The 210,356-nt window shown below is 51.2% G+C and overlaps 13 protein-coding genes, 1 long non-coding RNA gene and 1 other non-coding gene across 33 annotated transcripts; 8 read left to right on the top strand and 7 right to left on the bottom strand.

The window, feature by feature from the left end:
* Positions 1–2,092: 2,092 nt before the first annotated feature.
* DPEP3 (dipeptidase 3) lies at positions 2,093–5,442 on the top strand. The gene is given in 8 exon segments (XM_059043805.2): positions 2,093–2,400; positions 2,672–2,798; positions 3,275–3,404; positions 3,494–3,635; positions 3,882–3,948; positions 4,056–4,232; positions 4,745–4,829; positions 5,363–5,442. Coding segments are annotated over 8 exon segments (1,020 nt in total). The 5' UTR covers positions 2,093–2,188.
* Positions 5,443–11,433: 5,991 nt separating this feature from the next.
* SLC12A4 (solute carrier family 12 member 4) lies at positions 11,434–34,925 on the top strand. 2 transcript variants are annotated; one of them, XM_059044809.2, is made up of 24 exons: positions 11,434–11,625; positions 17,303–17,397; positions 18,784–18,915; positions 22,542–22,688; positions 22,774–22,828; positions 24,484–24,614; positions 26,889–27,130; positions 27,287–27,501; positions 28,058–28,222; positions 28,300–28,398; positions 28,691–28,748; positions 29,091–29,265; positions 29,676–29,794; positions 31,261–31,359; positions 31,517–31,636; positions 31,836–31,940; positions 32,196–32,364; positions 32,667–32,862; positions 32,975–33,144; positions 33,232–33,363; positions 33,442–33,549; positions 33,726–33,913; positions 34,034–34,167; positions 34,351–34,925. In XM_059044809.2, the coding sequence occupies exons 1-24, from the start codon at positions 11,511–11,513 to the stop codon at positions 34,440–34,442; spliced, it is 3,261 nt and encodes a 1,086-aa protein (XP_058900792.1). In that variant the 5' UTR covers positions 11,434–11,510; the 3' UTR covers positions 34,443–34,925. The 2 variants fall into 2 exon arrangements, with proteins under 2 accessions (XP_058900792.1, XP_066875543.1); XM_067019442.1 differs by lacking the exon at positions 22,774–22,828 and having other exon boundaries at positions 11,461–11,625.
* On the top strand, positions 21,094–21,166 carry TRNAG-CCC (transfer RNA glycine (anticodon CCC)). The gene has a single exon. It is a non-coding gene; the product is annotated as a tRNA-Gly (tRNA).
* On the bottom strand, positions 32,843–40,586 carry LOC136793049 (uncharacterized). The gene is made up of 5 exons (XR_010837790.1): positions 40,468–40,586; positions 40,013–40,340; positions 37,952–38,018; positions 37,599–37,813; positions 32,843–33,333 (listed from the first exon to the last, which is right to left on the bottom strand). It is a non-coding gene; the product is annotated as an uncharacterized lncRNA (long non-coding RNA).
* On the top strand, positions 34,923–38,372 carry LCAT (lecithin-cholesterol acyltransferase). 2 transcript variants are annotated; one of them, XM_059044888.2, is made up of 6 exons: positions 34,923–35,300; positions 36,020–36,176; positions 36,255–36,370; positions 36,463–36,558; positions 36,643–36,867; positions 37,776–38,372. In XM_059044888.2, the coding sequence occupies exons 1-6, from the start codon at positions 35,147–35,149 to the stop codon at positions 38,348–38,350; spliced, it is 1,323 nt and encodes a 440-aa protein (XP_058900871.1). In that variant the 5' UTR covers positions 34,923–35,146; the 3' UTR covers positions 38,351–38,372. The 2 variants fall into 2 exon arrangements, with proteins under 2 accessions (XP_058900871.1, XP_066875545.1); XM_067019444.1 differs by lacking the exon at positions 36,020–36,176 and having other exon boundaries at positions 35,132–35,300; positions 36,202–36,370.
* Positions 39,707–42,268, top strand: PSMB10 (proteasome 20S subunit beta 10). Of its 2 annotated transcripts, XM_059044913.2 has the most exons (8): positions 39,707–39,868; positions 40,103–40,190; positions 40,279–40,376; positions 40,485–40,625; positions 40,900–41,015; positions 41,124–41,182; positions 41,829–41,980; positions 42,096–42,268. In XM_059044913.2, the coding sequence occupies exons 1-8, from the start codon at positions 39,813–39,815 to the stop codon at positions 42,205–42,207; spliced, it is 822 nt and encodes a 273-aa protein (XP_058900896.1). In that variant the 5' UTR covers positions 39,707–39,812; the 3' UTR covers positions 42,208–42,268. The 2 variants fall into 2 exon arrangements, with proteins under 2 accessions (XP_058900896.1, XP_066875546.1); XM_067019445.1 differs by lacking the exon at positions 41,829–41,980 and having other exon boundaries at positions 39,720–39,868.
* Positions 42,269–44,032: 1,764 nt separating this feature from the next.
* On the top strand, positions 44,033–46,306 carry CTRL (chymotrypsin like). Its single transcript, XM_067018371.1, is given in 10 exon segments — positions 44,033–44,229; positions 44,881–44,984; positions 45,076–45,155; positions 45,278–45,359; positions 45,513–45,658; positions 45,660–45,691; positions 45,777–45,887; positions 45,890–45,909; positions 45,997–46,214; positions 46,300–46,306. Coding segments are annotated over 10 exon segments (903 nt in total). The 5' UTR covers positions 44,033–44,126.
* A 101-nt stretch (positions 46,307–46,407) lies between these two features.
* PSKH1 (protein serine kinase H1) lies at positions 46,408–78,715 on the bottom strand. Its single transcript, XM_059044889.2, has 3 exons — positions 78,565–78,715; positions 65,071–66,097; positions 46,408–48,695 (listed from the first exon to the last, which is right to left on the bottom strand). The coding sequence occupies exons 2-3, from the start codon at positions 66,025–66,027 to the stop codon at positions 48,378–48,380; spliced, it is 1,275 nt and encodes a 424-aa protein (XP_058900872.1). The 5' UTR covers positions 66,028–66,097; positions 78,565–78,715; the 3' UTR covers positions 46,408–48,377.
* Positions 78,716–83,741: 5,026 nt separating this feature from the next.
* On the bottom strand, positions 83,742–85,141 carry NRN1L (neuritin 1 like). The gene is made up of 3 exons (XM_059044922.2): positions 85,066–85,141; positions 84,167–84,299; positions 83,742–84,049 (listed from the first exon to the last, which is right to left on the bottom strand). Exons 1-3 carry the CDS (start codon positions 85,139–85,141, stop codon positions 83,764–83,766), a joined length of 495 nt encoding a protein of 164 aa, XP_058900905.1. The 3' UTR covers positions 83,742–83,763.
* A 396-nt stretch (positions 85,142–85,537) lies between these two features.
* Positions 85,538–96,814, bottom strand: EDC4 (enhancer of mRNA decapping 4). 8 transcript variants are annotated; one of them, XM_059044797.2, is made up of 29 exons: positions 96,520–96,814; positions 93,987–94,143; positions 93,468–93,579; positions 93,067–93,166; positions 92,609–92,798; positions 92,355–92,502; positions 92,161–92,265; positions 91,717–91,826; positions 91,551–91,634; positions 91,363–91,458; positions 91,167–91,269; positions 90,866–91,046; positions 90,699–90,771; positions 90,512–90,603; positions 90,249–90,448; positions 90,056–90,159; positions 89,810–89,963; positions 89,038–89,471; positions 88,849–88,953; positions 88,612–88,764; positions 88,489–88,525; positions 88,178–88,355; positions 87,920–88,075; positions 87,696–87,811; positions 87,446–87,611; positions 87,173–87,359; positions 86,860–87,079; positions 86,304–86,467; positions 85,538–86,070 (listed from the first exon to the last, which is right to left on the bottom strand). In XM_059044797.2, exons 1-29 carry the CDS (start codon positions 96,602–96,604, stop codon positions 85,878–85,880), a joined length of 4,203 nt encoding a protein of 1,400 aa, XP_058900780.1. In that variant the 5' UTR covers positions 96,605–96,814; the 3' UTR covers positions 85,538–85,877. The 8 variants fall into 8 exon arrangements, with proteins under 8 accessions (XP_058900780.1, XP_058900781.1, XP_058900777.1 ...); XM_059044798.2 differs by having other exon boundaries at positions 90,249–90,436; positions 96,520–96,810; XM_059044794.2 differs by having other exon boundaries at positions 87,920–88,355; positions 96,520–96,810.
* A 1,758-nt stretch (positions 96,815–98,572) lies between these two features.
* NUTF2 (nuclear transport factor 2) lies at positions 98,573–116,230 on the bottom strand. 2 transcript variants are annotated; one of them, XM_059044928.2, is made up of 5 exons: positions 116,142–116,230; positions 102,614–102,741; positions 100,981–101,052; positions 100,798–100,896; positions 98,573–99,116 (listed from the first exon to the last, which is right to left on the bottom strand). In XM_059044928.2, the coding sequence occupies exons 2-5, from the start codon at positions 102,710–102,712 to the stop codon at positions 99,003–99,005; spliced, it is 384 nt and encodes a 127-aa protein (XP_058900911.1). In that variant the 5' UTR covers positions 102,713–102,741; positions 116,142–116,230; the 3' UTR covers positions 98,573–99,002. The 2 variants fall into 2 exon arrangements, with proteins under 2 accessions (XP_058900911.1, XP_058900912.1); XM_059044929.2 differs by lacking the exon at positions 116,142–116,230 and adding an exon at positions 115,671–115,759 and having other exon boundaries at positions 98,917–99,116.
* A 1,575-nt stretch (positions 116,231–117,805) lies between these two features.
* On the bottom strand, positions 117,806–120,587 carry THAP11 (THAP domain containing 11). The gene has a single exon (XM_059044912.2). The coding sequence runs from the start codon at positions 120,337–120,339 to the stop codon at positions 119,407–119,409; it is 933 nt and encodes a 310-aa protein (XP_058900895.1). The 5' UTR covers positions 120,340–120,587; the 3' UTR covers positions 117,806–119,406.
* Positions 120,588–120,674: 87 nt separating this feature from the next.
* CENPT (centromere protein T) lies at positions 120,675–131,598 on the top strand. 2 transcript variants are annotated; one of them, XM_067018311.1, is made up of 14 exons: positions 120,675–121,729; positions 125,746–125,795; positions 127,207–127,294; positions 127,432–127,519; positions 127,627–127,723; positions 127,844–127,980; positions 128,093–128,129; positions 128,345–128,493; positions 129,200–129,361; positions 129,674–129,988; positions 130,241–130,331; positions 130,932–131,108; positions 131,188–131,292; positions 131,374–131,598. In XM_067018311.1, the coding sequence occupies exons 3-14, from the start codon at positions 127,265–127,267 to the stop codon at positions 131,495–131,497; spliced, it is 1,512 nt and encodes a 503-aa protein (XP_066874412.1). In that variant the 5' UTR covers positions 120,675–121,729; positions 125,746–125,795; positions 127,207–127,264; the 3' UTR covers positions 131,498–131,598. The 2 variants fall into 2 exon arrangements, with proteins under 2 accessions (XP_066874412.1, XP_058900845.1); XM_059044862.2 differs by having other exon boundaries at positions 120,793–121,729; positions 125,746–126,122.
* An 11-nt stretch (positions 131,599–131,609) lies between these two features.
* Positions 131,610–148,415, bottom strand: TSNAXIP1 (translin associated factor X interacting protein 1). Of its 4 annotated transcripts, XM_059044847.2 has the most exons (16): positions 148,137–148,277; positions 144,016–144,118; positions 137,347–137,459; positions 137,091–137,217; positions 135,840–135,933; positions 135,068–135,264; positions 134,597–134,732; positions 134,005–134,174; positions 133,774–133,933; positions 133,568–133,698; positions 133,279–133,404; positions 132,973–133,125; positions 132,762–132,871; positions 132,425–132,551; positions 132,224–132,330; positions 131,691–132,013 (listed from the first exon to the last, which is right to left on the bottom strand). In XM_059044847.2, the coding sequence occupies exons 1-16, from the start codon at positions 148,181–148,183 to the stop codon at positions 131,773–131,775; spliced, it is 2,142 nt and encodes a 713-aa protein (XP_058900830.1). In that variant the 5' UTR covers positions 148,184–148,277; the 3' UTR covers positions 131,691–131,772. The 4 variants fall into 4 exon arrangements, with proteins under 4 accessions (XP_066874410.1, XP_058900830.1, XP_066874409.1 ...); XM_067018308.1 differs by lacking the exons at positions 135,068–135,264; positions 135,840–135,933; XM_067018309.1 differs by lacking the exons at positions 135,068–135,264; positions 135,840–135,933; positions 137,091–137,217; positions 137,347–137,459 and having other exon boundaries at positions 131,610–132,013; positions 148,137–148,409.
* A 348-nt stretch (positions 148,416–148,763) lies between these two features.
* RANBP10 (RAN binding protein 10) lies at positions 148,764–205,585 on the top strand. Of its 4 annotated transcripts, XM_059044887.2 has the most exons (14): positions 148,764–149,029; positions 149,813–149,924; positions 167,950–168,002; positions 189,183–189,350; positions 195,872–195,894; positions 197,750–197,934; positions 200,316–200,428; positions 201,890–201,998; positions 202,099–202,247; positions 202,440–202,644; positions 203,386–203,507; positions 204,023–204,168; positions 204,488–204,599; positions 205,039–205,585. In XM_059044887.2, the coding sequence occupies exons 1-14, from the start codon at positions 148,795–148,797 to the stop codon at positions 205,167–205,169; spliced, it is 1,863 nt and encodes a 620-aa protein (XP_058900870.1). In that variant the 5' UTR covers positions 148,764–148,794; the 3' UTR covers positions 205,170–205,585. The 4 variants fall into 4 exon arrangements, with proteins under 4 accessions (XP_058900870.1, XP_066874440.1, XP_066874441.1 ...); XM_067018340.1 differs by lacking the exons at positions 148,764–149,029; positions 149,813–149,924 and adding an exon at positions 160,743–160,958; XM_067018339.1 differs by lacking the exons at positions 202,099–202,247; positions 202,440–202,644 and having other exon boundaries at positions 148,774–149,029.
* Positions 205,586–210,356: the final 4,771 nt, after the last annotated feature.

The raw sequence follows: 210,356 nt of genomic DNA, 5'->3' as shown, positions 1-210,356 counted from the left end.
CCTCTCCTTTTACCTAAGACTAATATAGGAAACAAATGTATATGAAAAGCTTCTGCACTTTTGAGAAACTATCAGCAAAGTCATCATTCATTAGGTTGTTTAACGTCACTTAAATGAAGACCTCCATGGCAGGTCAGCTCAGATGTATGAGTCACCAGAATATGTATGAGTCACCTCCACCCCGCTTTATCCTTCCTGAGCTGAGGAAGGCAAGCTGGAGGCAACCAGGTCAGACTTTGTCATTACCCCTGAGGCATGAGAAAGGGGCAGGGGGCAGTGATGGACAGGGGGCAGTGGTCACCAGAGGCCAAGGTCCCTCTGGCGCCGAGAGGGGGGGCCGGCTTGTCAGGAAGTCCAAGAGAGAGGAGACACACACAAATGCAAAAGGGGGGTCAACTCAGACTAGATTTCAGCCTGTGTTGTTGGCCCCTCTCAGACTGGCAGGACCTGATGCAGGCCCAGGAGGCTCAGATGCCACCCAACTGCAGTTTTGAGATCAGTTCCCCCCAAACCATAGCTTTTTCTGCAGAAAACAACGAATTATACTATCCAGGTCACTAGCCAGCTGGGAAACCACCTTGTCCTGAAGGAGGAGTTCTGCCTATCCTTAGGAGACTAAGCCCCTCATGATCTTAGCACCAAGGGCCCTAACTGGACCTTGTCCCTGTACTCTGTGCCTTGGAGACTCTTCCCGCTCTTCCCCCACAGCACAGCCATCCTGCTCAAACCAGACCTTTGCCTAGACTATTGGCCAATCCAGATGCCCTCTCCACTCCCCTGCAGTATCCAAGCCCCATCCCTTCTAGGCTCAGTTACTACTATTCTGGTGCCTTCATGAACCTCTTACCACCATGGCCAGTCATCACCAGCACTGCCTCCGACTTCCCTCAGCCAGGATGACCATACACACAAAAAAGAGACATAAATTGACCAGGGAGTAGGTAACCCCCTTGCCAAGATGACGACCATTAACTAATGTTTAGTATGTATATTCCTCTAGGGTCTTTTGTGTGTGTGTGTAACAACACATGCACAGAAGTAAATTTTTTTTTTTTTTTTTTTTTTTTTTTTTTTGCGGTATGCGGGCCTCTCACTGTTGCGGCCCCTCCCATTGCGGAGCACAGGCTCCGGACGCGCAGGCTCAGAGGCCATGGCTCACGGGGCCCAGCCGCTCGGCAGCACGTGGGATCTTCCCGGACCGGGGCACGAACCCGCGTCCCCTGCATCGGCAGGCGGACTCTCAACCACTGTGCCACCAGGGAAGCCCAGAAGTAAATTTTAACACGAGATACTAAAACAAAATAGTCTCCCATAAGTATTATTCTTAAATTTCATTTTTATTAAAAATATATAGGGGGGCTTCCCTGGTGGCGCAGTGGTTGAGAGTCTGCCTGCCGATGCAGGGGATACAGGTTCGTGCCCCGGTCCGGGAGGATCCCACATGCCGCGGAGCGGCTGGGCCCGTGAGCCATGGCCGCTGAGCCTGCGCGTCTGGAGCCTGTGCTCCGCAATGGGAGAGGACACAGCAGTGAGAGGCCCGCATACCGCAAAAATAAATAAATAAATAAATAAATAAATAAATAAATAAATAAATAAATAAATAAATAAAATATATATATATATGGAATCACTTTTCTGTCAGTCAAAACATACAGATCTAATTCACTCTTCTGAATTCTAATTCTTCCTAGAATTTCATGGAATATTTAACCCGTTGGAGGGCGGGCATATCCCTGCAACTAAAACCCCACATGGACCTGCGACCTGCCTGGCTAGAGGTGAAATTAGGAAGATTCCTGGACCCCTCCCAGTTCCCCCACTGGCCTCCTCCCCGAGTCAGTAGGTACACACAGCTCGGGATTGGTGGCTGGAGGGCCGGGAGCAGGGGCGGAGGGAGCCTGCGATGCATCGCTAGCGGGCGCTCGCAACAGAAGCCAGCCTGGCCCACTAGGGCGCCATCTTAGTCGGGGCGGGAAGATCCTACCGCCCTCTGGCGGCCACGCTGTGAGGCGGCATTGTGGGTCCCCGCGCGTCTGTCGAGCGTCCTGACTCCAGCCACTTCAGACGAGGCCGCGCCGCTGGGTCACCTACATCGACGGTCGGGACCCCATCGTCGCCCTCTGACCCTCTCTCGCCCCTCTCAGGCTCTCGAGCCCCGCCTCTGCCCGCCTGCCCGGCCCTGTGAAGCATGCGGCCTGTAGGCCTCAAGGCTCCCCGCGCACTCACCCGGCGGCCTCTTCTGCGTCTGCTGCTCCTGCTGTGGCAGCTGCTGTGGCCGGTAACCCGCGCCCGGACCACGCAGGGAAGCTCCAGCGCCCCAACGGTGCCGGGCTCCCCGAGAGCCCCGAGTCTGCGTGAGTGTGCGCGGGCCCTGATGCGGGACTTCCGGCTCGTGGATGGGTGCGTCGGTGCGGCGTGCCGGCTGGTGGGGGCTGAACCCGCCCCTGGGCAGGATAGGAAGGGCTAGTAGGAGGCTCCCTCACACCACCCCTCTCTCCTCCATCACCCATGGCTCCGTCGTCCCCATTACCCCGTTGCCGATGGAACCCCCTACCTAAGAACTCCCCCTCAGGACTACCGTCTGTGTGAGGGGGGAGGTGGGCTGGGACAGAACAGGCCCATGACCTGGAGGCCACGCCCCCTACTCTTACTTTGTCTTGACCCCCGCCAGCCAGCACCACCTGCCCCTGCTCCTGAAACAGCACTTTCGGAACGAGCTACAGGAGGTCAACCTGCGCAATTTCAGTCTTGGCCAAACCAGCCTGGACAAGCTCAGGGATGGCCTCCTGGGTGTCCAGGTACCAGAGGGACACACTTAACGGCCGCTGGGGAATGTGGGGGCCACAGGAACCTGGGTAGACAGGCCTCTGACTATCAGAGGACACGCAGTCTGCCATCATGGGGCTGTTGGAGAGTGCAGAGGTGTTGGAGGTCAAAGCAGGCCAGCGGCATGGGTGCCCAGGTTCTGTGGAGACTCCAAGAAAGTGATCAGAAAATCCCTGTTGAGCGTGGTGGCTCTGAAACCACAAAGGATATGGTGGATTGCCTTTGGGGCATTCACATAGCACATGGGCAAACAGCAGGTGAGGACGGGTCCTGCCAGTTTGGCTGCTGGCAGCAAGCTGAATAGTCATCAAGGTACCACAGGGTCATGCAGTGCCGCACTCAGGGCCACTGACCCAGATGAGTACCTTGGGGGCTGAGGAGGAGTAGCAGGCCAAGGGCACTTGGAGACCACCCTGATCTCATTCTGGACCCCTGGGCCAACCCCCAGTTCTGGTCAGCCTACGCACCATACCACACCCAGGACCAGGATGCTGTGCGCCTCACGCTGGAGCAGATTGACCTCATTCGTCACATGTGTGCCTCCTACTCTGAACTGGAGCTTATGACCTCAGCCAGAGGTGGGCTGGGGAATGGGAGGATAGTCAGGGCCTCACTCTGGTGGTTCTGGCCCTGGTCTCTGACCACTTGATTCTCTGCCCTCTTCTAGGACTGAACAGCACTCAAAAGCTGGCTTGCCTTATTGGTGTGGAGGGTGGTCACTCACTAGACAGCAGCCTTTCTGTGCTGTGCAGTTTCTATCTTCTGGGAGTATGCTACCTGACACTCACCTTCACCTGCAACACGCCCTAGTGAGAAGTGCCTGGCCAGGGTGGAAGGGTAGACGCATGGTGGGGAAACTGTCAGAGAGGTGAGGACAGAGGGGTCCACAGAGGGAGGCTGTGGAGTCTCAGCAGGTCCCTCACACTCCCAGAAAGCAGCTGGTCCAGATCCTCACCCTGTTCTGAGATGGGATGGATGGACAAAGAGCCTGGAAGTCCAGGCTCTGTTGGCCAAGGTAGGGCCTGCTAGATTGCTTTCCTCCAGCTGTCCTTCAGGGCAGAGAGTTCCACCAAGTTTCAACACTTCTACACCGACATCAGTGGGATGACAAGCTTTGGTGATGTAAGGACTCCTTTTCCATATCCTACCCCGCACGTTCCCTACAGATATGTGCATACACGTGCGTCCCTCCTGACCCCCCCCCCCACAAACCCCACCTGTCCCTGCAGAAGGTGATAGGGGAAATGAACCGCCTGGGCATGATGGTGGACTTATCCTAGGGGTCGGACACCTTGGCACGACAAGCACTGAAGGTGTCAAGGGCCCCTGTGATCTTCTCCCACTCAGCTGCCAAGGCTGTGTGTGAAAATATGCTTAATGTTCCCAATGACATCCTGCAACTTCTGGTGAGCAGCCACCCCAGCCCTCAAACCTGGGACTAGGCATGCTTCATCCAAAGATCCTTTTTAAAAAAATATATTTATTTATTCATTTATTTGGTTGCTCTGGGTCTTTGTTGCGGCAGGTGGGCTCCTTAGTCACAGCATGAGAACTCTTAGTTGCGGCATGCCTGTGGGATCTAGTTCCCTGACCAGGGATCGAATCCGGGCCCCCTGCATTGGGAGTGGGGAATCTTAACCAGTGCACCACCAGGGAAGTCCTTATCCAGAGACCCTTGACCCTGAACAAAGCTACCAGCCCAGGCCTCACTCACCCTTGGACCCAAAGCTAGTTAACCCTCCCCCATCTCTGAAACTCAAGGCCAAATCTGTTCCACCCAGGGGCCAACAGAAGTGAAGCCTTACCCAACCCCTCAGGCGAGGAGTGATCACTAACCCTATCAGGGCCCCCAAGGCATAGGTGGCAGGTCATCAGGCCAGAAGTGCCAAGCTGAGTATCCATTTGTTTATCCATGTAGAAGAAAAATGGTGGCATTGTGATGGTGTTGCTGTCCACGGGGGTACTGCCATGTAACCTGTTTGCTAACATGTCCACCGTGGCAGGTGAGCCCCGCTTCGACTCCTTGTGCAGTTGTAGCTTGGCCTGTGGCCGCTAGGGCCCTCAGGACAGCTCTAGGCATCTGGCATACCTGCTGGGCCCTGGGCAGGCCTCCCAACAGCTCAGGGGAGCAGACACAGCTCTTCACTGCCCTGAACCCAGATCTAGGGCTACAACCAGTGCTGATGGATTTTGGGGAGGCAATTGCCTCTGCCTCTGAGTCTCATGTTTGCTCCCACATCTCTGGAAAGGACAGGTAGAGCCCCGCAACCAGGCTCTCAACGAACCTAGAGGCGTGGTGGCTCCTGGGCAGGAAAAGATCCAAAGGGGTTGGTGGCCCTGAGGTTTACTCTGGGTCCAGTGTCTAGCCTGTAGCCACTTCAGAACTCACAATGGGCTGGGAGCTCTGTGGAGTCAGCTGTTATGTCCTGGAGTGCTGTGGGCAGGGGAATTGGCCACGCTGAGTTCCCCCAGACCAGGGCTGGTCCCAGGATCTAACTCCAGCCTCGTGCTACCCACCACAACCCTCACCCTCTAGATCACTTTGACCACATCAGGGCCGTCACTGGATCTGAGTTCATTGGGATTAGCGGAAACTATGATGGATCTGGCTGGTGAGTGAGAAATGCAAATCAAAACTACAGTGAGGTATCACCTCGCACCAGTCAGAATGGGCATCATCAGAAAATCTACAAACAACAAATGCTGGAGAGGGTGTGGAGAAAAGGGAACCCTCTTGCACTGTTGGTGGGAATGTCAATTGATACAGCCCATATGGAGAACTGTATGGAGGTTCCTTAAAAAACTAAAAATAGAATTACCATATGACCCAGCAATCCCACTACTGGGCATATACCCAGAGAAAACCATAATTCAAAAAGACACATTCACCCCAGTGTTCATTGCAGCACTATTTACAGTAGCCAGGACATAGAAGCAACCTAAGTGTCCATCGACAGATGAATGGCTAAAGAAGATGTGGCGCATATATACAATGGAATATTACTCAGCCATAAAAATGAACGAAATTGAGTTATTTGTAATGAGGTGGATGGACCTAGAGTCTGTCATACAGAGTGAAGTAAGTCAGCAAGAGAAAAACAAATACCGTATGCTAACACATATATATGGAATCTAAAAAAAAGGTTCTGATGAACCTAGGGGCAGGACAGGAATAAAGATGCAGACATAGAGAATGGACTTGAGGACATGGGGAGGGGGAAGGGTAAGCTGGGACGAAGTAAGAGAGTAGTATTGACATATATACAATGCCAAATGTAAAATAGATAGCTAGTGGGAAGCAGTTGCATAACACAGGTATATTAGCTTGGTGTTTTGTGACCACCTAGAGGGGTGGGATAGGGAGGGTGGGAGGGAGGCACAAGAGGGAGGGGATATGGGGATATACGTATGCATATAGCTGATTCACTTTGTTATAGAGCAGAAACTAACACACCATTGTAAAGCAATTATACTCCAATAAAGATGTTAAAGGAAAAAAAAAAAAGACACATGCACCCCAATGTTCATTACAGCACTATTTACAATAGCCAGGTCATGGAAGCAACCTAACTGCCCATCGACAGATGAATGGATAAAGAAGGTTTGCTACATAGATACAATGGAATATTACTCAACCATAAAAAGGAACGAAATTGGGTCATTTGTAGAGACATGAATGGATCTAGAGACTGTCATACAGAGTGAAGTAAGTCAGAAAGAGAAAAAAACAAATATCACATATTAACGCATACATGTGGAACCTAGAAAAATGGTACAGATGAACCGGTCTGCAGGGCAGAAATAGAGACACAGATGTAGAGAACCAACGTATGGACACCAAGGGGGAAAGTGGCAGGGGGGATGGTGGTGGTGGGATGAATTGGGAGACTGGGATTGACATATATACACTAATATGTATAACATAGATAACAAATAAGAACCTACGTATAAAAAAATAAATAAAATTCAAAAATTCAAAAAAAGATGTTAAAAAAAGAAAAAAGAACCATCGTGGCCAAATAAATAAATAAATACTAAAAAAAGAAAATGAAAAGGTAGTCAACCTTACTAGTCACTAAGGACATGCAAAATAAAACTCACAAAAACGGATAACTAAAATTCAACAGATGAACAATACCAAGCGTTTGTAAGGGTGTGGGGCAGCAGGTATTCTCTCATACCCTGATGGTGGCAGTGTAAACTGATAAAAACTGCATTGAAAAAGAGTTTGACATTATTTACTAAAGTTAAAGACACATATACCCAAGGATTTAAATTTTTTTTTCCCTAAAGACCCAGCAGAGGGACTTCCCTGGTGTTCAGTGGGTAAGACTCTGCACTCCCAATGCAGGGGGCCCAGGTTCAATCCCTGGTTGGGGAACTAGATCCTACATGCATGCCACAACTAAGTTTGCGTGCCACAGCTAAGAGCCTGCATGCTGCAACGATAATCTGGCATAGCCTGCATAAATAAATAAGTTAATTAATTAATTAATTAAATTAAAAAATAAAGGCCTATCAGAAATGCCTGCACACATGTGCACTGAAAGACATGAACAAATATATTTAGAGAAGAGCTATTTTTAATAATTTCAAATTGAAAATAACCTAACAATAGAGAAATCAACGGTGCTATATTAACTCCATGGAAGAGTACACAGCAATGAAAAAGAACAAATTACAGTCACACACCACAACTTGCGAGAATCTTACAAAATAATCTTGAGTGAAAGAAGCAAGATATAAAATAATACCTATCATATTATTCCATTTCTATAAAGTACAAAAACAGGCAAAACTGATCTGATGTTAAAGTCTGTTTAAGGGTATCCTCGGGGGAGGTAATGACTGGAAGGGGGCATGAGGAGGGGCCTCAGGATTGTTGGTAAAGTGCTCTATCTTGATCTGGGTGCTGGTTACCTGGTGTGTTCATTTTGTGAACTATATACTGTATATAATTATGGTGTGTGAATATTTGGCCGCTGTTACACAATCGTCATTGGAAGCAGAAGTTCTGTTGAGGTATTCCTCACAACCAATAATCAATTTTTGTAAATGTTCCAAGTATACTTGACCAAAATAAGGAATTTTCCAATTGTTGTATGTAGAGCTATATACATGTCCATTAGGTCACCGTCATTAATTGTGTTATTAAAATATTTTATATCTTGCTGGGGTTTTTTTGTGTTTTTTTTTTTACCTATTTGTAAGCATGACAGTTGTGGTGAAATCTTCCACTGTGATGGTGTTTGTATCAGTTTCTCCCTATAGTTCTAGCAATTTATTTTTATTGAAGTGAAATTCACATACTATAAAATTAACCATTTTAAAGTGAATAATTCAGTGGCATTTAGTACATTCACAATGTTGAACAACCACCACTTCTATCTAGTTCCAAAATATTTCCAACCACCACTTCTATCTAGTTCCAAAATATTTCAATCACCCTAAAAGGAGACTGTCTACCCATTAAGCAGTTGCTCCCCATCCTTCTCTTTCCCCCTAACCACCAATCTGCTTTCTGTCTCTATGGATTTCCCTATCCTGGATGTTTCTTACAAATGGAATCATATAATAGGTGACCTTTGTATCTGGCTTCCTACAGTTAGCATAATGTTGTCAGGGTTCATTCATGTTGTACCTTTTCTCCATTTTAATTTAAACTCTTTTTCTGGAATTCCTATTGTGCAGATATTAGAACTTGTTTTTCTATCCTCCCATATCTCTTTTCTGTTTTCTCTTTCTTTGTTTTTTCTTTCTTCTTTTGGGAGAATTCCTTACCTTGGTCTTTCCAATTTATTGATTCATTCTCGATTATAACTTTATGCTATTAGATCACCTAGTGTGTTGTTTCAATTATTGTGGTAATTTTAATATATGGTCCCATGTGCTTCTCCCATCCAAAGATGGGTTCCATGTCTGCCCGCCCCTTGAATCTGGGCTTTGTAACTGTTTGACCAGTGAAATATGGCAAAAGTGATGCTGTGCCCATTTCCAGGCATAGGCCCAGAGAACTGTCCTGCTTCTTGGGATGCTTACTCATGTACTGTAGCCACTATACTATGAGGAAGCCAAGCAGCCCAGGGAGAGGTCCACATGCAGAGGACCCAGTGCTCTGGTCCACAGCCCCACTGAGCTCTTAGCCTACAGCCAATAACAATTTGCTGGTAATGTAAGTGAATCATCTTTTTTTTTTTTTTTTTTTGGTCATGCCCCACGTCTTGTGCGATCTTAGTTCCCGGACCAGGGACTGAACCCCGGGCCCCTGGCAGTGAAAGCAGGAGTCCTAACCACTGAACCACAAGGGAATTCCCATGAATCATCTTGAAAGTGAATCCTCCAGTCCTAACTGATGACATGTGGAATAGAGATGAGCTTACTCAGCTTACTGATTTGTGAGCAAATAAATATTTTTGTTGATTGTTGCTTTAAGCCACTGTTTTGGGGTCATTTGTTATGAAGCCATAGATCACTGGAATAATTATATTTTTCTCTACCTTATATTTCTGCTTGTTCTTTTTTATATTTTCATGTTTCATATTGCTAATAGTCTCCCTTATCTTTTGTGTTTATTAGGCTAATTTTGAATTTTTGATCCATGTATTCTAACCATTTTCCAGATAGATGTTTTCTTTTGAAATGTCTGTTCTTCTAAATGTCTGTTAGTTTTTGCCTGTTATTATTCCCCATGAGTACCCTGATGATGCAGGCTATTTGACCAGTCAATAATATGGGGGAAGTTGTATCCTAGCTACAGAGTCCCCCAGAGTCTAAGGTTTCAGTTGTGCTGTGGTGGCCTATATTCCACACAGCACCTGACCCCACCCCTTAGGAGAGAGGCCAGGAAGAACTATGGGGAACCTTTGCAGAGCATCAGGGAAGACCAGGGAGGGGGCACCTGTTCATTCTTTAGTCAAAAAATGTGTTGGGACCAGGACTGAAGACACCAAGGTAATGAGACCAAAATGGTCCTGCCAATGTGAAATCCACAGTCTAGTGGGCATGAAAAACATTAAAGATCTCCACCAACACGTTTCTCCCTACAGTGGGTCCTACGAAGGGAAAATGCCCCAGGGGAACACAATCCAGGGGAGGGTGAAGCGGGGTAGCGGGGAGGTGGGGTGTGTTTCAGAGAAGTCTTCTGGGGAAGAAGTAGTACTCCAAGCTGAAGCCTCCTCCATACAGAGGAGTTTGGTAAATGAGAGTGGGGGCAGAGGGTAGAAAGGCATTCTGCCAGGTGCAAGCGCTGCACAGAAACTCCTTGAGTTTGGGGAAGTGAAAGAAGCCAAAGCATCTGAGCATCTGGTCTTCCGTGATGCTCAGCCAGAAAGGCTGAGGCTGGGGAGGAGGATAGGAAGAGATGCAGCTGGAGAGGTTGGAGGGGCCAGAGGGAGCAGGGCCTCGTGGACCAAGAGAAGAGCTTGGGGTTTCTCTTCAGAAGACGTGGCTCTACCAGGAGCAGGGAGTCCGTTGGAAGGCTGCTACTGTGGGCAGGTGAAGGTGGCATGAAAGACAAGACAAAGCAACAGACCCTGGCCAGGATGACTGTGGGGTAGGGGCCAGAATAGGGGTCAGCTCCGAGGTCTTCCTGCAGGGCCCAGCGACTCTGATCCCTTATTCTGCCCCAGAGTTGGAGGTCAGAGGGCACAGACTCTGAGGTAGGTTGGAAAGATACCACTAATTCTGATATTCTAAAGCCCTATGAGTCATAAAGGGAGGGAAAAAAATGGAGACAGAGGTGTGAGGTGGCCTCTGGGTTTTTCTGATAGAGAAACAAATAGCTAAAAGAATGGCCTAGAAAGATAAAGATGTTAAAGTAAAGCCAACTGGATAAGTTATCTGAAGCAGTGGAGTAGAAAGTGAAAGAAAATTTAAGAGCAAAGAAGTGAATGGCTTGGGTAAAGGAATCCCTAAGAGGTGAGACAGTAAAAGATAAAACTGAGATGAAAGAACTTGGCTAAAGAATCCAGTGCGGCGTCCGAAGAGGCAAACGGGGCTGGGCGAGGGGAATGGGTGTCCTTCCTACCGAGGAGGAAGCGGCCTCTACTGAAGGGGCAGGAATCCCCAGCAGCCTCCAACAGGGAGATATGGAGGGTGGGGGAAGGGAGGGGACTTTCCTGGGTTTCCGTTTCCAAGGTTTCGGAGGAGAGAGGTGGAAGAGAGAGATGATGAAAATGGGGAGGGGGTACTCAGGAATGGTGGGAGGCCCTGGGCAGGACTGGAGTGACCTTTGCGCTCCTCCCTATCCTTCCCCGTCCCTGAATCACAGAAATGTCACTGAGCGCTCACTAGGCACAAAGCGCAGGGCCAACGCACCCCGTACCCCGTCTCACGGCCCTCAAGCAGCCCCAAGAGGTGGAAGCGCATTTCCCCATTTTACAAGTACCTCAACTAAGGCTCAGAGAGGGCGGCTCACCACCAGAGGTCACACAGGAATCGGGCCTACCCAGCGCGTGGAGTACTACTCCCGCCCCGGGGGCTTCACTCCGCCTGCCCCCCCCCTCAGGGAGGAGCCGGCCCGAGCCCCTCCTGCTCCCCGCCCCCGAGGGGCGGCCCGGGGGGCGGGCGGAGGAAGTGAGCGCAGCGGGGAGGAATGTGAGCGGGCGGGGCGCGCCGGCCCGGGGCAGCGGGGACAGTCAGGCGGGCGGCAGGGGCTGCGGGCGCGGCGGGGCCGAGCGCGCAGGATGCCTCACTTCACCGTGGTGCCGGTGGACGGGCCGCGGCGCGGCGACTATGACAACCTCGAGGGTCTCAGTTGGGTGGACTACGGGGAGCGCGCCGATCGGGAGGACTCGGAGGGTGAGGACGCGCCAGGAGGGGTCCTTGGCGGGGGCGGGGGCAGGGAAGCGGGCCACGAGGGGCCCGCTCTCACACCGACGCCGGCCGGTGCGCGCACACGTCGATGCGGGCCCAACTTTTCTTAGACTGAGTCGCCGCCAGCAATCCCTTACTCCACGCGCGCAGACACAATTTTCCTGGGCCCCCGGCGCCCGCGGTTGCGGTCGGGCCTCCCTCCCCGCTCCAGCTCCTCCCTTGCGGGCCGCGGGCGGGGGCTGCAGACGTGGCCAGGCCTGCCGGGCCAGCCGGACCGCCCGGGGTGCTGAGAGCGCTGAGCCTCCATCTCTGGCCCTTCCCGGATGGGAGCAACGACCGCAGCCCGGACCCTAGACCCTTCACCTCCTACCTCCTGTGAACCACCCCTAAGCTCTTCCCGTCTTGCCTACACTTTTGTGCGGCAACATCTGTTTCCCTAAGACTACCCTCTCTCTCTTCCACTCCCCTCCCCTACCCCCTTCCCTCCCAGCACTCCCGGGCCCTGGAAAGAAGGCTGTGCCTGCCTGAGGGGGTCTGTGGGTAACTGCCTCTGAGTGCACTTGCGTGGATCCCAGCTTACATCTGTAGGTACAGTGGGCATCTGTGGAGCACTCACACGGGACCAGGCTTGTCTAGGCACCTGAAGTGAATTAACTCGTTTAATCCTCCTAATTTCCCCCATGGGATAGGTCATGTTACTCATGCTTAGGAAGGAGTGAATTGAGGCATGGAGCCTTTATGTAACTTGCTCTAGGGGATTCAGATCGAGGGTTGGGGACTCCAGAGCCCTAACTCTTAACCTAGATGTTAAACTGGGCCTGAAGGTAAACCCCTCCTCCCCTCCTAGGTGCCTGCCCTTGACCCTTTCACCATCTCCTCCCCCAGGAGTCCCCCAGGGGGCTGTCCTTGCAGGGCCCACTCTTGGAGTGGAACACTGCTGAGAACATGTGTCTGTATGTGTAGCAGCATATGCATGTGTAATTGTGCTTGTGCAAGTGTATAGCTGTGGGGTACTGCAGAGTGAAGGTGGGGTCAGGATAGCACTTCTTGTGGGCCATTTCCTGCCGGGTTATCGATGATGAGGATGGTGATGTGACTGATGACAAATGCTTAGTCTGTGACTGACCATGATGGAGATATGCAGGGAACATGTGTGTTGGCATGTATCAGGTGATGTGATCTTGATCTGACTCTGATCTGTCTGTGATGGTGACATGACTGAGGTGATCCGTGCCTGATGTGGGTGATGGCTATATGTGTGTCACCCGACTGCTGTGTGAGGAGATGGCACAGGACAGTGGCATAGGCTGCTGGACGTCGTGGTCATTTAACAGGCTTGACAGCTGTGTGGGTGCACACACCTCAACCCCTGCCCCATGCCGGCACCTGCCCCTAGCCTTGTTCCAGTGGCCAGAGCAGGAGCCAGCATCCACCCCTGCTCCTCTGTTAGCCCTTGGAGGCTTGCTCTCCCCAGAGGCTGGGCTGGGCTGGGCTGCATCCCTAAGATCAGCCTGGACCAGTAGGTGGGCAGAGCGGAGCCCTGCCTCTGGCCCCGCCTTGGCCTCTCGCAGGGTGACTATAGGGAGCTGGAGCCACATTGGCTGAGTCCTTCCAGGTCCCTCCAGGCTGGGCCAGCTCCTCCCACTGTCCCCCTTCTTCCTTCTCTTCCTCCCTTTCAGCCACATCTTGACTGCGTCTGCGGTATGGGGGACACTGTGCACCCTGGTGAGTGGTTATGATCCTACTTGGTGGGGGCTGCAAAGGGTCAGGGGCACAAAATTAGTGACCCTCAGGTCCATCTTATGGGGACCTCCCCCCAGCTTGGTGTCTGAATCTCTCAAGGCCCATACCTCTGCTCCAAAGGCCTAGATGGGCCTGTTCATCCAGCTCACTGTGGCCTGTGGGCAGGGCGTGAAGAGGCTCTAGAGGGGTACCCCTGGCAGATACCTGTGAGCAGAGGGATCAGGAGTGCCACCTGGTTCCCTGCTTACAGCTGGTACAGTCACAGCTGCTGGCAGGAACACACGTACATGTGTGCCTCACAGGCAGCGCCCAGGCCCAGCCTTCATGCTGTGGTTCGCCAGGGGTCTCAGGTGGTATCTGAGCAGCTTTGGCCTGGCAGGCATGCCCAGACCTGCCCTGGAATTTTTGGAATAGCTGAGGGCAGTACAGATATCCAGGCACTGCTTAGACACCAACCCCCCTACCCATCCAGTTCCCACAATCCCATGGGAGCTATCTTTAAATGAGGTTTGGGGGAACTCCATGGAATCCCTGCTGGGTGTCTGGCACCAGATTGTCCCTTTTCTGATGCATCTGGGCAGTTGGAAGAGTAGGTGTTACTAGCTCTACTTCATAGAAAAGGAAACCAAGGCAACACAGAGAGGGTAGGCAGGTTGCCCTGGGTCGCACAGTGGGAGGTTCAAGAATCCAAGCTCATCTGCTGGCCACTGAGCACCAAGAGCCTTGGGTATGCACACTCTGGCCAAATTGCAACCCCCAGACACTCTTCTCTAGTTAAAGGCTTGTACTGTACCCTGGGGTGCCTCCTGGGATGGGTGGGGTTCCAAAATAGGAGTAGAACCTACAACTCAGCTCCCACCTGGCTCTGGTGGATCCTGGGACCCGAGTTTGGCCCTCTCACTGAGTGACCTTGCCTCTGAATCTCTCTGAGCTTTACGTTCCTTGTTACTAAAAGGGGATAAATGATATCTACTGGAGTGTTGCTGTGAGGACTAGAGGTAACCTTTTAAGGGCTCTGAGCTGCCCTGGACTCATGGCTGAGGGACAAGGATCAGCTGGGTCTTAGAGGACCATCCATAGGCATTTTGGGGGAACTGCTGTGTGCTCGGCTCTGTGTTTTCTGGATACTAGTGCAGTCCTCAGAGAGAGGAGGTAACAATGGTGGGGCAGGCTGCAGTGCAGGAGTTTAGAATAATTTATACTTTACTTTCAACCTACTTCCACAAAAGGATCAGAAGAGATATGCAACAGAAATGCCTCCCCAAGGGACTGTTACTGTGAGGTCAAAACCATGCAGAGGAAAGAGGCAAGGACTCTGAGACGATGTAGATGGTGACTGCATCTAAAAAATAAATTTAGCTTAGAGGTTCCTGGCAGCCAAGGTAGAAAGGGAAATAAGATGAGCTCTTATAGTTGCCTTTTTTTTTAACAAAATGAAGCCTCTGACTTATTCAGGGGAGATATTTTTTTGTCACAAAAATCCAAGAGTACTTTTCAGAGGCCTCTCACTGAAGGGCTGTCAGTGTAATGGGCATTGTTACTGAGTTTTCAGATTTTTGTTGTGGCTCCTTATCCTGATCCTGAACAAGCATCAAGGGCACAGCAAATGTCACAGGGTGTCTGAGAAGCTACGTGACCCCACGAGGCTTTTTTTAAAAAAATTATTTATTTATTTATTTTTGGGTGCGTTGGGTCTTCGCTGCTGCGCGTGGGCTTTCTCTAGTTGTGGTGAACGGAGGCTACTCTTTGTTGCAGTGCACGGGCTTCTCATTGCGGTGGCTTCTCGTTGCGGAGCGTGGGCTCTAGGCACGTGGGTTTAAGTAGTTGTGGCACGCAGGCTCAGTAGTTGTGGTGCACTGGCTTAGTTGCTCCATGGCATGTGCGATCTTCCTGGACCAGGGCTCTAACCCGTGTCCCCTGCATTGACAGGCAGATTCTTAATCACTGCGCCACCAGGGAAGTCCCCCCACGAGGCTTTAGCATGGTTCTGTAGGTTGGCCTGAACTCCCACTACCTTTGTCCACTGTGCCGTTGGCATTGGCCTTCATACAGCCATGTAGCTTCTGGGACTGAGCTGCATGGCTTACTTAGCTAGTCCAGGTTCCTAGATGAGGCGAGGTACCACTTCTACATACTGTGGGAAGGAACAGCTGATTTTGCCCCAGAAATTGTCATCAGCATGCTTTCCCTGTCAGTCTCTTTGGACAGTAAAGAATCCACAGTGCAGCACCTGCTGAGTGATTGTTGGCTCAGAGAAGGCAAGTTAAGTCTCATACTGATGGCAAGAGGATGTATCAGATGGAGGAGGATGTATCATCGTTCAGTATTCTTAGCTGCAAACAAGAGAAATGGATTGTGGGCTATTTAACCAGAAAAGGTTGGCAGGTAGCTCTCACAAAACCAGGCATGGCTGGAATACCCCACTAGGCTGGATCAGTGAAGGCACTTCTGTTGCCACCTCCATCACTGGACACCAGGCCAACACTGCTGCCACAGTCATTGCCATACAACACCACCGTGGCTTCTTTGAACCAAGATGTCATCTTTCCATTTGCTGTGAAGCCTCCAGCCGCTGCCACTGCAGCTGTCAGACTGTCTGAAGGGGGTTTTACTGTTAGCAACTAGAAAAGGAGTACTTGGTGTCTTCTGCCTGCTTGATGAAAAGCTGGGAACGTCACCCACTGAGACTCACAGTGGACACAGTTTGGAAAACAGGGAAGGGTGTGAATGCCGGTGGCCAGAAAATGCAGCCAAGCTTTGAGAGTTGAGGCAGGCGTATAAAAAAAAAGGTGAATCTGGCTCCTTTCTGTGAGGTTTTCTTGGTGCTGAGGCACTGCCTCACCAGCCTGGGGGGTAGGTGGATGCTGGGATTGGCCACAAGCCTAGTCTGGAGCAAGCAGCCGCCATCTGGGGACAGGGAGGTAGGTCAACAAGAGGGTCCTGCCAACAGTCCTGCTTAGTCCCCACACCCACCTGGTCAGGCTTCTGTAGGGCTTTCCCAGATGACCCTAGACAGCTTCAGGCACCCACTTCCGCTCTCAGGCCAGTCTCCTGCTTGCCCCTCCTCCTGGCATGCTTCGGGTGGCCCTCAAGGACGCCCCTGTGCAGTGCATGGTGGGGTGGCTAGTAGGTGGCTGGCTGGCCATGGCGGCAGAAAGAGCCCTGCGTGGCTTCATCTGTCTGGAGGGCAGCACCTGGGGGGAGCCCTGAAGACACTGAGCCCTGGGCACCCGGCACACTGGATATTCCCGAAGGGCTGGAAAATGGGAATGTGTGTCTCAGGGGTGGTCTGAAGGTGGGCCATGACTGGGCCAGGCCCTCCTGCAGTTGACTCTGCCCCTTGGTGTTAAAACGTGCTGTCTGGGCCCTTCACACACCTGTGCCCTCTGCTAGATGAGTGTACACGCTGTTTGTTTTTTTTTCTTTTTTTAATTTATTTTATTTTTGGCTGAGTTGGGTCTTCATTGCCGTGCGTGGGTTTTTCTCTAGTTGAGGCGGGCAGGGGCTACTCTTTGCTGCGGTGCGCGGGCTTCTCAATGCAGTGGCTTCTCTTGTTGCAAAGCACGGGCTCTAGGCACACGGGCTTCAGTAGTTGTGGCACGCAGGCTCAGTAGTTGTGGCGCACGGGCTTAGTTGCTCCGCAGCATGTGGGATCTTCCCGGACCAGGGCTTGAACCCGTGTCCCCTGCGTTGGCAGGCGGATTCTTAACCACTGCGCCACCAGGAAAGCCCTACGTGCTAGGTTTTGATCATTGGCCACTGCCAATTCTGGCCCTTTCAAGGAGGCTGGCAGGGTATGATGGGGAAACAGGCCCACAGAGTGCTCCACAGAAATGATGGCACGCCTGCTGGGGAGGAGTGCATGCTGGGGGTTTAGTAGGCAGCCCCTGACTGGGATTCCGTTCCTCTCTCTCCACAGGACATGGCAACCACAAAGAGAGCAGCCCTTTTCTTTGTCCCATGGAAGCTTCCAGAGGAAGTGACTACCATGACAGGAACCTGGCACTGTTTGAGGTAACTGAGGAGCCACTCTGGGCCACAGGTGTAGCAGGGAGGTGGGTGGGCAGGGACCTGTCAGCACCCAGGCTTTAGCTAAGCAGACAGGCTGGATGACAACATCCAGCCTCCTTATGTCTCGGCTTCTCCTCCAGTCTCCCCTTGTCTGTCTCGCTCCCTTGGCAGCCAGCTCGTGGTTCCCTTGGCCCTTTGAACTGAAACTGCTTTCCCAGGGGCCACTGTACCCCATTACCACCTCCAGGGGTGTTCACCTTTGACTTCCATGCAGCCCTTCAGCGAGGTCACCACCTCTCAGTATTTCTTACCTCAGGATTTCCTTTGCCCCCTTCACTTCTAGGACTTCTCATAGTCCATGATTCTTCCCTCTCCTGTGAACTCTTTCCGGGCCTTCCTGGTTGACTCCTCCCTGTCCCCATCAAGTTTACTGAGCCCTGGTCCTTCTCACTGGATCTGCCCCCTCTAGCCATATCTGCAACCTCAGTGGATGTCTCTTTGGAAACATTCCCAATTTTGTGCCTTTGAACTTGAATTTTATCATTTTCAGACTCAAGCTCAGAAGTTGTATCTGGATTGAAGTCATGGTTTAGGCCCCTGAATTCTGACCCACACATTCATCTGCCCCATGGAAGTCTTATAGGCTCTTCAATCTCCATATACCTGCAAAGACCTGCATCTTCACTTCTTACTCCAGACCAATTTCTCCTTGTGTGTAGCGTCAGAAGGGAGCTGATAGACAGGGAAAGACTAAATGTGGGCCAGAGGCAGGCGGAGGCACAGTGCTGGGGAAGCTGTGCTAGATTCTGCATGGGAGCTGGAGCCCTGGGAGGCCTCTTGACTTGGCCCCACCTGCAGATGGGCTAGGGGTCCAGGATCCCACCTTGGGGGTTGAGGTGGGTTACTCACGGGGTGTGAGGCCTGGTGGAGAAGACCATCCAGGACAATCAGGGTTTGAGCAGATAAGAGAGACTTCACTTGTCCCACACCTCTTTTGACTTCCTTGGTTCCCTGGGGTGACTAGGGTGGCTTTTTTGTTGAGGGCAGATATGAGTCCCAGAGGCCTACTCACAGCTGGGAGGTGGCCAGGCCGAACAGGCAGACTGAAGCGTGCCATTCGCCTGTCTGCCAGCTGTGCCCTGTCCTGCCCTTTCCCCCCAAGGCAGGTAGTTTTGCAAATGGGCTGGTGGTGATTGTAGCCAAGGTGGGGCAGAGAGAAGTGAGTGCTGGGGTGTGGCACCCACACCTGCCCCGTGGGCTGGCTTGGGCTTCCCCAGGCAAGAGCCCAGGCCTGCCTCAGGGCTTGGCAAGGGGCCAGAGGCCAGGCTGCTGGCTACATACAAGTAGCCTGGTGCCAGTTGCCAGACTGCCCTGTGGCTCTGTTTACAGGAAGAGCTGGACATCCGCCCAAAGGTATCATCTCTTCTGGGCAAGCTCGTCAGCTACACCAACCTCACACAGGGCGCCAAGGAGCATGAGGAGGCTGAGAGTGGAGAGGGCACCCGCCGGAGAGCAGCCAAGGTGAGCTGGTCAGGGGCAGCAGAGAGGCCACTCCTAGGAAGACAGATTCAACACCATGGAGTTGGCACTTTCCCCACCGAGTTAGGAGCATCCTGGGGGAAGCAGCTGCCAGGTTTGGTGAGCATGGAGGATGGGCACTGAGTGCTTTGGGCTCAAGGAGGCTTCAAGAGGTGGGCCAAGGAGGTGGCCCTCAGGGCATAGGACCGGGGGGGCCCTCAAAAATAACAGTGGAACGTGACGTTACGTAGGCCTCTCTGTGTGTGAGGCATCATGCTCAGCAGTGGGCTTGGTTTCTTGTATGTCACCTTCACAACAAAGCTGTGAGGCAGGTGCTATTGTCATCCCCATTTTACAGATGAGGAAGCTTGAGTGTTGGGGTATTAAGTTACTTGCCTAAGGTGACTAAGCTAAACAAGATCAGTGCATAACGCTGGGATACTTGTGGGCTTACTGTGAGCTATGTGACTATGTAGAATGCCAGATCACTGGCACCCCATCAGGATGGATAAGGATATTACCTTTGGATCCAGGAACCTGGTTGTCCCTCGGGGCTATGTGACCTAGAGCAGTTGACTAAACCCTTCTGCCTCTCACTGTGTTGGCTCCACTGGCAGAGCCCTCCGACAGCCCCTGGGTTCCTTGAGCACCAGGGTTGGGGGTGATAGGAGCATGCCTCTTGGGGCTTCCCTATGCTCTGCTGGTCCCATCCCTAGTCGCTATCCAGGCCTCTGGCCCTCCAGCCGTCCTCTCTTCGGGATGACTTTGCACATCTTTGCTCAGCTCCGCTGTGTGACGGGGCTCAGTTTAACTGAATGCTGGGGTTTCCCCCCCCCCTACGTTTTCAGTTTGGAGGCAAAGAATGTTCCCTCCATGTCTACTGACTCCCTGAGGTTTGGGAAGAAGCTGTGATTTGGAAGGAGCTTGAGTCTGGCATTAGCTGTAGTATTCTTGCTGGAGGTCAGCACAGGCAGGAGGAGCTCTTGGTTGGAATAAGCCAAATCCCCAACCTCAGACCTGCTCATGAGATTTGGACCTTACTGAGGTGGGCCAAGACGAGAGGCTGATGTGCACCCCTCACTTCTGGGAGGCAGACTAGCCCACGCTTGAGAGAGGGCAGCTGAGATCTTGAGGTCACACAGACGTGACCCCCACCCTATCCTGCTGGTTGTGATTTTGCTGATATTTTCTGAACTGCAGATAGCAGAGAACCCTGACTACCTGTGGCTGTCTGTGTTTAGCCCTGCAGTGGGTGGTGGGATCCTTGGGTAAGAGCCTCCTCCCTGTCCCTTCAGACCAAGCCCAGGAAGCTGGGGCTGGGAGTAAAAAGGTCCCTGAGAAAGGCTAGTGTACATCTCCACAAGGTGTCAGAGGAAATTCTGAGTTGCTGAAGGCCCATGGTCCCTTGGCCTTAAGAGGAGCCTGTGAGGATGCTGGGGTCCAGCCTCAGCTTACCTGCCAGCCCACCTGGCCCTAGGTTAAAGATGTGAGAGGATGGCTGAGTGTCCCAGCGCCAGTGGCGTTTTCATGGAGAAAGCAGGAGCCTGGTCAAGTCCACAGAGAGTCAGTAGGAAGCTAGGGAGCTGGGGCCGCTGAGCTGTGGCCCTCACCCAGGCAGGTCTGAGCAGGGGCCTCAGAAAAGGAAAGCTTAAAGCCGGAAGGGCGGTCCTCCAACCAGACCACACCAAGACCCAAGGCAGCCTCTCCATGGCAGCCTCCGCCTGTGGCCTGGTGACCTTCTGAGGCTGCCAGAGGTTATTTGGAGATGCAGAAAGCATTTCCGGCCCTGCCCTTTCCCACACTGCCCTTTTCCCAGAGTGACTCAGCCTCAAATGGGGGGCTGGGAGCTGCTACTATCCAGCGGGTGGTCCAGGGCCTCTGAGAAGGGCTCAGACAGAGTCCAGATGAGGTGTATCCTTCACCTACACTGTGCAGGACAGTTTGAGGGACCATTTGTTTTTACTCAGGCCCTTCTAGGCCCTTCTGTGGTCCTTAGGGCTGCACACAGATCCTGCCCCAGGCCTGGACCCTTGAGTTCCTGTGGCCAGAGTTCTTTCTCCCACCCCAGCTCCAGGGCAGGAGGCTTTGTTGGGGCTCTGGTGGAAGCTCTCAGGGCCCCACTACTCTGGGCTGCTCTCATGTGAGGCTCAGTTCTTCAAGAAGGCACCAGCCCATGGGACTCCCCTGGTGGTCTAGTGGTTAAGACTCTGCACTCCCAATGCAGGGGGCCTGGGTTCGATCCCTGGTCAGGGGACTAGATCCTGCATCCCACAACTAAGAGCCCACGTGCCGCAACTAAGACCCAGCACAGCCAAATAAATAAATATTTTTTCTTAAAAAAGAAGAAGAAGGCAGCACCAGCCCTAATTCTGTGCTTCAGCGTCTGCCCTGGCCTCCTGTTTGGCCCCTACTCTACCCTTAGGTAGCTGAGAAATCCTGCCTGGATATGTCCATTAGACCTTCCCTACCTGCCCTCCAGCCTGAGTCTCTACTCTCTATGCAGGATTTTCCCAACAGGTTGTCCCAGAGGCCTTCTAAGGCATTGCTCACGGGCTAGGAGCACCTTTTGACTACCAGCAGGGCCTGCTGATGATAGAACAGTGAACAAGCCCAGTCTACCCAGTATGGTCATTCGAGTGAACAGTTACCCTGACCACTATGATGGAAGGGTATATCAGATGCTGAGGGGATGCAAGAGGAAGTACCAACTCCAGCTAAGGCAACCTGGGGGAACTTCCTGGAAGAGGAAACAGTTAAGTCTCCTGAAGGTTTAACTGAAGAGGAATTTGCCAGGCAGTGAGGCAGGGGTAACCCTCCCAGGTAGAGCCCAGCACACGCCCTGGTTCAGAGGCTCTGAGGGACTGATGTTGTCAGGAGCTGAGGCTGACAAAGGTGATGGGGCAGGCCTGGTGGCCCAAGCCAAGGAGCTTGGCCCACACTATGCATTACAGTATAGACAATGCAGAGGGGTTTTAGTAGGGATGATGATATTGGACTTGGTTTTCAGAGACCTACTCTGGCAGCAGAGCGGGCTGGAGTGTGGAGAGGTCGACAGGCACAAGAAGGCACCCTCCAGGTGCCCCAGATGTAGTGCCCCAGGTTCAAGGGACTAAGGCTGAGGCAAGGAAGGCTGATCTCAGGGCAGCTTAAGAGGCAGACTGGGCAGGACTCGGTGTCCACTGGACTGAACTGGGGGGTTGGAGAGAGGGAGGGTCAGGAACAACTTCTTAGACTCTGGCTTGGGTGACATGGGGCATGCTGGGTGGGAAGGTGGAGATCTGACACAGACTTCACTTTCCAGAAGTACAAAAGAAGAGAGGAAGGGAAGGGGGGGCAGTACCATGAGGAGGAGGTGAGGCTCAAAAGCTCACACGTGGGGTTTTGAAAAGAATCAGGTTTTATACCTTCTCAGTCCCAAACTGTTTCTTCATGTATGAAAGTCAACACAGACATCCTCTCACCTTACCCCCTGCACTCCCTAGGACTCCGCTTGGAATATCCCTCTCCAACCTGTTCTCTGGTAGAACACCCTGGGAGCAGGGGACTGTCAAGTGACTAGGGGCTGGCCTTCCATGGAGCATCTGGGCCCCTCTGATGCTCTGTCCCCCCTTTCCCCTCCTGCTCCATAGGCACCCAGCATGGGCACCCTCATGGGGGTGTACCTGCCCTGCTTGCAGAATATCTTCGGGGTTATCCTCTTCCTGCGGCTGACCTGGATGGTGGGCACGGCCGGTGTGCTGCAGGCCCTCCTCATTGTGCTCATTTGCTGCTGCTGTGTGAGTATCCCAGCTGGGGCAGGGCCACGGCCGCCCCCCAGAGCCCCCCCAGCTGAGCTGCTCACCTAGGCCCTCCTTTCCACAGACCTTGCTGACGGCCATCTCCATGAGCGCCATTGCCACCAACGGCGTGGTTCCAGGTGGGTGAGCGCCACTCAGGCCTGCGGAGGGGATGGGCCCAGAATCCACCTTCACATGCCTAGGAACGCTCATTGCCCCCCCCGGGCAGTTTTCTGCTGGGATCCTAGTCCTTGACTCCATGACAGTGCTATCACTTCAGAGCATCCTTGCTTGGCAGAGTTTTATGTTGTTTTGTGTTTTGTTTGTTTGGGCTTTTTTTTTTTTTTTTTTTTGGATAAAAGTAATTTTTTAAAAAGCAGGGGCTGGGGCTGATAAAGAAGGTGATGGGGCATACCTGGTGGCCCAAGCCAAGGACTCTGGGCCACGCTGGATTACAGGATAGACAATGCAGAGGGTTTTCAGCCGGGATGATGAGATTGGCCTTGGTTTTCAGAGACTCCGTGTATGTACTTACTCAACCATGTATTTATATCACTGTGAACTCCTGGATATTTATTTTATTCTTTGGCTCATAATCTTAGTACCATTATTATTTATTGTTTTGCTTGAACACTTTGGCTATTTGGGTTGGCTTCTGTGTTTGAATCCTTTTCTATTTTTTTCAAATAACAGCTTTATTAGCATTAGTATGAAAGTAATAGGGGGAAAAAGGCAATATATGTTTACCATAGAGGGTTTGAAAGTGCAAAAAATGTAGAAAAGAAAATGAAAAGTACCCGTAATCCCACCATCCTAAGGTCATAACTGTTAGCCTTTTCATACATGGTCTTAGGGTCTTGTAAAGTATTGAGATGTATTGTTTTCCCCAAACTGTGTGTGTGTGTCTGTGTCTGTGTGTGTGTGTCTGTGTGTTTCTCAAGTGCTGGAAACAGTTCATTTGTTTTTTTTAAAACAGGATTGACATTACCTAATTTATGTTATTGTTCTCCTACTCTTGGGTTCTACTTTTTCACTACTGTAAACATGATTGTCATAAACAGCGTTGCACACTGATCTTTGTTCATGCCCCTGGCAGTTTCCTTAGGAGAGGGTCCTAGAGGTGGGATTACAGCATGAAAGGGATTAGACTTTTTAAAGCTTCTTGATCCCTGTTCCCAGATTTTTCACCAGAGAAGTTTCATCAGGAGCAGATTCAACCAGCAGCATGGGATTGTTCTTGTCCCCTGCACCCTCACTGGCCCTGGGGTCCAGTGTTGGCTCAGTCTTGCCAGGGGTTTTAGACTCTGATGGAAGCACAGATTCAGGGCAGGAGGGTCAGCCATGGACACTCACCCAGTGGCCAGCCCTAGGGGCAAAAAGCTAGCCGGTCCCTGCCCTGGTCTGGAGGGTCAGACTAACAGACATAGCCCTTGGGAGGGGTGAGGCATGCTGAGATAGGACACACCCAACCAGGGGAGGCTGCGGGGAGTGACCTAACTGCAGGGAGTTGGGGGACAGTAGGCCACTTAGGCTCTGCTGCGGACCTAGAGCTGCCCCAGCACAGTATTCATGTCACTGGCCCGTGCTGGGTGTTGGAGTCAAATGGAAATCAGGTCCAACCTCAGCCTGGCCCCTTATTAACCATGCCGCCTTGGGCAAGTCTTCTAACCCTTCTGCTCGTTTATAAATGGGAAAAGCAGTCCCTGTCCCTCTGGATGGTTGTGAAGGGTTGTCATGGGAGAGGCCCCCCTGAAGAAGAACCAGCCTTGACCTATGAATGCTTTTTCTGTTGTAGCTGGGGGCTCCTATTTCATGATCTCCCGCTCGCTGGGACCAGAATTTGGAGGGGCTGTTGGCCTGTGCTTCTACCTGGGAACAACATTTGCAGCGGCTATGTACATCCTGGGGGCCATTGAGATCCTGCTGGTGAGTCAGGCTAAGCCCTGGCCAACTCTGGTCTTGTCCAAACAGTCCATTTCCCATAGGCCCAGGCGGCTCCAGCTCCCTTCACCTCTGGTCCGGGTTTAGGGCTTATAATGAGGGAGGCCTCTTCGAGGGAGAAAGATCTTTGTTCAAGCCAGTCTCCCCTTCAGCCCTTTCCCAGTTTGGGCCAGGCAAGGAAGGGGCCTGGCTGTCTTCACCTTGACCCTGGATGTTCCATCCACTCGGGCAACATTTCAACCATGGCAGGTGGTCTGTGAACTTACTGCATTTAACTCAGTGACAGGTCTTGGTGGTGACGCAGGGCCTGCCTCGCAGGCTCATGTGGACTCTGGCCAGCTCTGTTTCCCCCAGGGCTCTGTGCTAATAAAGCCCTTCAGATCCATCTTATCCTCATCCCTAAATCAGGGTGAACAGCCACAGGACCCTGTTTGGAGGTCAGTGCCCCCTCTGTGGGCCTCATGTGTGCTCTGACTCAGTTTCCCTCTTCCCACTGAACTGACCTCATGGTGGGAGAAGAGGGGGAGGAGCAGTGGGGAGCACAGGGTAAAACGTGCCCACACCTGGGCATCCAGACAGTAGATGTTTAGAGGAACTGCCTGTCTATTCCCACCTCCAGGTCCCCTGTCTGTTGCGTGGAGCCTGTTCCTGGATATTCTGGGGGTTTTGTTGTCTGTTTTTCTTTTTCTTTTTATAAATTTATTTATTCATTCATTTATTTAATTTTTGGTTGCATTGGGTCTTCGCTGCTGCACACGGGTTTTCTCTAGTTGCTGAGAGCGGGGGCTACTCTTCGTTGCGGGCTTCTCATTGCGGTGGCTTCTCTTGTTACAGAGCACAGGCTCTAGGTGCATGGGCTTCAGTAGTTGTGGCTCACGGGCTCTAGAGCACAGGCTCAGTAGTTGCGGCGCACAGGCTTAGTTGCTCCGCAGCAAGTGGGAATCTTCCCGGACCAGGGCTCGAACCCGTGTCCCCTGCATTGGCAGGCAGCCTCCCAACCACTGCGCCACCAGGGAAGTCCCATGAACTCCTGGATATTTATTTTATTCTTTGGCTCATAATCCTGTACTGTCATTGTTTTGTTGCTCCTCAAACTGTTCCACTTCTGCTATTTAGCTATTCAGGTCAACTCCTGTGTCTGGATCCTTTTTTTCTTTTTTGTAAATAATGGCTTTTTTTTTTTTTTAAATTTATTTTAATTTATTTATTTTTGGCTGCGTTGGGTCATTGTTGCTGTGCGTGGGCTTTCTCTAGTTGCCGTGAGCGGGGGCTACTCTTCGTTGTGGTGCCCGGGCTGCTCATTGTGGTGGCTTCTCTTGTTGTGGAGCACAGGCTCTAGGTGCGCGGGCTTCAGTAGTTGTGGCTCATGGGCTCTAGAGTGCAGGCTCAGTAATTGTGTCACATGGGCTTAGTTGCTCCGCAGCATGTGGGATCTTCCTGGACCAGGGCTCGAACCTGTGTCCCCTGCATTGGCAGGCGGATTCTTAACCACTGTGCCACCAGGAAAGCCAATAATGGCTTTATTAAGAGATAATTCACATACCATACAATTCACTACCCATTTAAAGTATACAATTGGATGGTTTTTAGTATATTCATAAAGTTGTGCAACTGTCACCACAGTCAATTTTAGAACATTTTCATCACCCCAAGAAGAAATCCCATGGTCATTAGTGATCATTCTCCATTCCCCCCAGCCCTAGGCACCCATTAATCTGCTTTCTGTCTTCAGTAAGATTTAATCAGGGACTTCCCTGGTGGCGCAGTGGTTAAGACTCCGTGCTCCCCATGCAGGGGGCCCGGGTTCGATCCCTGGTCAGGAACTAGATCCCGCATGCTGCAACTAAAAGATCCTGCATGCCGCAACGAAGATCCCGCACACAGCAACAAAGATCCCATGTGTTGCATCTAAGACCCGGCGCAGCCAGATAGATAGATAGATAGATAGATAAAGATTTAATCAGGTTTAGCTATTCTGGACTTGTCATATAAATGGACTCATACAATATATGCTCTTTTGTGACTGGCTTTTTCTGAATACTCTTTTTTGGTTTTGGTTTTTTTGGGCCGTGCAGCTTATGGGGTCTTATTTCCCCAACCAGGGATTGAACCTGGGCCACGGCAGTGAAAGCACTGAGTCCTAACCACTGGACCGCCAGGGAACTCCCCTCTGGATACGCTTAAAAAGAAAACCAAAATGTTGGGCTTGACTCTCCACATAGGAAGATTGAACCTCCTCTATCTGTCTTCTTGTTTCAGACATACATTGCCCCACCAGCCGCCATTTTTTACCCAACAGGCACTCATGACATGTCAAGTGCCACCTTGAACAATATGCGGGTGTATGGGACCATTTTTCTGACCTTCATGACCCTGGTGGTGTTTGTTGGTGTCAAGTATGTGAACAAATTTGCCTCGCTCTTCCTGGCCTGTGTGATTATCTCCATCCTCTCCATCTATGCTGGGGGCATCAAGTCTATTTTTGACCCTCCCGTGTTTCCGTAAGTAACCTGGGAATACATCCAGGCATTGCACTGACATCCTTCCCATGTGGATGGCCTTTGATGCCTTGAGTTGTAGAGGCTACAGGGTGGGAGCAGGTTGGGGTCTCCGGCTGAGCAGGTTCTGATGCTTCTGTCCCCCCAACTCTCCCACAGAGTATGTATGCTGGGCAATAGGACCCTGTCCCGGGACCAGTTTGATGTCTGTGCCAAGACAGCCGTGGTGGACAATGAGACCGTGGCCACTCGGCTCTGGAGCCTCTTCTGCCACAGCCCCAACCTCACCGCAGACTCCTGCGACCCCTACTTTCTGCTCAACAATGTGACTGAGATCCCTGGCATCCCTGGTGCAGCTGCTGGCGTGCTCCAGGGTGCGTCCTCCCTCCTGTCTTGCTCCTGCCCCCCACACTGAGCAGGAGGTAGGGAATGAGCACGGAAGGATGGATTAGCACAGAGCCGTCCTTGTGTGGCCAGCTCAGGAATGGGAGGCAGTTCTGGCTGCCTTCCCAGCCCAGCCGTGTCCTCTCAGCCTGGCTCCTGGCAGCTGGGTTTCGGGTGAACGGAGCCTGTTTGGCCAGTGTCCCAGGCCTGCGACAACCCCCAGAAAGTTCTGGCAGCCCATTTCTCCCCAGCCACCAGCCCCTGACCCTGCCTGTGATTGTTCTCACAGGAGCCATAAAGGGCCTCTGTCTAGGAGGCAGGCAGTGGCAGGTGATGGTGGTTCAGGCACCTTCGCCTTTCAGACTTCTAGCCAGACAGCTCCTTCTCTGTGGCCAGAGCAGCCCGGTGGCTGACACCATAGCCATTCGGCTGAAGTCACCCCCCTGAACCCCGAGAACCTCTTACATCTGCAGCCTCTGGCTGGGCTGCCCCAAACTTCCCTGGGAAGTAGGTGGGGCTGCAGTGGTGATGCTGCTGCCCCCACAGAAAACCTGTGGAGCGCCTACCTGGAGAAGGGTGAGGTCGTGGAGAAGCACGGGCTGCCCTCCACAGACGCCCTTGGCCTGAAGGAGAGCCTGCCCCTGTACGTGGTGGCCGACATCGCCACCTCCTTCACCGTGCTGGTCGGCATCTTCTTCCCCTCCGTAACAGGTGAGCCCTCTTACCCACCCACCCTGCCCTGCCCCCACTCCCGGGGAGCCCCTGAGGGAGTTTCCTTGTTTTTGGAGGCATTATGGCTGGCTCAAACCGCTCCGGGGACCTCCGAGACGCACAGAAGTCCATCCCAGTGGGGACCATTCTGGCCATTGTTACAACCTCCCTTGTGTGTATCCTTTCCCAGGCCTGGGGTGGGTGGGGAAGGGGGACAGGAGGCACTTGCCTGTGTATAAGTCACCAGCTGGCACACGCAGACACACTCCCTACGCGCGCATGTGTACCTCACCCCTCACACACACGCGCACACTCAAGGGTTGTGTACACAACATGAAACCCGCAGCTGCAGGTGTCCCAGCTGAGTCTGCCAGCTAAGACTTGAGCGAGGGGCCCTTGGGCGCCGTGCGGGGATGCACGGGGATGGCAGTGGCGGCGGAGGCCGAGCTTTCCTTGACGCAGCCACAGACTTCAGCAGCGTGGTTCTCTTTGGCGCCTGCATCGAGGGTGTGGTCCTCCGGGACAAGTGAGTGATCTGGGCCCCTCCCCGTGGCACTGGGCTCAGCTTTGGCTGCCCTGACACCGGCCCCCCTTGCACACCTGGTTCCACCCATGTCCTCAGGCTGCTGGTTGCCGGTGGTGGGTCAGGCCCCAGCAGAACTTTTGCTTCTGAGAGGATGGTGACAACAGATCGGGGCTGGGCTGAGGGGAAAGGATAGGGGCTGGTGGCCTGGCCTCTGCTGAGGGGCCAGAGCTCTGTCCACCATAGCCATCCTTCCTGACCCCTGCCAACCCTCACTCTGGGCGACCCCACCCAGGGTTTGGGGGGCTTCTTGCGTGGAACATGGCCTGAGCCTGGCCCCTGCAGGTACGGCGATGGCGTCAGCAGGAACCTGGTGGTGGGCACATTAGCCTGGCCTTCGCCCTGGGTCATCGTCATCGGCTCCTTCTTCTCAACCTGTGGCGCCGGCCTACAGAGCCTCACTGGGGCACCACGCCTGTTGCAGGCCATCGCCAAGGACAACATTATCCCCTTCCTCCGGGTGAGCCTTCTGCACTCCCCCACTGCCTGGGTGCTCCTGGCCCCTCACACCGGCTGGGGAGAGAGGTAGGAGATAAGTATGGGTGCGTTTTATCCTGCTGGGGGCCAGGGCCATGCAGCTATCCATGGAGAGCTGCTGAGAGCTGCCCTGGCCCTGGCCCTGCCCTGCTGTTGGCAGAGCTGCTTGGGCCCAGAATCCCCAAGGCCTACCTGTGGCTCATCCACAGCAGAGAGGCCTGAAGAAGTGGAGGGCAGAGGAGTTTGTACCTATCAGGATAGGCATGGGTGTGACCTGAGCCCCAGAGGGACTTCATGATGGAGGCCGGTCTGTGACTTGTGGTCTTAGGTGTGGAATGGGGGCAGTGGAACCAACTTCTTCACTTCTGACCCCACTGACCCCGGTGCTTGCAGGTTTTTGGCCATGGCAAGGCAAACGGCGAGCCAACATGGGCACTCCTCCTGACAGCACTCATCGCTGAGCTGGGCATCCTCATCGCCTCCCTTGACATGGTGGCCCCCATTCTATCCATGTGAGCTGGGGGTCAGGGCAGGGCTGGGGGATGGTCTTGGGAAAGGCTCCTTGCACTCTCAGCACCCCTCAGCCGGGGGCCCCGCCCAGCAGCTCTGTGACACTGTCTGGTGTTGAGGGCGCAATAGGGAGATGTGTCAGGCTGTATGGGGGGATGTTTGCCTGGCAGAGCTCAGCCACTTCTGCCTTCTGGAGCGAACCTGGCCCTTACTCAGAAATTTTAAAGAGACCAGTAGGTCCCATGTGCCTCTGTGGGAGACCCCCAGAGCAGGGTCAGGGCAAGCACTGGTCTCTGGCACCTTGATGAGGCCACCACTACCCCATCCATCTGTTTTCAAAGTTGTTTGCTTTTAAAGTTCTGGAATGCTGGGCATCTGAATCTGCTAGTGCCCTGCAGGAGGCGGTGAGCACGTGGCAATTTCCAGGGGTCCTGGCAGCAGGGCTCGTGTCCTTGCTGTGTTCACCTCTGCCAGGGCTGGGGCCCACTCCACCTCTCCTTACACATCTGCTCCGCTGCCGGTGCTCCTTTTGCTTGTTCAGTTATGACTGAGCCAGCCTTCACTGCCCCACTCAGCCTGTGAGACTCACCCTTCCCCCCGAAGTAGCCGCCCCCCTGCCCCAGCCAGGCCTGCTGGAGTCAGTGCTCTCTTGTTCCCCCCCAGCACACCTCCACCCATTACTGCCCAGGTCCACCCACATGTCAGCGCACACCTGAAACTGTTCTTGCCACAGTCGTCTTGGGTGGTGGCCCCTTACTGCCCAAGTCAGAGGACGTATCTCAGCCTTTATCACGTGGCTCCTCCTGGCAGCCCTAACGGGACACCTCATGGGAGTTCCTGCCCCCTGGCACGCCTTCTTTCGTAAGCCCTGCTGCCTTCTTGTCCGTCCTTCCTCTTGTACCAGCTGAGGGTGGAGGTTGGCGTCCCCTCCACTCAGCTCTCTGCCCCTCGGCTGTCATTCCTGGAGGGCTCATGCAGTAGGCCTCCCCCGTCCCAGTCTCCCATACCCACCACAGTGTCCCTCAAGTGTCTCTAACTCAGTGGTTCAAAATGGCCCTTGTTGTCTTCCCCTGACCCACTCGCCCCACATTCATGACAGCCCCTCATCCAACTGGTCACCCAGGCCAGAGGCCTGACTGTTGTCTATAGCCATCTCCAGACACTGAGCCCTCCTTGACACCATCCTCTTCCACAGCTGTTCCCCCTTCCTGCAGCCCCCTCCCCTCCTCTGCCTGCGAACACTTGCCCATCCTCTAAGACCTGGTTCTGCGGACACTGCTGCAGCATCCCATCTGCACCAGGCTGTGGGACTGGGCGTGGTGAGGCTGAGAAGACCTGCCTGAGCCTGTGCAGGGCAGGGCCATGACATGTCCTGGTTCCTCATCCAGGCCCAGCCTGGAAGGTCAGGGACATCAGGTACCTGGCTTCCCAGGAGACCTCTCTGTACCAGCCACTCCCTGTGCTGCAGGTTCTTCCTGATGTGTTACCTGTTTGTGAACCTGGCCTGTGCTGTGCAGACACTCCTAAGGACCCCCAACTGGCGGCCTCGGTTCAAGTACTATCACTGGTAAGTGCCAGCTGGGCCCCTGAGCCAGGTCCTCTGACACAAGAGCTATTGGGGAAGCCAGGAGCCCCATTCTGGATGGGGTTTGAGATTGGGGGTCTGGGCCTGGGGCCCTATTGATCTCTCCCTGATTCTGGCCCTTTCCCACTCTCTGGCCCAGGGCGCTGTCCTTCCTGGGCATGAGCCTCTGCCTGGCTCTCATGTTTGTCTCGTCCTGGTACTATGCCCTGGTCGCCATGCTCATTGCCGGCATGATCTACAAGTACATTGAGTACCAAGGGTGAGTGAGGGCTGCCGCCTGCTTAGGGCCATTGGGCCACTCTTTGTTGGGTTGTGGGGAGCTGAGCCGTCCTTTGTTAGTCACCGTGGTGCTGGAGCTGGGGGAATGTGACTGGGGCCTGGCCCCTTCATCTCACCTACACACGGACACAACCCCTGGGGGGGACTGGGGGCTCACCAGCTTGTGGGGGCCTCTGCAGGGCTGAGAAGGAGTGGGGCGACGGGATCCGAGGCCTGTCCCTGAGTGCTGCCCGCTATGCATTGCTGCGGCTAGAGGAGGGACCTCCTCACACCAAGAACTGGCGGTGAGTCACACCCGGCCTGGCAGGGCCCAGTCCAGGTTCTCAGGGGGCACTGTGAGGGTGGGAGAGTCACGAGGTGCTGGCTCCCCCTCCCTAGTCCGTGCTCCCCGTCCTGAGTTGCCAGGAGAACCATCCTGCTTATTTGGCCCTTGGATCACTGCTACCTGTAGGGGCCTGTGAGCCAAGAAGGGAAGGAGCTGGGCTCCCTGGAAACCTCTGGCCCTGGTCTCAGGCTCCCTCTCCATTCGGCCACCACAGGCCTCAGCTGCTGGTGCTGCTGAAGCTAGATGAGGACCTTCATGTGAAGTACCCACGGCTCCTCACTTTCGCCTCCCAGCTTAAGGCCGGCAAGGGCCTGACCATTGTTGGTTCTGTCATCCAGGGCAGCTTCTTGGAGAGCTATGGCGAGGCCCAGGCCGCTGAGCAGGTGCCTGCTGTAAGGGGGTGGTGTTGGGAGGACACTGAACTAGACTAGAGATGTCTGGGCTGCAGCTGGTGCACAGGGGAGGGGACCAGTGCTGGCCAGCCAGGCAGACAGCACTGCTGCCAGCTGAGAGCTGGAGCAAGGGGGTTGTAACTGTCCCATCTTGAAAACATGGCCTCTGGGTGAGCAGCTTGCCCCCGTCTCCTCCCCCACCCCCACCCCCTGCGCCCTAGGGGCCTTGGTGGGGAGCCCAGCGGAGGGGACGCTGATGGCCTTGCTTTCTGACCCTGCTATGTTCTCCACAGACAATCAAGAACATGATGGAGATTGAGAAGGTGAAGGGCTTCTGCCAGGTGGTGGTGGCCAGCAAGGTGCGTGAGGGGCTGGCCCACCTCATCCAGTCTTGCGGCCTGGGCGGCATGAGGCATAACTCCGTGGTGCTGGGCTGGCCCTATGGCTGGCGACAGAGTGAGGACCCACGTGCCTGGAAGACCTTTATTGGTGCGTGAGGGTCAGGGCCTGGGCTCGACCACATAGGACAGGGGCAGGGGTCAAGTGGGGACAGAGGCCAGAGGGTCACGGGCTGATGATCAGCAGTGCCCCTCCTCCCCAGACACCGTGCGCTGCACCACGGCCGCCCACCTGGCCCTGCTCGTGCCCAAGAACATCGCCTTCTACCCCAGCAACCACGAGCGCTACCTGGAGGGCCACATCGATGTGTGGTGGATTGTCCACGACGGCGGCATGCTCATGCTCTTGCCCTTCCTGTTACGCCAGCACAAGGTGGGCCAGGCGGTTGGGCCCCGCTGTGAGGGGCTGGGCCCTTGGACAGTTGGGTTGTGATTGAACCACCACCTTCTGTTGCCACAGGTCTGGAGGAAGTGCCGGATGCGCATCTTCACAGTGGCCCAGATGGATGACAACAGCATCCAGATGAAGAAGGATCTGGCTGTCTTCCTGTACCACCTGCGCCTTGAGGCAGAGGTGGAAGTGGTGGAGATGGTAAGCCACCTGCCCGGCGTAGCCCTGTGGATACCCTGCCCCACGTAGCGCGGTCCTCACGGCTCACCCTCTCCCCAGCATAACAGCGACATCTCCGCATATACCTACGAGCGGACACTGATGATGGAGCAGCGCTCCCAGATGCTGCGGCAGATGAGGCTGACCAAGACTGAGCGGGAGCGAGAGGTCAGTGGCCTTCTCGGTCCAGGGCAGGGTCAGGCCTTGGGAGACGCCATCAGGTGGGAGCATCAGGGTGATTCACCCCAGCCCCACCCATTTCCCTAAGGCTGGGTGATCATGCTGGGCCAGCCAGGCCCACCCTTTCCCATGGCACAGAGGCAACTTCCTCTGATTGTCCTCAGGCCCAGCTGGTCAAGGACCGGCACTCAGCCCTGCGGCTGGAGAGCCTGTACTCAGACGAGGAGGAAGAGTCTGCAGCTGGGACTGACAAGATCCAGATGACATGGACACGGGACAAATATATGGCAGCAGAGCCCTGGGACCCCAGCCATGCCCCCGACAACTTCCGGGAGCTGGTACATATTAAGCCGTGAGTGCAGCAGAAATGGACCCAGCCACATTAGGGTCTGGGGTTGGAGGTGGGATGGGGGCAGACAAGCCCTGTGGGTGGGCCAGGGGCGGGGCCCATGATCAACAGCATTATCTGCAGGGACCAATCCAATGTGCGGCGCATGCACACAGCTGTGAAGCTCAATGAAGTCATTGTCACACGCTCCCATGACGCCCGCCTGGTCCTACTGAACATGCCCGGCCCACCCAAGAACAGCGAGGGTGATGAGAACTGTATCCCTTTGTAAAGAGGCGGGCAGTGGGGAGGCAGACAGTGTGTGAAGTCAGGACAGGAGCTCCTCTCCCTGGGTGCCCTAGGGGGTGCCAGGGCACCCAGCTCTGACTGACGGGCCAAACTTCCCTGGGTGCCCCTTGGTGCTTCCCTGGGTGCTGCCTCCTTGACCCGATGCCCTACAGACATGGAGTTCCTGGAGGTGCTGACTGAGGGCCTCGAACGGGTGCTGTTGGTCCGTGGTGGTGGCCGTGAAGTCATCACCATCTACTCCTGAGCCCAACACAGACTTGTGGCCTAGAGTGGAGGTGTCCAGGGTAACAAACAGCCCCCTCCCAGCACCTGCCTGCCATCCCTGCTTTGCCCAGCCCTGCCCTGGACCCAGCTTTGCTAGGTCTCCTTGGAGACTGGGCCCAGACCTGGCAGTGGAGGTGGATCCAAGGTCCTGAAAGACCCTGAGAGGTTTGGGGACTTCCTGTCCAGCACCCCAGGACGCCTGTCCTGACTCAGAAGACTGGTGGGGGCTGATGTGGGGTTTGAAGGCAGCTGGCCCAGGAGCGCTATTTATTGCATATTTATTGTTCGAATGTCACCATCAGAGAGGAGGGGAAGGGCGACCAGGGAGGGCTCTGGCCCAGCTGGCCTGCAGGAAGATCTGACTCAGGCTACTGTGGGCAGGGACTCCCACCAAGCCGAGCTGAAAGGAACCAGCCAGCTGAAGCCTGACTTTTTTCAATAAAACATTGTGTACTTCTGGGCCTCCCGCTGCCCCGGCTCTGTTTCCCCTGGCACCAAGGGAAGAAGGCGGAACTGAACCCAGGCCCAGAGCCGGCTCCCTGAGGCTGTGCCCCTTTCCGGAAATCTCTGGCCACCCCCATTGGCCAGGTTATCCCTCCCACTGACCCTGGGGCCCCTCCCACCCCCACTCCAGATAAGGCCAGCCCAGGACTGCTTCACTGGGCACTAGGCACAAGGGCTGGAATGGGGCCGCCCGGCTCCCCGTGGCAGTGGGTCCTGCTGCTGCTGGGGCTGCTGCTCCCCACCGCCGCCCCCTTCTGGCTCTTCAATGTGCTCTTCCCCCCGCACACCACGCCCAAGGCTGAGCTCAGTAACCACACACGGCCCGTCATCCTCGGTAAGCCCCCACCAGGCCCCTGATACACCAAGGCAGACCTTGGGGAACCTGGGCCCCAGCCCCTGGTAGCAGAGCCTGCCGAAGCCCTTCTGCCCTTGCATTAGCCCTGATCCCTGCCTCAGCATCTGGAGGGGCCAAAGGCTTGTCCTGCAGAGAAATCAACCCCTTCTTGCACCACACTGTCCTCCTGTCTCAGAGTTGTCTCCCCGCGGTGGGTGGAGTAGAGGGTGGGTGTGCCTGAGGGCTTGACCGGGGCATTACAAGCTGTGGTCAGCTGTAGCCACCGGACCCTGGTCCAAGCCCCACCACTCCTTCCTCAGCCCCCACCCCGGCAAGGACAAGGTGCCCAGCCCAGGAGAGCAGGAGAGGCTCACCAGGTCCTGCTCCTACTCCTAGGCCCGGCCCCACTCCCTCGTACTATTTGTTCTCCCCTTGGACTTTGGCAGTGATGGAGAGCCATGCTACATGTTTGCTTGGTGGGGGCAGGGGTCGGTGGCCTTGGCCCCTGTACCTTCCCTGACTGAGGGGAGCCTGGGCTTTGGGGGGACGGGGCGGGGGATGTAATCAGAAAGAGAGGATCTTGTCCTTCGTCCCTGGGGGTGGAGGGTGTGGGAGATGAAGGGGCGGGTCTGGTCACTGTAGTATGGGGGAGGTGAGACGGGGGTGGGGTCCACTGCAGGGAAATGGGAGGGATCCAGAGTGAAGGCTGGTGCCTGCAGTGCCTGGCTGCCTGGGGAATCAGCTGGAAGCCAAGCTGGATAAACCAAATGTGGTGAACTGGATGTGCTACCGCAAGACAGACGACTTTTTCACCATCTGGCTGGATCTCAATATGTTCCTACCCGTTGGGGTAGACTGCTGGATCGATAACACCAGGTTCGTGCCGTCCCCTCTGTCCTAGCCCCCCACCCTGCTCCTTGGTTGCCGCTCCGCTGACTGTCCCACTGCCCCCAGGGTTGTCTACAACCGCAGCTCTGGGCGAGTATCCAATGCCCCCGGTGTACAGATCCGTGTTCCTGGCTTTGGCAAGACCTACTCTGTTGAGTATCTGGACAACAGCAAGTTGGCAGGTGTGTGTGTTGCAGGAAAGTGTGGGGCTCTAGGCTTGGTGGGCTTGCAGAAGCCACGGCCAGAGCCCCCAGTGTCGCTGCCTCGCCCACAGGTTACATGCACACACTGGTTCAGAACCTGGTCAACAATGGGTATGTGCGGGATGAGACGGTGCGGGCCGCCCCCTACGACTGGCGGCTGGAGCCCAGTGAGTGTCTCTGTGCATAGGGGTCTTGGGGTAGGGCAGGTGGCCCCTAATCCCAGCTGTGCTGACCCACCCACCCCGCTGCAGGCCAGCAGGAGGAGTACTACCTGAAGCTTGCTGGGCTAGTGGAGGAAATGCACACTACCTACAGAAGGCCTGTCTTCCTTATTGGGCACAGCCTCGGCTGCCTGCACTTGCTCTATTTCTTACTGCGCCAGCCCCAGGCCTGGAAGGACCGCTTCATCGATGGTTTCATCTCTCTTGGGGCTCCCTGGGGTGGCTCCATCAAGCCCATGATAATCTTGGCCTCAGGTGAGAGGGCCTCTGATCACTTGTGTCCCATGGGGAGGGGTGGGGGGTGGAATGAAGCTGACTGTGGGCCTGCCCTCACTCCTGTTTCTTCTTGCAATGCCAGGCTGGGGGTGTTGTCTACCACCTCTGGGGCACAGCCCCTTTCATTGGCCCTCTGAGAGCACTGAGCCTGGCCTGGACCATTAGAGTGTCTCCTGACAGTGTCTCAGCGATGACAAAGGGGAAGTAAACAAAGAGGAAGTTAACCCCAGCAATCTGACTCATTGCTGAGGTCTGTTCCTTGTGGCCTCAGGTCCTACCCACTCAGCTTTCGGCTGCCTTCTGCTCCCAGGAGCCCCTTTGCCCAGGGATCTGCCCTAAGCCAGGGCCAGACCCCGGGAGCCCCTCCTGCCCTTCCCCAACGAGCGGCATAGCTACCACCTGCAGAGCACCCACTGTATTCTGAGCACAGCCAGACATGGCCTTACCCCTAGGAGCTTAAGTGAAGGAAACACTCCCCAGACTATATCAATGAGTGTCAAACAGAGATTGTTCTCACTTCATTCTTCCCAGAACACAGCTCTGAGCCCTGTGCAGCACAGGCCACAGGGGCCGACAGACAGACACTTGCCTGAGAGAGAACTGCCAGCCCCATCCCCCACTGTTCACACACAAAGGAAACCCTTCCCTGCCCTCCTGTTGAAGCTCTACAGCTCTGCCTCACAGAGGTGCCACTAGGGCTTCTCACTTACCAAGTACACACGGAGCACCTCCTGAATGCCAGGCAGGTTCTAGTCCATGACTTGGAGTCGATGTTTGGAGCGGGCAAGACAAAGTTGAGCATCCAGCTGAGCTTGGGCTGGGGGGCAAGTTGCGGGCCGGGGGTAGCCAGGACTGGCTCTCTGCCCCACCTTGCTCTGTGTCCACAGGTGACAACCAAGGCATCCCAATCATGTCCAGCATCAAGCTGAAAGAGGAGCAGCGCATGACAACAGCGTCCCCCTGGATGTTGCCCTCCAGCCAGGCATGGCCAGAGGACCACGTGTTCATTTCCACCCCCACCTTCAACTACACAAGCCGTGACTTGCAGCGCTTCTTTACAGACCTGCACTTTGAGGAAGGCTGGTACATGTGGTTACAGTCACGTGACCTGCTGGCAGGGCTCCCAGCACCTGGAGTGGAAGTATACTGTCTGTATGGTGTCGGCCTGCCCACACCCAGCACCTACATCTTTGACCATGGCTTCCCCTACACGGACCCTGTGGGTGTGCTCTATGAGGATGGGGATGACACCGTGGCCACGCGCAGCACCGAGCTCTGTGCCCACTGGCAGGGCCGCCAACAGCAGCCTGTGCACCTGCTGCCTCTGCCTGGGATAGAGCACCTCAATATGGTCTTCAGCAACCAGACACTGGAGCACATCAATGCCATCCTGCTGGGTACCTACCGAAATAGCACCGCCGTACCCCCAACTGCCAGCCCAAGGCCCATGCCCCCTGAATAAAGACCTTCCTTTACTGCTGTAAGCCCTGACGTGTGTTATGGGTTCAGGGAAAGGCACTAGGGTCCTCACACCAGGATTCATTCATCTGCAGACTTGGTGCTTTGTGGAGCATAGGGCAAGAAGAGCTTCGCTAGAGCCTGGGATTGAATTGGGCACCTTGAGAGGTACAGCTTCCCACTCTTCTGGTTGGGCTATTTAAGCAGCCTCTCTGTGCCTGCCTCTGCTCTGGGCATGGGGACTGGAGGGAGCTGCACACACAGCTGTAGAATGGGGGTACGTGGAGCCTAGGGTGCAGGATGGGGAAGATCTGAGCTGCCCCTCCTAGCTCCCTAAAGGGCAGGTGAGACCCCCACCTCTAGACAGAGACTTTTGAGTGCTAGGTGGGTGACAGAAGCACAAGAGTTTAGCATCTAGGAGAGTGACAGCCACTAAATAGGTCATTTCAATACTGAAGATTTAATTAATGGAGCTAAGTGATCTGAGAGAGAAGTTTAGGGAGGAACAAGGTGGTGATTCTTGTGGGTCAGGGAAGGCTTCCCAGAGGAGGTGGTGCCTGTGAGATCAGATGGAATGAGAAGGGTAACTGTAAAGACTGGTTTCAACCTAAGAGCAGCATGCAGCTTATACAGGGTTTAACCAGGGAAAGAGTGTGACCAGCTCTCCAATCTAGAAAAGAGCCCCCTCTCTGCAGGGCAGAGTGTAGCCTGGGGTGGAGGGTGAGGGGCAGGAAGTGTGGGGAAACCAGAGAGGCCAGTGCAGTATCCAGGGGAAAGAGGATGCTAGCTGAAACAAGCAGTAATTAGGAGAAAGAAGTGGATAAAGGGTCATTTGGGATGTGAAATAAGGCTTAGCCATGGGTACAGCCCAGCATGCCTATGAGCCACCAGATGGACACCTACGGTGCCCCTCTTGAGAGAGGCAACACAGCATCCGAGACATGGAAGACGGAAGGCTCAGCATCATCTTGGCCGAGGACTGAACCTCGGTGTTTGAGGTTTTAGGAAGAAGGCAAAGGTAGCAAAAGAGAGGCAGGAGTTGGGAGAATGACAAATGGCAGCCATGACTGATGCTGTTGGAAGGCCACTAACAATGAGAACAGAGACCTGGTCAATGTGACAGCCTCAGGGCATTGGGACCTGAGATTAGAGTTGGGGTCAGGGTAGGCAGAGCTCGGGGCTCAGGCTGGACAGTGGCCAGGGAAGAGGGATCTGTCCCTCTGTTCAGACAGAGGGCCCAGGAGCAGCATGGAGAGCCAGGCAAGGGGCATCTCCCCCTTCCCAAGCTGCCTAGGACCAGCTGAAGGTGAAAGTGAAAGAGAAGATGCAGAAAAAAGGGGCTGGCATGCTCTGAGGGAAGGTGAAAGAGAAAGGAGGAAGCTCAGTAGTGCAGCCCGAGAGGTCAAGGCTTCAGCCTTCCTCCCTCCGTGTTGATCCCACTCCTCTGACCCCTTGCCCACCTGGAGATGCAGAAGACAGCGCTAGAACCCCAAAAGGGCTTCTCCTTCGAAAACTGCGAGAGGTGAGTGGGGGAATGGTTGGTTCCCCCACTGCCTACGCCCTCAGTGGGGGCTTCCGGGAGTGGGAGCCCCAGGGTCTTTAAAATTCCTGGGGACGAGGGTGGGGGAAGGTACGTGTGTGAAACGACTTGGGTTCCCAGGCTTACCCGAACGGTGAGGGAAACCTGGAGGGAGTTAGGGGATGTGATGACGGTCCCAGAAGAAATGAAACCTGGGTTTCTCTCCTTCGTTTCCAGAAACGCAGCCTTGGAACGCTCCCTCCCGGGGCTCCGTGTCCCTCATGCACGCAAGACCGGAACCACCATCGCAGGCCTCGTGTTCCGAGTGAGTAGGGCGTTGGGATTGTAACACTCAGAGGAGCGGCCGGGAATGGGAGGTGGCACTAAGCCAATGGCTCCTCCCCCGCCTCCAGGACGGGGTCATCCTGGGCGCGGATACGCGGGCCACTAACGATTCGATCGTGGCGTACCAGAGCTGCGAAAAGATCCACTTCATCGCCCCTAAAATCTAGTGAGCATTCCCCCGCCCAGTTCCCGCCTCAAGAACCGCCCCCTCGTTCCCATCCCGGGTCCCAGCACATCCTAGTCCCGCCCACACGAACCCTCCCTTCGCCTTCAGCTGCTGTGGCGCTGGAGTAGCCGCGGACGCAGAGATGACCACGCGGATGGCGGCGTCCAACATGGAGCTACACGCGCTGTCCACAGGCCGCGAGACCCGCGTGGCCACCGTCACCCGCGCGTTGCGCCAGACGCTCTTCCGGTGCTGGGGCGGGGCTAAAATGACCCTGGGGAGGGGCAGTTGCGGGGAGGGCAGGGCTGAGAGGAGGCTTGACAGGAGAAAGGGCGGGCTGCGAGGTCCGAGAGACCGGAAGAGGCTGGCCTAGGAGAAGCTAAGAGAGTGGCAGGAAGGAACGCTGTCCGTCACGGGGCGCCAGGCCACGGGAAGGGGCGGGGCTCGGGTGCCGGGGCGGTATCGCTGAGGGGCGGCACCTGGATTCCTGTGCGTTCGACTGACCGCCCCGTTACGCGAAAAGGTACCGGGGCTACGTGGGCGCCTCGCTGATTGTGGGCGGCGTAGACTTCACCGGACCGCAGCTCTACTGCGTGCACCCCCACGGCTCCTACAGCCGTCTGCCCTTCATGGCTCTGGGTGAGCGCTTCCGCCCCCTTCCCGCGAAACCCGCCCGTGGGACCACCTCAACGTTTATCCCGCGACTGGGAGGCCGCGGCTGATCTCAGATGCCCTTCCTGCCTGCAGGCTCCGGCCAGGATGCGGCCCTGGCAGTGCTGGAGGACCGGTTCCAGCCGAACATGACGGTGAGCGACATCTCCCCCGCCCTCCCTCCCCACTACGCGTGCATTGGTGGGAAGTGCACCCGGGAGCTGGGGAAACGCAGAGGTACCCTGGCCTACTCTAGAGGTCGGGAAAGACTTCTCGGAGGTGACGACTGAGTGGAGACTGAGGGGCCAGTGGAGTGAGGGTGAAGTGCTATTCCAACAGTCCCAGAAGTCAAAACTCAGAGAGGGCCATTTGGTGTTGAGGGAGAAGGGAACAGCAGGTGGGGTCTGGAGTCTGCATCTTGTTTAGGGTGGATGGAAGCAGAAGGGATATGTCACTTTATAGGTGCTTAAGGCCCAGAAAGAAAAAGGCAGTGAGCCAGAGATTGGGGGTGGGTGAACAGGCCACTGGAAGCAGAGCCACAAGTGTGACTCAGAGAAGTTTGTGAAGATGGGGGCAGTGGGAACATTGGGGTCTCTGGAGAGAGGGATACTGAAACCAGGGTAGAGGAGTCTGGGGTGGAGATGGGGGTGTAGGGAGAGAGAGGAGTTTGGGTGTGAGCAAATGGTAAATAGTCCAGCCTTCAAGATTAACAGTCTCCAGGCTGTAGCCTGAGGGTGATACTAAAGGGTCCATCAGGACGCACACGCGCACACACACACACACACACACACATCTTTACAGCTGGAGGCAGCGCAGGAGCTGCTGGTGGAAGCCATCTCTGCAGGGATCCTGGGTGACTTGGGCTCTGGGGGCAGTGTGGATGCATGTGTGATCACTGGGACCAGCGCGAAGCTGCTGCGAACACTGAGCTCTCCCACAGAGCCTATAGAGAGGTAGGAACATGGGAGATGGGGGAATCACAGGGGAGGATGGGGTGGTAGCAAGGGAAATAGGGGGCTGCAAAGAGAGGACGGGCCACTTGATGAGGTCATCCTTTCTCCTTCCCAGGTCCAGCCAGTACCGCTTTGCCCCTGGGACCACAGCTGTCCTGTCAGAGACAGTGATGCCACTGACCCTGGAGCTGCTGGAAGAAACTGTGCAGGCCATGGATGTAGAGTGAAGTAGGCTGAGGCTTAGAGCTTGGAACAAGGAGGAATAAACCCAGAAAACACAAACACCTAGACAGATGGCTTTGTCCTTCTTGGGTGTAGGGGGATAAGCAGCCAGCAGGGCTCTGTGGCTAAGTTATCCCTGCAGGGCCCACTTCCTCCCATGGCTTCAGTGCCTAGCGTAAGGGGTACACTTCATCCGTCACCTTAGGCATCTACCTCTCCAGAACCCCAGCCCTGGCAAGTATCACAGGCTCAAAGTGGAAAGCCCCCCTCCTGACTCTCCACACTACAGAGGCTTCCCCTACCACTCCCATGCCTTGCTCTTGCCCTCTAGTCCACTGAGGGCTGTTGTACAACCCGAAAGGCCCTATGTACTGCCCCCACATAGAGCCTTTACCTGACTCATCAGTGACCAAGGACACAGCCCACAGCTCTCAGTCAGACCCCCCCATCCCCACTGATGGCTAAAATGCTGGTGGAGGAGCTGCTCCCTGATTCCAAGGGCAAGTTCTCACAAGCGCACTCCTCACCGCTACAACGCCTTTATCTGTGAAACCCCTCTGATGACCAGGCATACCTGAGGTGCTAACATGATGCTGAGCTTCTGTTTGCATGTGTTGGGCTGTGACTAAGGGGATTGACACCAAGTTTTCTGGGTGCCAGGGGTCACGGGGCTCATGTGGGGAGAGATGACGTGACACATTTATCCAGCAGACTTTTGCTGAGCACCCACTGAGTGTCAGCCCAGGTGTAGGGTGCTAGTGGGAGCATCCTGCCTTGGGAGAGAATGGCTGAACTCCCCTGGAGCTTTGGAACTGTTAGAGAGAGTCTGTCCAACCCCTGGGGAGGGTCTACTCCAGGCTGGATATCCCTGAGTCCCTGATTATGCTTTTTCCATCAGTATTTTATAATGAAAATTGTAAAACATAAAATCTGGAAAAAAGTTGAACACCTATATACCCACTGCAGACTTTACAATTAGTATTTTGATATTTGCTTTACCATGTATCTATCTATCCTTCCCTCTAGTCAGCAATTAACTCATCTTATTTTTTTGACTGATGTGTTCTTGAATCAGCCAAAGCCCTCACACCCCTAGAAGGAGGCAAGCCAACTTACCTGTTGCAACTTTGCACACAGGGGTGTCTTCTCTCCCTCAGTTCAGGCTCAGCTTGGGGCTCTACAGTGAACAGACTGTAGATACCAGGGGCTTGTGCATGGGAGCCCCAGGGCCTGGAGGCTGTCAGAGATTTGGTGGCTGTCATCCTTCCATCCCTGATCTCCATCCAGGATTGGCCAGTCACCAAGGGCTCATACCTTGCCCTCCTGTGCACAAGGCCCCTTCTAGGTGTATCATCTCATCACGAACAGTGTGGGCTTTGGAGCCAGACAGATGAAGGTTTGGGTCCAAACACACCATGTGGCGGGAGAGTCAGCATCTCCCTGAGCAAACCGTGACACCCATTCCAAGTTGATGAGGAATCACTGAGGTGATATGTTAGGATTTGCAACCCGCCAGCACCCCCGTCCTGGCCCTGGCCCTTCCACAGCAGAGCTGGTGCTGGTGGACATTCCCTCTACCAGTCAGGAACACCCATGGGTGCTGAGCAGGCTTCTCTGAGTCTGGTGCTCCTGATAGCCCTGGGAGACTTCCCTGATCCCGGCCACCAGCTGGTTACCGTAAGTCTAACCACGGGTCCCTGGTACCTGGTGCTCAACATTTGGGATGTGAGGTGGTTCAGGGATCCAGTCAGGGGCCAGGCTTTGTGGGGTGGAGGAGATGAGAGCCTCACACCCAGCTGGGCTCTGTCTGATAAGGCCTGGGTGGAGGACCTTGACCTAAAGAGACCCTTCTCCTGACTAGAGCATGGCAGGGAGCTGAACCTCCACAGCTGCCTGGCCTCAGTCCTGGGACTTTGGCTCAAGGATGAAGAGAACCATAAAGCCAGGCCCAGTGCTCAACCTCATACCTGCCACAGTGTTGCTGCTCAGCCTGATCCTTACCCTGGTCCTCCTTGGCTCCTCCTGGGGTGAGTGGGCCTGGCCCAACCCTGACTGAACAGCCTTAGGGCAACCCAGCTCCCAGCAGCAGCCCAGGCTTCCTGCTCAGGGGCTCAGGGAAGGGGCCAGGCTGGCTAGAAGGGAAGCATGTGGACAGAGTGGGCAAAGGAAAAAGGATGTGGCAAGGCTGGGAGGAGGCAAGAGGGGGTCAGGGGCTAGTCTCACAAATGGGACAGGAGCTTGGGCTGGGCCCGAGAGCCAGGGAGGGTTTAGGAAGCTGAGAAGCAGAAGTTGGACGTGTAGTTTAGGAAGAGCCTTCTGGCTGCATGTGGGGTATGGACCGTTGAGGTCTGGAGGGAGTGAAGAGGCTAGGAAGGAGACAGGAATATTCCTGGGGACAGGGAGAAAAATGACCTGGGATTTGGGGTGGGGTGGAGTTGGGGAATGGTGGGGAGTAGGTTGGAGAGAGATGGGGGAGAATGGACAGAACTTGGAGGCTGGTTGGATGGGGGCAACTGAGATAGCTATAGAGGCCCAGAGGTGCTCCTGGTGAGAATGGGTAGTGATGAGCCCTCTTGATTTGGACCCCTCTCGGGGGCGCAGCCTGGGGGCACCCAGGAGGAGGAGAGGAGAGGTGTGCTGGGATGTGAGAAGCAGGTCCTCACCAGCCCAATGGTCAGGTTGCAGCGTTCCTGCCGTCAGACCGGTGCTCAGCTTCAGCCAGAGGATTGTCAATGGGGAGAACGCAGCGCTGGGCTCGTGGCCCTGGCAGGTGTCCTTGCAGGTACATGCACCCTGGGGGTGGGGCAGGGTTTCAGGTGTTTCATGCCTGGGTGTAGCCTGGGCCCACCCCCACTTCTGACCCCTGACCCCAGGACAGCAACGGCTTCCACTTCTGCGGTGGTTCCCTCATCAGCCAGTTCTGGGTGGTCACTGCTGCCCACTGCAATGTTGTGTGAGTGCTTCCCTTCTACCCGCACCCCCCCCAGCCCCCACCTCTCCACCTTCTTGCCCTGGAGGCCCCTTCTCTTGTCACTCTGCCCTCCTTGTGGCTGCCCAACCCCACTCTCACTGCAGCCCTGGCTGCCACTTTGTCATCCTGGGGGAGTACGACCTATCATCCAGCGCTGAGCCTTTGCAGGTTCTGTCCATCTCGCGGGTCAGTGCCTGGGCTGCAGATGGGGAAGGTGTAGGTGTGTGGGCTCTGGGGGTGAGGAATTTGGAGCATGCCCTGGCCTAGTCCCCTCAGCACCCATCACCCTGGGGGCCTGTGCCCACCCCCATCCTGCATGGCCCCTTCCTGGCTCCGCAGGCCATCACGCACCCTTTCTGGAACCCCACCACCATGAACAACGATCTGATGCTACTAAAGCTCGTCTCCCCAGCCCAGTATACAACACGCATCTCACCAGTTTGCCTGGCTTTCTCAAATGAGGTGCTGCCTGAAGGCCTCACGTGTCACCACTGGCTGCGGCCGCCTCAGCGGTGTGGGTAGGAACTCGGGCCAAAACTCTGGGTGGGAGGGCAGGGTGGGGACAAGTCATCTGGGACCTAACCACCCACTCCCGGCCCACAGGCAGTGTGACTCCCGCACGTCTGCAGCAGGTGGTTCTGCCCCTGGTCACCGTGAGTCGGTGCCAGCAATACTGGGGCTCACGCATCACCAACTCTATGATCTGTGCAGGGGCCTCGGGGCCTCCTCGTGCCAGGTGAGCACTGGCACCCTGTCCTGTTCTCTGCACTGTCCTGTGGCACTCCCACCCCCAACACTGACTTCTCCCCTCTCCTTCCATCAGGGTGACTCTGGAGGCCCACTTGTCTGCCAGAAGGGGGACACGAGGGTGCTCACTGGTATTGTCTCCTGGGGCACCAATGACCGCAACGTGCACGCGCCTGCCACATACACTTGGGTTAGCAAGTTCAGTACCTGGATCAATCATAGCCTACAGCCAAGCCCACCACAGGCCCTCTCCCCATCTCAGTCCAATAAAGACCCCAGGCTCTGTCCTCCTGTGTATGCCTGTCTTCCTGGTTCAGGGAAAAGGAGAGGCTCTTGGGGGCCCCACTCCCCAAGCAGACTTTGTCTTCTGGCACGGCAGGTGTTGAGGAGTCAGGATCCTCCTAGACTAGCTGTGACCAGGCTGGGCTCTCCCCACCTCCCCACCGCCTCCTGGACAACCTCTTGTCCACAGCAAGAGACTGGGCTGTCGGAATGAATGGGCAGCTTTCCCTGGGGAAGGCAGCCTGTTTATTGAGTACGAAGGATACATTTACAAACTGAGTACACAAAATAAATAACTGCACATTCTCAATCCACAGTCCATGGCATAAAGGCCCAAGTCACCAAACTCCCTCCGTCCTACCTTCAGGACCAGGCCCATCCTGGCCAAAAGAGGAAATAAATCCCCAGAGGCACTTGGGGAAGTAGGGGGAATTCTGAGGCCATGGGGCTTGGGCTTTCCACTGCCTTGTGCCAGCAGAACTGGAGACAGGAGGGGGTGTACAAGGCACGGATGACTTGGCCCAGAGTGGTCTCTTTTGGCTTGGTTTCCCACTGGAGGTGGCACATGCAAAAAGAGGAGGGTCTAGCCCAAGGGAACCCACTGGGAGGAACTGAGAGCCAAACCCTCCCTGCTGGCAGGGGACGTGCAGTCCAGCTAAGGCTAGAGCTGGGCCCTGGCTCTTTCCCACCCACTGAAAGCAGCTGTGGAGGGACAGGGCCTGGGTTCCAGCCCCATCTGTGGTGGTGTGGAGGCACCATGACCGACAGCGGGATGGTATGGCTCAGACCTCTGGGAGAGCAGCCACCCGATTCCACCCACCTCTCGCAGGGGCTCCCTTCAGACAGAGATTCCGTGGGGCCCAGAATGGAAGGGTAATGCTGTGAAAAGAAGCAGGGACAGGCTGGACTGAGCAAGGCCACCGTGAGGTCAGTGCCCCAGGCACTCAGGGTTCAGAGGCAGGTCACACAGTATGGCTAAGTTCCAGGGGGAGCTGCGCAGAAGCTCAGCAGAAGGGGATAGAGTTGAGCACCCCGGGGACCCTCCCTCAATGCAGCAGCTCCTTCCTTCTGACTTCCTCTTGGAGGATAAAGGGAGAGCATGGTGCTCATTCCTAGGCCGCCCATACTCATGCCAGACACTAGGTGGCTCCTTAATGCAGCTGCAGCGGAGGGAACAGCAGCACCTGTAGGGAGAGGCAACACCAAGGGTGGAGCCAAGGCTGACACTGGAATCCTCTCCCTCGGAAGCCCCTGCCCTTTGCTTTGGCCCAGGTGCCCCCATCCCCCAGGTAGCAGCAGTGGGGCTCCTTTTAACCCCGCACAGTTGGGAAGGAGGCACCTGGGGAATCGAATGGGCATCCAAGGGGGAGAGGGAGGTGACAGTAGGCTCTGTAAAGAAGGCACTGAGTGCAATAGGCTGGTGGGCAAGAACTCTCATAGTCAGAGAGAGGCTGAAGCCTGGAGCAAGCCTGCTACCAACATGGCCACACAGTCCAGAGGGCCAAGGACCATTCCATGGTCCTACCACCAGAGATCCTGGCAAGTCCTGGGGCCAGGAGGGGTCCCTGGGGGCACCATGAAGGAAGACAGATCTTGGCTGGGAGGTGGGAGGCTGTTTAGACTTAGCCAGGGGCTGAGAGTCCAGCCAAGGCACAAGCTGTGGGCCTACCCGGGCCTCTCACTGGAGCATAATCAAGAGGATCAGGATGCCATGGAATGTGGGGTGGGGGGAGGGCAGACAGGAAGGCTTGGTAGAGGAAAGGGGGTATTCCACAAGTAACTGTCCCAAAGAGTCCTGGGACCACAGGACACCCTCTACCTGGCATTGCATGCTCCTTTGGTCTAGGGAAGAGCCAAGAGGTGAGGAGACTGAAGGCCAGGTCCTGCCCTTCCCCCAATATGTATCAGAGCAGCTGTCCAGCAAAAGGAGCATTAGTGCCAGACCAGGTTCCCCATTCAGGGGGCTCGTATTTCCCAGGGCTCCCTCCACTCTGTCGCACCAGACTCAGGCCCAGGGTGAAGATGGGGACTGCTGAAGGCACAGAGAAGGAGCTGGGGCTATTCACCTACCACTGACCATACGGACCTATCTCTAGAGAGGGCGGTGGGCCCAGATGGCACAGCAATGTGTGGTCAGGCTGGGGCCATGCCATGTCAGCACCCCAGCCTGGAAGCTCAGCCATTGTACTGCTGCTGGTAGCGCAGGTTGAGCTCCCGCAGCTCTCGCTCCCGCACTCGGCGAGACTTGTTGGATCGTGTAGAGCGGCTGGAACGCGTGGACTGGGCAGATTTGGTGCTCTGGCAGCGCGAGGAGGCGCGTTTGAGGAGGTTCTGGGAGATGGAGCGGTGCAGATTCTTCATAGACGAAGAGGCTGCCATGCTCACCACCCACGGATGCCTCAGGGCCTGCAGTGCCGTCATACGGGCAACAGGGTCCACCGTCAGCAGGCGGTCAATGAAGTCCTTGGCCAGGTTGGACACACTGGGCCAGGGCTAGAAGCCAAGGACAAGCATTAGAGCGAGCATACTCAACACTGCCCTGAACATCCTGACGATGTCACCTACACAGCACTCAGACCTGTCCAGTAGCCCTCCACTCTCCCCCTAGAGAGAGGAACTGCCCGGCTCCTCCCACGTAGAGCATTCCGGGCCTCCCCTTTCCACCCAGTGCTGACCCAGGCCACTGAGCAGAGGCTGCTCTCTGAGTGACAAGGAGTGTGATAGGAGAAGGATCCACCCCCTCCCTGAGGAGCAAACTTCAAAGGTGCCCTGGACTCAAAGCCTGGTTCAAGGAGGTGGCCCCCGTCAAGACCACCCAACCTACCCCAGGACCCACCATAACTCAGGGCGATTTAATAAGAACAACCCAAACCTTCCGCCATATCTTGAGCCGGACTTAAGCTCCCATCACTGGATGTCCATACCAGGCCACTTCCCAGTCCTTAAAAACAGGGTCCACCCTCCCTTCCAACTGAAAAAGTGGCCAAAATAATCACTGCATTCTCTCCATCAGCCTCAGCCTCAGCCTCTCAGCCATGAGGAGCAAAGGAAACAATTCAAGGCAACTAGATTTCTCCATCTGCTGGGATAGCAGGGGGATCCCGGGAGCCCAGCAGGGATCAGGACCCTTCTCAAGGGTGCTTCTCATGTCTGCATGACCTCTCTAAGCCACACAGGGGCTCCTGGCAGTACCCTGTGCCAGCCTCATTTTAGTACATTCTTTCCTCAGCACAAAGCCTGCTCTGCTACATGCACCCACGGCTGCCTCATCTCAGCCACACACCGAACAGCTGTCTGTCTCAGGGTCTCAGCCTGCACAAACTGTCTTCACCTGGCTGAATCCTCAGGTTCTCAGGTTAAAGGACACTTGCTCACACTCCCTCTCTTAGCCCCCAGTGCTAAGCAACTATTCGAATAATTTCAAGTTTATTGTTCCCATTAGACCATGCTTAGCTATTCACCAGTGCCTGGTGCCAGGCATACAGGAGGCACTCAGTAGATACAGGCTCAGCGAGTAAACAACCATGCATGGCACCTGATGAGTGCCCTCTCCTGCAGCTGCTTCCAGGATGTGGGGCCCAGATGCCCGGGCCCTTGACTTACTCTGCTGAAATAGGGCAGGTGCAGCACTTCTCCGAGTCCCTGCATCTCTTGGGAGCACGCTGGCACGGGCTCTGACACGCTCCAAAGGGTGGGTGGCTAGTACTTTTTCTGAACCTGCTCCAGGTGGTTCGGCTTGGATGCCAGGGATACTATCACCCTCCTTCCTGTCTGGTGAGAGGTCTGACTGTTCTACCCCATGGTGCCCTTCACCTTGAGGAGCCCCTGAACACAGTCTCCAAGGCTCAGGAAAGTCTGAGAGCCCACATTTGGGGTAGCTGCATGCCCACTCAGCAGACACACTAACACAGTATCGCTACCTCCAGTCAGGCTTCCTTGACCCCCAACTCTTCCCCTAGGCCCTTCCCCACTGATGTCGATGTACCGGGAGGCAGTGGGTGGGGTGGGGTAGGAAACAAGGAAAAGACTCATCTGGAGTCCTGAAGAAGAGGTGGAGCTACTTGTAGTTGTTATCCTTACTTGTCCTTTGGAAGGCAAATCTCAACTTTTACTGAGCTGAACTGGAAGAAAGTCACAGAAAGCCCAGATTTCTAAATAGCCACCTAACAGGGTCCTCCTCACCAGTGGGCCAGCTTCCAGTGATTCCTGGCAAGCGACTGGCCTCCAGGAGGAGGGTAGTTAGGGCCCATAAATCCCATGCTGTCTGAGAGCAGTGAGGGAGAGCAAGGAGCAACAGCCCTCCCACGCAGGCAGCCTGGTCCACATTTCCCTGCAGGCCTGTGTAACTAAGGGCTCTGATACTGAGGCTGACACGCAGGGTGATTGGACTAGACAGTTACCACAGTTGCTGTGGGCTCTCAGTTCAAGAAAGCCCCATGGCTTGCTGCTGCCACCTGAACACAAAGAGCCACTGTGAGGGGCCAGCCAATCTAGACCACAGACACACTGTGGCCCCTGTCACTCATTTGAGAAATGGAAAGACGCAGGCATAATGGGGCCACTGATGGACACAGCAAACCTAGAGCTGGAACAGGTCATGGGAATACCTGTGCTTGTGCTGCACTGCAGCTTTTATGGTCTCCAAGAAAAGGAGAAATCACTGGGGAACACACTGCAGCTCAGCCTAGCCTGTTGGTGGGCCAGCTCCAAGACAGAGCTGCCAGCCCAGGCCAGCCAAACAGGGCTGGGACATGGATTCTGCCCCTGGCCCTTGGTCCAGTCAAGCCAGAAGAGAGGCAACTCCTCTGTAAATGACAGAATAAAAAGTGGCGAACCTGGACTCACAAGTCAGGAACCTGAACACGGATGAATCAGAAGCATCCCCACTTCATATCCATACCCAGCCAAACCAAGGCCCGATGCAGCTCCAAACCAGTCCAGTGCAGTCTCAGATGGGCCTCTCACTAGACATGCACTGTAGGCTTAAGCATCTCCACCTCCAGAGTGACACAGGCTCACACCAGCTGTCAACCCCTGCTGCTTGTTGCCATGATCGCCAAAGTGAGCTGGATTGATCTGCCCCTCCTCCTCCCCCAGGCGCTTGCCTCTCCAATTACCTTGTACCGGCAGCAGTGTGAGGAATGCCGATGGGCTCATTAGTCTGAGGGCCTGCCCACCCTCTCTGGCAGGCCCCAGCTCTCCCCATCTTTGAAGAACTGTGAGCAGCTGGGCCAGGTGGGTCCCCTAAGACAATGTGACTCGAGCTGTCCTGACATCAGAACCGGGCTGTGCAATGGCATCCAGCCTAACCCTCACACACTGAGGGACCTGCAGCGGGAAGTCAAACAGGAGAAACACGGGAAGGTGGTCCTCAAGCCAGCCCACTGACAGCAGGGCAGGGGCTTATGTTGACCTCCAGAATAGTGGCCCCTTGGAGGTCTCCAACAGGGCTCACAAAGGAGAAGCAAGGCCTTCCACACTCACCCATGGCCACACTTCTGGCCAAGTCCAATTCAGCACCTCCTGAGAAAGCGATTGGGACCTCCCTGGTGGTACAGTGGTTAAGATTCCGTGCTCCCAATGCAAGGGGCCCGGGTTCGATCCCTGGTCAGGAAACTAGATCCCACATGCATGCCACAACTAAGAGTTCACATGCCACAACTAAGGAGCCCACGTGCCACAACTAAGGAGCCAGCGAGCCACAACTAAGGAGCCCTCAAGCACTAACTAAGGCGCCCTCGAGCTGCAACTAAGGAGCCCGCCTGCTGCAACTAAGGAGCCCACGAGCCGCAAATAAGGAGCCCACAAGCCGCAACTAAGACCCAGAACAACCAAATAAAAAAGAAAGCGATCAACACATGCAGACCAACCCACCTGCTTCCCCAACATGCTCAGGCCTCTGGAGCCACATGAGTATGTCTGGCAGCCTCTGACTGACTGGCCAGGTAACATTCTGTTCCTCATATGCAGCCAAGTGAGGAAAAGAAAAATGGGAATTCCCTGGCAGTCCAGTGGTTAGGAGTCCACTCTTCCACTGCAGGGGGCATGGGTTTGATCCCTGGTCGGGGAACCAAGATCCCACATGCCGCACGGTGGAGCCAAAAGAAAGAAAAAGGAAAATGATAAACTGTCACGCTCTTCAGTTTCCACAGCTCTAACTGCCCTGCTCAACACAAATAAAGAAAGACCACGCACAGCAACAAAGACCCAACGCAGCCAAATATAAATAAATAAATTTATATATAAACAAAAAAAGAGGCAGAGAATCTCGAAGATAAAAATAAAATGAGAAAAGGCATGACAACTTAAAGGATGGTAAAGCCGCGTTCTAAAACTTGAGACGGGGACTTCCATGGCAGTCCAGTGGTTAAGACTCTGCTTCCAATGCAGGGGGTGTGGGTTCGATCCCTGGTCGAGGAACTAAGATCCCACATGCTGTGTGGTGCGGCCAAGAAAATATTTTAAATTATTAAAGAAATGCAAATCAAAACTACAAGGAGGTATCACCTCACACCAGTTAGAATGGGCATGATCAGAAAATCTACAAACAACAAATGCTGGAGAGGGTGTGGAGAAAAGGGCACCCTCTTGCACTGTTAGTGGGAAAGTAAATTGATACAGCCACTATGGAGAACAGTATGGAGGTTCCTTAAAAAACTAAAAATAGAATTACCATATGACCCAGCAATCCCACTACTGGGCATATACCCTGAGAAAACCATAATGCAAAAAGACACATGCACCCCGATGTTCACTGCAGCACTATTTACAATAGCCAGGAAATGGAAGCAACCTGAATTTTAGTCCATCGACAGATGAATGGCTAAAGAAGATGTGGCGCATATATACAATGGAATGTTACTCAGCTATAAAAAGAAACGAAATTGAGTTATTTGTAGTGAAGTGAATGGACCGAGAGTCTGTCATACAGAGTGAAGTTAAGTCCAAAAGAGAAAAACAAATACCGTATGCTAACACATATATATGGAATCTAATAAATAATTGTTCTGATGAACCCAGGGGTAGGACAGAAATAAAGACAGAGACATAGAGAATGGACTTGAGGACACGGAGGGGGGAAGGGTAAGCTGGGACGAAGTAAGAAAGTAGCATTGACATATATATACTATCAATTGTAAAATAGCTAGCTAGTGGGAAGCAGCTGCATAGCACAGGGAGATCAGCTCGGTGCTGTGACCACCTAGAGGGGTGGGATAGAGAGGATGGGAGGGAGACACAAGAGGGAGGAGATATGGAGATATATGTATATGTACAGCTGATTCACTTTGTTATAAAGCAAAAACTAACACACCATTGTAAAGCAAGGATACGCCAATAAAGATATAAAAAAAAAAAAAAAAGATTACTCTACCCGGCAAGGATCTCATCAGATTCGATGGAGAAATCAAAAGCTCTACAGACAAGCAAAAGCCAAGAGAATTCAGCACCACAAAACCAGCTCTACAACAAATGCTAAAGGAACTTCTCTAAGTGGGAAACACAAGAGAAGAAAAGGACCTACAAAAAGAAACCCATAACAATTAAGAAAATGGTAATAGGAACATACATATCAATAATTACCTTAAACATGAATGGATTAAATGCTCCAACCAAAAGACACAGGCTTGCTGAATGGATACAAAAACAAGACCCATCTATATGCTGTCTACAAGAGACCCACTTCAGACCTAGGGACACATACAAACTGGAAGTGAGGGGATGGAAAAAGATATTCCATGCAAATGGAAATCAAAAGAAAACTGGAGTAGCAATACTCATACCAGATAAAATAGACTTTAAAATAAAGAATGTTACAAGAGACAAGGAAGGACACTATATAATGATCAAGGGACCAATCCAAGAAGAGGATATAACAATTATAAATATAAATGTACCCAACAAAGGAGCACCTCAATACATAAGGCAACTGCTAACAACTATAAAAGAGGAAATCGACAGTAACACAATAATAGTGGGGGACTTTTAACACCTCATTTACACCAATGGACAGATCACCCAGACAGAAAATTAATAAGGAAACACAAGCTTTAAATGACACAATAGACCAGATAGATTTAATTGATATTTACAGGACATTCTATCCAAAAACAGCAGATTACACTTTCTTCTCAAGTGCACACGGAACATGCTCCAGGACATCACATCTTGGGTCACAAATCAAGCCTCGGTAAGTTTAAGAAAACTGAAATCGTATCAAGCATCTTTTCCGACCAAAACACTAGGAGATTAGAAATCAATTACAGGGAAAAAAACGTAAAAAACACTAACACACGGAGGCTAAACAATACATTACTAAATAACCAAGAGATCACTGAAGAAATCAAAGAGGAAATCAAAAATACCTAGAGACAAATTACAATGAAAACATGACGATCCAAAACCTATGGGATGCAGCAAAAGCAGTTCTAAGAGAGAAGTTTATAGCAGTACAAGCCTACCTCAAGAAACAAGAAAAATCTCAAATAAACAATCTAACCTTACACCTAAAGGAACTAGAGAAAGAAGAACAAACAAAATCCAAAGTTAGTAGAAGGAAGAAATCATAAAGATCAGAGCAGAAATAAATGAAATAGAAACAAAGAAAACAAGAGCAAAGATCAATAAAACTAAAAGCTGGTTCTTTGAAAAGATAAACAAAATTGATAAACCTTTAGCCAGATTCATCAAGAAAAAGAGGGAGAGGACTAAAATCAATAAAATTAGAAATGAAAAAGGAGAAGTTACAAGGGACATCGCAGAAATACAAAGCATCATGAGACTACTAGAAGCAACTCTATGCCAATAAAATGGATAACCTGGAAGAAATGGACAAATTCTTAGAAAGGAATAACCTTCCAAGACTGAACCAGGAAGAAATAGAAAATATGAACAGACCAATCACAACTAGTGAAATTGAAACTGTGATTTAAAATCTTCCAACAAACAAAAGTCTAGGATCAGATTGCTTCACAGGTGAATTCTACCAAACACTTAGAGAAGAGCTAACACCCATCCTTCTCAAACTCTTCCAAAAAACTGCAGAGGAAGGAACACTCCCAAACTCATTCTATGAGGCCACCATCACCCTGATACCAAAACCTAACAAAGATAATACAAAAGAAGAAAATTACAGACCAGTATCACTGATGAATATATATGAAAAGATCCTCAACAAAATACTAGCAAACAGAATCCAACAACATATTAAAAGGATCAAACACCATGATCAAGTGAGATTTATCCCAGGGATGCAAGGATTCTTCAATATATGCAAATCAATCAATGTGATATTAACAAATTGAAGGATAAAAACCTTCAATTGACAAATTGAAGGGTAAAAACCATGATATCTCAATAGATGCAGAAAAAGCTTTTGACAAAATTCAACACCCATTTATGATAAATACTCTCCAGAAAGTGGGCATAGAGGGAACCTACCTAAACATAATAAAGTCCATATACGAAAAACCCACAGCAAACATCATTCTCAATGGTGAAAGACTGAAAGCATTTCCTCAAAGATCAGGAACAAGACAAGGATGTCCACTCTCGCCACTATTATTCAACATAGTTTTGGAAGTCCTAGCCACAGCAACCAGAGAAGAAAAAGAAATAAAAGAAATACAAATTAGAAGAAATACAAATTGGAAAAGAAGAAGTAAAATTGTCACTGTTTGCAGATGACATAATACTATACATAGAGAATCCTAAAGATGCCACCAGGAAACTACTAGAGCTCACCAATGAATGTGGTAAAGTTGCAGGATACAAAATTAATGCATAGAAATCTCTTGCATTCCTATACACTAACAATGAAAGATCAGAAAGAGAAATTAAGGAAACACTCCCATTCACCATTGCAACAAAAAGAATATAATACCTAGGAATAAACCTACCTAAGGAGGTAAAAGACCTGTACACAGAAAACTATAAGACACCGATGAAAGAAATCAAAGATGACACAAACAGACAGAGAGATATACCATGTTCTTGGATTGGAAGAATCAATATTGTGAAGATGACTATACTACCCAAAGCAATCTACAGATTCAATGCAATCCTTATCAAATTACCAGTGGCATTTTTTACAGAACTAGAACAAAATTATTAAAATTTCTATGGAGACACAAAAGACTCCGAATAGCCAAAGCAGTCTTGAGGGAAAAAAACGGAGCTGGAGGAATCAGACTCCCTGACTTCAGATTATACTACAAAGCTACAGTAATCAAGAACAATATGGTACTGGCACAAAAACAGAAATACACATCAATGGAACAGGATAGAAAGCCCACGCACCTAAACCCATGCACCTATGGTCAACTAATCTATGACAAAGGAGGAAAGGATATACAATGGAGAAAAGACAGTCTCTTCAATAAGTGGTGCTGGGAGAAACTGTACAGCTACATGTAAAAGAATGAAATTAGAACACTCCCTAACACCATACATAAAATAAACTCAAAACGGATTAGAGACCTAAATGTAAGACCATACACTATAAAACTCTTAGAGGAAAACATCGGAAGAACACTCTTTGACATAAATCACAGCAAGATCTTTTTTGATCCACCTCCCACAGTAATGGAAATACAAACAAAAATAAACAAATGGGACCTAATTAAACTTAAAAGCTTTTGCAAAGCAAAGGAAACTACAATCAAGATGAAAAGACAGGGCTTCCTTGGTGGTGCAGCGGTTAAGAATTCTCCTGCCAATGCAGGGGACACAGGTTCAAGCTCTGGTCCAGGAAGATCCCACATGCCGCGGAGCAACTAAGCCCGTGTGCCACAACTACTGAACCTGCGCTCTAGAGCCTGTGTGCCACAACAACTGAAGCCCGCATGCCTAGAGCCCATGCTCTGCAACAAGAGAAGCCACAGCAATGAGAAGCCACAGCAGTTAGAGAAGGCCCATGTGCAGCAACGAAGACCCAACACAGTCAAAAATAAAGTAAATAAATAAATTTTTTTTAAGTTGAGAAAAGACATAAAAACAACGCTCAGAATGGCAGAAAATATTTGCAAATTAGAAACAAAGGATTAAACTCCAAAATATATAAACAGCTCATGCAGCTCAATATTTAAAAAACAAACAACCCAATCAAAAAATGGGCAGAAGACCTAAATAGACATTTCTCCAAGAAGACATACAGATAGCCAAGAAGCACATGAAAAGCTGCTCAACATCATTAATTATTAGAGAAATGTAAATCAAAACTACAATGAGGGGCTTCCCTGGTGGTGCAGTGGTTGGGAGTCTACCTGCCGATGCAGGGGACACGGGTTCGTGCCCCAGTTTGGGAAGATCCTACATGCCGCGGAGTGGCTGGGCCCATGAGCCATGGTCGCTGAGCCTGCGCGTCCGGAGCCTGTGCTCCACAATGGGAGAGGCCACAACAGTGAGAGGCCCACGTATCGCCAAAAAAAAACTGCAATGAGGTATCCCCTCACACCAGTCAGAATGGGCATCATCAGAAAATTTACAAACAACAAATGCTGGAGAGGGTGTGGAGAAATCGGAACCCTCTTGCACTGTTGGAAGGAATGTAAATTGATACAGCCGTTATGGAGAACAATATGGAGGTTCCTTAAAAAACTAAAAATAGAATTACCTTATGACCCAGCAATCCCACTACTGGGCATATACCCAGAGAAAACCATAATTCAAAAAGACACATGCACCCCAATGTTCATTGCAGCACTATTTACAATAGCCAGGTCATGGAAGCAACCTAAATGCCCATCGACAGACAAATGGATAAAGAAGATACGGTAAATAGCTACAATGGAATATTACTCAGCCATAAAAAGGAGTGAAATTGGGTCATTTGTAGAGACGTAGATGGATCTAGAGACTGTCATACAGAGTGAAGCAAGTCAGAAAGAGAAAAACAAATATAGTATATTAACGCATATATGTGCAAGCTAGAAAAATGGTACAGATGAACCGGTTTGCAGGGCAGAAACAGAGACACAGATGTAGAGAACAAATGTACGTACACCAATGGGGGAAAGTGGTGGGGGGTTGGTGGTGGTGGGATGAATTGGGAGATTGGGATTGACATATATACACTAATATGTATAAAACAGATAACTAATAAGAACCTACAGTATAGGGCTTCCCTGGTGGTGCAGTGGTTGAGAGTCCGCCTGCTGATGCAGAGGACATGGGTTCGTGCCCCGGTCCGGGAAGATCCCACATGCCGCGGAGCGGCTGGGCCCGTGAGCCATGGCCGCTGGGCCTGTGTGCTCTGCAACGGCAGAGGCCACAACAGTGAGAGGCCCGCGTACCACAAAAAAAAAAAAAAAAAACCTACGGTATAAAATATAAATAAAATAAAAAATTTAAAAAAAAAACAATTTCCTGGAACAGTCCTAGAAGGTTCTGGATTTCAGAGCTAGCTACATAATGGTCTCTTCTATCTCCACTCAAGGGTACTGCTGAAGTGAGGTGATTTCCAGGGCCTAACCTGGTTGGTTTTTTTTTTTTAACTTCTTCCCATTCTAATTTCTGAGGCAGTTTGGATCCCTGGTGGCTGTCAGCATGTCACCCGTACTCTGGCCTCTGTCCCCAGAGGTTTGTGTCCCTGGAACCCTGGGTACAAAGGACTGAGGTCAGGGCAGGCACTAGGTCTACATGGGTTGGCAGGATGAGTGAAAAGACGAAGGTGACTCAGTCTTCTGCTCCAGGCTGGCCAGGCCATGCTGCAGCAAAGCTCAGGTCTGGGCACCACACTCACCCTGGGAGATAGGAAGACCTACAAGGAAGGAGAGTATGGAGAGGCACGTGGGGTGTGATTGGATCAGGTCACCTTTAACCACCTCAGTGGGGGCAGGCAGGGGATGAGCGTGGGAGGTCATAAGAAGATTTAAAGAGGTCAGATCGTGGGAGAAACAAGAGCCCCAGCAGGTCTCAGAGGAACTCAAGGGCCTAGAAGCAACAGGGCCTGTGAAAGGGCAGAGCTTTCGAGGTGGATACAGACAACGGAAAGAGCAGGAGAGGGAGGGAACGGATAGGGCACCAGGAGCCGCTCTGAACGCAACCCACATATACCCCTTTGTTGGAGGAAACCTCAGCAGGGGGGTGGGAAACCGCAGTAATGAAAGGACCTTGGGATAACGAGATGCTGTAGGTGGTTGGAGCAAGGTGTTTTGGCAAAAATGCTAAATGCAATAATGTGGGGAGATGGGCATGTTTCTGCCACCACAGGAGGTGAGTGTGTAACCAGGGCAACAACAGCAGAGGGATGCCAAGAAGATGGGGCTCCAGGGAGCCAAGCGGTGGCCCAGGGGTGGCACATAAGCCCCTATCCACACTGGCCATGGGAACACTAGGCAATTAAAGGCATCCAGGAGAATCCAAGCACGAGCCCAGAAATACACCACCTGCCTCCTTGCATTCCGCTCTGCTGCCCACACACGTCCAGTCTGCAGCTCTCCCATTTCCCCCGTGCAGTCCACCCCATGGTTATGGGGCAAGGTCCTATCCCTGCTCACCTGGCCGCTCCGTCAGAGCATATGAAGCAGGCTGCATGAGCAGCCCCCACAGGCACTGGCGCCCTTCACGTGGAGAGCACCAGAACACACCACATGCCCTGCACTTCATTTTATCCTCAACATCCCAGGGTACGATGGCAAGTGTCAGAGTCACTTTAAGAAGTGGCAAACAGCTGGGATGGGAATGTAAGTGTCAGTTCTGGCTCTGGGCACTCATCCTACTGCAGGGCTATCAGAACTACCACATGGTGTAACTCACAGCCCCTGAGCAAGTGCCCCTTGGCCCAAGTTGATGGATGGTCAGCCTGCAGCCCAGAGACCCACCCCTGGAAAGCTACCTCCCACCAACACAATCCCCCGGGAAGTGGCATATCGGTCGTGCAGGTGAGCTTCACCTCCCACCAGGATTCTGTCCTCCGCCTGGCAGCACTCACTCTCCTGAACAAGGCTCTGTGAGAACCTTTGCCCAAGCCCACCTGTTCCTGGCGCAGTCACCTGGGCTCGCCCACAGCTCAGAGACTGCCCAAGCAGAGGAGGGTGACAATTAAAAGTTGCTAAACGTGGCAGACAGCAAAGCTGCTGACGGCATCACTCTGTCATCATTCCCACAAGAGCCTCTTCATCCATCCTACCTCTAGGAATAGAACTCTTGACAAAAGCAATAACGTTAGGCCCACAACGTCGCATTTCATGTCAAGTGAATCACAGAATCTCCAAGTTGGCAGGACCATAACAGTCCTCTAGTATGGTCTACAGATGGTGACTCACCTTCTGTGTCACTCCTTTAGAAGCAGCTGCTCCAGGCCTCCCATGACAGGAAGCTCCCTCTTTCAAGGTGACTCTTTGTATCTTCAAACTGCTCTCACACTCACACTCACATCTGGCCAACATATATCTCCTGATCACTTCCAACATGACCCTAGCTTGGCCCTCGCCACTCCAGCACCTCCAGTCACTAGATAAAAATTCAGATTTCTCCTCTCAAAATCACCTGTCACAGGCTTTCCTTTCCAGAACTCTCTCTTCTTCCAAGATTCCTATATTTGCTTCTAAGCAGGTCTGGCCAACAAACCCCTAAGTGCATCTCCAGCAGGCTCCCCACTTCTTCCTGGAACCCAGCCCCAGAAGAGAACACTCCCAGCCAGCAGGAGCAGTCTAGTCTACCTGACAGTTACTTCTGGGTCCTTGCCCAGGGCCTCACCAGCAACCACTGGTGCTTCCCTCAAGAGAAGCAGGAGAAAGTATTGGGAGCATATGTATTGATACACATGCTGTCCTCAAGAACCTTACAGGGTGGGGAGGGAAAAGATGTCCACAGAAGACAGCCTGGGAAAGTGCTGAAACAAAGACTCCAGCAACACGCTGAGGCATATGTGTCAGGGAAAGTAGACTGTGGGCATGGGAAGGCCAAGAACTCTGAAGCCAAGATGGCCTGGATTCAAATCCCAGGCCTGCCACCCTCTGTGAGACCCTGGACAAGCTACTTAACCTCACTAGCCTCAGTTTACTAATCTATAAAATGAGGGGGTTATACCCATTGACAAGATTATTGTAGAGATTAGACATGCTGGGTGTAGAACCCTCAGAGCTGTGCCTGGTACTCAGTAGGCCACACAATGGCAATGGTTGGCATGATTCTTAATGGAAGCAATCTTTGAATTGGATGATTGAGAGCCAGTCAAATTTCTTAGGCTGACATTGGGAACAGAGGGAAAATCCTGAGCAAAAGCATATTGTTAGGAGTGAAAGGAGCAAACATCTCCAGCCCACGGTGTGTAGGGAATGGGGTGGAGCGTGGGGCCAGGCCTGGGGGCTAGAGTGTCTAGAGCGTCAGCATTGTGGGGCAGGTGCTGAAGGAGGTCCCACTTGTGTGCATCCCTCCACTGCTGGGTCCCACGTGGGGATGTCAAAGCAGGACTCTACATACTCTCCGGGGCAGAGGGCAGCTTGGGGTCCTTTCTCAATCTGCCTCGTAAGATGATGCTCCTCCTGCAGAGCTGCAGGAGGGCTCTACCCCCCAACTCCTTCTCTTTCTAAACTATGGCTCACATGTACTATGTTGAGCCCACTCGCTAGAATCCTTGATCTGACCCAAACATCCCCAGGACACCAGGCTCCCCCATTCCAAACTGGGATTATTCCAACAGTCCGCAGTTAGGTTCCCTCCAGCTAATCTCCCACAACACTTCCTGTTACATTTCCCCTTCACCGTCAAGAACCCGGAGGGCTCCCTCCCACCTAATGCTTGGAATCTCCAAATAATCCCTGGCACTACAGAGCTCCCAGCAACAAACACCAGGCCTCGCCCAGCCTCATCAACCTCTGCTGTTATTCCCAAACAATCTCCTGTTTATTCTGGAGCACAGTGAGTAATATCCCCTTCTCTGAGCTTCCTCCTCCTCAAAGCCCACCACCTGAAGGAAGTCCTCTATTCAAGTCCACAGAAACTACTGAGCCTGAAAGAGGGCTGCATGGATAGAGCCCCTGGGAAACAAGCACATCAGACAGTGTGGTATACACGAGAAACCACTATGAGGGGGCAGGGTGACTACTGTCAGGTGAGGAATGCACACCTCCAAACCTTGCTGAGTTCAAAGTGGGCAGTCCCTTATTTGCACAAGAAGCTAGATGGAAACACCTCCCTGAGGCTCTCAGACGGGGCCTTGCTTACTCAGAATGCCTCCGTAAGGGCAAATGACCATCACACAGTAGAAGACAGATGGTTGGGTGAGGATGGGGGCAGGGCCCAGTCCTAAGAAAAGGGGCCAATCCACCACCTTACCTGCACCCCATGGCTCATGTTCCAGACTGCCCAGACCTGTGCTGGCATATGCCTACCAACAAGGGTCCATTCTGTGGCCATTTCCTATTCCTAGTCCTTTCTCCCGGGCAATCTCAAGTTTCATGGGGATGGGGAACAGGCCTTCATGTCTCTCTGCACATCCCCAGTGCACTTACGGGTAGGCAATTACAAGCAAAAGAGAAAGATGCCTGGTCTCCAGCTCAGAGAGTCTGATCTAATGACAAGGCCTCCTTACCCAGGAAATACCCCAGACAAACTCCTCCCAATCCAGAGCTCTCTGCAGATGGTGGTGGAATCTCCTCTTGGGGTCTGCCAAGCTCCTGGTAACGGACAGGTGCCATCAGTGCTGGCCAGGGATTTGAATCTGGGACTGGGAACTGATGTTTTCAGCTTCAGATGAAGGGCAGTGGGGGCCAAAGGTTGGGCAGTGCCCCCACACACACCAGGAGCCCCAGACCCGTGCCACGTGATTCCAGCAGGGCAGGAAGCAGTCTCAGGACCCAGTCTGTGGCCACAATAGGAGCAGGAAGCCTGAGTTCATTCCCCACCCTATTTGTCATTCTCTCACCCTCAGATAATCAATAGCCAGTTAGCAAGACTCTGCAAGCTCCCATTAGATAAACTGCCTGATCAACAATTGCCAGAATCAGGAACTCCTGGGCAAACCTACAGACTTCTGGAAAGAATCTTTCCTTTGTAAGCAACTCTTGGGAAACCTCCCTGCCTCCTGTAGCTAAGCTACACCACACAGAGCTCCAAGGGCAAGCCAGGCAGGGCCCTGGCACAACACTGCCTCTGTGAGGTGGATTCTGGCTCTTCTGACCTGTGATGAAACCCAGCCCAAAGGGTGAGCAGGGCGGTGTCCGCTGTGACCACTGCATCACAGCCTGGGCTTCCCAGCCAGTTGGCGTTTGTTTTGTTGAATCCATTTGGAGCACAGAAGAAAACATGAAAAACTTTAGGGGAGAGCTGGAGAATGTCCCAGTTTCTCCTTCACCTGTGGTCAGCACAGAGCTGGCCGGAAGAAGGTGGCTTCCCTCCCTTCCTCTCACCACCCTGAGGCACGTGATGTGGGGACCCCCTAGGGAAGGCCAGCCCCCATGCTCACAGCAGGGAAATCCTTGACTGACCCCACAACCATGTCCTGAAGCTGAAAGGGAAGATGATGGAGCACAGGACCATAAGCACTGCAGGCACTTTGCCTTCATGAGGCTTTGGGGCAACTCCTGTAGGAAATGCTGCTCTGGGCCAATTGGTTGAGACCAGGGAGGGCCCAGTCCAACATTCCTGGGAGGAAAGCTGGGCTGCAGAAGGGAGGTGGTCCCAGAGCTCCCTCCCGTCTCCATGGGTTGTTCAGGAGGCATGGATAGCAGTGCAGGCCTGAGAGGAACACTGCGGGGAGCACTCTGCAGGGGGCACTTGGCGAGGGGCCCTCACTGCCTTGGCAGAATCCTGTCATCCTGCAAAGCTTACCTCACCTCCCACATAAAGCCATCACACATTCTTTTCTTCACAACCTCCCCAAGAACATTCTATCCAGCTTGCTGTGCTCACCGTTTCCTGTGGTGAGCCTTGTCTCCTACCCGGTCAGCATCCTGTCTGAGGACCAACCAGTTCTTACTCTTTCTGCACCTCCCTGCAGCTCCCAGCAGTGCTGAAACCTAACAGGTCTTTTCAGGCATCAGGACTATCAATGGATCCAAAGACACAAACTGATGGCCTGCTGGTTGAATTAGGGCCAGAAGTAAGCATTTGCTGGGTTAAGCACATGGTACTGCTTAAATATGTGAATTATATTTTAACACTTTAAGATCAGATTTTCTGGCTTCTCTTTAAAAAACTGGAATGTCTGGGTGCATGGAGTCTGCCCTGCTCTGTGGCAAAAGTGGCTGAGAAGCAGCTGTTCCTTTAGACAGGGCATGGTCACTAGCTTGACTTAGTCCTCTGGAACAGATGCTATGGATGCCCTGCCCTGCTTCCTCTCAGCCCACCTCTGGGCTCGCCTGCAGCTGCAGTGCTCATGTGCGTACTGACAGCTTCCCATGGCCAGTGCCTGTATCTCTCTGCTTCTTTGCCTGAGGACTTTCTCCACCACTAGTTGGCATTCAGAACAGCCCGGAAGTGCCAGGGATTTAAAGCCCCTGCAAAGAAATTCTCGACTCATACAAGAGTCAGTGGATTAAAACCCACCCTCTTTCCTGCCCCTTAGTGGTACAATTCTGAGCACATTCCACATGATTATTCACAGGGTCCCCAGTGGAACTGAGTACCAATGGCCCACAGTGGCAGTCCACTCCACTCCCTTTCTACCTCACTTTCCCCACCCTTCATTTGTGCTTACTGGAATCACATCCCAATTAAACTATCTGCTCCCAAGTCCTTGTCTCAGGGCTCACTTTTGGGGAAATCCAAGCTAAGATACCCTACTAGTCTCACTTTACCATTTTTACATCATCTGTCTGGCCCCACGAACATGGCCCTGAGAGCACATGCCCCTGATTAAGGGCTGTAGGATAGGAGCCCCCACCCACCCAGGGGCCTCCCAACATCCCCAAGACAGAAGACTCACCTCCCCCGAGTAACTGTACTTGCCCCTGAGGATCTGCCGGTACAGCCGGGTGCGGTTGTCATCCTCAAAGGGCATGGTGCCACTGAGCAGGATGTAGGCGATGACGCCCAGCGCCCACATGTCGACTGAGTTGGTGTAGGGCTTGCGGACCAGGACCTCAGGGGCAATGTACTCGGGCGTGCCACAGGTGGTCTTCATCAGGCAGTCGTCACCCTTCTTGCGGGCACTGGCCAGGCCAAAGTCGGTGATGATGATCTTGGAGTCAGTGCCTGGGTGGTAGTAGAGCAGATTCTCAGGCTTGAGGTCTCGGTGTGTGATGCCCAGTGCGTGCAGATACCGGACGCCATCCAGTACCATCTGCAGCACTCGAGTGGCGTCACGCTCAGTGAAAGAACCCTTGGCGATGATGCGGTCAAAGAGCTCTCCACCAGTGGCCAGCTCCATCACCATGTACACGCGCTCCTGTGTCTCAAACACCTCCACCAGCTGGATGATGTTGGCGTGGCGCACCCGGCGCAGCACACGCAGCTCCGACTCACATACCTCCCGCCCCTCCCGGTACTTGGTTTCAATCATCTTAATGGCATATGGCTGCCGGGTTGCCCGGTGCTCCACACGCACCACTCGGCTGAAGCTGCCTCGGCCAATCAGGGCTTTGATGTCGTACTTGGCCGTCACACGTGGGTCGAACTTGGCCCTGTACTTAGCCACCCTGGCCCTGCGTGGTGGTTCTGAGGGAGGCTCTGTGTGGCCGGTAGTGGGGGCACCAGGGCAGGGGTTTGCACCCTGACTGGCTTCTGAGAACCCAGCTTTGAGAGGGCCAACACTGTCCACCTCTGTAATGAAGTGCTTGTACACATCGCTCTTAGTGCCACTGAAGGGCTCCACCTTCTTGACCAGATCCAGCTGGACATCCTTGGGCGGCTCAGGAAGGACCTTGCTTGTCCCACAGCCCATCACGGACACGGGGGCATCCTCTCTAGCGAGGCTGGCAGAACCTGCTCTGCAGGCAGTGCCCCGTCTACACCTACACAGACAGAAGAAAGGAACTCAGCATAGCCAGGGAAACTTCTGGAGGGATCCCAGCCATCCTCCTTACCCCCTCCCCACTGGCCCTGGATAAACCTAGCCTGAAGACCTGACTCTGGTATGGTTCCCTGGAAGGGAGAATGGCTTTGGTCCCTGAGTGCTTGGAGCCCAGATGCCATGAAGGATCCAGATGAAAGACTGGGTGTGAGTTCCGTGGTCTTGATGTACATCTCCCTGGGTATAATTTTCATGCTGCTCTTCAACTCTGAAGAGGGGCAGGAACATGCACCAGGCTCAGCTGTCACTGCCTCCACCCTCCTCCCTACTCTCCCTGGGTCCCTTATCATAGTTGAAGTCCTATGTCTTTTAAAGGTTAAAATTATTCCTCTTATTACTCTGACTCATCTTTTCTGAAACGGGGGCGTGGAGTGTTGGAGGCCTGTTCTCCAACACTATCACCCACCAGGGTGTAGAAAGCCACTTCCCCAAGGCCTCCTCCCTCATGGATACCTTCCTGGCCCTTTAGGCCTCCTGCAGGGGTTGATCCCCCACTGCAACAACCCACCACCACCCACTGCTCTGGATGCTGCCCTAACCTCAATCTTCCCTGGATGGCTCGCACTACTTTTCTAATGCACCATCTTCACCCTGGCAGTTTAACACCCTGTTCCAGGGTCTCTCACTTCCCCAGTTTACCACATAGATGGCTAAAATGCTACACAAGTCCCAGAAATGGCTAAAACCAATTCCAGTGAAGTAGGAACCACAAGCCTTAGCACACTGCCACCAGATAGCCACCAAACACTAGCCTGGGCTTCATTTAAGAGGCAGAGGGGGGAATTCCCCTAATGGCACAGCACTTAAGAATCCACCTGCCAAACAAAAAAAAAAAAAAAAAAAGAATCCACCTGCCAATGCAGGGGACATGGGTTCGAGCCCTGGTCTGGGAAGATCCCACATGCCATGAAGCAATTAAGCCCGTGTGCCACAACTACTGAGCCTGCGTGCCACAACTACTGAAGTCCCCACGCCTAGAGCCCATGCTACACATCAAGAGAAGCCACTGAAACGAGAAGGCCACGCACCAGATCAAAGAGTAGTCCCCGCTTGCCACAACTAGAGAAAGCCCGCACAGCAAAGAAGACGCAGTGCAGCCAAAAAAAAAAAAAAAAAAAAAAGAGGCAGAGGGGGCCTTGAGCTCAGAAAGGACACTAACACCTTCATCCAGATGAGAGTCGGGCTGTGGATCGGGGCACTCTGCTTCCATGGGATGAGGATCCAGGAGACTTTCCCATTTGCTTTCCAGACAAAGATGTTCCAACTATTAATACCTTGTGGCTGGTGGGGCCCTGGACAAGTTGAAGTGCTGAAGTACCACTTTCCAGAGGTCACTTCTATCCAGGCTGCCCTTCTCTAAGTCTATCTGAGGGCCCCAAGGGTGAAAGAAAAGAGCTGAGAATTTCCTATTAATTAGGATATACAGAATTGGGGATAAAACGATCAACTCAGAACAAGTGCTTACTGAACATCTACTAGGGATACAGGAATGAATAAGACATCCAGTGCAGGTATATTTTAACATACCCAATACAGGCAAAACATGGTCAATAAACTCATAGTCTAAATGAAGAGCAAAACATCAAAACTGGTAATTTCAATATAACAAAGTAAATGTTAGGCTTGAGAAACAATAGTAGATACATGAATGACACAAGAATGACACAGGGATTAGGGAAAGCTTCCTGGAGGAGGCAACCCCCACGCTGAATTTGAAGAATGAGGCAGGTGAGGAAACGTGGGAATGTTGTTTCAGGCAGAGAGAATGACACACTCAAAGGTTCAGAGGTCCAGAGCAGCACCCCGTGCCTGGGAATGTGCAGTCTGGATGTGAAGACAGGACTGGGGGCTGAAGTGCTGGAAGGTCAGCAGGAACTAGGTTGTGGAGAGCAGCCCAAGTTACAGTGAGAAGCCAGGACCTTCCTGGGAGGTGAAAGGAAGCTACCAAAGGGCTTACAGGGAGAGGCAGTCGACTCTGTGTTTAGAAAGAAGTATAAGGCTGAACTGGAGGAGGGTCGAAGTGGACTGAAAGGGCCAGTGAGGAGGGTAGCAGCACAGACAGGGTGGTGGAAAGGAGAGAGGTCAGCAGAAAAAGTGACAGGGACTGGAGGCTGGACATAGGGGTGAAAGGGAGGAGAGGACAGCACTCCAGTCCCTCACTCCAGCTCCTGGGCAGAAGGTCAGGAGTGCAGCAGGAGGGACAGGTTTGGGAAGCAGTAGGAAGAGTTCAGTTCTGGAAGTGCTGCAGTGGGGTGGCTGGATGTAGAATCTAATGGTTGAAAAGAGCTGGTCAACCAAGGGGGAAAAGGGGGGATAAACTGGGAGATTGGGGTTGACATATACACACTGCTATATATAAAATAGATAATAAGGACCTACTGTATAGCACAGGGAACTCTACTCAATACCCTGTAATGACCTATATGGGAACAGAATCTAAAAAAGAGTGCATATATGTATACGTATAACTGATTCACTTTGCTGTACAGCAGAAACTAACACAACATTGTAAATCAACTACACTCCAATAAAAATTAATTTAAAAACAAAAAAGAAGAAGGAAAAGAGCTGGTCAGGGTCAGAGATTCCATGGCTGCCCAGGGGCAACACCAATCCCCACGCCCAACCTGTTTCAAAGCCAGCAAAAGATCCCATGAAAGGCAGCAGACCCAGGGAGGTTTTGCTGGGGCATCTTGAGGGTCACAGAGAACCCACACAGAGGCCCTCGGTGAGGGTCTGAATTCAAGATGGTGATAACTGACCAATGTGGCTAATGTGGTGATAACTGACCAATAACTGACCAATGTTCCCAAGGAAAAAGCTCACCTCTGAAACGTACACAAGACCTTGATTACCAATCCATCAGACAAAAGACCAAAGATTAAGGGCTTAGGTTTTAAGCAGTATATCAGTATGACTCTCAGCAGAATGAGATTTATCTTTCCTCACATGAGGAAAAGATTCCTCAACCAACACAGGCTCTTCAGGATTTGCTGCAGTTTTCACCCAAATGCCCAGGAGATCCCATATAGCAGCTTAGGAAATCATGTTTAAACACAGGCATTTAGGGATTCCCTGGTGGCACAGTGGTTAAGAATCCACCTGCCAATGCAGGGGACATGGGTTCGAGCCCTGGTCCAGGAAGATCCCACATGCCACGGAGCAAATAAGCCCGTGTGCCACAACTACTGAGCCTGCGCTCTAGAGCCCACAACCCACAACTACTGAGCCTGCATGCCACAACTACTGAAGCCCACGCACCTAGAGCCCGTGCTCCGAAACAAGAGAAGTCACCACAATGAGAAGCCTGCGCACCGCAACAAAGAGTAGCCCCCGCTTGCCCCAACTAGAGAAAGCCCGCGCGCAGCAACGAAGACCAAACGCAGCCAAAAATAAATAAATTAATAAATTATTTTTTAAAATAAACAAAGGCATTTAGAAACAAGGTTCTTTTTCACAGAGGCCGAAGATTAGAACTGTGGACTTCGGAATTTTGCACTCATCTCTTCCTTCAGGGAAAATACAAGACAATACAGTAAAGGGCTGCAGCTCAGGGAAAAAAAAGCTCTTGGGCCAGGATTCCTGAGGCAGAACACAGGCGCTGATCCCCAAGACCACCCTGTGAACAACATCTACCACCATTCAGAAAGAAGACAAATTGCATGGGTGACACAACACAGCTACTCAGATGTCACTTCTTCCTGGGGAGGAGGTAGAACCCTAGATCCACAAAATAAGTAACTGCCTCCAGGTGTACCCATGGGCTCTTTTTGTTTAGATGTGCATACCTAGTCTGCTCCTGATGACAAAAACTAAGGTTTACAAAAGGCCTGACTTTTCACTTTAAACAAAGTCTAAGCAAGGATCTCAAGTCAGCAGTGAGACAGCCAAGGATTATCCCTCTCTGACCTTCCTTATTCCTTTCTGGGACACAGTTTCTCTCACATTTGTTCCAGTTAGAAACTCTTCAAAGATAGGCTTACTCCACCTTCCCAACTACAGATGAAGAGTGGAGGAAAGAAGGTGCCAGCTCTGATGCGGGGAACTGCTGATTACCTCCAGGTGATCATAGCTGCTCCACACTCCAATCACATCTGTTAAATTCTCTTTCCACATCAGTTAGGTGAAAAGGCAAACAGGGACAAGGGAAGCAGCTGGCAAAATTCCTTCTGTGAAAAGGGCAAAGTGTTTTCCTGTCCTCAGCTCTCATGTATGTGCTCCCAGCAGAGTGACCAGTGTGGGTGTGAATGAGGAAAGCCTCAAGAAGCGACCTCCCAGGTAGGTCATGCTATGCCAGCTCTCATAAGTCACTATTCTGTCTCACGACACCAATCCTAACACGTCTTACAGAAAGTACTGAACTCTCTGGAGTCGGCCTCCACACCTTTAACTCCAAGCCTGACCCAAAGCACTCCTCAAAGAAGGTAAGCGTGTTGGACAGAGTGCAGAAGTAGGCATGAGCATTCAGCACTACTGTCCTCGCTAACACTTTACAGAAATGACAGGCCAAAAAGGTAGAAACTTGTCCAAGCCGCTCAGATAGTGACAGCCGAGAACAAACCAAAATCTCATTCTCCATCCAGAGCTCCTTCCACCAAACCAGATAGACTCCAAAAGTGCCTGGGGCCCAGCTGAGCTCAGACTCAACAGGTCAAGGACTCAATCCTTTCTCATACCACTCAACTGATGAATCAACGAAACTTTACTGAGGATCTTTTTTTTTTTTTAATTTATTTATTTATTTTTGGTTGTGCTGGGTCTTCGTTGCTATGCACGGGCTTTCTCTAGTTGTGGCGAACAGGGGCTACTCTTCTTTGCAGTGCGCAGGCTTCTCATTATGGTGGCTTCTTTTGTTGCGGAGCACAGGCTCTAGGCTCACAGGCTTCAGTAGTTGCGGCACGCTGGCTCAGTAGTTGTGGCTCATGAGCTCTAGAGCTCAGGTTCAGCAGTTGTGGCGCATGGACTTAGTTGCTCTGCGGCATGTGGGATCTTCCTGGACCATGTTCGAACCCGTGTCCCCTGCACTGGCAGGTGGATTCTTAACCACTGCGCCACCAGGAAGCCCGAAGCCTGAAGGGCATGTCTTCCGAAACCTCCATTCCATGTACAACCTGGGTCATACTGCTCACTGCTATACTCTAGATTACTTTTGATCACTAGAGTTGTCAGCCTTTTGAGGGAAGGGACCACTTCTCAGGTTTCTAGAACTCTCTGGCTCCCAACAAAGCACTGAGCTCCCAGCAGGCATTCAATGTTTGTTAACAGTGAGTGAAAGGTGGGCTGGTTCTCAGGTTTCTTTTTGCTGCAGGCAACAATCCCAGAACCTCAGAAATTTTCAAGTGGCAGGAAGAGGCCAGATTGGTGGTTAAACCAGAGCCATGCTCTTTGGGCTCCTGTATAAATGTCCTCAACAAAAAAGGAAGCCAGAGTTCTCGGGTCTATTTGGGTCTTACAGATTGTTATCTGAACTCCAAAGCAAGTTTGTCCATAAACTACCAGACCCATCTGTGGGGAGACCAAGGGCCTAGGAGCAGAGGACAGGGATGGATCCTGAAACAATTTTCCTGGCCACAGAAGTCTGTGGATGCCTCCCAGGCAGGCACCGAGCCCTCTCCAATAACACCTCCTAAGACTCTTCTCCACGGCAAAGCTTCACAACCTTTTGCCTGCAAAGATCTCTATATTCTGCTCCCATGTTTTGAAAGACTGTCTATCAAAATGAAGTAGGCAGTAATCTCTCAGGAATCCCAGAAATAAGTAACTGCTAAACAGCACTTCTAACCATCACGAGGCAAGCAGGGATAGCAGGCAAAGAAGTCTGTCACTTTAGATAAAACCCCCTGACCCTCACGCCACACACAAAAATAAACTCAAAATGGCTTAAAGACTTAAATATGAGACAAGACACCATAAAACTCCTAGAAGAGAACACAGGCAAAACATTCTCTGACATAAATCGTACCAATGTTTTCCTAGATCAGTTTCCCAAGGCAATAGAAATAAAATCAAAAATAAGCAAATGGGACCTAATCAAACTTATAAGCTTTTGCACAGCAAAGGAAACCATAAACAAAACAAAAAGACAACCTATGGAATGGGAGAAAATATTTGCAAATGATGGGACCAACATGGCTTAATTTCCAAAATATACAACCAGCACCTACAATTCAATAACAAAAAAACAAACAACCCAATCGAAAAATGGTTAGGACTTCCCTGGTGTTGCAGTGGTTAAGAATCCACCTGACAATGCAGGGGACACGGGTTCGAGCCCTGATCTGGGAGGATCCCACATGCCGCGGAGCAACTAGGCCCGTGAGCCACAACTACTGAACCTGCACATCTGGAGCCTGTGCTCCGCAACAAGAGAGGCTGTGACAGTGAGAGGTCCGCGCACCGCGATGAAGAGTGGCCCCCGCTTGCTACAAATAGAGAGAGCCCTCGCACAGAAACAAAGACCCAACACAGCAAAAATACATAAATAAATTAATAAACTCCTACCCCCAACATCATCTTTTAAAAAAAAAAAAAGAATCCTCCTGCCAATGCAGGGGACACAGGTTCAAGCCCTGGTCCAGGAAGATCCCACATGCCACGGAGCAACTAAGCCCGTGTGCCACAACTACTGAGCCTGTGCTCTAGAGCCAGTGAGCCACAACTACTGAAGCCCATGAGCCTAGAGCCTGTGCTCCACAACAAGAGAAGCCACCACAATGAGAAGCCAGCGCACCACAACGAAGAGTAGCCCCCGCTCACCACAACTAGAGAAAGCCTGCGTGCAGCAATGGAGACCCAACGCAGCCAAAAATAAATATAAAACAAATAAAATAAATAATTTTTTAAAAAAAGAAAGAAAAATGGTTAGAAGACCTAAATAGACATTTCTCCTAAAAAGACATACAGATGGCCAACAGGAACTTGAGAAGATGCTCATCATCGCTAATTAACAGAAAAATGCAAATCAAAACAGTGAGGTACCACCTCACACCAGTCAGAATGGCCATCATTAAAAAGTTGACTAATAAATGCTGGAGAGGGTGTGGAGAAAAGAGAAACCCTCTTACACTGTTGGGAGGAATGTAAATTGGCACAGCCACTATGGAAAACAGTATGGAGGTTCCTCAAGAAACTAAAAATAGAGTTGCCATATGATCCAGCAATCGCACTCCCACGCATATACCCAGAAAAAACTGTAATTCAAAAAGATACATGCACCTCTATGTTCACAGCAGCACTATTTACAACAGGCAAGATATGGAAACAACCTAAATGTCCATCAATAGATGAATGGATAAAGATGATATATGTGTGTGTGTGTGTGTGTGTGTGTGTGTGTGTGTGTGTGTGTGTGTGTATGGAATGGAATATTACTCAGCCATTAAAAAGAATGAAATAATGCTATTTGCAGCAACATGGATAGACCTAGAGATTATCATACTAAGCAAAGTTAAGTCAGAGAAAGACGAATACCATATGATATCACTTATATGTGGAATCTAAAATACGACACAAGTGAACATATCTACAAAACAAAACCAGATTCACAAATATAGAGAACGGACTTGTGGTTGCCAAGAGCCGGGGGGGAGGGACGAATTGGGAGTCTAGGATTAGCAGATACAAACTACTATATATAGGATGGATAAACAACAAGATCCTACTGTATAGCACAGGGAACTATATTCAATATCCTGTGATACATCATAATGGAAAAGAATATGAAGGAGAATATATATGTGTAACTGAGTCACTTTGCTGTACAGCAGAAATTAAACACAACACTGTAAATCAACTATACTTCAGTAAAATTAAACAAAACAAAACAAAACCCTGAACAAGGACCTCTGCAACCTTAGGGGGAACCACACGATTCTGCTTTCTGAAACAGGAGAACTGGGACTTCCCTTGTGGCACAGTGGCTAAGAATCTGCCTGCCAATGCAGGGGACATAGGTTCAAGCCCTGGTCCGGGAAGATTCCACAGGCTGCAGAGCAACTAAGCCCATGCACCACAACTACTGAGCCTGCGCTCTAGAGCCCGCATGCCGCAACTACTGAGCCCGTGTGCTGCAACTACTGATCCCGCATGCTGCAAGTTCTGAAGCCCGCGCACCTAGAGCCCATGCTCCACAACAAGAGAAGCCACCGCAATGAGAAGCCCACGCACCACAATGAAGAGTAGCCCCCGCTTGCCACAACTAGAGAAAGCCCGTGTGCAGCTACGAAGACCCAATGCAGCCAAAAATAAATAAATAAATATTTAGAGAACTAAAACAGGGAAACTGACACGAGACCCAGCAATTTCATTTTCAGAAATAATTCTACAAAACCACTTCTACAAGTACACAAAGATATATTTGCAAAAGAAAGGTCATGGAACCATTCTTTAAAATAATGAAAAAATGGAAACAACCCAAATATTCATCAGGAAGGAAATAATTAAATAAACTAATATACATTCACATAATGGAATGTTCTGCAGCTGTTGAAATGAATGAGGTAAATCCATGTATATTGACAAAGAAAGAAAGATACCCGTCAGTTTCAGTGGCTTTGTACTGGTATCCATGTTTGTGATGCACCAAAGAGTTTAAAACAGTTTGTGAAGGGACTTCCCCAGTGTTCCAGTGGTGTTAAACTCTGTGCTTCCACTGCAGGGGGAGCAAGGGTTCAATCCCTGGTCGGGGTAGTTCCACATGCCGCGTATTGCAGCCAAAAAAAAAAAAGAGTATGTGAAGCATATGTCTAATGAAGAATTTCTAAAAAGGTATAGACATATACATAGGAAAAAAATATCCTGGACAGGTAGAAGAGAAGCTGTTGACAGTGACTGCCTCTAGGGTGTGGGAATGTCAGGGGAACAGGTGGAAGGAAGGGAGACTCTTACTTCTCCCATTACATACTTCCGTGCTATTGCTATATTTTAAAGTCATCACCACATATTATATTTTTAAAGTTAAAAAATACATATTGTAGAAATGTATAGACTAGTATATAGATAAGAAAAAAGCTGGGGGAATATACACCAAATTATTATACCAAATATATACCAAATTATTTTACTAATGATTAGTGTTTGTGTCTAAAGACACAGTTCATTATTCACTTCCGTAATGTTTTAACTTTAAATACTATTTCATAATAAGAATTGTTATAACTTCTTTTTGGAATATAGTAACTCAGGACTCCACCTCTTAAGGACTCTATGCACCACTGCTCTACATGGTAATAATTGGTAAGCAGAGACTCCTGCTTTAGGGCTGAGAGAAGGAGAGTTCAACAGTTTGTCGTGTCCTCCTCATTCTATCCTGACCCTCAACTCCATCTGAGACATCCCACCCACTGCCCATCCCATCATCAGAAATACAGCCTCTGGCAATGTACCTGGGGTTCTCCTTCCAAAATCCCAAAGTTCAACCCATAAATATTTACTGAGCTCCTGCTGTGGGCCAGGAACTCTGCCAGGGGCTGTGACAGACAAAAAGAAGGCAGTTATAATCTATGTTCTCAAGGAACTTACAGCCCAAATGGCTCCACACCAAGAGTCCCCTGATCCATTACTCTTATGATGTCCTGTGAGGCCACTTCAAGGCTGGCAGCCTGGAAGGGGTCCCTCTGCGATAATTTTCCTCTAGCAAATGAAAACAGCACATTTTTCTACTTTAGCATCACATGAGATGCCATGGCAACAGAGGGCTGTACCAAGAATTAGCTCAGTGATGACCTAGCCAACACAAATTGGCTTAATACTCACTGAGTAAGATTCCTGGAAGAAAAGAAAGTTCAAATAAATAAGTCTCTCTCCAGCTCTCAACAAGCGGAATTGTTTCCTTTCTTCCAGGGCTGTACTTCTCAAATTTTTCTCTGTGCACCCTGGGCCAGTGGAGACAGCTGTTCTCAGCTATCTCAAAGCTTAAGGGTCAATACTTTGGCACACCTATAGCCAATTCACATCACACAGTTAGGAAGCACTGGAGAGGATCAAAGTTGCCCAAATAGCATGCTCACACTTATAAAGAAAAAACAGACGGCTAAACCAAAGTCTCACTCACTTAACAATGAACCTGTGAGTGACAGAGGACCCCAGCATCTAGTTCAGATTTCACAGATACTAGGATCTTCTGGGATATTCCATTCCAAGTGAGGCTCAGCTCTAGCTCAGTGTAAGAGGCAAACAGGTTTCCTGAAAGCTGCACTTTCTTTAGCTCATTTATACAAGTTAACAAGAATTGCAATTAGACCTGGACACGTACTTATTCAGCACACCCGCCCTCCAGTGAGTCAGCAATCCACATTTTTTCTAGGGGAATAGCCAACTGCAACTGCCCTGAGTAGAAGCACAGTTTTGTTAGAGCTATCTGATGATCAGAAATTACCTCAAGGAAATCACATAACATAAGGTAGCTTCCTACACAAGACTCAGTCTGAAGAGCAAACAGGCTTACTAAGATGAGATCCCCTTTTGACATGGGATGAACTGTGGGAAGAACAGCCATTAATAATAACAGTGGCTCCCATTTCCTGAGTTCCAACTGTGCTAAGCATCTTATATGCATTCTCACTCCTCTCTGCAACCACATAAAGTAGGCATGATTATTCCTATTATGGGATGAGCAAACTACGACTCAAAGAACCTCAAGATCTCATAAAAGTCAAGAACTGAATCAAAGTCTTTCTTATTCCAAACCCCATACTTCTAACCACCAAATCATCCTGCCTCCCGAAGATATGGGAAATGAGACTGCAGCAGCAGTTGTGTGCTACAAGGCACAGCTGGCCCTTCCCACTGGACAAAGACACAACAGTTTCCTGGAGTGATGACAAAGATTTTCAACCAAGGAGCATAGTAAAGTCACCTGGAGAGTTTTTTAAAAATACAGATTCCTACCAGATTCCAGATATTCTGCATCAAAATCTCAGAAAATGAGACTCTTAAATTTGTATTTTGAAAAACCACCCCAGGAGATTTTAGACCATCAGGATGACAAGGCTGCATCACCTACCATATGCATACGTGTGAATGTGCAAACAGGACACTCGCATTTACTGTGCTCATCTCAGGTCCTGGCCCCTGATACGTGCTCAGTAGTATAGCTGAATCTGTATTCATTCTTAAATCAGCAACCTATCACAGTTGACTCAGCTCCTACTTTATGCCAAGCACAGGGCCAGACACTGATATGCAGACAGAAGACACAATCCCCAGGCCAACCATCAAGTGACACAACACAATAAACTCCAATAGCAGTCACATGAATTGAAGTACAGAGGAGTCAGTTGTTACATGTGAAGGAAGGCTTTTCCAAGGAAATTAAATCTAAGGTGGATTTTAAAGGACAGATGTAAATTTTCCAAACTCGTGGGTGGAGCTGGGGGTGGGGGGAAAGAAGAGAATTACAAAGTGAGAAAATTGTATATCTAAAGCGAAAGAGTGAGGGCTTCCCTGGTGGCGCAGTGGTTGAAAGTCCGCCTGACAATGAAGGGGACGCGGGTTCGTGCCCCGGTCCAGGAAGATCCCACATGCCGCGGAGCGGCTGGGCCCATGAGCCATGGCCGCTGAGCCTGCGCGTCCGGAGCCTGTGCTCCACAACCGGAGAGGCCACAACAGTGAGAGGCCTGCGTACCAAAAAAAAAAAAAAAAGCGAAAGAGTGTTAAAACACAGAGCTAACGGCAGATGCACATACCCCCAACAACAAACTATGTAAGCAGGAGACAGAAGTGCCCAGGTGTTGACTTCAGGGTTATGCCAGATTATGAAGAGCCCTGAATGCCCTGTTATGAAGTCTGGCCTTTACCCTGCAGGTACCGCGGAGCCAGTTTTAGGCAATGAAGGACTTACTTAGATTTTCAAGTGGGAATTATCACTTCACAGTTTCAGGAGAGGGAGTGAGCGTGGGGGAGCTGGGCTTCCCCTTACAAAAGCAGAGGGATAACTGTTTTACAAAGCAGGCGACCCGGCTGGACTCAGGTGTGATTTTCCCCAGCCTGAACAAAGAAGAGACTAGCTGGCCCCCGACCCTGTCGTTCAGTACCAAAAGAGGAGGTGTGGAGTAGGTGCCAGACATGAGAAGGTAGTGAGGACAACCAGGCTGGTTCACCCTGACCGATGTCGACTGGTTGAACAGCAGGCAGGACAGCTGACCACGTCCACCTGGCCCTTGGGGCCTCAGAGACGGGCTACCCAGCGCAGAAGCATGTTTCAAGGCCAGTCAAGCCTCGGACACCAGGGACCCCAAGCAGCCATCGCCTGGCCTCCTACCCACTCCCCCTAGGCCCCGGCGCAGCGGGCACAGGCCGAGGGCTCCGGGCTGGGCAGGGACGGGCCCAGTGCTCCAGGAAGCAACCGTGGCTGCAGCTCGTCAGCCCCTCCCGCCCATGGGGCCGTCGGTCCTGGCCGGGTCGCCTCACCTCGCGCGGGCGGCGGGCTCTTCGGCGCCTGGGCGACTGTGCTGACCCTCTCCGGGCCGCGGACACAGCCCCAGCCACCGCCGCCGCCGCCGCCGCCATCCTCAGGCGTCAGCGTCGTGGCGTCATCACAGCGCGCGCTTGACGCCAAAACAAATCCGGGCCGCCCACGGGGCGGGGCAGGGGCGGACTCGAGAGGGCCGGGCTACGCGGTTGGCGGCGCTCCGAGCGTGGCTTGCCAATCAACGCCTTCAGGGCGGGGTCGGGCTCTCTCCGGGAGTAGGAGGTGAGTGGATGTGTCGCTCCAAGTGTCTCGACCATAGGTCTGGGGCAGGCACCGTGGGAAGTAGGGAGAAAGTTTCAAGATTCAGGTTGGGGGTAGGGCGCTTTATAGTGCGAGGTTGGGGGATTTCCATGGAGATCCAGAGGTTAAGACTCCGCGCTCCCAATGCAGGGACCACGGGTTCGATCCCTGGTGGGGAAACTAAGATCCCGCATGCCGCGGGGCGCGGCCCAAAATAAAATAATATAGTGCGTGGTGGGGAACGTAGTGCATTTCAGGAGGTTTCTGGAAGTGCCTCTGGAACTCCGCAAAGGATTGGTATAAATTTAATTAACACATCAATTTTTAAAATTAATTTATTTATTTTTGGCTGCGTTGGGTCTTCGTTGCTGTGCGCGGTCTTTCTCTAGTTGCGGTGATCAGGGGCTACCCTTCGTTGCGGTGCGCGGGCTTCTCATTGCGGTGGCTACTCTTGCTGCAGAGCATGGGCTCTAGAGCGCAGGCTCAGTAGTTGTGGCGCACAGGCCTAGTTGCTCCGCAGCATGTGGGATCTTCCAGGACGAGGGATCGAACCCGAGTCCCCTGCATTGTCAGGCGGGTTCCCAACCACTGCGCCACCAGGGAAGCCCCAACAAATCTATTTTTTTAAACTGAAATTAAAATAATTCAGGCACTCAGATATGTTGAATTTGACTTCCATCACAGCGGAGTTGCAAATGGTTGAGAATAGGTGAAATTAGTTTGGGGCCAACTTCAGAGTAACAGTCTAATTATTGTTGTTTTCATTGTTGCTAAATTTAGTATATCCTGAGACTGCAAAACAAGTAGATTAAAGAAAAATTGTTACCATTAACAATTCCTCTATAGGGTCAGAGTTATCTCACTTAACTTTACAATCAACCCAGATTCAGGGTGGAGATGGGGGGGGAAATAAATGTCTCAAGTAATAAGGGGATTTTTTTTCCTTCTTTAATAATATTTTTATTATTTACCTTATATTTACTATTGGGGCGCAATCCACGTGCTTGGTGGAGTCTTTTCACTGGGCAACCATAAACAGCAGGGCTGGAGAACAATCCAGTTTCTTTTCTTTTTTTTTTTTTTTTTTTTTTTTTTTTTGCGGTACGCGGGCCTCTCACTGTTGTGGCCTCTCCCATTGCGGAGCACAGGCTCCAGACGCGCAGGCTCAGCGACCATGGCTCACGGGCCCAGCCGCTCCGCAGCATGTGGGATCTTCCCAGACCGGGGCACGAACCCGTGTCCCCTGCATCGGCAGGCGGATTCTCAACCACTGCGCCACCAGGGAAGCCCCACTACTACTTTTGAGTGATGATGGGATTGTAATCTCCATACATCTTCCTCACTGCAGTCTGTTCATTTCTTAAAATCTTTATTGAGCCCTTACTTCATACATGGAATTGTCTTTAACTGTATAAGCTAATGTTATACTTTAAACCTAAACATATATTAACACCAATAAAATATCATAAGTCTTTTTTAAGTAGTAGGGCTTCATAAAAGATTTTATTTAAAAAGAAAACTTGAGGGATTTCTCTGGTGGTCCAGTGGTTAAGACTTCATGCTTCCACTGCAAGGGGGCATGGGTGCAATCCCTGGTTGGGGAACTAAAATCCCACAGGCCATGCACCCAAAAATAAAATAAATAAAAATAAAAAAGAAGGGCTTCTCTGGTGGCTCAGTGGTTGAGAGTCTGCCTGCCGATGCAGGGGACACGAGTTTGTGCCCCGGTCTGGGAAGAGCCCACATGCTGTGGAGCGGCTAGGCCCGTGAGCCATGGCGGCTGGGCCTGCGCGTCCGGAGCCTGTGCTCCGCAACGGGAGAGGCCACAGCAGTGAGAGGCCCGCGTACCACAAAAAAAAAAGAAAAAAGAAAACTTAAAAAATTATTTCCATATGTCTAGTGTGATGCTTAAGGGAATGAACTTAGGGGCCAGGCAAACTTGGGATCATATCCCAGCTCTGACACTTCCACAGTTGTGTGAACTGAACTTAAGCAAGACATCTTCCCCTCCTTAAGCTTCATGTTTCTTATCTGTATAATGGGGATCATAATCTTGACCTCACAGTTGTGAGAGTTGAAAATAATATAGAATTCCAGGGTTGATGGGGCTTACAAATCCACACAACACCTCTATTTTACAGACATTCAGCAAATTAATTCAATAAATATTTATTGAGCCCTTGCTATGGAAGGTGCTGGCCTGGGCTCTGGTGAAGAACACAGGGGCCCTGAGATGAAGAGGTATATTGATGCAGAGGGAACTGGGCTCAGGATATCCAACCCCCAGATTCTCCCCTGAACAATAAGCTGTTCCATGTCTGCGGAGCTGCAAATGTGAGAAGCACCATCATCATGATGCTCTGGCCTGGGCAGCTGTGTCTAGGGCCCAGTCCACTTGGCTCTCAGCCCACCCCTTTCCTGCAGCTCTGGGATAAAACACACAAAGCTCTTAAACCCCTGGCCAGAGAGCAGATTCTGTCCCCACCCCCACCCCCCTGCACACACTCCAGGTCACTCAATTCCAGGGAAGAGTAGGGACTTAGGGGGCAAAAATCAGGGGAAAGTAGGTCACAGCAAGAGGATGGTAATCCCTTTGATGGCTGGCCAACACAAATGAGCCCCTGCTCCTGGAAGCAGCCTGCTCCTGGCCACCCACCAAGAGTGGCTCTAGGAAGACTTTTGGGGTTTGGAGCCCCAGCACCATCCCTCCAAATAGTATGCTCAGGTTAAGAGGGCTGCCCCAAGAAGACACATCCTCCATACTGAAGTCATTCTTAGTCCAAGCTTTTGCTGACTGTAACACTTCCTATGCAGGATTTAGCAATTCTGTTTTTCATTCCACACACTCCCACAAGTACACTTTTTTTTTTTTTCACAAGTACACTCTTTATACCCAGCCTTAGGCTGGGTGCTAGAGACACAAAGAGGACACTTGGGGAATCCAGAGTGGGGAATTCTGACCTAGACCCAGACAGCAACAAGCTAGTGAAGCAGTGTTATCCGTACAGAGACAGAAGAAAGCCCAGGAGCTGTGTGGACCTGAAGGAGGCTTCTGATTCAGCTTGGAGCAGGGTTAGGGAGGCGGTAGGTGATACTGAACAAGAAGTAGGAGTTCACCAGGAGGAAATGAGGAAGGTTATTCTGAGCACAGAGAATAGATGTACAAGAATAAAAGGCTGGCCTTTCCTTCTGGAAGATACTAGTGGTCAAAGGGGGCGGATCTGGGAGGGTGTTTTTCCTGAACCTTCTCCTTCAGGTGATGTGAGATGGGTAAGGAATGGCTGAGAGAGAGAAGTGGGGATAAAAATACAGGTGAATGAAGTACAGGAGAAAAGACAGGGCAGAGAGTGAGTTAACTGAGGCATCTTAGCTAACTGGAATGGAAGGATGTTTGGGAAGCGTTGCTGAAATAGGGCTCCTACATGATAAAGTAGGGTGGAGGTCTCTGGAGGCACCTGTCGCCCTGGAGCCTAATCAAGGGTCCTATCAGGCCTGATTCTGTCCTAGGGCCAACAACCTCCCAGCATGGGCTTTAGTGCAAACCTGGCCTGCCAACTTCTGTACTCCCACCCCTCCTCCCCTCCCAGCTGATTGCCTGGGCCCCTCTTGTAAAGCCCTCTGCAACTCAGCCCCACTTCTCCTCCACCATTTGTAAGTGTTGCATCCTTACCTCCTATCACCCTCTATCATGGTCCTTCTCTGAAACCTCCCCTTAACCCAAGGACTGAGTAGGTAGATCACTCTGTGCTACTACAGAGGGGGAGTTGAAGGAGTAGACTGAATAAAATGTCCTATATATAAACATAGCTGGCTTACATAGGGCCTTATAGACAATGCAAAGGAGTTTAATATCAGGATCAGTTTTTCAATTTAGAAAATGGAGAATAAAGTGGAGGGAGTGAGAGTAGAAGCCAGTGAGGAGGCCATGGCAGTGCCCACAAGTCGTGGGGTGGTGGCTTGGAAGAGCATCCTGGCAGGGACAGTAGATGACTGATCAACAGAGGGTCTCATCCTCTCTGAGGCCTCCTCCTTCCCTCAGGAGTCTGCCCGTTCTGATTCTTCCTCTTCTTCTCCACCATGATGAACTGGGGCTCCTCACACATCACACACTCATCTGTGCTTCCAGAAAGCCTTCTGGGATTGTTCTGACCTCACACTGCACACCTCTTCTCAAAGAACAAGCTTGTGGAGAGCGTGAGGCCAGAGGAACCCTCATTGTGACCCCAATTTCTGCAGCTCCAGATCACCCCAGGTACTTGAATGTAGACTCCAATGGGGGCTCCCCACCTTCTGGAACAGGCTCCCCTCAGATGAATCAGGACCCCAGAGAAGGAGAGGAAAGGGTACTTAATCTGAACTGTCTTGAAGGCTAAGGTGGTAGTTCAGAAGAGGGAGGAGGAGGTGAGATGGACAGGAGCCTGGAAACTGGAAAGAACCTGGGGAGGGGGGTGGACTAGGCTGAGGGTGGGGGCGGGGACACTCTATCACCTCACATGGCCCCTAGGGGCCAGGACAGGAGGGGCAGGTAGGGCTAGGAATGCCAGCCCAGGAGAACACAGAACAGAGAAAGATGTGCATTCCCGCACATCTTGGGTCACCACCAGAAGTCTTGGAACCTGCTGGCAGTGGAAAGCTCTGCATTGCCCCTGGGAAATGAGTGTTTGTGAAGAGAAAGACTGAGTCCCCTATGGTGGCCTTCAGCCCGCCCATCTCGTCCTGGGGATCAGCTTCTTGAAGGCTCCACCCCAGCCAGGTGGGCCACAGTGGAAAGAAAGGAAGGAGCTTGGTACAAATATAAATACCTTTAATGAAAGCCGAGCGCTTTCTGAGGAGCCACGACGGCAGCCACCAGGGCAGGGCTGGAGACGGTGGGGGGCGCTGCTACCCGGCCAGACCAGCTAGGCCAGAGGACCCAGGAGGCAGGCGAGTGCCAGCGCAGCCGCCAGCAGAGGGGGCTCGGGGGCCAGAGTGGGTGCTGGCGCTGTCGCCCGCAGCGTCTCCTGGTTGGTCTCTGGGCCCTCCCTGCGCTCCTGAAGGCGTACAGGGGTGCCGCACAGAGTGTGCAAGTTATCTGGGTGTGGGGCCCGGCGCGCTTCTTGCTGTAGTGACTCCCACACGGCGGCGGCCTCCTCGGGGCAGCCCAATAGGACTCGCGAGGCACAGGTGTGGAAATCATTCCAAGACCTGTCAAGGGTGTGGGGTTAGGGGAATTAGGTGGGGCAGGGGGCTTTGGAATGGGAGGGAAGAGGTTCAGACCCCAAGGGTGTGGGGTTGGGCTGCTGCCCTCACGCCTGCCCGTACCTGCAGACGCTCTCCAGCTCACCTCCGCGGCCCATGCCGTCCCCCAAGCGGATGAGACACTCGGCAAAGCCCTGGTATATGGTGTCACAGCGGCCTGGGCCCGCTGTGGTTGCTGCCAGGGGAGATACAAGGACTGGGGGTGGGGGTGGAGAATAGTTGATAGGATGAGGCGGCGCACCCTCACGCCCCCCCCCCCCCGCCCGCCGCCAAACCCCAGGGGCTTGTTTACCAGGGAGCGTTCTGGGGACGTGACTCAGCGTGAAAGGGGTGCCCCAGGGAACTAAGGGGCATATCTGGGGACCACCTGCCTCTGCCCCCTTCTAGGCGGACCTGGACAGGATAGGTGGGGATGGGGGAAGGAGAAGCCTCGTCCCAGGGGTTGGCTCTTCTTCCGAGCTTCTGGGTCCCAGGTCAGGTGAGAATGGTCCAAATGAATGAAGAAGTATGGACATGGTGAAGGGAGGCAGGGCCCCTGGCAACGTCCAGTTTCTCTGCAGCCTAGACAACCTTTGTTTGGCCTTTCCATCCCCTCCCCAGAGACAGGTGTTTTCTGATGAGTAGGGCAGAATAGAGGGGGTTGGGATCCAGGTTCGACCCTAAGAGAGGACCTCAGCAATCCCACGGTTGGTCTGGGAGTCCCACAAGAGGTCAAGTCTCCCCTTATCAGGATGGGGACTGTGGCATTTGGGGGTTCTTCCCTCCGAAACTAGGGTTCAGTTCCCACCCTCACTTTACATCCTGAAGCCTCTGGCACACAATCCCTCCCTGGAGCCCTCTCACCTCCTCTCCACCCTGACTCTCAGCGCTCAGGAAGGCTGTGCCTCAGCTCCCACACAACCTACACCCAGCCTGGGGAGGGGGTACGCAGACTGGGCTGGGTCCAGCACGCCGGCACTCACCAAGGGGCGGCAGCAGCAGCAGCAACAGCCCTAGTGCACAGGGCGGTTGCCAGCGGTGACAGAATCGGCAGCACATCGTCCCCGGGCTGGGAGCCTAGTGCCAGAGCTAGCAGCTTGGAGTGCAGCCCTTCAGCCCAGCCCCCAGAAGGAGGAACTGTGATTGGATAGGGGGTGAGGGTGGAGCTCAAACCAGCCAGCAGCCCCACCCCCAGTTCAGATAGGCGAAGGAGAAGGGAGGGACTCCAGAGAGGAGAACCCAGGGGCATAGGGTGGTGCTGAGCTGATCCCAGGGCCCTTGCCTTGCCTCAGAGATGGAAAGCGGAGATCTGGGAAGGCAGTTGGGCAGATGAGGGTGGGTGTCCAGGGCCCTGGGGTGGGTTGGCCTAGACAGAGTTCCAGGAGAGGGGGCAGGTAACAAAGGACAGTTATCAAAGTCATGCCAAAGACATACGAAAAGCACACACATACTCCATTTTATTCCAAAAGCATTTAATTGAATTTCTCAATGTTTTTCAAAAACAAAAAGAACCAAATTGGTGGTAAAAAGGAACATGGAAAATTCAACTGAAGTGGTGTCATAATCTCAGGGGTCATGCTCCAGGCATGGCAGAACCCAAGAAGGCACAATACCCACCCTGGGCCCAGCCTAAACCTGCTGGCTACCACAATCTATAGACCATAGCCAGTGCTTTCCCCATCAAACACGCCAGAGGTGGGAGCCTGAGCAGGTAAAGGGCAGACATGACCCTGCTTTGGCCTAGGCCTGTCTGCTGACCTTCAGTGCCACCCCATCCTGGGCAAGGCAGGCTTAGCTAAGGGAGGCTGGGGGTCATAAGGCCGTGCAGCATGAGGCTGAGACGCCGGGCCGCTTTGCCAAGTGAGTTGTGTGGCTCCGCCTGCAGGAACTGAAAGAGCTTCTGGCGCACCTGGGCCATGACGGAGCCCATGTGGTCCCGAGTGATGGGGTCACTGTGGTCCAGGTGCATCACAGCCTCTTCCAGGTAGCTGGGGATTTAGGAAAAGGACAGGCTACAGGTGGCCTCCAGCAGAGAGGAGTGCCCCCTGGTGGCAATGAGGCCCAGAGGCTGATAATGGAGGCCTCAAAGCCTGAGATGGGTGGGGGCAGAGGGGATTGGTGGAGAAAATTAAGGAGGGGAGTCAGGCAGGAGTGGGAGTCTCTGCTTTGAACTGCTCCCCGCCCTTCACCACAGCCCTAGTCCCTGACTATGCCCGCTCACCTGAGCTTGAGGTCAGTTCGAGTGCCAAGGTCAGAGGCCAGTTGCTGGATGAGTGAAAGGAGTACAGGCTGGGAGAGGGGGCAAGGTGGCTGCCCAAAAACCTGGCCTGGGTCCACAGTTTCACACACATACAGCACCAGGTTCAGGTCAGCAGCTGTCAGGGCCTGAGTAGAGAACAGAGTTTATAGCTAATGTCAGGATGGAATGCCTGCTTGTCTGGCTATGTGGCCTGGGAGAGGATGGCCAGAGTAGGGCATCCTGAGGGGGATGCTTTGCGGCCCAGAGAGAGCACTGTAGGGCTGTGTTGTTACTCTAGGCAATCAGGAAAGGTTTCCTGAGAAGGGTGGTTCTGAAAGAAGGTAGACTGAGGTAGGAAGAAAGGGATCCAGGGTCCAGACAGAGGGAAAAGCAAGGGAAATGCCCTGGAGGAGAAAGAGAACCAAAAAGAGTCTGCTGAGGCCAGACCACCCGAAGCCTGATGGGTAGAGTGGAGTGTATGATGTGTGGGCCTTGTCAGGAGACTCCTGACTCTATCTGGGCTTAGTACCCGGCTTACCTGCTGGAAGGCCTGATTGAGGTGGCCCTGCTGCAGCAGCTGCAGGATATGGGCTTGCTGGGCTTGGCAGTCGAGGTGGGTGGCAGGGACAGGTGTGCCAGCGGCTGAGCGCATGGCCTGCATGATGCTAGAGGTGACGGCAGCCTGCTGCTCCTTGAGTGCCACACTCACCTCACCCTTAACAATGCGCTGCACCTGTGCTAAAATTGCCTCTTGCAGGCTGCAAAAGTGAGGTGAGGGAGATGAGGCTGACAGGCAGTTGGGTCTGGCCCTTTCCAAACCCACCACCTAGCTCAGTGCCCTGCCCACACACCTGCCAACAGCCACGTGCAGCTGGTGCTGCACCTCAGCCCGAACGCTGCTGGACACAGTAGCCGCCATCTGCTCAGTGGCCCCCTGCAGTGTGCTGACCAGGCCCCGCAGCTGGGCCAGCACGGGCTCCCGCGCCTCCTGTTCTCGTGCCTTTCGGCTCTTCATGTGGCTCTCCAGCTGCTGCAAGTCTGAGAAGTGACCATGGGGGCCATGAGAGGGATGGTAGGGAGAAGACGATAGCCCTTCCCCTCTTGGGGCATATGACCCTACTCACATTCCTGCGTGCCCAGTCGGAAGCTATCATTGATCTGCTGGAACATGGCCTGGCAGCTCTTCTCGAAGGCGGGCAGTACCACGCTCTGGAAGGCTTCACGGTAGGCGGCCTGCATTGGCCCCTGTAACGTGTCTGCGGCTGCTCGGGCAATGGCATCTGTTAAGTTCTGGGGGTGGAAGAAGGGGCTGAGTTGAAAGCTGAGCCCAAGCCCACCAACCACCAACCTCCCTCATCTTGGGCCCCACAGCACCTTGGACTTCAGCAGCTTGGAGATATTCTCTTTCATGCTACCCTCCACGGCTGTGAGTTTGGTGGCCACTGAGTTGCTCAGTTGGCCTGCCACAGGCTCCAGACTCCTAGACACACCTGGGACAGGGTGAGGAGGGAAAGGTAGAGCCATGAGAGGAAGCTTGACAGGTAGGGGGCCCCACTCCCATCTGGCCCACCCAGAAGAAGTCTCCATGCAAAACTCACACGGAGGAACCGTCTTCTTGATCTCATCCCGTATGCTGCGCTCCAGCCGCCCAGCCACAGCTGAAGATAGCGCTTGGGACAGCTGTTGCGTCAGCTGCTCCTGCAGCTGCCCACCACGCTGCTGTCCCTCAGCCAGTGCCCGCTCCAGTCGCCGCTCTGCATTGTAGCTAAGGAACAGGGCTGCAGCAGGTCCCATATCCCTTCCTGGGCCAAGAATGCTGCCGCCGCCCCATGCTGTGCCACTGCCCACAAGGATACGCTCCTGCTCGTGCCGTGACTCTAGGGCACGTTCTACGTGGCCCGTGACGGTGCTCTGCAGGCCTTCAAGCTGGGTGCACAGACGTTGTAGCAGCTCTTCTTGGCTGTGCCGGAGCTGCGCCAGCTCTCTCTGCTGTTGCCAAATTAGTGCTGGCCAGTCCTCAGGGGCCTCTGCCACCTGCCAGGAACACCAACAGTCACATGATGCCCGCCCCGCCCATCCCCACACACCAGACCAGGGGAAGGCTTAGACCCTACCCCACCCCCACAGGCAGGAGTCCCAGAAGCAGAAAGGGTGTTTGCACGCTCACCTGGTGCTCTGTGAGCCGGGATCCCACAGACAAATCCCTGCCATAGAGGAGAAGCGCCTCAGGCCATGTCAAGCAGGCAGCCTGAAGACCACCCCTCTCCCTGGCCCCAGGACCCCGTCCTACCCGTCATCCTTTTTTCCCTTTCGCTTGAGCTTGGGTGAGGCCCGAGGGGATCCTTTGGTCTTCCAGTCCTTGGCAGGAAGACGTGGAGTGGGAACTTTGGTGCCAAAGCCCCCTGCAGCAGAGGCCAGGCTGGCCACCTCGTCATCGTGGTCGCTGTGGGAAGGGCAGGGAGAGAAATAGGCATCTACCCACTTGTTGACCCTCCCGGTGAGAGGAACGGTGTGGGGTGGTGCCTACCTTTGCTCGGCACTGGCATCCTGACTGTCGTGTTGCTGCAGCAGGTGATAAGGTGGTCGGTGAAAGGCCAGGCTCTTGTGCTTTTCCTGGAGGCCATTCCGGGGGCTGGGGGGACAGGCCAACTCAGCAGTGGATGACTCTATCTGAAGCCCCTACCATCAGCACATTTCCCCCTCCTAAGCTCCTCACCTCTCTGCCAGGCTGCTGCAGGTCTCACGAGTAATGTCCGGTGCCGTAGGCCAGACCTGACTGTCAGGGGCCGTGGCCTCCTGGGTCAAGGCTGCCTCCAGGAGGGAAGGGGTACTATGCCGATCCCCATCCCCAGGGCCTCCATCCAGGCTAAGCTGGGGGCCAAGCTCGGGTCCCGGCCGGGGCCGTGGAGACAGCAGGTGTAGTGCTGAAGCAGCTGAGGCCATACTGTCTGGCTCCAGGCCCTCAGGAGCAGAAGAGCCAAAGCCACGGGACAGTGCCTCAGATGCGATCTCAGGGATATCCTGGGACAAGGCAGTGGAAGCTGAGGAGATAACATCGGGGGAGCGGGTGCGGCTGGGGGAAGCCTGGGGTAGCCCCAGGGGCTCCACTTCCTGCAGCTCCAGGGATAGTGTAGAGGCAGCAGTAGGCACCTGAGGTGGGCCAAAGGTGGGAACTTAGGTGGTGGGAAGTAGGAGTAAAAGGAGTACAGAGACAAAGCGCTGGTGTGTGTAGTGATGAGAGATGGGACAATGGGGGAGGGGGAGGAAGGTCAAAAATGGCCGCAGCCCAGGAGGAGAGGAGGTGGGGATGGAAAGGCTGAGGATCTGCCCTCCGGGGACACCGGGGGCTGAGATACCCTCAGGGGAAACATGGACCACCTGAGGAAGAGCAGGACCAGAAGACAGGGTGCTGTGGGAGGAGACTGCAGCCAGCCTTCCCACTCCCATATACCTGCCACACTGCACTTCACACACACCCACACACGCACCTGCCCAGGCCCCTTGGGAGGCAATTTGTCGGCCGGACTTGGGAGCAGGCCAGGCAGGAGGCTACGTGGGCTTGCCTGCAGGCTGCTGCTGCTGCTCATTGTCAAACCACCATCCAGCTGTAGCTTGGGGCTCAAGGTCAGCTCCTCAGGTGGCCTGGTGGCAGGAAGGATGAAGTGTAAGCAGCCAGAGCCTGGCATCACCTGGCACCAGCCCCTGACACGCCCTAACTCTGACCCTCATTTCACCTGGGCAAGGAGGGGTCCACGGCCGAAGTACTGCTCATGGCAGACACCGCTGTAAGAGAGGAACTGCTGCTGCTGCTGCTGCTGCTACTAGGAGATGCAGCGATCTGGGGAGATGCGGAGAACGAGGGCTGTGGCTGTGGGGGGCCCTCCCAGGGCCTCCCTACCTGCGCCCCGCACTCCTCCCACAGCATACCTGCTGCAGGGAGGTGCTAGGTGTCATGAAGGCGTCAGGTGTCATCAGCTTGGGCTTGGTCTCACTGCTCAGACTGAGGAAGTCGGCAGGTGCAGGCAGCTCCACGATGCGTCGGAGGTCAGGTTGGGAGCCGTGAGTGGCAGATCCCAGGCCCTCAGAAGCCAGTTCTGGTCGAGACTCTCCAAATGCTGTGGGAAAAGCTGCCACTTGAGTCAGATCTCAGACCTCAGTCAGAACCTGCTTTCCTGTCACCCCCAACTCACCAAAGTCCTCATGGGCAGGGTGTGTGGGGAGCGGGGCCACCACGTCAGGGTTCAGCTGTGGCTGGAAGCGGATCTGTACATCTTGCAATGCCCTGCAGGGAGAGCAGGGGGAGAATATGAGAGTCAGAGTCAGCAGGGTAGGGAGGGGTACAGACAGGGCACAGGCGGGCCTCCCCAGCACACTCACTTAGTGTGCACACAAAAGAGTTTGATGAGCACACCGGCTGCAGACTCCATGGCACCAGCTCCATGGGTCCCATCTGCAAGGACAATGTGGACAATTAAGACCCTGGCCCTCTGTGCCTCAGCACTCCCCTACATCCCAACACACATCCCTGACCCTGAGCAGCTCACCAGCCCCTAGGCTGTCATTCTCCTCCTCGGCTGGCAGCACCTCAGTGTGCCGCAGCCGGCAGCGACTCACAACCTGGATACCGAAGCTCAGCACAGGGTGGGTGAGCAGGAACTCAGAGATGGAGCTAAAGCAGGCACGGCCCTCCTCCTGGTTCTGCAGCAGTTCCATCACGTAGAGGACCTGCACAGGTAGTGAGTTCACAGCTGAGCTCAGGGGCTGGGAAGCTGTGGATGTGCCACACATACCCCTGTCCTCCCTGATGATATCAGCTCTGCCCAGAGTGTCCCCACTGCAGCCCACCTTCCGTTGCACATCGCTGAGAATCAGGTATTCTGCTGAGAGGTCCAGGCAAACCTTGAGGCTGGGGGGCACACTCACTGAGCTGAAGATATCTGGGGAGAAGCTGGAGGGGGTGGCCATGAGGCAGGATGAATGAGACTGAGAGGGTGGAAGGAACCCAACCCTGCCCCTGCCCAGCCCCACAGCCCCTGCTTACCGAATGGTCTGCAGGCAGGTCCAGGACACCGTGCACCACATCTTCAGCTCCCGATTCTGGTCAGCACCAGTAATGAGGAACCTCCAGAAAGGGACCCTGCAAAGCAACAAGGCACTGAGTGGCTGGCTGGGCCCCTGCTGGGAGCCCAAAGTCCGGCCCACCACCCTCCTGCCAGCCCACTCACTCACTCAGGATCCTGTTTCTTGTGGTTGTCACAGAACAGGAGGCAGGAGAGGGGCCTCCCATCATGAGGCTTCCACTCGTGCAAACACCTGCAGGCAGGTATATGAGTGGCCTGAGTGGGTGATCTGATCTCCTACCTGGGGGAGCCCAGGCCCTCAGGCTCCGCCTTACCTGGGCTCATCCTGCCCCTCAATGTAAATCTGCCAGAACTTGACGAAGCCATCATGACTTGCGGTAGCCAGGACAGTCCCATCAGGTGAGAGGGCCCCTTCACTTAGGCACTGGGAAGAACCCAAAAAGCCTTGCTTTGCCACCTGACTAGAGGTGGGAGCAAGTCCTCCTCAGGTGAGGATGGCAGTGAGCTAGGCTGACCCAAAGCGGATCTGCGTGTTTGTATGAAAGACAAGGAATGGGGGTGGGGTGCTGTAGAGAAGACCAGATCCATGGGGTGCATGGTTAGGTGTGAGCGCCACAGGAGACGGGTCCCTCTGTGCTCCGAGTTCCCATGGCAGAGTGCTAGAAAGCTATCTGGGCAGCTGTGGGAACAGGGAATAGATGAGGGACATAAAGGGGTGGGGAGAGGAGGGCAGGAAAGGCAGTCAGTTGCAGGCTTACTGTGCTGTGGCCTTTTACCACGATGAAGCCCTGCTTGATCTGGCTGACATCCACGGGCCAGGTGCTGTGACTGGAGCGGAGCATATCCAGGTCCCATACCTCAGCCTGGCAGGTACAGGGAGGTGAGCATTCAGCCCATGACCACACCATTGCTACTTGGTCCCCTCCTGTCCCCCCATGCCCAGCCCCCTCACCCGGTCCTCATGCAACAGGGCCACCGTTGGGCTGCCCTCCTCACAGCAGTCCTCACTCTCTTCGGGGATGAAGGGGCACCAGATGATCCTGCGGAAGTGGTTCAGTGGAGTGCCCTCTGGCTGTCGGATATGGACCAAGATCTCCTCTCTGAGCAGGGTGTTAAGGGCTAGGCAGATGGATAATGAGGTATGTCTGGCAGACCCAGCTCCACCCACTTTTCTTCAGTCCCCCATCCCACCCTAGGAAAGGATACTGAATTTTGCCATTAACCAGGGCCAAGCGCCACACAAACAGGTTGCCTGCCTCATCCAGGCAGGCCAGCTGTGGGGAATTGAGGTGTGCAAAGGCCAGATCAGCCACGCTGCCTGTGAAGCCTTTGAGCAGGGTCCTCTCTGAAGTGCTGACACTGATCACCCGTACCATCGCTGAGCCGTTGTTGGCAGCTAGAATCAGGAGAGTGGTAGGCCATGAATAAGTATCTAGGCCCAGGCAGCAGCAAAGAAGCCCTGCCCTTGCCTCCCTCTCTGCCACTACCAGTCTCAAGCTCTGTTTTCTCACTCGGCTCCAGAAGGCTTGGGAGAGCTGGGGCCAGCACAGACAAGCCTTCCATTATACCTCCACGGTCTGAGTGGGCTGAGTGACCGGACAGTAGAGCTGCATCTCTGGGGCTACTAGCAGAACACCTCCCTCCTCCGTACTGTGCCTACTCACCCCGAATAGCATAGGCCAAGAAAGAGTTGGACACAGCAATCAGGTTGCCATAGTAGTATTTCTGCTCCCAGTCATACTTGGCGACGGGCTGGATTTTCACCTGAGAATCAAGAGTGAGGAAGGTCATAGAAGTCGAGGGCTGGGGCAGCTTTCCTGGAGCTGAGGTAGCCCCCAGCATGCCTGGGGACATTAGAGGCCATATGCACAGGCCCAGTCACCCATTCACAACTCTTGGGGCCACATTCCCACAGAGACTTGGCTGCCAACCCTGGCTTCCTGAGACTGGGATACACTACCTGTCTGTCAGGATAGTCCCCATAGGTACTGGCAGCATGGAATGAGGGAGGGACAGCTTAAGTGTGCCCCACCCATTATACATGCCATGACATCCTGGTGCCCACCTTGTTGCTCCCCCGTGCCTTGCTTGAAATGCTAGAGTCACTGCTGGCCACAATCTCCACCTCCTTGGCCAAAATCCCGATGCAGGTGGAACTGTCGTCTCCTAAGAGGCAGCTGGGGGGAGGGGTGCACAGCGTGACTCTTGTCCACCCAAAGTCTCGATGGGCAGGGTTGGGGGGAGAAGATACAGACACTCTGGTGAAAGTGTAAAGTCCCAGATGCCCAACTCTGCCTGGTTCACTGGTCCCCAAACCTACAGCTTCCCTTGTTCACCTCCCTCCTTGGGAATGGCCCTACTTCCATGCTAAACCAGGTGCCCAAACTTCAGATCCAGGCCAAGCCCTTGAGCTTGTCACTGCCCCTCATCCTAGTGCAAACTCAGTGTGGTTAAGTGTTCCACCCCAGGTCATTTAGTGGGGAAGCAGCAGAGGCTGCTCGACCCTCTCCCCTCACCTCATGCCTTTAGTTCACAAATGCCTCAAAGACCCCATCACCACCACTGCCATCTCCCAGACACTCACATGACCTGCTTTTCCTGCAGGTTAATAGGTGGCATGGCTCGGAGACCAGGCTTATTTGGTGAAGTACCATCACCTGAGCAGAGGGGGTCTGGGACCAGGAGCCCATTGAGATCTCCATTGTAGGCATTAGATGGTCGCTGGCTCTCTGCACTGGGACCTAGAGACAGAAAGGGCCACTCTGATGAAGTTATTCCACCTGCCCACTGGCCTCTCCTCCTGCAGAGCTTCATTCAAGAACCATGAGGTGCTCTAGGAACACTCAACAAGGTTTGTTAGTGGGGAGGAGGGCCCTTTGTTCAACCTTTATTCCATAAACACTGATGGTGAACCCAATGCATGCTAGGACCAAAGATGAGCATGAGGCTCTTCTACCTGGGGGAAGGGTATAAGAATGCTCTGAGTCCAATTAATACTCAGGCCTGGGTCAGTACAGAGGGACTCTGTGTACTTGAAGGAGGGCATGGGAAGGGTCAGGACAGACTTTACAGAGGAGGTGCCATCAGAGCCAGCGTGGCTAGAACACACAAACATGGGAAAGATGGAGGGAAAACAAGGCTGCAGAGGTCTCAGGTATGAGGCTAGGGTGCTTAGATTTTCCCTGTGGTAATGAGAGCCACAAAAGTTTTAAATGGGGAAGTGACATGATCTGCTATGGCCAGAGGACAGACTGCTCTAAAGTAGCATGCAGGATAGTTAAGAATCCAGGTGAGAGATACCAGGGCCTACATCAAAGTAGTGGAGGGGTTGGAGAAGAGACGGTGGGCTTCTAAGGCATGGAAAGACATGATAAGATGTGGAAGTAAGAAAGGAAGGAGACTGCCTGGCACGGAAATGGCTCAGAAGAAGCCACCCTGGAGGAATGGACAGGAAGGAGCTGGACAAAGAGTAGAGAAATTATGGGGTAGGGTGTGTAATCAGGAAAGACAGCCTTTCAGTTGTTTACCATTGGCTGTGTTTCAAGCACCCTCATAGGTTCAGACACTACTCCAAAACTCCTAGGTAGCAAGGAGAGTAGGGCCTCATATTCAAGGAATATGACAAGTTTCTAGTCACAAAACTGCCTGGGGTCTCACATGGTCCTCCAGTGAGAGGAGACAAGCAAGGGCTACTTGGCAAACAGGGGAATCAAGTACCAATAAATAAGCAAAGAGTTAAGAGGAAAGACTACAGGCCACCTCACTTGCATCAGAGCCACCTTAAGCTGCTCAGGGGTAAGTAAGCTGACCACTCTTCCTTCCAGGCAGGCTACCATGAGGACAAACAAACAAGCTACAGGTTACCCATGCCAGGCTCTACCAAACCTTTGTGAAGACTAGTCTGCTAGCAGCTAATAAGTATGAGAGGGCCAGGCCAAGCTCATGAGTCCAGGGAGCACACACTCCAGGCCTGGGGAAAAGGGCTTGGTGGTTCCAGGCAGCAGATAGATTTTCTCAGAGATTAGAGGTTAGCTAAACCCAGGAGTGAGCACCAGTGCCTGCTTCCAAAGGGAGCCAGTTTGGGCATTCCAGAAGGTTTCAGAACAGGGTCTGAGGAAACACCAATTCTCAGCTCTGGCCACTGCACATCCACACCACCATTACCAGCCAGTCTCTTTACCACTACAACATTTCACAGGTCCCTGAACCTGCCATGAAACTTTGGTACTTTCACATATGCTATTTCCTCTTTGCAGAATGTCTTTCCTGACACCCAAGCCCCTCTCCATATTACAAGACCTAACCTAAACATCGCTCTTCTCTCAGATCTGTTCTCAAGCATTCTCCAGCCCCTACCTCACCCACCCTATCCCCATCACAGTGCCAAACACTTCTCTCTTTCAATGAGAAGAGCATTATATTACACCTTGTTAGCTCTGTGTCCTAGGAGCTCATTGAGGGCAGGAGCAGCTCTGAGGTACCACTGCAAACCCAAGAAAAGTTTAAACGAATAGATGTAAACTAGGGCTTGCAGATGTTTGTAGCCTAATCCAATCAGGACTCTGCAGTCTGTGATTTGCCTTAAACCCAAGAGGACACGGAATTGGGGTTGGTCACCTTCCTCCTGAAAATCAGTTTCAGAATCGCATGCCTAGAGTCTGTATTCCAGAAGGAAGGGCAAGTTGCATAGGGAGATCAGCGGCTCTTCAGCACAGCGCCTAGGTCTAGACCCAGAACTCCGCATACAGAGCCCAGACTAGGCCTCTGAACTATGGCAAAAGGGTAGGGAACGCGGGCCAGTCCCAGGAACACTAGAGACCTTGCGGTCAGGACACCCGGTGGGCTCTGCGAATTCAGAGAAGGTGTCTCACCTTCAGCCGAGACGCTGAAGGACGAGGCAGAACGGCCCGGCTCTGGGATGGGGAAGGATCGCACCCAGGGGTCTGCGCCCTTCAGCAAGCACGCTCAGGGATTTGCCGCTCCGACCCTCGTCTGCCCTCACCAGCCGGGAGGATGCAGAGCCGGTCCTGAGCGACCCGAGGGCCATGAGCGTGGCCGAGGCCCGCACCGCCCTTCTGCCCGCTCACCAATGACCCACCCCCACCGTTCCGGCTCACCCCCCGCGGGCCGGTCCAGCTTGAGGATGTCCCGCAGGTGCTGCGTGGCGTCCTCGATGTCGATGCTCGCGCTGGAGGAGGCCATGGGCCCAGCCGCGGGCGCCCGGGTCCGCGCCGCGTTCGTTCGCCGCCGCCGCGCACCGTCCAGCTGAGCACAGCCCCGCCAGGATCAGACAGTGGGACCAGTCACTACACTCGGTCCACCCGAAGCTCGCAAACCGCCGCCCGCGCCGTGTCCCTGAGCCCCGCCAACCCCACCAACCGCCTCCACTTCCGGCCCGCCCCAGACTCGGCTCCCGGAACCTGAGAGGAGCGGAGAAGAAAGGTTCCGGGCTGGGGGTCGGACGCTTCGCCCCTCCCGGAGACCGTCCCTACCGCGGTTCTGTCCCTGAGCTAGTAGGGTCTGGGGAGTTCCTCGAGGCTGAGGCAGAGCAAATGTCTACCTACTGGACCGCCCAAAGCGCCCTACTTGCCTCAGGATATCCCGCCCGGTCCATGTCCACTCCCAAAGCTTGGGCTCATGGTGGGCCTAGGACCGGGTCAATTTGGTTGCCCAAGCTGAATCCCTCAGATGCCCCAGGAACAAGCTGAATTAGCAGGAGCCTCGGTTTCCCCTTTGGGAAGTGGGTCAGTGTAACCCAAGACCTGAAGGGACCCGTGAAGTAACGGACCCAGGAATTGCAAGGGCAGAGGAGATGGTCCCACCACAAACATCACATTGTTCCCTAATGTCTCCCAGCATCCCCCTGCATGACCTGGCACCCTCAGGCAAAAAGAAAGGAACCATAGTTTACAAACACCTCTTTATTGCAGACATTTCAGGCACAGGTACATGGAAAAGCTGTATTGCAGATTTTATACAGGGTGGTTTAAGAGGCAGCAGGTTTCTACCTCTCTCCCCAACCTCCACCCCCCAAATACACAGCAGCCAAGAAATCAGCCCCACTGAAATCTCCTGAGTATGCTGTCCTTTCAAACAGCACACCATCCAGCCCAGTGTAGCCAGGCAACCAGTGGGGGTCTGAGGAAGTCCTTGGCTTCCATCCATAGTGCAGGAGGGAAGGGGGCTGTGCAGGTCAGGCAAAGCTGTGGTGCCCTCACTAATCCTAAAACCCCTAACAGGGTATCAGCCCAAGTCCTGGGTTTGTTTCTAGCCCGTGGTTGCTACCTTGCCACCAGTTTTACACCACCAAGGTCTCAGGGCTCACGGGCTAGATTTGTACTAGGCAAGGCTTGTCCCCAAAACTGAGGAGCAGAAACTGCCCCAACAGCTGAGACTTCCTGGGATTTGAAGATAGTGTGAAGGTGTGTGTGTGTGGTCAGGGAAGGAATTGGAGGAGGCCTAGAGATGCCTTGCAGAGGTCTCATGGGTGAGAAATCCTAGAACCTAAATCCCTCAAACTCAGAATGCTTTCTTTCATAGTTCTAAATCTATACTCCAACCCAACCAGGCCTGGCTCCATAGGCATTGGAGGCTGGCTGTTTGAGTTACTCCCCTTTGGGTAATGATATCCACAGCAGATGGTACAGCATCAGTGCTGCCCTCTGCTTGGCTTGGGATTTACGGGGCACACTGGATGTGATCCTGACCCTTCTGTGGATAGAACAGGCCCTTCTCCCTCAAACCTCTGCTCATACTTGGTCTTGCTGAGCCCTCAGTTCAGAGGGCCTGAAGCTAATGGGCCATTTTTGCTTTTCCATCTTCAGTGGGGTTCTGGGTCATCTCACATGTCATTAGAGCCTTGACCCTACCCAGTGTAGAGATCACAGGAGGTGTCAGAACTGACTGCAGAGGCTTCAGCGCAAGGGAAGCTTCAGGTCAGACCTGAGCTCTGCCTGTCTGCAGCTCACTTTCCCAAGACCAGGTGGGCCATGGAGGGAACACTGCCCTACAGGGCTTCTGAGAGAAGCCAGCTGAGAGTGATGCTTCAGCGTTTTCTCCTTGCAACAGGTATCGCTGAAGTGGGGTAGAGGTGGGAGGGTGAGACATGAGAGAGCCAATGAGGCAGGGTAGTTACTGATGCCCAGCCAACTATTAAACTAATTAAAACAATTTAAACTGTTAAGAAAATTTTCGTGGTTTTATTGTATCATGAGGCATTGAAACATCTGAACAAATCAACATCTCGGTGGTGAGGCAGCTGCTTTCTCCTTCACTTCTTTGGGTTACTAGAGCAACTTGTCAGTAGATTAAAAAAAAAAAAAAAAAAAAAAAAAAAAAAAAAAAAAAAAAAAGACAACCTTTCGCATTACTTAAGTCTTTCCAAGGCATGCGCTGGTACAACACAAACTTCTCCCGTCAGATGCAACTAGTCTAGCGTCCAAACATCATGCACAATACCTCAGCAGCAGTAGCGCACTGCGCCCACTCCCACCGCGGCCCTGCTCATTTGTGTATGATATTTGGAGCATCTGGAGGAGCATGAATAATATCGGGAAGAGGAGGGAGGAGGAAACAGCATGAGTGCCTGGCTGGGAGGAGGTCAGCCGAAGTTGTGCAGGGCAAGCCTGAACATGTCATTGGTGCAAACCCAAGCATCATTGATGTTCTTTAATAGGAACATCTGGTGGAACCCCATGATGGGGTCTTCATCGGCCTGTGAGGAGAGAGAAAATGGTTCAGTAAGGTGGCCAAGGAACAGGAAGGGTGTTCAGCTGGAGGTGAATGCTGACTTTGGGATCAGGCCCTACAATTTGGACGCAAATCCTAGGAGAGCTAAGGGGTACTTGTGACTGGGAATTGACACAATGTATGAAACACTGAACTGGGCACAAAGGGGCCTTGAGATGGCAGCTCACACTGCTATGTACACAAACTGCAGAACAACTCACCAGTTAGCTACAGCAACAGAGCAGAGAACGTACGTGCCTCTGAACCCATGTTTCTGGGCACAAGTGATCAATTTGAAAGAGTTCTGCAGCACTTACCATGTAACTCACAGTAACCTGAAAACTAAACAATCTTAGTGTCTGATTATTCCAGTTAGTCCAACCAGGAGAAGCTACTACTAACACTGACTATGGCCAAGTACATGAGAAAAGGCTCAAAACCAAGCTCACACTGATTACAGCTCTACAGAGGAAAAAAACCAACGCATCGCTATCAGGTAATCTGTTTCTTGTCATGTAACATATTTGCAATGAAAAAGAAAGGTGAGAGACTTCCATCCAAACTGCAGAATACCCAGATGAGGCCTAGCTGAGGTAGGAGCCCAGCCAACCAACGGTGTTTCTAACATCACTGTTTTTTCCAGGAATTATCATCAGCAAGGAGGCAAATCAGTCTTTTGGGGGTTGGACAAAAACACCAGAAAGAACCTGAAGCCAGGTGGGAAGAGGCACTGCTAACTGATTCCAAGCTGGGAAAGTGGGCACTAAGACCCCAGGAGAGACCTCCTCACTCTCAAGGCCTATTTGAGCACACTCTCTGGGCACGGTATCTTGGACAGGCAGGAGAAACTAACAGGAAAAACAGGCCAGAAGGCAGGTCCGTCCGCGTCCACTGGAGAGGCCTAGGCCCCCCCACCTTCTTCAACCCTCTAATCGGACTCAAGAAGCCCTGCCTAGCCTAGGGAGAAGGCATGTGGGCCTGTTATTCTGGGGCCCATGATGCCACAGGCCCAGGAGGTTGGAACCTGGTTAACGGGCAGCTCATTTGTCCTGCTTTGGGAAGGAGGAGAGGCTTTTTTTGGAAATCAAGAATCTGGCTTCAGCCTGTTAGAGCATAACAAGTAGGAGTTCCTGGCGGGTACGGGGCCACAGGAAGGCTTTGAAGGTAACAGGTCTTGAGAAGTGGAAGGAGAAATGCAAAGAGAAGCAAGAGTTTCAGGAATCTGCTTTGCTCAGCAGGTGGAAGAATCAGCAGCCAGCTTGGGGAGTGGCAGCATGGACTCCAGTTCAGGATCAGCTGCCTGCAGAAGGCCCACCTACACCTGGGGCAGTGCAAAGGCCCAGTGGCTTGCATCACAGCCCCATCCTGCTCCTATACCTCTTGTCCCTTTTCCAAAAATGCTCTATACCAGTGCTCTCCAACAGGACTTATTGCAATAACAGAAATGTTCTGTGTTTGCACTGTCCAACAGGCAGCCACAAGCACGTGAAGTATGACTAATGCAACTGAGGAACTATATTTTAATTTTATTTCATTTTACTTAATGTAATTAAAAAAACACCACATGTGGCTGATGGCTATTGTACTGAGCTACACAGCTCTAGGCATCACTTTGGGTGTCCCTTGAGAAGCAGGACAGCAGCACTGCAAGGCAGCAGTACTATTACCTTGAGCTGGCCCACAACCATGCTGATGATGCAGCTATCTGGCGTGGGCTGATGGTCCTGCGCCGTGATGCTATGCTGGATTTTCTGGAACGGAAGGCTCTGCAAAGGAAAGAGTGGGTGGTGGGCTGTGGCCAGTGGGGTGGGGAAGGAGCAGCCTGCAGCCCAGCCCTGGCCCTTACTTACAGACAATTTCTCCACAATGGCAGCTTTCCCCTGGAATTGCTGTCCTTCCCACGTAAGGCATGACGCGTCAATCTGAAAACCAGGAAACCTGGGGTCAGGGCTTCAGAGCACAAGGAGTATCTCTGAGGCCCTGAAAGGACCCTGAAAAGGGTCTTGCTTGGGGAAATTAGTCCATGTCTTAGTTTCCCTGTCTGTAAATAAGGAAAATGAGGGTAACTTCCAAACTTTACAGGATGAACAACTTCTTTAATTACACCCCAGCACTGCAGAACCCAAGTTCTGAAACACTATGTAACAAAATACAAACTTATTAATAAGTAAGTTCACTTCCCACCTTTTATTCAAGAAGTTGTATGGCCTTTGATATGCATGAGCTCCAGGCTGGCTCTGTGTGGCCAGTGCTCAGTCAAAAGCCATCCTGCTGCATGGTCAGTCAGCACCAGTCCCAGAAAAGCCATCAGTGAGTTCCACAGAGGCCCTTCCCATGGGGTCAGGGAGGAATGGAGGCTGACAAGGCCTTGCCTGGGACCCTCCCTACCATCAACATGTAATCCACTACACCTTCACTTCCTCCCCACCCCATCTCTCCTGCCACAGCCTTCAGGGGCAGAACTCAAAAGTGCCTCTGCTACTTACCAGCTCTGACATTAAGCAAGCTACCTTTTTTTTTCTCCCCCTGAGTCTAAGTTTCCTGATCTTTAAAGGGAACATGTGCTGAGGTTTATATAAAATGACATACATAAAGTACTCTTTTAGGACCTTGCTAACTCCTCTCTGGGTCAGGCCTGCTTTAATTGATTTTAAAAGCAATAAGGTAGAAGTGCCAAGGATCCCAGAGTCATACCAGTTTGAGTTTTAAAAATTCTCTACCTATGATAATGACAATTAAATATCTGTGCTGGATTTGTTCTTCCACTGGTAAGATCCTTTTCTTTTCTTCAAAATTTCTGAACTGGCCCTGACTTTTTGGAGGGAGACACAAAGGAGTTTGCCCACAGCCCAGTCAGGCTGCAAGGCTATGCTGAATGACTCCTACCTCTCCTATCCTGGGCAGACCTGCTAGGCGTGGCCTGATCAATCACATTTCTGTCTTGGGCAGGGTCAAATACAAGTAACTCTTGGTATATATGAACATCACTAAAATAGCAGCAAATCATACCTGCATAGAAGGGTTTCTCAAGACACACCAACCTCCCTGGACTAATCCCATTTGTTTCCCATGAGCATTCAGGGGCTTTTGGCCCCCCAAAGGAAGGTGGACCTGGGGCCTCCAGGAGAGATCAGCAGGGCACTGATGATGCTTACAGATGCTGCCTCCAGAGGGCACCATGCGCCCTAGCCTCTGTCTGCTGCTGCCCAATCTAGAACAGAGGCACTCCCAGGACCACGGAATGGCAAGCCCAGAACCTGCTGCCTAGGGTATCAGAATCCAGTCTTATAGATGACAGAAAGGAATGTGTGGACCAGGGAATTGGCCTAGGCCTTAAGCCCCCTGTGCCATGGAGAGTAGCTCAGATAAAAGAGGACAACCAAATTCAGTGAGGGCTGCCAGAACTTGTGAACTGGAGGCACTGGCCCAACATCTGAATTGATCCCCTGAGGTCCTGTTCTGGTCCTAGAGCTGAAGACTTACATAAATTGCGCCTAGTTGGGTTCTGTCGTTATCAAATAACTGGTAGTAATGTTGAATGAAGCTGGATCCAATCTGCTCCCAAATTGGCTTGTCTCCCATTCTGGAGCGTCACCCGGCCTCGTTGAGACCTGCAAGTTCAGTGAGACAGGGAGGGTAGTGTTGCTACCTTGGTACCGTGGAAGCAGGAGGCAGCCAGCCAGTCTCCTCACTGACCCCCACCTCTTCCAGACCTCCTTGAGTAGGGAGTCTTTTCCTGGGCCCTCTCCCAGGAGACACAGACAAGGCCCAGGGAACTGACAGGCGATCCCTCAATACAGACCAGTGCAGGGAGCCCAGAGGTGGACCAGACCCAGACCCTCCTTTGAGGGGCTCTCGTAGATGAAACAGCAGGATGGGTGCTGAGGGTGGAGCCAGGACAAAGGAAGGTCAGAGCAAGTCCAATGGAGGGATGGGCTTTTAAGGAGGAGCTAAGCACTCTCCCCATATCTTTTCATTTAATCCTCTTAATAACCTGCAAGGCGAGAGTTATTGCTATTCTTCCCACTTTGCAGGTCGGGAACTACTGATGTCTGCATGTGGAGTGTCTTCTATTGCAGCCTTCAGGCCCACTCCTTGTCCTGCTGAGACTCAGCACTCAGTCCCTCAACACTGCCCCCCGGGCTTACTGGCAGGTGGAAGAAGACCCAGTGAGAGTGGGGGTAAATGGCTCCTCAAGGACCCATTTGCAACAAAGACAGCGAGGGACCCCTCCCACACACACTTTGTCTTAAGGGGGCAGTTTACTTCTTTGAGGCCGGGTGACATGATTTCGTCACTGATGGGGGTTACATCTACCCACTTCAGAGCTGGAACCATGGGTTCAGAGGATCACAGGTAATAACAGAAATGTTGGGAGGGAAAATGAAGGCTGTGAGGGGGAAATGTGTCATGTCTTCACATCCCCATCCCAGCACTGGCTCCATCAGAAGGGCTGCCCCTCTCCAGTCTCTGAGTGGGGGGAGGAGGGGAGGCACACCCCCCCCAGCTACAGATATCAGGGACCCCAGGCTGCTAGACAGAAAACCCAAGCCCCAGATGAAAGAGTCGCTCACGCTTTGGCAGGCCCGAGTAGGGTGGTGGGCATCTCCCTGCAGGCTCCATGACAGCAGACCTGTGTGTTGCTCTGTGGTCATCTCTGACTGTAGAGGAGCCCACTCCCTCTCTCCTAATAACAGGAACTCTGAACCAAAGCAGTAAGGAGGTGGGTTTGGCCCTGGCAGACAACCATTGGCAGTAGTGGGATCTCACGCAAGTCACTGCACTTCTTAGGGCCTCAGCCCCCTTCTCTATAAGAGGGTGGAACCCTGATGTTGCCAGTGGTTGTGGTCTCACTAAGGGAACCTAGTAAAGCCCTCAACTCAACATGGTTAAGTGCTAGTTTGCTCCAGTCCCTATGACCTCACCCAAGGCCAGAGGAGCCAGAGGGAAGGACAGTGTTAGTGGGCAGTGGCTTATCCCCAATCCAGCCAATCTCCCTGCCTGTGACCAACACTCCAGCCAATGAGGGGCCAGGAAGCTGAGCCAGCTTTATTCTAGGTCCCCTAGGAGGTGGTGGCACTAAAAATAGCAGCTCAGTGCTGGGATGACTAAGAAATGTCCAGGAAAGTCTAAAACAAGCAGAGGAGAAAGCATGGACCCGGCCACGCCTGCTTGGGACAAGGTGTGTCCCAGTTCACACTCTGCCAAGAAATACATCAACAAATGGGAAAAACATAGGATCAACAGCTGGTCCCAGCTGCTCTGTCTTGGTCACATTTCCAAGGGGTCAGACTGTGACTGTACCACATGCAAACTTGGGTTATTGGAGGCAGGACACAGCCCCACATCTCGCATCTCTGCCCCTTCACCCTAGTATTCACTATGCTTGGCTCACTCACCGTGGCCCAACCCTACCACATCATGCTCTCAAGATGCCTTGCTGAGCATCTTGAACTCTGGGGCAGGAGGAAAGCTGGAGGAATGGATGAGGGCCATCTCCCCCTCTGTCCTCAGCAGCCCTCAGGGAAGGTCTTGGAGAAAGGAGTATGCCAGTCAGAAGAAACAACATTAGCAAATGTCTGGAGCCACAGAAAGAGATTAGGGCAGGAAACTGAGAAGGTGGAGATGGAGGATGAGGGGAAATAAGGCCAGAAGCTGATCCAAAGAAAAAAAAAGTGGCGCCATGTGGTGGGACAGTGAGGTGAAGGAAGTGGGGGGGTGTTTTTTCCTTTTTCAACATTGTTCTTAACAGTGTGATAACATGCTAATACAAAAACTACTTGGAAGAAGTAGTGGTGGAGTAAAGAGGTAGAGGGATAAAAGGACAAGAAGACCCCTTTGGCCCAGTGGAGTGGGGCAGGGCAGAGTGAGCTCTCCAGAGGAACAGGACTGCTCAGGGGCTCCCAGAAAGTGGGAGAAGGAACTTTCAAAAGTATGTGGACTGAAGACTTTGCTTTAAAGATGTCAAATGGGGCCGCTGAGGCCAACACCAACCTCGTTCAAGGCCTGCTTGATCCTGATGTGTTTATCTCTATGTTGTGATCACATCGCCATGTGGTCAGATTCCACTGTCAGCCCACTTTACAGGTGGGAAAACCAAGGTTCAGCTGGTTGCCCCAAGCTCACCCAGTACATCAGTGCTGATACTGGGTTCTCTGATCAAGGCCACTGCTTGCTTTCTGCTAACTTTGCATCCCTGAGCTCTAAACCACAAGGCTGTTCATGTCCCTCCCCTACAAAACCCTCACCCTTGGGTTAAAGGTCAAACCCCCAAAGCCTCACAGGTGGCTATCCACACCCGTCCCTGACTCCTCAGCCATTCTCTCCTACCTCCATCCAGCTCCACACATAAACACACCAGAACTCTTTGAGTGCTTGCTCCCTGTGTCTTTTGCACAGGTGAGTCCTCCTGCCGGGATGCCCGCGCTCCCCTCAGGTCACTGTTCAGATGCCACACATTTGGGCCCTCCTTTCCAGACTCAACTGTTGACCCCAACCCCATGTGCAAAGCCATATCAACACACCCAGGGCTCACTCCTCTGCCTAAACACTGTGGCTCTGGGCTGTGAGGGTTCCAGTGTGGTTCCTGCCACACCCGACCCCACCCCCTCAACCTCCCAGCACAGAGTCCAGCAAACTACAGGATTTATAGTTTATGACTCCAAATCTTCCACAAAGCTTTGCACTCATAGCCGGGAGGCAGCATTCCTGAGTCCAGAAAAAGCAACAGGGTGCAGAGCCCACCTCCCATCCCCAAGCAACATAGGGGAGAGGTGGGCCAGGCTGGGAGGATGTCCCCAGGATGGCCAGCCAGCCCTGACCTTGTTTCTAATATATTTATTGTGGAAAGAACAGCCTGGAAAGAAACAAAATGCCAAGGCTGAGGGGCAGCCTCACATCAGATTGGAGACTGAACTTCATGACAGATTCTCCTACAGCTCTTCCAAGAGGGCTGCTGACCACACCGTCTCCTGCTTCACTTAGGCTGACTAAGGCCAGGCTCCTCGAGGAGCAGAAATGACTTCGGTGACCTCTCACCCACTGAGCAACAGCTTTCACTGACCCTAGGTCTCTGGGTGCAAAGACCCTCTAAAAATTTCTCATAAACCATGGCCCTTTCCCAATAAATTTGCACAGAGGCAGAGATGCCCCAGCCTTGTGAATGATTTCAAGTCATTCATACTCCCTGAGGTTGTCACAGACCCCAGGTTAAAACCTCTGGACCAGGAGATTCCACTGGGTAACAGAAAAAACTTCATTTTTATCCTCAAATTCTGGCTCAGTGTTTCCAGTATTTTGAAACTTGAAACAGCAATCTCCAGCTGATAATGTCTCATTTTCACTAACGTGTATTACGTGTAGAAATGCGCTAAGGGCTTTACATGCATTTGTTCTAACACCCTGTGAGTCAACTCCCACATTAGAGATGAGCAAAATGAGGCCCAGCAAGGTCAGCTAATTTGCTCAAGGTCACAAGACTAATAAATGGTGGAACTGGATGGAACCAGGCTTAGTGGACTCCAGAGCCAGGACTCCCAGTGATAACTAGTCTGGAGATAAAAATGAACAACATGGGCGTTTCCCTGGTGGTACAGTGGTTAAGAATCCGCCTACCAATGCAGGGGACATGGGTTCAAGCCCTGGTCCAGGAAGATCCCACATGCTGCGGAGCAACTAAGCCCGTGCACCACAACTACTGAGCCTGCACTCTAAAGCCTGTGAGCCACAACTACTGAGCCTGCATGCCACAACTACTAAAGCCTGCACGCCTAGAGCCCATGCTCTGCAACAAAAGAAGCCACCACAATGAAGCCTGTGCACTGCAACAAAGAGTAGCCCCCACTCGCCGCAACTAGAGAAAGCCCACGCACAGCAATGAAGACCCAACACAGCCAAAAATAAATAAAAATAAAATAAATAAATTTAAAAAAAAAAATGAACAACATGTAGGGCTGAAGCCCTGATCTCTGGCCTTGGCTTTCTCGGACAGGGGCAAGACAGGTCTGAACCAGGGATTCTGCCTCCAAACAAAGGCACCAGGCAGACTGCCACACTAAACAATGGGTGTTTTCACAGGGGATGATCTCACAGTTTTCCCAAATCTTCAAAGTCACAACCCCATTCTACCATCTCAGCAAAGCAGAGGTAGATGCTGGCCTAGCTGGACCTGGGTCAGGGCTGGGGGCAGGAGAGTGATGAAGAAGAGGACATTACTGACTCCAGACTAATAAAACAGAAGGATGCTCACATCTGAGGGCCCATCACCGAGGTCCACAGAGAATGCCAGATGTGCTGAGCTTATAGTGGGATCCTTGAAATTGGCACCAACCATCTCTATTACCCTCACACCTACTGTCTGCTAGGCCTCCAAGAGCCCTGAAGCAGAGGCTGAGAAGGACTCCGACAGGTGGGACTGACAGACAACCCTGGCTTAAACCCAGAGCACAGGCGTGCACTGTGGGGAGTGAGAGGGAAGGCTGCATGGTGCCTGTCCTTCAGGAACAAACTGCACCTCTTTCCATGATCTGAGGGGTGCTGTATATCCTGTCCTACAGCCCTCCAATGACTTTCCTTCCCATTCCCCACTGACAAAGTCCCAACCATTTATCCTGCCTTCAAGGCCCTGGGTAACCTGGCCTCCCAGCTATCCAACCTTGTCTCCTGCCACCCACTCCTTCCTGTCCTCTGCAGCCACTCTGGGCATTTTCCTGTTTCTGGAACATGTTGAGCCTGTCTCACTGGAGGGGTTTGCAACTGTTGATCCTTCTACCTGGATCACCCTTCTTCGTAGATCTTCATGTGTCTGCCTCCTTGTCACATATGTGGCAGGTCAAATGTTACCTCCTCATAGATACCTTCAGACACTGCGACCACTCCGTCTAAAGCAGCCACCCAGTTACTCACTTCACCACCCTGTTTCGTTTTCTTAGCACTTGTCATTGCATAAGATTGTCACATTTACATATTTGTTTATGGTCCATCTCCCTGACTGGGGCACCCCTGTTCCCATGGTGCCTGGACCAGCCCCTCTGCTCTGCAGGAGTGAGTTCTGGGCAAACCCTGTTCAATTTAAGTGGCCAAGTGACCCACCTCCCCTCCTTCCACACCTTCTGTCCAAGTTGTCAGGAAACAATCCTTTGCCTTCCACCCAGCCATCTGTCTGAAGCGGGTGGGAAGTGGGGCTTTGTTCCCAAACACCCCCCACCCCTGCAAGGTTCTGATCACCTGAGGGACAACTGGGGCTGAATAGCAGGCACACAACCACACCCTCAAAGGCCTGGCCTCTAGCTTGCTTCTCCTCTCCCTCATGGTATGACCCTCTGACCCTGTCTCTTCATCAGTAATTATGAGGATGTTAGGGTAATCAACTGAGAGTATAAAGCAGGACTCAGCTGTAAGCAGTCATTGGCAGGTCCTAGGTGAATACTAGGTCAAGAGCTAGGAAGAAGGTGGGTATCTCAGTCTCCTGTAGGGACACCACACTAAAGAGCAGCCTTGACCAAGGACTGGCAACAGCCTCGTCCACCACTCCCCTGCCTGAAGTTGGGAGGGAAATCAGCTAAGGTCTGCTGCCCAGATGCCTGGCCAGGACAGAACCCTTTCTTGGGGCAGACCTCTGATGTCTAGGTGCCCCCAGCACCCTAAGGGCCTTTTCCTTCTCTTCTATTTGAAGAAAGGGCTCCAGATTTCAGGCTGCCCTGGCTGGCCCAGAAGGTGAATCCCGAGACCTGCATTGTAGTCTCTCTGCTCCATGCTTATTCAGTCCTTGAGTGGCCACCCCTTCCCAGGTGGCTCAGGGATCTCTGAGGCCCCTGTCCTAGAGAGCTCCCATCCATGAACGTGCTGGTTCATGTACTGTAAGTCAAACTCCTGTAAGCCAAACAGTTACATGTGTTCTCTCATTTGAGTCTCACAGCCCTGTAAAGCTCGTGTGATTAGTGTAACTTTGTAGATGAAGAAACCAAGACTCTGAGAGATTAGGAAAGAATTCAAGACCACAGAAGGCCACTGGCATAGTCAGCATTCAAATGTCCACAAAACTGGCCTGGACTGGAACAGCTGAGAGCCCATGTCAAGCAGCAGAAAGCATAGATGGCAAAATGAGGCTGTGAGGAATGGAGCCCAGGCCTTTTCTTCCCCTTTGAAATCAGCAAGCTCCATGCCCATCAGAACAGAAAGCCTCTAAGTGCATGCTCAGCCTGTCAAAGCAGGTTTACAACCTACAAATGAGAACTTGCCTTGACCTGGGCCTGACCATCTCTGCAAGTGAACCAATGTCTCTTTAGACATCCTTCCAGGGGCCCACAGTTTCTGCCCTGGTGAGACCCAGTGGCTCTAATGCAGTACCTGAGGCTTTAAGAAACAAACTTTCCAGAATTCCCCCAGTTTACTGAGGCAAACTACCTTCAGTTCCCAGGTACCTTGGACACACCCCTCTCATGAGGAGAGGTTCTCCTTCTCCAGCGTAGCCCCCACTCCAGCCTCAGTGCTTAAGGAGTTGGTACATAACAGGTACCAGCAACAAATAAAAAGAAAGGCCCAGGGCAGTGAGAAGGGCCAACCCCAGCTCTCTTGTGTTCCTCCTCCCTGGCCACAAAGACACTTCCCTAGTCGTAGCCAGACCTGAGCAAATGATTCCTCCCAGGAAGACACATTCCAGCTGATAGGGTGAGAAGGAGAAGGTGCCACACAGACCTGGTGGTAAGGGTGATGATCAGAATGATCAGTCACTCCAGACTGATTCCAGGCCTGGAAGTCACTGCAGGGATAACCCACACACTGTGGCCTCCCTCAGGGAGAGAGTCTTCAAGAATTCCTGCCACATATGGTCAAAGCAAGAGAATCACAGAATCTCAAAGTTGGGGAAGGGGTAGTCAACTCAAATCCAACTCCACACACACAAACATCCTCAAATGGCCCATCAGAAAAAAATAACTTTAAAAAGAGGCCCATCAGTGTATACGATAAACCCACAGCAAACATCATTCTCAATGGTGAAAAACTGAAAGCATTTCCTCTAAGATCAGGAACAAGACAAGGATGTCCACTCTCACCACTATTATTCAACATAGTTTTAGAAGTCCTGGCCACGGCAGTCAGAGAAGAAAAAGAAATAAAAGGAATACAAATTGGAAAAGAAGAAGTAAAACTGTCACTGTTTGCAGATGACATGATACTATACATAGAGAATCCTAAAGATGCCACCAGAAGACTACTAGAGCTCATCAATGAATTTGGTAAAGTTGTAGGATACAAAATTAATGCACAGAAATCTCTTGCAGTCCTATGCAATAATGATGAAAAATCTGAAAGAGAAATTAAGGAAACATTCCCATTTACCATTGCAACAAAAAGAATAAACTACCCAGGAATAAACCTACCTAAGGAGACAAAAGACCTGTATGAAGGAAACTATAAGACACTTATGAAAGAAATTAAAAACAACACAAACAGATGGAGAGATATACCATGTTCTTGGATTGGAAGAATCAATGTTGTGAAAATGACTATACTACCCAAAGCAATCTACAGATTCAATGCAAACCCTATCAAATTACCAGTGGCATTTTTTACAGAACTAGAACAAAAAAATCTTAAAATTTGTATGGAGGGCTTCCCTGGTGGCACAGTGGTTGAGAGTCCGCCTGCCAATGCAGGGGACACGGGTTCGTGCCCCGGTCCGGGAAGATCCCACATGCCGTGGAGCGTCTGGGCCTGTGAGCCATGGTCGCTGAGACTGCGCGTCTGGAGCCTGTGCTCCGCAACGGGAGAGGCCACAACAGTAAGAGGCCACAACAGTAAGAGGCCCACGTACCGCAAAAAAAAAAAAAAAAAAAAAAAAATTTTGTATGGAGACACAAAAGACCCCGAATAGCCAAAGCAGTCTTGAGGGAAAAAAACAGAGCTGGAGGAATCAGACTCCCTGACTTCAGACTATACTACAAAGCTACAGTAAAGAAGACAATATGGTACTGGCACAAAAACAGAAATACACATCAATGGAACAGGATAGAAAGCCCAGAGATAAACCCACGCACCTACGGTCAACTAATCTACATCAAAGGAGGCAAGGATATACAATGGAGAAAAGACAGTCTCTTCAATAAGTGGTGCTGGGAGAACTGGACAGCTACATGTAAAAGAATGTAATTAGAACACTCCCTAACACCATACACAAAAATAAACTCAAAATGGATTAGGACCTAAATGTACGACTGGACACTATAAAACTCTTAGTAGAAAACATAAGAAGAACACTCTTTGACATAAATCACAGCAATATCTTTTTTGATCCACCTCCTAGAATAATGGAAATAAAAACAAAAATAAATAAATGGGACCTAATGAAACTTAAAAGGTTTTGCAAAGCAAACTACAAACAAGACGAAAAGACAGCCCCTTAGAATGGGAGAAAATACTTGCAAACAAATCAATGGACAAAGGATTAATCTCCAAAATATATAAACAACCCATGCAGCTCAATATCAAAAAAATAAACAACCCAATCAAAAAATGGGCAGAAGACCTAAATAGACATTTCTCCAAGGACATACAGATGGCCAAGAAGCACATGAAAAGCTGCTCAACATCACTAATTATTAGAGAAATGTAAATCAAAACTACAATGAGGTATCACCTCACACCAGTTAGAATGGGCATCATCAGAAAATCTACAAACGGGACTTCCCTGGTGGCGCAGTGGCTAAGAATCCACCTGCCAACGCAGGGGACACAGGTTCGACCTATGGTCTGGGAAGATCCCACATGCCAGGGAGCAACTAAGCCTGTGTGTCACAACTACTGAGCCTACGCTCTAGAGCCCACGAGCCACAACTACTGAAGTCCACGTGCAGAGAGCCTGTGCTCCGCAACAAGAGAAGCCACTGCAATGAAAAGCCCGCCTGCTGCAACGAAGAATAGCCCCAACTTGCTGCAACTAGAGAAAGCCTATGCACAGCAATGAAGACCCAATGCAGCCAAAAAAAGAAAATCTACAAACAACAAATGCTGGAGAGGGTGTGGAGAAATCGGAACCTCTTGCACTATTGGTGGGAATGTCAATTGATACAGCCACTATGGAAAACAGTATGGAGGTTCCTTAAAAAACTAAAAATAGAATTACCATATGACCCAGCAATCCCACTACTGGGCATATACCCAGAGAAAACCATAATTCAAAAAGACACATGCACCCCAATGTTCATTGCAGCACTACTTACAATAGCCAGGTCATGGAAGCAACCTAAATGCCCATCAACAGACGAATGGATGAAGAAGATGTAGTATATATATACGATGGAATATTACTCAGCCATAAAAAGGAACGAAATTGGGTCATTTGTAGAGACATGAATGGACCTAGAGACTGTCATACAGAGTGAAATAAGTCAGAAAGAGAAAAGCAAATATCGTATATTAACATATACATGTGGAACCTAGAAAAATGGTACAGATGAACCAGTTTGAAGGGCAGAAATAGAGACACAGATGTAGAGAACAAACGTATGGACACCAAGAGGGGAAAGTGGTGGGGCGGGGGGGCAGTGGTGGTGGGATGAATTGGGAGATTGGGATTGACATGTATACACGAATATGTATAAAATAGATAACTAATAAGAACCTGCAGTATAGAAAAATTAAATTAAATTAAAGAAAATTAAAAAGGAGGCCCATCAGGAGGTTCAGCTCAACCCCAGCGCACAGAAATCCTGCCCAACTTTCAATGTCCATCCTGTGGAAGACTTTTTTGGATCCACCCCCCTCTCTCCAAAAGGACTATTCCCTTTCTCTTCTAGGGAGAGCGCCTCTGTCTGACTCTGGGAAGATGTCCTGATATACATCACTCCAGGAGCACTGGGCACTTGAATAAGTGACCTGAGAGGGTCTCAAAAGAGACAGAAGCCACAAACCCAGGTTCCAGGCAGGGAACCACAGAATGCTGGTAAGATTCTCAGGCACCAGGAGAACACCCAGCAGAGACCCCTGAGGAATGGAGAAGCTACCAATAGAAGCTGCTAGACTCAACAGCCATAGCAATTTGGAGTGGTGACAGCCAAGTTTCTCAAGGGACCCCAGACTTTCCTGGCCCCAACATCCTGAAGTACACCTTGTTCTGTGGTTTCTCCAGGCACTGGAAAGGAGAGTGGGCTCACTAACAGACTTTCCTCTCTGGTGCTCTAATCATTCAGAAGCCCCCTCTTTTGCAAAGGGCCAAGAGCCCCTTGTGGGTCCCTTCAACTTAGCCCTCAGTACTTAATAGCAACATTACCTCTGTCTCTTCCACTACTGTGACATCCTTTCCCCAGCACCAGGACTTGGTAGGATTCAATATTCTACCTCCAGCCTCAGCCCAGTGGGCTGACATATAGAAAGCACTGCAAGAATGGTTCCTGAATAAAATGGATCATTGGTGTAAAAGGAGAAAAAAAAATAATTTCAAGCAAGATACTAAAGCCTCAGTAAGGGTATTCCAGAATTTTTTGATATAAGGTGCCTTCCAGTTCTAAAATTTGAGTATTCTTTCACTTAAATCATTCTTTCCATCCCAACCCACCAACTGCAAAGACAGCAAAATAAAATGAAATGTGGCTCAGAGAGGAGAGGTGGGCTCCATGTCACTAAGGACCTAGTTGAGCTGGCTGAGAACCCAGCATCCTCACAGCCTGCCCCCTTGCTTACGCAGCCATATCCTGACTATCCCATGCCAGGCCCCACCTCCCAAGTCAGCCCTACATGAATAGAGGGTGCAGACTGATTCTGGAGAACCTCAGGGTTCTTCTCGTATCTCTGAGCTCTGAGACACAGACAGCCTGCCAAATTCCAGAAAGGTCAAGGATTTATGGGGGTCAGGATGCCTAGCAATGCCTAGATGACCCCAGACACAGAATTTATAAGGAACTTAACGATTGGAATGAGAGGGAGGGGCCTGAATTCCTCCAGTTCCCAATTAACCTTTGTTCCTTTTTCCCAAGGAACAGCAACATTTTGACCTTGAAGAGAACCCTTGTTTTCAAGTCACCTAGGGCTTTGCAATGTGTGAACTAATCCACAGCCATAAAGCCTAATTCACCTGACACCAGTGTCCTAGAAAGAACCAACCCAGACAATCTCAAGGTCTTGGAACAACTACTTATAGCACTAAGAGATCCAACCACACTGATCCTATTTGTGTCCTGTGGGTGGTCCCTCCTTGTTGCCCACCTCCACTGGCAAACCAGGCCTCTCCTGAGTCTGCTGAATGAACCTGACTCCCATGTGCTCGTGGGCTAGGATGTGGACTAGGAGGTTGAGTCCAGAGAGAATGCAGGTCCTGGTGACAAGATCTGGACAGAACCTTCCTTGCCGGTCCTCCTTAACCAGGGAGAATGCAATTCAACTGCAGGAAAACTTCCAAGGCTAGAGTTCAATGACCAGAAAAATATTACCTGGGGAAATACTCAAGGAAAAAAAATCCAGGGATGGTGGCTTCCTGCATCACAGGCCTAACTCAACTCTACTAAAAGAACTGCATGCTGCTGAGGCCAGGTCTGCAGAGACTTAGCTGCTTCTTTATCCCTGCAAGAACTGTGGCTCAGAAGCTACACTGGGGTCAGAGGAATCAAGGCTTAACGAACTGTCTCTTCTCCATATCCCATGGTCTTCTCTGGACTTGTCCCTTAATTTTATCACCAATCAGGAGTGTCTTTACAAAGCCTGCTAGAAGACTACTCTATGGCTAGATACTTTTCTACTCCCAGAAATCAATGGAGTCTTTGGAGCCATCATTAAAGGCAATTTCCCAAGGCCCAACCAGCTTCCTGCCTGTTCATAGGTCACTCAGTTGTTGGAAAGTGATCAGGCAGGTGAGGGAAGCCTGACTTTCTGCAGCCTCCAGCTCTAGTGCTGCCACCCAGGCTTCAGAAGGGCCTCACAGAGCATGAATCTGAGCCCCACAGCCCAGATGTGCCCCATGCCCAATGTCGCTTGCAGCCCAGCCTCTTGTTTGGCACTAGGCCAAGGGACCTCAGACCTGGATTCTAATTTTCCCTCCATTAAACCCCACCTTACCGTTACCATTCTTATCGAATCATCCTCCTCTGTGGGAAAAGGGCAGATGACTCTGGGAGGGGCAGAAGCGAGGATTAGGCTGTGCTGAAGAGATCTAACGATGTGTTGGAGGCTCACACATTCAGCCTTACCTCCTTGGCTTCCTCCCTCCCTTCCCTCCCTCCACTAACGCGGCCGGCCAACCCACCCACGGCTGGGGCCTGATCACTGACAGAGGGAAGGGCGGGGACTGAGCCTACGAGTCCGGAGCCGTCTCATCTCATCAGGCCAGATCCTCCAAGACTGGCCAGGGGTGAAGTCCCACGTGGAACCCACTCCCTACCCCAGATTCCCTGACCCGGCCTCGATGCAGGAGAATCTGAGTTCCAGGGTGGGAGATAGGTTTTGTGCACTCTCAGCGGGCAGACAAGCAAGGTAGCGTTCACCTACATCCCAGCCGAGCTATGGCTGAGAACCGGGTGAGGGTAGGGCTGCGGCAGGCGGGCGCCCTTACCCAGTGCTGACTCCGGAGCCGGCCGGGTGGCACCTGCCCATCCCCGGATCCTTGGCAGGCGGGCGGCAGGACTTGTGGCTGGGGTCCGCCCGCCAGCCTGCCTGCAGAGTTTGCAGGACTCGGGCAGGCCAGGCTAGGCCAGACGGGGCGGGGCCCGGAGAGCCCCATCCGGGTGGTCCAGAACAGAGAAAAAGGCCCGGCCCCGGCGCGGTCCGGTGTGCCCGCCACGGGCACGGTACGCCTGAAATGGGTTCCTGGCTGTCTCTCTCTGTGTTCCCCCGGCCGCCGCCTCAGAGGACCGACGGGAGGCGGAGCCGCGCGCGACACATGGCCCCGGCCCCGCGCGGCTTCGGGCCGCCGGGGGGGGGAGGGGAGGGGCGGCCCTGGGACTCGCAGCTGAGACTCCAGGCGACCCGGAGCGCGGCTCCTGCGGCCCAGCCCCCGCCCCAGCGCGCTAGCCCCGACACTCACCCGAGGGGCTGGCACGATGGCTGCAGCGGCGGCGGCAACCCAGCGCGGTCTGCGACCGACTGTCCCTTCCCCCCTGCCTTCCCTTGCCACCCCGCTGCACTCTGGGAAACGCAGTTCCCCCCGTTCTCCTTTTTGGCATAGGTGCGCCAGGAGAAAACTACAGTTCCCGACGTCCTATGCGCCGAGGCCCAGACACGGCCCGCAGCGCGGGAGGGGAGACTAAGTCAAGGAGGGAGGCCGCCGAGGCGAGCCCCTGAGAATTGTGGTCTAGCGGAAGCCTCTGGAACACCCGAGCTTGGCGCCAGGCGGGGGTCAGGGCTCAGTTATCGCCAAGTCCCAGCTGGTCCGGCCTAGCTCTGGTTGCGCGGCCGTTCGGTGTTGGCCCCGCCTCCGTGGGAGTTCGGCCTGGCCCCAAACTGGCCTAGCCGCCCCTCCCTAGGCCCCTGAGCTGTTTCCGCTCGCAAAGCCCCCTCCCCTTTGGTGCTCTGGCCGCCCCTGCAGCTCTTCCGAGTGTTGCTCTAAGGCCAGTCGGGGCGGAACGCACAGCTTTGTTTGTACCAACATTCTTGCGCCCTGCCCGGTGCTAGTCGGACCCAAAACTGGTTTCAAGCAGGCGAGGCTTTTCTTGGGCTGGAGACAAGATTACTCTTTATATTTCTGCAGTTAGGGTCTACGAGACATTCTCACAAGTTTGTTTTTTGTTTTTTTTTTCCAGCAGACAGGGCAGCTAAGAGTTTCATTTTTATTAAGAGAAAAGAGTAATAACTGGCAGGCCCAAACCTTCCCCGTGATTTAAATGATAAAATTGTCCATAATCTCCCTCCCGCCCATTGCCCTTTCCTTTCAACGCCCATTTTCATCGTTTCCCGGGCAACGCAAACATTTGAAGTAAGGCCTGTCTCCAGTTCAGGCCTGCTGGGTAAATGCTCTGCAGCTAAGCCAGGGTCATCACAGGTAAAGTTTATAGCGACAAGTCTTCTCCTGACCAGAGATTTCTCAGTTCTCTTGTTCTTCCAGAAGGGTCCTTCACAGATCACCGTCACCCCCACTGTTCCTCCCGGGAATGCCTCATACGACCAGGCCAGGCTTCTGTTTAATTAAATCCCAGATCTGTATTACTTTGCCTGACTAGAATCTTCTCTTGTTACTTACTCAGGGAGACTCTGCATTGCACTGCTTGCGGTGTATCTAGGACCCCCCTTGCTCTGAGCTGTCCTCCTCCCCTCCAGAAGCTAAAACACCAGATAGGTTGTGTGCTCACAACATCCAGACATCAGAGAGTCCTAGCTAGTCTGGCCCTCACCCTGTCCTGGGAGTGCTGCTGAGAGGTTCAAGGGAAACAGTCTAAGTCCCTTCAACACACAGGAGCTAAAGGACACACTAAAGAGCATAGCTTGGGCCTGGGAAAATCCTCAGTCGTAATGAAGGAGAGTGGGGACAGTTGAGCAACTGATCCAATACCTACCCATAAAGGGCTTCAGTCCCACCTGGCCTGGAAGGGCACTGCTGTGCTTCCACCACCTTATGACAAGCCGGAACTAACCCTAGGAAGGGAGAGATACAGTCCCTTCCACATCCAGGTACCTGCACAACCCATCTCCCACCCCTCCTCCCCACCACAGACTTGTTTCTCAAGTCAGTGCCAAGGGGCCAGAAGGAGAGCAGAAACTAGAGAGACATTTATTTTAGAGTCACTGCAGTTTGAAACCACAGGGAAAGCGCCCAGGTAAGTGGCTTTTTCCATATGTAACAGAGAAAGGAGTCATATGTTTTATGGAGCCCAATAAGTGTCCATTTGTGCCCCAACACCCATGTTAAACATGGCTAGCTTTAAAGGCATTTGTAGCTAGCTTTGAGCTAAATTACTTGGAACCATAGATAAAAATGTCACCTTGCCACTACAATATCCAATCTAAAGATGTTAACAGCCAAGAAAATGAGTCAAGGGGTCACAAATTCCCAACTCCTATGCTTAAAGTCCTCTATGGATCCACCTCCTTCACAATGAAAGTGTACCAAAGTCAAAGGTATCTGTATAAGAGTCCATGGCTGGCTCCAGCTATGGTCTTCAGTGATTTAAGTAACTGCATGCCCATGTGTGCCAGACACCATACTAGGCCTAAGGGCTATAATGGTGAGCAAAATTCAACTCCAGCTGAAAATTCTTAAGGAATTCAAAACCCTCAGAGAAGTGGGCTGCCACAATTCAGTTTAGTTCTCAGCTGCTACTTCTCCCAGTTGAAAGGACACAGGGAGCTGACACAGGGAGCTAACCCATGGACAAACCAGGACCATTTGGTGCAATTTCCAAACTCTTCGGGGTGAGCTGGAACTCTGCAAAGACCTTATGAGGCCAGGGTCCTTGTGCTTAGGGCCTCTTTATGGAGAAACCTAGTCACTGAAGCATCTCTACTCTCAGGGTCAGCCTGGTCCTTGAGACCTAAGGCGGAGAAGGTGGAGGCCTATCAGGAAGTCCATCTCCCCATGTTTCAGGGACCCTTAGCTGAGTCCTTATAAAAATAAATTGGCGAAACCCAAATAAAAACCTTACTTTCTGTTTAATCTGTTTTGCCAAACAAACACAGTGAAAACTTTAGTCTGACTAATTGTACAGAAAATAGAATTTGTAACCAGTAGCAAACATAACAGGATAGACCTAAGTCCCTGGCAAGCTGGATCTCCATCAACAGGTCACCTAGATCCCCCTGTCGATGGCCTCCTGGGAGGGAGGTCCTAGGAGGCAGAGGCACAGACCTGCCAGTCCCCATCAGAATCACAGGCTGCACCTGGGAAGGAAAAGCACAAAAAGTAGAACTGATGTTACTTGGATCTCTTATCACTACACACAGAAGAGTTGTCTCTGATTGCCAGCCAAACTCAAGATTTAGTTGTCTTCCCAAAGCCACAGTCCTTGGGCATCTCGCCTGCATCCCTAAGGGATAAGTTTCAAGTTCAGTGGTTCTGAAGCCTCTGCTTAACCAGAACCTGCAACATAAACTTGGGGTTGGGGAGTGAAGGTGGGGAGGGGTAGACAAAGTCATAATTGCTGGTGTCACCAGTGCAGTCTGAGATCCCAGACTTCAGGACCTTATTTCAGGAGGAAACAAGAGAGGGTGCTTGGTCACCAGCAAAAGAGTCCAGCTGCCCTAAGGCTCAGTACTACCAACCAGTGCCCCAGGAGTATGAGGGACTTCAACAGCGGCGGCCTCAGGTCCCTCTAAGCTGGCAGGAGTCTGGGAGTCCCGAAGGCCGAAAAGGGACTCGTTCACATTCCGTGCTTCTTGCGGATGACAGCCATGGCCAACAGCCGATCCTTCTCGCGTAGTTCTTCACGGAGTTTGGCCTCGGTGAGACGCAGGTGACGGATGCTGCCCTTCATCTCCTTCATCTTCACCTCCATCAGCGCCAAGATGTCCCGCTGCTCGTTCAGCTTGCGCAAGAGCTCCTCCTCTGTGGTGCCTGACGACAACGAGTACGAGTGATCGGAGCCAGTATCAGGGAAGCCCTCTTCCCCGACCACCACCAACTGGGGGCCCATAGGGCAATCGGCGGCCTCGAGCCCTGCTGTAGCAGCCTCTAGCTCCGACGCAGCGGCTGCAGCGGCTGCGCCCTCTGCGGCCGCGAACTCCACTTGCACCGTCAGGTCAATGGGCTTCACATCTTCTCCCGTGGGAGTGGTGGGCGCCGGAGGCACGGATCCCGGAGCCTGGCTGCTGTCCACAGCAGCCTGAAGGGTGAGGAGCACAGCCGCTGAAGCAGATACCAGGTTCGGCTGCAGCTGGGCGGTCTGGGCAGTGGAGGCGGACGGCGACGGCTGCTGCTGCTGCTGTTGCTGCTGTTGCTGCTGCTGCTGTTGTTGCTGCTGCTGCTGCTGCTGCTGCTGCTGCTGCCTGCGGCGGGCGGCTGCGGCCCCCGCGGGTCTGCGTGCTACTTTGCGCTCGTTGACGCCGCGCAGCGGGAAGATGGTGGGGACCCGCACCGTGTAGGTTTTGCGGCCGCCTTGGAAGTGAACGCTGCAGAGACGGTGGCCCGTGGTGGGCTGGAAGGTGGAGAAGCACCCACTGACGCCGGCACGGGACACATTCTTGAGCCAAAGGCGCCGCAGCTCAGCGTCCTTGGGAAACGTGTAGAAGTGCAACGCCTTGTCCCGGTGCGAGTTGTTGTAGCAGCCTGGCACGCAGCACGTAAAGCCAGGCATGGCTGCGCCGCGCGGCCCGGCCCGGCCCACCGGCCTTCTGAGCCTTTCGACGGCCCGGTCTGTATGCCGCCGCCCGCCCCTCGACGGGCGGCACCGCGCGAGGCCCTGGGCGGCCTCCCACTACTGCCGCCCGGCGCGGCCGGACTGGCCCGGTGCCCCGTGCCCAGAATACGCCTCCCGTCGGCCCGCGCCGAGCCAGCCGCCCAGCCGCCCGCCTGCGCTCCAGAGTGGGCCCCAGGGACGCCGCGGAGGACCGCCTGGGAAAGAGGACTACGCCCCCCACAATGCACCGCGGCAGAAGCCGCTCACTTCCGGAGCGGGGGCGCGCTTGTTCCGGCCTCTTTGCAGCCCACGTAGAGCGGACTCTTCCCCTACACGGCTCACCCTCGGCGGACTAGAGAGGCGTATTCGGTGGGAACGCTGTCGCTTGGAGCGCCCTTCGCAAGGACCTGGAATCCTGATGGGAGTCGGGCGGCACGCGTCTCCCCAGTGCGCAAGCGCCCTGGGCATGTGCCCACGGAAACTACAAATCCCGCAATGCGTTGCGCTAAACTTGGCGGCTGCGGCCTGGAGCGCCGCCTAAGGGAAAGGTCGGGTTGCAAGCGGACCAGGATTCGGACGAGGTTGTGTTATTCGCCGGAAGCGGTCCCCCAACCCTGAGCTGCTGAGTCCACGGCATTCCTGCGGGGGAGGGGAGGAAGGACCTAAGCCTCAGCGCCCCAAAGGACCTCAGGGAGACCTTTTGTCTGCCTTGGAGACTTTCCCCCGACTCAGACGCTGCTTGCCTTGACTGTCTTATTGACATAAACATAGTCATCACTAGGCGCCTACTGTGCGCCGAGCATAGTGCAGGGAGTTGGGAACCTTGCAGGAACCATACAGACCCGGCCTGGCTGTAGAGGGATGAGAGTCAGGCTTTTGGATAATAGATGTGAATGAATGCACACTAATGGATGTCTAAAAATAGAAATAAACGCTCCAAAAAAAAAAAACAAGGGAGAGGGAAAAGTGGGAGGCAGAGGCCCAGGAAGAAAAAATCCACGAAAAGCTTGGTTAGGGAGGAGTTGCTGGTTTTTGCCCGGGAACCAGCCTGTAAGAACCTGAGGCAGGAAGGAGCTAGGCTCTGCCCTTAAGGATCCTCAAGGGTAGCCAGAATAGCAGAAGCTCCGAAAGATAACAAACTGGGCCAAGTTACAAGATTTGTGATTTTATTCTGCCAGTGACTGGGAACTGTTGGAGGGCTGTTAAACGAGCGGTTGGACAGGATTTGTATTGTAACAAGTTACCTCCCCAGTCCCTCGACTTCCTTGGGGAAAGTGTTCTAAAGGGCAAGAGAAGAAGCTGTGGAAAACCAGCGAGGAGGCCAGGCACTCGTCCAGGAGAATTACCTGTAAGCTAGCCCTCCTTTGCCGAGTTCCCCGTTTCTCCCACTTTTTGCCGTTCTTCACCCTTTCTCTTGACTCTCTCTCCCTCCTCACTTTTTTCTCTTCTGATTATAGACCAGACCACGGGTATGAATTCGAAGCCTAGTTTATATATTATTTCTAATTATTTGATATAAAAACAAAATAGATCGGGCCTTTTAAAAATTTGCAAAAGCACTCCAAGTTAACTCACTTTTTTAGTTATTCCTTTTTATTTTTGGCTGTATTGGGTCGTTGTTGCCACACACGGGCTTTTCTCTAGATGCGGCGAGCAGGGGCTACTCTTTGTTGCGGTCTGTGGGCTTCTCATTGCGGTGGCTTCACTTGTTGCAGAGCGCGGGCTCTAGGTGCGCGGGCTTCAATAGTTGTGGGGTGCGGGCTCTAGAGCTGAGGCTCTAGAGCGCAGGCTCAGTCGTTGTGGTGCACAGGCTTAGTTGCTCCACGGCATGTGGGATCTTCCCGGACCAGGGCTCGAACCCGTGTCCCCTGCATTGGCAGGCGGATTCCTAACCACTGCGCCACCAGGGAAGTCCAAGTTTGTTATTCTTTATTGTAAAACAGACCCATACTTAAAATGTTCTAGAAACATACAGGACAATGGGGAAAAAAAGAACTATTTTTCTGGTCCCAACACCCAAACATTACCATTGCATTTCTGTTTACAACCAATGTGATCCTTGGTTATTTGTGTGGATTTCACAGAACCATTCCTCCTGGCCAATGCAAACTGAGGTCCACAGCTTGAACCCCTTCAAATTCAGAAATGCATTCTTTAGTATGTGTAGCCCATGGTGAACGATGTGCATTCATTTGGGTGAATCATTTATACAAGTGTAAAAACATGAATACACACTTTGTTATATGTTTAAATGTTTATAAAATGTGTGCAGTAGGGATAAAATTCAGCAAAGGTCATTGCATCTGTTATTATGTATTTTCATTGTCATACAGTTACTGATACGGTTCTACTCCTACCAGTCAGTCTCAAGACCTATCTTACTCAAAAAATGTTGGTGAGAAGTCAAACTTGATGTCATTTCTTTATGTACAGAACATTGAAAATTATGCTCTATAAAATTACTTTCCAGACTTGAGGACACGGGGAGAGGGAAGGGTAAGCTGGGACGAAGTTAGAGAATGGCATGGACATATATACACTACCAAATGTAAAATAGTGGGAAGCAGCCGCATAGCACAGGGAGATCAGCTCTGTGCTTTGTGTCCACCTAGAGGGGTGGGATCAGGAGGGTGGGAGGGAGACGCAAGAGGGAGGGGATATGGGAATATATGTATATGTATAGCTGATTCACTTTGTTATGTAGCAGAAACTAACACACCATTGTACAGCAATTATACTCCAATAAAAATGTTTTTTTTAAAAAAAGGGACTTCCCTGGTGGCGCAGTGGTTAAGAATCCACCTGCCAATGCAGGGGACATGGGTTCGAGCCCTGGTCCGGGAAGATCCCACATGCCACGGAGCAACTAAGCCCGTGCACCACAACTACTGAGCCTGTGTGCCACAGCTACTGAAGCCTGTGTGCCTAGAGCCTGTGCTCCGCAACAAGAGAAGCCACCACAATGAGAACCCCGCACACCACAACAAAGAGTTGCCTCCCGCTAGCCGCAACTAGAGAAAGCCCACGCGCAGCAATGAAAACCTAACGCAGCCAATTAATTAATTAATTATTAATTAAAAAAAAAAAACCTCTACCTTCCAGTACATAAAATCACCGTGTGTGTGTGTGTGTGTGTGTGTGTGTGTGTGTGTGTGTGTGTGTTACGCAGGCCTCACTGTCGTGGCAGAGCACAGGCTCCAGAGGCCATGGCTCACGGGCCCAGCCGCTCCGCGGCATGTGATATCTTCCCGGACCGGGGCACAAACCCGTGTCTCCTGCATCGGCAGGCGGACTCTCAACCACTACGCCACCAAGGAAGCCCTAAAATCACCTTTAATCTACACTTAGTCTTCTACACTCAAAAAATGTCTGGAATGCAACGCCTGGTTCTCCCCACCCCCACTGCCCTGCCCACCTTCTATCTTGTCACCTCTGGAGAAAGGCAAGAACCTTTGTCACATGTCTCCCTGATTCCAATCTTGCCTTCCCTACAATCTGTTCTTTACATGGCTGCCAAAGAAAATATAATTATGTAATACCTCTGCTTAAATCCCTCCGGTGGTCTATTGCATTTAGAATATTCTCCAAACTCCTTTCCAGAACCTGTGATACCTCACATGGTCTGGCCCCATGAACCCAGTTGTTTTGATTGTTTGTTCGTTTTTGGTTTTGCTTTCTTGTGTTTTTTGGCCACACCACGCGGCTTGTGCGATTTTAGTTCTTGGACCAGGGATTGAATCCAGGCCCTCGGCAGTGAGAGCACAGAGTCCTAACCACTGAACCACCAGGGAATTCCCCCAGTGTTTTATTATTTAAAATAATATTTATAAAATTTTATTATTGTTATTTTGGCTGCATTGGGTGTTCGCTGCTGCGCGCTGGCTTTCTCTAATTGAGGCAAGAGGGGGCTACTCTTCGTTGCAGTGCACGGGCTTCTCACTGCAGTGGCTTCTCTTTGTTGTGGAGCACGGGCCCTAGGCGCACAGACTTCAGTAGTTGTTGCTCGCGGGCTCTAGGCTCGCCGGCTTCGGTAGTTGTGGCACTGAGGTTCCGTGGTTGTGGCTTGCAGGCTCTAGAGTGCAGGCTCAGTAGTTGTGGTGCATGGGCTTTGTTTTTCCGCATCATGTGGGATCTTCCCAGACCAGGGCTCGAATGTCCTCTGAATTGGCAGGTGGATTCTTAACCACTACACCAGCAGGGCAGTCCCTGTGTTTTGTTTTGTTTTTTTGACAAATAGTAAATATAAAGTTTAATCAATCATGTAAGCACAGTAAAGACAATCTATGCAAACACAAATAATGCTGTGAAAAGTAAGCTCATTCTCAAATTGTTTTGAAAAGTTTTTAATGTTTTTTCCATATTATCCAGTCCAAAGCTTTACAAATAATAAATAAATCTTGCACTTAGGTGGTTGATAGTGATCGCGGAAATGTGCCTGCAAAGGGCTAGCAATTTAAGTCAGATAACACAAACGTCAGATCTAAATGACGAGGAATATTGATATGATTTTCCTCTGCAGTTCTCTAATTTTGAGAAGCAAGAATCTTATTTTTTCTTTGGTCTATTTTTTTTTTTTTTTTTTTTTTGCGGTACGCGGGCCTCTCACTGTTGTGGCCTCTCCCGTTGCGGAGCACAGGCTTTGGACGCGCAGGCTCAGCGGCCATTGCTCACGGGCCCAGCCACTCCGCGGCATGTTGGATCTTCCCGGACCGGGGCACGAACCCGTGTCCCCTGCATCGGCAGGCGGACTCTCAACTACTGCGCCACCAGGGAAGCCCTTTTGCTCTATTTTTTAACATAAGCACAAATATGCCCATGCCACTGCCAGTATCTGAAACTTTACACACAATTTAGGAGCGTGAAGGAGAGCTCCACAGGAAACTCAGAGCTCAAGTTCTATTTCAGTTCCCATTAAAATTGAAGAAAGGGGGCAGGGGGCTGTCAATTGGTGAAAATATGGTAATGGAGTCTCCAGCATTAACAGAACTTTTGAGAGCCGGAATTCATCTCAAAACTGCTGTTTGGAAATTTTAACATCTCTGCTGGAACACAAACAGCCCACTAGCCTCTGAGCCTGCAAACTGATCTCTTGTGATAGATACAGGTTCTATAGACATATTGGTCTTTGCAAATGCAAATCTGATCAGGTCACATATAGAATACAGTTATTTTTTTCCTGGCCCAAATGTGTCTCTCCTCATCTTCGGAGAGGGAGATGAGAATGAGAGACATTCTCACAAATAGTCACTGCTATTTATTCATGACCTGGCTTATTACTTGTCAGGTACTGAGTTAAACATTATCTAATTGACTCATTACACACAGACACACCCTTATTAGATGGTTATCACTCTCATCTTACAGGTGAGGAAACCGAGGCTTCGACTGGCTGCACATACTTGCCCAGGCTCAAGGTACGGATGCCCGCAAAACCCGTTTGCTACCACCACTGTACACACCGGGCGAAGCCGGCGGCAGGACTAGAACTTCAATTCCCGTGGGGCTGTGCGGCAGCATCGCGAGAGTTGACCTAAATTCAGCAGCATCGCGAGAGTTGGCTTAAATGTGGCGGCGGGAAGGAGGCGATCGTAGCTGCCGCAGCGGCTGAGAGGGCTGGCTGCTGAGGCGATGGCGGACGACTACAGCCGGGACAGCGAGCCTACGACGCGCACGTTGTTACGGCGCGTGCTGGATACAGCGGATCCGCGCACCCCGCGGCGACCCCGGAGTTCTCGGACCGAGTATTTAAGGGCGCTGCCCAACACAAGAGCAACCAGAGGGAGTGGGCGATGGGGGGGGTCCAGAGCTGACCCTGTTTAGAGACGGAAACTGAGTCTCGGAAAGGAGCAGAGTCCAGGGCTCTGAGAACAGGCTCCTTTCTCCTCGCTGGGCTCGGGTCAGCTGTTTGTGCGCCCACCCCTGAGACTCCAGGCCGCTCCGGACCTCAGAGCTCAATTATGCAGGCGTTCTTGGGGGTCCGCTTCTGGAAGCGAAGGATAGGTGCTCAGAATCTGGACCTCTGCTATGTTCTCTAGGCCAGTTTTTTCCAGAGTATGTCCAGGCATCTGCCCTGAACTGTCTCCCAAGCGGTTCCCAGCTGAAAGATGGGAAAGGAGTTGCAGAGCATAGCCTGGGTAGCAGTCAGGAGGCAGGAACTGGAAAGATGCTTTGCTAGAGAGCAGCGAGTTTGGCCTGACGTGGTGGGAATGTCAGTGGGTGAGGGCTGTGGTGAGCTTATGGTGCAGAGAGGGTGGAAGATGGCATCTGCTGACTTCCTGGGGCAGTGCAGTTCCTTTATAGACAATGGGAAGCCATTCATTACAGGTTTTAGACCTATGAGTGTTGAGGTGGGAGTTGTGCCAGAGGAACATTTATGTGGTTCTGGAATCTGAGAGGGGATTGGATTGGAGAGAGTACGGCTGGAGTGACCCATGTGGAGGTTGCTGTTAGAACCTGACTAGTACTTAAAAGGTTTAAAAATATTGAAATATCCCTGGATTGTTTTAGTGTCTAGAATGGATACTTTTCCAGTTGTTCCTCTTATCTGTGTGGTTAACCCCTACTTCTGCCATAGTCACCTCTGTGAAGCCTTCCGCAGCCCTTCTCTCTGGCTGGGTCATCATATTCCTTCTCTCTTCCCATACCCCTCGGCTCCCTTTCATCCACAACCCTGTTGACATAGAACTGGGAATAGGGCTGTGGGAGGGCAAGTGGTTTCTGGTCCCTGTCCCTGAGGGTAAAGGACTTCAGCCAAGATCCCTGACGAAGACCCGTCTCTAGTTCACCCTCCCTACATAATTCTCACAGTTGTTGCTGTTTACACAGTGTCCAGAGAGCCCTGCTTCAAACACCTTCCTCTAGGAGGCTGAGGAGCCAAACAAAGATGACTGCCAGGCGTTCTCATAGAGCCAGGGTAAGTGCCCTACCCACTGATCACTACAGGGCTCTGGTTGCCTTAGGGGTCTCTTGAGTAATAGCTCTGCTCTGGAGCCCACCTTGAGGGACTGTCAAGGCAAAGGGACAAACTGATTGCTTGATGCTTTTACCCAGTCTATTGACAGATTGACCCATGTTCAAGCCAGTGGACACCTGGAGGAACAGACACCTCGGACTCTGCTGAAGAACATCTTACTAACTGGTGAGTGAGCACTGGCCTGCAGTGAGAATCAGGCACCAGCCCTGTGGTATCTCTCATTTAGGGCAGCCTGCCCTTCCAGCTCCACTCTCTCCTTGCTATTTCTACAGCCCCGGAATCTTCCATCCTAATGCCAGAGTCAGTGGTGAAGCCAGTGCCGGCACCGCAGGTGGTCCAGGCTTCCAGACGGGAAAGCGGTCGGCACAGGTGCAGTAAATTCCCTCCTTGGGCTAGGCTGCTGGGCATTACCAGTCAGGGAGCCTCTTGGGGCTCTAAGAGCTAGAATTGGGTGTCCTGGCTTGTCTGAGAAAAGCTCCATCCTTGTAGCCTGGAGCTGCAGCTTCCTGAACTTGAGCCCCCCACAACCCTGGCTCCAGGTCTGCTGGCTCTTGGCAGAAGGAAGCAGAGACTGAGGTTGTCAGTGTTTCAGCAAGGAGTGGACTTGGGACTGCCTCCCTCCCAAGGTGAGGTCCTGGACAACACCTGTGGCCACCCCCTCTGTCCTCTGGAGAGACTGAGGAGGCCTTAGAGAGGCCTGGGTAACTTATTATGGTTTCTTTTTACATCCTCTTGCAGAGCCTCATGGGAATGCTGATGCCTCTTCCCTCACCAGGTGCTGTTGCCTGTTCCGGGAGTTGGTGGAGGAGAGGCTTGGGGAAGCGGGTGCTGACTAGAATGCAGTCTGGCCATAACTGCTCCATACTCACAGCATGGTGGCTGGGTTCTAAGAGATGAGAACACCGGGGCAGCTGGGGGACTCCTGGGGTGGGGTAGGGGCGTTAGACCTCAGGTACCTGACTTTCCTTTGTGCCTTGTCCCTCCCATCAGCTCCCTTAACTTGACCTTCGCCACACCTCTGCAGCCACAATCAGTGAAGAGGCCTGGTTTGGCCCGCAGACCTCCTACCCGCCGAGTTGTAGATGTGGGTACATTTATGCAGGATCTGCGAGATACTTCCCTGGCCTTAGCTCCTCCAGGTAAGGTTGAGATTTCCATCTTCTGGCCTGTGGGGAAAGCTTTCGCCCCATGATTGATGGGAGGTGCTGCTGAGTCCAAGGTTTTTTCTTTCTCCTTTAAGTCAAGAACAGTGAGCAAGCCTGGCCAGTAGGTCTATGAGAACTTTCTGCTTTCTTTCTGCAAATTGCCTCTTGTCTTGTGGGGGCCCAGTCTTAGTCCCTCAGTATCTTCCAGGACCCCATATCCTTGAAGAGCTACAGGACTGAGGGTAGGAAAGGGGTGTGATATGGTGGCTGGAGCTTATTGGGACGTTGAAAGGGGCTAGGTTTCAGGATCAGCTGTTCAGTCAGAGCTGACCTGGGAGCCTGATTGCAAAAGACAAGTCAAGTTCACCAGGATAAGAGAAGGGTTTCAGGCAGAGGGACCTGAATGAGAAGTGGAGAACGGAGGCATGGGTGAGCAGATTGGGTGGGGCAACCTATGGAGCCTGGGAATGCCAGGCTAAGGAGCAGGAAGGTAAGCAAGGAGAGCTGTGGAAGGGAGATTAGGCTTAGAGTAGGCTTAGTCTTCTCTCTGAGGGCCACTTGGGCAGGCTTGTGGGTCCACTACCCAGGCCCTGGTGACTGGGTAGCAGAGCAGCAGGTGGGCGTGCAAAACACTGAGTGCCAACTGGACCTTGATCTCCAGATGAGAGCCTCAGAACCCCCGTTGCTACTCTGCCAACAGACATAGTGTTGGAGGACACCCAGCCCTTCTCCCAGCCCTTGGTTGGCCGTTCCCTCAGTGTGCACCACTCCCTGCCTTGTCCCTCTCACTCTGCGGCTAAAGATGTGGAGAGGGCTGCCAGTCGCAGGACATGGAGCGGCGGGCTTGGGCTGCAGAGCAACGGTGAGTATGTGGGGCACGCAACCTGGAGCCAAGCCTAGCTTAAGCAAGAATTGGCATTGGTGTTTCTTCCTCCTCAGGCCCATATGTGTACCCCCTCACCCCCAACTCCCTTTGGAGGGCTGTTGATCCCTCCATCCAAGAGCAGAGTCAGTGCTGGGCCAGGAGATTCCAAACCAGTACCCTGGGGCTGCCTCTGGCCCTCTTCCCTCCTTGATGGGCTAGGCTGGGTTTTACTACTCCATCTTTACCTTTCTCAGAGCTACAGCCCTGGCCTATTGCTTTTCTAGCCTGTATTCTCTCCCCTTGATTCAGGTGCTGGGAAACCAGCCCTGGCTGGAAGGGTGGAAGAGGTTGATGCCCTTGCTTTGGGCTTTCCGAACATCAGCAGTAATATCTCTGGAGAAGATGGAGTAGAGCCCTTACAGAATGGAGTAGGTGAGGAGGCAGAGGAAAGAATGGAAGAAAGCTTGAGGGAAGTGGAGAAGGAGGCAGAAGCACAAGGATCCACCAGAGCAGAAGAGCCTGAAGGACACATAGAAGTGACCGAAGCAGAGGGATCCTGGGGGGCTGTCGAGGCCAACGAGCCAGAAGGATCTTCAGGGCATGAAGACACCTCTGGTAGAACAGGTAAGGGGCCCAGTGCAGGGATCAGGGGGTGGTTGGGTAAGTGACAGCTGTGTCCCTGGCCTTGGAGGAGGGGCTTACCTGGCTTGTGTTTCTGGGCACAGGTGGTCTTGGGACAGGGAAACTCTGAAGGGTTCCTTGCTTGGCTGGAGCTAGATGGAGCCCTCGAGGAACAGGATAAGGAGGCTGTGGGCCTCCAGGGTTGAGTGAGATGGTCAGGCCTGTGCCCTCTGTAACCCTGCCCTTCCTCTGCAGCAAGTCCTGAGCTGGCCTCCAGCACCCCAGAGTTCCTTCGGGCCAGGCGACTTCAGCTTCTTGAGCCAGCTCCACCGCCTAGCACTGCAGTGTAAGATCCCACGACCCTGTTCCACATGGGCCTCTTGGAAGGGGGCAGCTATTGAGGTTGGCATTGGGTACCACAGAGTTATCACTCTTCCTTTAGGTATGTAGATGTTTACCCAGGAGAGCACCCTAAGGTGGGCTGGATGGGGCCCACTTAGAGCACATCTGTCTTCCTGGTGCCTGCTTGCAGGGGCTTAGAGGAGCCTGGGCAGGGGGGAAGTGCCTAGGTTAGTATGCAGTCAGAGAAGGCTTCCTGGAGGAGGATTAGCAGAATGGGACAGGCAGCAGTGGGCTGAGTAGGGGGAATGTCCATGCCAAAGCCTGAGGATCATGGGCCTGAGCAAGTACTGGTTTGTATGGCTAGACTGGGCTAGACTGGGACATTGTGTCCAGATTGTGGAGGGTTGGGGCCCCAGGGAAAGACCAGGCCTCTACATAGCCCCCTGTCCCCACTGCCCCCCAGAAATGGCTAGAGCTGTTGGTCCAGCCTGGCCAAGGCGCACAAGGGCCTCAGTCTTGGCAGGAGCCAGCAAGACTTATCTTTGATTAGTGGCCTCTTTAGGTAGCAGCAGTTCAGCTAACTCTGTTCACTCCTTGCCCCCAGGTTACCTTCAGAGCCTCCGGAGACTCTGTCGGCCAGGCTTCCTTCCAAGCCCCGAATCCCTGGCTCCAGACCCCGTCAAGATCCCTACAAGACTGGACTGAACCAATATGCGAAACTCTTTAGCTTCTATGCTAAGATGCCCATGGAGAAGAAGGCTGTGGAGATGGTGGAGAAGTGGTGAGTCCTTGACACTTGGGGTGGGGAGAGGAGCCCCTCAGATCATGAACAGTCTGTTTTACCCCTACTTTCTTGGCAGCCTGGACAAGTATTTCCAGCATCTTTGTGACGACCTGGAGGTATTTGCTGCTCATGCTGGCCGCAAGACTGTGAGGCCAGAGGACCTGGAGCTGCTGATGCGAAGGTAAGTGGATGGAAGCAGGGAGGTGCTGGGTGTGGGGGTGCTGGCGCTGATTCTCTCATTCTCTATCTTCCTCTGCTGCAGGCAGGGCCTGGTCACCGACCAAGTCTCCCTGCATGTGCTCGTGGAGCGGCACCTGCCCCTGGAGTACCGACAGCAGCTCATCCCTTGTGCATTCAGTGGCAACACTGTCTTCCCCGCCCAGTAGTGGCCAGGCCTCAACACCTGCCCTGTCCCTACCTGGGACCCCTTGGCCCCACATACACTTCTAGGTTTCCTCCCTGCTCCCTAGCATCAATAAAATGTCACAAACAGAATATGCTGTGTTTTGGCGCATGTTCTGGGACCAGCCAAGCAGGGACCGACCACCCTTCCCTTGACTCCCCAGCGTAACCTAGAGAATAGCATGGGTTCAGACAAACAATTTTGTAACAACAGTCAGAGGTTAGCAGCACGGGAGCACTCAGGCTGCCCACAATGGCCTCAGCTTGCAGGTTCCTGCTCTCGGGGCCCCATACGCCTAACATCACTCATCTGAAGCTGTTCCAGTGCAGTCTGGAGGCTTATCACAATGCCCTCTTCCTTTTCCTCGCCCTCTTCTGGCAGTTCTGTCATGGGGAGCTGGAAGGCCTGGCTCAAATAGCTGTTTAGGGTCTGCTTGTCCAGGCTGGGATCAATGTTCATCAAGGCCTCACGTACCTTGGGTAGGGTCACCTCATCGTGGCTGCCCCCACAAAGAAAGAGAGAGATAGACCTTGACCATCCTCTCTATACCCCAGACCCCAAGATGCCCTCTCCCAGGCTTGAGCAGTATGTAGTGCCCAGCAGCAAGCTCGGTGCATAGGGAGACCTGGGGCTTGAGGTGCTACTCTGTGGCCCAGCCTGTAAAACTTGCCAATGACTCAGTGAGCCTGAGGTCCCCAGGGTCACTCACAGTTCCAGGTCCAGCTCCTGCTTTAACTCCTGTAAGTATTCATCCTTTTCATCCATGTACTGTTTCCACAGCTTTTGCACAAAGGGCACGCTCTGGCCCTCCTCGTCCTGGAAAGGTGCCATAAGGCAAGGTGAGGGTACACAGGCTAGGGTCCAGCAGAGGCTAGGGCAGGACTGGGCAAGTTCCTGGGCCCCAACCCACCTCCCTAAGTAATACGCAGTAGTTGAGCAAGTCTTCATTGCTGCTGCTGGGATGCCAGCCCCCTGCCTCCATCAGCTCCTGAATTCTCTTGTCCTTCTTGAAGGGGAAGGTACTCTTGAGGGCAGTGCTATAGGGAGACACGAGGGCTGACAGGCCTGGCTGAGGCCTGCCTACCTATCTCCCCGCACCCCTCTGCCAGCCCCACTGGTGCTCAAAAGGGCAGCATGCACTGAGTCTCTGGCCTTTTCCCACCAGGCTCCCCTTCCCCCTGCACAGCTAGGAGCTTGGCCAGAGGTCATGCTGGGCTGAAGTTCGGGGTGGCCAACTGGTCTCTCACCTTAACTGCTCCATGGTTAGTAGCCCCTTGTTCTGGCTGTCGGCATTGGTCATCTCCTTCAGCAGCTGTGCTATTGTCTCCTTCTGCTTGATGTACACACTCTCTTTCCTCTAGGGGGGAAGCATTGACCATCTTGCTGTTCCCTTAGAGGGGTGGGGACAGAGCTAGCCTATGCTGGGGACAAAGGGTGGAGGGCCAGGCCCAAGCTTACCTTTCCCATCAAGACTGCATAGAACTGACTCATGACCTCATTGGAGTGGAAGAGCTTGGTATATTCAAAAATGGTGTAAGCCCAGGCCATGGCATCACCAGGCCCAAAGCGACGCTCCAGGAAATTGAAGAAGAAATCTGGGAACTTCTCTTTCTGCAGGGTAGGGGGAAGACTGCTTGGTCAGCCTGGCCCACAGTTGGTTGGCCCTCCTCCCTGTTCCCTAGCACCTTGAGGGACACCCCCCACCCCCATGCACCAGAGGACTCAGGCAGCCACACCAGGCCAAAATGGCTAGAGAGATCTGACCTGCTCCTCAGTGATACGTTCCTTCCAGGCATCCTTGAGGAGGTTTACCACGTCCTTCTTGGTTGGCTTCTTGTTCTCCACAACGCCGTCAAACCGAAGGAAAGGGGGGATGGATTCCCCATAACCCTGTATGGAACCATGTCAGCTTATCTCTGGGCCCCTCTGTAGCCCCACCAGCAAGCAGGGCAAAGCCCCAGATAGTTCCCCCAGAACCTCAAGTCTCCTCAGCAGCAAGGTCTGGCCATTCTGACTCTGGCCCCAAGCCTCCTGAGCCCAGGGACTCCCCTACCAGACCAGGGAAGAAGTCTTTCTCTCGGAGCAGCCCCTCGCCAATCTCCTCCAGGAGCACATCTACCAGCTGGTTGCTGTTCTTGCCCTCGGCCAGCATTCTCCAGCGATCTCGTCCTCCAGCCACCACATCTGCAGACAGGGAGAGGGAGCTGGATCCAGACCACGCACTTGAGCAGTCCCTAGGGCTCCCATGGCCAGCATTACCTTCACACTTGGACCAGTCTGGCCGTGGTGTGCAGGTGCGCTGGATCTCCTGCAGCTCAGAGTAGAACTGGTCCCGCTCCTTCAGCGTGCTCATGTGCAACTGCAGCAGCATCTCATGCTCCTTGCGGACCTCTTCATAGTCGTCTCTCAGGCTGTCCAGCTGTGGGCAGGGTGATTGGTCCTTGCTACTCACCTGCATGGCCCTTCCCTACCCTGCCTGCCCACCAGCACCTGTTCCTGCAGATCCTTGAGGGTCTTCTCCTGCATTTCAAAGTCTCTTCTAGGCACCACATCTCCAAAGTTGGCCTTCATGGTGTTGAGTTCCATCTGTGTGCGGGTCAGGTCTTGCCGGGCCATCTTCAGAGCCGTTGTTAACTTCACGGGGTCCTCCCTCCAGACACCTGCCAGGGGGCCCGCCAGCTCATGTCATCCTGCCTCTGGGGCCTGTAGCCCAGGGCAGGGTTGAGTGTCCCTTGGGGCATGTCCCAGGTCTTCCTGCTCACCCAGCTTGGGAACCCCTGAGTCTTTCCATAGTGCTACGAGCATAGGGCTTTGAGCTTAAATAGAGAAGCCCAGGATGTGGAGTACCAGGCCTGTCCTGCCCTTAGGGATTCTAGGCTGCCTCAGTTGCCAGTGATTGTTTCCTTCTTAAACAACAAGTCTATGATTCTCAGGCCAGCTCAGAAGATCCACAGACCCAGGTGGCAGCAGGAACATCTCCCATCGTGAATGAGCAGATAATAGAGTTGAATGCATAGGAGTGGTGAGAGCCAGACTCCTCTCCAGCGCCTCTTCAGGGGAGAGAAACCCACCTCGGGCGTACCTGGGGACTGGGCTAGTGACATGTCTTCCCACTGGTACCGTAGCTCATTCAGGTCTGCAATAAGTATCTTACGGGCATCTCGCTCGCTGAGGTAGCGCAGATACTCCTCAGCCAAGTTCTTCCTCAGTTTGGTCACCTGTTGGGAAGAGAACAAGAAAGGCAGAAGGAGGAGGAGACTGGTCTTCCTGAGAATGCAGCAAAGTGCCGAAGCTTCCTCCTATGGAGAAAATCTGGCAGCCGAGGAGCGGGACTCTGCTGGCATTTGGGGCCATACCAAGCCAGTGCTGAGCTGAGGAGGAGGGCAGCATGTGGAGAGAGGGGTGTGGGGGGAGGTGGTGGCTCTTTATATCATTCCAGGCAGAAGGGTGGAGAGAGCTAGGGGGTCACCCCAGGGCTGAAGGCCTCAAGGTCACCCCTGGGGTGTGGGTGGGAGGGATTCAGGGAGTTGGTCACCACATTACTCCCTTTCACCTCACTCTGCAATGAGATCTTCTCCTCATTCTTCTTATCAATGAGTTTTAGCAAATTCATCTTCTCTTTCTTCAGCATGGAGATTTCATCTCTCTCCTTAGCCCTTATGGCCAGGATCCTCTCGTTGCAGTCCTCGTTCACAGTGACAAGCTTCGCCTTCAGGGGCTCCAGAGCCCGAATCTTCTCCCTCTGGTGGGCTAAGCAGGGACAGGTGGGAGAGTCCCTTTGGGGCCATTGAAGACAAACAACCAGGAGACACTGATCCTGAGGTCACAGTGAGTGGCTATGTCCCTTGCAAACTCGAGGAGTCTATACATGCCTGTTCAAAGCATAGCTCCTGCTTAAGTCCTTCCTGCACTTGCTTTTAAACCAGGGGCAGAGTCCCGATGAGGACCCGGGTCTCACCTATGCCCTTTCCCCATACGGCCTTTAGTCCTGCAGCTGCACCATGCCCAGCACTTCCTGAGCCTGGTGAGGGAAGCCCCCTCACTTCCCAGGGGTACACCCACCCTTCTGGGCTTCACTGTCAATAGAAAAGATGCTCTATTTCTCACAGATACTGCCGCACCATGCTTCCCGAGAATGGGAGGTAGTCAGTTGCCCTGGGGTGCCCTATCACATGACAGTGTAAGCAAAAAGGCTAAGGGGGGGCTTGGTGACCTCAAAGCCCAGTTTGTAGCTGCCCCAGCCCTGCTGCAGAACCCAGAAGGTCAGAGTAGGATCCTCTCTGCCTCTTCCAGGCTGGGCCCAGGCAGGGAGGCTGCAGTCTTACCCAGCATCACCTCATATGCATTCTTGATGGAGGATAGCAATGGCTTGTATGTTTTGAAGTCCTCTATGAAAAATTCAAAGATCTCTCTGTAAGGCTGGCAAGAAAAGGGAAACTGTCACCTCCTGGCCTATAGCTGCCACCCTCAGTGGGACCTAAGTTTTTCTTTGCTTGGCTTAGAAGTGTCCTAGCATGAAGCTGCCAGGCGACTCACATTCAAATAAATGCCACAGGCACCACCGGGGTCTCTCACAGTCGGGGATCTGAGAGGCAGCTCCATCCCTCTCAGCTGCTCTCTGGAGACCTCTCCTGGTGCTGTCTCTGAGACCTGGCAGACGACCTGGGTCAGGACCTCCCCCTCTCTACCTGAGCCCCCTCTCTGGCTCTCCAGGCAGCCAGCCTTCTTCATGCACTGTGCTTCAGCTGGCCTCTTACCAGCACCCCTCCCCGTCTTACAGCCCTGTGGGGGCAGGAGAAGGTCTAAGGCTCTAGCTTCCAAGTAGAGGTGTGGTTTCCTGTCCCACTCGGACACACAGGAAGGTTTTGGAGGCAACATTGTGTACTGGAATGAGCACATGCTCCCAAACCAGCCCTGAGTTTGAATCCTAGCTCCACTACTACAAAGCCAGATGCCTTCTCTGAGCTTCTGCTTCTTTGTTGGCGAGGTTCCTTTAGCTTGTGAGACCATATCTAAGTCCCCACCAGAGCCTGGTACACAGACAGTGCTCAGCAAATGCTTCTGTCAGTGACTAAGTCAGAAGTGAGGGACTCCCTGTCATCATTTCCATTTGAGCAGGGATTTGGTGATTCCTTCCCTAATATGCATCAGAATCTAGGTTACATCTAGATTTCTCTCTGTATCTGGCTAAGTTCCTCAAGCTTGGGGCTGTTGTTACTGGGCTGGTAGACATTGTATGACCCCTGCTTGCCCAACTGCCAGGATTTAGGCTCCATTCACTGATACCCAATGACCCAAGGTGGGTGCTGGGGATCACAAAAGGGACTGGAGGCAGCATTCAGGCCACCTGACTCAGGTAAAGAAACCCAACCCTCAGGAGAGTTTTCGTTCCATGCTGGTAGACTTGCCTGCTCACTGGCTTTGTCAGAGAATACGTTTCTCTTACCAGGAAGGGGAACCCAAAAGAGCTGGGAAAGTCTGGTCTCGCCTGAAGGTCTGAAGTGCCTAGTTCTGGTGAGTAAGGTTTCTTCCCGGCCCTGCCCCTGCCCTCGCCCCAGTTATTCTGTGGCTCTGACCTGCAGCCTTAGCTCCTGGGCAGAATCTGTGCCCAGGTCCAGCAGGAGGAGCTCCTTGCGTAGGTAGTTCTCTAGTTGCTCTAGGTACCTTGGCTTGGTAGTGCCCAGGGGCTGCTGCTGCCAGCTACTGCAGGGAGTGGTGGACTGAGATATGATGGACACCCCACCAGGCCCTTGTGCCCTGGGTCTGGGGCACCAACACCCCTGCACTGTTTCTGGGCCCAGCCTGTCCACCATCAGGCTGACCCTGGCTTACCCTACTCGCTGCCGGTAGTCATCTGAACAGGGCTTTCGATTATGCAGAATGGTCTGGTCACTGATGTATGTGGGCCTTGGGGACAGGTGGCCACCGATGGAGAATGGACAGGACTATAAGAAGGGACAGGTGGGGTTACCATGACAATATTGCTCCCTTTCCTGATGTTCCTCTCCAGGCTCCTCCTCCACTCCTGGGTTCCCCCCACCCAACATCTCTTAATATGGTTCACAATTAAGACTGTGGTCCTTAGAGAGGGGTTAGATTAAACCCTAGATCCCCCTTATTGGTTATGTAACCACAGTCTGAGCCTCAGTCTCTGCATCTGTAAAATGGGAATGGTTGTGCTCCCCATTGCGTTGTATTGATGTGAGAATGCAACGAGAAAGAATAGAGGGTGGTTTATACAGACTCAGGCACCTTCTAGGAGCCCAGTAAAGGTGAGTTCTTCTTCTCTTCTGTAGGTTTGTCAGTGAGTATTGAATACCTGTGCTATGAAAACAGATATGAGTACTTACTGGGACCATCTCTTGCCCCCACAGCACAATCCAGCTAAAGGGAGACAGGGGAGGGCAGGCACAGCCTCAAGCCTGGACTCTCAGGCAGGACTGCAGAGATGCAGCAGGGTGACCTGTGGACCCCGGGTAGAGACTAGGCTCTGCCCCCTGGGGGAGGGGAAGGGGAGAGGTGGTAGGGCCCTGAAGCAGTGGGATCTCATTTTGAACCTTGAGCAGGGGTAGGGTGTAGTAGTATTTATGAGCTTGTTTTTTAAACTTTTTATGAAATAATCAAAACATGAGAGAAAAAAATGACTCTCTTACCCAGTGAAGCCTACTTCTAGGGTTCATCCACTCAGTCATTCATTTGTTCATCAAACATTTCTGGGTCCATAGCACATGCCAGCCCCTGCTGGGTTCTGGGACATGAAGGAAGCTGGGGGTATGATGGAAGTGGGACGACAAGTGAACTGATAAGCAGGTAGTAACTGAAGCTGAAGCAGGTCACAGGAGTGTGGAAGCCCTGACTGGAGGGTGCCAGGGGAGGCTGGTACTCTTAGAGGAGGAAGTGATGATGTCAGTGATTTCAGTAAAGCTTGAGTGACTTCATGGGAGGAGTTGAGGTCACTCTGGAAGAGCGTGATGTGTCAGGGGAGGTGGGGGGGTGCACAAAGACTGCCTGGGTAGCACCAATACCTCAGGGAAACAGCAGGAGTTTTGAAGGGCTATGAACAGGGGCCAATGCCCAAGGAGGGCAGGCTGGCTGAGGCTGAGGTCTGGGCTGGCCAGTGCAGAGGGGACAGAGATGAAGCAGCAGCTTCATGCCTAAGGGCAGTCCTCAAAGCCTTACTTGTGACTATGAAAATATCAGAAAACTCCTAAGTGTCTAAAAACAGAAGATTCTTATACAGGCGTGAAATGTTTACAAAGAGTCTTAACATGCACTATATCTCTAAGGGTTAAGTAAAGCCTGAAATTAGAGAATAAGCACAACCAGGTAAGATGAAAAACCAGAAAAGATGGAGGAAATAATGCAAAAGGTTAGCAGTAATTATTCTCCAATGATAGGCCCATGGGTGATTATGTGTCTGTAATTGTGTATTTTTCAAAATTTTCTACAATGCACATAAGTTACTTTGAAATTTAAAAGAACACTGAATTATTGAATTCAGTATTAAAGCCTCCTCTGTGGAAGGCCCTGAGCCCAGCTTCCAGGTTCTTCTGAGATGGAGAGAGACTAGGCTTACCACCCATGTCCCACACATCCAGGCTCTAGGAGTCCTTCCAGGCTAATGGTAACTGGCTCCTGACCCTCTTAATGTGGAAAATGCCACTGTCTCTTTGGGCTCTTCTTTGCATTCTATTAGTTCTACCTATTTTTTCTCAATCTTGCAATCATTTATCCTTTCCCTAAATATTTTGGAAAGTACATAGTAAGCCTTGTTGCTAGGTCCCAGGGAGGACTCCAGCCTCTTGCAAGGGTCTAGGTTGACCTATCTGTATACTTCCAGAACTGATGGCATCATACTTCACACTCTTCATAGTCTTTATTTTTTCCTAATTGAAGTATACTTGATTTACAATGTTGTTAACACTCTTCATAGTCTGTAGCACTCAGCAAATATTGTGGGATAAATATCTAAGGGAGCACAATCATTTAGCTGGATGCAAGGCATAATGAAAACGCTACTATTGGGTGTATATGTTCACACAGGCTTTCCCTGGGTCAAGAATGCTCCAGCTTGACTATTCAACCAGCATCTCAGGGGTTCTCCCTGATACTCTTCCCAATCCCAACGCTCACACCTTCCCGTCATCACACCCCCATCTTTTCTCAGAAACACAGAATTTGTCATCTTGTTTACCACTGTATCCACAGTGCCTGGCACACAATAAGAATCAACAAATATTTGTTGAATAGATAAAAACATGGGGGGGGGAAGAGAGATGATGAAACAGAATTGTCAAGAGTTTAAAGCCCCCCTATCAAAATAAGCTACATCAAGCAGAGAAAGGTAAAAGACAAATACTAAGAGTAATACAGTTGATAATGACAGGTGAGTAGATTTATACATATATTAAACAGAAATAAAGAAGGACAATCTCTTAATAAATACAAAAAACTAATCGTAGGCCACAGATAAGGTGTTAACACATTTTAAAATGAGAAACTGTATACCTTGCATTTCCTGATATAATACAATGAAATAAGAACTGATAATATAAACATACCTCTAAAACACTTAACCATTTACAGAAATTTAAAAATAAATATTTTTCCCAACCCATTTATTACTTAAAGTAAAAATACAACATGTTATAGAAATGTTAAAATTACATGATCAAAATGTTTGGGATATGATCAGAAAAGCACTCACAAGTATTTAATTGCTTAAAATCCTTTCACTATCTAAAAAAAAATGGTTGGGGCTACCCTGGTGGCGCAGTGGTTAAGAATCCACCTGCCAATGCAGGGGACACAGGTTCGAGCCCTGGTCCAGGAAGATCCCAATGCCGCGGAGCAACTATGCCCGTGCGCCACAACTACTGAGCCTGCACTCTAGAGCCCGTAAGCCACAACTACTGAAGCCCGCACACCTAGAGCCTGTGCTCCACAACAAGAGAAGCCACCGCAATGAGAAGCCTGTGCACCGCAACAAGGAGTAGCCCCCACTCGCCACAACTAGAGAAAGCCCGCGCGCAACAATGAAGACCCAACGCAACCAATAAATAAATAGATAGATAAATAAATAAATAAATAAATAAATAAATAAATAAATAAATAAATCGTTCTGATGAACCTAGGGGCAGAACAGGAATAAAGACTCAGACATAGAGAATGGACTTGAGGACACGGGGAGGGGGAAAGGGTAAGCTGGGACGAAGTGAAGAGAGTAGTATTAACATATGTACACTACCAAATATAAAATAGCTAACTAGTGGGAAGCAGCTGCATGGCACAGGGAAATCAGCTCAGTGCTTTGTGACCATCTAGAGGGGTGGGATAGGGAGGGTGGGAGGGAGATGCAAGAGGGAGGAGATATGGGGATATTTGGATATATATAACTGATTCACTTTGTTACACAACAGAAACTAACACAACATTGTAAAGCAATTACACTACAATAAAGATGTAAAAAACAAAATCCTTTCACTATTAGGAAAGAAAGCCTTAAGCCCGTGGTTGCCTGAAAAAGAAAAAAAATCATAATAAAAATTTTAGACATAGGAAATAAAAATAGAAATAGATAAACTGGAAACATGAGAAGCCAAACTTAAAAATCAAGACAGAAAACTTTTTTTGAAAGACTATTAAAATTGATGTGATTTTTATAAAAGGACAAAGTAACCCAGGAAAACACCTGGGAAGTTGTCGAAGAAGCACCTAACCCTGGTCAGTTAATGGTAACTTTTTCACATTTTCAAGAGGCCAGGCCAACAGGCACATGAAAAGATGCTCAATATCGTTGTTAGAGAAATGCAAATCAAGACTACAGTGAGGTATCACCTCACACCAGTCAGAATGGCCATGATTAAAAAGTCTACAAATAATAAATGCTGGGCTTCCCTGGTGGCACAGTGGTTGAGGATCTGCCTGCCAATGCAGGGGACACGGGTTCGAACCCTGGTCTGGGAAGATCCCACATGCCGCGGAGCAACTGGGCCCGTGAGCCACAATTACTGAGCCTGTGTGTCTGGAGCCTGTACTCCGCAACAAGAGAGGCCGCGACAGTGAGAGGCCCGCGCACCGCAATGAAGAGTGGCCCCTGCTTGCCACACTAGAGAAAGCCCTCGCACAGAAACGAAGACCCAACACAGCCATAAATAAATAAATAAATAAATAAAATAATAATAATAAATGCTGGAGAGCGTGTGGAGAAAAAGGAACCCTCCTACACTGCTGGTGGGAATGTAAATTGGTGCAGCCACTGTGGAGAACAGTATGGAAATTTTTTTAAAAACTAAAAATAGATTTACCATATGATCCTGCTCCTGGGCATATTTCCAGAGAAAATTGTAATTTGAAAAGATGCATGCACCCCAATGTTCATAGCAGCACTATTTACAATAGCCAAGACATGGAAGCAACCTGAGTGTTGATCAACAGATGAATGGCTAAAGAAGATGTGGTACGTATATACAATGGGATACAACTCAGCCATAAAAGAGGATGCAATAATGCCGTTTGCAGCAACACGGATGGACCTTGAGATTATCATATTAATGAAGTAAGTCAGACAAAGACAAATATATAATATCACATGTCGAATCTAAAAAAAATGATACAAATGAACTTATTTACAAAACATAAATAGACTCGCAGGCACAGAAAACAAACTTATGGTTACCAAAGGGGATAGAGGGGTAGGTGTGGGGGAGATAAATTAGGAGTTTGGGATTAACATATACACACTACTATATAAAAAACTGCTAAGCAACAAGGACCTACTGTATAGCACAGGGAACTATATTCGATATCTTGTAATAACCTATAATGGAAAAGAACCTGAAAAAGAATATATATTATATGTAAAGCTGAATTACTTTTCTGTACACTTAAAACTAAGACAACATTGTAAATTAACCAGACTTCAGTTAAAAACAAACAAACAAAAAACAAGAACAAAAACAAAGGGAGACTAGCCTTGAAAATTTCCTGAGCAGACAAAACGAGTTAGAAATAAAGCTTAATTTAGCTTATTTTGGGAGACTTAAAAAATAAAAAAGGCCCATCTTCGTGCTCTGTCTGCCGTTTCTGTAAAGAGAAAAAGTAACCCTATTTTGATTGCTGGGCATATGCTGCTTTCTTGTCTTGGTTGTTAACAGCTGGTAAGGCCTCCGCAAGCGGGTGGTTGGAAGGCGGCGTTCCCGGGAGCTCCGTGCTCTCTGCTTCCCCCTGCAGGTGAAAATGGGAAAGGCGGCCCCGGGGGTCGGGGGCGGCAGGAGGCAACAGCGTCCTCTGGTGGTTGAGAACGGTGTCACTGCCGCCGCGCAGAACAAAGGGAGTGAAAGAGCCTGGCCCCAGGTCCACTGAGTAGGTGGCAGCTGAGGGGGACGGAGAGCAGACACCCCAAGTAATCGGATCTTTCGGGACTGTGGCTGCGCTTGGTCTCCGCTTAGAGTCCACACTACCCCTTTCCCTCCCTGATGTCAGGGTCCCCATGTTTGAAGTCCCCAGCCTCACAAATTGTACAGCTCATGTGTCCCCAGATCCTCCAGACAAGACATACTCGCACAAAGAAAACCACCACAGCCCACAGTTCTCCACTGTGAGCTGGAGTTATAAATTTGCTCAGATGTGTTTTTTCACCTGTAAGATTTGGACAATGGCTGTTTGCTTGTTAAATAGTAATAACAATCTTATGATCATATCAACAAAAGCCCCCAAATCTTAATAACACAATATATTTTTAATTTGAGGGAAGAATATTATTTCTTTTTTTTTTTTTTTTGGCCACACCACGTGGCATGCAGGAATGTAGGATCTTAGCTCCCATACCGGGGATGGAACCTGTGCCCCCTGTAGTGGAAGTGTGGAGTCCTAACCACTGGACTGCCAGGGAATTCCCCAGCATTCATTTTTTATAAAAACTTTAAAGAACATGAATGGAGGGAGAACCTGTTGTGAGGCTGGTAAAGAGTCTCTTCTTCCAGTGCAGAGCCAACAGTGCAATGGAGAAACATCCTTTACTACTGTCTTCACATACATACAGCAATTATGGTGCACATACATATGCCAGCCACTCAAGTACCACATCAGGCACTGTGGCCGTAAAGACAAAAAGATATAGTCATAGCTCTGAAGGACCTTGACAGATCTGGTGGGACCATCCCAGCACCCAGCACAATGCCTGGCTCATGGCAAGCTGGATGAAGAAATGAGGTCCACTCTAGAATGCTGAGTTGCAGGGGAAGGTTATCTGTGGGCAGGAGCTGAGTCCCTCTCTGCTCGGGGAGGTCTGGGAAGGCTGTTCCGGTGAGGTGCAGCAAGAGTGCATGTTCCCCCATCCCAGAGCCTGCTGGGCCTGGCCTCTGAGCCACACTCCCTTAACTGGGGAGAAGCCACTTGGTGGGGCATGGTTCAGGTGGGTGGTGCTTTGGGGTTGCAGAGAGGGAGGCAGAAAGATCTGGGGATCAAACTTTAGGGTTCCAACAGGACACAGCCACTAACCAGAAGCGTCTTCCGTTTCTGAGAAAGCTTGCGTTTCTGGGTATTCTTGGCTTCTGTGAGGAAGGAATCATCTACGATAACTCCTAAAGGTCGCAAGTGTGCTCTGCACAGAGAAGGAGAAGCAAGTGGTGGGTGACAGAGCCTTGAGTGGGGAGTACACTTCCACTCTTCCCAGAGCCACAAGACATGGCTTCCTTTCCCCTCAGAGCCAGGCTCTGTCTTCTCAGTGCTGCCTCCAGATTCCCAGAGGTGCTGCCAACAAGTTCCTGGCTCAGGGCCCAAACCATTTTCCCACATTCCCAGAAACCCTCTCCTCCTCACTGGAGTCTCACCAACTCCTGCAGTGGCAGGACACCCTCACCATGAACCCAGAGAACGCTGTAGGCCTATACTTCCCCTCAGTGTTTAGCTGTGGCTGTGATGACAGTTCCATGAATGTGACAGCCACATTCTGGGGGTGTGATACCAAAAGCAGGTGCTATAGGACAAGAAGTACAGGGTCTGGGGTCCAAGAGGTAGGGTGGGAGTCTTGAGCCTCTACTTACTGGCTGATAGGGCCCAGAGGCTGACATCTGTGTTTCCAATAGGGACCCCCTTGGGGAAATCATTTAACTTCTTTCAGCCTAGTTTCCTCACAAGGAGATGGAGACAGTTCTTGCATTTTCTATCTCACAATGTTGTTGTGAAGTTTAAATAAGAGTAAAAGAGATATGCAAAAATAACCTGTAGGGACTTCCCCGGTGGCGCAGTGGTTAAGAATCCGCCTGCCAATGCAGGAGACACGGGTTCGGGCCCTGGTACAGGAAGATCCCACATGCCACAGAGCTACTAAGCCCGTATGCCACAACTACTGAGCCTGCGCTCTAGAGCCCGCAAGCCACAACTACTGAAGCCCGCACGCCTAGAGCCTGTGCTCTGAAACAAGAGAAGCCACTGCAATGAGAAGCCTGCACACCTCAACAAAGAGTAACCCCTGCTCGCCACAACTAGAAAAAGCCAGCACGCAGCAACGAAGACCCAACGGAGCCAAAATATTAAAAAATTAATTAATTAAAAAAATATTTTAAAAAATAACCTGTAAACTGCAAGGAGCTGCAGAGATATCAACTGTGAAAGAAGGATGTGGGAAAAGTGGATCATAATTTAACTTCTAGGCCTCTTGGGGACAGCCATCATTGCTCAAGCTAGGAAGGCATTTGGGGGTCTAGAGGAAGGGCTGCCTGTGGGCAGTCAGACTCAGGTGGAACAAAAGGAAGAAGTGATCCCAGTAATCCATGGTGGCGGCGGGTGGGAGTGATTTATGCCACCAGATAGACTTATGTCTTCATTCCCCTTGCTAGCTGGTGACCTTGGGTATGCTCTTTAACCTCTTGACCTCAGTGTCTTTGTCCATAAAACTGAGACATGGATTACCCAAACTCCAGGGAAGTTGAGAGCAGTGACGTGAACCCAGTTGGGAAAATCTGTCTTGCAGGGTTCTTTAGTCCTACTTCATGGAGCAGTGACACCCCAAACTCCAGTTCTCTATTGTCTCTAAGCTGAACAAGTGTGAGCAAACCATGTCGAATACGCCGCCAGTGTGGAAAAGGAAAGGCTTTTGCTCAGATGTTTACGGGTTTGAGACAGGATGCAACAGATCAACCCATCAGCTCACTGGTTTAAATCATACCTTCCTGTCAAGACCAGTCAATTTTCTAAACTCTGTTCTTCTTGCTCCTGCTGGAACTACCACATGGGGCAAGGTAAGCAAGAAAACTATGGGGAACTCTACAAATCCTGAGAAGTTGCCAGATGGAAAATCTCAGTAGGTAACATGTTAGGTTTTTTTTTTTTTTTTTTTTTTTTTTCAGAAAGAACTCAGTGAGAGACAAAGTGATATGTAAGAGGTGGATGTATTTGGAGAGAAACACACTCCACAGACAGAGTGTGGGCCATCTCAAAGGCGAGAGCGGCCGGTAACATGTTAGTTTTGAATGCCAAGGGAGACAGTAGTCAAAAACAGATTTGCAAATGTTAATTTTAAAAACACCTGGGCTTCCCTGGTGGCGCAGTGGTTAAGAATCCACCTGGCAATGCAGGGACACAGGTTCGAGCCCTGGTCCAGGAAGATCCCGCATGCCATGGAGCAACTAAGCCTGTGCACCACAACTACTGAGCCTGCACTCTAGAGCCCGTGAGCCACAACTACTGAGCCCTCATGCTGCAACTACTGAAGCCCACGAGCCACAACTACTGACCCTGCATGCTGCAACTACTGAAGCCCGCGCGCCTAGAGCCTGTGCACCACAACAAGAGAAGCCCCTGCTCGCCACAACAAGAGAAAGCCCGCATGAAGCAACAAAGACTGAACGCAGCCAAAAATAAATAAAATAAAATAAATAAATTTAAAAACACCTGGTAGAGTCTATACACTTATCCAAAAAGTTTAGGATGCTTCTTCAGTATTATATTAAATATTTTACACCAATTCTCAGAGAGGAGTGGGAAATAGACTATATTTCTACTTCAAAAGTGGAGAAAACTCAGTCATTTAACTAATGGCAAGCAGTGGGTTTGACAGGGGTAAGTCCTGGTACTGAGTGAAGTCAAGCTACTGAGTTCCATCCATAAATCTACTGTGCCAGGGATGTGAGGCTGAAAGGAGAAAGCCAATGGGGAGGAGAAACCTGCTGCAGGAAAATGCACAATTCAAAGGTCCCTTTATTTCTTTTTTTGGCTACACTGTGTGGCTTGCGGGATTTTAGCTCCCCGAGCAGGGATTGAACTCAGGCCCTCGGCAGTAAGAGTGCAGTGTCCTAAGGACTGGACCACCAGGGAATTCCCTCAAAGTCACTTTTAGAGGGTCCTGCTGACATTCGTGTAGTGCTAAGGTCTGGCCCATGCTTCATCATCCTGGCCCTGCTCTAAGGGGAGCTGGAGGAGGACACCCACACTATTCCTCTAAGGGAAGCAGTGAGCTTGGCCCAATATACTATACACCACTAAACACTGGTGAATGAAGAATATGGGCAGGAATGATGTTTTGTACTGTCACCAAATTCAGCATCAGCAATTACATTGTGCTTCCTTCTTAAAATACATGGGGATTCTCTTTCTGAGTCTGTTTCATATCCCTTTCAAACGATTGCAGTTTCCTAAATCATTCGTGTGTTGGGTAACAACACTCTTTCTCAAGCCTGCTGTCTGGTTTTTGTGATTCATTTCGTGACTTTTCTTGTCTTTCTCTGTCAAGGCAGCTGACCATGGGGGATTAGAGTTTAGGTGAGATCAGGTTTTTTGCATTAGGAATGAGTAGAAGCGAGAAAGTACATTCATTAAACACTTACTGAATGCCTATTATGTGCAAGAGCTGTCATGAGAGCTTCATATATGCTGCCTAAATTTTCCCAACAGTTTAAGGTGGGCTGTGTCATTCCCATGTTTGAGATATGGAAACAGAGGCCCAGAACTTAAGGGCCTTCTCCTAGCTCTCAGAGCTAGAAAGGTATTTAGCCAAAATTTTTGTATTAATATGTATACTTTGTGGCTTTCCTGGCTAATGGAACTTGTTATCATATTTGCAGTGTCCAGATGCTGCACCCCTGAATACAGGCAGGAGCTACCTTGAGGCCATGGGATGTTCTTAGGCTGCTTAGAGATGCTTCTTTGTCATAAGCCAGTGGGTGAAGAGGTTGTTTATCCTTGTGGCTAAGATCTCAGGTTCGGGTCTCACATGGCTGGGTTCAAATACTAGCTCCATCACTCATAAACATGTGTAAGACACATGATCTCTTCAAGATTCTATTTCTTTATTTGTAAAATAGTGATATTACTACCTCATAGAGTTGTTGTGAGGGTTAAATATGGTGTATAGAGCTCTTGGCACATAATACACGCTCAATACGAAAAAGCTGGCTATTACTAATGATAAAGTGCGCCTGCCCTTTTACTAGAATGTAACGACCTTCCTGGGTTGAGAAGTCATCTGAGATTCTAACTGTTTCTGCACCACTGATCCTGTGGGGCTGGAGCCCCAAACCAATGGACAGAGGCAGGAGGTGCAGAGGTCAGAATCAGGTACCATTTCTCTTTCTGGAAGTGCTCAAGGCCTGCTCTTCCCCCTCAGCCCGGCCAGCGCCTACCTCGACGTGGTCGCGAAGCTGGGGCACTGCGGCTTCGGGGAGTCCATGACCGTAGGGCAGCCGTGCAGCCAGCACTACTGGCCTAGGAAGCTGTGGTAGTTTACAGTCCGTAGCCATGGCGACCAGGTCCCAGCAGCCCAACGGAGGGGACGGGGTCAGGATTGTGCCACGCCTCCGTGCCCCGCACCCGCGGGCTGGGAGGAAGGCCAAGTAGCAAAGGTAGACTAGAACCGGGAATAGAGTCTCCTCAGAGTCAGTCACTATAGCGGATATGACCCTAGCGACCAGAACTGAGGCAGGGAGATAAACAGAGGCCATGGGGGAGGGAGGTGAACTGAGAGGCCGGAGCCGCGTTGCCAGCGGGAATTGTAGTTTTCGGTGTCCCAGTGTCTCAGCCGAGCAGGCTTATGGCCGAGGGGATTTGTACTACAGCTCCCAGAGATCCTTACGAGCCCAAGCTCGTCCGCCCCTGGAGAGCTCTGCATTGTGGGAAATGGAGTCCAAAATGTGGCGAGGCGTAGTGGTGTCGAAGGAGAGGTGCCGGACTGGGACTCGGTTTCCCTGCGGCCCAGGTTGGCTCGCTGGCCATTGGCTGAAAGAGGCGGATCTGGTCCCGCTTTTCTCCGCCCCCAGTGACACAATAGCAGCTCCCTCCAAGATGGCGGCGGCGACGGCGGACCTGGGAGCTGGGAACCTGCAGGTTGGAGACTCCTCCGGCGGGGGCACTGGATGCGGGCTGCCGTCCCCAGGGGAGCAGGAACTGAGCCGGCGCCTGCAGCGCCTGTATCCCGCGGTCAACCAGCACGAGACGCCGCTGCCGCGCTCCTGGAGCCCCAAGGACAAGTACAACTACATCGGCCTCTCCCAGGGCAACCTCCGCGTCCACTACAAAGGTATTGGCCTGTTTGGTCGCAGTGGGAGAAGGCCAGAGCGTCTGCGGGGTGGGTGTGGTGCCCAGCCCGTGCTCCATCACGTCCCTTCCCCAGCTCGAGTGCTCCGGCTTGGGCCTTAGTTCCTGCAGGGTGTCTCGGGTGGTGGGGCTGACCAGGCCAAGGATTGACTGCCTAGTCTGTTCTGCCCTGAGACATCTGATGTCAGGAGAACCGCAGCAGGTGTCCAAACCCAGTACTGGGCTGGACATTCTTTTCAGGGCCTTCCTGCTTGTTTTGGGGTACCTCCGACTCGAGCTAGGCCCTTCACCACTGCTTAATTTCATAAGTGTCTGAAGAAAGGGGTGGTCACATCCTCTCCATTAGCCAGAGGCCTATGAGCTTGCTCACCTGCCAGACATCCCAGACAAGACCTAGGGTTCTGCGCTTAAGTTGTGGGGGCGTCTTCCAGGGCTGCCTCTTCCTCCCTTAGTCTTCCAAGTGGGCTGCCTGTATCTTGGAGTGTCTGCCAGCAGCACTAGGAAATCTCTCACATATGCACCCACATTGCATGTACCCTCCTGTGGTTTGAATGGCAGTGTCTCAGGCAGAGCTGCTATTCTTAGGAGGAGGTGAGCCAAAGGTGGGAGGTTTATGTGTTTGCTCAGTTGTTTTCTGATTATTCCTTGGACTGTGCAAGGGCTTCCTCTGGCCATGGAGGGATGAAGTTGCCACGGAGCAGAGAAAAATGAGGCTTCCATTTGCATTTCCTTCTGCTGAAATTTCTTCCTTGCCCTCTTCTATTAGGTCATGGCAAAAATCACAAAGATGCAGCCTCAGTGCGTGCCACCCACCCCATACCTGCTGCCTGTGGCATTTATTACTTTGAGGTGAAGATTGTCAGCAAAGGAAGAGATGGGTAAGCCCCTCCTGACCACGTTCTTTCCCCCAACACTGAACTGTTCCCTGTGGTCAGAGTTTGAGGTCTCCTGGTTGACACCTGTGACTGGTGTGAGCTGCTGAGCTGCATTGGTCTGGGCTGCAAAGGGTTGAATAGCAGATACCTCTGTTACCTGGCTGTGGGCATGGCCTGGTCTAAGCAGCAGCTTTTGATGACAAATAGATACATTTTATAGAGGAGGGGCTTCTCTTTAGTGATAGTGTATGAGATACATCAACAGGTCAGGGAAACAAATAACAAGTTTACATTAACAAATCAGCGTCCAGAATGGAGTTCCCCCACTGTTGTGTGGTGTTTGTGACTTACCTCCTTTCACACTCTTGCTGTATTCAAGATTCCTTTTTATGGCATTTAGTCATGGTAGAGGCCCCTGTAGACTTCAAAGGGATAGTAGTCTTTGCAGCATTCATCAAAGCTGTGGCAGCCACTGGTCTGTCATCTTAGGGTAAACAGCATGCACATGGTCAGAATCAGATGAGCTTGCTACTCATAAACTTGTTTTTCAGTCCAGGGACTTTAACACCAGTTGGATCAGCGTTAGGAAGGTCCTCATTAAAGTCAGCATTAGGGAGGCTCCCTATTTTACGATGATCTAAGCAGATACAGGAAATCAGAAGGGAGATTTTTCATTTTTCTTCCTTTTCTTCTCCTAGTCTCCCTTTTTTTCTGGCTGTTATCACAAAGCAGGTGTTTAAGTTATGAAATAACATAATTTTAGTTGCTTTGGAAGGGTTTTCCTCATCAGACCTTAGGTCTGGTGTGGGTAGTTTGCGGACCCCACCAGCGACCTTCCTTCCAACCCTGATGTGTGTTCTTGAGCATTCAGAATACTTCCTCTCTCCTAGGGACTGTTCCCGTTGTGGTACATGCAAAATGCCTGGCCAAGGGGCTCTGCTGGGGTCAAGACTGATGGAATTGGAGCTTTGCCAGCTTCCTCAGTGAAGTTGTAACATCTGTGCCGGGCAGGGCTCTGTGGTTGTGGGTAGGTCATGGGGCTTTGATCTTGTCTGTACTGTGGGGAGCTAGGCCAGCATCTACGCTACCTGTAATCCCAGAATTCTATGATACTGAAGTTGTGATCATGGCAAGCTATTGCATCTTTTACTTTTATCCTCATATAGTGCATTTACAGGTAGGAAGTTTATATTATTGGAGGGCTTTAAATCTATTTTCCCTTTCCACCATCTGATAAAAGTGCATGTATTTAATGTGGTTGAACTAGTGTGAATGAGAACAGCCTCTTAAAACAAAACAAACACTGCAAAAATAGTTACAATATAGACTGAAATGTTGGTGCTGCAGTCTCATATTGCCAAAGAAATGGAGGGGCATTTCTTAAACTTGCAGGGAGGAAAATGGATTATTTTCTCTAGAGTCCTTACTCGTAGATAACAGTGAGCTAATAAAAGACAAGAACAGTTTTTCAGAAGGTCTCTACATTTCAGTTTAAATGTGGAGACCTGGGTTCCTTCACCTGGCTTTTAACATTTCAGTTATAAGTGGGTCTTGCTGGAAAAGGCCCTGTATCTTGTTAGATTGCCTTACTGTAGGTATTGCCTGCAAATCCAAAGAAAGTTGAGCATCTTTTCCCAACTTTCCCAGCATTTTTACATGAGGTAAATATAGCTGTTAAGCTGACCTGGAAATCTCAGTTTTAGAAAGGTCCCAGGTCATGTATGCTTGTGGTGGCCTGCTTCAGTTGACCACTGTCAGAGGAAAGGTGTGTGAATGTCACCTATGGCCTCTTTATGGAATCCCTGAAAGCCTTCTCATGGCTAAGATATAGCCATGTGGGCCAGATGTGGTTTTTAGGAGGCCAGGGGCAGTTCCAGGGCAGACAATGATCAGCTTGTTTCCTGTTTCCCGTCAGTGTTGAAGGTGTTTGGTCCATGACCCAGGTGTTAACTGGTTATGTAGCTTTCCTGTATTACCTAGTTCCATCCTCATGGCATCTCTGGAAAGTGGCTGGAGCAGATGATGATGTACCTGTTTTGTGGGTGAGCCTGAGCCCCTGGGATGTTTGGTGACCTGCCCTGGCTACAGGGCTTAGGGTGTGCAGTGGGGTAGCCTAACTTATCAGATGCCCTCACCTGATCCCAGACACGTGTGTCCACGCTGCTGCTGCCTTTCCCTGTTGCATTCCTTGCCTGGGTAGAGTGAGGGAATGTCCAGTTGGATTCTTAGGGGATCACAGTGTTCTTAGGGGACAGAGCTGAAAGGTACTTAGTGCTGAGTGGGCCCAGAGAAGTGTGGCGTGCTCTGGACTGGGCTTGATTGACTTACCATCCCATTGAATCTGTAAACTTGTTTTTCCGTAGATTTGAGTACAGGCCTCCTTTGTAAAAGGTGTTTATGAACCTAGTTGTCAGTGTCATTGTTTTCCAGAAAGCCCTTTGTTCTGACGATGTCTTTTCTAGCAGAACACACTAAGCTTGTCTAATTAGAAAGGTTTCATTTCAAGGGTTATACTGATTCATACCTTCTGTGTGCCAGTTGCATGCTAGGTACAGGGAGAACAACAGTAAAGCCTGCACAGGCCAGCCTTGTCCTCAGAGAGCCTCTGGCCTATTCTGTAGAGAGTCCACTGAACGGCTTTCTATAAGAGGAGGCAGAGCCTGGGCATGGTTTTGAGGGATAAGTAGGAGTTTCTCAGCAGGTGAGACCTGTTGGGCCTAAAATGAGCCTGGTTGGTAACTGGCTTGACATCTGGGTGCTGGGCTTTCTGGGCGCTCCTCAAACATAAGGGAGAACTGGAGAAGGAGGGGTTATGTATGAGCTAAGAGCCAGGCTTAGACTGATGGGCTTCAGCTGCATTTGCCGAGTCACCAGAGCTGGGAACCCCAGGAGCAGATCTGGTGGGGTGAGGAGACATCAGAGCCCTGCCACTGGTGCCAGGAGATAAGGGCATCTGGGTTGATCTTGTTAGGAAGCCAAGGAGGCCCTGAAACTGAGGGTCCCTGGGGAAATGACATGCTCAGGCAGAGTTCATGGACCTTTGGGTGTCTCCAGCTCTTAGTGATGACACATGGAGGGTGTGGCTGACTAGGCTGACAGATGCTCCAGTGTGACCCTCAAAATAGACTGTAACATCATCCCAGCAGCGGCAGTGGTGGTGGCCTCCCGACATGTGATGAGTGGCTCTACCCAAGAACAGCAAGCCTGGGCTAGAGCACTGGATGGAGCTGCGGGGGTGGGATGCGGGTGCTCTCCTCTCCTCTGCATCTTGTGCTCAGGCCCAGGCCCTGTGGTCCTTTGGCCACAGCCAGCCTGCCTTTCCTTTCACTTGCAGCCAGCTTCCTTTGGCCAGGCAGTAATGTGCTCATCCATTAATTCTCCACATGACAATGAGGCACCCATTGTTTTGTCCCAGGCCCAGACCTGGGCCCCAGGAGCACAGGCCTGAGGCCTATCTAGAGAGGAGGCAGATAGGCCTGTGCACATGACTTCACAGGCTGGTGTAGAAGAAGCCCGTTCATGGTGTGTGCTGTACCCAGGGGTGGCCCAGAGGTTGGACTTCCTCCTGTACCTGAGAGTCTGGGGAAAGCTTCATATAAGAGGTGATGATGCTGAATCTGGAAGGATAGGTTGGAGGGTTCCAGATGGACAAAGTGAGAAACGATGCTCTAGACGAAAGGAACAGTGCATCAAACACGTGGAACACAGAGCATGAGTTAGGCAGGGACCAGGTCAGAAATAGCTTATGTGCTTTGGCCAGAGAGCTTGGGCTTATCCTGAGGGCAGTAGCAATATACGAGGACTTTGGATCTGCCTGCACTTTTGATATTTATTTATTTATTTACTTGGCTGCTTGGGGTCTCAGTTGCCGCATGTGGGATCTTTAGTTGTGGCATGTGAGATCCAGTTCCCTGACCAGGGCTCGAACCCGGGCCCCCTGCATTGGGAGCACGGAGTCTCAACCACTGGACCACCAGGGAAGTCCCCTGCCTGCACTTTTGAGAGTAGATAGGGCAGAAGAAACTCTGCTGGTTTGGTTCAGCCAGGCCCCTCTGGCTGAGATTCCTGTCCGGTGCGGGCCAGTAGCTTTATTTTTATTTTTAAAAAATAATTTATTATTTATTATTTATTTATTTATTCATCCATTCATTCATTGGCTGCGTTGGGTCTTCATTGCTGCATGTGGGCTTTCTCTAGTTGCGGCGAGCAGGGGCTACTCTTTGTTGCGTTGCATGGATTTCTCTTGTTGCAGAGCACAGGCTCTAGGCGTGTGGGCTTCAGTAGTTGTGGCTTGCGAGCTCTAGAGTGCAGGCTCAGTAGATGTGGCACACAGGCTTCGTTGCTCTGCGGCATGTGGGATCTTCCCGGACCAGGGCTTGAACCCGTGTCTCCTGCATTGGCAGGCGGATTCTTGACCACTGCACCACTAGGGAAGCCCCCGGCTAGTGACTTTAGGTCCTTGACTCTGGGCATGGCTTTCCTACAGCAGTTGTCTCTTCTCTCTCTTGGTTGGCCTTTCTCCTATATGGTGGGATGCATAGGTAGGATGTTGAAGACTGGTAGCCAGAGTGGCTTCTTGGAGGTGAAAGGCCTCTGTGTGTGGCTAGTATTCTCTGGTACTCTGGTTTTGTTAAGTCCCATCTGAAAGACAACATTGTCCATGATTTTTCATGGAGACTCAGAGATCCACTCACCCAATTAAGATCTCACCTGCCGTGTTTCTGGTTTGCAGAGCTACTTGAGCGTAGGCCCTCCAGTCTAGAGACAGCATGTGGCTGGCCTCTCACCCTGGGACCCCCACTCCAGTCTCTGTGCATTGTACAGTGCTGTTGAGAAATTTGGTGCTCATCTGTGGACCTGGAGAAGGCCTGTCCTGCCAGCTCTGAGAAGTAGGTGCTGTCTTTGCCTAAGGCAGGTACAAACAGTGATTGTGCCCTGTTCTCATCGACATCCGCCCAGTGCTCATGGCCTCAGGGGCAGATGCTGAGCTTTGGGCTGCATCTCTCCGTAGTAACACATTGCACTGTTTCTGGAGATGTGGTGTATTGGGGCTCTGGAGCAGCTTGGAGTGTTGTATTGCTTACCTGTATTGGGGGTTAAAGCCCAGGTGTAGTTGGGTGGGTGTACTGAGGTGCAGCTCTGGTCTAGAGTGAGAGGACTGGAGTCCACATGGCATCCTCTTTTCTGGTAAGACCTGTTCCTGCCCTGAGCACATCTGGGCTTCCCTGAGACCTACCTGACCACTGTATGTCACCACCCAGGCTCCAACTTCGAGGTGAGAGTGAGGAGTATGGCTTCTTTCTTCATAAATGGGGACTTCCTTGGTCAAGGATCAGTCTCTGGAGAAATTCCTAAAATTCACTTCATGCCTACCCCTCCCCACCCCCACCCCCATTATTTTTTGTTCTCGGGAATGTTTGGGCTTTTCTTTTCTTTTTGGGGGCCGTACTGTGCAGCTTGTGGGACCTCAGTTCCCTGACCAGGGATCGAACCCGGGCCCCCTGTGGTGGAAGCGCAGAGTCCTAACTACTGGACCACCAGGGAATTCCCTGGTCTTTTCCCTAGATAAGTCATCAGGTAAGGGAGATTCCCTGTTAGAGGGGAAGCAAGGAGCTCATCAGAGTGGAGCACAGGAGCCTGGTCTCAGCAGCTCTGCGTGGCAGGCACTGTGTGCCATCGTTTTCTGGGACCATTGGGAGGGAATCAGTGGCCCCGAGTGGGTGGTCAGAGGTGAGAAGGAAGGGACTGATCACTAGGAGAGGGGTGGATAACACCGTGTCAAAATGCAAGGATGTTCATTCCTCTGCTTCCCTAGAAATTTTGTTTAAAATCCACATAAAATGTCTTTCTAGCTCTAGGATCCTTGGTGTTCTGTTGTAATTGAATTGTGAGGTTGTGACTCTTGCTAGAAGTGAGACAAGGGGACTTGGTGCTGGAACAGGGTCCAGCCCCCTGCCATGAAGGGGCCAGTGAAAGATGCTCTGGACTGTGTAGGGAAGAGGGGGAGGGGTAAGTCTTAGCATTCCTTGTACACTCTCTTCCTCTCCTACCTCTTGGACCTTAGAGATGGCCTGGGATTCAGGGAAGTTTAGGTTATGGATGACAAGTGTCAAGGCTCAAATACCCCCATTGTCCACTCAGCTTGCATGGCAAATGTTATGGATTGATAGCAGCATTCATTCTTGTCCAGACAGAGCCCCAGATGTTTTCTCACTGCACAATGCACCAGGCAGCTGCTATCTTTTGGTCAGAGGTACATCATGAGACAAAACCTACTGGTCCTCAGGGCAGAGACAGTTTAAGATGAGAAGAGGTGGAGAGAGGAGAAGGGCATCTGAGTTGTGCCCAGATGGTCCAAGGGCTCAGCTTGTCTCTTCTAGAGGACATTGCTGAGGCAGAGCTGAACCGAGAGGAAAGACATAGAGGGGATGGTTTGCTGAGCAGTACTGGTTATACCCTGGTCTGCAAAAAACCATGTGTCTGAAATTGGCATGGGCTATTTTATAGAATGCTCTCTTTTAATATCAACTGTTGTACGAGGAGTTTATTGGTAGTTACATTTGCCTTGCCTTTTTAAAAAAAATAATAAATTTATTTATTTATTTATTTTTAGTTGTGTTGGGTCTTTGTTTCTGTGCGAGGGCTTTCTCTAGTTGCGGCGAGTGGGGGCCACTCTTCATTGTGGTGCGCAAGCCTCTTACTATCGCGGCCTCTCTTGTTGCAGAGCACAGGCTCCAGACGTGCAGGCGCAGTGGTTGTGGCTCATGGGCTCAGTTGCTCTGCGGCATGTGGGATCTTCCCAGACCAGGGCTCAAACCCGTGTCCCCTGCATTGGCAGGCAGATTCTCAACCACTGCGCACCAGGGAAGCCCAGCCTTGCCTTTTGTTTTTTTTTTAACCAAAATGTATTTTTATTTTACCTATAATTTTTTTTTAAATTGTAAAGGAATACATTCGCTCTTGTAACACCTGACATGGTGTACATTTTGAAAATATCAATAGATAGCAGAAGGGACAGAGCGATGCAGGTTTAAACAAATTCAGGTTATTGCCATTATGTATATTATATCATTTGAGACTAGTGCAGAAAACAGAAATGATTCCAGATATTTTAAGCAGGAAGGGGTTTATTACATGGAATTTGAGGCCTTCAAAATCATTAGGACTTAGTTTCCATGTAATGGTAGGTTACTTGAATAAGACCCCATGCTGAGAATAATGAAAGATGCTAAGTTACAAACCAGCAAACTCAAGGCCAGTTTCTGGATGAACACCTGTAACTAGAGAGTTAAGGGTAATATCTGAGTACCTAAGAGTATTTGCTGTGTTCACACTGAGCTCTGCTCCAGCTTTATAATTACACGGGGCCAGAGAGGTTAGGGTCCAAAGCTTATGGGATGTGGGGTCTGATGGGAACCCTCTCACATTAAGGTGGGGTGCCAGTTGGTTATACCCTCTAGTTAAGGGCAGTATCTTTGGTTTTGGAATGTGGTCAGCCCTGGAAATTTTCAAGGCTTGGTACTTGAGTTTCCTGGGAGATTCTTTAGGGAAGGAGCCATAATGCAGGGTGGTGAATAACCTGCCTAGGGCCACCCATGGGGGCTGTTCCACCCCTTCCTTTCTTGTGGACTCTCTGGGTGTTTTGATGGTGCTGGTGGTAGCGTATGCATGAGGGTCTCCAGACACACATTCAGAACCACCCTCCTCCCTGCAAGCATATCCTGTCTCATGGTCCCTTTGCCTTCAGGCTTGCTCTTTCTTGGATGGTACCCGGTTGGGTCCGTTCATCTAATACCCTTCCTCTCAATGGGGGGGGCCTGCATAGAATTGGGCTCCGTGGGTGACTGGGTGGCTTTCTGGTAGAGGGGCAGGGTTGGGGTGTAGCTGCTAGAGGAGCAGCTTGTACACAGTAGCTGGTATCATGAAGGACTGTGGCTTTAAGCAGCCCCGTCAGACCAGGAAGTAAAATCCCCAGCATCAAATATTAGCTCTCGTTTCAGACCTAAATGTCAGTTGGTGTTTCTCCTGAAATGTCTCCCAGGGACCGTTTTGTAACCACGACCCCAGAGATCCCCTCTGTTGTGGAGGCTGTTGATTTCTTATCTGGGGCAGGTTCTGACAGAGACAAGATTGCCAGCCTTCCATTAGCTCCTTGGGGGGTCTGAGGCAGGGGACGGGGCAGTGGTGACTGGCCTTTTGACCTGAGAGGCTTGATGGCGGAACTTACCTTCCTGCAGCCCCCGAGAGCCATCTCAACCTTGAGGCTGAGGAGCTTGTCTCTTCTCTCCTCTCTGTCACTTCCTACCAGAGCTCTGTGGGCCTGGAGACATTCAGCTGATGGAACTTGAATTAAAAATATTCAGACAATTCTCTGGTGGTCCAGTGGTTAGGACTTGGCACTTGCACTGCCAGGGCCCAGGTTGGATCCTTGGTTGGGGAACTAAGATCCCGCAAGCCTTGTGGCATGGCCAAAAAAAAAAGTTCAGGTCCCATAGTCATTGGCAACATTTGTTAAAAGTGTCTGTGGGCTTGCCAGTCCATAAAATCCACCTTCCCTCTAAGGAGAAATTGATGAAAAGGAATAAGAGTTAGTTCTGTGTTCTTCACTGTTGTCATCTGCTGTGTGCTTATGGTGAGGGACTTCTTTCTTCTGGCTCTGACATGAGGCCAGGATCCTCTGATGCTTTCCACTGAGCTCTGCCAAGCCCTACTTGTCTTGTCTGGAAAAGCCAGATGAGGCTAATGCTGCCCTGCAGGGTCATAGGGGTGTTTTTGGTGACACTGTGTGTGTGTGTGTGTGTGTCCTGCGGGGTCATAGGGGTGTTTTTGGTGACACTGTGTGTGTGTGTGTGTGTGTGTGTGTGTGTGTGTATGGTAAAATAAATATAACATAAAACGTACCATTTTAGCCATTAAAAAATATATATTTATTTATTATTTATTTTTGGCTGTGTTGGGTCTCCGTTGCTTTGCGCGGGCTTTCTCTAGTTGTGGTGAGCCGGGGCTACTCTTCGTTGCGGTGCGCGGGCTTCTAATTGTGGTGGCTTCTCTTGCTGCGGAGCATGGGCTCTAGGCGCGCGGGCTTCAGTAGTTGTGGCACGTGGGCTTAGTTGCTCCGTGGCATGTGGGATCTTCCCGGACCAGGGATTGAACCAGTGTCCCCTGCACTGGCAGGCAGATTCTTAACCACTGTGCCACCAGGGAAGTGACCGTCTTTTCAATTCTTTAGAGTGTACACTTAAGAATTGCTTGATTGGCATTTCATGGTGGTCCAGTGGTTGGGGCTCTGCTTCCACTGCAGGGGGCCTGGGTTAGATCCCTGGTCAGGGAACTAGGATCCTACAAGCCCTGTGGTATGGCCAAAAAAAAAAAAAAAAAAAAAAAGAATTGCTTGATTGATCCATGTTTAACTTTTTGAGGAGTCACCAAACAGTTTTCCAAAGCAGCTATACAATTTTATATCCCCACCAGCAATGTGTTATGTTTCTAATTTCTCTACATCCTCACCAACAACTTATTTCCTTCTTTCTTCCTCCCTTCCTTCCTTCCTCATCCTAGGTGTGAATTAGTATCTCATTTTGGTTTTGGTTTGGAGTTCCTAATGACTAGTAATGTTGAGCATCTTTGCATGTATTTATTGGCCATTTGTATATCTTCTTTGACGATACAAATGTCTATTCAAGTCCTTTGGCTATTTTATTTATTTATTTATTTTTGGCTGTGTTGGGTCTTTGTTTCTGTGCGAGGGCTTTCTCCAGTTGCGGTGAGCGGGGGCTACTTTTTGTTGCGGAACGTGGGCTTCTCATTACAGTGGCTTCTCTTGTTGCGTAGCACGGGCTCTAGGCACGCAGGCTTCAGTAGTTGCAGCACACGGGCTCAGTAGTTGTGGTACATGGGCCCTAGAGCACAGTGGCTTCAGTAGTTGTGATGCATGGGCTCTAGTTGCGATGCGTGGGCTCTAGGGCACGCAGGCTTTAATAGTTGTGGTCTGCGGGCCCTAGAGCACAGGCTCAGTAGTTGTGGCGCGTGGGCTTAAGTTGCTCCACAGCAACGTGGGATCTTCTTGGACCAGGGCTCGAACCCATGTCCCCTGCATTGGCAGGCAGATTCTTAACCACTGTGCCACCAGGGAGGTGCCTTGATTGATTTTCTTGTGTTAATTTCCTGGCATAAATCTCACTTGGTCGTGATGTTAATCCTTTTAATGTTGTTGAATTTGGTTTGCTATAGTTTTGTTGAGGATTTGTGCATCTCTCTTCAGAAGGTATATTGATCTATAATTCCCTTTTCTTTTGATGTGTTCTTGATGGCTTTTTGATTGCTGTTCCAAGGTCTGCCCCATCTTGGGCTTGGAACTGGGTACAGCACATTTGCAACAGTACCCAGACATTACTCTGCCAAGAACTGAAGTCTCTAGGCCAGAGCTGGGAAGGTGCTTAGGAGCCCGTTTAGTCCAGCCTCTCTTCTTCTGATAGGGAACCTGAGATGTGGGGTGAAATCAAAGACCCACAGTCCTGAGTTAGGCTGCAGTGTCTGAGACCAGGCTTCCGAGTCTGGGATGTTGTCTCTGGAGCCCTGCCGCAAAGTGTCCCTTTCACTTTAAAACTCTTCAGGTGCTTCTCTTCAGGAGGCAGGAAGGGAATGTCAGACTTGTTGCCAAAGAAGTTCCTTGCGTGGAGCGCTCCAAGCTATCTCTGAGGACCAGGCGGGGGATTACAGCAAAGGGGTGGTCTCCTCGCTCCAGGCCTTGCTGTACATCTTCGAAGGGTGTGAGAGTCCAGAGGCCTGCTTTCTAAGGTCCTGTCCTCTGTCTACCCCTAGGCCTGCCTGGGTCATGGAAGACTCTCCAGTCAATTAGAGCTGTGCTGAGGCTGTGTCACTTCAGCGGTGTCTCCTGAGGGTCTCCTCTGGGTTATGCTTGGGATGCACCAGGAGCCCCAGCTCCTCTACTGAGCATGGATTTTGACCATTTCTTGGCTGTTTCTGAAGGTGTGCTCTTCTGATGCAGATTCTGCCCTCCTGTCAAGACTCAGGGAAGTGAGTATACTGAGGAGCTGACCCTGAAGACCAGGTCCCTCATTGTGTCTCTCTGGCATTGAAATGTTGCCCTGGGACAATCCAGGGAGAGTCTGATGGGTGAGAGCCAGCAACCTCCTCAGTATGCAGCCATCAGCTGGCTCTTGAAAATAATTTTTCTATGATTATCAAAGTAATTTATGTTAATTGTAGAAAATCTGGAAAACTGCAGAGAAAAAAGAAGAATCTAAGCTGACTGGAACATGCTCGCAACTCTGCGTGACTGCAGTAGTTTCAGCGGACTGTTGCTTTTGTGGGAGAGTCAGCAGAGGCGGCTGGAGGGCAGCACGGGCCCCAGAAACGACCAGTCCATTCTCAAGGCTGGTCATTTTCCAGGGCCCCGGTTTGGACCTGCTGCCTCAGGGTGGACCTGGCTGTGTGGTCAGCCGAGGGCCACTGCTGCTCTTCTCTCCTGCTCTCTGGGAGATCCTGACCCAGCCCTCTTCTCTCTGGAGCCTCACAGAGAGGCGGAGTCACTCTTCTAGCCCATGTTGTGGTTTTTGCGGTGAAGAGTAGAGACTGGGAAGGTAGAGGCCGACTCACGGCCTCTCTGCCATGAGCGCTCGTCTCTTGTCCCTCCACACTTAACTGGCTGTTTCACCTCTCCGACAAACACTGTTTTCTATTTTGCTACCATATTAGAAGAAAGGAGTAAATCAGATCGGTTTACCTTACTTTCAGTCATTTTATGGGGTAAATAACTGTTCCCCAAGCTTCTCAGAGATATCCTGCTACTTGAAAAGAAAGCCCTAGTGGAGATGTGAAGTGTGGGGAACTAAGCTCTGTCTGTGCCTGTCACCAGCTTGGGGAGTGAGAGCCCTTGTTGCGTCCCTCCCAGGAGACCGTGGCAGCCTGTGTCTGTTAGTGTTCCTAGCATTGCCTGACCCATTACCAAGAAGGAAGCAAATGCTCACCTTCTTTCTCCTTGGCAGTCCCATGTAAACAGGCATTTGTTTTTAGATGTCTCAAGATCCAGGCCTTCAAGGACGGTCTACTTTCCTTTTCCGGATTGCAATACTGGAAGATCCTCCAGTGCATGAACTAGAGGACAGTGGGGTTGTCCACTCATTTCAGTGGCTGCCCGGAGGGCTCTCTGGATTCATGATCATAGCTGAGGAAGCAGACTCTGACCCGCCAAGTGATGGGCCCTTGGGCACATGCTGAAGAGGTGATTTGAATCTGGGTTTGTCTGATACATTTGGTCTGATACAGGTATGTTTCCTGTTCAGCTGTTTGTGCAGTGTAAAGACTTGGAGCAGAGCTGGAGCAGGGCTGCTACCGACAGGCACTTAGGCTCCAAACTTTCCAAGTACATCTCAGAATTGCTCTTTCTTTGGTGACTGGTTGTGTTGGGATGTGTCTTGGGCAGCTCCTCCCCCACCCAGTAAGTTCACCGTATTCTAAAGAACACTTGGCTCTCTCCACGTTTTGCCATCCCACTGTTTCTTTCCTTGTCCAGCCTTGTCATCTTCCACTGGGATGATTTTGGTAGCCTCTAGTTTTGCCTCTTCAATCCATTTTTCAAATATCAGATGTTTGATCAGTTGCGCCCTTTCTAAACCCTTTCTCCAGCTTCCCATCGGCCTCCCATGAAGTTCAAACTCCTTAAGCTAGCATGCAGGCTGTGTGTGAATAGCTTGTTTCTGGCTCCAGCTTTGGCTCTTTTTAGGTCTGTCCAAGCTGTGACCCAGCCACACTGAACTCCTCTCACTTCCTTGACCACGGGGCTGCTTTCTTGCCTCTATGCCTCAGCACATGCTGTTGCTTCTGTGTGGAACAAGCTCCTTTTTTTTTTTTTTTTTTTCCCCTCATCCCCTTTACTAGGTCTTGGCTCAGCCTTCGCTTCCTCTGGGAACCCCCCACTCATTGCACCCTGATTCTCTGGCCCACCCCTGACTTGGCACTGGAAACTGTTCCAGGGCAGGGAATCCACCCTTGTGTCCCCAGCGCTGTACGAGGCACAGAGGATCTTTGTGGAATGGGTGACTACAGAGGCCTCTATGAAGAGATATTTATCACACCTGTTTTTACAACTTTAGCAAGGACCCAACAGTAGCAAACAACCTATTCATTTTCAAGTGCCACCAGAGATCAACGGAGGAGAAGCAGTGTCAGGGTGACTTCTTAATGTCATTCTTCCTGCTTCTTAGATCCAAAGGTGAACATACTTGGGTTTGGGATTTTTTTCCTTGTTGTTTGCCTCATTCATGGCAGCCTGTCAGAGAGCTGGGACCACATCAGTCCAGGACCTGGCAAGGCACTACACATGTTACTCATTGGTGATTTTTCTTTTTAATAAATTTATTTATTTATGTATTTATTTTTGGCTGTGTTGGGTCTTCATTGCTGTGGGTGGGCTTTCTCTAGTTGCAGCGAGTGGGGGCTCTTCTTCATTGCGGTGTGTGGGTTTCTCATTGTGGTGGCTTCTCTTGCTGTGGAGCACAGGCTCTAGGTACATGGGCTTCGGTAGTTGTGGCACGTGGGCTCAGTAGTTGTGGCTCGCGGACTCCAGAGCACAAGCTCAGTAGTTGTGGAGCATAGGCTTAGTTGCTCCGCGGCATGTGGGATCTTCCCAGACCAGGGCTCGAACCCATGTCCTCTGCATTGGCAGGTGGATTCTTAACCAGTGTGCCACCAGGGAAAGTCCCCTCATTGGTGATTGAGAGGAAACCTCAGGTCTTAACCTAGATTTTTTGTGAGTGGATGGAAAAGTGGACTTCCCTTGTGCCTGTTATGTCACTAGCTCTGTGGTTGTAAGTCATTTAATATCACAGTGCTAAAGTCCAATGTCAGCAAGAGGGGAGAATAGTACTGGGGATGTTGTGGCTGAGTTCAGAGCTCACTTATCTGTCACATAGCTCTGTCATGACCTCATACCAGCTAGAAGCTGAGGTTCCCATTGAAATGTGGCTGGGAGAAAGCCTGTGACTTTGGTGATAAAATTCTTTACCAGCCTGTGAATGGATGAACCCTAGGTGTTTGTTGAATGTCCATTATGTGCCCAGCACTGCACTGACTCTTGCTTTTCCTCTGAGGGCTGGGGGCTCCAGCCCATAGCCCCTGCATCCTGAGGTGGGCAGCAGACACAGCATCTGCTCTCCCCACTGTGGCATGAGATGTAGGGTTGGAGCCTGCAGACTTAGGCTCCATCTCTTGTGCTTGTATGTTTGGGTTGAGGGATTGATCTTTGGGAGATATCAGAACCAAATAAACTCATATTCACATGCTGGGTTTTTGGCCAGAGATGATACCTTGGAAAAGGCAGGTAAGGATATTATCTCCCTGGACCCTAAATGACCAAGCTTGAAGAGAGGAAAAGACTTTATGTAATAACAAATGTTATAATTGGTGATAGTGAGCTTGAACCTTTTTTTTTTTTTAGACAGTTGTTCTGATATGTGTTCATTTATTTTATTGTGGTAAAATATAAATACATGACATAAAATTTACCTTTTTAATCATTCTTAAGTGTACAGTTCAATGGCCTTACGTACATTAACATTGTTGTACAACCATCACCATCATCTGTCTCCAGAACTTTTTCCATCTTGCCAAACTGAAACTCTGTACCCATTAAACAATAACTCCCTATTCTCCCCTCCGCTTAGACCCTGGCAACCATCATTGTTTCTGTCTTTATGAATTTTATTTCATTTAGCATAGTGTCCTCAAGTTTCATCCATGTTGTAGCATATGTCTGAATTTCTTTCCTTTTTAAGGCTGTATAATATTCCATTGTGTGTATATATCATATTCTGTTTATCCACTCATCAATAGAAACTTCCTACCCATTAAAAAACAAAAATTCAACGGGTAAATTTGAAGATTTAGTTGGCTTTATTCAGTGGTTCATGAATTGGGCAGCATCCCATCTAGCAACCCCTCCTTCCAAGGGGTTGTACAAAATGAAAGGTTTTTGTCTGGCAGAAGGAGGGTGGGGCAAGGAAGTTATTAGCAAAAGAAAAGAAAGGATTTTTTAGGCAGGACATCTTTTTCTGGAAGGGAATGGTGGGGTTTTATCATGCAGATTACCTCACTAGTGCTAATCAGGAAATTTCAGATTGATTGTTTATTTTTATTTATTTATTTTTTTTGCGGTACTGGGCCTCTCACTGTTGTGGCCTTTCCCGTTGCGGAGCACAGGCTCCGGACAGACGCGCAGGCTCAGCGGCCATGGCTCACGGGCCTAGCTGCTCCGCGGCATGCGGGATCTTCCTGGACTGGGGCATGAACCCGTGTCCCCTGCATCGGCAGGCGGACTCTCAACCACTGCGCCACCAGGGAAGCCCAGATTGTTTACACATCACATTCCTGAGAGAGGTGCAAAGTGTGATTAATTTTTTTTAATTAATTAATTTATTTATGGCTGTGTTGGGTGTTCGTTGCTGTGTGCGGGCTTTCTCTAGTTGCGGTGAGCGGGGGCTCCTCTTCGTTGTGGTGCATGGGATTGTCATTGTCGTGGCTTCTCTTCTCTTGTTGTGGAGCATGGGCTCTAGGTGCACAGGCTTCAGTAGTTGTGGCATGTGGGCTTGGTAGTTGTGGCACACAGGCTTAGTTGCTCCGTGGCATGTGGGAATCTGCCCAGACCAGGGCTCGAACCCATGTCCCATGCGTTGGCAGGCAGATTCTTAACCACTGTGCCACCAAGGAAGACCTAATTTTTTTTTTTTTTAATTGAGGTATAGTTGATGTGCAGTGAAGTCTCGGTTTGCTGTCCTAGGGGCAGATGACTCCATTTTGGTCTTGTTATTTCTTTTTAATACACCTTTGGCTGATTGTGAATAAAGCCACTATGAATTTGGGTGTCCAGATACCTGTTAGAATTCTGCTTTCAATTCTTTTGGGTATATGCCCAGAAGCGGAATTGTTGGATCTTATGGTAATTCTGTGTTTGAATTACCATACAATTAACTGCCATACTGTTTTCCACAGTGGCTGCACCATTAATACACATGGGTTTCAGTTTCTCTACATCCTCACTATTACTTGTTATTTTCTGTTTTTTTGATAATAACCATGCTAAAGGGTGTGAAATGGTATCTCATTGTGGTTTTGATGTGTATTTCCTAATAATTAGTGATGCTGAGCATCTTTTCATGTGCTGATTGGCCATGTGTATCTTTTTTTTTTTAGCATCTTTATTGGAGTATAATTGCTTTACAATGGTGTGTTAATTTCTGCTTTACAACAAAGTGAATCAGTTATACATATACATATGTTCCCATATCTCTTCCCTCTTGCGTCTCCCTCCCACCCTCCCTATCCCTTGTTTATTCAAGTCTGTTGCCCATTTTAATAGAGTTGCTTGTTTTTTTGTTGTTGATTGTAAGAGTTCTTTGTATATCCTGGATATTAAACGCTTAACAGGTATATGATTCACAAATATTTTTCCCATTTCTTTGGTTGCTTTTCACTGTGTTGACAGTCCTTTGATGTACAAAAGTTAGATGTAGTCCAATTTATTTTTTCTTTTGTTGCCTCTGCTTTGGGTGTCCAAAGAACCCAGGAAATCATTGCCAATTCCAATGTCGTAAAGCTTTTCTCCTCTGTTTTCTTCAAAGAGTTTTATAGTTTTAGGTTTTACATTTAGGTCTTTGATCCGTTCTGAGTTAATTTTGCATATGGTGTATGGTAAGGGTCCAACTTCATTCTTTTTTTGTTGTTTTTTAAAATTATTTATTTTATTTATTTTTGGCTGCATTGGGTCTTCGTTGCTGTGCGAGGGCTTTCTCTAGTTGGGGCGAACGGGGGCTACTCTTTGTTGCAGTGCACAGGCTTCTCATTGCTGTGGTTTCTCTTGTTGTGGAGCACAGGCTCTAGGTGCGCAGGGTTCAGTAGTTGTGGCCTGTGGGCTCTAGGGCGCTGGGTTAGTAGTTGTGGCACATGGGCTTAGATGCTCCGCGGCATGTGGGATTTTCCTCGACCAGGGATCGAACCGGTGTCCGCTGCATTGGCAGGCGGATTCTTAACCACTGCGCCACGAGGGAAGTCCTTATTCACATTGTTAATGCAACCATAAAGTTATCCCTTAGCCGTCTTGGTTGGTGTTTTCAATATTGTGAGCTTCTCAACTACCTCTTGATGCTCATAGGCGGTTAATTCAGGCATCATGTGTGGGTTTCTACTATTTTACACTTAGATAGTGGTGACTTGTTTCTCTTATTTCTAAGTTCTTAGGGAGATACCTCACTGTTTCTTTGTACACTACAAATATTTAGACTAAAAAAAACCCTGTTCATTTCCTTTTCTTACCTGCTCTCTCATGAGTGCCACTGAGATATCTTTGACAGAGTTGCCCAGCATGGGTCCCACCTGGCTGTAGCTGCCTAAATTTTTTAGGTACCTAGGTGGGAAGAGTACGGGGTGGGACTCTGGGGCCTCACACACCACCACCTTCAGCTTTGGATGACTGAGAAGGCCAGTGGTGAATGTATAGGGCAAGGGTAATGAATTTGGAGACCCCAGAGAAGAAGCCCTGTGTGAGGGGTCTTTACGATCCTATATGGATCCAGCTGGCTTTACTTCTTCCATGTTTTGGTCTTTGCTGAAGAGTGACTTGTCCCTTTGGGCTTGATCTTGCATTATTCTGCCAAGCACTGCCTAGGATTGAACTAGTTACTTTAGGCACTTCTTGGGAATAGATTCCGCCACCTTAGCTGGAGCCAGAAACCAAGGGACTGGAAGCAGTGACTCCAGGAAACTTTGCTCTGAAACTGAAGCCAGTGGTTCCTGGTTACAGACACTACCTCCTGTTTCTCCAGCTGCTTAAGGCATTGAGAGATTTCCATTAGAAAATCAAAACGTAAAGGTTCTCCAAGAACCACTAGTTTGTTAAAAGAGTCTCTACATTCATTGCTTTTCCTTTTTTTCTGTCTTTTACCAAGAAATATTTGAGAAGGGAGATGCATAATCATTTGCTAACCAGAATTTTTGTATGTATGCTTTTTCAAAGGTACATGGGAATAGGACTCTCAGCTCAAGGCGTCAACATGAACAGACTTCCTGGTGAGTCATTGGCTAAGAGAACATTTTTCTGTTTCTCTTGATTCATTCTGTGATGAGAGTCATGGTGGCAGCCAACAAGCTGGAGAGGACTTTGTTTGCTGGCTGCCTACTTGCTAAGCCAAGCCATTGGGTGGAGGATCCTGAAAGGTGGCCGTTGGGCCGGGCTGGTGTGGGCTTCCATTCCAAAAATTAATTGGCAAGTGATTGTCCTTCATGGAATTTGAACTGCTTACAGTCAAAACCAAGTGACCTGAGCTTGCTCCCAGTGGGAATACGCCTCAGTAGCCCTCACTGCTATTGGCCTTTGCTTACCAGCATGGGACTCTGGCATATATAGAGAGGAAGGCTGCCACCAACGTTGGTTCCTCTTTTACTTTACCATGTTAATGACCAAAGTCTTTAAGTGACCTCCATGTGGAAGACAGTTGAGGCAGTTTCTTAATAAATAGGAGGATGTGCGTGAGACTTAGATTTACAGTCAGCAACCTCAGATTTGTGGAAGGCTCTGGACCCTGCAGGTGGGCCTCCTCTACCACCCAGGCACCCTTTCAGCTGTTTTCTGCCCAGCCGTTCATACCCAGTCCTGGGCTAGGCACAGTTGAGGGGACAAAAGCCTCTACCAGAAGCTGGTGGGTTCTAGAATATGGTCCTAAGTCCATTTGTCCCTTGCGTGGTGTAAGTGACATGGTGCAAGCTGTCCTGACACTGTCACTGAGGCAGGAAAAGTCCTTGTGTTTTTGCCCAGGCCCTCTCTACTTTTTGGCCTCTGACACAGAGAAGGCAGCTGGCTTTTTCCAAAGAGCGAGTAGCACTTAAACCGTATGTCTTTTCCAATCTTATGTTTAATATCAATCAGGTTTTTTCATCATTGACTAATTTCAAGTACTTGAAATCTAGACCTGCTCAGGATTCAACTAATTGTCAGGAACCTGACTTTTAAAAAAAATTTGGCTTTGATCTGAGCAAAAACTGTCCTTTAGTTATTAATCAGAATGTGTGTGGCATGTTTGGCCTCTCTGTAGCATGAAGCTGTGATCTTTGTTATTCAAGCCTTGGCCTTAGCTGACTAGATGTTATATCTGCAGTGTTCATAGCTCTGTCTCTTTGTGAACAGGGAGCTTAGAAAAATAATTTCCTATCAAAGGTAAACTGATTCTTAAATCTTTTTCTTGCACTAAATGTGCTATTTGAACTTTTGCACAGCTTTGATGGCAGAGAAAAGAGGCTTTTATAGGTTCATTATACAAAAGTAACTACTATAATCTGTTATTGGGTGGCACTTTAAGCAACTCTGAACATTGGTTAAATGAATTTTTGTTAATCTATGTAAAAGAATACTATGCAGCCATGAAAAAATGAGGAGGCTCTTCAAGTACTGTTTTGGAGTAATCTCTGGGATGTATCACTACGTGAAAAATATAAGGCATAGAACAATGTATATTATGCTACCAAATGTAAAAAAAATGAGGGAAAATGAATATATCTGTATCTGCTTGTACACGCATAGAATATCTTTGGAAAGCTAAGAAAAACTTGTAATATTGGCTGTCCCTTGGGACAGGGTGGCTGGGGCTAGGACTGGGAAGGAAATTTTTTACTTTTGAAGCTTTCACATTTTCTTTCTTGTGAATATATTACCTGTTTTAAAAATATAAATAAAATAAAAATAAAATAACCAAAAGCAAATGCCCCTGCATCAAGAAGCCCTCATGCCTGTCTTTTAGCTGGTCTTGGAATGCAGCCTTTTACCATGTGCATGATATTCTGAGTTCCACACACTCATCCTTCTTTAGTAAGAATCGTTTTCGCCTGGCCATTGGGTTTGGGATCCATGGTGTGGAGCAGGTGAGGTAGGAGGAGTTCCAGGTCTGCCTAAATTGACTGAAACTGTTTGAGATGGAGCCATGTGGAGCTGTCTTAGTCTGTTTGCCTTGTTTATAAGATGGGTCTTTTGACCCCTCTGGGCTGCCTAGAGGCGAGCTGCAGGTCTTGTGCTTTGACATTGTTAATGTAACATTGTTGTGAAGTTGGACCCTGCCTGGGCACAGGGGGTGGCCCTGTAGGGAGAAGGGACTTAGGGACAGTGGATAAGGTGTTAGTTCCTGCACTAACACATCAGGAAAGCTAGCACCTTTTTTACATCCTCACTGGTGCATCTCTCTTTTGGCAAGAGAAGGGAGCCTCAGTGTTCTGTGGATATTGTACCTGTCTTCATTTCCACTCTGCCTGCCAGCTCCTGTGGGTTTTCCTTCCAGCCGTATCTGATCATCTCCCTGATTATTCCTTAAGGTGGAAAGTAGGAATCAGGTTGCATCTAGATAGGGATTCTCCCTAGGAATGATGGATGCCTCTGGCTTTCCCGGATACAGGGCTGGTTGAATGGCTGCACAGACCTAACACAGGACAGATGTAGGGATAGCAGCGAGACACTCCTCTCAGGAATGATGGGGGGGGCCTGCCACTGTTCATCCCAGCACTGGGTTTGGAAGATTAGAATCCCCTTTGGTGCTTTACATTTCCTGGGGTCACTTTGTGTGTGTGTGTGCGTGTGTGTGTGCACATATGATGAGCGTAACATTCTCCAAAACCAAAAGTATCATCATTCATAAACAGACCTGAAACCACTTGCATGTATTTTGGTAGTGAGGTGAGAGGTAGAGGATGATAACAGCTAAAGCCTTTCTGCCAGTTGCTTCTGATTTCTAAGAGGTCATTGGTTGAGGTGAAAAAACTCTGGACTGTTTGGATGGATGGTTGGTGGGAGGGGAGTGATGGTAGTGACCTTAGCTGTGTCTAGAATTTGAGACTTTGGTGTTGACTCCAGATGAGACGTTTGAGGGTTGATGTATCTCTTTGATAGATACAGGTGTATTTAGTGGAGGGTAGCTGTAGGGGTGGTTCCTGCACCACAGCACTGTGAAGTGGTGTTTCAGCCTGGCATTTAGGGGCAAATAGGAGTTTGCCCGATGGTTTTGGGCAGTGGTACTATAGGGCCTGAGAGTGGATCCATAAGTTGTCTGCTGTCATGGGATGGCTTCCTGGGAACTGTTTTGGCTTCCTGCCAAACTGTTTTCCATAGTGGCTGCCCCATTTAACATTCCCACTAGCAGTGTATGAGGGTTGATTTCTCCATATCTTTGCCAACACTTGTTATTATCTGACTTTTTGATTATAGTCATCCTAGTGGGTGTGAAGTGGTATATCATTGTGGTTTTCATTTCATTTCCCTGATGACTAATAATATCAAGCCTCTTTTCATGTGCTTATTGACCATTTGTCTGTCTTCCTTGGAGAAATGTCTATTAATATCTTTTACTTTTTTTATTTTGGCTATGCTGCGTGGCTTGCCTATTTTTAAATTGGGTTATTTATCTTTTTATTATTGAGTTGTAAGAGTTCTTTATATGTTTAGAATACAAGTTTCTTGTCAGTTATATGATTTGCAAATCTTTTCCTCTATTCTTTTTTTAAAATTTTTTAATTAAAAAAATTTTTTATACAGCAGGTTCTTATTAGTCATCAATTTTATACACATCAGTGTATAAAAATGTCAGTCCCAATCGCCCAATTCATCACACCACCATCCCCTATTCTTTAGGTTGACTTTCTTTTTTCTTTTTTCATAACTTTTCTATTATGGTTTATGTTAGGCTATTGAATATAGTTCCCTGTGCTATACAGTACGACCTTGTTGTTTATCTATTTTATATATAGTAGTTCGTATCTGCTAATCCCGAAGTCCTAATTTATCCCTCCCCTTACCCCCCCTTTCCCCTTTGGTAACCGTAAGTTTGTTCTTTATGTCTGTGACTCTGTTTCTGTTTTGTAAGTAAATTCATTTGTATCATATTTTAGATTTCACATATACATGGTATCATATGGTATTTGTCTTTCTTTTTCTGACTTCACTTAGTATGATAATCTCTAGGTCCATCCATGTTGCTGCAAATGGCATTATTTTGTTGTTTTTTATGGCTCAGTAGTGTTCCATTGTGTGTGTGTGTGTGTGTGTGTGTGTATGTATATATTAGGTTGTCTTTTCTTTTATTCTTTTCTTTTTTTTCGGCCACACTGAGGCATGTGGGATCTTAGTTCCCCGACCAGGGATTGAACCCGTGCCCCCTGCAGTGGAAGAGCAGATTCTTAACCACTGGACTGCCAGGGAAGTCCCAGGTTGTCTTTTCTTGATATCTTTTGAAGCACAAAAGTTTTTATTTTATTTATTTATTTATTTATTTTGCGGTACGCAGGCCTCTCACCGCTGTGGCCTCTCCCGCTGCGGAGCACAGGCTCCGGACACGCAGGCTCAGTGGCCATGGCCCACGGGCCCAGCCACTCTGTGGCATGTGGGATCCTCCCGGACCGGGGCACGAACCCGTGTTCCCTGCATTGGCAGGCGGACCCCCAACCACTGTGCCACCAGGGAAGCCCAAAAGTTTTTATTTTTGATGAAGTCCAATTTATGTATTTCTTTTGTTGCTCATGCTTTGGGTATCATATCTAAGAATCCTTTGCCAAATCCAAGGTCGAGAATATTAAATATGTTTTCTTCTAAGAGGTTCATAATTTTACTCTTTTTTTTTTTTTTTTTTTTTGGCCACACCACATGGCATGTGGGATCTTAGTTCCCCAATCAGGAATCGAACCTGTTCCCCGTGCAGTGGAAGTAGGGAGTCCTAGCCACTGGACTGCCAGGGAATTCCCATGTTACTCTTCTGTTTAGGTTTTTGATCCATTTTGAGTTAATTTTAAAAATATTTATTTATTTATTGGGCTGAGCCAGATCTTAGTTGTGGCGTGCGAGATCTTTGTTGCCATGTGTGGGATCTTTGTTGTGGCATGAGGGATCTTTAGTTGTGGCATGCAAGCTTTCTCTAGTTGCAGCAAGCAGGGGCTACTCTTTGTTGTGGTGCGCAGGCTTCTCTTGTTGCGGAGCACAGGCTGTATGCACGTGGGCTTCAGTAGTTGCAGCACGCGGGCTCAGTAGTTTTGACTTGATTAGAACTTAAAGTAGCTGGGTGAAGTGGGTATGGAGGTAGTGGAGGCAGTTCTCACCTTCCTTGAGGAACTCAGCAGACTCTTTGTTGCCTATGAATGGTTGATTGTGCTTTGCCAGGCCCTGAAAATGCAGTTAAGGGGCAGCCGAAGAGCCCTCCAGGCAAGAGCACAGAACTTACTCCTCTGTCTCCACTCTGTCTATGAGCAGATCATGCCTCCAGAAACCCGTGTTTTGCTTAAGGTTCAGTAGACAGTGAACCTGCTTGCCCCCAAATGAGATTACCTTCCTGCAAAAACCAGATCCTCATGTGTTCCCTGTCTCTGTTGACAGTCACTGTCCACCTTGGCCCATAAGTGGGAGACTTCAGAGTAATTGTCATGCCCTCCCTTTCTCTCATCCCATGGTTCTGCTACTTCACAAGCATCTCTTTAATTTGGCCCCCTTCTCTATTCCTACTCCATTGGGCCTCCAGCCTCTACAGCTTCTCCATTGGGCTATTTCCATGGCCTCCTGATTAATCTCTTTACCTCAGGGCTCTGCTCTCCATTCCCTTTGTACACTCTGCCCCTTGCCTGCTTTGGACCTCTGACCCCTCTGCCCACAGAACACAGGTGCTGTGGGCCCTGCTCAGCCTTTTCTGCCACCTGTGCCCTCCACACACACTGCACACTGGTATGTCTGTGTGGGACCCCAAAACATCCTGCAAACATTTCCTGCTCTGCCCCTTGGCAGATGTCCTACTTTCCTTGGAGGTGTCCTTCTTGCTTGTGACCCTTCGTGCAGTCTTGCCTGACCCCTTCAGCCCTGATCATGTCTCTGATGACACTTGCCACCCTGCCGCATGTGATTCTTCCACATTTACGCAACTGTATCCTTGCTGGGTTGTGAACTCCTTGGGGCTGGACCACATCTTTTTATAGCAGCTCTCCCAGAGTGAGCACAGATGCCCTTGGGCTGTGGCAGCAGGCCATTCCTGCATTTCCCTGTGCTTTGCCTCAGTGAAGTAGCTTCAGTAAGCCAAGTGTGTTTTGAAACCAGTGCCAGGTCCCCCTGGCCTGCAACCTGCCTTGGGCTAGAAGCCTTCATTTGGAGCTCAGCCTCCCTGCACTGCCCTGTTGTGGCACTGATTGTGCATAGGGGCTCTGCCACTACCTTCATTCTGTAGGAGGAGTCACTGTCTCCCCTTTTCTGTATGTTGGGGCTCAGTGTTGTTGAACCAACTACTGGCTCACTTTTGCTCGTGTGAGGAAAGACACCTAGGGCTGTGGTTGGCTTCTCGAGCAGTGTAGCTCAGTGGCCAAGAACATGGACTCTGGAGCCACACTGCATTTGCATCCTGGCAGCTGTGTTACCTAGAGCAAATTACTTAACTGCTCTGGGTCTCAGTTTTCCCATGTGTAAAATGGATGCAATATTAGTACCTAACTCATATATGGGATGGGTGTGGGGATTGAGTGCTTAAAGTGCTTAGAATAGTGCCTGATACAAAAAAGAGGTACACAAATTTTAGCTTATATTGTTATTGAGAAAGGTTTTTTTTTAAAAATAAATGTATGTATGTATTTTTGGCTGCGTTGGGTCTTCATTGCTGCGCGTGGGCTGTCTGTAGTTGTGATGAGTGGGGGCTATTTTTCGTTGCTGTGTGCAGGCTTCTCATTGTGGTGGCTTCTCTTGTTGCAGAGCACGGGCTCTAGGCGCACGGGCTTCAGTAATTGTGGCATGTGGGCTCAGTAGTTGTGGCACGAGGGTTCTAGAGCTCAGGCTCAGTAGTTGTGACACATGGGCTTATAAGCTCCACAGCACGTGGGATCTTCCCGGACCAGTAATTGAACCCGTGTCCCCTGCACTGGCAGGCGAATTCTTAATCACTGTGCTACCAGGGAAGTCCCCAGAAAGGTTTTGTTTTGTTTTGTTTTGTTTTGTTTTCCTACCTGAGGAAGAAAGTACCTATCCATTTAAAGTTCTTTTATGGGTGTTTGTGTATCAGAGTGGAGTTAGGTGTAATCTGAACTACATTTTCTCTCTAGTGCTGTGTTTTGTGTTTGAGTAGACATGTTTAGTACATTAGCTGGAGGTGAATTATGGAGGACGAAGATGGAATAGCAACCGGAGTCAGAATATTGTTGTTTTGAGTGTTTTCTTATAGGTTTTCCTGTACTGGCTAGCAAGCCCATCTTTGCCTTTAGGGCTGTCAGGAGTAGAGGGTAGCCACGCCGGGGGTCTCACTTGGCTCTGGGAGCAGGTGGTAACAGGGAGTGTTTCTCGTATGAGGCCGTGTGCTCAGTTTTTCCTGGGAACATATGGGCATGTCGTAGCTTGCATGGTCAGAGGTTTCTGTTGGAAGATGCGGAAGTTTTGATGTTTATCTTTTATAAAGTGTTTTTGGCCTCCTTAAGTATGAACCAAGGAACAGGTGTGGCCCAAAATAAGAATGTCAGAACCCTTGGCTAAATGGCTTTGCAGCCAGGAAGGATGATCTGCAGGTAGGTGAGTGTACCTGCAGCCCCACCCTTCGGTTGTTGAGCTGGCAGCACACCGTATGGGCTGGGATCCCTGGATTGGAGAAGCAGGAAGAAAGTCGGGGTGTGGATATAGGGGGATTTGGGCTTCTCCCAAGCTCGGGTGCTTTGAAGGGGGCAAGGATAGAACAGATCTTCTTTCTGTGTCTTGTACGTCAGACAGAGCCAGGGAGACTCAGGCTGTGTTGATAGGCGGCCTCATCTGCATCAGAGCTGGACAGCTGATAGTTTTCTCCTTGCCATTTCCTTGGAGGAGGCAGCTGTTCTCTTGGGGTAGCATCTGTTACCCTAATTACTGCAACCCCTCAAAGGAGAACCCAGGCCCACTGAGGGAGGCATCCTTTCCTTGAACTGTTGGAAAAGAAGCAGCTGGAAGAACCACAGCTGGGGATTGGGGATGGAGGGTATATCTTCTGAAGCAAATGGCACCTGGCAGCTGGGCCTCAGTGGGGGTGAGAGGGGAGGGTGTAGTGATAGGGCAAGGAGGGGTGGCAGGGCGACTGTCTGCTTTCGTTCCACATGATGGGTCATGATCAAGTGAGCATCTTTTCCTCTCCCAGGAGCTGACCTTATTAAGACTGTTACTAACAGAGTGGGCTATTAGGGGCACACCCATGGGAGTGTTTGTGTCCTAATCCCTGTGGCTGGGGCCTGCTTCTGCTGGGTGGGACACATTCTGCAAACAGCTGATATTTCATATCTGCGTGTGCCATGGGAAAGGAACAGCAGATAGCAGAGATCAGGGCAGAGCACTGAGGGTCCATGCCAGGTTCATGAGGGCAGAGGCTAGCTCCTGTCGGTGTGGCAATAAAAAACTGAGTGTTGGATATCCTTCCTCTCTGTCCTCCTAAGGATATGCAGAATAAGGTGTCTGCTCAGAGCAAATACCAATAGTAGGTGGCTTTGTGCAGCAGATGTCTTAGAGATTACTGACACGTAAGTGGGTTTCCAGTAGTCTGGAAGTGCTGTTTGTCTGTACCCATCAAATGGGGACTGCTTCTGTCCCACTCCATGTGGGCTGAGACCCTTGTTCCCCACAGCTGATGAGCCCCCTTCGTATTCATCATTGACCAGCACCTCTCTTTGGAGCATCTTTCACCCTAGGATCTACGTTGCTTCACAGAGGTCTGCCGTGGGGCTGCTCAGTCCCTCCATGAGGGAAGTCGTGCTTCTCTCCAGCTGAGTGGGTTGAATCATCAGGGCGCCACTGGGCGTCTGGGTGTATGTACCTCCTCCTAATCCCGGCATGCACCTGGGAATAGGCCTCAGCAACCCTGGCTTGATTGTAGGCACTGTACAAGCCTCCCAAGTAAGTACTCCCTGAGGCTGGTGAAGGGAGGAAGCTGACTGGGGATGGTCCTGAGTTCACGCCTGTAAGGTACCTTGAGGCAGCCCTCCCTGGAAAAGGGGGGCAGCCAGGAGATTCCCTGAAGCCACTGGAACAGCTGCCCGGGACCAGGGCTGTGGGAAGATAGGTTGGGGTTTATGCGCTTGGTGCTGCCCAACCCCTTGTTGCCTTTCTCATTCTGTTCTTTCTCTGAAATGTCCTTGGGAAATGACCGGGTGGGAGTGGAGGGGTAGAAACCCAGAGGCCTTGTAGCTCTGGCAGCAGGTCCTACTGGGCAGTCCAGGCAGAGGGTGGTTTGGTAGTTGGGCCCAAGGGCCAGGTAGCTGGTCAAAACTCCTGGTGGTTCACATGGGGGTTAATGGTTTGTGCCACAGGACTCTCCCCAGTCCCTACTGTGGAGCTTGTTTCATGTAAGAGTTCCTCTCTTTCCCTGCTGCTCCTCTCTGGGCCAGCAGTGTCCTTGGCCCTGTGGCCAGTTAAGCCCGTGGTCCTTCTTCATGGGCCTTTCTTACCTCACCCACAGGGAGAGCTGTATTACCACAACGTATGAGGGCTCCTTGGCAGTCTTTTGAAATGAGGCAGCTAAGATAACAAATAAGTTATTATTCCTGGGCCTGGGGATTTCTTGTCTACAGTATCCTGTTTTCTTCTTCCAGATACCAGCTCCTACCTCTGTGTAGCACAGAGGTAAAATTTTTGGATTTAAGGCTGTGTTTTTCAGGGCAAGTTAAGTCCTTTGAGATAAGAGGTTTCATCGACAGCAGAAGAGCCAGTTCTGAAACCTGAGTTTGTCAGTCTCTGAAAACAGAGATTATCAAGTGTCGTCTGGTGTGGCTGGAGGCTGGGGCCACATGAGGGTGGAGCTGAGTGGGGACCAGTTACTGCTCAACCTCTTGTTGCCTCCTTGAGGGAGTCTGTATCTAGGGGTCTTGGAAATACTGGACCACCACGCTGGGCCTTCTTTTGGGAAGGGTTTTATGCTTGCCCATTTCTCAGGATCTGGCAGTATGTGCAGAAAGTCACAGGCTCCTACATTACCAGGGGTCATCTGTCCAGTAACTTTCCCCAGAAGTTCGAAAGGAGCTTAGTGGAAATAAGGACAAGCCAAACCCAATCCCAGAGGAGAGATACCAAGGCCTGGGAGCTGAGGTTGTACCTCAGTTTAGTGGGACAGTTCACCCCTTTCTGTAGCCTGATTCAGCATGGATGACAGACCCAGCCTGTCCTCTGGGAGCCTGAGGCATTGGCAGATAGCCCTGCCGAATGTGCCAGATGCCACTTGAGCCATGTCTTAGCCAGACCCAGCAAGACCCACCCTGGATGCCCCTGGGCCTCTCCTGGCAGTCAGGTATCTCTTTCTGTCAGGGTTGGGGAGGAATATGACCTGTAGAAGGCCCCTTTATATGCAGGTGCTGGCTCTACAGTCCCTCACCCTGCCCATGGCTTCAGGCTGACATCTATCTCAGTGTAGGGCCGGGGTGCCCCTATGAGAGCAGGCTCTCCCTGGTGTCACAGCTGTCTGCAAAGATAGCCTTTGTCTCCTGCCCTCTTTGCCTTGGCTTTCCTGTTGAACTACCATAAAGAGAAGACCCTCCAGGGCACCCCTGGTCCCTTTGGCCAGAAGCATCACCTTAGGCTTGTGTTGGTCCTGTTCCTTGGTCCCAAGGTTCCTAGAACTTGGGGTAACAGTCTTGTGAGTACTATGACGGGACTTCCTGATGCCACCACATGGAGTTTGCTGAATGAGAGAATCTCTTTTGCTTTCCCATTATCCATTGTTGAGTTGCTCCAGGCGGTGGGTCCTGTCAGATTTTTTAAGATATTTGAGGTTATGGGGAAAACATTTGTCTGATGGATTTCCAGGGAGTGGTGACTCTGAGTGAGTGACCATCCTTGAGAAGCAGCCCTGTCATGAGGTCTCCTATGACATATGTGCTCTCTCCACAGCAACCCCAGGTTTAGGAAGCACCCTGGCTAAGCCAGCCCAGCGCCTTCCCTCCATAGCCAGCCCCATGACTGACATGGCTGTTGAACTCTGCCGACTGCTCCGAGGGCCAGGTGACCTCCCCAGGAAACTGGGGACAAGTAAGAGTAGAACAGGCCTAGGGCTGCCGTTGGCGGGCTCTTAGTTAGGAAAGCCAGCTCCACCCCGCTCGCTCCCTCAGGAAAGAAAGGAGCAGGAAGTCGGAAGTGCCGGCTTGACCATGGAGCTGGTGTTAGAGACAGAGAGGGCAGGGAAACTTGCCAGGGAGTGCCTCCTGTAGGCTGGTGTTCCACGTCCATTCTCGTTTAATCTTCCTACCAATCCTGAAAGAGTTCAGCCAGGGGAACTCAGAGGGCTAAGAAGTGACAGAATTGGGATTCAAACCCAAGTCTTTCTGATCCCAAAGTCCAGTGATGATCAGGATCCATTTCTTGGGGAGAGATGGCTGATTTGCTGGCATGGGGACCAGCACTTAGGCTAGTTTGTGAGGCCTGAGCTGGACCCTGTGTGCTGGTCAGTTGCGGGCCAGGACTAGAACCTAGTGGACAGGCACAGCACCAGCTTCCTTCCAGGTTTCTGTGCTAATGTGCTGATGATGTGGAAATCTTTCTACTCAGAAGTAGGGGTCCTCTCCATTCCTAGTTCCCCTGGGACTGAGGCCCTTGACGTGTCCTGCCAGGTGGGAGTGGCATGGGGCAGCTCTTGGAGCAATCATGCTGGAGTCCCTGGCACCCCTATAGAGAGTCTCCCACCTTGAGGACACTGTAACCAGGGGTGTGGCATCTGGGAGTACCAAGACGGTGAGCCATTTCCTTAGCCACCCCCATACTTCTGTGATTGGGAGTTCCCCTCTGAGTGATGATGGAGGGGGAAGTGGGTGGTGCCAGAGCATCTGAACTGGGCACTTGGGGCTTCCTGCCTCCTGGCCTGAAGCCTTCTGGCGTGGCTTCTCCTTGCGTCTCTGGCATCTGATAGGTGTCTGACGTGGCAGGGATAGGCTTTTCTTTGTGGGCACCAGGCTGGCTCTCCATCCATTCTCTCTGGGAGTGACAGGGCTTATTCTCTTTGGAGAGGGAAGAATGGTTAGTTGGGTGGCACTCTCTGTCACAGTGTTGTCCCTGTCTTGCAGCACCAGCCATCCTTTGACCCAGAGCCACCTGGACCTGTCTCCCTACAGGGCCTGATAGCTGTGCAGGGCAGCTGAGCTCCCTCGTTTTCTTCTGGCCCTCACATCCCACTGTCCTCTGAGACAGCTGGCTCTGGCCCTGTGGTGAGGGTGATAACTCTAATTCCTGGGCACATCACCCCAGCTTCACATCAGGCCCATCCAGGGATGAGTGACTGCTTATCCTGCCAGGGGTCACGCTTAGGAAGTTGTTGACTTTGACTCCAGGGCAGGAATAGGGGGTTGGAGAAGGTCCTGTCCTGAAGCTGAGAGTGGTAGGGCTGGAGGGGAGACTTAGCCAGGCAGAGGTATGGGAAAGACCATAGTTGCTAGACTCTCTTAATGAGAAGGAGGACTAAGAACCATGGGTTCTTCTAGAGCTGGCAGGGATATTTGCATCACCTGCCCTGTTTCATAGATGAGGAAACGGAGCAGAGAAGTTAAATGACTTTGCCAGGGATAGAGCCAGGTCTGCAGCCTCTTTCAAAGGCCCGGAAATGGCTTCGCTATTAGTCTGTATAAAAGGGGGCATGATGCAGGTAGATTGCTCTAACTGCTTTGCTTTGCTTGAAAAGAAAACTCACGATAACAAAACTCACAGTCAAGCCCAGGATTGCCCATGGGTGGTGCGTCAGCATGGTCAGACCCCAGGTCTGACCCCTGCCAGCCCTTGACCCATTTCCCTTTTCATTTCAACATACATTTCTTGAGCACCTACTGTGGGCCACGTGTTATGCAAGGTAAGGAAAAAGATGCTTGGATGTGGCCCCTTTAGTCAGAGAACTTTGGTTGCTTCAAGGTAGAGAATCCCATCTCTAACCAACTTGGTCAGCCAGACCTCAGGGCAAGCAGAGGAGTGAAGTCTTAGGGACTCAAATGCTGTCTGGGACTTTTCTTTCTGTCTCTGTTCCTGTCTTTTGCCTCTGCTTTCTGTTTATTAGCTTTAGTCTGTCAAACTGGCTTTCTACATGAAGTTGGAACAATGGCAGCACAGAGCTTTGAGACCCACTCTCCTCCCAGCTCCCTTGTACAAAAATTCCTGGAAGATCTCTTACTGGTCCAGCTTGGGTCAGGGAGGAGGCTAACTAGGATTAGCATTCCCCACCGAAACCACAGGGTTGGCACAGGGAAGGAGCTGCTTCTTAAGAAAAGGAGTGCTGTCCCCCAGTGAAGGGGAGCTGGCAGACAAATCCTGGCACTCCTTGTTCCACTTTCCTGCTATTTGTTCTTGCAGCCCTGGGGGACTTGTGCCCAGTCCCTTCTCAAAAGTTGATGGAACCCAGCTAGTTACCTACAGGGAGTAGTATTGGTCAGGTGACCAAGCCTAGGGTCCAGAAACCTTGTAGGGGTTACCTGAAGTTTTTTCTGATGGAGCCCAGTCTTCAGGAGCTCATGCTGTTCTACCTTTAAAGCATCTTCCTCTTCCCTACAATTGGTTGGGGCCACCCCAGGAAGGAGGAGGTTTTGTCTTCACCCTCATGGGTACCTGCTTGGAGCTTACTTGAATGTTCCTCAGAAGATAGGAGACCCGGTGACTTCCCTGGAGGTCCAGTGGTTAAGACTCTGCACTTCCACTGTAGGGGATGTGGGTTTGATCCCTGGTCGGGGAACTAAAGATCCCACAAGCTACGTGGCCTGGCCAAAAAAAAAAGGAGACCCAAGGTTCTGAGAGTGTAACCTGCAGGACCACAGGCCTTTGTGGAGCCTCTCAGTGCCTCAGCTTCCTCAGCCCTCAGATGGGGATTACCATACTTACTGATTGGTTTGGAGTCTTGGAGTGTTTCTTACAAGTAGACACCTAGGGCCCTTTGACAATGATGTCTCATTGCTCCCCTTTCATTTTGTAGAGAAGGGAACCAAGGTCTGAGGAGGTGAGTGACTGCCCAGGGCCTACCATCTTGGAGGGACAGTGCCATGTCCAGGACCAGACTGCAGGGGCCCTTCAGGCCACACTGGCTACCCTGGCACCCAGGACTACAGTGTTTCTTTCTAACAGATGCCAACCCCCCCTCCTTAGCCGGAGGCTGACAAAAAACAGACTCACTGCAGAATGTGCAACAGCAGTTAGGCCTTGGCCTTGTAGTTTTTCTTCTGTCTGCCCGATTCCTCAAGAATGGCTGGGGTAGTACTAGCTTCTGTCTGCTATACAGCTTCTCAAGCCCTGGGGAGAAGGTTCATTGAGGGCGGGGTAACCGAATCCATTTAGAGTAACTTTGTGCCCTTTAACATGTCCTCATCTATTTTGGGCTTCTGGTGCCTTTCTCTTGTGTTTGTTCTGCCCTTTCTAGTCCTTGACTAGCCTGAATTTTTCTCCCAGAGGAAAAACAGAAAGCCATTGTATGAGGACAACACATAGGAAAATCCTCCAGTGACTTCATTTTAAGTTTTCTTTCCACACCACTGTTTGTTTAGTGAGTGTTCCCATGGCAGCCCTGCCACCTCTGGGATGAGCCACAGTCATCTCACCTGCCTCGTATTGCCACCCAGCTGCTTGGGTGTCTAGTAAGACATCTGAAACGTAACGTGTCCTAAAGATCTCTTCCTTCTGCCCGTCTTCCCTGTCTCTTAGTGAATGGTACCACCATCCACCATTTGCCAGGACAAAAACCTGGGAGTCATCCTTACTTCCCCTCATACTATCAGTGCCCACATCCAGCAAACCCTGTCACCTCTGCTCCCAGTCTTTCCTAAGTCTCACTCAGCTCCAGCCCCACTGACTCTGTTTCTCAGACATGCTGAGCTCATTCCCTTTACCCCCAGAGTTCTTCCTTCTGATTCTCTCATCAAGCAGACCTCTGCTCAGGGGTCAGCCCTCAGCCAGGACTAACTTGACTACTCCATCTTGGTCAGTCCTCATCCCCAGTCCCACTTCCAGCCTATCATCTGGCTTTGTTTTCTTCAGAGCACATTTCCTCTACCAGGTGTTTTCTTGTTTGCTTATTGATTTACTTATATATTAATGTCTTCTCTGCTCCTTTCACACCCCCCACCACCCTCACTTTGTCGGCTCCATGGAGTAGACCTTTATTAACTGTTTGATAACAGTTGGATGATGCATGTTCTTTCCAGAGGGTGGGAAAGTAGCACAGAGGTGTGTGTTTTTTTTTTTAATTTATTCATTTTATTTACTTATTTTTGTCTGCATTGGGTCTTCGTTGATACGGGCGGGCTTCTCATTGTGCTAGCGCACAGGCTCAGCTGCTCCACAGCACGTGGGATCTTCCCGGACCAGGGCTCGAACCCATGTCCCTTGCATTGGCAGGCGGATTCTTAACCACAGTGCCACCAGGGAAGTCCAACACAGAGGTCTTAAACCAAGCTGCTGCTGCTGCTGCAGCCACTGTTACTAAATGAGCTGTATAATAACATTCTGTTTTTAACCCAAGCTACCTTTCAAACACATACATATACACCTTATACACACACACACAGGCTCTTAATTGTGTTTGGAAAAAATATTGGCTATGAAATGATAGCTTCAGTTGAAGACATTACAGCTCTGTGATTTTCTTTGAAAAGCTTTTAACTTCATAGCACTTTGACGAGCAAGAGACAAGTAGCTGAGGTGTTGCGTCTCTGCACTGATCATTCCAGATGCTCAGAAACTTCTTCTATAGCCATAGTGGACTGTATTAGTTTCCTATTGCTGCTGTAACAATAGTAGTGGCTTAAAATAATCATTTTACAATTCTGGAGGACAGAAGTCCTCACATCAAGGTGTCAACAGGGTAGTAGTCTTTCTGGAGGCTCTTGAGGAGAATCCATTTCCTTTTTCTTTTTAGCTTCTAGAGTCCACCTATATTTCTTGATTTACGGCCTCCATCATCCATCTTCAAAGCCAGCAGCGTAATAACATCTTTCATTCTTTCTCTGCTTCCACCGTCACATCACCTTTTCTGACTTGACTCTTCTGCCTCTCTCTTACAAGTACCCCTGTAATTGCTTTATCCTACCCTCCCTGCCCCCAGATAATCCAGGATAATCTCCCCATTTCAAGAGCCTTGACTTAATCACTTCTGCAAAATCTTTATTACCATGCAAGCTAGCATATTTTACAGGTTCAAGAGATTAGGACCTGGATATCTTTGGGAGGCCTTATTCAGTGTGTCACAGGGACTATGAATTTTCTTTCTCTGGGCAAATCTATATAATTGACAAATCATTTGGAAATTGAAGAAAAACAAAACAAAACAGGAAAATATATCTTTTTTTCAGCCAAACTGAGGTGATGGTGAATCCTGAATTAACTCTAAATAAATATTTTGGTTTTTTATTGAGTTCTTTAGTTTTTAAAAATTTAAAATCCATATTTATAGCTTGAGTAGCTTGAGTTAAAAATCCAAAAATTCTATGGTAGGTTTGTCAAAATAATTATATAGTTTATTTTTGAAGAGAAGTATTCAAAAATACTTTAATTTTTATTTTAGGTCTTTGAAAATGTAAGCATCTGTTGTTTTGGTGATCATTATTGAGCAGCTCCCTTACACTGAGACAAAAATAGCTCCCAGATATCCTTGAGTCACTGACCAAGTTGGAAACAGTTCTTCCGGATGATTTCTCTAGCTTTAATAAATCAAATGGCCACATTTATATTAGTTTTTTAAGAGTACCTACTGCTTCAAAAAAAAAAAAAAAAAGTACCTACTGCTTCAATTGGAGAAAGCTAAAAAAAAGAAAACCTTCCAGTGTGTGTCTTCTACCTTCTAGACAGTAAGATCTGCATAAAAGATCTGTCACACAGTATCATCCTTGTGTGAGAAAGAAGTGGGCTGGAACTAGTCACTACACACAAACACACATACATGTATATGCACACACCTGTGTCACCTCTGAGACTCCTGATGGTGGGGGTTGGGGGAAGGGTTAGGAAGCGGTGAGTGAGACAGGGACAGTCCCAGGAACAGTGACTGGTGATTGGAGAGGCTCAGCAGGAACCGGAATTGATCAAGGATGTGAGCACATGCTAGGGGAGGACCAAAGAATGTTACAGAAATCTTCAAGGGGCAAGCATTGGCAAACCCTGACGCACTGGCCAAAGGGAGGAGCCAGTGAGCATCTGTCAGCAGCTGTGGGCATAGTTCTGAGAGGAACCACAGGAACAGCAAGCAATCTGTCTACAAGGATTCTTTGGGGATGGCTAGAATGGGCAGTGGCTTTGTTGGACAGTCTTTCCCCACAGCCACATGGCCTCAGGAGGTGGTAAGCAGTCGACTTGGCTTTAGGGAAGGCTGTGCTGCTCAGGCAGCATTGAGAGAGCCCCACCGCCATCCCTGGCATCCCAGACCACTGGAGCAGAAGTTTGGGTTTCTAGCAGCTGCAGGGCACTGTAGCAGAATAGCCCATCTTGGGAGACTCCATGCCGAGAACTCAGGCCTCTGGCCTGAAGTCTGGTGCTCCTGGCTTTCTTTGAATTACACATATGTTCTTTGTATGTGGGAAGTAGGTCTTCTTGCTTAGGAACCCTTTCCCAGTGGGCACTGTAATCTTCACAAAAGCTACCAGAACTAATTGGTGAGTTTGACAAGGATGCAGGATACCAGATGAGTATATAAAAAATCAAATACGTGTGTGTTTAATAGCTTTATTGAGATAAAATTTACATACCATAAAATCTGCTCTTTTAAAGTGTACAGTTCAGTGGTTTTTAACATGTTTACAGAGTTGTGCAACCATTATCATAATCTAATTTAATTTAATTATTTATTTATTTAAATAGAACCTATTCTTTGACTCTCAAGGATGCCCCACTTCCTGTACTTTTTTTTATAAAATAAATTTTATTTATTTATATATTTATTTTGGCTGCTTTTGTTCTCCGTTGCTGTGCGTGGCCCTCCCCCGTTGCAGCAAGTGGGGGCCACTCCTCGTTGTGGTGCACAGGCTTCTCACTGCAGTGGCTTCTCTCGTTGCAGTGCACAGGCTCCAGGCGCACGGGCTTCAGTAGTGGTGGCACTCAGGCTCAGTGGTTGTGGCTCACGGGCTCTAGAGCCGCAGGGTCAGTAGTTGTGGCGCACAGGCCTAGTTGCTCCGCGGCACATGGGATCCTCCCGGACCAGGGCTCGAACCTGCACCCCCTGCATTGGCAGGCAGATTCTCAACCACTGTGCCACCAGGGAAGGCCCATAATCTAATTTTAGAACATTTTTATCACTCCAGAAAGAAACCTTGACCCCATCCTTCCACCCCCAAAATCAATTATATTTTGATATAATACCAAGAAACAATTAGAAAATAAAATTTTAAATAATATAATAAGGGCTTCCCTGATGGTGCAGTGGTTGAGAATCCATCTGCCAATGCAAGGGACGTGGGTTCAAGTCCTGGTCTGGGAAGATCCCACATGCCACGGAGCAACTAAGCCCATGAGCCAGAACTACTGAGCCCATGTCCTGCAATTACTGAAGCCTGTGTGCCTAGAGCCCGTGCTCTGCAGCAAGAGAAGCCACTGCAATGAGAAGCCTGCGCACTGTAACAAAGAGTAGCCCCGCTCTCCACAACTAGCTGCACGCAGCAATGAAGACCCAACACAGCCAAAAATAAATAAATAAAATAAATAAATTTTTTAAAAGTCAATGTTATTATTAAAAATATATATATAATAACATCGAAAGTGAAATACTTAGAAATAACTTTGTTAAAAATATGTTGAGGGCTTCCCTGGTGGTGCAGTGGTTGAGGGTCCTCCTGCCAATGCAGGGAACACGGGTTCGTGCCCGGTCCGGGAGGATCCCACGTACTGCGGAGCGGCTGGGCCCGTGAGCCATGGCCGCTGAGCCTGCGCGTCCGGAGCCTGAGCTCCTCAATGGGAGAGGCCACAACAGTGAGAGGCCCATGTACCACAAAAAATATATATATATATATATATGTTGAGAGAAATTAAAGAAGACCTAAATAAATGGAGAGCTATACCATGTTCATGGGTTTGAATAATCAATATTATTAAGCTATCTATTCTCTCCAAATTGATCTGTAGATTCGACACAATCCCAATCAAAATCCCAGCAGGAAATCAACTATACACCAATACAAATAAAAATAAAAAATAATTAGGGCTTCCCTGGTGGCGCAGTGGTTGGGAGTCTGCCTGCCAACGCCGGGGATGCGGGTTCGTGTCCCGGTCCGGGGGGGTCCCTCATGCCACGGAGCGGCTGGGCCAGTGAGCCACGGCCACTGAGCCTGCGTGTCCAGCCACAACAGTGAGAGGCCCGCGTACCACAAAAAAAATAAATAAAAAAAAATAAAAATATCCCAGCAGGCCTTTGAGAGATACTGTTAAGAAAATGAAAAAGACAAGCCACAGACTGGGAGAAAATATTTGCAAAACACATTTTGTATCCAAAATATATCTATAACGTTATAGCTCAGTAAGATATACAACCCGAATTTTTTAAAAAATGGGTTAAAAATTTGAATAGGCAGTTCAATAATTTTCTAATAAACTGATGGTAAATAAGTATATGAAAAGATGCTCAACATCCTTGGACATTGGGGAAATGCAAATTAAAGCCCCTACGTACCTACTAAAATGTGTAAGAGAAGAAGAAAAAACCAAAACAACTGACAGTAACAAGTGCTGGTGAGATTGTGAACTCATACATTGCTGGTGGGAATGCAAAACAGTACAGCTACTTTAGAAAACAGTTTGGCAGTTTGTTATCAAGTAAAAGATATACTTATCTTGTGACCTGGCAGTACCACTTCTTCGTGTTTACTTAAGAGAAATGAAAACATATGTCTGCACAAAGACCTATATACAAATATTTATTGGCTTTATTCATAATAGCAAAAAATTAGAAACAACTATATGTCATCAACTAGTGAATGGACAAACTGTGGTATGTCCATACAATGGGGTACTACTCAGCAATAAAAGAAACAAAATACTGGTACACCTAACAATGTGGATGAATCTCAAACGCATTATGCTAAGTGAAAGATGCCAGACACAAGAAACTCCATATTCTGTGATTCCATTTATATGACATTCTGTAAAATGCAAAACCATAGGAACAAATCAGATCAGTGCTGCCAGAGACTTGGGGAGTGCGTGGAGTGGAATTGACTGCAAAGAGGCATGAGGGAAAACTTTTTGGAGTGATGGAAATGTTCTGTATCTTGATTGTGGTGGTGGTAACATTTGTTAAAACTTGTTGAACTATCAATTAAAAAGGAAGACTCTTATTACATGTAAATTATACTTAAGTTTAAAAAACATTAAAAAAACAACAACCATGGGACTTCCCTGGTGGCGCAGTGATTAGGAATCCGCCTGCCAATGCAGGGGACATGGGTTCGAGCCCTGGTCTGGGAAGATCCCACATGCTGTGGAGCAACTAAGCCTGTGTGCCACAACTACTGAGCCCGTGTGCCACAACTGCTGAAGCCCGCACACGTAGAGCCCATGCTCCACAACAAAGAGAGGCCATCAGGGGCTTCCCTGGTGGTGCAGTGGTTAAGAATCCTCCTGCCAATGCAGGGGACATGGGTTCGATCCCTGGTCCAGGAAGATCCCACATACCGTGGAGCAGCTAAGCCCATGTGCCACCACCACTGAGCCTGCGCTGTAGAGCCTGCGAGCCACAACTGCTGAACCTGCACACCACAACTACTGAAGCCCATGCGCCGAGAGCCCACTGCTCCTCAACAAGAGAAGCCACCGCAATGAGAAGCCTGCGCACCTCAATGAAGAGTAGCCCCCGCTCACCGCAACTAGAGAAAGCCCGCACGCAGCAATGAAGACCCAGTGCAGCCAGAAATAAATAAATAAGATAAATAAATTTTAAAAAAGAAAAACAACAACCATGATACACCTCAGAGTTCAGTTCAAGCCTCTTCTCTTTCATGAGGCTTTCCCCAACCACCTCCTTGTTTCATGGCCCTCTGGTAAGTCCCTTCCAGGGCATCATGGTTTTGGTTCCTATCAACCACAGCTTGGGCTCCTTCTTCAGTAGGGCTGCCTCAACTCCTCAGGGCAGTGACTTGCTGAACTCACTGCTCATTTCGCATAGCCAGACCCTGCCCACAGCTGGCTCTGTGAGAGGCCAGGAGCACTGGTCAGGTGGTAGCAGGCTGGGGAGAGGAGCTCAGACCTGGGTGGCCTTCTGTGACTGTCTTGTTTTTCTCTCAAGTACCTCACCTCAGCTCTTGCTCTCTTTTCCCCCACAGGTTGGGATAAACATTCCTATGGTTACCATGGTGATGATGGGCATTCCTTCTGCTCCTCTGGGACTGGCCAGCCCTATGGTCCCACATTCACTACAGGAGACGTGATTGGCTGCTGCGTCAACCTCATCAATGGCACTTGCTTCTACACCAAGAATGGCCACAGCCTTGGTGGGTACATAGGGGACCTTGGAGGGTCTGCCCTGTGGAGCCACTTTGGTTGGTGAGAGGCTTTGAAGCCAAAGCAGTGTTGTAGATCCTCTGCTGAGCTCCAGGCAACTTCAGTCATTTCCTAGCATCAGAGCCCTGCAAGGGGAACGGAGGGTATAGAAGTGGTCCCTTTGTTAATCCATCCATTCAGCAGCATTTATCGAGCCTGGGTCAGTGCTGAGAGAGCAGCAATGTCATGGTCATGCTCCTGGCCTGTGTGACACTCGTTGGAGCGAGGTTTAGGGTCATTGAGAAGTTTGAGGGGCCCTAGTACATACTTGACAGTGGTAGTGATTTGTATGCCTGTCGCCTGGGCCCGGACTTTCTCTGGCCCTTCTGCAGGGCACTGGTTGCTATGGAGCAACAGTGAGGGCTGCTCTAGTACAAGAGGTAAACAGGCTGGAGTCAGATGGGGTCAGGTCTCTTCTGGCCTGTTTGTGGTTAATAGACAGCAACCTGGACAGAGTTATATTGAAAAAGTCCCTTTGGTTAAACTGAAAAGGAGGGACTGATTGGAGTAAGGGCTGAGGAAGAGGCAGGTGGCATGAGCCGTGGCCATGGTGATGGGTGCAGGCAGTGGAGAACAGGCCTGCAAAGGCCTAGGGGTGCTGGAGCGGGGCTAAGTGATAGATGGGGTGCACTGGAAAGAAGGGAGCATGGTAAAGTGGCTAGATTAGTGGTGCTGTCAACTAGGATCAGAAACCCAGGAGAAGCAGCAGTCCTTGGAAGGTCTTGAGAACTCTGGATGATACCTTGAAGAGTAGTCCTGTACACATATAGGAATTTAGGATTAGAAACTAAGAGAGGAACTTTGGCTATTCTGACACCTTGCCCTAGTAGGGCTGACTGCTATTTGGCCCTCGAGTGAGTGGAACCCATGGCCAAAGTGGCCCTGAGGTGGTACCTAACTGCTGGGCCTGCCTTCCTCGGTTTGCAGAGGTCTCTAATCTGGCAGAAGCCTACCAGCCAGGTTGACCACAGGCCTTGCCAGGGAAGGGAGTTGGGCATTTTACTTTGAACCCAACTTGTAGGAGGCTCACTTCCCCTGGTTTGTGGGGCAGTCAAAAGGTGGCTGCCACTCCCCACATCCCTCTGTGGCTTCTCCAGGAGATGAGCCCGGGCAAAATCAGGGGACCTGGGTGGAAATGGGGTTTACTTGTGACTGGGGCTGAGCGAGCAGGAGCCAGCATTCCTCAACAGGGCAGTCAGATGCCACAGCCTAGAATGGGCAGCCAAGAGCATAGCACAGACGATGCAGAGCTGACCCAGGTGCACATCTGGAAAAACTCTCCCCTGAAATCCATGGCCACCTAGCTCCAGTTGCCGGTATCCAGCCTGTGAGGAGCTAGCTGCTGGAGGGCAAGGCCAAGGTCTCAAGATGACTCCTCATTCACCACTCTGTTCTCTGACTCCAGCTATTTCCTGCCTCTTGGCTTTTCTGCTGTCAGAGTCCCAGGGGCCACTGTTACGGGTTATCAGTCCTTACCCAAGCCCTGTTTCACTTGCCCCTCCGAGCCAGCCCAGTTCTGCCCATCTGCTCTGAATACCTGCCCTCCTTACATCTCTTCAGCTTGTCCACACTTTGCTCAAGAGCATGGCACCTGCTATGGGACATAAGATTTGGGGCATACCTGCTGTCCCTTCTGTGCCTGCAACTCCCTCCTCTGAGCCCTAAGCTCTTTGTCAGTCAGATCCCTAGGTCCCTAAGGAGCTCATGGCCACCTTAATGTCACCCCAGACCCTCACACTGTTTTTATTTTATTTGTTTATTTATTTAGGCTGCGTTGGGTCTTCGTTGCTGCACGCGGGCTTTCTCTAGTTGTGGCAAGCAGGGGCTACTCTTTCTTGCGGTGTGCAGGCTTCTCATTGCGGTGGCTGCTCTTGCTGCAGAGCATGGACTCTAGGCGCATGGGCTTCAGTAGTTGTGGGACGTGAGCTCAGTAGTTGTAGCTCGCGTGCTCTCAAACTCAGGCTCAGTAGCTGTGGTGCACGGGCTTAGTTGCTCCGCGGCATGTGGGATCTTCCCGGACCAGGGCTTGAATCCATGTCCGCTACATTGGCAGGCAGACTCTTAACCACTGCGCCACCGGGGAAACCCCCTCACACTGTATTTAAAAACTCATCTCCCAGGACTTCCCCAGGCATTCCAGTGGTTAAGACTCTGCACTTTCCACTGCAGGGGGCACGGGTTTGATACCCGGTTGGGGAACTAAGATCCCACATGCCGTGCGGCGCGACCAAAAAAAATAGAAAAATAAAAAATAAAAACTCCTCTCCCTAGTACATGTTTTTTTTTGTTTTGGTTTTTTAAATTTATTTATTTATTTATTTTTGGCTGCGTTGGGTCTTCGTTGCTGCGAGCGGGCTTTCCTCTAGTTGCAGTGAGCGGGGGCTACTCTTCATTGTGGTGCGCGGGCTTCTCATCGCAATGGCTTCTCTTATTGTGGAGCACAGGCTCTAGGCACGCAGGCTCAGCAGTTGTGGTACACAGGCTTAGTTGCTCTGCATGTGGGATCTTCCCGGACCAGGGCTCAAACCCATGTCCCTTGCATTGGCAGGCAGATTCTTAACCACTGCACCACCTGGGAAGTCCCGCTTAGTACATGTTTATATAGACCCCATGGAAGACCTCACACATCTTGTAATAAAACTTCCTTTAGGCCTATGTTTATTTTTCAAGCCTGTCACGATCTTCTTTGGTCTTGCTTTTTTCTATCTCGAATATTTGGTATCCTCTTCAGCACTGTATTAACCTAAATTTTGATAAACATGTTTATTTGTGTTTTCATCAAGATATTGATAAAAATATTGGAAGAGGACAAGGCTGGATTTGAGCCCTTCAGCCTACAGTGTGTCCAGGTAGACACCAGCCATTTAAGAATCACTTCATTATGTTAATTGAATCTTGTGTTTTCCTGTCTTTTCTACAAGGATACTACTGAGACCTTATGAAAAAATGGATATGACCTGTCCTCTGCATTTTCTTTTTTTTTTTTTTTCTTTTGTGGTATGCGGGCCTCTCACTGCTGTGGCCTCTCCCGTTGCGGAGCACAGGCTCCGGACACGCAGGCTCAGCGGCCATGGCTCACGGGCCTAGCCGCTCCGCGGCATGTGGGATCTTCCCGGACCGGGGCACGAACCCGTGTCCCCTGCATCGGCAGGCAGACTCTCAACCACTGAGCCACCAGGGAAGCCCTGCATTTTCTAGATCACGAAATTTGATGGAAAGTCAATGAAAGTGATAGGCTACTTGGTGAATCATCTAATGACCTTGTTTCCTTTTCACAAGCCAGCTTATCAATATAATGCACTTCAGAATCTCACGCAGGATCAGTGAGCCAATCATTGCTCTCTAACCTCAGAACATTTCTCTCTTTAGAGAAGCAGAATGATGTTTCCTGCCTCTGTCCGCCCTGCTCCTTTTATTTGCTCCATTGTCCTCTGTCACAGCACTCACTCTATGTGTCGTTGGTCAGTTGTCTGTGTAATTACTAGTTGCACACCATCTCTCTTGCTGGAGTTTGCAGCACTTTTAGGGCCAGGCTTACAGCTGGCTCCCTATTGCCTGTCATAGGGCCTAGCTCCTGGGAGGTCTCAGCAAATACTTGATGGGAGAACAAATGAACACTGAGTGAATGGAGACTGGAGATTGACGTCTCACCCACAAGTGGTCCATGAGCTTTCAGAGTGATTTTTTTTTGTGGCTGCATTGCATAGCATGTGGGATCTTGGCTTTCCCACCATGAATCGAACCCACACCCCCTGCAGTGGAAGTGTGGATTCTTTTTCTTTTTTAAAAAATAAATAAATAAATTTATTTATTTATTTTTGGCTGCGTTGGGTCCTCGTTGCTGTGTGCGGGACCTCTCTAGCTGTGGCAAGCAGGGGCCACTCTTCACTGTGGTGCGTGGGCCTCATTGCGGTGGCCTCCCCCGTTGCAGAGCATGAGCTCTGTGGCGCCTGGGCTTAGTTGTTCCACGGCACGTGGGATCCTCCCAGACCAGGGCTCAAACCCGTGTCTCCTGAATTGGCAGGCGGACTCTTAACCACTCTGCCACCAGGGAATCCCTGAAGCATGGATTCTTAACCACTGAACCCCCAGGGAAGTCCCCAGAGTAATTTTTATACAGGCTCTTTATACCCTCAGCGCCTCAGTGACCCCTGAGCTGTGTCTTTTTGGCTCAGGGTACTTCTTAGCAGCAGGTTTGAATGTCATATTTGCATCCTGGATCTTTGCCTGGACCTTCTCAGATCTTCCCATGGGCCATCTCAGATCTTGCCATCACAGTGTCTTTGTGGAGGCTCCCAGAGACCTACAGGGAGCAGTGTTGCCCTTGTTCAGTGCAGTAGGGGGTGGAGTAGCCTCTTTCCTCATCCTCCTGGAAGCACCTCAAGGCCTTTTCCTTCCTGAGTGCCATTGTGAGTAGAGCTAGGCAAGCCCGGGTAGCTCATCCCCTGGGCAGAAATGTGGCAGTTGTCTCACCCTGTGGCGCAACTCTGGCCAACTTGTACCTAGACCTCACGGTTTATGAAGCAGCTTTCATAGCGAATCTGTTTTTCCTTCCTTCTTGAGGTGTTGGGTATATTGTTACCCCCTTTTTTCAGATGGGCTCAGAGAGGTTGGGTAGCTTGCCAGAGGTCACACTGCAGATAATTGATGGAGCCTGGACTCCGCTTTCTTCCAGGGTTCTGTGGGCCTCTTCATGAGCCTGGGAGTACAGCAGCAGTAGCCTGGCCACACTGAGATTTATGGGGGCAGCTCCCATGCAGACCTGGTGGGTGGACATGGAGGGGCTTCCAGATTCCATCCTGCTAGTTCTGTGACTGCTGACTCTGCATGTGGGGCTCAGGAGTGGCCTCAGGCAGGAAGGTCATGGGTTTATGAACTTCTTTCACTGAGGAGCAAAATAGCCCAGTAAAGAATGTAAACAGTCTCTCTGTGCCTTGGTTTTTTAATATGTAAACTAGTGTCAGAGACAGTATACACCTTCCAGGGTTGTTCTGAGGATTAAATGGTTCCTTGTAAGACATGATTCCAGTGCCCAGCACAGAGGAAGAACATGGGATGCTCACTTGGCTGCTATCAGGATTCTGGCCCCAGGTTTACTGGGAGACCTATCATCAGACCCTCACCTGTTTTTCACTCTTGCTGGGTTTCAGTTTCTTTTTGGGGTGGAGTTGAGGGAGCAGACAGGGACCTTTAAGTAGTCAGTGGTTTGAAAACCTCTCAGGCCAAAAGCTTAGCAGCTTCTAGAAGATATAAGAATTTTTAAAAATGGGAAGGCTATGAGCCCTTTGGAGAGTGTCCTTGGGCCTTGAGTCATATCTCAATCTGCAAACTATGAATGCTCTGGCAGTTATGCTGAGGCCCCTCTCCTGCTCAGGGCTGTTCCTATATTTAGGGTCCCTATCCCCTCTACCCTCACTTCTGATTCAGGACTAAGGCCCCTAGAAACAGCCTCTTCTCTTGGCAGGAGGGTTCAGAGGGTACATAGGCCACTGTTAACTTGGGCTTTGTCAACTCGGAATCTCTGGGGATTCTGGGCAAGTATGGGCTGACGACGGGCAGCTGCCGCCCTCTCTGTCTCCACTGCTCCGTCAGCTTAGAGGTGATGTTGGAGCATCAGACTAGGAATGAGTCCAGTCCCACTAGTTTCTGCTGGTTTTATGACTGCTGGCAAATCATTTAACCTCTTAGGCTTACTTTCCACATCTGTAAAATGGGGATAAGAAAGCCTGCTACCCATAGTTGGTATGAGGATCAGATGAGGTAATGGATGGAAAAGGGCCTGGCATACACAGGAGGTCTCCATAAATACATGTTGGATCAAGAGAACAATCAGGCCTAGAGAGGCCTCAAGGTAGATCGTTTGGGTTTAGTCCTTCCTAGCAGGTTTTCCCTAAGAGGGTAGAAATGCTGAGGACAAATATCCAAATATCTGACTTCACTTCTGGCCAAGCGACTCAGCAAAGGGAGGGCCAGGGTGTAAACCTACCAGGCGGGACTTCCCTGGTAACGCAGTGGTTAAGAATCTGCAATGCAGGGGACATGGGTTTGAGCCCTGATCCAGGAAGATGCCACATGCTGTGGTGCAATTAAGCCCGTGTGCCACAACTACTGAAGCCCGCATGCCTAGAGCTCGCGCTCCACATCAAGAGAAGCCACCACAATGAGAAGCCTACGCACCGCAACAAAGAGTAGCCCCCGCTTGCCGCAACTAGAGAAAGCCCACGCGCACAGCAACAAAGACCCAAAGCAGCCAAAAATAAATAAACTTATTAAAAATATAAATAAAATAAAGTAAAATAAAAAATAAACCTACCAAGCCCTGGCTAGTGCTTGTCCTTCACCGTAGGCGAGGTGTGATGACCAGCGCCCCCCCCCCCCCCGCCCCACCGCCAGCCATTGTGACGGACCCTTGCAGGGCCCACAGAAGCATGGGAAACCAGGTGGCCTGATGACTGTTCCTTTCCCTCCACAGGTATAGCCTTCACAGACCTCCCGGTAAGTACTACTATTGGGTCTCCTGCTCTGGCCCCGGGGGCCGACTGGGAAAGGGCATGGTGTTACCTGCAAGTGCAGGGTGTGAAGTCCTGCCCTTTCCCCAGCCAGGGATGTGTGCTGTGTCGTCAGCTTGAAGGTACCAGTAGGCGGTACCTGCCAGCCTTCTTCTCTCTCCAGCAGCAAGGCCTGGTCTTCCTCCATGACTCTTAGCAGGTGACAGAGATTTGTGGCATTTCCAAAGGCAGCTAGGAGGTAGGGGACGGTGTGGGCGGAGATGAGGTAGCTCCTTGGCTCAGCTGGTCTGAACCAGTTCTGTGTGGCTTATAGCCAGTGGAGCTGTGTGCAGAGTATAGAAAATTGTTCGTATAGAAACTTGTTCTTGACCTGTTAGGGAGCCAGGTCCCTGTGCGTACTCATCAAAGATCCCTGAGGAAAGCCAGTGCCCAAGGGGACTGAACCTGCTACTGTGCAGGGTACTCCTGGGCCAGAGAGGTGAGATTTATAGGGTTTTCTCCTCTTAGAAAAGGGTGAGGTTTCCTGCTGGCTTAGTTCAGGACTCATCCCACCTCCTGCACTCCAGTCCTTTGTCATGAGTCATCACAGGCCTTGTCACATGCAGGGCCTCCGCCCAGAATGCTGGGAGCCTGGCCTGGCTCTGTGTGCCCTGGCTGGGGTCTGGAAAGAGGAAAGGTTTGCTGGCTCTGGGGGCTGCTTAGGGATCCTGTGCTCCCCTGTGATGCTCTAGGAATAGGAAATGCCCCTGTGATCTGAGGGGCCTTCTGAAGCCCAGACTGCAACACGCAGGATCCTGTTAGAACCTCTGTCTATGTATCAAAATCCTTCCCTGCAACCTGGAGTCCCCACAGAGGGGCTGTGGTCCTAAGCAAAGAAAGAGAACAGACACAGGAGGAGAATTCTGACCCTGAGTGGGGAAGAGTCTAGTGGTGGGGGTATGACATAAAACACCCAGATGTGGATGTGATGGCACTCTGTGCCAAGTGCTAGAAAGGCTGAACCCAGTGTGCAGTACCAGCACGTGGTAGTCAGGAATGATACATGGTCTGAGGATGGAAGGTGGAAGAGAAGACTGGGGACCCGGGGCCAATGAGGAGGAGGCTGGTGAGACATTGGGCTGTAGCAGTGGGAGCCATAGGAGGCCTGGAGTGAGGGAGCGACCTGGCAAAAGCTGGTCAAGGCAGGGGATTGATGGGAAGCAGGGAGCCCCACACCCAGAGGGACATGCCCAAACCTCACTGGCCAGAAGATCCTCCTCTTAATGAGCCTCAGACAGGAAGGGCAGCAGCCTTTCTTTACCCTTTTCCAGTGTCAGGGGGTCCATACCACCTAACCCCCTTGGCCATTTGGCTATACTCTCCTCTTCCTCCCCTCCTTTCCTCTCTCCCCACATCCCTTCCTGCCCCCTTATATACCCCCCCTTTTTTGTGGCAAAGGGATCCTTGGTCCTGGATCTTTCTGAAAGGAGCCATCCTCCACCCCTGCAGCAGATCTTCACGGGCCCAGCCTGCCTCTCTCTGCCCTGGCTGAGTCCCGAAGTGGGGCCTTGGGCTTTGGGAACACTACAGCCTCTGATGCAGGTCAAGAGACTCCATGCTGAGCCTCGCTTACTTTTCTTTTGCCTTCTCCCCTCAAACTTTGGGGAATAGTATCTCTGCTAGGGAGGTGGGCAGAATGTGGCTTAGCCCTGCCTCCCCCAGCCATGCTGCAATTCTCTCAAAGCCAAAGCAATGGCCTGCGGGAGCCAGTGCCTTCCCCTCTGTGCTGGAAGTGAGATGAGGCAAGGCCCTGCTGCCCCATTGCCCTCAGGGCCCAACTGACATTTCATTCTCCTCCTCAGGCCAACCTCTACCCCACCGTAGGCCTGCAGACACCTGGGGAGATTGTGGACGCCAACTTTGGGCAGCAACCCTTCCTGTTTGACATTGAGGACTACATGCGGGAGTGGCGTGCCAAGGTCCAGGGCACTGTCCACTGCTTCCCCATCAGTGCCCGGCTTGGCGAGTGGCAGGCGGTGCTGCAGAAGTGAGTGCCCCGCTCCCGCCCTTACCCAGCCCTGCCCCATCCCAGGGGCCTCACTCTCCTGTAGGCCCCTGTACTGCTACAAGCTGCTCTTGTGAACCTTAGTGGGTAGCGTTCCTTCTGGAAAGCACTCCCAGGATGACTCTGCCTGCTGCTCTCCTGCTCCTCTCTTAGTTCAGTTCTCCAGAGCTGCTCCTAGTTAAACCTTTGCCCCCTCAGCTAGATCGGAAGGCCCTTATGTAATATCACCAGCAGGGCTGTTTTCCTTCCCCAGGTCATTTTGCAGAGGATGTGCTAGTACGCCCTGTGGTATCTTCCTCTGTGTACTTTTCTCTTCCATCATAGGGAGTGTCTATCATGCCATGACTCTGGCCCAAGGTCACCTCTAAGGGTCAGATCCAGCTAAGTCCCTTGCATCTGTGGCAGTGGTGGTGTGAAGAAGGTCCTCCCTAGGACCTAGCTGGCTCTTGGCTGATTAATTCCCAGCCTCTCCTGGGAGACAGTCTTGTTGAGAATCCCAAGGGAGGCCAGATATGGTTCTCTCTTCCACTTGACAGCTGCAGGCCTGAGTGAGGCAGTGACCTGTACCCACTCTGCCAGGAGGTGGGTTAGTTTGTTAGATTGGCTCCCAGGGGTGGGCAGAAAAGGACTGGGCTTCTGCTAGCTCTGGTCATTGCCCTGCAGACACCGGGGTACCAGAGTCCAGCGGGTGGGGGTGGGGTGCACACTGGGTTCTTTGTGTAACCGTCCGTTCTTTAGGGATTGATATTGAGGCAGGCTCCACGGGAGGGCTGAGGCAGGGATCTCAGGAATAGCAGCGCTGCTACATCTTGTCCCCACAGCCCCCAGAACTTAGAAGAAGCCCTTCCTTGGAGGGCCAGCATGGTGCCAGTCCCCATAGCAGGCTTGCTGGGACAGGCAAGGGGAGAGGTGGAGCTGCCCCAGCCGTGTGGGGGGAGGGACTAATACTCTCAGTTGACAGGGCCTGGGCTCAGCACGTGGGTGTATTTGTTTACATGTATGTATCTGTGTGCCTGTGTGTGTTCATATGTAGTATTTGCTGAGACCTGCATATAACTCATATCTGGGATTTCATATAACTTCGCTTTATGGACATTGTTAATGGCTGTATTATCTCGCAGACAAATTTGCCACAAACCCCTTGGCTGGCTTCCCTTGGTGGTAGGTTCAGGTTATTTCCTCTCTCTTGCTTGTGTGGGTCACCCTTTTGTACATAAAGAGTTTTCCATATTTAAGATTATTTTCTGGGTGTCCTTTCAAGAAGTGGAATTACTGAGTCGAAGGGACTGTACATTTTAGTGCCCTCTGACGTGCATATGGGCGCATCCGAACCATGTTTTGTCAAGAATTTTTGCCCTTGTGTTTGTAATAATATAAATATTATAATTCTTATTCATAATTAATGTTATAAATACATAATTTCATAAGAGGTTGTATATATTTTCTTGCTTTGCTAGGCACTTTATATGGATCATCTCATTTACCCCTTAAAACATGAGGGAACACACAGCTGAACTACTGTGCCTTTTACATGACAGCCCTTCAGACATTTGTGTTTGGCAGTTATAATAATGACATTGACATATGCACACACCAGGGTATTCACTTTTGTACACATCAAATATGAGGACTCTACGTGTGCTGCTGCTTAGCCAGCTTTCGGTGTTATTAAATGGTTTCTGGACATCAGGCTTCTCAGGGCCATCTCCCAAAGATTGTGTTCCGGTTGACCATGTTACTGCCTGAAACCTTGGCTCCTTGGGCCCTTAATTTGTTGTGTATCGTGGAGTAACTTGGGTCGTGGGTTAGCTCCCCATCACCGTCTAGAGCCAACACTGCTGAGGGCCAGGTTCACCTGAGCTGGAATGCTTCTGCCGGGCGCGTGGGGCACCTGCAGAGGAGCTCCTGTGTCTGTAGAAGGTACGCACGTGGCATGCATCATCACTGGGCAGCTGCCAGACTGCTTGGCTGGCTGCCCTTCCAGGAAGCCCTCAAAGAGACTCTCGGCAGTCTCTGGGTTTGCTGCAGGTCACAGGAGGCAGCCGCTTCTATAAGGAGATGGTATGTGCCTCTGTATGTACTTTTGTTATCATACTTGCCCGCCTGTGGGCAGCATATCCCAGAGAAACTGCAGCCACTCCTCCAAGCTGTGAGGACAGATGTGGTGACCTGCCCCTCTCCCGCCTGACTGCATGAGCACTGGGGGATGTTTTCATTTTGTTTTAGCCCCTTTATTATTCTGTGGAGGTTGCACCTTTAAGATATGTTTAGGGAAGACCTAACAGGGAGATAGTCTGTCCCATCAGGGGGTTGGTGAGAAATGCAGTTCTTAAGTGTCACCTTGAGCATTTCCTTTTTTCTAGCATGGTCTCATCTTACCTGGTGCATCATGGGTATTGTGCCACGGCCACGGCTTTTGCCCGAATGACTGAAACCCCGATTCAGGAAGAACAAGCATCCATAAAGAACAGACAAAGTAAGGTTGATTCTCCTCTCCCCTCTCCCTCCCTCTCTCACCTGTCCCTAATTCTGCTCTCTGGCTCATGGCAGCCTTGGGTAACCTGTCAGGAGTCTGTTCAGCAAAGGTCCTCACCAGAAGACCAGCCCACAGCCCAGCCCCAGGCCCTTCTTCGGTCCCTCTTTCAAGGCCACACTGTCCAGAAGGACAGTCCAGCAACATGGGAATGTCTCGGTGCAGCCTCCCTAATGCATACTCTGATGGCCTGGCACAGGCTGGGGCCTGGTATGGCTGGATCTTCCTCCATGCTTGTTTCCTTCCTCCTGCATCCTGGATTCCACTCAGCCTCCTGTTCACAGTCTTCTAGAAAGAGTGTGTTTGCATCTTACCAGTTCAGTGCCCTGCCTTTGCCACCATTTACTCAACCTTAGTTGTTCTGCCTGCCCCTGGGCAGAGAGGGGACTGAAGCAGTCAGACAGGGGGAAGGCTGATGCTCCGTGGCCACTGTGGTAGACCTCTCTCTGCTTCCCACCTCTGGTCCTGGGCTTTGCAGACAAACAAAGAAGGAGCCAAAGGAAGGTTTCCTGGTTTCATACTAGCCTGCATACTGCGTTTTGGGGGCTCTTTTGTGGAAGGAGGGTGCTGGGAAAGAGGAAACAGCCCAGAAAGGAGATAGGAAGAGGAGAGGAGAGTGAAGGAGAGTAGGCGTGTGTGGACATGTGTGTCTGTGTGTGCCTGCTTGCGTCACTCTGAGCCTGTCGTCTCTGTGTATGTGCATGTGTCTGTGTCTCCCAGAGAAGCCACGCCCAGCCAGACAGTCGGAAAGGGATCCCAGACTTGGGATCTACCCAGAAGTCGCTCCCAGCAAGACGCACCAGGCCCCAGGGTAAGAGCACGATGCCGACGGCCTGAGAGGTGTCAACGTCAGAGCTGCCAGTGTGAGGAGGATGACCTCCTCTCTCAGCAGGGGGGCGTGCCGCAGCCCCTGAAGACCGCCGAGACATGGGCCCTGGCCCAGAATCCATGAGCTGCCATTGCCAACCCCCTGTGAAACCTGAGGAGAGAAGTCTGTCTGAAGAGGAGCCTCTCAGGCCATGAAGCTGCCCGGGTGCCCATCCCTATATTATGCTCCCACAGCCAGGATCTCTTCCCCCGCCCAGGTCCCTGGCAACCTGTACTCCATAGGAGCAAGCCTCCAAACTCAATCTGCTGCCTCTGGGCTAAGAGCGCCCCCCTCCATTTTCCCCTCTTATTCTTTGAGGACTACCTGACACTCGACAGAAACCAGGATCTATTGTGGGGCTGGATGGCCAGGTTGTTTCTTCAGCCTCTTCTGTGAGCATCTCAGTGGGCGTGCCACTCTGAGCCGGCCCACCTGACTGTCAGCTGGTCCGTGCTTGGGGCTGGCAGTGTGTAGACGTGTGGCTGTGAGGAAGGTCTGCGGCCCCTCGCTCACTGCCGCATTCTTGCTCTCTACAGAGATCCAGAAGCTGGTGCTGGAGGGCCGTGTGGGTGAGGCCATTGAGACCACACAGCGCTTCTACCCAGGGCTGCTGGAGCACAACCCCAACCTGCTCTTCATGCTCAAGTAAGTCTGGGGCACTGTCAGGTCCCCCACAGCCCAGCTGGTGGTGGGCATACACAACCCGGACCAAGCCCAGAGCGTTGCTGCTCTGCTCCTTCTGCAGGTGCCGACAGTTTGTGGAGATGGTGAATGGGACTGACAGTGAGGTCCGCAGCTTGAGCTCCCGAAGCCCCAAGTCCCAGGACAGCTACCCTGGCTCCCCAAGCCTCAGCCCCCGACACGGCCCCACTAGTTCCCACATGCACAACACAGGTCAGCCACTCTCCAGAGGGCTCTGGGAAGAACTGGTGTGGAGAAGCAAGGCCACCCATACACCCTTCCCTGGGTTGGGCTCAGGGCTTGCTGCTGGATTGGGGGAAGGGAAATGGGACCACTGTAGTTATTCCTGGGGCCCTGCTTGATGGCAAGCTGCCCCTCTTCTTGTGACTGTCCCCCGGCTTTTAGGAGCAGATAGTCCCAGCTGCAGCAATGGTGTCGCTTCCACCAAGAGCAAACAGAACCACAGTAAATACCCTCCACCCAGCTCCTCCTCTTCCTCGTCGTCGTCCTCATCTTCCTCATCTCCATCCTCAGTCAATTACTCCGAGTCCAACTCAACAGATTCCACCAAGTCCCAGCCCCACAGCAGTACCAGTAACCAGGAGACCAGGTGCTTGTTCTGCTCTGCTTCTTCCTCCTGCCTTCTCCTCTGCGCCCACTGCAGCCTGTCCTTTGAGCGCCACCCTGCCCTTTACCCCCCACCTCCATCCCAGGTCTGTGCCTGGAATAGTAGCCGCTGACCCACCAGGCCTGGCATTGGCTCCAGCTTCTGGTCCAACTCTTGATTCAGCTGCCACTTTCCTTGGCCCTGTCTTTCTCCAGAGGCGCTGACACTGAGAATGTGATTGCCTCCAAGGTTACCAGGCCTCTTGGAACCCCCAGGGTCTAGACTAAAGGAGCATTTACTGGGCTTAGCTTGTGGTCAGCCAGGTTGGGCAGGCAGGGTTTTTAGGTTGCAGACTGTAGGTGGCTTTCAGTAGCCCTCCAGCATGGTACAGGGCTGACCTGGGTTTGGCTCCCAGAGATGCCTGTCAGGACTTACCTGCCCTGGTCATTGGGGGTCAGGGGGTGTATAGAAGGGGTGTACCAACTCATAGGAGGGCCAGGGTGAGGATGGTCACAGAGGCAGCATGGGGACCAGAGTGGGAGTGAGGTACAAGCTTCTGGGATGGCTGGTGTCACAGTAGGGCCCAAGTATTAGAGCCCGGGAAGCCTGGGAGCTGTCCTTTCATGCCCTTTAGGGACCTCAGTTTACTCATTGCCAACTGCGGCTAAAGCCTAAATGGAGGCCCAGCCAGGCTGTTCCATTCACATCCCCTTTGCTAACTCCTACCTCAACCCTTCTCCACAGCGACAGTGAGATGGAGATGGAGGCAGAACATTACCCCAATGGTGTGCTGGAGAGCGTGTCCACACGCATTGTCAATGGTGCCTGCAAGCATGAGGACCTGCAGACGGATGAGTCCAGCATGGGTAAGGCCGTGCCCCCGCATGGTGCTCCACAGGCGGCATTGCTCAGTCCCGGTGTCCCCTCCCCTCTGTGGGGGTTGGGATGGGCAGGCTTTGGTGGCTGGAGAAACTCTATCCAGATCTGGTCCACTGCCTCCTTAGCCAATCATGAATCGGTGCTTGAGGTGGGAAGGCCTCAGCCTGCTGCCCAGAACAAGTTCCCAGCGTTTGGGGCTGGAAGGAGTTGGTGAGAGCAGACACCTTATGAACACCCTTGGATCTTGCAGAGGGTGGGAAGAGGGCAAGCTTTGAGTCCTGTCTGACTCCTAGACCATGGGCTAGGTGGACTAAGAAGAGCTCAGCTCTGGTTGGTCCACCTGCTCCTCTCAGCCCTCACTTGCCTCTAACAGAAGCTGCACCACCCCACCCTACCCCCAGCCAAGGTCCTTCTTGTCGTGTTCTCTTTGGGGTCCCCACCCTAGTCCTCCCTTTCTCTCTTTATCCCTCCTGATGTGTTCCCTGCTGGGCTCTGGGCGCAGACGATGGGCATCCTCGGCGGCGGCTCTGCGGGGGCAATCAGGCGGCCACAGAAAGGATTATCCTGTTTGGCCGTGAGTTGCAGGCACTGAGTGAGCAGCTGGGCCGGGAATATGGCAAGAATTTGGCCCACACAGAGATGCTGCAGGTACAGAACAAGCCAGGCCCTCATACAGAATGGGCCCCCATGTGGTGGTGGGGCAGGGTGACTGTGGGAGGGCACTCGGGGCAGGCAGCAGCAACAGGACAGAGCGGGCTCTAGTCAAGTCTACAGTGGGGAACAGGACATCCAGGGTACACCCCACCCTCTCTAGGTTCTGGGGAGGACACAGCCCTACCTGACCCTTCAGTCGGTGTATGTTGTGCTCTCCGTGGGCACCACGCAGGGCCTTGTATCCCCCTGGAGCCATGGAGGAGGGGGTGCGTGGTACGTGCCACAATCCTCTCAAGAATGCCCTGTCCTTTAGGATGCCTTTAGCCTGCTTGCGTACTCAGACCCCTGGAGCTGCCCAGTTGGCCAGCAGCTTGACCCCATCCAGAGGGAGCCTGTATGCGCTGCCCTCAACAGCGCCATTTTAGGTAAGTGGATCTAACAAAAACAGAAGCTGGCCTATGAGTACCTAGGTTGGCCTCTTCACCCCTCCCTAGAAATTACTGATGTTTATCCAAATCTGGGCAGTGAGCTCTGCCCAGAGGCTTTCTGGTGACACATGGGACTCTTGGGCTCCCATGGCTGAACCTAAACCCTGACCTCCCTCTGCCCAACTGAGTTGGCTGGCTAGATCATGATGGGCCCTAGACTATGACCCTGGGCCTTGGCTAGCTCATTGCTCTAAAGAAAGCTGAGAGCCACAGGCAGGGCCATGGACTGGTGGCTGGGACACACTCACACAGAGACACATGAGTGCTCTGTTCCAAGAGATTCTGTCCACTCCCCCCACCTTCTGCTCCCAAGGGAACTTTGACCTGGGCTTAGCCCTGAGCAGGGCAGTGACCAGGCCTTGTCTCTTCTCCACAGAGTCTCAGAACCTGCCAAAGCAGCCCCCTCTGATGCTCGCCTTGGGCCAGGCATCTGAATGTCTACGGCTCATGGCCCGAGCGGGCCTGGGATCTTGCTCCTTTGCCAGAGTCGACGACTACTTGCACTAGCTGACCACACTGTCTGGCCCCACCTGGCCCTCCCTCGGCCCCAGGGCTGGAGCAGCCCTGCCCTCCATCGGCACCTGGTGCAGGGACCTGGAAGCCATGGGCAGAGTCCACTCCTCCTGCCTGGCCTCCCCCCTTCCTTTCCTTCCTTCCTTCCCTTCCTTCCTTTCTTTTTCTCCCACCCTCAGTCTCTCTCTCCCCCCTTCACGTGCAGCGGCCTATGACACAGTATTGTCTGGTTACTTCTATTTTGAAAGAAGGGGTTGGTTTGAGGAGAGGTTGGGGTTTTTTAATCTTTTTTTTTCCCCTCCTGACTGAGCCACCAGTATTTATCTCTGGAGAGTTTGTGCTGAGCTGGTTTCTGCTAATTTAGTGGTGAAGCCTATCCAAGTTGGTGATAGCTTATTATTTTCATAAGTAAAAAAAAAAAAAATGAGATTATATATATATATAAATATATATATTAAAAAAAGACACAGTATTTATCGTAGTGTTAGTGGTCCAGCACCTCTTGGGTGAAGCTGTCCAGACACCATATGTTTTTGAGTCCAACTCATTAAAAAAGAATCATCTCTGTCACCTCAGCCAAGTGATTCGTTTATTTTGGGCTTCCCCTTTGTTTAGCCACAGGCCCAGCTGCAGCCTAGGGAAGCCCAGTAGGCTTTGGGGGCCACAGAGTGGGCAGGTCAGGCTAAGCTGGTTTGTAGCATCTGAGAGGTGTGGGTCCCTAGGCCCCTGAGAGCTGAACTGAGCAGAGAACTGCAGGGCCAAGGGTCCAAAGAAGAGGTGAATTGGCCCAGGGCTACACAGCAGAGCAAGGGAGTTAGAGGGTCCTTGGCTAGCACGCTATCTACCATTCTACCCTGCCTCTCACTGCCTGCCTTGCCTCTCTCTCTCTTCCCTTTTTAACATCCTGCCTACCTTTGTTGTTAAGATGGCCAAATAATTCATTTACTCTAAATTGATTGCCTGGAAATTACCTGCCTTTGACCCGAGAGCTGCTGAGTGTCAGGCTGCGGGGAGGAAGTCTCCATACCCAGGACAGAGGCCCTTGAGTACACGGGCTGCCTGCTTCCTGCCTGGATCTTCACCATCTCTCCACAGCTCTGATGGAATTGATGCTTTCTGTTGAAAAGCCAGGACCTTGTGGAGACAGATTTTTGGGCTGCCAGTCGCTGGAGTGGATGGAACCCTTGACCCCCTAGGCCAGGCCTCACTGTAGCTGTGCCAGGCAGCTCCTTTGCAGTTTGGCCCCGGCCAATCTTAGGAAAGACTGTTAAGAATATTTGCTGGTCAGAGGAAAGGACCTCATGGGCTTTACAAATGTCCCGTCTGTCTATGTCAGACGGATCCTCACAGCTAGTGGGTCAAAAACAGTCCTGGTACTGCCATCAGGGAATCAGGAGAGGAAGGGTTACGATGCTGCCAGGACTTAGGCCGGCCATCTGTGGAGAGGACAGACTGCCCAGGAGGAAGAAAGGGACAAGGCCTCCCAGAGGAGCACCAGGATGGGCTGGGATTTCCCCATCGGCCTCGCAGTGGGAGGGAGTGCCCAAGCAGCCCCCTGCAAAGGGGCAAGGTCAGAAGTCGAGCTTCCAGTCCCTGCCTGGATCTGGGCTGGCCAAGCTCCTGCTCTCCATCAGTGGATTCAGGAATGGTTGGTGTGGCCTGAGATATTCAGTGCCCACCAGGACTCGCTGGGCCTACAGCTGGACAACAAGAGAAATGATTGAGTTGGACTAACTGCTGGTGATGGGTCCAGTGGCCCTGTGCTCTCCCAGAATTCTGCCCTGGGACATGATCCTGTAGGCTGCTGCTTTTTTCTTGGTCCCTACTAGGGCCCCAGCTGGCATCCTGGAGACCGCAACCCATCAGGGGGGTGTTGTCCTGTCTGTAAAGGAAATTCATCCTGTGCAAACCTGGGGATGCCTAGCTCCCAAACCAATAAGTTGGAAACATCAGGCTCTTAAAATGGTCAGAAGCAAGCAGGAGTGGGAATTAAAACCAGAGGCTTTTGCAACTGGAATGAAGTTCAGAGAACGTCTACTCCAACAATCCTCTCCTTTTATAGATAAGGAAACAGGCCCAGGAGATTAAGTGACTTGGCCAAAGTCACACAACAAATTAGGGCAGAACTGGGACTAACCTCATCCCTGAGGATTGGACAACACTGTTTAGTCCTAAAGCTGAATGGCGGGTGAGGGGTTAGGCTGGCGAGGCCTCCAGCAGTGTCTGCGCAGCTGGTACCTTCAGGGGTGTGTCAGGGATGGGGATGGGTGCCTGGGCTTGGGTTGTAGAGCGGCTGAGCGGCCCAGGAGGGCTCAGGACAGCTGTGTGCTGCTTGGGGTTGGGTGTCCGCCTGCCTCGCACTCAGTACCCATGGCCACCTCCCCATTTTCTGTGCCTTATCTCACTGTTTCAGCTGAGTCCAAGTTGTTTACTCTGTTCCTCTCCAGAGGGGCTTTCTGTCCCAGTTGGACAGCATACCTTTGGGACATAAGCCTTTGCCCCACAAGCCGTGGAGAGGACCAAACTCAAGCTGCTTGAGCCCACTGTCTTGCTGATAGTCCAGGCCTGCCTGCCAGCCCGAGGAGCCCCTTATGCACACCCAGTCCTGCCAGCCTACTTCCGGGAGCCGAGAGTGGGGAAGGCACCTGGGAGGAGTCCCGGTGAAGAGCTGAACTTGAACCAAGGAGGCAGGAAGAAGACCTGGCTCTGTTGGGTTGTTCAGCCCTGGGGGAGCAGCCTTCCCTACTTACCTTTTCCTCTTGCTTCACCAATTGGTCGCTCCTTCCAGAGCAGAAACTGGCGGACACGCAAAGAAAGCCAGAACCCCTATTCCTCACCTACATGGGTCTGTGGCTGGGTGTTGGCCGGCAGAACAGGACACCAAGAGATGGAGAAGCGGGGACTGCCCAGCCTCCCAGCACCTTCCTACCCCTTAAGCAAGCACAAAGATGAGGCAGAGACCTGTCAGAGCTGAAAGTTCCTTTGGTCGCTCACAACTCAGGTATGCACACCGTGTGGCAGCTGGGCAGGAGAGCCCTACTTGACCACCAGCCCCGTGCACACGGACCTGTGGCCAGATTGTGGACTCTGGCTGTCTCAGGCACCGCCTCTTTGCATTGGGTTTTCCTCCATTAGTAACTACAGCCGACACAGACGTCCTCCACATTGTGCACACTGGTTCTGCCTTTGTCCTCGCAAGTTGATACTTGGCATTAGCATGAAACTTGTGGGTGTGGGAGGGTTTAGAGAGAATTCTAACACAAAACATCCTATTAAATTGTACTTGAGAGATGAAAAAACTCCTGTTGTATTTTGACAGAATTATTTTTATTAAAATACACTTCCATGAGTAGTCACGAGTGTCTGGTCTCTGTCGTGAGTCTTACTGGGATTGGCACCCTTAGTGTGGCACAGCCATCCTGGAGGGCTTGGCCCCTTCCCAGTCTACTAGTCGAGCGCCTAGGCCCCTGGTGTCTCAAGGATTCTCAAGACTTTTGCAAGACCCCAAAGAGCATAGATACTTAAAGCTTTGATTCTCTCCCACGAAACAGCTTTCATCTGAGACAAAGAAAAAGTAGCAAATACAAAAAGGTGGGCCATAGGACCTCTTCTCCTCAAAGTAAGATTTTAATGCATTCTAAATACGCTCGCTCCAAACACTGGTCAGAACTCTTCTGAGGGGTATTAAGGTTAGCTTCCTTTCAGTCTGAGGAAAAAGAGCTCATGCTCAAAATCCTAGTTGGGGTGCCCCCAGAAAATTAACCTTTCTCAGCTTCATTTTCCCCACTTCTTAACATGTTAATACTGCTTCCCCATGGTGACAGAGGATTACAGCATGCATAGGGCAGGGCTTGGCACCTAGGGACACAGTACAAATGACCACCCTGCCTCCATGAGGATGCTCCCTAGTGTGACCGGCCTGCTCCTGCCTCAAGCTGCCTCCTCTGCTCCCAAGGCACCAGGGTTTTATGCAGAGGAGGCATAAAATAGATTATGCTGCTGTCCACCTGGAGACAAGACTAGAAGCAAAGAAGCCGTCTAGAAGGACAAGGCCAAACACAAGAAGGTGGGTTTGAGAAATATTTAGGGGATGTTAGCACCACAGGATGAGTGACCAGATGTGAGGGAGATCGGGGTAGCAAGAGACAAGGCAACTGCAGGCTTTTTGTTGGGGTGAAAGGATGGATAATATAGGGATATATTATCCACAAGATAATACAGGGAACAGAAGGTGGTGGCTAAAAGTTACTGGGAGTGAGGAGGTTTGCTGGAGAGCATATAAATCTTTCTCAGAGAGATATGTTTCCTGGGACTGGAAAAGGGTTCTGTGACCCAGTAAATAATGAAAACTGTCATGGATGCTCACAGTGAACATCACCCACTAATTGAAAGCTCTAAAAAATCCTGTGTTAAGATGTGTAGCTTGGGCTTCTCTGGTGGCGCAGTGGTTGAGAGTCCGCCTGCCGATGCAGGGGACACGGGTTCGTGCCCCGGTCCGGGAGGATCCCACATGCCGCGGAGCGGCTGGGCCCGTGAGCCATGGCCGTTGAGCCTGCGCGTCCGGAGCCTGTGCTCCGCAACGGGAGAGGCCACAGCAGTGAGAGGCCCGCGTACCAAAAAAAAAAAAAATGTGTAGCTTAACCCAGCATTTTCCAAACTTATATTACTACAGAATGCTTCCCTCAGGGGCATTTTACAGGACTCTCAGGGAAAAGCTAGTGTAGAGGGAAGAGTGGAGTATTCGATTAAGCACAAACGTCCTGGTTCCATAAATAAAGCGACAGTAAATTCATTTCCCTCCAGACACATTTCCAACATAGCCTGTTTTACACTAAGGCTTACAGGTTTATTTCGCTGCTCTAGCGGACAGTTTGGTGAAACAAAGGGTAGTCTCGTTACAAAGTGGTATTTATTTGGGGGGAAATAGGTTCCAGTAAAGAGATCGGGAGGACTGAGGTCACAGTCTTGAAAAGCACTGACATGTAAGGAACAACCAAAGAACGTCCAGAAGAGGACCCCAGACAGGCACGCAAAAGCGAGTCATTAGGAGTCAGAAAGCCGCGAAGTCCGGCGAATTCAAGAGAACTGTCGTTCTGCAAAGATACGTCGTTACCCAGCAGCAGACCTTCCTTTTTTCTGGGACAACCAAAGCCCACCACACTACTCAGAACCTCCTCGCTC

Source organism: Kogia breviceps, chromosome 18, assembly GCF_026419965.1.
Source record: "Kogia breviceps isolate mKogBre1 chromosome 18, mKogBre1 haplotype 1, whole genome shotgun sequence".
Classification (NCBI taxonomy): Eukaryota; Metazoa; Chordata; class Mammalia; order Artiodactyla; family Physeteridae; genus Kogia; species Kogia breviceps.
The sequence above is the reverse complement of the archived record's forward strand: the minus strand, read 5'-3'. Positions and strand labels throughout refer to the sequence as shown.

Bases quoted from the DNA above. Each gene is read 5' to 3' on its own strand.
- SLC12A4 (XM_059044809.2), top strand. From the start codon at position 11,511: ATGCCTCACTTCACCGTGGTGCCGGTGGACGGGCCGCGGCGCGGCGAC. The intron at 17,398-18,783 runs GTAACTGAGGAG...CTCTGTTTACAG, and splicing joins GGAACCTGGCACTGTTTGAG to GAAGAGCTGGACATCCGCCC. The intron at 24,615-26,888 runs GTGAGTCAGGCT...TTCTTGTTTCAG, and splicing joins GGGCCATTGAGATCCTGCTG to ACATACATTGCCCCACCAGC.
- LCAT (XM_059044888.2), top strand. From the start codon at position 35,147: ATGGGGCCGCCCGGCTCCCCGTGGCAGTGGGTCCTGCTGCTGCTGGGG. The intron at 35,301-36,019 runs GTAAGCCCCCAC...TGGTGCCTGCAG, and splicing joins CACACGGCCCGTCATCCTCG to TGCCTGGCTGCCTGGGGAAT. The intron at 36,559-36,642 runs GTGAGTGTCTCT...ACCCCGCTGCAG, and splicing joins CGACTGGCGGCTGGAGCCCA to GCCAGCAGGAGGAGTACTAC.
- PSMB10 (XM_059044913.2), top strand. From the start codon at position 39,813: ATGCAGAAGACAGCGCTAGAACCCCAAAAGGGCTTCTCCTTCGAAAAC. The intron at 40,377-40,484 runs GTGAGCATTCCC...CTTCGCCTTCAG, and splicing joins TTCATCGCCCCTAAAATCTA to CTGCTGTGGCGCTGGAGTAG. The intron at 41,016-41,123 runs GTGAGCGCTTCC...TCCTGCCTGCAG, and splicing joins TCTGCCCTTCATGGCTCTGG to GCTCCGGCCAGGATGCGGCC.
- PSKH1 (XM_059044889.2), bottom strand. From the start codon at position 66,027: ATGGGCTGTGGGACAAGCAAGGTCCTTCCTGAGCCGCCCAAGGATGTC. The intron at 48,696-65,070 runs GTGAGTCTTCTG...CTTGGCTTCTAG, and splicing joins AGTACAGTTACTCGGGGGAG to CCCTGGCCCAGTGTGTCCAA.
- NRN1L (XM_059044922.2), bottom strand. From the start codon at position 85,141: ATGTGCTGCCGATTCTGTCACCGCTGGCAACCGCCCTGTGCACTAGGG. The intron at 84,300-85,065 runs GTGAGTGCCGGC...CCCCACCCCCAG, and splicing joins GCTGCTGCTGCCGCCCCTTG to TCCTTGTATCTCCCCTGGCA. The intron at 84,050-84,166 runs GTACGGGCAGGC...CACCCTTGACAG, and splicing joins GAGCTGGAGAGCGTCTGCAG to GTCTTGGAATGATTTCCACA.
- EDC4 (XM_059044794.2), bottom strand. From the start codon at position 96,604: ATGGCCTCCTCCAGCGCGAGCATCGACATCGAGGACGCCACGCAGCAC. The intron at 93,580-93,986 runs GTGAGTGTCTGG...CCCTCCCCCCAG, and splicing joins CTGCAGGAAAAGCAGGTCAT to CTGCCTCTTAGGAGACGACA. The intron at 88,356-88,488 runs GTGAGCGTGCAA...TGTTCCTGGCAG, and splicing joins CCCGGCTCACAGAGCACCAG to GTGGCAGAGGCCCCTGAGGA.
- NUTF2 (XM_059044928.2), bottom strand. From the start codon at position 102,712: ATGGGAGACAAGCCAATTTGGGAGCAGATTGGATCCAGCTTCATTCAA. The intron at 101,053-102,613 runs GTAAGTCTTCAG...CCTGGTTTTCAG, and splicing joins CCCAACTAGGCGCAATTTAT to ATTGACGCGTCATGCCTTAC. The intron at 100,897-100,980 runs GTAAGTAAGGGC...TTTCCTTTGCAG, and splicing joins CCATTGTGGAGAAATTGTCT to AGCCTTCCGTTCCAGAAAAT.
- THAP11 (XM_059044912.2), bottom strand. From the start codon at position 120,339: ATGCCTGGCTTTACGTGCTGCGTGCCAGGCTGCTACAACAACTCGCAC.
- CENPT (XM_059044862.2), top strand. From the start codon at position 126,010: ATGGCGGACGACTACAGCCGGGACAGCGAGCCTACGACGCGCACGTTG. The intron at 127,724-127,843 runs GTGCAGTAAATT...CCATCCTTGTAG, and splicing joins CGGGAAAGCGGTCGGCACAG to CCTGGAGCTGCAGCTTCCTG. The intron at 127,981-128,092 runs GTGAGGTCCTGG...ATCCTCTTGCAG, and splicing joins GGGACTGCCTCCCTCCCAAG to AGCCTCATGGGAATGCTGAT.
- TSNAXIP1 (XM_059044847.2), bottom strand. From the start codon at position 148,183: ATGGACTCCCCGAAGCCGCAGTGCCCCAGCTTCGCGACCACGTCGAG. The intron at 133,699-133,773 runs GTAATGCTGGCC...CCCTGTCTGCAG, and splicing joins AGACTGGTCCAAGTGTGAAG to ATGTGGTGGCTGGAGGACGA. The intron at 132,014-132,223 runs GTGAGTGACCCT...TTGTGGGGGCAG, and splicing joins CAGGAGCTGGACCTGGAACT to CCACGATGAGGTGACCCTAC.
- RANBP10 (XM_059044887.2), top strand. From the start codon at position 148,795: ATGGCGGCGGCGACGGCGGACCTGGGAGCTGGGAACCTGCAGGTTGGA. The intron at 149,030-149,812 runs GTATTGGCCTGT...CTCTTCTATTAG, and splicing joins CCTCCGCGTCCACTACAAAG to GTCATGGCAAAAATCACAAA. The intron at 195,895-197,749 runs GTAAGTACTACT...TCTCCTCCTCAG, and splicing joins TAGCCTTCACAGACCTCCCG to GCCAACCTCTACCCCACCGT.